General features: G+C 39.5%; 2 protein-coding genes across 5 annotated transcripts; both read right to left on the bottom strand.

The window, feature by feature from the left end:
• Positions 1 to 9,439: 9,439 nt before the first annotated feature.
• On the bottom strand, positions 9,440 to 72,719 carry PTPRB (protein tyrosine phosphatase receptor type B). Of its 4 annotated transcripts, none has more exons than XM_059846921.1 (34): positions 72,612 to 72,719; positions 70,947 to 71,336; positions 62,499 to 62,737; positions 57,028 to 57,304; positions 49,803 to 50,081; positions 49,199 to 49,456; positions 48,131 to 48,394; positions 45,384 to 45,653; positions 43,325 to 43,585; positions 41,303 to 41,569; positions 39,726 to 39,989; positions 38,489 to 38,752; positions 37,292 to 37,555; positions 36,396 to 36,659; positions 35,249 to 35,518; positions 34,373 to 34,636; positions 33,278 to 33,541; positions 32,630 to 32,911; positions 31,192 to 31,470; positions 29,142 to 29,291; positions 27,678 to 27,921; positions 26,421 to 26,527; positions 25,822 to 25,921; positions 24,315 to 24,398; positions 24,194 to 24,211; positions 24,009 to 24,090; positions 23,458 to 23,548; positions 22,239 to 22,315; positions 21,293 to 21,427; positions 20,117 to 20,239; positions 19,750 to 19,913; positions 18,514 to 18,649; positions 16,017 to 16,137; positions 9,440 to 15,096 (listed from the first exon to the last, which is right to left on the bottom strand). In XM_059846921.1, the coding sequence occupies exons 1-34, from the start codon at positions 72,664 to 72,666 to the stop codon at positions 15,074 to 15,076; spliced, it is 6,630 nt and encodes a 2,209-aa protein (XP_059702904.1). In that variant the 5' UTR covers positions 72,667 to 72,719; the 3' UTR covers positions 9,440 to 15,073. The 4 variants fall into 4 exon arrangements, with proteins under 4 accessions (XP_059702904.1, XP_059702905.1, XP_059702906.1 ...); XM_059846922.1 differs by having other exon boundaries at positions 9,440 to 13,197; XM_059846923.1 differs by lacking the exon at positions 36,396 to 36,659.
• A 682-nt stretch (positions 72,720 to 73,401) lies between these two features.
• On the bottom strand, positions 73,402 to 212,400 carry PTPRR (protein tyrosine phosphatase receptor type R). Its single transcript, XM_059846920.1, has 14 exons — positions 212,251 to 212,400; positions 198,024 to 198,328; positions 142,076 to 142,189; positions 138,438 to 138,593; positions 130,781 to 130,891; positions 126,462 to 126,724; positions 104,153 to 104,339; positions 98,623 to 98,707; positions 92,817 to 92,896; positions 90,666 to 90,803; positions 84,391 to 84,501; positions 83,062 to 83,219; positions 80,937 to 81,050; positions 73,402 to 74,623 (listed from the first exon to the last, which is right to left on the bottom strand). The coding sequence occupies exons 1-14, from the start codon at positions 212,312 to 212,314 to the stop codon at positions 74,530 to 74,532; spliced, it is 1,980 nt and encodes a 659-aa protein (XP_059702903.1). The 5' UTR covers positions 212,315 to 212,400; the 3' UTR covers positions 73,402 to 74,529.
• Positions 212,401 to 236,060: the final 23,660 nt, after the last annotated feature.

Raw genomic sequence — 236,060 nt, 5'->3', positions numbered from 1 at the left:
ATGCCATGGCTTCTATTTCAATAACCAGATGAGAGAAAGCACAGCTGAATTTCTAATTATGATGCCTATTATATCATGCAAATATGGTCTTTCAGTCCCTGACAGAAATCCCATAGCCAGAGTTATCGAAAAATCAGCTTATTCCCATGTGTGGTTTTCTCTGAGAATCAAAGCCTGTTTGGTTTGGGGTTTTTTTTTTCCCCTCAGAGTGGAACAGCTGCTGTTCCTCCATTAACTTTCAATCAGAAACCAACCACTTCCCTTTCTGGCATCTTGAGAGGCTGCTATGCTGATCTGTCAGGCTAACAATCTTTGCTGCAGAAAGCATGAGCAGGAAAACCTCCGAGGGAATATGTGAGCAATTAATCATGCTGCCCTGTCAGGTCACAGACCCACTGAATGGATCAGCCCCAAAGTTTGGTGTTTGAGAGGCTGTGCATTTCCCCTTCTGGACTGATAGTGAACCCAAATGCTGCCATGGCCTGCACTGAGCTCCATTCACAGCTCCTTGGTGGCCTGATGGTTTGAAGTCTGGTGAGCCAAAAAAATCACTCTGTGTGCATTGGGTGCATGGCTGGAGATGCTAAAGAAAAGGCAAAAAGAAAAAAGAATGGCTTATTACACTACATAGCTGTAATTTGCATGTAAAATTATATTATAAAATGTGTTGGTGTGCCTGTAAAATTGCATACACACCTAGAGTACACAGTCTCCACACAGCACATGCAGCAATCAATGGAAAATAACTCTTCCAGAAATTCAGTACTACTTCTGACACTGCATTAAAGAAAAGCAAACACTGTAATTTGATTTAATGAGCTAATGGAGCTCAAGCTTTACTTTTAATAATATTACTTGCTCATAATGTTTCAGCTAGCATAAGTTCTCTCCTTGTTTTTATTTGCATGCCAATTGCCATTCACTAAAAGCAGTTGGAAAAAAAATCAACCCGTATGCTCTTTACATAATTGCTTGCTCAGCACCTGAGGGTTTCTGGACAAAATACTTCAACTATTTGGACCCCACGCAGCAGAATCAATTCCTTTCCCCTCCTGCAGTGGGCTGGTTTGTCTCGTGGTACCCACAGGAGAGGGAGCAGGGCAGCCACCCTCTCTGCCCTGCTGATTCCATCCAGGATGCAATACCTGACATTTGCCAGGGCTGGGATGTCAGGAGCACTGCCAGGGTGTGGGGCTGTGGGGAGGGAGCATCACCCAGGGGCACCAGAGAGAGAGCTCCCACCTAAGGCAAATGGGAAACACCAGAAGGGGCATGGGTTTGGCAAAGAATGAAATCTTCCGTGGAATCCAAAGTGCTGAACTGTATTTCACTGCACTATTCCTCTGAAGAATAATGTTTGAGACAAGTAAAAAATTACCGTGATCATTTCAGGAAATCTGTTTTTAGGCAGGGGGAGGGTAGTTTGGAAGGACCAAATATATAACAGCACACTTAAACAGCAGATTACCTAAATCCTTACTATTTTTTTCTGAAAAATGGGTCTGATACAAAAGGAAAAAATTTATGGAAATTATGGAGTTGGCTAGGGTTCCTTGCTTTTGATGTAATAATTTAAAAAATATTATTACATTTAAAATAATGTAATAATAAAAATATTTAAAATTTTAATATAAAAATACAGAGCATATGTTATGAATCTGCAAGTATCTGGATAAGCGAATCACAGGCAGTAAATGATTCTGCTGTATTAAACATAAATAATGTCCTGTGAACTTCCCTGCTTTTTTGCTCATGGAAACATGTACCAGAAGCAATACATCATGAGGAGCATTTAAAATATTATCTCAAGATCTTATTGATAAAGTTAATTTAGTTTAGGCTGGCAACAACAGAGAGTACACTGAAAATGGGCTGCAGAATTGTCAGCACGAAGCAATAATGAGGAGTGATCTTCCAAGCACAGGTGTGGGGTGAGATGTCTCAGTAACTTTTTTTTCATGATATTAAATGGCAAGATAAAGGGCAAATTAATTGCATTTTTAAAAACATGCCAGATCAGGAGATTTATGAGCTTCAGTTTGATGGGCAGGTGATACATTAACAAATATTAGGAACTAAGAATACTAGCAGAATAATAAAATGTCTTGTCTATTCTTGGAAAATATAAGGCAATAAATGAAGATAAAAGGTACAGACCGAATGTTTTGGAGGGAGGAAACATCTCAGCAAGCAAAACTGTGACTGTAAAGCCTTCAGACAGGCTGCTAAAAAACACCCTGGTGTTCGCTAACCCTGGGTTTTGATGGCATGTAGCTGATGTTTTGGGGCTGAAGCTGTAGCCTGTTCTCCAGTGGCTGTCACTAGGTGACATTTTGGGGACATGTGGTGGTACCATGTTTTTTTAACCTGTTTCAACCTATTTTCTTTTCTCCTGTTGTGCTGAGAGAAAAGTATTTCCCATCCTTTTTTGTGTTGAAATTTCTGGGAAGTTGAGAGCAGTGTTGCATGGGATTGTTTACAGCAATTTGGATGGGTTTTGGTGCCTGAGGATGGATGTGAAGCAGGCAGAACCCAATGGAAATAGTCCCATCCTGTCCGGGTCTAGGCAAAGCAGAGTAGCAACTTCTACTGCCAGCTTCAAGCTCTGCCAATGCAGCATCAGAACCATCGTGCTGATCTTTGCTTCCAAAAAGCAGCACAGCTCTGCTGCAGGCACATGCATGACCAGAGAAGCCCTGCCTAAACCCTTGGCAAAGGAAGGGAGCTTGCCCAGCTGGATGCAGCAAGCAGGACCTTGCTGGGGGTGAACATCTCAGTGTTCCCTGGTGTCAATGTCAGCAGGTTTGGGGCTAGGTGGGGTTTTCCTCCAGACTTATTCTGGGCATAAGCCATATATTAATGCACACAATCTACTGGACAGTGACCTGTCTTCCTCACTGACAGGACATGCATGTGGGCCCATAGAATTCTTGCTATGCCAAGCAAATGAAAATTGAAAATTCTTTAGGCAGTACTCCATGTTTCAAGCCAGTTTTTAAGTTATGCCTTGACTTATATTGAAACCTCGTGGGAATTACTTGTTTTGTTTATAGCACCTATAAAGATTTACAGCCCGTTTTGTAGGAATAGAACTACTACTGCATAGTGGAAGCTCATTGCAGAGCTAGCTGTGCCTCAAAGTAAGATGGATTGGAAGTTCTTCCTTCCCTGCATCCTGCTATTGGAGTGATGCACACAGGCTTTGATTTCCCTCTGTTGCTTCCTTGTTAAGCAGCCTCTCTCCAGGCACACAAATACATATGTATTGTGCAGTAAGTGTTTACCCAACTCATCATTATTCTGCATTCATGCACACTGAGCTGTCTTTCTCAATAATTAGCTTTGTAATGATCAAAGACATTCTGTACCGACTAGCATTCCTCCTTGTTTTATTGTTCCTCCATCACTCCTCTCTTACTCTTCTTCTGTTACATTTTCAAGGTTGTTTTTATTGATAGCCAAAACAAAAAGACAAAATGAAAAATGAAAAGCCAAATTGATTACTTTTAAATTTATTTTGCAAAGACATATTAAAATGAACTTTTTTTTTGCTTGATGTACATTCTGTGCTTTGCTAAATAACCTTGAAGACTGTGCTGCCAAGTCAAGAATGGCTATTAGCAATACTCATTATGTAGTTCAAAAGTGTTCTGATAATTTGTCCCTCTACTTTTAAACACTATCTTTTGAGAAAAAAAACCAAAACACATAAGACCTACAGTCTTGTTGACAGTGAGGCATCTGCTTCCTCTTTCACAAGAGTAAATTTCTGGCAAATGTATCATATTAAAATGTACTCTGTCCTTGGATGAGGAAGAGGGCTGGCAGTAGAGTTATTAATTAGAGCTAGGTCTCCTCACAACCCCAGGAAACTAGAATTTTTTACAGGAAGCGGAACTGCTACATCCAGAAGTTAGATTTATGTGCAAGCCTGGACAGAGAAACAGAGACAGATATGAACTGTAGGGACCCTGTGTCCTCAACCCCTGCCTCAGAGACTAGCCCAGTTCCCATCCCTTGCTGGAAACCTCTGTGGGAGATGCAGGTTTTGTGGAGCAGTTCAGTGTTTCTGCACATCAGCAGCCCAGTAAAGCGCCGAGAGTGCTCTGGGGAAACCGGGGTGGGAGGCTGCAAGTGCCAGCGCCTGCTGCTGCTTCCACTGGATGATAGCTTGGCAATGAAGATGTGGTTATCCATGTTGGCAGGGGTTGGTACTCACACGTCTGAGGGAAGGGAGACAGTTTTTCCTCCCTTTTCCTCCCTTTTCCTCCCTTCCCCCATTGCTTAATCCCTTACTGTTCCTCTGAACAATGCTCTCGCAGTATGAACTCATTTTCTTTGAACTGCAGGCACTGCATAACTCATACTTCTGCCTGTTATTCCATCCCTAAACATCTGCCATTATTTATCTGGATGGTTTAAACTCTTTATGTTCGATTTATTAATCTCTCTGAGAATTACCTCCAGCTTTGTGTGGAAACATGTTCAGCAGTGGAAACAGCTGCAGGGCTCCCCAGCTCCTCCTGTGACGGATTCTATTACAAGGCGACCTCCACCATTCAGAGGGTGGGATCTGATGACTGTGCCATTTTCCTGGACAGGGGCCATAGCCCCATCCAACACAAGCTGGAGCAATCTCTTTTGCCCCCTACGTGTTAAGTGAAGATGCTTTTAATGCAGACCCAGAGGCAAATGTCATTGGTGAGCACCTTTCCTCTGTTATGGTGGCAGAAGAGTTCCTGTTCTGTCCTGCTGGACCTGCTGCAGTGGGCTCCCACCACAGTGCTCCTCCAGCATGTCTGGGGACATCCAGCATGTCTGGGGACATGGCATTTGTGCTGCCAGCAGCTGTGGCAGCTGGTCCTCACCCAGCCTTTCTTGCCTTGGTCTTAGATGTAAGAAAGACAGTGGGAGAAGGAGAGCTTAGAGCCTCACACAGATTAATGATCTCTTCTTTTTGGTGTCTTTTCCCCTTACATTTCAGACTTGTGCCCGGCTGAAATGCTGGCTTCAGGGCTCCATCTTGTCCAGATCCCATGTTTCCTACCATTGTCACTTACCAAAGACCTGCTTGGGTCACACCATTCTCTGTGGCAGATTAGACCAGCCACAATGGTCGTGGAAAAGCTTGATTTGGATACTTCATTGTGAGTATCAAGTTGAAGGCTGGAGGGCCATTCATTCCTTCTGCTTAAAGGTCATTGCACAAGCAGCCTTTGAAGTTCAATTACTTCAAGGCCCCTATACCATCTAAATCTGTCTGTGTCTCTGCTGTAAGGTTTAAAATGCACCACTGCTCTCTCTAGCATCTTGCATGCCATCTGTTTTCCAAATCACTTTCCTCAGCTGCATAATTTAATTACTGAAGATAAGAACAACAGGGGGGAGGATATGGAGAAAAATGGGAAATTTGTTTGTGAAGCCTCTGCATTCAATTCTCCCTTTCAGTGTGTGGGTACTAGAAGATGCAAAGTGGCACTTCAGGAGCAAAGGGGACGTGGTCACACTAACAAGGCTGTCAGCTTCCCCATCTCCCTGGAGAAGGTTGAGGCAGGGAACAAAGTCTCACCATGCTGGGCTTTTGTGTGCTTGGCATAACACAGGGCATGAACCAGTATCCATCCTCCTCCTGCTGTCCAGAGCTTTTCTTTCACTTTCTCGTGTCCCTTCCTCTTTGAGGCTGGTACACAGTAGGCAGCCATTGGTCACTTGCACTTATGGGAAAGTCAGTGTTAGACCAGCCTTTTTTCAAACCCATCATTCCCGTTCCTCATGGGGATAGGTGGTGGTCTGGGGGCTGAGGTGGGTTGGAGTCCCATTTTCTGGGGACAGCTGGGAGGGACTTGTGAGTGGCAGATTTTTTTGGCCAGAGCAGCTGGACCAAGGGAGTGGGAAAAGTCTGAGAAACGAAGAGAGTGATGTCTGACAACTCATGTCCTGTGAGCCCATGGCTGCACAAAAACCTCTGACTCTCTCCCCTGGAACAAACGGGGTAGATTAGAAACAGCTATTTGGTTTTGTTGATAACAAGGTAATTTTAACACAGGTCACTTCCCCAGTCTGCTGCACTGAGTGGCAACACACAGAGAGATGTGGGAACAAGTGGGCAGCACAGGGGGTGGAAAGGAGGAGGTGGCAGAGAGCCATTTCCTTGGGGACAGCAGCATCCCACACAGAGAATTCCAGTGTGGCTTTCCCTGGCAAAGCTGAGTGAGGAAGGAGAGGTAGGCCTCCCCTTGGTGCAAGGACCTCACGGGAGAGGTGAGAGTGCTCCTGCACTGCGTGAGCTCAGCAGCTCAGCCCCCTGCTCAGAGCACAGCAGAGGCTGTCCCCTGTGATCACACCATATGGTCCTTCACAGGCTTTTTTTCAGAGAAGGGGAAATAAATAAAAGATGTCACCACAATACTGTTGGAGGTCTTTGGTGGATTTATCCTTCTTCTTAGCTGCCTTCCTATCCCTGCATGGATATATGTGTGTTTTTCTCCAAGAAGTTTATATCTAATCCCAGCAAAGCAAACACAAAACCATGGTGAAGAATATTACCAGGGCAAGTTTATGAAATACATACTTGACACTAACACTTCACTTTTGTTTTTCCCTTCTCCACTTTTGTAATTGAATGCTCTGGCATTTTAGAGGCAAGATTTCACCCTGGGAACTGCTGGAGGATGCTGGGGGGGTTTCTTGTTCACCAGAATGTTTACAGAAAATTTGTCACAGCCTGACCAGATCTAATTGGCTTGATGTGTAAAGAAACAGGCTCCTTGGGTATTTTTAGTACTCTCCAACCTTTCTAGCACAGAACAGTTGGGTGTTAATTAATTCCAGTTGTCTGACAGTTCATTCTTTCGAAGTTGGATTCTCACAAATAATTTGGCTCCAGGTGTCTTTTGGATCCAATGATAAGACAACAGGATGCTGGCATTTATCATGTCTGGTGTCTTGAGCATATACTTTCTGATGTTTGATACTTTGGACATTATATATCTCTTTATTGCCTTTGCAACTATCCATCTTTTTCTCCTAGTGGTTTTATTACTGCAACTTTAGTCATTGACAGGCAGGAGAAATGCCCCCAATTAACACATGGACCTTTCTGTAGCTGTCTATTATTTGTACAACATTTTTTCCCTAGCTAAGATGCATGGAGCATTCTGAGCATCTTCACTTTGCTTTCTGCATCCAATTATTTTTACTCTGTGTTTTTACAGTGTAGCTCCATTCATACCAAACCTATTTGGGTTGTTTACTACAGGCCATATGGTCTCTATTTGATTTTCCAGGACGTTTGGGTGTTCTTATCCGGAATGCCCCTAGTCCCTTCTTTAATTTCAAGATCCTTTACTCTCTGTGGTATGGAAAACAGAATTGGAGGGCTTTCTTTCTGTGCTGGCCAACTACAGCCTCAAGCTCGATCTGGGCAAAACCTAGACACATTTATCCTATGTATCCAACAGGACTGGGAGAGATTTTGTGATTATAGCGGAAAGAGTTAATTTTTAAAAATATTACTAAGTTTCCAAAGTAGCTAGAATTGGAGACAAGGATTTAGAAGAAAGAAAGAAGTACTAGATCAAAGCCAAATTTATGCTACTGATAACCCACCAAAGGGTTTTTATGATGGTGTTATAGTAGCCTCATATTCAGCTTTCTTCTGCCCAAGTTTTGGACCTATGAATGAGGATGTACTTGGGCATTGCTCAGTAAAACGTGGATAGTTTTAATGCTTTGTGCAAACCAGCCCAGCCTAGACAGATACATAGAAAACATCCATGAGATCCAACTTTTGAAAAAGGTCTGCTGGAAGACATGGATCCCCAGGAGGGGTTCACTCAGCTCACCCCTTTATACCTGCCCTATCCCTTGGAAAGAGCAGTTCCTCTTATTGAAAAATGGGTTAAGATCTGCAGGGGCAGAAATACCCAGGTTTGGGCCCCTTCTTGTCCTGAGAGGACTAAAATTGGCGGTCCCAGGTGAGCTCTGCGAACAATGTTGTGTGGCCTCATGGATGTCGGGAGGACGGGAAATCTCTGCCTTTATCCTTGGTAAGAAGTAGCTGCTCCACCTGCTACTGGTTTTGTTTGGCACATCAGCAAGCAACCTCCAAAGGCAAGCAAGGACACTGTGTGATTTGGCAGGGATTTTGGCAAGAGCGTGCAAAAAGCTGTGCACAGCGATGTCTGGCCAAGCAGCCGCAGGACTTGCCAGCGGTGCTTGGAGCCTGGCATTCAGCTGCTGCACAAGGCCGTGGGCTGTTGCCCTCTTGGCCTGGCTGTCTCTGATCTTGGCTCATGCCCTGGGTCTCTGGAACGTACAGATGCCTGTGAGCCATGGGATGGGGGCACTGGTAGAGCTGGTGTGACCCCATCACGCGCCTCTGCAGCCCCCACCACGTGCTGCAGCCCCACAGCTCAGTGACTGAAGGCCTCAGCACAGCGGGAGGATGACACCGGTGCTGAATCCCAGCTGGGCAACCTCACAGTTTCCTCTCTCCTCGAAGCTGTGTGCACCCACCTGGAGCACTGTTGGCTAGAACATGCTTCTGTCACCCTTTCTGACTGGGAATTTGAGTCAGGAGGGGTGGGGAAGGCAGTCTGCAATTGAGCTTGGAGCATACCCTCCCTGTGCTGACAGTGGGGACCCTGCCTGGTCAGCAAGAGCCCTCAGGGGAATTTTAGCCTCTTTTAGGGGCTCCAGGACCTCCCAACAGCAAAGCTGTGGGTGCTGAGGTGGTGTTTTCCCTGGAGACTTAAAGGCTTTGAGGTCCACAAAATGCTTTGCCCTCTTGGACCAAGGTGCCTTGGAGTGCTGCTGACTACTACTCCAGATCTCTGGGAGCTGGGACCATCTCTCATTCCAAGGAAAGCCGCTCATTGTAGCAAGGTCCTGCACGATGCAGTAAGCACCCAGTTGGGGTATAAAGAGGATGCCAGACACCTGGAGGAGCCAGACCAAAAGGAGGTGCAGCTTTGGCCTGAGGAGAACCAACAGCAGGTCAGCTCCAGGGGCAGGCCACCGGTGGCTCAGTGACCAATCCAGCCCAGCCACATCACGGCTGCCTCCCAACCTGGCCATGGTCTGTGAGCCACCACAGAGCATCCCCCAGCCCCACAGAGCAATGATCCTGGGAACAGGAGAAGGGCTTCTTGCTTTTGGAACATCTCCACAAGTTAACTGAAATGCTTTTTCCCCTTCTTTTTCTCCTGTGGTGTTTCTGTTGTTGTTGTTGTTGTTTGTTTTTTTCGCAGGTTGGGATTGGTATTGTACCAAAGTGATGTGCAAAGCCTTGGCTAGTAACATCTGGAATTTTCACTTGTGATATTTGCTGACATATCAGCATTGCTACATCCTGCCTGTCACAAGATGTCTAAGCAGCTACTTCTAGGGCATAATAAAGCAACTGATAGTGAAGACAGGCACAGACAAAAAACTGAGATTAGGGTACAGGAGATGACTTTATTAGACAAAACCACCAGCTCATAGGTATGAAGCCCAGGTACAAATCAAGTGCATGAAAATATCAAAAAACTAGATTCTGGGGATATTTTAACAGGAATCAACCACTGTGTTCTTGTTGAACTAGGAGAGACTCTTCAGTTTCCTTGCTGTACCTCGTCAAAACATTCTTATCTATCCTTGTCTGCAATGTTGGCCTTGTTTTTCTTGTATGAAGATATTAACTGTACATTATTTAATCACATCTCTTTTGTGTCTACATTGGTTTCAGAACAGAGCAGAACTCAGAGATAAACTTTTATATCACAAAGAAAAAATCTCACAATCCCTCCACCTTCGCTACACATCCCCTCAGCAAATAGCTCCCAGTACAAGTGAATAAATCATCCTTTCTTTAAAGTAAACTTGTCTTAAACACTTCTGATGACCAATAAGGAGTAACTGAGACAGAGCACTAGCAGTAAACCCGCTACTGCCAAGCACCCTGACCCCACAAGGATGGTTATGCTATTGGTTTTTAAGACCTGTGAAGAGCAGGAGGAGAAGAAATACATTTGTTAAAAAGCATGGCTCAGATCCTCGAGGGGCAGGCAGCAATGCAGCTGCAGTGCGGTGCTAATTGGTGCAACTGCCTGGCAAAAGTCTCTAAAATAACAGGCACCCAACTTCAAGACCCACTGTGGTTTCAAATATCCACTGCATAACCCAGACAGTGTGTGGCTTATTAAAGGAGGGCACAAAACCAGGGAGGAGAAGAGAACAACGGTATCTTTCCACATGGGCACTAATCTGGCCAGCGGGCAACAGCAGAGCCTCTTTTCCCCCAACAGGCTGAGGCTTCTGATGAATTTAATGTTCTCTGCAGACTGTCTCAATTGAAATCACTCACTTATGACCTTTTCTCTGAGCAGCAGGACAATAAAATCCATAATGAAAAGGCAGTCAAACAGAAGACAAGAATGTGATTTTTTTAAATGAATGTTTTATTCATGAAGTATTTATAAAAATGTGTAAAATACACTCAAATATATTTGATTTGTTGACTGTAGCTAAAAATATAAAAATATACTTAAATGCATAAATTAAACTGACAATAGTAGCACAGTTCTGTGTTCACTCAGGGTTTGTTAGGAACACAATTATAAGTAATTATATTGCATATGAGCATGGAATAAGTACTGAAGATGTTTTTCAGACACTTTACTCCAGGCACTGGCAAAGAATTTATGGTTGGCCAAATTTCAAAACTGCGGGGTTTTCACTATAGTGTACTGCCCTGCTCTAGAGCAATATATATTTAGCTTCCTAATGTTACTTACAGTATTTCTCTAGCTTTCAAATAAACCAAGAAACAACTAAACTGTCATGGATATTAGACTACCAGCACTGCTGACACTGTATGTGTCCCAATTCCACAGTTTTTTCTCAATTAGCTAGTCCCTAGTCTCCAGTATTTCCTGCCAGCCTTAAAAAAAAAGTCCCGGTTTGAACCAGCTGTTGATCTGTGAGGTCACTGATAACAAACCAGTTTGCTTTGGCCATAGAGGTGCTCCCAACAGGTCAGGAGTTAGATTTTGTCAGCATGAGGGAGACAGTTGAGGGCATGGGGTCTACAGCAAGTTGCCCAAATACTAGGATGAGCACTCATTTCAATTCAAAGTTACAGCATCCTGGGATTACAGGTCCCAGAGCTCACAGCTCCAGAGCCCAGACATTTGTGACAGGGCCATGAGGGAGTGGTGGTCATTCTATATTGCATTTTATTTACACAAACTGCACATCTGAAGTATTGAAAGAAATCTGAATAAATTTTAAGCACCTGCTAAGGCACTCCTTGGACATGAAGCTGTGGCTGTGGTAGGCTGTATCTCTGAGTGTCAGATGCATTTCTCTGTTCTGTGGCCTTGGAGAGAGATGCTGATAGAGTGATTTGATGGCTATTGTTCTCCTCCCTCCAGTCCACACATTAAATCCCAGGCTGAGGAGCATGGCTAAGTGCTCAGGTACTCCTATCTGTCTAGTGTTTAACTTTGTGCTTTCAAAGTCAAAGTGTAAATAACCATATACATTACATAATATAAACTTAAGCTCACACATTTTCTTTTCTCTGTTCTACAACTGGAAGGAAATTCATAGCATATTATGGCACAAAATAATATTTCTGGCATTTTAGGCATTATTTATTGCTAAATAACTATAGCAGCAGAGAAAAATGTATAAAGTTGCACTTTTTGACATCTTCACAGTATGCCTATTTCTCTCACTCACTTTTGTGTTCCATTAGTAACAAAAAATATCATTTATCAACTCCAGCTATGTAAAATCTATTTTTTCCCCTACAATCGCTAGTGGATCTTGTAATTTTATTGCACAGATTAAAAAAAATATTTATTACAATTTTTTCATTATTAAATAACTTTCAATACAAAAATTTGAATTAACCTAAAAGCCCAACCCTGCAAGTGCTTCAGAAGTGGAACGGTATTTTCTTCAGGCAAGCATTCCAGTTGACTTTCATGAAAGTACTCAGGTAGCTTTGTGGAGCATGCAGAAATTCAAAGGATGGGCTCCAAATGTGCAAATCTTAGCTTATGGATCAGCAACAACACTAGCCTTGCTTTCTAACATTATTATTGGGAAACATCAAGAAGGGAATTCTGAACATCATCAAGGACATTTAAAAGATGTCTTTTTCCTTAAGAGCTGTCTTTGTTCAGCACACAAGCTCCCTCAAATCTATTTTTGTTACAATAACAATTTCCCATCAGTCCTGTTATTCAGCTTAGAGGCACAATAAATATAACTACTTATATTGATAAGTAGGTGTTGTATATGAACAAAATGCTACATAGATACTTCTTTACTTTTTCTCAGTGGATTTACACTGGTTTCATATGAATAGAATTGGCTAGAGAGCAGAACCAGAGCAATAATGTGTGTATACAGTCTCGTGTGACCTACTTGGGCAGAAATGTAAAGCTGCTCAAGAGCATTGTGCCAGAGTGTTTAAGGTCATCTGTCATGTTATGAAGTGATGAGGGGGAAGAGGCTTATGAACAGTGTCCATTATTAGCTGAGAGAAAAGATGAAACTAGCTGTCTGCCATGACATAATTTTGGGTACACATGTACAAACTCTGTAGCTGCAGACAAGGGAGCTGAGAATGATAAACTGCAGAATGATGTGTGTCTTTCTGACAATGATGAACAACACACATACAATCAGACTTTTGCCCTCAGACCATATAGTATTGAGTGAGCTCCATTTCCCTCAGCATTAAAAAATGACAAGATGATATAGAGTGTGAGGTAATTTACAGGGTACACTTGGTGTGTGTTAACAGTGTAATTGCACTGCTGATAACTAACATGGTGATCTTCGCTCCTCGGCTACCCCTGCAAAACAGAAAGGACCAAATGCAGCGCATGTAACACAACAGCAGTTTTCATGCTTTAAATGCAGAAGGTATTAGCCAGATCAACAATCGATCTAAAGCTGCCATGCTTGTTTGTCCTTGCTTGCTCACCTAGCCATCTAGCAAAGGAAATGGAGAAAAGAAGGCATCTGCAGAAACGTGCTCATTTTTTTGTGGTTTTGCTTAGACTTTCCTCTGTGAAAATGTCTTCCACTCTAGTTCCCTTCTTCTTTGGTTATCATTAAGGGTGGCAAATTTTGAGGTTTGTGTGGTACCAAAGAGGACATGCAGGAGGGATGAGTAGTATTTTCATTCAGAAACACCTAAAAAGAATAACCAAGTTTACATATTCTGAGCGGCTGTGACAGCTGATTTGAAGGGTGGCTTCTGAGGCATATGAGGGTATTTGGTCAAGAAAGGATAACATTCCAGATGGAGTAGGAAGAGTGACTATCAGGCTGTTACCTTCTCTAGGAAAACTACAGTAAGGTGGATATGCACAGTCCTGCTGTGGCACAGCAGTTCCTCAGTTAGGCACTCAGCTACATATTGATTCTCAGAAGGCCTTCAGAAATATTTATTTTTCTCCAAAACAGAAGTGGAATTTAGACACTTGTCTTCAGCAACAAGCCAAATTTTCTCTATGAAAAGTATGGGTAGATATATGAAAGAAGAACTATGAAGCCCTTCCTTCTTTTCATGGTGATGATAAACTGTGTACTGTCTCTTCACTATTTATTTGAGGAGCGTTTTATAAAGACAGGTAATAGCTGAACAGTGTGTTCAGACCGTTGAATGAGATGCCTCTTTGCAGAGGAGAGGGAGGCTGTGCATAATCCACTCAGCTGGGCAGGATACCTGGTAAATGCTCTTTGACTGTACTTCTTGCTATCATCCAGTTCTTTAATGGATGCAAAATTAAGTTGATATGTTTTGAATTTTAAACATGTTTTCAGTAATGAGCCCCTGCCTGGGGGCATGGGGTTGGAACTAGATGATCTTTAATGTCTCTTCCAACCCAAAACATAAGATGATCCTATGATCAGGACAGCCCCTGATGAGCCTTTTTCCACTCCAACTGCCCCTGTGGTGGTGACACCACGTAACATTCCAGTGGAGAATTCTTTCTCTGTAGACATGCTGAGGCCAAACCGTCCCACTGTGAAAGCAAGCGGCATTTGAAAGATACCAACACTTGGGGCAAAGTGCAGCTTTACTCCAGTTGAGTAAACTGTGGGATATATACCATTATATGTCTTTGTTTCAGTATGTTTGCCATCTCTCTACTTTTTCGGCTGTCACGGTACAGCATTGTTTCTGATGAGCTATGGAAGTTGCCAGACTTCACATCCTCACAGGTTTGTTAACGCAAATGTCTGAGGAGTATCTTTGAACACCTTTTTAATAAAAATTTTACACAAGTGAAAGTGCACAGACACAAGTTGTGGTCTGATTCTGCTCTCTTAAACCAGTGTAAAGAAACCAGTATGTGACCTGTCTCCCCCCAAAGTATGTGGTCAGAGAAAGGTCTGCTAGACTTCACTGCAGTGTATGTTGTTTGATATTTTTCTACTATGTCACACTAGACTGAAACAGTTACTTCTAGTGAGGTGAACCCTGTTCTGCTCGGTGGTTAATGAGTTCTGTAAAAGGTATGCCACTGTGATATGGGTTACTCCCATTTTTGTCAGATGAAAAGCAGTAAGTTTAAAGTGTAGAGTAGCATTGTAATTTCTATACAGGACTACTGTTCCCTTGCTTAATAGTAGCTTATTGCATCTCACAAACACTGAAATATTTTTTAAAAATGAGGTTCTCTGTATAGGACTTTTTCCATGTCATGCCAATAGCGCCCCAAACTCAGCAGTCCTGTTAGCCATACAATTTAAAATAGTTTGGGTAGAACAGTTTATAAAAACTGTGATAAGAAAAAATAGTATTATCTGAAGCATAATATTAATATAAACAATATAGAAAAAATACATATTTACATAATGCCAAAATACAATTATATACATTAATATCTATTACATTTAAATTATATATCTTTAAAAAAAAAATCACCAGACCAATAAATTATACACAGTCTCATCCAAAAGGTCTGGTACCTTTCTGGTGCATGAAATACATACATAAAAAAACCAAAACAAAACCCCTAGTTAACAAATGTGTTCACAAAAGCAGATATCTCTAATATTCTTAGTGCCTCGAATAAACAGCATCTGAAAGCAAGGAAAAAAGAGATTAGAAAAAGTAAACCAACACAGAATCAGCAGTGCTCTGAGAGGTGGCTGTGTGGCAGCAGCACTGGCTGGTGATGGATGTTACAGCTAAAATTCAGATCCCACCTCTGCTTGGTCTCTCAAAGTGTGAAACCTGGATGTTTCAGTTCTTGGTCTCCTCCAAGCCTGTTCTACCAGTCTATGACAAGTCTGATTTCTACAGGCTAGATCAAGAAAATTATCTGGATTTCTTATGATATAATCCTAATTCCTAATGTCAAAATTTGTGGAAATACTGAGATCCTTCTCTCTTGACCCTAAAAACTTCTACATCCTTTAGGAATCAGCCCTACCAAGGCATAAGGTCACCAATGCTTACAGCTTCTCCACACTGGTCCTCTGGCCATGGGCCCAGGAGGTGAAGGGCAGTGCTTGCACCAGGTTTGCTACTCCTGCCACTCTTATCAGCAAGGGACTGGATACAAGCTAGGAGAAGGAGCCTACAAGGATGGGGAGTCTGGGGAGAAAGAAAGAGTGCAGCCTTAGGGCACCTATATTTTCCAGTCGAAGCAGATGGGAAGTCTCCCAGGGCTGCCTATATTGCCAACAGCAGATGAGGGTGATGCAGACAGAACTGAACTCCATGAATGGCAGAAGAGCCCAGTGAGTGCTCTCAGTGTTCTCAGTTGCTTATGGATAGTGAGAGCATAAAGGTAAGGTGGGAGCAGGAAGTGATGTTATGACTACTAATGGAGAAAGTAAAGACACAACTGCAAGGATGAAAAAAGCAGAGGGAACAAATGAAGGTCCAGGAAGCAAAGAAATATCAACGGTTAAGGATAGCACAATTCCCCCTCAATTACACTGTCAGTGAGCTACTACATTTGAAACATTTTACAATTGGATAAACTTGCACTTACCTCTGTGATACTCTGGATTCACATTTTCATATATTGGAAATAAGGGATTTTCTTGTTCACTTCGAAGTTTTCTGGCTCTTAACACATCTCTCACACATTGATGTAGATACACATATTGACACTGCAAAAGATTTGTTTTTAAGACACTGAGGAATTTTGTAATTTAATTTTCTGTACTGTGAAAAATCATTACAAGCCAACTCCCTCAAAAAGTCAAGGGTGGTGTTAAAAGTTAAAATATATCTCCTTTTCACACTACTAATATAGTAAACTTTTGTGATCACCTCTCTTTAGAAATAATACCAGTAAAATATATATGAACACAGTATGTTTTGACAGATAATGCCATTAATGAAAGCTTTAGCAACTGTAAAGTGCAATTTCACATGGTGCTGTGTTGGATAACTACTACTTCTCAATACTTTGGTATAAAGTATATGTAGAAGAATTAATATGCACAGGGAAGCATGCAGGAAAGAAAAACAATTTCCTGAATTTCTTTTTGCTCTGAAAAGAAACATTTTCCACAGAATTTTACAATATTGCATAAATATTTCAGACAACCATAAGAAACCTAAATCTCTAAAAAACCATTTTTTTTCAGATCCAGCGTAAGTTCTAAGATTATTTCTTAGAATTTATAAGAATGACAGTCTTTTCTAAAGAGTGCCTTTCATAGAATGAAGCTGACATTCACAACCAAAGTAAGGAGGGTCAGCATGTTATTGACTGTTGATTACTCATGAAACTATCTTGACAGAATAGATTAATAAACTTTCATGCTTTGTCTTAAACTCTTTGTTTTAAGACATAGGTCACAATAGTATTTTGATTACTGTAATCTGGTACCCAAAAGTCAGGCCGAGCATGCTTATATATCCAGGTGTACCTTTTTAACATTATCTCAGAAACATAATTTCTCCAATATATATATGTATTTTCTCCATTCACATCTTCGGCCATTGTCCTGAGTCTTTCTCTCAGCGCTCTGGCTCTGGGAAAGTGAGGATATCTACCTTTATGCACATGCAGGTGTGCTCTCTGTGGAGCAGAACCCTGCACCCCACCCACCAACACGATGGAAAGTTGGCCAAGCATGGAGACTTTCCTTGGCAAAGACCGTTTTTCAACTGGAATGGTTATAGCTGTTGTAGCATGATGCCTTTTGAGCTGATGCACAGAGTTTTCCCTCGCCTGCCTCCACCTTCAGTCCCTTGTCTTAAACAATGTTGAGCCAAGTCTCAAGCAGAGGCATTGCTTTGTTGGTGCTGTTTTTCTGTGACTGAATATTGCCAAGTATGATGGTACTGTGGCCTTTGACTTTTGTGCGGATCTGGCTGCCTTTTGACTTAGACATCATGTCAAGCTCATGCCAAAGGCAGGTTTTGCATCACAAAACTTTAGTGGTTTATAAGTCAAATTTAGGTTCTTGAGATAGTTGCCTCTTTTTTCCAGCTAGGGAAAAAGAGCCATCCTCCTGAGATGTCTGTCTGCCTTTGCAGATTACAGATGATGGGAATGTAGGAGGATCTGTCCCTGAAGATGCAGAGACTAGCTGGGAATCTGTCTCTCCACCAAAAGAAGGTCTTCTATGATTAAGACATTTCCAGGAGCCCCTTTGTTTTGTGCTCCCAGCTGGGCCTCTCTTTATACCCATATGAGACTTTTACATCAGAAAATGCTGTCACTGACATGTTGGTTTCCAAATTGCAGCAAAGAGCTCCATTAGTATCAAGCAACAGGCAGACACATCAAACTTGTTCTCATTCTTCTATTAATGGCTCACAAGGAAAATGTACAGAGTAACTCCACAAAACATCTTTATTAAATCAGCTCCTAAATGTTCAGCTCCTATCAGTATCACATGATTTTCTCGCCATTTTAAAAGCACAGAAAGAAATATTTACTTTTTCTGAACTTTGAGAACAAATGTACTTGTTTTTCCACAGCATGCTAGGAGAATGCCAATCAACTTCCCAAAATCATTGTAATGAAAATGACAGAGCAGCTCAATAAAACATAAACTGCAAAGGCACAAGGTCACAGTGGCCAGAGTTTTAAAACTGCATACATCTAATTTTCTCTGTCCTGCATTCCTCTTTCCCATTATGTCAACCTATCTGTCTGGTTTAGGCTTGTCTTCCAAACCCATCCCAGAAGGACCTATCTCCACTTAAAGCTCATTTACTGGACTCCGCATTGAAGCAACTGTGAGCTGTTAAGTGCCTGATGCAGAATGCTGCTGGGGTGATTATGGGCCTGGGCAAAAAAAGGGAGAAATCTACAGGAAGCATAACTGCAACTTGTTATGGTTTGCACCCTCTCTAAGAGAGCCAATGGAAAAAAACCTGAACTGGAAATTCTCACAGAGCTAAAATACATCTAGCTCGTATTTCACAGTGGAGTAAGTGCAAAGTGCTTTGAGAGCCTTTAAGATGAGACTAATTATTACATACTGTAGCTGTTGCTGCTGCATAGCAGGCTATCCAAACCTTACCTCTGTCTGAACCATGTGAACACGGTGAAGCCTTAGGTCATGGACTGCTGCATAAATGTCAACAGTGTCCTTCGAATCCAGCTGCTGCAGAATTCGGTCCAGTGCAATGAATGTGCCAGTTCTGCCAACACCAGCACTGGAAAAGAAAACAACCCAAGAGATTAAAATGCAGATGGATCAAAGCATTCACGATCTTCATGTGATACTTTTGTAAAGTTCAGATCTCCAGGGTGAGAAGCAAATGGCTGAAATGGCACCTTTGGGCCTTTAAACCACCTTATAATGGAATTTATTTAGGAAGAAGGAAAGGATAGTAATGGTAGAGGTATCTCTGCTACTGCCTGCACTGCTTCCTGCTTTGGATTAACCCAGTCACTGAGATACAGTGAAAGACTGCACCTGACCTCTAACTTTGAAACCTCTTGTCTCCAGAGATGCAGCTGTGGGACACAGCAGACATCTGACATGCTGCAGTACATGCTCTCCAGGCAGACACAGGCAGGGTCATGTAAGACACAGGCCTCAGCCCATATAATGGTGGAGGGGTCAGATACTACAATCAGGTACCACCAGTGAACATATGGCTTTATCAGAAGATAGAGTGCGGTTGGTGCTGTTTCTCCCTCTGTAGCCCTATACTCTGCTGCAACTGGCCAGTGGATAACAGATCAGGCAGTTCAATTTTGCAATTTTTTATGCAAGTGTAGTGGTGGACCACAGACCTGAGGGAAAACTGCACCCCTGTGACTGCCAGGGATGGAAAAAGCAGAAGAGCATGAAAAGGCAGTAAGAAAAGGGAGTCTCAGTCAGAATGGGGGAAGGACAGATCCTCAGCTAGTCTCAACATCCACACATAGTCAGATTCACTCCGGGTATACCTTACCTTTTAAAGACCCCTTTGTCATTCAAACATTGAGCCACAACAGCAGCACGGGGGCAATTTAAGAATGCAAAAGCTGATGAGCAGTGGCAGCTGCTCACACTTTCATGCTCTGCAGTGGTACCACAGAGACACAGTGGTTCCCTAAGAATAATTTTTGAGCCATCTCCAGGGTGAGGTTGTGGGTGAATGCATGTGCTTTGGGAATACTGCTCTAATGTATCTGGAAACTTTAGACCATCAGCTATCTCTCAGATTCTGCAGCTGCCCATAGTCTAACAGGGATGAAGATTTGGGATCTTCCCAAAGGTAGGCACAAGGGCTCTGTGCCACTAACGTTTTGCTGCTGCACATACCTGCAGTGTACAATACTTGGTCCTGTGTCTGGGGTCCTGTTGATATAATCTCTTACAGTTCTGACAAACTGAATCAGGGACTGGGTGGTCTCTGGCACACCATGATCTGGCCATACAGTGTAGTGGAAGTGACGAATGAGCCTCGTTGAGTCAAGCTGCTCTTCCTGTTGGGATTCAAAAGTGTGGGTCATAAGGACAAGAGAGGAAGGGACACATAGAACAGGTACCCTCAGAGAAAATGCTATAGCTTCCACCAGAGGGGAGTCAGGCATGTTGCAACTGTGGTACAGCAGAATAAACCTTCCTAATTTAGCCTTGCAAGTGTTTAAAGCCAATTAATCAGGAAAGAAAAAAAATGCAAACATACACTGCAGATTTTAAACTCTCGTATTGTCCACTCTGGGAGCACTGATTCAGACAGCATCTCAACAATCAGGTCTCCATAGTACAAGGAATCCTGGTCATGGGGCCAGTATTGATCACACTTTACCTGCAGGGACACAAGGAAAGACAGATTTAGTGGTCAAAATAGCGACAAACAATGCCACCATCCTGCACTGGCAGAAGAGGACTTCAGACCTCTTGTTTGTGCCTGAGGCTGAAGGAAAAAAGGCAGCAGCTGAATTCAGAGAGAGATGCCACTCTCTGCCATGTCAATGAACAGGGTCTGGCATGGGAATGGGTTAGCATGGGGGTGGGAAATGGAAGTTCTCATAATTCATTTGTGATGGGGGTAATGGGAAGCACTTCACTGATACCTTCCTATAGGGCATATTTTCTGGGCCAACTCTTCTCAAATCTCTGCTTGGATGAGAGCTATGCCTCCAGTGCCCCTTGCTCACCTCTTGCTCAGACATGGCAATAGGGTCCCACTAGGAACCAGCGAGATGCAGAAGGATACAGATCCTATTCTGTGTTGGCTTTTCCCTTCTAAAAATGGCAAGCTGAGAGGAACTGACCCTATATGTGCTACTAGAGGATCACTACATCAAGTTTGTTTAATCTTCTTACAGATCTAGTCGCTGTCTTACAAAGGGACAGGACGTGGTCATACCTGGGGAGGTATGCTACACCTGCACTCAGGAAGAGTGTTAAATACCTGAGTGGTCTCTTTGCTAACTACATCAGGGCTTATACAGCAGAGATAATTTGATGTATTTACTGATCAACATTTGCTCTCCAGAGCTTATTTTAAAGTAGAAGTTGATCAGAGTTGATGTGTTAAACAGGCACTTTTTGTTGGTGGTTGTCCTTCTGCATGCTGAAGAGAATTGTCTAGTGAACAAAGTCCTGCATTAGAGACCAGAAGCATTGAGCTCTGTTCCTAATTCTAGCCTTGACATGCTGCATGATCTTGAGACTGTCTGTGTATCCTCACTTCACAGCCTTAATCTGTCTCCAGTCTTTATACAATACCTTTTCTTTCATGCTGTTTATCTCCTTGACTGGGGTCTTTTAGGTTTTATTGTGATGAAAATAAGAAGCAAAAACTTTTAATAGATATTAAAACAGACATTATTAACAAAGAAGAGTCACTGCTTACCCGGCCCTTCTCAACACACTGGGTTACCATGACAATATTGTGAACATTTTGCTCCCATGCCATCTTCCAGAACTCGTCTTTGGTTCCAGGCAAAGGGCCCTGAGTTGCTATGTATTCCCTGCGGAAATTATTGCCCTGCAAATAAAGAGAACTCCATTAGTTTCTAAAAAGGCAGGAAAAAAAAAATCTTTTAACAACTGAACAAGCCTTGGGATTGCAGAAAGGGCTCTGCAGCAATCCTTCCTGGGACAATAGTTTTGAAAGCTAAATTGTTGCCTTGGACCTGAAAGCAAATGACTGATTGGAACAGAGAGAAGGAAGAGATGGTGGCAGTTTATCTAAATACTGTTCCTTTTGTGACAGTCAAAGCTTTCCATTGTTCTTTTGTGTTCGGCACACTCTCAAGCAATTTTAAAACTGCTAGGGGTTTTTGTTTTATTTATCATTTTTAATAAACTGGCTGAGTTCTGTCGTGAAATCTGGATTGCTAAAGCCACCTCTATTATCAATCATAACTCTTTGGCAAAGGGCATTATTTTAATTTCAGGCAGTTTTGTCACCCTGCAAGGTGCCAATGCTGTCAGGATGAGCTACAGCTCTACAGTGAGGATGCCACCTGCAGTGATAGCTGCAGTTGTTGTGGACACTGTATAAAATCAGCGACCTTTTAAAATATGTCCTTGGCCAATTAGACTTGCTATCTTACATAACTAGAGCAATGCAAGAAAGTGTCCTTAAGTGCTGGGTAAATCACCCACAGTTAACCTAATGGTAGTCAGACACAGTCTTTCAGCACACCCACAAAATGACTTCTTAGTTTTTTAGCTCAAGTGAATCAAGGAAGGGGGAGGGGAGCCTTAACCATCCAGCTTTATATTCAGTTTTAGATGATGGAAAAATTACCACTAGAAGGAGGACTGTAAAACACCACCCTTGAGTCACTTACTGGTATGTAGCTTGCATTAATGTAGTCTGAGCAAGGGTCATCATCCACATTGGAAAGCTTCACTCTTGATGTATCATCTAGCAAGAAATTGATTACAAGAGGCTTAGGGCTAAGTCTTGATTTTCAGTCCCTCTCAGCACTTACAGAAATGCGTTTGTGAAAGGACTGCCAGCACTATTACAAGATTTTATATGAAGAGCTAATTTATAAGGAATAACTGCTGGTTTTACTGCCTCTTTAATCTGTGAGTGCTGTGGAGTGTTCCAGAGACTAGGAGATAGATGGGTAAGAAAGATGCAGTAAATATACTGAATTTCCTCTGCTGAGCTGCATAGGATTTGTTATGACAACAAAAGGGCGAAAATAGCATCCTCCTTTGATCCTAACAGCAGTATGCTGTACTGGAAAGTAGTGCCCAGCTCTGCCCTTGAAAGAACAGCTGCACCTCAGTGATATTCTGAGCTAATGCTGAGCAGGCCAAACATCTTTTAGGCGAAGGGCCCTCTGTACAGAAACATATAGTGCCCGAGCTGCCAAGACACTGATTCCTGAGATAATGCCATGCTGGATCTCAGTCAGGTGTCATTGCTGGCATGAGCAGACAGGACACAGGAGAGGCTGTGCAGCCAGCACATGCCACAGCCATTAGTGGGGATCTGGAGCAGTGAGTTATGCGGTGTTCCTCCTCAATGTTCTACCTCCAAAATGACAGGCAGGAGATTAAAGGGGGAAACTCTCAACAACAGACAGGTCTTGCCTGAGAAGAATAGGGTTAACTTGACACGTCTTACCATGCAGAATCACACTAGCTCTATACTGTATAGTAGGTTTGCTGTGTACACTGAAGAACAAAGATTTGGCAAGGCTGTCAAAGAGCACTGAATGGACGATACCCTATATGTAAAAAGACCTACTGTTATCTCTACTATCCTTGTTATCACCAGTGACTGAATGCCCCTAATAACTGGAGCTTTTTCTCCTTGGACTGAATGCTAGTCATTACACCTCTAGTGTGAAATTAAATTACTGGTCTGTGTGAAGCCATTCAGGGCCATGCATCATCTCCCTCCTAGCACAAGAACCTGAGCTGGCACAGATATTTCATCTTGGACAGAAAGGAGGGAAGGGATTGGCTGCACTCTTTTCCACTAGGCTTGCTGAAAAAAAGTGAAAAATAGCTGGTGTGATGCAATATTACACAGCCAAAGCTAAAACTCACAGGGCAATATATTATTGTATCGATTTTTCCCTCTGTTCTCTGGCAGAAGTGCTATGTCACATGTCTGGTTTCGACCCACATCTTTCAAGTCCTGCAAAAAAGGAATAGGAATAAAATGTGAGGAGAAAACAATTAAAGGACAAGTCAACACAAAGGCAAATAGTGCTCATCAGCTCTCAAACGCCATGGACAGAAAACAGGTGCTTTTTTATAAAAAAACAAACTGAAAATACATAGGTAATCATAACTGTTTTAAAGCAAGTGCATGGCTGGCAGGTACCTTCCACACTTTTATCACACAGATGTGCCATACAAACAAATGCTCCTAATCTTAGCCAGACAAGTATCAGGCAGAGGCTGCCAATCAGAATATGCCAAATGAAGAGTTGGTTTCTGCACATAGACAAGTGGAGTTCAGATGAAATGCTCCACCTTTTTTGGATTTGTGTGAATAAGACAAACAAAGGCAGGCCTTTCTAACACATTAACCAGTTGATTCAATCAGCCCTCCCCTTCACAAAGCAAGTCCTTTGCCTAGGTTAGGATCCCACCTCATACTCCTTGGACAGAAGGTAGTTGGAGTCTGCTTGAAGTTTGGTGAAGTGTGCTTCAAAGTGACTGACTTTGATCGGACTGAAATATTCAACAGGAGGAAGAAAATCACAGGATGAATCACAGTCATAATTTATCCAGTTGGTTACCAAGAAGTTTTTAGGTATTAATTTTTTCTTTTTACCTGGAAGTTTTCCGGTACCTGGAAATTATTTCAAAAGAAAAAGAAACACTTCATCAGTAAGTGATCAAATGGCTCTGTTCAACCAAAATGCTATGTTAATAAACCAAACTTTTTACATTACCCTTTTTGCCCCAAGTTCAAATGGACTGACAGGGGCCTGTCTCTGCGGATGTTCAGCCTCGCTGTAGGTCTCTCATGGCCATTGCTGGAACAAAAAGGAAAGTATTCTGTTATACCACTAAGTTTCAAAACTGGTAAGAGTTGGCACTGACATAAGTTATACTTTCTTAAATTTCTTATTTTCCAGTGTGTTTTGATTTTTGATTCTGATCCCGTGACATTGCTCTTAGCTCAGGCTCAGAGTTTTCTTGTATTTTAGCCTGGCAATTGTGATGTGGAATGTATGCATGGCACAGGTATTAAGACATCTTTCTTGTTCTGAAACACTCACAGCCCAGTCCATAATTAAGGAGGGTGCCTTATGCTAAGACAGATCCTAAATCAGTTGATTTAGTTGACATGTAGAGAAACATGGAGGTAGATTTTCAGAGCTGTAAAAGGTCTACAGCTTCCAGCACATCCACTCTGCAGACCAGGCCTCTAGCAGATGCCCACATTCATGGCAGGAGTAAGTGGCATAACCACAGCAGGCTCTGGGAAAGCCACAGAAGCAGTACTTATTCCACACAGCTAGTGCTGCCTTTCATCTTTTTGCTGCCATCTCCTCCTTCAAGACATCTCCCTTAGAGAACACTTTCTCTTTATGTCTGATGTGGGAAAACCATACCAATATTATACCATGCCATCCTGCTGGGTATATAACTTAAAGCAAGAAACCACATTCTATAATGAAGTTTATCCATTTTGGCCAAAAGCTATGACTAGTCAGAAAATAGTTTTTTTTCAATCTGAAATTCTGGCATATGAAAAGCAAATTCAAAAACATATCAACTTAATTTTGTATCAGCAAAAGAACTGAATTTCAGACTTGCTGTGTTTCCCACACACTGGAAATACTGAGGTTTTTTCCTAATTTCAGAAACTACAAAGAATTTCACATCTCAATCATGCAAAATAGTTTAAATGGATTTCACTATTTAAGATTCATCTGTAATATGAAATATACAACTATAACCAACAAAAAATGAGAAGCAAAGTTTGAGCTAATCTTTTGGACACTGAAGTAATGCTACATCTCAGTATTTTTAAATTGAAATTATAAAGTCTAAATTAACAATTTCAAAAGCTTCCCATCTACAATGCATATGCAAATAATCTGAAACACTATTTTTTGACAAAAGACATTTTTTCCCAGAAGATAAAAGTTTGAATGATAAACCATTTTTTATTCAGAACTATTCAGACTCCTACTGCAAACTAAAAGTTGCAAGGATCCTCTTTGACATAATTCTGACACCATTTGAATTAAGTGTATATAGATTTCTTAATATGTAAGTCATTAGTTGTATACGTAGTGTGTACAGAATTTGGGGGGACATAGATTTTATCTGTTGAACAGTTCAATGCATCCATCCAACTTTTAGCTATGCCTAATAAATTGTATTACTTAAATTAATATAATTTGACATGATTTCAATAACAGAGACTAACAAGGGGAGTCAGCTTACCCAACTTTTTGTCTGCAGACAAATAAAGCAGTAACAGCCACCAACATCACAATCAGAAACAAGCCAGCACTCACACCTTCAATAACTCCAAAGAGAGGCTCTAGAAACAACACAGTGTATTTATATATCTTGAGGAAACGATCAAAAGATTCAGAGAATCAATAACTTTCAGGGGATCTGTTATTATCAGCTGAAGAAAATGGCTAAATAACAGGAAATGTATGGCATTACAACACTTAGCTAAAACCTGGCCTTGATTTTCTGTCCTCATTTTTTCAAAACATTAAACAAAATTTTTCACTCCCAACCACAGTAAAAGAAAGCAAAAACTCTATTATATAGGAGTGGTGCTCTTGCAGTTAGAAGATTTCTTGGTGATAGCCTCACTGAGCATTTTTCATTTTCTCTACTTTCAGCAGCTCTGTCAAGCAGTCCTCTGAATTTTCCAGTAAGCGTAGATAAGCCAAGTCAGCTTCCTCTCAGAGGACATGCACAACAAGCTTTGTTCCACTCCTTACAAATAGCTCTAGATGCCAGAGTATTCTTAGGCACAATATATAATCACATGGCACAGTCACTGACAACTGCCTGAAACTAACCTGCCTCTGTAGTGATCGGTAAAGAGAAGAAGGTGTCTGCAAAGAGCGGTTTAGGAAGTTCCTTTGGGTCTTCACTGAAAAGCTGAGTAAAAGCTCGTATGCTGATTCTAAAAAATACAGTGAAAAAACGGCTCATCACATGTTCAGAACCAACAGCAGAAAAGCAAAAACTCATTTGCCCCTTTGAGACAACAAAAACCTTTCCACTGACCAAGATAATTCTTAATATAGACACTTGAGTTAAACATTCTTCCACTTAATTAATAATACTGATCCCTGAGTTAAACATGGGGGAGCCGAGCCAGTACAGGTGGAAGGCCCTGAAGTACCCTGGCAAGGGTAGCAGATGGGGCTCTGGCTGCAGGCACACACAGCCTGACCATGTCTAAAGGCAGGACTAGCAGAAGCTGCAGAGGAGAGAGGACTCAGAAATGCTTCTCAGGGGGGACACACTCTCCCTTCACTGTGCTAATGGATAAATGTTATAGTCCTCTTTGTTCTCCTGGTAACATGGGTATTTCCCAGACTGAAATTTTGGGAAATGTGCCCTAATGAGAGCAGCCTATAGTAGGCTAGCACTGTTTTAATGATGATGAAGAAGCTGAGAGGCACAACAGCACTCCTTGGCATGTGCCTTCTGTCCATGTGGCATTTCAGTGAGCAGCTTGCAGATCTCTTGGGACAGTATTTGCCTGTGGGAGGGATGTCACTGAGCCACACTGGAGCTCATGTTTGGTCTCACAGCCAGTGTAACTGCTGAGGCTGGTCTTGGCAGTCATCCTCTTCTACACCTTACAGCTAACCTGGACCTAGCTCTGGAACCTGAGAATGGTGACACAGCATAGAATGGCTTCCAGGTTTTTCTAGCTTGTTCCAAAAGAACAAGTGGGGTAGTTTGCCAGACTGAGTGAAGCATGCTTGCCTCTTCTTGCCTTAACTTAGCCAATTGTCTTCAGTCTTTCCAAAGAAATGTTGAGCAGCAATAAGAGAGCTTCCCATCAAGTTGATGTAAATAAATAAACCTATTAACTGCACAGAGTTTTGTGAATAATTAATCATATCATTCCCATGCTAGTGAATGACTGGTTCTTACCTATGGAACAGGGCCAAGTTCATAAGCTTTCATAAATTTGCAGTGAAACACAAAGAACATTGTACAATGCAGTTACTAACCTACTGAAGCTCAAGTGGACCAGGCACCCAGATGACAACAAGACTAATAACGTGACAGATCACAACTACCAATACAAGTCTAACCTGTACGCAGTTCGAGGCTTTAGAGGTCCATCACAGAATTTCTGGTGATCTGGATCACACTTTCCTCCCAGATTTTCCATTTCTCCTCCAAGCTTAATGTCAAAGCTTTTATAGTCACTGTCAGGGTTTTCAGCACAGCTACTGGCAAAATAATTTGTCTGGTAGATGCGTATAGAATCATTGTGTTTGTACTCCAGGTAGGAAGGTAATGGGTGCTGCTCATCGGGCTTTGGTCCTTCACTGCCTACGTCATGTGCAGAGAAAGACAGAAGGTTTAGATGCCACAGCCATTAATGTGATGAGGTTTAAAGGCTCAAGCTCTTGATAGACGTGTTCTTATCCAATTTTCTGTTTCTTGGAGGCTACCTCATGAATACAATGCTACAATGGTTAGGGTATCTTGTTTCTAGTACCAACCTTTCTATTATTTTTTTAGGCAGATTTCCTCACAAGTCCTCAGTGCAACTTTTGCTGCAATAGGCATGCACAGGTCAAATGCTATGACTTTTTTTCCTGTGCTGTTGTTGGGAGTTTTTGTGATCCAGATTCCTGGATCCTACTCCTAGCTATTTCAAAAAGAAGTAAAAACCCCATAAACTGACAACTCTACTGTATACAGAGAAAAACTACAGCAGGAAATTACAGGGGCTCCCTGAATGTAAATTCACAATACTGGAAGAGACTCAGATAGGCAAAGCTATGACAATGAGTAGTCCTTCTCAAAGAGCTTTTTAGTTTGCCCAAACATGACAAAGCAGACAGTGGAAATATCATCTGGTTTTGTTTTTTTTTTTTTCCTAAGGGCTGATGGACAGAGAGATTAAGAAACTTTCATAAAGGTCACAAGATATGTCCTGGTATGCCAGTAAATGAAGCCCCTTCTAAAAACAAGGTATAAATTGCTGAGACATGTATCTGATTTGCCAGACACACATCTCAATAATAGGTCAGCTGTGGAAAAGGAGGTTTACATGCATGTCACAAGGACCATTTCTGTTCTATTTTATAGTGCTGCATGCAAAGTCATGTTCTCCAGTTAGCAAACATCACCTGGCAGACCTGTGGCTTCTCAGCATGGCTTACTGAGAGTTTCCAAAGGGGCTGCCTTTTAGTGTTCGCACCTCACATTTAAACTACCTTTCAAAATCTGTGCACAGCAAGGCACAGATCTGTGTTCACTGGCAATGGCAACCAACATAAGCCTTCGACTAAAAAAAATGTCTGAACATACACGACACGGTAATCTAGAGTACTGCTTCTATTTGAGCTCTGTAGTTGCCACAGACTCTCTGAGAATAGAACTCTCTACATCCTCAGGCTAGGAAGGAAGTATAGATCCAAAACCTGTATGACACTCAGCCATTAGATGAGGAGAAAACCTGTTGCTGTGCAGTGATAGGGATGCATTTCCCCATGTAAATTTTATTGGCTATGGAGAGAATAGCATTAAATCACGACACTTACCATCAGCCTCCCTCACAACCACAGTAAAGTACTTCACAGCTCCATTAGTATCACTAAACCAGCTGCAGTTAAAAGTAAAGTTGATGGAGGATTTGGTAATCAGCACTTCTTTTTTGTTCACTCGTACATCTGGAGGTGGCTGAGGAGGACCTGAATAATTAAATAAATGGAAAATAAATACAAAATAGAGAAAAAGCATTACCTATGTACTTGTTGTGAGCTAGACCTAATAAGGAAAATGCAATTTGTAATAAATCTCGGTTGCCTGGACCCAAGTCTCTGATTCTACTCTCTGCAATAAAGAAAGCGTCTTCACCTCTCACAGTGAAACTGACAGAAGATGGAACAAGCCAGCAGTGTGTTCACCATAATAAGAGTGACACCTCCTCAGTATGAATTCCTGCAGAAGCCCACATGGAAATGCATTAAAGTCATGTCAGGCCTATGAAAACAGAAATTGTAGCTGCTGAAAACAACACAGGTTAAGTCAAGTATTTGGAGGCCACTTAACACACTCGCTACAGAAGTTACCTATTTTAAGCCTCTATATTTCTGCTTTCTTTTCCAGAGGAACAGCCAGGGCTAGCCAGACAGAGCACTCAAATACAGAGTACCATTTACTAGACTGGCTGCAGAATCTGCATAGGAAATGTTCTTTGTATGATACAAAACTATACCTTCAACAGTGACACAGTAGAAGGAAACTGGAAAGTGAAGCACACAGGGAAGAAAGTGCAGCAAAAGTGGGAATTTTAAGGATCTACCTTGCTGATTCTTTCAAAAATCTATAGTACTGAAACTATATTGCACATATGGGAAACATATAAAAACTGTAAGCAGAAGGCTAAATTTCAAAAGCTTTTAGAATGCCAAAAGAACCAAAAATGCGTACATTTATATGCTTTTTAGCTAGACTTCTTACATCTATAAAGTCTAGCTGCAATTTTTTGTGTTCCCTTGAGGTAGGGCCTCCAGTGTTAACCAGGGCCTGGGAGAGCAGCAGTGTTTAAAACAGGTAAGTGACAATAAACAAACATGAACATAAACCAAATAAGAATAAACATGATCAGCAAATCTTCAAACAGGACTCAGTCTCACCTCTTGTGACATGAATAACTAGGTCTTACATCTGGATTTGTAGTATCCTTTGTGATAGAGGAAGGAGATTTAAAAGGCAACTTTTAAAGGGGCAAAGGAGAAGGTAGTTTGGTGACTGAACTCTAGCTTAGCTCAATAGCTCCCAAAGTAAACATAATTTTTATGATCTAGCATTTCAGACAAATGTGGCTTTTAAAAAGCAGCTATAGAGGTGTCCCCGAATACAGACCTCCTGGCCATCCTCTCATTTTTGAGTTTAGCCCTGAACCAGTGCAGGCCTCTGCACTGTGCTGTGCCACTGAATCCAGATGTGCAAAATCTGGGGCAGCTCTAGGGTCAGCAATGGCAGGCTGTTGACTGCAGTGATGCCTGGCAGTGCAGAGGTACCAGCAGATGCTACTGATACTCCACTCAGCAGCCTATGGGTAGAAAAACTGAAGAAACTGTTTCAAAGCACATGCTATAGATACCTGGATCTTCCCTCAGGTAAAAGTCCTACAGGTGATTTGGTCAGGTAGCACCTCAGAACAGTCTATAGACGCCAAAAGAGAATATAGCACTACAATCCAGTGTCCTTATTGATGGATATTTGTGCTGAGAATAGCTACCATCAATGAGGGGAAACAGCCAGATACAGAAAGCCAAGTAGTGAGCATGAAGACAACTGAAGAAGACAAGGCATGTGATGAGGACAAAGTATTTATGTTTCTCAGGCTAAATTTCATGAATGAGCCAAATAATTTGGTCTGGAAATGTAATGAGAGGCAATATAGTCAAAATCCTGCATTGTCTATCACAACAGAGACAAAAGAATGGGTTCAGTCTACTTTGGCCACCACTCCACACATTGGCAATTGTGGAGTTCAGAACTCCTTTTACTGTCTAAGTAACACGAGCAATTGCTTATTGCTGCTCAATGCCTGCCTTCAGGGCAACTCTGAATTGCACTTACGATCAATCATTGTGATGGTGCTGTCTTCAACCACTTCACTCGTCATGTCTGCAGAATGCACCTTGATGGACACCAGGTATCGCTTGTGGGGAACAAGGGTCATAATATTAAGTAGAGATTTGTCTTTTTCTATCCTTTTAGAAAATTCCACTTCACGGGTGTCCATCTTCTTGCACTCAACGCTATACCCATCAAAGTCAGAATCAGGAGGAGTCCAGGAACACGCGATGGCAGTAGAGGTTTGGGGCCGACAGTGAAGGCTTTGTATCTTGTCTGGCTCTAGAGAAATGTTGAGAAGTTGAAACTCAGTGGGAAAAGGGACAGGTGTCATACTCTCTCTGCTCACACTACAGCTCCTAGATTGTGTCAACCATCAGATCAGAACAGGACGCTGGGAGTCAGAAGTCCCAGTTATCCTGCAAATGTGTGCTGCATGATTATTATGTAAGGCTGTCTAACTCATTTTAGCCATCTGAAATCAGATCTAGTGACATCTGCCCCATTAGCATTGTGAAGCTCCAGTAATTAATTGTGAAAACAAGGAAAAGACTTCAATCCTACTTGATGAAGTCTTAACATGAACAGCAACACCACAAAGAAATGGATTTCTAGAAAGTTGTTACAACTTATTTGGAGGCTTCATGTGGTCACTTATATCAGTCAATATTGATACTGTCATCTCATGACTGATCAGGTTTCCTGGGTAGCATGTGATGTGTCCATATTACTAAACCATAACTGCTTCATCCATGTAATATGGGAGCACCATTTATATCATGTAACATGTAAAAAAGACAGGATTTCAGTCTCAAATGGCAGGCATCTACATTTAAGTGATTAAGTACAGGTGAAATTTAAATTATCTTGCTGTATTAAAGAGTATATAGCTTACTAAACATAGATGTCAATTTAGAGCTGAATCCCACCCCAAACAACATGAGGATTTGCCATTACTCAGTTATTTTTACAATTTCAAATCAGCCTTTTACTGAAGTAGCTAGAGACAGCTAGAGATGAAACAGATTCACAGACATTGGCAGAAATGCAGAGCAGTGAAACACTGATTGTACTTTCAAATCTAGTACAGCACAGTTTCTTTCATCCTTCTTTTCTTATCATTCAGAAACATGATTATTTCAATATACTACCATCAGAGAAGTTTAAATATTCAGCCTTATTTTACTCCTGTAACTGATTGATTCAGGCTCTGGAACCAAACAGCTTGACTCTGGATATGAAGATTATAAATGTATGTCCATTATCATTCTTTAAACAGCTGACCTTGCACACAGCAAGAGCTTAGAATCTAGCTGAATTCATCACTGTCATTCATGAGTTTATTAATGGAAATTACTGATTGCATAAGGAATTGGTAATAATTTACAGTTTTGCATCTTCTTCAGCTGAGTGTTAGGGTGCAAGGGAAATTTTTACTTACTTGTTCTCACACTTGCAGACTGTGACTGACTGTATGTCTTCCAGCTGTCACCACTGACAGTTCTGACTCTGAACTCATAGAGTCTCCCTGGTCGCAGGCCATAGATGATGCGCACTTTAGATTTGCTGCTGCTGTAGGGATTGAATACTGTGAGGGGATCCTTTGGAAGCCACTGCACCTCAAAATCATCATAGTCTGTCCAGTCTGGAGGACCCAGCCAAGTGATTGATAAAGAAGTGTTTGCAACATCAGTAAATGACACAGTGTTAGGAGGGCTGGGTGCTACACAGAAAGGGGGGAAAAAAGGAGAGAAGAAAAAGAGATTCTTAACAAATTTTTACACAAGACAAATAAAATGAAACATGGATTATTTTCTTCATGCATCACAAAGTAGTTTTTATTATCTTGTACACACAGCCAGTTACTGCACCTGTGCTGATGATGGTGACTTTCACAGTCATAACATATTCCTGAGCCTTTGAAAGAAAAACAGTGCTGACTTCTTTCACATGCCATTGTTTTAATGCTCTTAAGGTTATCCTTCATCTTTATACCTTCAATGAATCTTATAACAAGTCTCACAAGTCTGTTGCATAGTTATGAACTAATGAATCCAAACAGATGGGACTAAAAAAAAAAATCCCATACCTGTTCTTCCTTCAGCATTTGCTGTGTTGGTCAGCTCACCACTGTGAGTCACCACAACCAAAGTATACTTTCTGCCAGGAATGAGCCCCTGGAAATGCCACTCTTCCAGGTCTTTCCTTTGCTCAGTTTCTTTCTGTGTCCCATTTGGGTTGTAAAGATTCAGCTCATAGAAGTCAACATCTCCTGCTGCTGGACCCCAAGTGAACCACAGACTGTCCGTCATGTTTCTGTTGGACGCCTTGAGACCAACAACTGGGGCTGGTACTGAAAAAAAGGAGGAATGAATATTACTTTTTGTAGAACATCCGTTGGGTGAGAAGAAGCAAAAAGGTCAAGCAGACCTTATATTTGTCCTGTAATGACAGTCATTTTATAAACTAGACAGCCACCACAGCCAGTTGAAAAGCATAACGCATATCTCAGTAGCTTCCTTTATTATTTTGAACTGCCACTGTTACCAAAAGAGGTTGCAATGTTTATAATGGATAGTTTTGCAAATGTTTAGCAGCTTTTTCCTACCCAGTGTTTGGAAACACCCATTTCTGAGGTAGCTGAAAAATTGCACCACTGTGCAGACGTAGTCCCACAGATGGGTTCCTATATGGTGCCGCAGGGGAATAAAGAAAGGTTTCACAGAATGCTACAGCTGCTAGAGCTGCTTAGAAAACTCTGCTTCCCACATATGGCTGAACAAACACAGAGCTGTGGCCAGAGCTTCCCATGGGAAACAAGTTTTATTTCACTGGTAGACTGGCTATCCCATTAACCCTACTTGCTTTGCCTTTTTGCTTTTTCCACTCAGGCCAATATTGCTTTTTTGCCATTTTCCTGCTTAGGGAGCGTATACTGGGATGTCTTTCCTCTGACATGAGCTCCTGGGAACTGTTGTAGGGTTCTTCACTTCATTTTTCCTGCTGTAACTACATCATTCAGAATTTATATTTTTATATATCGAATGCTTTTTACATATTAGAGCCGATTTTGATACTTCTAAGAGTTGCTCTAATCTAGTATGAGCATCAGACTCAGACCAGCTCACTGGCGTCCCCCATGAGCCCCACACTGGAGACAGATAGTTTTCTTAGATGTTCTTGCCTGTTCTTCCATAGACAGATGACTCGTTAGTGAGGTCTCCACTGTGTGTAACAATCACCATTCGATACATCCTGCCTTGACGCAGGTTCTGGAACGAACACTGCTGGAGATGCTGCTCTCCTGAAATCCTGTCATGAAGGGACTTGTCTGGATTGTATAGGAAGATGTCGTACGAATCAAGCTCCCCTTGAGGGGTGGTCCAGCTGAAGGACAGTTGGTCAGTGGTGTTCTCTGTGACTTTCAAATTTGTAACAGCTGCTGGAACTGAAAAGAAGGTAAGAGTAAATATCAGAGCCTAGCCACTAAGCTGAACCTTTAATAAACTCATGGCTGTAACACATTTCAATTAAGCCACAAGTAGTTAAGTAAAATCAACAGCAACTGTCAGAAACAAGAGGAAAGCATTTATGAAATGCCATTGAGTCTCTCCAATACAGTATTTTTATTTCCCTGAAGGCCTGATTCTCTAGCCTGTGCTCACAGAGAACAGTCCATTAGCTTCTACAAGAAGCTATAAATCAGTAAAGACTGCAAGCAAGACTTGGCCTTGAGTTTAGAAGTGTGTATTCCCATCAAATCCTGCACTAAGAACCTTGAGACTGTGAATTAAAAACTTGATGACCATAAAGCATTCAGGTATTTCCACAAAAGACAGAGGGAAGCATTCAGCTTTTTGGTTTAATATCCTTATCATGAACCATGGTCACATCATTACGACAATAAAGTTCAGATTCACATACAAAGGAAAAATGATGCATAAACATCCAGAGTCTGTACCTTACTAGAATCTTTGTAGAATCAAAATATACAGATGGTTCATGTATTTAATGATATCTAACTGAGGGAAACATAAGTAAACCAAGACGTTCCAATTACCTGTTCGGCCAACAGTTTCTGCACGCTTACTGAAGAGTCCACCACTGACTGTCAAAACTTGTATTTTATACTTCTTGCCAGCTAGTAAATCTTCAAATTTGTGTTGTTTGGCAGTAGCTGGCTCTGATTTGTTACTCAGGAGGATTCCTTGCTCGTTCAAGAGCAGAATGTCGTATCTTTCGGCTACACCAGGAGCTTTCTGCCAGGTGACTAACAAGGAATGACTGCTGTAAGCATGATGGGCTAATAATTCCTGGACGGAGGCTGGAACTGGAAGCAACAATTAAAGGCAGAACATTACAAGGTGAAATACAGACCATTCAATACATAACTCTGAATAAAGTAATTAACAGAACATAACTCTATATGAGGGAAATGTCTGCGCATATGTTTATGCAAACAACTAATTCCTAGACATAAATACAAACAGATGAAGTTACAGAGCATCGTGAATATCTGAACTGGGCATGGAGAAGCAACAGATATATACAGATTATCAAGAAGAGATGAGAGTGAAATGAACTGAATGAAATAGTTAAGAAAGGAAAATGAAAAATAAAGGAGTGGTAAATTGGTGCAAAATAGTAGCCTAGAATACAAAATGTTAGCCAGCAGCTGCTGCACAAAAGTCAAGGCCATAGATAATAAATGCAGGTGCTAAAGAGTGAAGATACATTAAAAACAAGGTATTGCATTGTTTTGTATGTTCTGACACCCTGGACACGGGGGCAATATGTTGTCTAACAAGCCTTGACCATGCAATAGGCTATGCTATTGCATAGCCTATTGCATGGTCAAGGCTTGTTACACAATACTTGCCTACATGGAGTGGATGTATGTGTCAGATGGGTACAGGCATAGGAAATGAGAGGGATGGAACTGCATTCATCCTATGAAGGAAGACACTGGGCTGGACTAGAATTCCATGCACATTCACCCAGGTAAAGCTACTGAAATGACACATCTCACTGGTATTAACAGACCCATGCCAACACCATGACTCATGCTTTGAGATAAAAAGTTCCCATGAGTGTGAAAGTTCCCATGCCCTGTGGTACATTCATAAGCATTATTGAACATTATCAAACAAGGGTCAGTCTCTGGGAAGATATAATGCAACTTTCTCATTGTCTCAAGAAAAACATACTTGTTCTCCCAAAAGCTGCTAAGCTGTTGTGCAAAGTGCCACTGTTAGATTGCACCACCACCCGGTACTGCTCCCCAGCTTCCAACTTGTGAAACATGTGCTCAGAGATGTGTTTGGAGACACTCTGAGAATCAAGCTGATGGTTTTGTTGAAATATAGTCACTGTGTAGGAATCAACATCTCCACCTCCAGGGGTCCAGCTCACTTTCAGACTGTTTGTCATGCCATTAGGTGACACATGAATGTTTCGGACCTTGCTTGGAACTGGAAAAAAAACAGGGAACAAAAAGGCACCTGCTCACAAATTTCCTGTTTGACTCAGGCTTCCTAATTTCTACCTATTTTATGGCCACAAAAAAATGATTCAAAACAGAAAGATCATTTACAAGTACAAGTAATGCCATTCATGGGTAAACACAAGTAAAGTTGTAAACATTTGTGTGGGATTACACAATTCTATGTGTAATCTCCCTCTTGTCCATATGATGCCTTAAAAACACCTCAAAAAATGAAATCTCTTTAGGTACCCTCAGTTAGTTAGCCATTTTTCCATCATTATCTCAGTCATTCACTTCAGGTAGGTAAACAGAGGTGTAAAATAAGCAAGTGATTTAACTAGAGACACTAAGCAAACAACTGGCATGCATGGGAATAACAGAAACCTGAATGCTGACATCTCAATACAAATCTGATTGTTTGCCAACAATCAAGTATTAGTAAATGTGAGATTTTATTAAGCACGGGTGATGGCTAAGTACTAGCGTGATTTTCAACGAGATCTGCTGTCTCTGAGCCAGTGTTACATAAGCTTGAATATAATTATGGCTCACCCTTGATTTTGAGCAGCTCATTCTAGAAAAGCCTAAACACATTTTAAATACCACATTATTTCTTACTTGTCAGGCCTTCTATGAAAGTAGCCCGCTGTGCATCTCCACTGATGGTCAAAACAAGAATTTTGTATAGACGTCCTGGAGTCAGAGCTGTGAACCAATACTCCTCAATGGTGTTCCCAAGGAAAATGGGTGGAAAGATCTTCATATCATTGAAGAGGAGCTGAATCTCATACTTATCAACATCCCCCTCAGCCTTTGACCAAGTTACCTGCAGATCTTCTGTGCTTCTGTTACTAAGGGTCAGTTCCTTCACTGACTCTGGCACTGAAGAAGTGAGAAGAAAGACGGGAAACTTCTCAGTACTTACTAACAGATCACAGCAAAAAGCTAGCCGCTCTGAAGTCATGCTTCTGAGCTACAGTTCCTCATGCAGTTCCCTTGAGAAAGCAGTAGATTGCACTTATTTGGGTAGTTTACACCTCATCCAACACTTGGAAGTCCCATTTCAGAACAGATGTCCACAATTTATCAGCATAAAAATAATAAATAATAATGGACCCTGCAGGAGTTCATCTAGCCAACAAAAACTGAGTGAGATCTGCATGTACAACAAAGACAGAGAAAAGAGGGCTGAGCTAGTGCCAAGGCAAGGCAATTCATCAGTGTGATGCAGCACGACAATGCAGTTTCCAACTTGTGCCAGACACAGGTGAGTTATTTTTGCCCCTTGCTACATCTTTGTTAATAAACTGAGTTTCTCAGCATGGCTCCTTAACTCACATCCGGTGCCAGGTGAAAACTGCACCCAGATCCCTCCTGGCTCCCAACTAGCCATCTTATAACTCTTGCCCCATGCTCTCCAATTCCAGTGCTTGGGGTAGTTCGAATAGACTGAGGTCTAGTCTATTTTCTGTCCTATATATTTCCATGACCAGAAAAAACTGTTTAGTACATTCTAGCACAATTTAATGATAAATACTAAACTCATGTGGAAAACAGTACAACTGCTTTTTGGCTTTCAATATTTCAAGATTTGCTTTCCAATTCAGCTGCACAGGTCTCTCACTTTTTGCTTGTTTGTAACTTAAACATTGGTAATAAACTAAATACTGCTTTCTACATTTGAAATAATACACATTCAAACAGTCAGAGTCAACAATCTATGTTAAAAATCATATGAGATTTTTGTTTCTGAGCATGGTAAATAAAAAATAATACCCTGGGTTGTCTCAGAATGTTTCCAGGGTGCTTACTTACTTGTTCTGCCATAGACTCTTTCACTAGTTTCATATTTCCCACTCCTTGTGCTGACTGTGACACTGTACTGCCTCCCTGGGACCAGACTGGTGAACACACATTCATTTTCATCCTTTGGAACACTTTTTGTTTGGATGAAATCATTGTTGTTCCTGATGATCACTTCATAATTATCAAAATATCCAGATGCATGTAACCAGGACACCTTCAAGTAGTCACTTCTGGCTGAATTGCTGACAGTAAGTCCCTGGACACTTGAAGGGACTGAAATAAAAAAAAAAAAGCAGAAACTTCATGAAGTAACCAGAGTCGTGGCAGAGAGTTATAGTTGTGGTAGTTACCAGAGTTTTGTGAAGAAGTTGCAAAAAGACAACAATGTGGATTTAAGCAATAAAGTAGCATCTGCACTTTACAGGCTGCTTTACATCTTATGACAATACAATGGCTTGCCTTTCTAATTTTTGGTCTAATGGAACTTGCTCTGTTTTTGTAAGAGTAGCGAGTTCCGCAGACAAACACTGATCCAAAATTTGGTTCTCGTCCTTTTGTAGCTGTTTCTTGGATTTTCACTTTGATAATGAGTAGCCTAAAATTACACTAACTTGATACTCTTTGTTATTTTAACACCCCTTACAATCTTTCTTTTGTTCTACTGGTCTACCAAATGTAAAGTCTCTGTTTTTTCCATTTTTGAGAAAGTTTTAAAAGGTTCTCCATCATTACTGCCATCATTTTCGGAGATTTCTCTATTCCTGTTATAATATCCTTGAAAATTGCATTACCAAAACCACAGACATATGTTACATTACCAAAATCAATTGACATGGGTTTTCTCATTATTGTGATACTTCACTAATATTTTACTACTTAGCCTATCTTTTTCTATTCTTTCAGTGCCTGAGTAACTTTCTGAGGAGATGCTCTGCAGGATATACTTGAAGGGCCATGTAGAGGCATTAAGGGCAGGACAACACATTAGAGCCAAAACTGACACATATTTCTGTTGACTCCTAAGGACTGACATTACTTTCATTCATGCTAAAGTATTTTTGCATGAAATAAAGGAGCAACAGGGGCAAAAGAATAAAACTAAGTCTATAAAGCTGTAATTTTATGGCTTGACCTTCCAACCCCAAGTCATCCATCCCAGTTTGTTCAGATATTGAAAAATCATTGCCATTAGCCATTACCAACATACAGTGGTTACAGTGACTGTACTTGCCCAGAGCCTCTTTACCTGTTCGTTCCTGGCTGAGGGAATAGTTTTCATACTTTCCACTCTTTGTGGTTATCATCACATCGTAAAGTGTCCCAGGAGTAAGGCTGCTGAAGGAGCATTCACTGAATGATTTGGAAATTGTGAGAGTCTGAACAACCTTTTCATCATGAGAGAGTGTTACCAAATAACTGTCTACATCTCCAGAAGCTGGCAGCCAAGAAACACTGAGGTAGTCACTCCGACCTGAGTTATTTACTGTTACTCCAGTCACACTGGAAGGAACTGCGCAATAAAGAGCAAAAATTAAAAAAAAAGCATTTACTAGCCAATTCTTATTGTTGTGAGTACCCCTGTAATGCCATCCTCTGCAAAATAAGCAGTCTGGGACTCCTGAGAAATTCTGCACTGACTGTCTCTCAGCAACATTCATCTCCTTTTTTAAATACAGTGAAGGAAATTGTTCTTGGTGGCCTGATCGCAGCAGGATTCTAAAATCCCAGAAGCTGAGTTATCCTCTCAAATCGCCATTCATCAGTAACGACAATAACTGGCGAGGCTGGTAAGGGGCTGAGGCTCACAGCTGTTTCATTTCCAGGGGGCTTTCTGCCGCCTAGTGGACAAAACATGAATGCCACTTGTTTTTCAAGCCAGCAAGGTGAGCTCAAATTTGGGCTCTGCATTGCCAGAACTATCATCTCTCAGGTACAAAACTCAATTTTCACAGGGGCAGAACCTACACATAACAAACTTCCAAATTTTTACTGGACTCTGCTGCACTGAACTTACTTATCTCAGCAGAGGGGCTGGCCAATAGCTGTTAGAGTCAACCCCCTCCCCCCCCCCCCCCCCCGGACGATTTTACAACATACACTACTCTAAGCCTTTTAGTATTATTCTTCTCCTTTTTTTTTTTTCAGGCTTGTTTTGCTTTTTCACCTGAAAATAGTGGTTTTCAAGGAGAACATTGGAGAAAACTGCAGAATGCCTGGCCTTTGCCAAATTCACATAACAGGTAAAATTGCATCATGTCACCAAATTTTTCCTATAAACATCCACAGAACTAGTATTACATTTCATGACTCTTTAAACCTAAAAATTCTGATGCAACAGTAAAACTTGTTCTATGAAGTACAGAAGAAACTCATAATAACTAATTAGCCCTGGTGGACATCCTTTGATGCTGGATTAAAGAAAAAGAACGGGTTGTGAGAAACAGACACAAATTCACCCTACCACCTTCAGGCAGGTTCTTGGCACGCATAAGTAGGGAGCAATCATACTACACCGCCACATAGCCAATGGAACAAGAAAGTCCCTTCCAAGGAGTGATTTGCCAAGATAGTTGTTCATTACTCTCAGGGCATATTTTTATCTTCATTACAGAGTGATCCTGCTGTAGAGTTCCCACTGTAGTTAGAGCAGTTAGCTCTCTAAAGCTATATTTACACAAATTTGGACAGACAGTGTGCACATATGGAGCTACACAGATGAAACTCCCATTTTTCTGAATTCTCAGTGCAGTGGCTTAAACACAAGACCATTCTCTTAGATAAATTCAACTATCAAAAAGCATGCTGGAGTGTTTTCCTTTTCACCTGTTCTTTCCTCTGCAATTGTTTGCCTTGAAGATATCCCTCCACTGACAGTGGTGACAACAACTGAATAGAGTCCTCCAGGTTTCAGGGGATAGAAGTGATATCTGTTAGTTTCACTGGGAACAGTTTCATTTTTAATGACAACATTTTCATGAATCAGTAGCACTTGATATGAGTCTACATCTCCCAGTGCTCTTGTCCAGTTGGTGAACAAGCTATTGGTCGATCCTTGACTTGACACAGTCAGACCTGTCACTTGGGCTGGCACTGAAAAGGAAATTGTCATACTGTTACTGAAGAGAAACAAAATAAAACAAAACAGAATCCCCCAAAGAACACAAGTTTAGTCACACTGAGGAAGTGCATCAAAAGAACATTCCAATTTGCTGCCAGACTCAACAGGACTAAAAATACTTTAACTGGGGACTGCTTCCTGTCTGGGATGTGGTCTATGGGAAATTAACTAAGGCACAGAAAAGTCTTTCAGCCTTTAGCACAACTTTTCTCAGTCAGATGAAAATGATTCAAGATCAGGGAACTGAAAGAGATGACATTTTATAAATACCATTAAATAAAAGCCATCAATTTAGGAAATCATTCAGGGTTTTTGATGACTACTTCAAATATAGTCTGTGCCTTTAATTTTCCTTTTCCTCTCCCATTCCCAATCGTTCATTTCTAATAAATGGCAAACTCGTTTGAAGAATACCTCAGGCACAGTCATCTATGCTGTGTCAGACCCTTTAATTTTGGGGATAACTAAAATTCATGGCTATGGTTTAACTTTTTATGTAAGAAGATCTACAGGATACCAACTTTTATAACATCAAAAGATGAATTGCTAAACAAACATAACATTTATCTAAGCACAAGCTCATGAACTTAGCAAGACCCAAAAGGACAAAGAAATAACAAAGGAATGTAATATGTAGCTCAAATTTTATCCCAAGTCCTCTTTTTTTAATGTGGTTTGACAATATTTGGTCAAAGCAAAGAAATACAATTACTTCTAAAGATTTCTTTCTACATGATCAAGCACAACTGAAATAAAGAAGACTCTACAAAATTTGAATGCACTCTTCTACTCTTGTTTTTCATCAACCTTTTTGCACACATAGTACTGGTTTAGAAATCATTAGCAAAAGCTAGAAAGTTAGGTACAAAGCTGAAGGGGTATAAGTCAGATGGAAGTGAAATTCCAGCTATCTAATATCATAACAGGGAAATCAAAGTATAAGCTAAACTTCTCAGGCCTCGGAAGGAGTTAAAAAAATTTAAGTAAGGACCACCATCAACTCTAGGCATGTTTCAGTTCAAACACAAGCAGCTTGTTTTAACCTGTGCTGTGCAAGCCAGAGCTACATTTTAAAACTTTGCTTGCACTGGAGAATGTTTAAGTCAGTGCTAAAGCAGAGTAAAGCAACCTGTATGGTTTAAAACTTGCACATGTGCACAAAATCAGCACACTGCAGGGGGTGAGAACGGGACCTTCCCGGTGACACAGTCATCATCCTCAGTAACAAACACATATTCTGGAATCAGAAGAGCAAAAAGATTCAAAACACATCTTCAAGGTCGCATATGTGACCTTGTGTCTGTCAATCTTGGAATGTTCCCCCTAAAGTAACATTTTCCTGTGTGGTGATGTTTCTCTTTTTCCCAGATGACGAATGTTTTGCATCAAGGAAGTGACCTTCCTGAAAATACACAATGAAAATGGTTCTTCTTATATGGAATCTTGTGCTAATGCAGATTGATTAGATATGACATAATATGTCAGAAAACTGTTTTGCCAGGAATTACACATCTATTTCCCAACAATCTTAAATAAATACAGCAAGATAACCTGACAGTCAGAAATGAGAGACTCAGACATGTAACATTTGTACTGAGGAAACAAACATAAGATCAAGACTTTTGAGATTTAGACACCGAGTTAATTAAGTTCACTACAAAGCAAAAAAAAAAAAATTGTTAATGGTTGACAGAAGTAAAGATTAAAACAGTTTGACAAGATGATACCTGTTCTTCCTTCTACTGAAGTCCAGTTGCTTAAAGTCCCACTAATAGTAGTGATGGTTGCTGTATATTTCCTTCCAGGTATCAAGTCAGTGAAAGTGAATTCCTTAGCTTCTTTTGCAAGTCCTTTTTTTACAATAGGGAGCTCGCTGACTTCCAGGGAAACCACATAGCTGTCCCATTCTGCAGCAGGAGTCATCCACATGACACTAAGGGAAGATTCATTGGCATGCTTCACACGGAGCTGGAGAACAGGCTCTGGAGCTGGAAAAGCACACAGATGTCACAACAAGAACAGAACTATGTAGTAAGCACACATGCCCTATCTCAAGCTGTTGTGAGAAATGTGTTAAGACAGAAATGTGACAGCAAAAGAGTATCTGCAATCAAGAGGAGATTCTTTACCTTTTTCTAGGAAGCCATTCTTACAAATCTAGTATTTGTGCCTCTCCTCCAGTAAAGGACTATTAGCAACAGACTTCAGCAACACACTATGGCTGTAATGCTTAGGTTTAAACTTACACCAGGATATATATTTTAGTACAAATGGAAATGCAGGGAAGTCAGCAAACTTCCTCTCAAACTCTGGGTGCTGAACGGGGATATAAGACATTTGAACCATAAATCAGATCTACAACAATGTACTTCTAACAAACAAGGATGCAAATTATAGGGTCAGAGTGACATTGATTTTGCATTGATTTATATCTAATTCAAGCTGAGAGACACTTCAGACTTATTGGGGCATAAAAGAAAGAATCCAATCAGTGAATTTCTCTGTGTGTTCATGTGTGTGTGTGCCTGCATACCCAGCAAGCGTGTCTTGCCTAATATAGTCCCTGATCTGATTTTGTCCCTGTCACATTGAAATACAACTCACTTTCCAAGTCTGTGGGTTAATGTAAGAGAAAACTGAGTCACAACAAGGCCTAGTATCTACACTTCATAACAGACACATTATGCACCTCACTGTGGGTCAAACACAATCATGATACACCCACTGCTGGATATTATTAAATGGATCTTGTTCTAATCACACAATCATAGAATCACTTAGGTTGGAAAAGACCTCTAAAATCATTGGGTCCAACTATTCATCATTTAGCTGAGTCAAATAAAAGTAACACCATAAAGTTAAATTGCTTGCAACATATGTCAAAGTAAGGAAGATGAGAATATATCTTGCTCATCAAGTTTGCTAAAAGTCAGAGAAAGCTTCAGTTCTGTAGCTTCTAGTGGTCTTGCTATTGTGCAAATTAACAAAATTAAGTCCTCAGGGAATGACAGGTGAGAGTATGGTAGAAAAGGCAGGCCCCAGGAGGGGTGAGGATAAAGTAGACTGGCACTGTCCTATCTCACATTTTTCAGTCAAGTAAGCCTTGAGCCTTGCCTTTTTTTCCTACTCCAAGTCTTCCTTTTTCTTTCCTCTGAATTGCACTTATTCTGCATTCACTGAGCAGAAATTCTAACAATTATACAAAAATTATTTTTTAAGTTTGAAGCAAATCAGATGTGGCTCTGACTAACACACTGCAAAAGAATTCCACTCATGTCCCTGCAGTGTATATGGATTTCCTTTGGAAACAAAGACTTGAACAGACTAACCCATTTTCTTTATGAAGCACCAAACTAAGAACTGGGATGTTAAAGGACAGCCATACTAAGATACACCTTTGCCATATGGTTAATATTCTTTACACAGACTGGCAAGGAAACATACTGATGGACAATACAGGAAGGCCTATAGTGCTTTCTTTAAGACCTTTATAGGGTGCCCTACAATCAGCTACAAAATATAGCAGTGAAATGAACATGTAATGTAACACCTGAGTCATGACAGAACTGTGATATAGTTCCCACAGCTTTCACTAACAAAACACTTACTACAAAAGTAATCCCAAAAATTTTCACAGAACTGCTAAAATTATCTCTGTAGCTTACAAAGGAAGCTCCTTTTTACTGTATTAATTGTGAAATTAACTTGTGGATTCCCAAGTACTCTTCCATTGCTCACAGAGCTGAACGCTTTGCACTTTCACAGTCCCTGGACAAGCATGCTGACCTGTTCTTCCCGTGCAACTCGTCTTGCTCTGCAAATCGCCACTCTCCACAATGACTTCCACGCCGTACTCCCTCCCTGGGATGAGGCCCGCATCGCGGATGAGGTACTCGGTGCTGTCCTGCTCGAGGGTGGTGTTGAGCACCAGGGCTGAGCGGTTCCACAGGAGCAGGTGGTACCTCTCCCAGTCTCCCGCAGGGGGCACCCAGGTCACTCGCAGAGACCGCGGCCAGCCGCCAGCTCCCACCTGCAGCTCCGAAACTTTCTGGGGAACTGGAGACAGAGAAAAAGCAATTCTGAAGTGGGGTATTTCTGGTGAGATGTAAATGTACTGGCAAAACCTGTCTTGCAGCACAGCTATTGTATCAGTGCTTGGACTAGCTAGAACAATGTGAGTTATCTTGCTGCAAAGGTTGGCTTTCATTTTAAAGACAATTTTTACTCTTCCCCACAAAAACCACTCACTTATTTTCCTGCTGGTTTCTGACATCAGAAATGGGCAACCCATCTTAGGGCACCCCTGTACACTTCTTGGACGCCCCTTGCAGTTTTCAGTCAGGTTCCCTGTTGTTTCCTGCACTTAAGCTCACTTAGAAACTGTCTTATCTATTTTTCACCGCTAAGGTTTAAACTTCAATCTCTATCAGCCCAATTCTGGTACCAGCAGCAGAAATGCAAAGCCTAATGGCTTCTTTCACAGAAACAGCTTCTTCCACCTTGTATGCCCTAATTCCTCCCAGCTGTAAAAGGCACTGAGATCAAGACAGTGGTCTATTAAAGCATCCACTCTATCCTGTCCTGTACTTCAAGGATCCTGAATTTACAAGCCTAACCTTCTCCTGCCTAACTGTGTACTCCTGCAGGTCACACTGGACCACTGAAGCTTTTCTGATTTTCAAGGAATAATTAAATATTAGCCAGACCAAGCAGAGACTAGAGGACAGATGCAAACCCTTAGGACAGGATACCTGTAAGCTTCATATTAAGATACTCAGAGATCAGTATTGGAGCCCTGAGACCATCCACGAGTATTAGCTGATAACTACAAGGCTAGCATCATGTTCTTATGCTTCATCTAGCTTAGTTAATATTTAATTGATCAGTAGGATCAATTCATAGCAGAGGACTGAAACCTCTTTAGCAGCATCACAAAATACTCACCGGTTTCACTTCCCATGGGCATAGCTGACTATCAGCCCTAGAACTCCCACATGCCAGTGAATATGGGAAAAGTGTTTCAATTTCTGAGTGAGTGGATAAAAGCACACAGTGTATTGTTAGGAAGCACAGATGAACTTACATCACAACAGATAAAGTTCAGCCTTGTCAGGCTGACTGGACATCATTATACCCTAACGGCACAAAGTTTCAGTCCCTGAGATGTCCGTATTTCTTACTACAACATTTCTTGGCTGGTTCTGCTGCACCCTCTCAATACACAGGAATGTGTATTATGTTCTTGGGCACCTGGCTCTCTCTGTGAATTACAGAGGGACCCTAAGAGTCCAATCCCTTCAGCATCTGTAGACCTGACAGTCTGGATTTATGAACTTATCTTTACTCCTTCAGCTTCTTTACTACTTCAGCTTCTGCTTCTGCTGAAGTGACTGTTTTCAAACCTCTTGATGTCTGTGGTAAAGGAAGGAATTGCTTATGATGAGCATCCTTGGAAATAGGACTTGTAATCCCCAACTTTGAAAGCACTGGGTCGAGATCACAAAGCTGGAGATCAGTGCTGTTGAGTGAGGGCCTGAAGTTCTCCCTTTAGATTGAAATGGTAATCTTAAAGGACTTTAATGGTATGCTAAACAAACAAAACAGACATGCATATAAGCCAGTCCAGCTTTGTACTTTCTGGACATGAAAGACTTCTCTTCCAGCCTGCACTGAGAATGGGGTATCAGCCAGGTATGTCAAGGATGTGAATTTCACATGAGATGTTTAATTGTAGACAATAGATATTTACTAAAACAAATAGTCTGCTCTCATACACACACATTTTCTCCCTTTTGGCTCTGAGTCTACTAGAAATTTATGTATGCATTCTTTACTGAGTTCGACTTTTTTTTTTTACCATCTAACTTTTGCTCAGGCTAGGCTGGTGTGGAAGAGATGACACACCTCTACAGCCAGTAATGCTGTGGGAGAATGATGAAGGATTTTTCAGGTTCAGAACTCATACAAAAGATACCTGAAAGAAAATTATTACTTCTGAAAGAAGATAAAAAACTCATAACTCAGCTCTATCTCAGCTGCCACATGCCTTTGTTAATCCATGCTGTTTATAGTAGAGAAATCTGAGACGTAATCTCTTCCGGTTTGTAGATTTGTGTCTGGAAGAAGGAATAAGACTAGACCTCGCAAAATTACTGTAAAGACTGTTAATAATTTGACTACATGCACACTTCCCCATAACGTAACTCAGTTTATGTAGTATGCTGAGCTGAATTCAAGACAACAAAGTTGGTCAGAAGTGCAGTAGTATGCAAGAGTTTTGTAACAGACTCATTCAACTATAAGGTCCAACAAAAATTCACGACTGTTGCCTGCTCCCAAGATATGCTGGAGCTACTTTTGGCCGTCAGATTAACTGTTGCCACAAAGTCAGTAGGGGGTATTCCTGAAACAGTATTGTGCTCTAAATCTCATTTTGCCTGGAATCCAAATAATTTTGTCTCTTACAATGATTTGCTACAAGGCCAGTGTGGCAAAAATTAGTTACAATGTTCTTCCTGAAGCAGAAGACTTACATGTCCTGCCAGTTGCCATCCGATCGGTGAACAGTTCGCCACTGATTGTGCGGGCAGTAACCTGATAAAGACGTCCCGGAATTAGCTTGTCAAACTGTGTCTCTGTGACTGGTGGCTGCACAGTTTTGACTTCTTTAACTGATCCAAGATGAGACAGAGTGATATTATAGAAATTGAGGTTTCCTGAAGGTCTTCTCCACTTAACTTTTAAAGCATCTAAGCTGCCATCGTTAGTCACCATCAAATCTAAGACTTCAGCTGGGGCTAAAAAAAGAAAATAAGAATAAAATACATCCACCACGAAACAAATAAGACCTGCTGCCTCCCAAGCTCCCATAGTTAAGTTTTGATTTTGAATAGTTTTATGAGCCAGAGTGTGAATGATTTTGCCTGAACGGTGAAGTCTGGTCACAGTGCACATCACTTTCCAAAATCACTTCCCTAAATCACTTCCCTTCCCTAAATCATTTCCCTAAATGCCTCCCATGCAAAACCACCACATTTGATAAGATTTCTGTAGAAGAAATTGCTTCTTATTCTTCCCAGAGATTAAGGAGAGTGAAGGCATGACACTTTTTTTCCCTACATAAGTGTTTTAACCATTGGACTCTAGTAGAATGTCATCTTATCATTATCTCTATGAGCACAGAACTCCAGCCTGAAAAATGTTTCTGAAAAAAAAATATTTCTATAACTCTAGTTCTTTGAATCAGTATTTCTTTGTGAAAAGAAAAAAATCCCGACAATCCTGAAAAACCCATATGAAACCAACCAACTAGGCAAACAAAAACCCCAACCAACTAGGCAAACAAAAACCCCAAACAACTCAAACCATTTAATTTTACAATTCTTAACCTACTTTACATTTTTTTCCACTTCCCTTTCACACTTTTTCTACTTTCATTTTAGCCTCTAAGTTTGTTGCAGTGGTAACTTAGGGAATTAAATAATCTTATGGTGTCTCTATCTTGGAACATGAATCACATATTATTCTGAAATATGTCCTATAATGCTATTAGGTTATGGCCTTAGCTTCTTGTTTTGTTGTGATGAATTCTGAAATCATACCTGTCCTGATTGTTTGAAAACTGCTGCTCTCCAATCCTGCAGCCTGGGTTATGATAGAGAGGTTATACAGGTGGCCTGCTGTAAGTCCTAAAAAGGTGTAGGAGGTCAGGGAACCTTCCTGGCGAATCTCATGAACTGGTGCATGATTATCCAGCAACAGCAGCCTGTAATGATCCACATGTCCAGAGCCAGAAGACCATGAAACGTGGATAGTGTCTGTCTTGACACTGACCTGAATATTTTTCACAGGAGATGGAACTGTTGGTATAAAAAGGACACATGCTTAAGGCCTAATGGTTATTTCCATAATTTCAGCAATTTTGAATAGATTTACTGTTGGAATATGTTGGGTTTCTTTAGGGTTACTGAAAACCCAACCCCAAATACACAACAAAAATGAGACTCTATTCTTAGCAAACAATTCTTTATGTCAGTCAGAGATTCATATCTTATTTCTACTTACAATAAATAGATACTTCATAAATAAATACATATGTATATAGCCATGCAGAAAAATTATACCAACTTGTTAATTTCAAAATGCAGAAGTACAGAATTCTGTAAGTGGTTTTGCTTAGATGAATTACAGGAAAAGAAGTCCTACCAGTGGATCCACTAATGTGAAGTTCTGGAGTAGTCTTATTTCCAGCAACTGCACTGAGGATTATGTTGTATTTATTCCCAGGAATGAGACTGGAAAATGTATTTTCTGTTTTTGAAATTCTTCCTGGTATGGAGACTTCTTGTATCTTTTTATTATCATGATCAAGTAATACTAGGTTATACATGTCAACCTTTCCCAAGGAAGGATTCCATTGAACCTGCAAGCTTGTGAGCGTAGTTTTTTCCTTATTAATTTCCAAATGAGATGGTGGCAATGGATCTGCAGTTAGGAAAAAAAACCCAGAAAACATAAACCATTTCTTGCTTTGGGATTGTCTGAAATTTTACATAGCAGCACAAGATATCTTCCAAAACTATCTATCATCATCGTGCTGCCAATACTTTTCAAAAAGTTTTTTCCTTCTATTTATAAACACTGTACATTGAAGCCAGTCTACAAGAGAGTCTTGAAGAATTCAGAAATATTACTTTTATGTATTTGTACACACTCACACAGACATACACATAGCAAAACACTTCCACTGGGGATGTATATTGCAAGCTTGGAAAACTGCTGATAGTAAAACTGGAAAAACTTTTGTAAGAAACAGCAAACATGTAAACCCAGCAAATTATACTCAGTGCCTCAGTGTAATGTAGCTTTATAGATGGCAGCAACAGCTTTCATTTCCCAGCACTCACCTGAAACACTTTATCAGTCAAGGACATGAGCATTTGCACAATTTTAAGGGCAATGATCTTTTGTTTTTAGTATTAGCTTCAATAACTTCAAACAGATTCTGATAGAACATGCTTCTGCTCTGTTGTAGTTCTGTTCATAACAATTTAAAAAAACCCAAACAGTACATTGGATATACCTTAAGGAACTAATATTGGGATTACTTCTCTGAAACGCTCAACATTTATTATGTTGTTTATTAAGAAGCTCTGAAGTAAAATCACCTGTGAAATAAGATACACTCTAAAGGAAAGATAAACTGACTGAACCTGAAGAATCTGGTTATTTTATTCAGGTGCATTTCATCACTCACAAGACTTCATGCAAACCACACAAAATCTATTACATGTTGATTTCCTAAGATATTGACGTTTATGTCCCCCAATAAGGTTATTAAGATGCTTATTAAGAAGATATCATGAAACAACCCAAAGCAGTGAAATCAAGCCTTCATAAGTTGGGACGTTAAAGTTTCCCAACAACTTAGGAATAAATTTGTCTACCACAAGAGTACACTCTGTGCTACTCTTTCCTAGCATCAGACCAGGAGTGTAAGGTGCATCCAGGCTGAGAACTGTGGTCTTTGTATGAACAGCACCTCAAACACAGAAGAATAAGACTGTTTTTCCAATACAGTCATTGCTGCTTGGTTCTCTGAACAAAGAAGACAAAAAATGTCAATCACATAATTTAAAAATGCAATGTAAAGCCTGCAAGCATGAAGCTGAACCTACCTCCCACCTACAAATATATAAACAGGAGGGCCTTAGCAGCCTTTAAGCTGCTTTTTCTTCAAATTCTGGATGATGTGGTAGGTTTAATCACTTCCTACAAAGCTCTGCTGAGAACAGAGTAGTGCCAAGTTTTGGTGGTACACTTTGTCAATCAAATACATTAGGAATGTCAAGGAAGTATCTCCTTCCTCAGAAACATCCAAAGACTGAGTGGATATGGTCCTGGGCAACCAGATCCAGGTGGCCCTGCTTGAGCCGGGTGCTTGGACCAGATGACCTCCAGAGGTCCCCTCCAAACTCAATCTTTCTGTGGCTCTGAAAGCACTGTGTCCCTTTGAACCTATGTCTCTGCTTAACTTCAAATTCTCCCTTTGGACCACAGAGATGTTAGTGCTCTTCAGAAAAACAGACGAAAATTAAACAAATTGATTTACAAAATCAATCAATAAAGTTAACTATCTTTTCTTGACTGTTTTCTTAAAGGCCAAACTAAGTCTGCTTAAATCTGAAAAAGAAGAAAGTAATATTGCAAATCAATTCAAAGACCAAGCACATCAAACTTCAGGCCAAATAGTTAAAACTTCCCCCAGTCACAGCAACTGAAACATGAGGTTTTAATGAAAAGTGTCAGGAAATCTTAACAATAGGCTTGACTACCAGCTCCACCTATAATATATACTAAGCCACTAAAGACTATTATGTTGGCAAAAGTGAATAGTGGGGGTATAATCTTGTTCCTTGAAGGCAATTGTTCTAATCCAAAAGGTCAGACTTTGGAAGTCAGAAATAAATTCCAGCACTATATATGGTCAGATGCACGGCCAGCTGAAAAAGTTTTAATTTGACTGACATTGAGAGAACAGTCATGATAACTATCAAGAAGTTTAACCCTCTTTCCGACTAACTTAGGACAAGGTCGACTGTTTTTTAGTCCTGCAAAAGTAACACCATTGTCACCTGTATTATTTGCCAAATTTGACAAAACAAGATATCTGAATTTTCAGAAGCACTTTTACTGTCCTGGGTAATCTGTCTTCCAAGGTGCATGAGCAAAGAAGAAAGTTGCGTGCCTAGAAGGTGAAGTTCAGAAATTCAGACTTTATCTAATCTATCTGGTCCAGAAAACAAAACACTCAGTGCTTTGTACATCCGCTAGAACAAAGGAACAATGAGACTGGGAAGTGCCTGGGCTGAAAGAGCCCTGGATGGAAACAAACACTTAAAAAACCATTTACATTGTTATACAAGTCTCTGTTGGCAACGATACAACACCGATATATCACAGAAATAAAATATTTTCATCAAGATATTTTTATACCATTTGACACCATACAAATTAATGTCCCCTGGTCTACAAAGGCATATTCCAGAGACTTAATGGTCTTTGAATTATATTGCAACTCCATTTTCACTTTTGGGGAAGAGGATATGCTTTCTCTGCACAACTGCTGCAAATCCAATTCATAGATATGGCTATGTCAAACTCCAGTGACACGACTCCCAGATACAGCCTGTAAGCACAGAAACACACCTGCCTTATGAGGAGAAAACAAACACAGCTGGGAGTATGAGCCCAGGACTTAGTAACGGGGAATTCCTGCCAGTCTCACTTATCTTCCTATCATATTTTTTCCTAGCTTTCCCTCTTCACTAAACAGTAACCTACTTCATAAGGACTCTTCTGAAGATTAAGTAAAGAGGGTTGATTTCACTGTCTTTACTAAGCACAAATATCAATTTCTTTGGGATGACACGCAACTTAGAGAATCTTTAAAATACGGCTATTTATTTTCTTCTTGTACTCTGTCTTTGAACCACTACATGATTACAGTTGATAGGATTATACAGCCTATAGTTAGAACCATGTCATGCATTATTCCTACAGATGGCAAATAAATCAAATTTGTCCCGAATAACTTGAAATTTACAGGAGTGAACACACAGCCTGGGTATGCTTCTGGCATTTAGAGAGTTAAATATTACAATGAAAAACCACTCTAACAGTCTGTGTCTTGGAAGATAAAATTCTATCTTCTTTTCATTCAAATATTTAATGGATTTTCTAACAAAAAATTATTTACCTATAGTTCTCTCAGTACAGAAGGCTTGGATTGGATAGTAACATAATATAGCACTGCAATATTTTTGTAGACAAAGGTTCTGAAAATGGAATTTATAAGTCTATTTTAGAAGACATAGTTGAAAGAGAGGTAATTGCAAAATTGTTTTCCATGGCTCTCTAGACCATTATCTCAAATCTGTATTTCAATTCTGAACTGAAATTTATAAATTTAACTGTAATTTGGGATCTATTAATATACTACTGTTTTTAACTAGACCTAGTCATTCACTGAAATATAGTTATACTGGTGCACAGACATTTGGAGATTTGAGATCTTAAAATGCATCTTACTTGTAATTTGGAAAGACAAAATCCTACCACCTTTTGCCATATCAATTCTTAATCAAAGAAATAGTTTTATTGAGAAAACAAAGAATATAACATGAAAGGACTGACAGGTGCATATCCCAGCTTTACAATGTCAGCAGCATGCTGACTAGTTGTATGGTTTTATGTGCTGTGGAATGTGTATATATATCTATATCTATATATATATATCTTAGAAAAACCCCAACAAATTGTAAATAATAATATGAAGCAAATATGCATACTTGTGCCTACTAACATCTGTAATCTCAGTTTTGCACTGGAAAATTTATCTGTAGTTCAGAGCTGATAATTGTGTTATCAGCTTTTTCTTTCTTTCCTATTCTACCAAAATAGCACAAATGTCCCCACTGTGTGTGTTTCCATGCTTGTGTATACATGGCTTATGAAGTGCATATGTGACTGTATTTTCCATCATCTTGGATGACCTATTTTAGTTCTGCTCTACAGGATTAAATACTTGCTGTTTTAAATTTACAATCCACAGACCAAAATTTCTTGAGTAAAGAGAGTCACTTTAGAGGATTAGTGTGGATTCTTGTACCACTATTTCACACATCATTAGGCTTTAGATCTATGTATCCACATGTGAAATAGAAACTGCTTCTCCATGAAAAGATTCACAAGGGCGAATCTGGTGTTACTTGAGAGTTTATGGAATCTTCTCGAGCTGCACAATTATTCTATCAGAATATCAAACTTGCAAACAACATGACCGTGATTTTAATGTGACATTATATACTCAAAAGGCCAATATGGTCCTCTCCAACCTTTTATATTACCACTGCAACTGTGGCGTGCATTATTCATTGCTTTCACCATGAGTTCCCAGTCAGAAAAGATCACACTCACAATTTAACCAAATGTTTTGGATTTTATGTACTTAGCTACTCAAGTACTTTATATGAGAAACTTGATGAAAACTAAACTCAGAACTGGCACACAAAGATGTTTACAGGATTGAATATGAGCAAAAAGGTAGTTTCTGAACTAGGTATACAAACAAACCTGTAACTTTCTCACATTTTTGCATGTGTATTTATTGTATCAAGATGATACAGATGTTTAAACATAATTTTGCAAAATTAAAACACATGAGATGGGATTCCTTTCATTTCAACCAATTACACTTCAGCTTTCTGGTTTAAACTAGCCTCCTTTGATAGCCAGTGGAGAAAGCACTTTCAATGGACAGCTTAGCCCATCTTCCTTAGAAAAAGAGCTCAGGAAGGGAACCTCACTGACCAAGGTCAGACTTTGTGGTTTTAGATGGCCCATGATAACTCAGTTCCACTGCCACTGAAACTGGTGGAAATTTTGTTTACAATATGGCAGGAAAGACTGTTTATACTTCCATATCACAGGACAATTTCCAGGAACGCATGCCTATGGACATTCAGGCTCAGTAGATAGTAAACTAAAACTACTGCCATCAAGTTACAAAGAACAGGTGAAAAAGAGCTTCCATGAAATTGGTTTAAAATGCTACCCCTAGTGGAAACATAAGAGGAATAATCCTCCCTCATTTTGCATTGAAAAGCTTAGTATGGACAACACAACATGAGTTGTTCACCCATGTTGAACATATTTTATGTTCATAAATAATTTAGAAAAGTTTTTTAGGAAAAAAAAGCATTTTGGGGCTAATTGTGTATTTTGAACACCATCAAGCAATTCAACTCAAGGAAAGCAAGGAACCACAGAGCAATCTCTGCGGCTCTCTGCAGGAAACATTCATGGCTCCTTGATTCTTATTTAGTGCTTTTGACTGATCTCTGCTATCCAAAATCCAAATGTAAACCTCACTTCAACTATGGTATACCAATTATCAGTATTTCAACTTAAACTTTAATCAGACTTTTCACTTTGATGCCAGCCACATAATATGACTCTAAGGATCAGCTGTTTCCAATCACTTTCATCGTACAGCCTTGAAAAATCTATTTAGTGATAAAAAAGTCATAAATGGCATGTACAAGCTTCTGTGTTAATGGTTATGCATTAATCAAAATGTGCTCTAAAGTGCTATCTTCTCATCTTCTATGCAAATGTTCAATAATAGAACTTTACTATAAAGAAGTGATGGTGATTTATACCTGACTCTCTGATAACGGTTGATCTATTATTTCAATTTTCACATTACGAGTCATCAATATAAATATTAAAAACAAGCAGCATGATGCACAACAAATTTAGATCACTGTCTGCTTAGAAACTATTACTCATTTTTACCAACTGACATGACTTGTGCTTAGTGTACACAGTGTCATGTGCTTAGCCATGACACCAGGAGACTTGTCAATGGATTTTTTAAAACTTGAGTTACCACAGCAAATTAATAGAGAATATTTAGTGCATTTGTATGGTTAATGCAGGAAAAAGGTTCTGGCAGAAAGCAACACCTCTGAACAGGTAACTGTGAAGTACTTGGCTGCTGTAATCTTCAATACTAAGTACCTCTCTAAAACTAACCTTAGGAGCAAATCAGAGAGGCATTTAATGATGGACTTTATTTAAGACATCTTTGTTTTGGGTCTTGAACTACTACGTTTAAGAGGTCAAACAGTATTATATTTTGTCATCTTCACAAAAGCACAAATACAGGTAGAAAGAGGCCAGTTATGCCACTGCAGCTGTTGTTGTTCAATGTTGTCCACTGCTTCACAGCTGAATTGTTCACGTGCCCACACAAACACAAATGCAGAAAGGGAGCTTTCCTTGGCAGCCCTCTGTCAGGCTGCTGGACCATTTTTAGAGCCAGTCATGGATGTGTCACTGGAAGTGCTCTGTACACAACTGTTTATCATAACACCTCACTGGTGATATCCAAGGAAAACATATAAGAAGGAAGTTTCAGCCTTACTTTCTGACTTTCAGACTCTGGTTAGACAGAAGTACGGAAATGGGCTGAAACAGTAAGTTGTTCTTAAAGAACATTTACCTGCCATGAAATAGATTGTATTTTAAACACAGTAAATAAACTGTCAGCTGAGGAACTATGACAACAATATATTCGCATGAACACAAAGGATGTTATGGGCTAGTACTACAAAAACCATTTTTTTTACTTTATATTCTCACAGTACCTTTCAAGTCTGCTGGGTTAACTGTCAGCAGGAGTTACTTCTCGCAGTGGGCTAGAGAGAACTCATGCACAGGGCTGCTATCTTCAGCAAACACTGTCCACTTTCAGTAGTTGTAAATGCATGGCTCTCCTCCCCCTCTTGGAGCCGGCCGAAGCAAGGGGAGGAAAAGGAAAAGCCCGGCGTCCCTCCCCGCGCACCTGCCGTGCCCGCGCCCGTACCTGTCTGCAAGGAGATGTTGAGAGCCTCGCCGCCGGCGAGCGGCTCGATGCGCAGGTGGTACCAAGTCCCGGCCTCCAGGCTCCGCAGCGTGCAGCCGTAGGTGCCGTTGCCCGCGGGGGCGGGCTGGCAGCCGGCCACCTCCCCGTCCTCGGAGCGCCCGCTCAAGCTGAAGTTGCAGGCGCGGCCCGCGGCGCTCCAGCGCAGCCGAACGCTCTGCCCGGTGACGCTCCGCTCCGTCAGGTTGGCGCTGCATCCCGCCGCCTGCTCCGGTGCGGCCTGCGGAGAGCGGGGAGAGCTCTGAGAGACCCGCCAGTACCGCCGGGCTCAGCCCCCAGCCCCGTCCCCGCGCTGTGCCGGTGCGGGACGAACCTGCCCGTGTCCCCCAGGCTCGCCTGCGACCTGCGAGGGACGACCCTACACCGCCCCCCTCCTCCCGGCCGCTCACCTTGGTCAGGGCCAGCGCCGTCCACAGGGCGAATCCTGCTCCATAGCTCAGCATCGCCAACAGTTTTTAACGCCAAAAACCCTCGCGGGGAGGGGAAAAGGGGAAGGGACGGCTGGGTTGGGGTGGGGGTATCCGAAGAAGCGAAGTGGCGGCGGCGGGCCCCGGGGGCCCCCGCTCCCCGCCGGGCTCCGAGCCCTGTGCCGGGCCGCCCGCCTGCTGCATGCGCTCGGGGCTGCCCCGGCCGCCGAGCCACCTCCCTGACACCGGCCTGGGGTGGGGGGGCTGCCCGCCCGCGGCTGAGGAGGAGCGGAGGAGGCGGGGGAGGCGGCCGCCGCTTCCCACGCTGCCATTCTGACCCGGGCTGACTCTCCCGGAGCCCTTCCCGCCGACTTCCGCAATCAAGAGGCGATTTCCTCACGTCTCGCTGCGGGGGGCGAAGCTCGGCGACTCGGGACCTGCCGCCCACCGGGCAGGCGACCGGCCCCGGGGTGCCGCCCCTCTCTCCTTAAGGATCCCACCTTCCTCTCGGCTCCTCTCCCACCCCACCTCTCTTCCTTCCTCGCGGCTTCCTCCTCATGTCGGTTTTCCCCTGTGTCTTGTCTTCCCAAGCGTTTCCCCCGGCGCACGGGGCCCTTCAGCGGTGCCGCTGTTGGGGGGCGGCACTCTTGTTGCACGCTGGCTGCACCTCACCCGGCGCTGCCTTGCCTTGTCTCATGGCTGCATCGCCTCACAATGCCTTCTTGCCTCTGCCCCACCTCGCTGCTGCCTTGTCTCATTCCCACCTTGCCTCTTGCCTGCCTTACCTCACCGCTGCCTTGCCTCCTGTGGCTCCTTCTCCTCCTGCCTGCCACTCCTCTTGGCCACCTCGCCTCACATTTGCTTCATTCCATGGCCACCTCGAATGCCTGCTCACCTCACACCTGCCACCCCGTCACAGCCGTCCCTCCTCCTGGCCCACCCTCCTCTTGGCCTCAGCTGAGAGTAACCCACCAGTCCAGCTCCCATGCCCCAAACTCTGATGTTTTTAAGGGTTAACCATAGACCAAGGCCTCCATTCTCTCGCTGGCCATGTGGCACTGCAACCAGAGGCCTTGCATCCAGGAGAGTCCAGCAGAGCCCAGCTGAGCTCCTGCCTGCAGCAGCAGAGTCTGTGGGAGCGGCCAAGTCATCTCCGTTTTCTGTTTCAACTTGTGTCCTCGAAACAATTCCTTCCCACATCCCCCGAATAACTCCCAAGCTAAAATTACACACGCCATGGAAAGCAAAAAAGTCTCCCTGTTTTCAGACTGCACCAATAAAGCTGTGTGCAACTCTGAGTTGGCTACTGCCAAAATGAAAACTTTCCATTTCTGTCATGCATGCCCGTTTCCTTCTTGCTTACATTTCAGCCTCTGAGAACTCGCATGTCAGTGTGTACATGAGCAGACAGAGAAGAAATGTAGACAGAAGCATTTTTGCACCTTCAGATATTCAAATACACAGTAGCAGCCATAGAGTGAATTTGCGGGTGCACAAAAGAGAAGGAAATGGACATTTACTTTCTTCAATGGGGATAGTATTTTTATGCATCTTTCTGTACTGCATAATGTGTGAAGGATTTTAACTTTTAAAAGCAGTAACTCAAGCAAATTCAACACCATCTCTGCATCACTTTTGCCCTCTTTGAGGGAGAAAAAGGTTCTAGGTTCTACAAACATTAGTCTGCCTTTTAGGCGAGCTGCTGCTCTAGGATTTTTATGGGCACTAGCCTGTCAAACAAGATACAGATATCTGAAAAACTGTCCCTCTTTTCTGAAATCAAAAGTCTGAGCACTCAAGGGTGTTACCTGCACCTACAGAAAACTTTGTCTGTCCCAGTGGAGCTCTGTGCCTGTTCCTAGGGACATGGTACCTTAAAGTGTTGGTACTTTGCAAAGCTGAGGGTAGTTAATAACTTTATGGTCATTGCCTTAAGTGACAACTCAAATCTGTGTTGGTTGTCATGCCACAGAAGAAGATCGCCTTTGGAAGAGATGTTTTACATACTTCAGACAGAAGGAGGAACCAAACCCCAAAAAGAGCTAGCACAGGGATAATTGTACCATTGATAGGAAACACAAGGTGTGCTTCTTAGACTTAAACTAGGACTAAAATGACATAGATGTCTTGTAATCATTTAAGGTGAGAGTTTTACAGTGTGATTTCTTCTTTAGGTGCTTGTGATTTTTGGGCTTAACAGCATAAACCCCACAAATACTTTTCCAGCACTGGAGAAGTGCAAATCTGAAGGCTTATTGGGATGTTTGTTTTACTTCAAAACTCTCTGTGAAAATTAAGACATTCAGGGTAACTTGCCTTTTCTTGAAAAGGAGCTCACATTATTCTAGGGATTTTCGAAAACATCTATGACCTGAACTTCAGGGAAGATATAATTTGGATATTTAGATGTAAGTTGTTTAAGTAGATGTAATAAGTAAAAGGAAAAAGGAGCATAATCAACACTGCAAACATAAAATTCAGGAAAAAAAAGTGGAACTTGCTGCAAGTAAAACTTAAAGACTTTTGGAAATAAATACCTGTTTGTCTCTTCTAGCTAGCATAAGATAAATTGTGGAGGAAAATTATATTACTGCTTCTCAGAAGTGCTCATAATTCATAAGTTCCTACTTTATTACTCTTATTCTTTCTATGATAAAATATTTACTTTTCTGTATTAGTAGGAAAGTACTGGTTAATTACAGGTTTTTATTCCTTCTGTATGTTATCCAGCAAAAGTTGCTACGGGTTAACGTCTGACACAGATATCTATGCCAGCACTGGAATAAAACATGAGGGGTCCATCATTCACTGATGGCAATATATATACAATAGCCAACATAATGCAAGTAATTATTTCCAGACTAGTATTGAATAAATGGGCTTTTAGTAAATCAGCAGTCACACAGCCTTAACACTTGCTGACCTGTGTGGCAAGCCAAGAAACTAATTAAACTGAAAAAAGAACTGGAAGTGAGTTTTGGGAGTTGCCGGACGTGTCTCTAATAGCAGGCTCCAAAGTCCCTTTCAGACACTTTCCCAAGGTTTCCTGACTCTTTTTTTTTTTTAACACCAACCTCTCTGTCTCTCTAATCAAGAGGAAATGGGCTTTGCATAGCTTTTGTCATGGATTCAAAGTGCAAGCTGCAGTTTTACTTGAAATCCAAGGCAGCTCTAAACCAAACATTTTGTTCAATTGAAATGTCACTATTGTCCCCCCCAAAATGGAATGTGCACAGCCAAATAACAACATGGCTTTATTTCTGCAAACAAGAGGCCCCAGCCTGGGCAAATGCATTTCATAGAAGGTATTGTCTTCCTCACAACAATACTCAGCACTTCGTCTATGTGTTTTCAAATATTGTGTTAAATCCAGTTAATCCTTTAAACATCCTTGAATTTTGACAAAAAAATGTTTTTAACTCTACTCTAAAGACAGGGAAACAGAGAGAGAGGCCAAAGATTTTAATATTGTGTGTCTAAATTGGTATATCTAGATTCAAATGTCCAGAGCCAGTTGGAGGCTGCAAGAGAAAGCTACTACTGATTTATTTATTTATTTTTTCATAGATATGCTTAGACTTAGATATGCTTAGACTTATCATCAGAATTCAGGTATGAAAGTTTTGACCTAAGCAGCTTGTTCAGTGCTAATGATGTGATTCTGGAGGTGAAGTGGAGTAGAAACACAAGAGGCAGTAGTTTCTGTTGAAATGGTGCCATTTCTATTGCTTTGGCAGGATTATGTAGTAGTAGTGATGGAGGCAGTTTGGGTAATACCTGTTTTTATAGGACAATTCCATTTGGAAAGAACAAGTATTCTATGCAGGAGGTATGCAAATGAACAGAGAGCGTGAGGAAACAAGCTCAGCCTGCATGCACTGAGCCAGAAAGATGATATTTAGAAAGAACTGCATCAGCTGTGGAATGGGGTGCAGTGCGCCCATCCTTGGCTCAGTCCCTTCCCCTCATCAGCATCAGAACAGCAGTGTTGGGGTCCATGAATCATCAAGTTTGCTGACCCTGACACTCTGTCCACGGCCTTCCCAAACATAAAACACATTTCTTAGTCTTATCCGCTTCAACACACAGTAGTAACTGAAGCATGTTTGCCTGCCCCAATACATTGAGTGTAGTGTGGTGCCCTGGAAGATAAGCCACAGGGAATTTAGGGATTTTCAGTTCTAAACCACTATGTTATAATAGTGATACAGGGACCAATAATGTCCTGCATTTAGTTCTAACTGCCTGTACACATTTTGCCAGTGGTAATTCCAGATTTGTTCTCACATTACTGAACTGAGTCTTGCAGAAAAGGAAGACTGCAAATTGATTTGGAGGAAATGGCCTGCCATGTGCTCCTTCTATAGCTGGGCTGGCAGCCCCATTCACCTTCTCTGCCAAGGTGGTTTGTGGCTGGACAGAGCAGAGACCAAAAGGTGCCTGTGTGTTTCCACTCTGCCTATCAGCCAGTAGGTAAGCTGACCATGGCCAAGGCCAGGGTTCCTTTCAAGGCCAGTTAAAGCATTTGGATTTCTCTTGCTTTGATCTGTAAACAATGTATGTAATTATCTGTAAATAAGGGTATTGCATACTGTAATTCTTAGCATGTAATTAGAGCTAGACACTCACATCATGCCACAAACAATACCAGGGCCTGAGTCACTGAGAGCAGATACCAGGGCTCCTGTGGGTCCTGCCACATCCAGGAGCTTTCCATTACTTCTCAAATATCCTGATAATTTCCCTTGTACTTTTCCCAGTGCAACGTGCACCAGGATTGGGCTGTACAGAAGAGGCAGGAATTTTCTGCAGCTATGTTCCTAGCAAAGGACATTGTCAGCATAAACATCAAAACAAAACATCCCACCAAAAAAAGAACAAAGCTTAGTCCTTAAACTACTTTTTTTCAGGTTTTGGTTTGTTGTTTTTTTAAGCCCACTTGTAATAGCTACCAGGCTCCACAGAGTGGAGCAGGCTTTATAAAAATCAGTAATTCTTCTGTCTTACCTCTTCTGTAGTGCTAGAGTATTGAAGAGTGGTTGTTGGAATCCAGGCTTTCTCTGTTACTGCAGATTTCAAGTCAAAGTAGAGGTTTTCAATGGGATTTTTACTGAAGTGTTCTGTCACATTTCTGATGAACATCTCTGTGCTGCTCTTCAACACATTTTCAGGCCTAGAAGTAACAGCATTTGAAGAGGAGGATGTAGTTCTAGTACTCCACACAGAAGTGTCTGCATCTTGGAGATCTAAAACAAACAAAAGAAAATTATTAAAATCACCTCACCATTTTTATAAACAATTGATTAGATTCAATAAATGTGGCTGATACGACTTCCAAGGAGTTTAAGTACACCTGTCAGTTCTATAGGTTTTTTGTTTTCAGTGCAAATGTGTTTTTGCATCAATACCAAAGCCTGCAAAACACAACCAGAAAAGAATAATGTCCCTGAACACTCATACCATTCATTTTAAATATAGTCTGTCAGTGATTCTGAAGGGAAGAGAAAGGTTGTACTTTGTCATTAATGGCACAATCTTTTTCATTTGCAACTTTTCCAATTGCTTGTATCAATCAAATGGCACACAGTACCAGCTTTACATTGTTAACCCTCTCCCCTCCTTTCTAAGTGCATGGGCCAGATTAACATGTGCCTTTTGTTGGTGTAAGTTTAAAACATGGCTTTGTTCAGTATAATTTTTCAAGATGATTTTTTCAAGATAATTTTTTTCCTCAACATATGTGTTCAAGTTCCATGTGCCCGCACGAACATTTCTCTTACTTTCTAAAATCAGTCCTGTGCTGACCCCATGCTCATCCCTGACTGCTGCCTTCCCAAGGCTCAGCTAATGATCTATCACTTAACTGAAGTATCTGTAAATATGGCAGTGGGTTCGCTTTTTTAGTCACGTATCCTTCAGAGAAAGCCAAAGTTGCAATTAGAGCTCAGGAAAGATTTTACTACACATTTTTCCTCCACATTTTCATGGCTCTTCCTCCCCATTGGTATGTATTTAATATCCTTTCTTTGTGGCAGTGAGGGCAGGGTTCAAGCTGTGGTGGCCTCTACATCTGGTAGCATCACATTTCAGCTAAACTATTGGAATTACTCACTGGCCCCTTCTCACAAAAAGCTGCCCGGCCATTGCTGTAACACAGCTAGTGTGTATTGGCTCGATGCCCAAGACACTTTGTCTGTCCTTGAACTGGGGTCTCCAGCATGACAGAACCTTGTTTTGCTGCTGAGCCACTGGGCTGGTTGCCATTTATAACAATTTTAGCTCACAAATCCTTTAAAAACAAAAGTAGTGACTGGGTTAAATTGAAGCAGAAGCTTTCAAATGCAATTACTTGGTGTGCAATTATGATGTCTTAGCTGGGCAATGTGTGATTACCTCTTACCCAAAGAAGCAGTGGGTAAGCTTCCACAAAATCGACATTATCAAATTTTTTTGTATATGTGTAAATATATATGTTAATATGTTTATGTAAAGAAATTTTCAGCACTCTGCTTTGCACAGAAAAGTGAGATTGTAAACCCCAGTAGAAGACATTTCCATGCAAGTGTTTGCTGTGCTTGACAGCACAATGTGTTCATCTGGTACATGGTTCTGGAACTTTTTGAAAAGTAGAGGTTTACTGAAATGACTTCATATCCAGAGTCGATATTTCCTTTCCTTTTATCTAATCATACTTCTCTGGAAATAAATCCAAGTCTCCATTAAATTACAAAAAATGTTGATTAAATATTTTTCCAAATCAAGGCAGTGAAAACAATACAGATCTAATTCTTCTCTCACACTTGTGCAAAGGGTTTCATCGAAACCTCAGGTCTCGTCCAACTCTGCATGATCATCTTCATGCTGCTGCCTTTGCATAACCCCCTGTAGAGAGCCTGAGGTGCAGAGTCTGCTGTGGTCTCATGTCACATACCTATACAGTTCCCACCAGAAGGACAGGAACCTTGTGCTCAAGCTGTCATCAGGTGCTGCAACAAACCCATTAGCTGACAAAAGTCCAGACTTAGTGTAGATTCCATGACAGTCATTGTTCCTGGAGATATCCTATTTGTTGTGGGTCTCTGAAAGTCTGCAGTAGGCAACTAGAAATCCTAGCCCCAAGGACTTGGAAAGAGCTCTCTGCCTTTCAGATGTCTCTGAGATATCTCTCTCCTACTTCAGCAGGAAGTAGAACTTACTGATAGAAAGACAGCAAAAAAAGAGTGTATCTGCAGTCAGCAAGCTCTTAGGAAAAAAGGCCACACAGTTGGGTTTCTAAGTATATATTTACATACCCAATGTGAAAACACACTAAAAAAAGGAAAAAAAATCTTAGCTTAATTTACAGAAAAATAGCAGTGATTCCAGCAGGAAGGCATTTGCATTCCATTGCAATTGTGCTTTAGGAAAGCTGCTCCTCCATAAAAAGGAAGCTGGTGCTGCCAGTGACATTTACGGGACTAAGCAGCCAGGGAATAACTGGCATTCTTGGTGCAGGAGCTGAGGGTAGAGCTCAACAGTCCTGGAAGCAAAACATTTGGTCCTCAGAAAAGTTCCACCATCCCACAGAGATCCCATGAACAAGCATTTGGTCACTGATTGACCCAGCCTTTCATGTTAATAAGCTTCAGGCTATTCTGGGTTTGCAGCTAAAGGATCTTTCCCAGAAAATAGTGGTTACAGTCTGATACCTGTAACCTGTGGATAAAAAGGACTTGTGTACAGAACTGTGCCATACTGGAACTTCAGATATATGCACCAGTGTTTTCCATATATCCTATAGTGGACTGACTAATGGGGTTCATGTCTGTTACTCACTTTAAGAAAGTCAGAATCCACGTTTATATTCTAAGTAAAGCCTCTATTGTGATCCTGCATAAGGACCCTCATAGCCCTTCTTCAGCAGCAGGCACTTAAAAAAGAAAACTGCATATTATAAGGCCCATGTAGCAGATTTCTACACGACTTGAGTTCCAAATTTTTTAACCAGAAAAAACTCCCTTTCTCTCTGGACATTTGTGAAGTACACAGAAATCTCAACAGTGGTATTTTTCAGAGGTGTTTAGCATTGTTCCAGCAGCCTCTTTGAAAATCGGTCATAAAACTGTTCTTGGGAAGAGGACAGCAGCACGAACACTGATGTTGATCACTAGTGGCTGCATGATATACAGTGTGTGAACATAATATTGTAATAATCAGTAGCACACCCAGGAGAAATGATGATGTTCTAAGTGCATATTTCATCCACAGAGTCTACTGCACACCACATCCATCCACACAGCAGCAGGCGGCTGACAAGGAAGGGACTTTCATACATTTGCATGTATGAACAGCAAAAGTGCTGGTTAGTTGTCAAGAGCTGAGAACCCTACAGTGGTGCTCTCAGCCTTAGCTGAGCTGGCTCAGTGCAGCTTTCTGAAATAGCACACATTTAAGAAAGTGTACTGATCTGCCTACTCTATTAGAGCACAATTTCAGAAAACTAAGGCTGAACTGCTAGTGAAACATAATTGAATCAGATATTTAGTATATAAGATACAAAATACTCCATAAAACTGCACCTATCTTTCTGCAAGACTTGAAACAAGAAGGAGCTGCTTTAAGATCTCTTTATGTGCAGGACAAAATGAATTATCTTTTTACCTGTCAAACTACTTGTAAATAAAAGAAGCATAATTAAGATTTCTGTTGTATGTCAGAGTATGAAAGAAAAATAAAATCCTCTGAATGTCCTTTCTTTCCCATTCAATCTGATTTTTAAAACCTGCAAAATCTGTGCTGCTTGAAAATTTTTTCTTCCTTTATTTGAATGTTGTAGAAGTTAGTATTGTTTGTATCTTATGTCAGAGAGGTTGAATGTCTCCAAACTCCATCCTAATCCTGAGCTGCTCTTTTACTTGCTTCTTTTTGAAATGCTGAAGTAGCCACTGAAAGGTTCTTTTAGCATCAGTGGTAGCAGAACATCCACATAACTATGATGATAACACCACTGCTGTACCAGCCCTATTTCTGACACTGTGGGTAGTTCCAGCTCACCCTGAAGTGGATTTTTGGTCACTGGAAGGGGCATCTAGATTCCACTAACTCCATGTATTACACCTCTACTGAAGAGAGCTCAGATACTCAGGAATTACAGAAAGACCTAGATTTGGTTCAGTTGCCTAAACCTAGTGGAATCTGAACTGCTCTAGGGCATCTGAGACATCTAGCCAGGCTCCATAACACTTATGGGAGACCTGTGTCTTTCTGGGCTGGCAGCCAGAGATTAGGTGGAATATTGTGGAGCATCTCAAATGACAAAAAACACCTTGTTGAGGTAAGTGAAATAGTCCCTTCCTTCAGACACCTACATTTAGACACCTGGAAGTTCAAATCTACTCCAGCTTCTAGATGAAGGTCCACACAAAATAAAGGAAGAGAATGTAATAATGAAAAATACCAGTAAAGTTGTTAGCACTAGCAGAAGATGAAATCATAAAGCAGGACATGCCTGATTGCTCTGGGAAGCTGTGCCTATTGTTCCATTTTTTTTTCCTCTATAAAAGTAGCTGAGCTGGTTTTGTTCTATATTCTCTGTGCTGTGGCTCATTGAGGCTTTGAAAATTTACAAAACCCAAGGACCTAGGCTACACTGCAGATTTTTCCCTTTCTTTTTAGAAAATCTAACCCCACATTTATCTCTGAGCTTCTATCAATATGCTGTTGGATTTTGTACAAAGTCTTGTAATTATGTCCAAGGATCTGATATTGATGCCTCTCCTTATCCAGGTGAAGCTCAGCACAAGTGGTCAGCCATGTATTTCTTTGACCCAAGAGAGAAGATTCAAGTAATTTTTGATATTTTGCATAGATGTTAGCAAAGTCTTATATTTACAACACCCTATAAAATAACTTGGAGAAATTAAAATTAATTTCAGTGAATGTATTTTAGGAAAAATGTTTTGGGTCAGCTTAAAGGTGGAAAGAAAATATTGTTTATCACTATTCTAATTTATCCTGAAGTAATTAGTAAAAGTTACACACACAAAAAGTTACTACTGGTAATGAACTTAAATATGGATTATTGCAGTATCTACAAACACTAGGTGTGGAAAGCTTAAAGCCTAAAGATATTTAATTTACATTATTTCAAAAATAGGCAAGAGTTTCTGCCTTTTCTGTGCTTCTGACGCCTTCCTTTGGTGCTTTTCCACCTTCCCAAGGGTCCCAAGAAGATGCATGTGCCTTCCTTTCGCATGTTCTGCAGTTGCTACTGCTTCTCCAGTGGTTCAGAGCACACTTGGAGTGTGCACTGCTCTGGCCTCTTCTGCACTCCATCTCAGCCACTGAGGCATCAGCAGTGGGATATGAACTTAATTAGCTGAAGTTCTGATTATGAAGCAGCTAAACTGAAAGGGGGATTAGGGGAAGAGAGAAGCTTATGTGAAAGAAATGACCCCAGACAAGAACAAAGGCTGGAAAAGGAGGAAGAAACAGCATGAACGTCAGATGGCACATCAGACTTCATCTCATACCTGGTATCTGGTATTTTGTCTATTTCAGGCTGGAAACAAACAAGAGATAGAAAGATGCTCTAGTTGTTATTTGAATTCCTTGTCCAACATGTTTTATGTCTTTGTAGATCCCACTGTGGCTCTTCAGAGCTTGGCACACAACTGTAAGTAAACCCTCCACAAAATCAGCTACTCTTTTTGAATGTCTTGATATCCACAGCTCTAGGGTTGTCCCTACCTGATATGATATGATATGATATGATATGATATGATATAAAAGAAATGCAATGAAGAGCATCATATTACAAAACATTTCATGTCACCTTCTGTATCCAGACTGCTCTACAGCCCGTGTGACAATCTCTAGAGCTCAGTGCATAACTGCAGCACACAGTTTGGCCTTGTGTCTACTCATTTGAAGTAATTCCCTACTTAGTGAATAATCTTTGGTTAGCAGTGGTTTTGAGGTTTGCTGGTAATATTCAAGGTGCCACATAGCATTGCATCTGTTCTTAACTGGATTTCTTATTGAAATTAACCTACCCAGAACAAAAGAAGCTTGGAAGAATTGCTTATGCAGCTCAGGAGTGACATCAGTGTTTGTCTGTCAGAATTAATTTGCTTAGCATTACAGAATTATGGTTTTTTCTCTCTGCTCAAAATGTCCTCATGAATTTGGTGGGAAATGAAGTCTTCCTTTCTCAAGGGATACTGATACCTTATGACCATTCTTCATGTTAGCTGTTTCAGTTGGAGGCTAGATTCAAACATGAGTGTTTGTGAGAAGGACTGTTTGCTGCTGGATGTGGAATTACCTCTGAGTGAGCAGAGCTGGGTTACATTCCCAAATTGATCCTGTTTTCCACAAACAGTAATTTCAGTCAGGACTGTTACAAAACATGTAAATCCAAACACATTTCAGATGGCTGATTTAAAATCCAAATCCAAGCTTAGACTTTCCCCAGGCTCAGAAAAATAATGTTTGATATTTGAATAAGGTCCAGAATAAAAGGTAGTTGTAGTTATTGGGTTTGGAGCTTGTACTCTCTCTGGGGTGATGTTTGGGAAACAATTCAGTGAGCTAGTCCTATGCCAAAATATAACTCTTTTTATGAGTACTGTGAAAATAGAGGGCAAATTATAGCAAAATGTGGTCTTAGTCAGGAGTAAAAAAACTTACAGCCATTTCAGCTCCAAAGATTTTGCTCAGTTTTTACTATCTTAGCTAAATATAAACCAAATATGTTATTTTAGGCTGACCACTTCTGCTTGTACTGAAAGCAGATAGATGTTCTTGGAAGACTAATTTTACACATTTAGCATTGAAGATTTTGACATGCATATGGATGCCATGACCAAATTGGGGGCATTGTTCTCATAGCATTTACTACTATTTGAAAAATTCCATTCCACTTCCACCTTGTGAGCTTCTTACATTCCTAAAATTCTGAAATAGGTATTGAGGATTACAGTGTTTTGTTGGTTTTTCAGCAGAGCTTCCCAGAGCTGTCAAAAATAAGGTGAATAACAATCTTAGAAAGGATTTACAGGCCTGTCTATGGAGAGAATGTCAGCAAAATAAATTCATTTAAGAACTGTGCACAGTAAAGAGATGAGAAGGTGCTTTAATATCCCAATACAATTGTCTTAGTGCTTATTGGTCTTAAATTGTTTCTCCTCTGAGGATGATTAAGAAAAGTGTGTAAGGTTACTTCAACTTTGTTAGGCCACACTTCATCCAGCTATTGAAAGGAAATAACACTACCTGTGCACCTCATCTGAACTGTTCATAGTGTCTTTGAATATGCAAGCCATATGCACCCCACAGGACTTCAAATGATTTTGCCTTTTTAATCTCTAACATATATGGGAGGGCTGGAATGGCATCATGGCCACTTTTCCATTCCCTGATTCTGCAAGCTGTCCTTTCATGCCTCCACTCAGGGGAGTAGTCCTGGTCCTGTGAGCAGTGTTCTGCAAGTGCAAATTTGCTGAAAAATATGGTACCCTGCCTTACAATAACTAGGAATTTAGAAAGAATGAGGATTTGGTTTAAACATTCTGAAAACTTGGACATAGGCAACAGTTTTGAGTCATAAAACTTTTTTTTTAACCCTGTAAAGACAAGAATGAACAGTAAAAAGATGTCTGTAGGTTGTTCTTAATTACTGTGAAGAATTTCTTAATACTGCACAAGAACAATATCAACCTATTTGCCAGGAAGGATTGACAATGGGACATTGAAGAAAGCATTACCAAGCAGTATTCCAACCACTGTACCTTCCATTTTGTCATGGATTTGGAAACTCACAACTACACAGATATACTGCTACTTGTCTGTAGGTATGTGCACAGACCTTTGCATTTCAAGGTACTATTCCAAGAATTTCTGAGACTTTTGATTCAGTTCATTATTCTCAGGATTTTGAGTGCTGTCACGCATCTAAGAGCAAAATTACACTGAGTAAACACACAAATATGTAAGCCATACCTGTTCTAATCATGCATTTAGGTTAATCAGAGAAAAAATTGTGCATGTGTTTGATTTTCAGATGTTTTCTTGCTCTTGACAGATTGAATCTGTATTTGTATGCTAAAAGGAATGGGGAGGAGAACTTTGCATCCACATTTTTGAAAAGTACTAGGAATCAGTACCCATAGTTTAGAAATGGAAAAAGGAAATCACACAGTAATAGTGAGCTGAGGTTACATATAAGCATATTGATCCAAAGATTGGGAGTAGACAAAAGGAGAGACGTCCTGAAATATAAAGTGGATTAAAAACTCCACCAGTTGTGAGAAAGAGAGCATTCATGTCAGCTGTTCTTTAATAGTTCTCAAAATGCTTTTCAACTGTGAAAAACATTCTTCTGTATGAATAAAATATCATAATTTTTCACATTTGAGTTAGCATAAGAGAGACATTTTTGTTACCAAAACTCCCAGGATATTTTCTTGAACTCACCTTGCTTTGAGCACAGATTTACATAAACAGGTTTTCCTGTCTCGCTGGCTTTTAGCTGCATCCATGTGTGAAGGTATTTTTTACTCCGCTTGGCCATTACCTTCTGACCTTGTTTTGTGAGGAAAAGGGAGCTGTTGGCCACCTTCAGGAGCCCATCCTCGTGGCAATTCCACCTGACTGCCTGGGGACAATCTACAGTGATGCTGCGAGATGACAGAGCAGAGTGTGTAGAGATGCTCAGGCACTGGGCAGACTTCACATGGAGGAGCCTGTCATCTGCCATCCACTGCCACTTCTGGTTCAGGTTGGTCATATTGCACTTTTCCATAATGACTCCTCCCTTCTCTGAAAGACACTGCTGTTTCTGGACATGGATAATCAGAAACCCTTCTGGAAAAGGAAAATTCCAGAAAAATACGATTGATTATACATTTTCTTGACAAAAAGCAAATTCTCAATGATTTAAAATACATTAGCAAATAAATCTCTCTTCCCACTTTCTGTGTGTGGAACTTTTCATGAAACTTCCCATAAGTTGAACATATTTTAAAAAAAACCCTCCAAACACAACACTCACGTGATGCATGTGCTGGTAACGTAAATAATGAAAATGCAAAACCCCAAGCTATTGTGGCAAGGTTATCTTGACCTTCATTATGTATGAAAATAAGAAAAAATTAAACTGGGTATAAAAGAAATCCAAGAACTAATAAATTCAAACACTAGTCCCTCATTTCCCCTGCTAGAAAACAAACAGATCTACATGAGTTCTCAGTCTCTGTTTCAGTTTTACAACACAGACTTTTAAAAATATAATTTACAGCCTAAAAGTTGTTTTAGTAAAATTCATAATGTTTCTGAGGGAAACATGTAGGAGGATATTCACAAATCGATGTGTCTCTCAATTCCTGTGTTACAGGAATGGAGGTTCTTTACTGATAGGAAGCACATCTGTTTTACTGGATTTATTCCAAAGTCTCTAGCTGTTAGCTTTGTGACCATTCCAATTCACATAAGATTAGCTCTCTGTGTCACCATACTTAAAGATCAACACCAGCTACTCAAATGAAGAAAATTACATTGCATTAATCAAAACCCAACAAAGCTCCCAATGCAAAACGCATACTTGTTACAGAACACAGAACTGGTTATTTCAAATGCAGCCACCCTGCCATATCATGTTTAGGTTGTTCTTTGTTTTTAATCTCAGTTACTCAAACATTTCCAGCCCCATTAGTTACAAAGTGCTAAACCAAATATGTATTTATTTCCCTCAATTGATGTTGTCATTCCCCTGTTTTTACAGACCTGGGAATTTTCTAACTAAGCATTATAGAAAGTTCTTGTCTCTGAAGTTTCATAAAGTATGAATATAAGACAGGAATCTCCTGTCTGAAGCATTTGTCCCAAAAACTCAGCTCCTGGATTGTCTATCAGGAGATCTTCTTAAAAAAAGATGTATCTCCAGCATAGAAGAAGGCAGTTTATTTTCCTTTGGAAAGGAATCTAAACAGAATGGGCTGTGTTGGCCCTGCCCTCATTCCTCTGGTATGAAGCCCAGAGAAGAGGTGACTTGGTCTTTGTAAGTCACCGGCTGTGCCGGAGGGCTCTGCTCAGTGGCAGAAAGAGCAGTTCAGCAGAGGGGAAGTGGGGAGAGACACTTACCTGAGAATGTCAAGGCAAGACAGGTAGAAACCAGGACGTGAAATAAGGAATCCATTTTCCCTCTAGCAACTCCCCATGCTTCTCTTAAAAAAACCCACCTCAGATAAGTGAAGCGAAGGCTAGGAAGGAAATGTGCCTTCACGGGGGAAAAAGTCAGTGACGAGCACTTCCTTCTATTCAATTGTTTTGGGGGGTTTTACAGTACTTTTTCCTTTTAATATGATTCTTCAGTTTACTAGTTGGTTTATTTTGGAAAAATACAAGCAAAAGAGAAGTTTTCAAGCACCTGGGAAATTAAAAGAGATTTTATTGAATCTCTTTAGACTAAAAGAAAGGGGATCATACTTTTGTCTAATTTGTTGCATGTGAACTATTACAAATCTACAGGTCATCTGGATGGTGCTGACTAAGTATGTTCTATACTATCCAGGGAAAAACATGTATTTTTTGTAACTATACACAATCAAGCAAGATCTCAATATATTTCTAACTCCACAAGTTCTAAAAGCCAAGTGGAGGGTGGGGAGGAAGGGGAAGAGGAGGAGGCAAAGCTCTGGCATCTGTGCCAGGTCTTACAGAAACTCCCCCTGAGGAATCAAGTGATCCTGGATTTGCCTTCCCATCAGGTGGTGCACCTTGCTCCATGTCAGCTGGGGATTGCTGTGCCCTCTGGATTGGTTCCCAAGTGGTCTGAAGCCATGCTGGAGGCTGACCAAATTGTGCTGGACCGAGCCTGTTTATAGGGGCACAAGAGTGTGTGTGCATAAACAAGCAAGAACAGAGACATCAGTTAATATTTTATATTAAGGGTAATTTATTAGCAGTATGAAGCAAAGTCAACATCACTGCATTAAAAAGTCATTACACCCTGTAAACAGACCTCCCAGTGCTGTAAGCCATAATGCCAACTTCACATATCTCTTAAAAACAAACTTTTACTGAGCAATAAAGGAAACAGTCATAGCAGCATTTTCTTTCTTGTATAACCTGTCATGGAAGAGTCTGTATCACTAAAGGCATCTATCTCTTACTGAAAGAAATAGAGCAGATAAACAACATATGCAAAAATTTCTGTGTTAATAAAAGACAGACAAATATTTAAAATCCTTACCATTTAATATATGCTACAAAGTTTCTTTTAAAAGTAGAATGACTTACACAATTTACAAATACACTGGATTCAGGTCTGTAGCAGAAGCATGTTCTAAGACAATCAACAGTTTAGGGTAAATACATACACACTGAACAACAGACATTGTGCTCTGCAACTGCTCTGTAAGACCTACAGTAAGTACACATTTAATAGTTAATAGGATGAAGAACATATATTTCCATATAAAATATTAACTGCTTTTGAATATTTTCAAAAACAAGATTTTAAAATTTTTTTATTATCTCCTTTTTTTAATCCATAGTTGAACACTTGCAATTTTAGCAGCAAGAATATTATGTGGCCAAGAAACAAGCTCACCACATAATCAGTAATAGCACTTTACAGTACAGTTGACAGTCCATTCACAAGACAGTTTGCAAACGTCAAAGCTTTTATACACTTGTTAAACATTTCTTCTGTAGAAGTCCCAATGTCCATCTGACTGCAGCAGTAGCACATACATACATTCCATATGGCAGAGATCAGCATTACAGAATTAAACCCACCTTTAGATACATACACAAAATCCATGTGTAGTTTCAGTACAGTACCTTCTTCATAAATCATTTTTGGGAAGCTCGCAATACATTCATACATAGTGAGGGTCCAGCAATCTCTGTGCTTTTGCCAAACCGTCCATAATCCTTTCAGAAGTTGGCCTCAAAGCCGCCTTTCCCACTGCAGTAAACTCCTTGAAGAAGCTGCTGGTAGGTAATGAAACGAATTACCTCAAGAGACTGACATTTGGTTTTACCCTCCTCGGCTTCACTGGACAGCTTCTGCAGAAAGTCTGCTTTCATACAGACTCAGTGCATGGTGCACAAATTCATACTGCTCGCTGGTCTGAACCATTCCACCCCTGAAAAGGAAACAAACTGCACTGAAAACTTATTTCTTAAGACTGCAACACCTTCCAGCTCCTGCCAGCCCCATGACCACCAGATGACACAAGATCTTTTCTCAGTTTTTGACTTACAGTTTCCTTGAGTAAGTGGGATATATTTGTCAGAGCAGAATTACTTTCTTCACAGCTTATGCCATCCAGCACATGCCCATGAAGAATTTACGGTTCCATCAGAGTAAGAATCAGAGAAGAAAACATCTGGCATCTACAGTGTTAAAACCTACATTTCAAATTCAGTATATTCAAAGAGAATTTTGCTCAATCACTTGGGCAAGGAAGGCCAGATACATGGATGCAGCATTACCACTGATGAAGCAAGGAAGTATACAGAATCTGGCCTTTCATTTTTCTCCTTTACTAAAAATGTAACCTTCTGTGACCTGCAGATGGCCTGTGCAGAGAACAGCTCTTCCTGTCCTCTTTCAAACGCCTACAATGCATCCTGTCCGAACAGCCACCACCTACAAAATTTTACAGCGGTGAATCATTTCACCACCGACAATGCAAGAGAGTTTAACCTAACCATAAAAAGAACTAGCTGCAGACAGCTTAGATTAAACACCTACTTTTTATACATTCACCTGCTAACAATCAGTTTTTCGGGTCTGAGGATCAAGTCCCACATCTCCAGTACTTGTTACAGTGTGATAGGAAGGGGATGTCCTACAGGAGGTAGGTGTGATAGGAGTGTTACCATTTAGCTCTGAAATTAAACTGAGCCTCTTTCTGTCAATACTGAGGTACTCAAGGTCTCCCTTCTCATGGAGCAAGGCCTCAAGTTACTTTATACCACTTCTATTATCTCATCTGCCAGGGTATTCAAAGCTATCTACTCTGCTTCTAACCAAGAAACAAGCCCTTGGTTCATCCTCAGTGTATCCTGGAGCAGCTAGTTACCTTTGGGATGATGAAAGACCAAATGGCCTTAGTGAGAATGAAGACATTAAGATATGTGTCACATCTGGCTTCAGTTAGATCTTCATTGAAACATTCAAATTTGTGAGGTATTTGGATCCAAAGCACTGTTGGAACCAGATATCTTGCAGAAGCAGGTCTGAAAATCTCATGAGATCTCTAACAACAAATATAGTACTGATATACCAATCTATTTGAAAAATGGTAAAACCTCCTCAACAAGTATTGTCCTTCAGTAGAGAAGGTTATCTACAACCACAAGGTCCTTTTATTTTCTTCAGTGCTTCTGGATGGCTAAATGGCTATGGCAGGAAAATCATAATTAAAATAGTATGTACTTCTGAAAGCAAGTGACCAGCGGTCCGTGTTCCTCCAATGAGCTCAGGCAAATATAGAACACCTTTTAGTGAGCCACATGGCTAATATGATATGCTATTCCTAGGAAGAAAATCACAGGCCCTTAAATGGTCCCGTCCAGCCCAAAATGAAGCACTCATAGTTTTGCCAAAAAAGACATCCACAAATTCATAACTCTTGGCTGCCTTTTGCCTTCAGCTGCTTTCCTCTGTGCTTGTCCCCTGCCTGGAGATGCAGCGAGGTACTAAAGGTGATGGGAGGGCTTTGCTCTGGTCCTCTGTGCTGCCTAGTCTCCTTCCTTCCTCCTTGCTGCTGCATCCTGCTCTGCCCACGCAACCCCTTCCCAAACAGCTTCCCTCCCTGCCTTCCTCATCAATGTTCCCCCAAGATGTTCTCTAAGGGAGTGCACTTCCCAGGTTAGATCTGCTGTGTAGAAGGGGTGGGGGAAGTCAACATATCCAGGGAGAAGGATTTAGCAGAAAGGGCAAGTTAAACCAATTTTGGCTGCACTAGGCTGTTTGTGGTAGTGATCCTCGCTCCTTCCTCTTCAGTGTGGAAAAAACCCCCAGGAAAGTGTGTGTTAGACTGTGGGGGCTGAGCCCAGCACCATGGTGTCTGCCCTGTGTTAGCAAGCACAATTCAGAGGTTATGATGCTTCTGAACCTTGTATGGGCAAACAGTCCATATCTCTGTCAGCTTAAGGGCATATGAGTCTTACTCAGAGGTTTAGTCAACTTAGCCTCGTCAGTACCATTATACATGGGATTTTTTGAGCCGTAGTACCACAAAATGGTTTGGATTGGTAAGGACCTTAAACCCCCTGCCATGGGCAGGGCTACCATCCCCTAAGATGAGGTTGCTCAGAGTCCCATCCAACTGGTCTTTAAACACTTCTAGAGATGGGAAGGTAAAGAATTTCTTCCTAATATCTAATCTGAATTTACTCACTCTAAGTTTAAAGTCATTATCTCTTGTCCTGTCATTACAAACCCTGGTAGAAAGGCTTTCTCTGTCTTTCTTATAAGCCCCCTTTCATATTGAAATACAGTAAAAACATGTCCACAGATCCTTCTCCAGGATGAACAGCCCCAACTCCCTCAGATTTTCTTCAAAGGAGAGGTGTTCTGTCGCTCTGACCACTTTCATGTCCCTTCTCTGGATCCACTGTAGTAGGCCCATGCCTTTTTTGCCCTGGGGAGCCCAGAGCTGGATGCAGCACTCCAGGTGGGGTCTCACCAGAGCAGAGCAGAGGAGCAGAATCCCCTCCCTGGACCTACTGGCCACACTGCTTTAGATGCAGCCCAAGATACACTTGCCTTTCTGGGCTGTAAGTGCACACCGCCAGCTCGTGTCCAATTTTTCACCTTCCTTCTTACCTTCGTTCTTATGCAAGGCTCACATTTAATAGCAGGGAATTATCTGTGATCCCAAGACACTGGTTTGTGGAAATGTCTGTGTGGAAGAGCGTTTCAGGAGGAAATTTGCTCCAGGAGGGAGGTTTCCTCTCCTGTGTCCCTAGTGCCCAGGAGGGATGTAGCCACAGCTACAGCACCTCTGGGTGTGCAGCCTTTGTCTATTTGCTAGCCTGCACTGCCAGCTATTCTGTGAGCTTCTGGGCTCTCTGCTTCTTTGAGACTCTTTGGGCTGTTGCTTGGAAGAAACAGACCCTGGTATCCTAAGGGTTCTGGGGCTGTGACCATCTTTGCTCGGGCAGCAATGAGTGCATAAAAGGTCCTTTACCCTGCCCTCTGGATTGCTGCTAGTGCAGCTGCATTCAGTCTGCTCCAGAATTAATGTGATGCCGGGTTTGGGATTATTTTTTTTTAACCTGAGGCCATTAGTCAAAACACTTAAACAATGAATTGACGCACACTGGAAACTCTTTTCATCCTGTCTGAGGAGCCAAGAGCAAAGTTATCGGATGTCATTCCAAGAATGTGCCTTTAAGGTTAAGAATGTGCAAAGTTTCTCGATGTCACAGTAAGTCTTGAAGATGCCTCACATCAAACATTTCCTGTTTCTGTTGCAAAATATAAAAAATGAACTGGGAAAAAAAGCAAGCTGAGCAGACCTGTGGGTCTGTCTTTTCACAAATTCACAAAGACCACGGCTGTATTTACATCCTGGGCCAATATTTTGAGTGGATTGTCTATTTTCTCATATCAGCTCAGCACTGATGATTACTGTCAGATCCATTCACCCCTCAACTTACACTAAACAGCTAAGAAGGAAGTGGTACCTGGACATACCCTACCTAGGAACAGCTCTGTCCTGTCTCAATCCCTGTTGGAATGCTTATTTAAAACTCTGTTTCCAGGGAGAGTTACATGGGCCATTAATTAAACTATTTTCCAGCATAACTTTTTGCCATCATATGCAATTTGTCTGGATGCTTGTTTGGTTTTCATTGAACATGCTGGGCAATAGGAATGCTTTGGTAAGTCACTAAAGCACTACTTGTGAGTTCCTCAAGTCAGCTCTTTTCTTTTTTCCTATTGCTCGATTCACTTCGGTAGAAATGTGGTCATGGACCCGTGTGATAAAAACTCCACATTAGAGTGGACATCCCTGAGTGTGTTCATTCCAGAAGTAACTTGTGTTTGGAAGATGCAGCTCTGAGTGGCCAGGAGCCTAGTGGAGACAGGAAATCAGGGATAAAATACTCAGTGTACCTCCTAGCCAGGTTCCTGGATCCCAGGTGGTCAGATAAAACCATCCTACTCTCCTTTTGTTTTGTTGAGGTTTTTTTTTGAGTGCAATGTGATGCATGAAGAAAAAACTGCTGGCCAGCATAAATGAGGAAGACAGCCTCAGCACTGATCCTACTCTGCTTATGACTGTACCCCACTGCTAACGTTGGCCTGGCTGGTAACTGCAGTGCAATAACACGACGGCCACAGCCAGCTCTTGCAGCCAGGTCTAGTGGGCTTTAAGTTCATTTTGCCAGCTTCATGGCATGTGTAATGACCCTATCTCACACACCACCTGCCACAGACCACCACGTCAGGACTGTGACAGCAGGGGAGGCCAGTCTCATTGAGCTTTGTCCATGTAAGAGTGACTCCTGGCCACTTTATGGACCCATGATCTGATAGGGCTGGCAGAGGCTACTGTAGTCTTAGGGGCTGCTAAGCTTTGCCTTAATAATCATGACTATAAACTGACTGCCTGGTCAGTGAGGTTCATTCTGCAATATGGCCAATTGGGGAAAAAAAAAAATCCAAACCAGAAAAGAAAAGACAGGTTTTGGTTATTGTGTTTTATCCAGAAAAATGTCTTTAAAAATTAAAACAGAGACATACTCTTTGTCTCAGGCAATGCCTGTGAATATGAAACAAGATCTCTATAGTCTATACAACCTGAAACTTGAAAAAATACAGAAATGTACAAATCACAATATTTAACAGTTCTTATAACAAGTTCTGTGTCATGGAAATTGCTGTTATGAATGTTATATTTGGGTAAGATTTCCATTCTCTTTTGAAGTTTATCTAGGATACTAATATGTAAAAGAAAGTTCATTAGGTAAATCTACCCAATAAAATTGTTTTGTCAGTTAATAATGCTGAAAATCTGGGGTTTTTTTTTTATGTCTGAAATAGGGATATTAAAAGAGGCAGCTGAGACCAGAGTTTGCTTTCACTTCTCTATAATGGATTGTAAAAGCAAGGAGAAAAAGATTTTTTCATAATAGAAATACTAAAACGGGAAAGAACTCTTCATACCTTTCTCAATAAGACATACAGATATTCAGAAAAGAGGTTTGGAAATTTGCAGTTGGTAATTTAAAACAGAGTAAGCATTTTTCTCTCAGCTATTCCTTCTTATTTTGTTGCTGAGATTTTTAGGTCAATAACTCCCTTTGGAGAATTTTACACTCCAAGTGGCTCATGTTGCCTTGTAAAGATCATATTACAATGTCTAGTATGATGAAGCCATATGGGAGGGGAAGGCAGGGGAGATAATCCATAAATACAGTCAACTATATGGATTCTGGTCCTTCTGCACTTCATGGTTCCAGTACCTTTCAGAGCTCTTCACAACATGAAAAATTCTGTATTAACCCTTTGACCTAAGCTCCTTTTCAGCATTTGCACCCTATGTTTTTTCATTTAAAGAAGGCATGCATATCAGAAGCAGTTAAGATACTTGCAAGGACATTATAGGACCTGTACCTACAGCAGAAGAGGAGACTCCTCTATTCTTGGTGCAATCCTGTTTATTTACTTTATACAAAATCCTGTTTCTCCAAGCAAAATAATGAAGAAAAGTATAACCCAACAAACAGTTTCCATTGTGCACAATACCCACATCCTCCTTTAAAACACAAATCCCTCTTCAGCCATGGTTTCATAAAACAAAGCACTCTGCAACAATGCTGGCTTACACTGTTCCTGCTCCCAAGCTGTGAATTCAGTCAGGGAATCGATCTGACTTCAGAAAAGTCTGGAACAAATGCTTTGTTATTTTCTTACACTGGGTAAATTTGCCAACTCCATTCAAAAGGACCCCCAGCACAGCTGAGGAAATAGCAACAGCACTAGATTTGTCTTTCTCCAGTGCTCAAAGAAGCTACACACTCAGTGAGCTGGATTTCTTCGTCAACCCAAGCTCAAAGAAAATCCCTTGTCTCCAGATTGCCTCACCTCTCTTGTGTCCCAATGGGATGATGCAGACAGCAAGCAGAAAATTTTAGTGAGGGAAAAGAGAAGTAGCAAATGCCCAGCAACTACAAGGTTGTAATTTCAGGGGAACTTCATTCAATGGAAGTTTCACTCAAAAAACAGTATGATTCCTTATTCAGGACCTAAATACATATGTTACCTTGATTATTCAGTTAATGTGGTCATAAAAGTCAGCAAAAGCAATGGCAGCCATTTCATTAAAGAAACAGCCAACTGTGAAAATATTTTCAGAATCATTACTGATCATTACCAAATCACTTGGGTAATTTTTTCAGAATCATTGACTAATTTGTGGTTCTTCTGGAACTCACCGGTCCACTCGTAGCTGGCAGACAATGCTCAATGCATCTACAACTCCCTCTTCCTTTAACTGCTGACAACCAATGGCTGTGGCAATAAAACATCCAGTTCTTCCTATACCAGCACTGAAAGAAAAGGCAAAATTTAATAGGGGAATGAAGTTCACAGATCCAGGAATTACATCGAAAACACTAAATAGCTATGAAAATAGAAAAACAAAAGAAACTTGGAATTGCTAGAACCCACACTTCCTGGGTGCACGTCCAGCAAGGCTGACTTCTCAGCTCACTTTCATAGAGAGAAATGAAAGTGTGCACTGTTCCAGCAGTCCAGCTGTGGGTAATTGGGAGGCTTACATTTTTTCACATTGCACACAAGTGTATGGGAAGAAAACCAAGTTTCATTAGCACTACAAAATCTGAGTATTCTCTGGCCCAGTCCAAGCAAACGATGGAGATATGTACTGAAAATGAGAAGAAACCAACCTAAAACCAAAATTCAGTAGGGCTTTATATCTAAAAGTCCTCAAAGTATACAGTGGTTCTGCTAACCATACCTCTAACCACAAAGGCAAAAAGGACCTAGACCCATGCTGAGGAAGTTAATTTTCTCTCCTGTGATTCTGCAGGATGGTGAAGGACTTAGTGCCACAGCTCCCCAGGTTTTCTTGATGCCTGCTGGGAAACAGCCATTTTGGCTTTTTTTTTATCCCTGAGGCCTCAACCATTTTGAGAATCTCTGCCCCACTCTGTTTCTTGCTTAAGTAATGTAGAATGCAGTGCACCTCATGGCTTTCATGCTGAATGGCAGGAAAATTGGCAAAAAATGTTAAAAAATTAATTTGGGGTGGAAGTCTTCCCAGTCCTCTCACTCAGACAAAAAGGAAGAAACTGTCTGACTGGAAAATGGAGTGTGAGATTTGTAGACCAGAATGTACTGAACGTATAGATAGCTAAGTTGTAACTGAAGAACTATGAATTTTAATCACAACTGGGATGATATCTTAATCACAATTGAGATGATATCTCTCTTTAATCATTAATAAATTCCCGCTCATGCTTACAGACCTTACTGTATCACTCATCTCAAAAAGATATCCCATTCTTCTGAAGACCTCCATTACTGAAGATCTGTACTAAAAAAAGGGCAATCTCAATAGCTATCCACAGATTGCTGCATTGTTAGGGAAACTACAATTCCTGATAAATACAGCTGCATAAAATTTGGGGAAGTTGCTTATTCATCACATTCCAGTTTTCAAAAATTATGGGTGGTTTAAATTTGTCTTCCATTTCTCTAAATCTCCTAAATATGGAACTGGAAAGAAGTTGTTCAAGATGAAAAGTTCTGATTTAATGTACTTCTAGGAAAAAAAAAAAAGAAGAAGTATTATCCCAACTGTAAGAGATGTATCATCACTGTTATGAGACAAACCAAGGAAGAAAACACTGATTTTATTTTTACTTTCTGTTTTGCTTCATCTACTTCCTTCCACCAAAAATAAATCCAGTGCTACTTCCTGTTATGTAAATTGCAACATGGGGTAATGAATCAATATAAAGCAATAAAATAGAATTAAACTAGAATTATTAGAAGGTCATCCTCTGGTGCACTATAATCTGTGTGAGTAAAGCTCTATTCTTGAGTACTGAGTAACACTTTGCTCTTGAATATCCAACCAACTGCTTTTGTGAAAATGTTCACAAATTGCAATTGATGTGTTTTGGTCTCCAAATTTGTACGTGATTCTTGCTCCTCAAAACTGACTTGCTTTGAAATATGCTTTGCCTACTGGTCACCAGGCACTGCACCTGAATTAGGTATGTAATCATGCAGCAAGACAAAAAAGTAAGAAAATCATAAATAAGAAACAGAAGTAAAATCATTTTTCCAGCTTGTCTTTCAAAAGCAGAATTCATTAGCAGAAATAGAGAACAGTTCAGAAGCAATCTGCTAACAACAAGGGAGTTCTCTCCAAAACTCATATCCTCAACTATGAAGTAAAAAAGTCCATTAACATGAAGAGGAACTGGGGAATTTTGCTTTTCCCCAAACAGATTCTTTAGGAGGGCTATTGATGCAATTTGCTGTAGCCTTGCTTTAGGCAGTCACTTAAGAGGTGGCCTGGCTAATTACCTGCAGTGCACAACGACAGGCCCCCTGCCCAGTGATTCCAGCCTGTCCTCTTCCACGTCCAGCATGAGCTGCAGCAGAGGCTGGGCGCTGTCGGGGGTTTTGTGGTCCGGCCAGGACGTGTACCAGTAGTGCTTCACACTGCGGGACTGACTCCCTTGCTGGAAAGAACACCCAGATTTCACATGAACAACTGTATTCCTTTTATTTCTTACACTCTTATGGTAAATAGACAGCAAAATGTTAAGAGAGATTAAACAATTTTTTGTATTAGACTTGGAGGATATAACTGTGGATGGAACTGATGTGCTGCCAGACACGCAATTATAAGAAGGGTTTGTGCACCTGAAAACTTGGCTGTTTTTCCAGCTGTGTAAGTTCTGTTTTCTGACCACTGACTTTTCCAGCTGTGTAAGTTCTGTTCCTCTGACTACTGACTTAATGACTGTATTGCCAGTTGGGAATTGTCAGACGTCTGTGTTATATCAGCAACAACATCCAGAGAGAATAGCTTGATGTGGGCTTCTGAATTTCTAAATAGTCATGTATTTCTCCCTTTTAAGGTCATTATAAGGTTCTGATACTAAAATTACAAGGGTATTGAAGTTAAAGATGCAGAAGAACTGCCCTTCTAGATTAACAAGATATACCAGTTTGTTCAGTTGTTCTCTCCAAAAGAGTCTGCTACCACTTACTTCAATAAGGGGCTGAATATGGGCTAGGGTAATTTGTACTGGATGATATAATTTCTGCTCACTTCTCAATGCTGGAGCTGAAACACTACACAAGTTTTCCCAATACATTATTTATTGTAATGCCCTGTCAGGAGTAGCAGGTCAATCTGATAGCATGAGAGTGTAACAGGGGAGTTAACTCAGAAGAGGGGCATCTGTCTTATTTGGCACAATTAATGTTTAGTGAGAACCAGGAAAGCATGAAGATTTCTTTATATACTTCTTTTTAGCCCCTCAGATAGGTTGTAGTTGCACTCAGCACACAACATGAGCAGCATATCTTTTTTTAGAACGATGCTATGCTAGTTCTGTCATTAACTAAAATCCCTTTGCCTTGGCAATGCTAAAAGGGCCTCAAAACAAATACAATTCAAGAGAAGGAAACTTACACTCTTTTTTGAAGCCTTTTCTACCGCCAGAGTCATACAAAGTGGCAATACAATATGTATTCCAGTACTTTGGTCTCAACCCTACCTTGCAGCCTCATAGCTCTTCCTGCAAAAATTTATACCCTTTAAAAAAGCAAACACTTTAACTTCATTTAACAATAAAGAAAAGAGAGCATTGTGAATGATGCTTCTCAGATGCAGATTGTTACCTTTATTGTAAGCTGACGGACAGTGTAGTTTTTGCATTCTTGCACACTGTTAACAAGGACTTCAACCTTCCCATAGATTCCTCTTTTCTCTGGCCAATAAAGCACACATTTCTGGAAAGCAAGCATCAGTGTCATCAACAAATCCCAGAGCCATATTCATATCTAACTTTTACACAGAATGTGTTTTTCTGCAAAATTCAGATGAATTCAACTGAAGTGCTATTCATGTCAGAAGTATTCCTAGATAAGATTTTGCAGTTTTTACTGAATGACTTAGCCTTGTTTTCAGGATCTGAGTTTTATAGTATAGATCTCTTCCACAGAATAATTTGCACAGCTGTTTTTATTCTTAAAAGCTCAGAAGTTCAGTTATAGGAATTATTTTCCACATTCAAAATTAAAGCATTTTTTTTCCCTAGAAAACTCTAAAAAGCAACTTTTGAAGTTTCGTATTTCCAATGGGGACTTCCTTCTGAGCAAGAGATTCAGAATTTGTCCTCTGCTCACAAGACTTTTTATCCTGTTTACTCTCCTGGGCCCTGATACAACAAAGCATGTAAATGTGTCTTTAGAGCTTACTAAACTCAATTTGCCATAATATGCATGTTAAAGTATTTTGAAGAGCCTGAGTTGTTTTTCTATATAACTTTCTGGAAATTAGTGTTAAAAAAATTCTTCAGTCTTGCTAGAGCTACACAAAATTTTATGCAGAATTCTCAATGAATCAATAGTTTCACACTATTTCAGCAACTTATCTGACAAACTTCTACTAAAAAGGAGATGAAGTATTTACAAGGCAAATAATTTTATTTTCTCCTTGCAATAGTTTGCTTATATTCTTCAGCATTCATTTCAATTAGAGTATCACTACAGGCTCTATGAAAACAAATATCTCTGTTGTATAAATGCTTCTCTAGAAATGGATGCTTATTCCCTTAAGAATGTAAGGTGTTTGATAGCCACATTTTCTGAAATAATCCTGCCCAGTCCAACTCATTCATTAAATAAAAAGACTTCCCAACATTTAAAGGAAACCTTCTATTTTAATATCCAATAGACAGGTATAAAAACCCAACCAAACAAACAAATAAACAAACAAAAAACCCCCAAACCCCAAGAGAACAATTTTACAATAATAGGAATCCCAGAAAGACCTTGTTTGTATTTCCTCATAAACTCTTGCTGAAGCAACTGGTATACCTGTAGATAGTAGCCTACATTATTCAGCAAAATGAAACAATGCCTTTAATGTAATTAATTACCATAAAGCATAACTTCCAGTAAGTATTGCTAAAAATTATCCAGAAAAACAATCAGTGGAATGCAAGGCTTTACCACCAGGTGTGATATTTAAGTTGCTACTTGATAACCCAATAGTGGATTGAACTTAATCACTTCAGTTGTATAAATGCTCTTCTAAAAATAGATGCTCATTACCTTAATAGTGTAAGGTGTGTGAAAGCCACATTTCCTGAGATAATGATGGCCATTCTGACTGGTTTCGTTCAAATCCTGTCTTTTGCAGAACTACTCGAACATCCTAAATTTGCTGTCTCCCCGAAGAGATCGAGAATGGCAATAAAATACTCAGAAATTTGTATGAAAAAGAGTGTTCACAAGTTCCACAGTCTACCCATGTGACACATATAGTAACTATCATCTGCCAGATCTGCAGTTCATGCCCCTCCCTGGGAGTGTAGTTTTCAGTGCTAATATGGGAAAAAGAAAAGTCTAAATGCACAATTGTGCCCTGACAATCAACAATAGTTGAGTAAACTCCTGAGACTTCTTGATAAATGTGAGCATGCAATGCTCACTACAAAACCTTCAGGCACTCCAGAGGAGTGTTTTTCTTGACTCTTTCCCAGAACTGGAATTGGCAACTTGTGCTGGGTGGACAATGAAATGTGGCTGTTCATTAAATAACTTTCATTTAACAGTCTGTCCACATTTAGTGAGATACAATGGATTATTTTTAACACTGTTGCTGTGCATCCTTTAAAAATACTGTGTGTTGCTGCTTTAAAAATAGCCTTGAAAATACAGGTGGGATAAGCTGATGCAAGCATTTCTAAGGAGTGTGGAATTAACATGTTTTTGAAAGTTAACTGAAAAAAGGGAAAAAAGATGGTGGTAGGAGTGATAAATTATCAGATATACAGAAAAGAATATACAAAATCTCGGGACCATAATAAAAATAAGCAAACTGCCTCAAGCTGTTACTTGTACATAAAAGAAAATTCTTCTCTGGTAGGTACATTTTAAACCCTTTCAAACATCAGATGTAGTGGATGAAGAGTTTGGTGTCCAGCCTCATGTGAGCAAGCAGTAAAACCCACTGCAAACACTATTTATCACAAACAACCAAACACGGCCACTCCCCACCCCTAGCTAAACATTCCCTGACAAACAGGAAGTTTTTACAAGAAACACTCTCTCACATGACTTTTAATTGGTTTTAGCCTTTGTCCTTCCCCCTGCACCAGGCCTGCGGGCTTGGGCTTCCTTCCATTCCCTCTCCTGTCTCCTGGCATGCCCTATCCCATGCCCACTGGGTGCCAAGCTTCCTGGGACTGCTCCTGAGGTGGATCTCCATAACTGAGTGGGATCTGGCCCTGCCATGGTCTGGGGCTGGTGCCTGTGATTTATCACAGTCAATGTTTTCAGCTTGCCAGAACTGTGCCTACTGCAGCCGGGTCCCCAGCTCTGCTGAATGGAGGAAGGCTCTCCCAGGTGACATGTTATGTTGTTTACTGCCTTTACATTCTCTGAATTGGGACCCTGAACAAAATTACTTAAAAAATTCTCAAATATTTGTGCAGTTGCTTAACTTCAACTCTGCTTCTGGGCTATTTCTCCATATAGCTATGCCTATAAATTTATACATTAAAGGTACCGATAACACAACAGTAAAGAATAATAACAGCAAAGCTTCAATTCCAGAATCCCTTTTTACTCCTGCCCTCTATTTACTTGTCACTACTAACTCAAACATGAGAGGTATACTTTAAGAGGGCTTGCAGGATTTGCCTTCATATACTGAAATCCTCACAGTTAGCACCAAATCTTCCTAAATTCTTCCAAAACCTATATATGGTACCAATACTCAACTAATAAGTAATCTTCAATGAGGTTTATATGAAGTCTGTAAAAGGTAGGATTTCTGAATTCCAAAATCTACTTGGCTGTACATATATAAGGGTGGACCATATATAGACCAACCGGGAAAAAATGTTGCATGAAATATGGCATGAGCTTTAAACAGTGACTTAAAAAGATTGTCCTAGATCATTACTGACAACAAGATTTGCATTAGCTGAGTAATCTGATGCACCAGGCAGTATTAGTTCTCTCTTCTTGCAGAATGCTGTATAAGATTCTTATGCTTCCCAAAACATGTTTCCTGTTTAACAGGTAATGTTGCTGTTAAGTTTTGAAGGTAGAATAAATGCTTATTATTAATGTAGTACATAGCTCAATGACAAAAATCAGTTGATAAATAGAAGTCTATAAATTTCTCTATGAAATAAGATATAGATATATGTCTGTGACATTCTTACACCCCACGTATTTATCTAAATTCCACTGATTAACTGTTCTGACTAAACTCGGTAATACATGAAAATTGTATGTGCCTTGTGTGTAAAGGTTTGGAGGATTGCATCCTGGAGTATTAGTACAGAATTAGAGATGGTCACCTTCAGTTAGTGATTTATCTCACTCTCTCAAAGTGGGATGGACCATCCTCTGGAGGTGACTACTGCTCTTCAGTGACCACAAAGGGTACCTCAATCACTAGAGGAGATGTGGTTTTCCTTATACTAAGCCCAAAACCATGGCCTAGTTTCCAAGTTTCTCACCAGTTATTCAGGCAGAAGCTCCTTTGCTGTGGACTCTCCTTGCACAGGTCGATTTTCAATTTGTTCAAACATTCTGCAGTTTTGAGGACAGGTTTTACAAATTCTACATATTTCCTTCATACAGCTGAAATAAATATTTTTCTCAGCACTCTACACTCCTATCTTCATCCATCTTGGAAAAACACATACTTACCACAGCAAGTCTAAACCATTTTTTCATCTGATACATGGAAGTAACCCTATAATAACCTTTATATATCATAATTTCACACAATTCCCATCTCTAATGCAAATTTGTTACGTCAATATTTTGAACTAGAACACCAATGTCCTAAATATTTTTTAATGCAAAATAAATTAATTTATTGCTGAGATTAAGGTTTTTCATGTGTCTCTCATTTGAAAGCTCCTTCATTATACGTTATTTCATACATTACAGTACATCACAGCTCAAGTGAAGGCTGACTGGTGTTACACCAGCTGAGGAATACAGCCTATACACAAGAGTCAGGTGTGGAAGTTTATTTCTTCAGCGGTGAATGTGGATGAGTGGATAAATATGCTTGCAGATATGAAGGTACTTGTATGTCTGTATACTGCCGATGTACCTCCCAAATGATGGAAATAAATCAGACCCCAGAAAGGAAAAAATACCAAGTGCTACTATGTTAAATAAGATGTGCTTTTGCCTTCTCTATAGAGAGCAAATATTTTAGCAGTGAAGAAAATATGCTGAGCATTGCCAATAAGAGTTTGCTTTCTTTTCAATGTCAAGCAAGGTATCAGGAGGAACCTGCTGACAGTGGGAGAGCTCCTAAGGTTTCTAGACAGGACAGCTTGCACAAACACAGCCTCTCTATATAGCCTGGGAACGACTTGAGATTCCTCACCCTTTCTATGTGGAGGAAATTACCATTGCCAGGCACAACAATGCCTATAAACACCAGTGCCTAGAGCCTGCGTAACTCAGGTAAACACAGAGCTTCCTGACATGATGAAAACCACTGGGCACTTCTTTCAAGTCATTCTTCTTACACTGTGTCAGATGTGAGTGTTTAAACAGTCAGCATTTCCTCAGTGAAATACTTACTCTTTTGGTCTATTAGCTTGGTCGATTGCTATGCTTTCATGATTAATCCTAAATGTGGGATTCTGAACACCTCTTTGAACAGTCTGGTGCAAAATGGCACCTGGCTTGGGAATAGGTCTTGGGACATTTTACAGGACCAACGTACTTTTCCTATACAGTTTCTTAAAATCCCCTGGATTTTAAGTTCATGTTAGAAGTCCAAACTCATGCTGAGAAAGAGAGAAGCAACAATCAAGGGCAGGAAAAAGAAGACTATGTCTACTGAGTGCATATTTAAATGGAGCAGTGAGTTTGAGCCCTGAGAATGCACTCAGACTCTTGGTCCTTGATCACTCAGACTAGAAACTTTGCCTGAATAAACTCTGTTTCTCTACCATCATGCATCTGAGTTTGAATAGCAGGGGTGTGAGTGTAACAGGGGAAAACAGCCCTGGTGCTTACACGGCTGTGTGCTGAGACGTGACTGAGGCACCTACCTGGAGCTGGGAATCATTACTTAGTCTGGACTCAGGAAAAAAGTCTATCTCCTTTATTTCTGACTCTCTCTTGTCCACAAGCCCTGTAAACCACTTCTTTAGCATTCAGTCTTCCAGAACAGGTTTTTTATTGGCCTTCTGCATGGGAGAGTGATTTTTGTTCTTAATTTTTGGTAGTCAGAAATATGGGCACTGGCACTATCAAAGAAAGCCTGACAAAAATTTACATGATTACTAAATAAGGATATTGAAGACATGGTTTGGAATTGATGCAAAAGTCATGGAATGCATAACAGGCAGTTAGTTGGCCATTAGCCACTAAAATACAATTGTCAAGTCTAACTGATACCAAGGTAAAGAGTATTATTTCCATTCTGTCTAAGTTCCTCTGTGGTGTTGGCATCTGGGAGCCCAAAATGTATTTCTAGGATGGTCCAGAAGATTTGTAACATTGGGAATGGATTAAATCCCTGACATTATAGCAAAGTGCAAACTTCAGCCATGTAAAAAAAAAACCAGCTAATCATAACACTAACCATCTAATCTTTAAATACCAGAAAGTAAAAACAAAGTACAGAGGTGAACAACAGATAAATGAGGTTTCTTAAAAAGTTAGGAACCCAACAGCATAGATCTAGAAAATTGATTCTTTTTTGTAATACATGATGTCTTACAATGGCTATGCTATTACACTTGATGTATTTGGTTACCCTCTCATTATTTTTCACATGCCTTATTAACAGATTAGTTAAGAACCAGTTAACTGCTAGCTTCCTTCCATATTGTCTAAAGTTCCTTCTACAGTATGCAGCCATAGGAATAATTTCTCAGTTTTGCCAGTTGTCATACCTCATTTTTTTCTTTCAGCTTTGTGATCATAACAATGACAGGGCTATCTTCTTGCCAAACCATCTGCCAGAAATCATTCACGGTATTAATCATGGGTCCCTGAGTTGCAATGAAAGCCTTCTCTTTACCTCCATATCCCTAGTTTAGAAACAGACACAAAAGCATTTACTTTAAATTCATGTGATAATCAATACTGCAGGTGAATAAAAGAGCAGAAGGGGAAGAAAAATTAATCTGAAAAAAAAAAATTTGAACTGAAAGAAGTTACAACTAAAAGTAGAGCAGATCAGAAATTTTTCAGTAGAACAGGTTTTTTCCTGGAAACCAATTTTATGAACTTACATGGTCCTGAAAATACAACAATTCCTCACAAATTTCCCTGCTTACTTGGCTTCTTTTAGCTAACTCCATTCTTCAAGTTATTGGGACTTTCCTCATCCAGTGGTACTTTAATCTATAATTTAAATTGCAGCAGTGTTTTCAAGCTAGTTTATAGTCAGTAAGCCACAGGAGAGAAAAGAAGAACTATAAAACTTATACCTACAAAAACTCTGCCATACATGTTTTTTAAGGAAGAAGTGCCTTTTTGAGACTTTATAGGAAGGACAACATATATAGGGAGTATAGGAAGTTCCAAGACACACATGAATGTTCAGAAAGTCAAAGAAAGGTCAGGCAAACAGTGAGGAAGCAGAAGAGAGGGAAAGACAAGAAGAAATGGGAAAAACAAGACATATCTTCTTATTTTTTGTGGGAAAAGGAGAAGTTATGATTTTGTGCAGTGAGAGGGTGCCCAGCTAATGTAGGAGAGAGCCTGGCAATGTCTGAAGGGAATGAGTGAATGGAAAACAGCATGAGGTGGTGTGGGAGCCTCTAGCCTTGGGTCTTCCTTTTGGGAGCCTTTCTTCATGACAGCTGCTACTCATTGCACAAACCAGTGGGATAATCCTGAGCTGGCACACACTGTCCTCCAGCCATTCACCAACCTGCCTGAATATACTTTGTGCAAGCCAGGTCTGTCAGGATCCCAGCAAGCCCAATGATTTTGTATGCATGGATGTGAAATTTCATTTCATTGCTGGGTTGCATTTTTTTCCACAGTTGCTGACAGTTCAACTAGTGTTAGTAGCAAGAGGAATCACCATATGTGAGAGTGAAGGGTGCTGGCACAGGGAAAAGGGAGAGCTCAGAGGACTCAACATATGGCCTGGCTCTTGGACATGATGCCACTGCTGTCCAAATAGAACCACTCTGCTTACTTACATGATGATGTCTTCATAAGAAATGCTGAAATGAAATGCTGAGGCAGGGTAAGGGGCATGGTGCTGTGTACCTACTGTTAATTAAGGAAGCAACATCACTGTAGAGCTCTGTGGCCAAATTTTCATTGCCCTATTACCTTTATTCCAGCTGAGGGTCTGGATAATAACTCTACAGAAAACATTTAATTTTGTAGCTAGAGGACTACACTCCTAAAATATGATTGAATTAGTTTCTTTGTAGTCTATGTAGCATATATTCTGTTATGAGTTCAAGAAAGCTCTGTGTGCAGGTGTGTGTGTCTGTGTGTGTGATCAAGGACTATAGCTGACACTTAGAAATACTGCTTTCCATCAGGGTTCATGCTTGGTTATGTCATTGTGTCATGGGACCAGTACAGGGAGTAAAAGGTGAATGGCTGTGTTGTGGCACATGGGAATATTTACCATGTCTGTTTATGTTCCTTTTCACAAACTTGTTATAGTATTTATTTAATTACTTAACTGTTAATTTCAGGACTATCAACTGGTACCTTGAAAGAACTGGTATCTGTCACTGTTAAAAGGTAGCCCTCTTTACTATAAGGCAGTAGGTCAATATGAAACAGTGAATACCAAAGTAAACAGATAGTAATGCATGTGTTTCTTAATGTTTTTCATAAACTATTTGATAGTTTTTTTTATTACAACCATTTCTGTACCTTCATGACTATGTGGTCTTTGTTAGAAATGGCTCATGAAACTATTTCCATCACATATGTAGACAAAAAGATTTGAAATTATCAATGAGGATGGGTAACAATAAAATAAGTGGCACCTTGGCAAAGCCAGCTATTCACACGGCAAAGAAAATATTTTCTCAAAAGTACATGAAGAGTGTACATTTACTTACCCTAATGTAGTTAGCATTTATGTAGGTACTCAAGGAGTCAGATGGATTTTTTGGTTTCAAATACACTCTGCTTAGAGGATCTAAGAGCACAAGGAAGATGGAAATTAATAAGAAAACCCATAGTTAGAAGATTTCTAAAGAGAATCAAAGACTTTCTGAAGGAAAAAACCTACTGTTATTTGGGGATGTCAAGCAGTAAAGAGTTATGCACCAAATACTTCCCTCTGCAAAGGATCACCACATGGAACTAAGGCACCCCTGCAGTGCACAGTGCTGGCTGGTGCAGAACCATCTCAGCGAGCTGTGGGCACTGAAGCAACACCGTCAGGCCCAGGCAGTGCTCAGTGGGGTCAGGTCAGCCCGTGCTGCCTTTGAGCTGACCTGCCTAGACTGTCTCTGAAGCCTGTGTACTACCTTTGGACAGTGGCTCCTAATTACACCAAGCCCTTTGAACTTGACTTTGGTACTTTGGTCAGAAGCTGCAGTGTTCAGTGACTACACTGGACAGTTGGATTTATATTAAGAAAAGACTCCTCTGCCTTGGATAAAATAAAATACATGTCTTTTATACCACTTTAAGTTGACTGTAAGGGGCTAGACTAGGTAATCCATATTCTTCCCTTCAGTCCTGTGTCCACATCTGACACAATCTGTGACCATTCATGTGTACTGGCCTAGAGACACAATGCCAAAATACAGGAACATTTTCCATCACACTCTTGTTTCCTTCAGTCTTGGATGCTCTAGAATGGAGTGGGGGGGGTCAGTTCTATTGAGTAAAGAGCTGGGGGTTATTAAATTCCTCCTGGAAACAAAGGTTTTGTGTCTTCATTTGTAATGATGTGATTCCCCACCCCCACACCCCCTCCATGCAATACCATTTTGGAATTAAACAATGTAACAGGCAGGGAACAAGATGCCAATGTTGTGGCTTTCTAGGGACACACATGACTTTCTTCACACCTTTTCTGAAAAAAATATTCTATCACTAATAAAAATGATATAGAAATATTTCTATGCTGAAAAAAATCTTTTCTTCTGGCATTTTGCTTAAATAGTTAAAATCAGCAGGGGTTTTTGACAGTATACAGACACATTAGTTTGGAAATAGTCTCTGGATAGCTCCTTTGCTGAGTGCAATCTAGGCAATGCATTTAAAGATACATACGTGGGTACTGAGCTGGAAAGAGATTATAAAACACTGTTTAGTGTGTGGCCCTGCTGTTTACACAAAAAATATAGAACTGATATATATATACATATGCTGCAGCAAAACCTAGTATTTTCAGAGTTGCTTCTGGATTTCTTTTGTGACTTTTCATCTTCTTCCTAAGAACAAGATAAAACCTTTGCAAATCAAAGGAAGAGGAGGGATGATCCCACACATACTTTATGTTCTTTTCCCACTGGAGGTCACAGGAGCACTTTGGACAGGAGGGGAGCCTTTGCAGAACCCAGGATGATGTTTTGAAAGTATGTTTCTTAAAATATGCAAATGACTGCATGACTTCAAAGTCTGCACATGAAAGTCTTATTTTCTGTGGTTAATAGCACTACGTGAACCCTAATTAACTTGTGTTAAAATATCTTTGTACTAATTTTCCTAACTTTTTTCACTTAGAGCTTTTTTTTTCCTTTAACAATATGAGGACAGGAAACCTCTCATTTCTTTTCATCACAGAGTGGTTATTAGCCATTTCCACAAATGCCTCAGGCTACGTGGCCTTGAAAAAACACCCGCTTCCTCTAGCTCACACAATGCCTCTGATTCTGGTGTTGCTTGACCCCTACCTTAAAAAACCTCTTCCAAGCAGACCCAACATCCAGTTTAATTACCATGTCTTGAGATAAATCCCTCTGTTACTAGGGAGCAGCTAAATCAGCTTCACAATTTCTGAGACCTCCTTCCAACTCCAATCAATGAAACAAGCACTGCTTCCGAACAGGAATCTTTTATAAATTAACAGTCATGATCAGTTATGAAATAGGCAAGTGCTGTAAATTGAGCTCTGAGAAGAGGAAAGCCTGAGCAATGCTAAAGATCCAGACCACTAGGCAATCATCAGACACAAATGGAAGTCATTAGCTTCCTCCTGAATGACAAATACCTTGGACATAATAATCTTATCCTTAAGGATGGCAAAGTCTTGGAGTCTGAAGCTACAGCAGAAAGACAGGTGTTGACTGCAAGGTTGAATTCATCAATGTCTATAAAGTACCTGAAAATGCACTGGTGCTGTTAAACACTTATAATTATTAATAAAATATGTCTTCTATAGTTTTAACTGAGGCAAAATTACTGCTGTTTTTTCCCATGTATCTAGGAAGTCTGGAATAGTTCACTCAGTAGACTAGAAGGTGCTTCTTCTAACTCCACCTTTAACAAATTAATGTTGTCCTGAATTTATAATGTTGGAGGAATAGGAGGGTGTTAAAGGGAACGTAACTTGCCTCCATGAGAGTGCCTGGTGCAGGGAACAAGCAGGGTTATATGGTAGCAGTGCTGGACAACCTCTTGCCATGCCATGGATACTGGAGGATCATTCACTCCGTGCACTCCATTGGTGCTTTCATTAGGGAGCAGAACTGGAGCAAATATGACTGTTTGTAGTCAGCACTGGGGAGTGAAAGGGAGCTCAAAAATTTCCGTATCAAGAGAACAGTTTTCCAGCATCTGTTTATATGCTTTCATAATAAAGTGCTTTGATCATATGATTTAACCTTCTCCTTGTCTTTAGTGGAATGTCAGAGTGAGTGTTAGCACAAGTCACAGACTGTGGACTTCTGGGGCTGACCGCCTAAGTGGTTTCTATCTTCATGTTAGTGTGAATCTGCTCTTCGGCCCAGGGTATTTTCATACAGACTTTTGACTTAAGGTTAATCTTCAGAGAGGGATAGGGTATGGTAAACTAATGGATGTGTTGCACATACAAAGATACCCACAGAATAGTGTTAAACTACTTGATCCTTTGTAAGCAAAAGTCCATGCATACTCTGAAATACCACAGGAATTCTGCTTCTGGTTTGAGATGGACAAGTGAGACAGGAAGATATAGGGCTGAAGAAGTAGCAGGAGATACAGGAGAAGATAGTAGGAAGCTGAGGTCCTGCTGCAGGGACATGTAGTGGGGGCTGCAGGAGACAAGCAGGCAAAAGTGAAGATGTGGAGTAAGAGGATGAGGATTGAGCAACAGGGCTGCTATTCTGCCACAGGAATGTGGCTGTGGTGAGAGATTGGGCTGTGTGCAGGACTGGAAACCTGCTCAGAGGGCATGAGAAATACTGTAGACTGGTGGCAGAGGAGATGCAGCTAAAGATACAGAGCAGGGTTTACAGGAGCTATGGGTTGGGTCACAGTCAGGAGGAAGGATGGAGAAACACTGACCTTAGGGAACTGCTTAGCCTCTTGACTCTGATCCCACATTGGCCCCTCAGTAGTTGAATTAAACATTATTGTAATGCAATTAACATTAGAGAACTTAAAGTGGCAGCCTGGTGCTTGCATAAGAGTCTTGGCTATGTTATACTACAACTGAAACATCTGTCATAGAATGCAACATCTCCTGTACTTTGTAGTTTTCCATATAGAATAATTTTCAACAGGCATTAGTTGTATTTCACATGAGTGTGTCTGGCTGGATGGTATCTGCTAACATAAACCTGCCCTCATGCACCCTGTCACGGAATTATCTCTTAGAAAATGAGAATATCCATGACAGCACAGAGGGTGGAGCTGGCAGGACTGGGCATTTTTAGGATGTCAGTTGTCATCACAGGTGCCTCGATTCAGGAGACGCACCCAGTGCTGGGAATGGAAAAGCTGATGCGGGTGTACAAAGCAGTGGGTTGATATCATCTGAGCAGGAAACCAGGAAAGCTGTTCTATTTAATCTCTCAAATCATTTCCAAACCCTCTCAGACTGGGTGTGGGGTGCAAGAATATTTATTATGAGCATGTGCCTCAATCCTCAAAATATCTTCTTTGAAAAAAACTGGTGCTAACACACACCAAACCTTCTGATTTCTGTCAAAGAGGGCTACAAAGTGCCTGCCAGTGGGCAGCTGTGGTGCACACCAGCAGTGTGCTTGGATTGAAAATGTGCCATGGAGCTAGCGGCAATCCTGGCTAACTGGAGGTGAGGACACAGAGGCATGCTGGTTCTCAAAGCTCATCAGCATGCAGCACGGCCCAGCCATTGTGTCCCAATTCAGAACACAAGCTGCAGTGAAACTGGACTCATTGCACTTGCAAGGCGTTGCTGGAGGGGAACCTGATGGGGCAGCCTGGACATGAGATGCTATGGGAAGGGAGAACTCCTTCCAAAAATCTGCCAGTCAGGCAGAGGGGGGCTGGTGATATCTTGTCTCCTCTGCAGCTGATGGCAAAAGTCCTGCTGTCATCAAAGGGGTCAGGATGTCACCGTCTGCCTACGTCCTGTTGACACTGGGCCAGACTCTTAAGGGATGCTGAATTATCTGATTGTTGGTATCTAACCTGCATTGGGTTACCTTCTGTCTTTAATTGCCTTCAGTATTTCTTGACTGAACTCAGATGCACACAGCTATTGGTTGCAATAGATAAACTAACCTTGAACACAGTGAAAACTATTGCAGACTGAAGAGAAGCAAGGACTCCACACAAGCTTCTTTCCCAGCTACATATCCCATTTCTGAGATTAATCTAGAGGGTGAAAGCCTTGACTGTAAGGTCTTGGTGTGATATGAACAAATTATAATGTTTTCAGGTTTGGTGAGAGAAACCTCATAATTGAAGATGTGTGAATTTGAATGACTAACATATAACACAGGGCTGCAAGGATATTCTAGAGAGGTTTAGAAAGCAAATTTCTAGTTGATAGGATATGCTGTCATTTTAAAAGTATTCATTCCAAACCTAAGCAAGGGATTTACATTTTTCTGTGGGAATGTTCTATAATATTTTGAATCACTGAACTTTTTCACTTTGATGATGCCAAAAATTATAAAACTCAACTATTCATGTCTATATTTAATGTAATGTTAAAATTTCTGCCACCTATTCTGAAACAGAGCACAAAACAAAATGTTTAATAAAAGTGAAAGAGTATCTTATTATCCACCAACAAATGTTATGAAAATAGCTGCATTTCAGAGAAACATGTATTTTGAAGGAAAACTATTCCACTGATAAGTTTTCAATCACCTCCAATTATAACAAAGCAATTGTATATGAAAATTTATACAATGAAAATACAGAACCAGTATAGCAAGGCAGTAACAAGTTAAGAGCAATGAAGAGGCAGCACTGTGTCAGGAATGTAAACAGATTTCCACAAAGACAGTTTAGTGCATGGAGAAGAAAAAAGCAATCACCAGAGAACCTTTAAAGATGGAAGCCCACTAAAAGACAAGATAGGTTGCACTTGCTTTTTGTAGTCTGGGTTTTTTCAGTCCCAGGCTTCTTGATCCAGCCAGAGGGAATTCAGTGACTGCAAGATGGTTTGGGCTATGATGAGGAGCTACTGCAAAGCATGGCAGACCTCACTGTCCCATCTGCCTTTCAGAGAAAATCAGCATAAGGCAGGCTTGCCCTTCAGCACGTGGCTGGGATGCTGCTGACCTGTGCATCTACTAAGGCATCCAGTGAGAGTTCTGCATTTGCCAGTCCTACAGCACTGGGCTTCTGTTATCTTTCTACATGGATTATAAATACAAGTGTGAATGGGTACACATCAAGCAAATACAAACACAGTTAGATTTTCACAGCAGTATGTTCTCTAAGCAGGACTAAGTGTCATAGTAGGAAACCATGGGCTAGCTCACTTACTTGGCAAAATTGTTTTATAGCGGTTTTTGGTTCCATGACTCGGGATGTCAATTTCTTTGGGATCCACAAAATTCATTGGTATTTCCTATAAAAAATAAATTAAATCAGACTGATGTTTCCAAAGGAGCCATGCAGGAAATTATCACCAGAAGGCCATCTGCTGTTATACAACTGTCTCTTAACATCAAAGTTATTAAGAAAAAAAGTGGTTCCCACCTCAAGCCTGTCAACACCCTTCCTTTAATAAACACAGGGAGTTGCATATTGAAGGGGTGACTTCCAAGGAACACTACTGATGAATTATTTTTTAAAAAAAGTTTTTATGGGATTAAGACCAAGGTTAAAATGCACTATAGTTCCAGAAAATTGGAGTTCAAAAGTATAGTACTGTAGCAATAAAAAGCAATACTTTACATAATTGGGGCAGGAACTTCATAAATAAATAAATATTAACATATGGCAAACTTTTAAAAACATTTGTGCTAAGCCCTTATCAATGAAATTCAAAGACCTCACGTGCCTTTTATTTAAACTACTAGAATGAGGTGCCTTAGTCTTTTGCATTCAGACTCAAAAGTAATAAAAATCTGAAGCTATTTCTTTTCCTTCTCATTTTCATCATTTAGTGACTGATTTACATTGCAGCTGTGTAGGTAACTAATGTGACAGTTTCCTTTAAGTTTCAAAAATACACAAATTATAAACTCCTCATAAACTTAAAATCCCTGTTTTTCAAACTGTTTGTCAGCATGAAAAGTAAAAATCCACAAAATTTGCATTGAACAAAATGCTTAACTTGGTTTAACGGAGAGTAAGAACAATTTAGATTTTGAGGTCCTGAAACGATGTTTTTACAGTTGAATAAAACTAACCCTTTTAAAATGGCAGGACAAAACATGCAGGGGTTGTTTTTTTATTTCATGATTGGGGGGGATGTTTTACCAACAAAAATAATCTGGCAAAATCACATTAAAAATGCTTCGGTTTACTAAAATCTTCATTTTTATACTGATTTGTTTTGGACCACCATTATTTAAATTGTCTTAGAGAAAGCTGGAATTCTATCTTCAGTAAATTAATACTTCTACTTAAAAGAACAGTCATAACTAGAGACCTGGAAACATCATGGTAGCCTGGGACATTTAGCCTAAGAGACAGTGGCATATTATGTAATTGCCTCTTAGAGACACATTGGAACATGAGGAGGATCTGTTGGCTTGCATCACTGGAAAATTTACTTAAGGATTTTCTCCAAAATGAGTTGGTTTCTACTCTAGAGGTGCAGGCCTACCCAGTACTTTGGTACAGCAGAGATTCCAGGTCCCTGTCCTTCAACACAAGCTCTAGTCCTCACCAGCATGACCAGCCTCTGCAGGGATTTTTTTTAAAGGAACAGGGATGAGGTTTCTAACAGCTTGTCAAGCAGGCACCCAACAGCAGACTTTTACATGGGTTCACCAAGCAGGGGAAGCTACACTCACTTTACTGTTTGAAGAGATGGCAAAGCTGAGTAAAATTAAGATGGTTCATATTGAAATGCTGTGATTTGTCTCCACTTCCCAATCTGGCTTCCGAACATCTTACTATGTGAGGTTGCACCTGTTTCGATATTTATTCTTCTACCTTCTCTGCCTTATGCCTATGCATTTCATGGACTTTCTTTACTCTTCCCTTCTCCCTCACTCAGTTTCTTCCCTTGATCTCTTCTTGGTCTTCAGCTGGCTCCTCAAAAGAATGACTTGCTGAGTCAGGCCAGCCAAAGTGTTACTGCTAAGACACACCTTCCTTTCAGGTACTTCACCCAATCCTTTTTCAGATTGCTGTACTGCCATCCATACGATGACTATCCTAAGTTCAGGATCTTCTCGCTTTTAAGACTTCATTCTTGCATAAAACTCATCCCCACTGCCTCAGGTCAAACCATCTCACCTCTGTCCTGCATCTAATACTGCTTCTTCATCTACAAAACTACAAAATGAGCTCCCATACCCTCCTCATATTCACCTCTGACTTCTACTGCTTCCCAATGGTGACCTCTGTCTGAGATGTACCCTTGGCCCTTGGGCTCTGAATTGTTCCAACTGGCTGACCTAGAGCTTCCCTAGCTCAGTTCTGGCAGTACTGAGCTCGGGAAGTTACACCGCCAGTACACGGCCTCTGAGAGGTTTCCGTGCTAAACTATGCGCCAAGTGAGAGAGAGCAAGACACTGAGCTGTGCTTAATGGGATCTCTGGGATGTCTGTCATCGACAGAGACTGGAAAAAATGCGTTAGGAAGAGTCCTCTGCCTGCACAAGTGATGGTGGTTGGTGAGGGTCTTCCAGATGTGTGGCTGTCTGCCTTACTATGCCTGCTGAAACTTTTTAATAGCTCATCATTTGGCGAGTTACTGACAGATGCAAAAATGCCACCAAGTTGAAAACAGAAACACATTTCTTTGGCCCAACCTGGACCATTAATAACATTAATCACTTACATCCTGTAAACACTTTCTAATCAGTGGTCTCCTCCCAGTAGTAAGTACTTGTGAGTCCAAGGGCACAGACAGAAATCTGACAATACACCATGGATCACAGCCACAGACAAGTCACTTATTCTGAAACTGGCTGTGAGAAAAAAGAGATTATTCCAGAAAAAAAAAAGATCAGGATAATATGGTGATAACATTCCTGCTAACAGGGGAGCAAATAAGCCCAGCAGACTGCAAATAGCAGGAACATGTGAAAACTAGAATACAAACTCTGTAGCTGTAGAGGCTATATATATATATATATATATATATATATATATATTTATATTTATATTTATATTTATATTAAAAACTATTTTTTAAAACATATATATTTAATTTAAAAATTGCAAATAATGCATAAACTGCAGACATTCCCATGCTCAGTCACTTGCATGCAATTATAGATGCATATGCATATTCTTTCCCTCTCTGAGTGAAACCTTCTAATAGCAGCTATTCTGGCTCACATTAAGTTTTAAATGCTATTCATACACTTGAAGATGTATGATTAGGATCTCTGAAAGCATTCAAGAAAATATGGCAAAATTTAGGAAAATTCAGGCAGGTAGTCATTATACTCATCCCTCCTCTTTTTGAGGATGTAATTTTTTAGATTTAATGATCAGGCACTTTCCCATGCAGGACTGCATTTTTTGACATTTGGGTGTTTTGGAAATAAATTTTATCTTCTGTTACCAACTTCAGATATTCTATCCTTTGAAGAGTAGCAATTCAGGCTACTAAAGAAAACATATATGTTGGGCAAATTATGTTTCTTCCTCCTTGCAAAACAGGCATATTCTCCCAACCAAATATACCCTTTAATTAAGTAATGCCCTTTTAATTGTTAATGAAAAAATAATTGAAGAACTAAAAATAATCTGACACTGCTCATGTTTTAATTTTCCACTGAAAACTTCAAACATTTCTTCACTTCCTTCACATTTGGAAGTTCTTAATGAGAGCCAATAATTCTAGTCTCCAGAAGAGTGCCTTACTGTATTTCTTTAGCTAGTTAGAATGAGCTGTGTGAGCAGAATGGCTGAGGGTCATATACTGCGTTCTTTGCATGCCTCAAGTTCCTACTTGAGCTATTATCTGTAGCAAGGAACATAGTAAACAGATACTGTTCAACAGCTTCATCTTAAAACACATTTTAAAAAAAGGTTTAAAACCAGAATGGAGGAGTCATGACCTCTTCAATAAAATTCTCTGGAAACACTGAATGGTCAAAGCTATGTTGTGCCCCACTGAGGGACAAATAAAATGTGACTCTGTCTCCCCAAAGCTGTGCACAACTGCTGTGTGGGACAATTTGAGTAAACAGGATTCTATGAGGTGCCAGTTTGTCCATACAAACTGTCTCCTAACATGGGGGCTTAGGCATGATGAAGTTATTTCTTCTGTCTTTCCTGCCTAAGCAGCAGAATGGCAGAGAATCTATGGCATACTTGGTGATAAAAGTATCTTGGATGATTGTAATTTTATTGTGTAGACTGTCTGTCCATATTTTGGTAGAAGAACTGAGGGATTTACTTTTCTTAAGCAAAAGACTTTTAATAAAAACCTTGGATTTTAAAGGCAGTTGAAAGAGCTGCTGCATAGGAGGCAATTATTCATAATGAAAAGCTATTTTTAGAGTAAGATGGCACTCATCATCTATTGATTCACATGCACAAATTGGAAATAAAGTGAAACCTAAGGGATCACATGCTCTGGCATGTTTAATTTTAATTCCTTCCAGTTTCTCTGATTTAGACATCAGATTTCTAGACATACAGTTCTCTGGATCAATTCTGGAACCCTTCTGAAAAACTGCTACTTTTGATTCCTCAGCTGCTGAAGCACAACTGCTACATAGCACGTCTCCAGTTAATATGTCAATACGTTAATACGGACTCCTTTAGGATTCCTGGGTGGCTATTAGCTTACTTTTATTAATTTCATTGACTTGTTATAGAATCCCTTCCACTAATGCTTCAATATCAAACAGAACTTCTAGTGATCTGATTGAACCTATCCCTGCCACAGATGTAGGAAATTTCCTAAGTTGTTCTCGGGTCAATGCAGATGCAAATAATGGAGTCACTCCTCACTTACTGGTTCAACTTTCCCAAATCGCTTTTGTACCATTTTGATCATCAATTATCTTTGTATTCTTTAGTAAGCTTCTTGCTTTTGATTTGTTTAAACATGAAGTTATGATTTTTTTTAAATTCAAAACCTTTTTTGCCCTGCCTTACTCAGCTTTCACATTCAAGTGGCTTCAGTTAAAGCTCTTTTCTATTTCCCTTGTAAAAAGTGTCTCCTTTTTTTCTGACAGCTTATTTCATCTGAATGTTTGGCAATACCAGACTTTTTCAAGTCTTCTTAAAGTAATGTGTTTTCTCTGACTGAGTTTTTATGCTCTGACTTTTTTCCACCTGGCCACTTTCTTCATTTTAGATTCTTACCCTTTTCACTAATAAATACACTTGTGAAACACTTCAGGGTTTTTTCTCTTGAGTATATTAGGCTGCTGTATGGCATGCTTGTTAAAGGTATTTTGGACCTTGGGAAGAAAGTCCCTTTTGGATGGGGACTGTGGGTGTGTCTATCTGCTCCAAAAAATAATTTACGGTGACTAAAAATTTAGTGCTCAAATCGCAAATGTACATGGGAATAAACATGGGAATAAACAAAATCTCCAGCTATGACTGTGTTTTCATCATAGTCTTTATGATCTCTTTGAAACTGTCACAGTGTTACAGTTCTGACTGTTTGCACTGTAGTTCTATTATAATAAATAGCCCATCTATGATGGGACTTCAGCCCAAGAGGAATCTGTATTATCCATGGATATAACTGACTGACTTCTGTCTTTAGTGTGCAAACATAAAACCCCACCCTGAAACTAATCTGCCTTTTAGAAATGATTTGTACCTTGGCATTAAAGTGTTGCCCGATTATTTTTTCCTCACAGTTCCTGTTGTGCCACTTATGTCAGAAATCCTCATTTCAAGCGTGCTGTCAAACTCACCATGAATTCTGTCTGAAGTAAATGAGAACATGCCACCGCGTCTCGAAGCTGCTGCCGTGTCAGGACTCGGCCAGCTGACTGCAGGTATTCCATCGCCACTTTTTCTCGTGGGGTTGGCACAGTGACAAAAGGTTCAACACTTCCCAAGCTGCTCATATCCAAAGTCAGTGAGACGTTGGATCCTCGTCTGCATTAGAAAATAATTCAAATGGTTATACCAGATCTGTGTTACTGTAAATCCCATACTCATGTAGCTGATCCTGAGTTATTTTTGCACCCTGACTTTCTCTATAGTCACTGATGGATTTGGGCATGCAAAGACTGCAAAACTAGTTTCACTGGTACCACTGAGCAGACAGAAAACCAAGGACATCCTACTTCTTCAATCCAACAACCAATGCTGCAAAAATGTGTGCTGGGGGCAACTATTTGAATTATTCTTAGAAGCAGAAACAGCTCCCTATATGCTACTTTATTGTTACAAATGTCAAATGTGAAAGTAGTATCTTGGTAAGGAAGAAATATTTCACAGAAAAAAGTACAGGGGATATATTTCTAACTGATACACATAACAGCGTGAAATTAATTCAGAGTAATGCCAGGTTCATGTTTAAGAATTTACTGAAATTAAATATGCATAATGGAGCAGGAAAATTTTATAAAACCAGCAGAAAAAAGTGAAAGGCAGTATAAACATTGGTACTACCAAGACAGTAGACAATGTCTCATGCTAGGTAGAAGGGAAGGGAAGGGAAGGGAGAGGCAATAAACCACAATAAATTATCTGAGGAGAAGGAATGGTCATAGACTTAAAAGGGACTATTTGGAAATGCCAAACATCTCTTGCAGGACTATAAAATTCATAACATTTCCATTTCTACAGGAAAATAAAGTTGGATTCAATAACAAGTTTGAGCCATGAAAATACAAATAGACCACACTTGTATGGGGCTTGGTATGAGCCCTATTCTTTTTGGGGCTTTCTTAAAACAATACTTAAGACAACTGGCTTTTTGTTGTATTTTTAACCCATCAATCAAATTTTATCTAGTCGACCCTTTAGGCATATTGATTGCAAAAAATCCATGGTCTGCAAACAGTGATGACTAAACACAAATTTAAAGGCATTTGTCAAAGCTTTTGTGTTTACTAAGCAGCAATCAGTCCTATAAGACTGACAGATTCAGCTGGCTGAGCTGGACTACAAATGCCCAGCTCAGTTAGCCTTTACCAAGCCGCTATGCACAGACAGAGATGTGAGAACACCAGTTTGATTCCTACCTCTGCACATTACTGGCTCTCCATTAAGGTGTGCTCACAAGGAAGTTCTTTGAACTCTTAGTTACTTTATCATGCTTGGATATACACAAACATAACATAAGATTGTCTCGAGTCTCTCCTAATAGCCATCCTGCCAGATCAGTAGACAACTCTACACCCTGCCCATTCGTAAAATCCCATACGCTAATTACTCCAGCCACTTAGCAAATTACCCCTGTCACTTAGCAAAGCATAAAGCAGTAATGTCCAAGAGACAAGACCACCAGGTGGAATAGGTGAATCTCACATTGTGTCATTTTGTTCTCAAGCCTATTTCAGCTTAGGTGATGGGTGGGTGGCAGCAAGAGCTTTGCTGCCCAGGCCTGCAGATGGTAACAGTGAGTCAGCAGTGGGTATCTGGCTGCCTCCAGGGGTAGATGGGGACAATTTCTGTTGGCACAGGGAAGTGCGTGGGGTATGATTCTGCTAGTTGTGCTAGAAGGTAGGCAGAAGTGAAGTAGCATCCTGAGCAAAAAATGATGTGTAAGTGGTACATGCACAGACTACTAGTAGTGCTCTGTGCCTCGTGGCACAGCCTGCATGGTACTGGGGTCCCAGCCAGCAGTACCAGCCCTCACACCCAAATCCAGAGCTGTGATAGTCTGGGAAGCGGGCACACCATGGTGGCTGCTCTCAGCTGGACCCGGCAGGAGGGTTCTGGCTCACCTGCCCATCCCATTTCCCTGGGGCCTGTGCCAGACTGTGGGAGAAAATCGGTTCCCAGCTCCACATCACTTCTCAAGGAAAACATCCTGTTAGACCTCTCTGCCACAAAACCCCTCCACACAAGCACCTCTTCTGACCACGACTAGCAATTTATTCCACGGAAAAAGGCAGTCCCTAAAACAGGTGTCTCTGAGTCCACATGTTGCAAATCCAATCTTTTGAAAACCATCCAGAAATTCACAGAAGAGCTGTGCAATGAATCCCTCCAAATCTGTTTAGGCTACCTTTGCTTGAGAAATGGGTAGCAATTTAGATTTAGACATACTTCTGGGAGAGCCTACTGGGATTTCCTAATATAGAGGAAAAGTATTCCTATTGTCCAGTAACAAAGTACAGTGAAAATGTTAATATTTTCTTTGGCTTTTACATTGTTATAACTGACAGTCTTGGCAACAGGGCAATTTCCTTTTTAACAACAACAAAAAATATACCTGATCTAATTATAACTGTGAGTTTACAGCTTTTACCATTTATGGGGATTAGTGATGAACGCTGGATCTTGAGGATCTTACTCTGGAAAGAAGAACCAGTTCTTAGGTGCATATTTAATGAATTAAAAGGTACACATTGACTAAAAACTGAATATAAAGCAATCTTCTTAGAAGTTCATAAGAGGACAAACAATAGATCACAATTCTAGAGGTAATGCTTCCATAAATATGGATATCTCAAAGAACCTTTCTGAAGAATTATTTTTCAATAATACAATTCTTCAAATAATGTTTACATATATTAGAAATGCGATAACAAATATTAGACTGATCACACAGACTTCTTTATTGCATCCTTTATGCTGAGGAACAGGGCTGAAAACAGAACATTTTGCATTGTCTTGAAAGATGAGGGAGGGCCTGAACCACCATGTGTTTGTACGTTTTAACAGAAGATGCTTATAGTCTCAGGTCCTCCTCTAGACTCTTTGGATTCTCAATGTTCCTCTAATAGTTAAATTCCTCACTCCTTGTCAAAGAATAGAAAGCAAGAATTCTCTTCTCTTTTACTACCTGGATGGAAAGAGGTTACAAATTGAGCTCACCTTTTTCCACCTTACTAGGAGGGACTGCACAAGGCTGGCAACAAGGAGGTACCACCTAAAACAAAGCCCATTTTTGGTAATTAGCGCTTGCCTACATTAAGTTTTGAATAAGGAAATCACAATCAGACCAGCAACTTCAAGTCAGACAGCTCATTTTATCTGGAGATACACAAATACATACATTTTATATATGTGTGTGTGCGTGTGCGTGTGTGTGTGTGTGTGTGTGTGTGTGTCTCCTGACTGGTATTTTCCACTTCAAATTAGAGTAAGGGACCCATACATGTGGGTTTTCCCTTATTTCTCTGAGCCAAGCTTTTTTTCCCTTTTAAATAACTTTATATTCCTTATGTTCCCCATGTGAATAGTCTGGGCCAAATAAGAGATTTTGTTATGATACACCTACCCCAGCATCCTCTCGAGGTTGTGCCTTAATGGGGAAGAGTACCATGTGAGGAATCTGAGGAATTGTAAACATTTGTGACAACATTATATTAAAATTGTCAGGAGGCTAATTCTTCTGAAGTTCCACCAGCTGGGACAGCCACCTCATCACTGGGTACGTGAATAAGTGCAATCAGGAAACCACTTGTGTCTGTGTATTGTCTGGAATCCCAGAGGGGAGTCTTACTACATACCCACAGATCTCTTTTCAGTTGGATAATAGGAACAAGTTCACTGATGAGAATTCACCAGAGTATTTTAAATAATACATTTATAGAAGTAGATTTTATTACAAGGCATGATAAAATAAAAATTTTAAAAAGCAATGTTTGTTTGAAAATTCTTGAAAGGAAGCTCCACCTGTCCACTTTGGAGGGCCACCAGGTTACTAAAGCCCTATTAAACATTAGTGAGGTCATTTCCAGGTCTTCCCTGACCCTAAAATTAAGCCATAGATTTGATTACAGAAATCCAATTGCCCCACATGTTTTCTCAGTTGTTTATTTGAGCTGAATAATTTCTTTACATACAGATGTCTATCCAGCACACGTGAGAAATGCAACACCCAGATTCCTGAGCCTCTCATTGTGTCTCTAGCGGTTTTGGAAGCAGCGGCGATGGCTGCTGCCCTCTAGGAGTGCTTGCCCTCTGACCCAGCCCTAGGGACACGGCAGCTGCTGCCTCCTGTGCCACCCCCTGGCTGTGCAGCCCAGGAGGAGCTGGGTCAGCCGGGTGGGTGAAGAAAGCCATCACTTAGTGCGAGTTCATCAGCACAGCTGGATGCAGCTGCTGGGGAGAGAGTCTGCATGGGGTCCTCGGATCCCGCCGTACCAGGGAAGGTTCCACAGGGCCACTCTCCCCGGGTTTTACCGAAGGGAAAACCACCAGAATTCCCCCGTGCCTTCTGGTGCTCCCGGATTAGGCCTAGACATGGATCCTGAGTCTGCCACCTTGTGGGTCCATCTCACCCGCAAATGCACTGCCTGCAGGTGGGGTTTGCTCTGCTGGAATTGCTGGGAGGGCTCAACCAGGTACAGCCTTCCCAGCACTTACTGCTGCCAGACTCCACCTGCACACCTAGTTTTATGTTTCAATAGAGCAATTCAAAGGGAAGAAAAAAAAAGTATATTTGGAAAAAAGAACAGCGGAAAAAATACAGTTCTTGGCTTTCTTTCTGTTTTTAGCAAAGTAGCTAAGAGAAAACATGGTCATGTAGATGAACTAGTGTGATATGTAAAATGCCAGTGAAGTGTGAAAAGTACAGTAAATTAGAAAAGGATTGTTATTAATCCTCTATACCAATAGAAAATAAATAAAAATAGGAAACTGACTTCATAAAAAAAATCAGAGTTGAAAAAAAGAAAAGTAGAAGAAGCAGAAGAAGCAGAAGTACAAAGAGGTTACAATATTTTTTTCAAATGACTGAAGATATTGCTGTTTTCTTCCTGCCTTGGGCAAATGGTAATATGGATCATCTAATAAACAACTGAGACATTTCTTCACAAATGAAGATTTATAATATCCATTATAGACAGTCCTGAGAAGGTTAAGAGATGACTCTCATTTGAAGCAATAATTTGATAAGTTTTAAAGTAATATTCACAGTACTGTTACATAGTTGCTTCTAACCCATAAGGACAATTCCTATATTTTTCCAAAATCCATATATATGATTCTTGCTCTGTACTTGCTAGCCTGAAATATATATCCACCATGCGCTGCTGATATTACTGGATATCTTAGGAAAGTAGGGTGAATGAGAGTATGGTTACATTAATGGGTGTGATAATCTCTTGATTTTCTTCTGAGCATCAGCATACTGCCTCAAACAAGTCTGCTAAGAATACAATAAAATTCCATTATTGACCATCTCAATTTGAAATACGAAGATTCATTTTTTTTATATCTACATTCTTTCCTTGAAATGTAGAGTTCATTAGTTTCAATTTTCTGTTGTGCTGCAGCACATATTAAAGAATATTCTAATACAAAACCCCATGAGTTCTGATAATATACAATACCCATTAATGTAATTATCCTCCTATTTACTCTTCCTTTCCACAAAGATTAATGAATATCACCAGTATTAGTCTGAGAAAATAATGAATTAAAAATATTTAGGTAAGTATGTGAATGTCATCCTAACACGTGAATATCTGCACACAGTATTTATTGGCCATACTGTACTTTTAATTTTTACACTCCCAGGTGCCCTGTGAAGCACTGATAGACAGATGCTTGGCAGACCCACGATGAAAACTCAGCTTCCCAAATGCTCTCTGCTTTACCTGCTAACAGTTCTGGGTTTTACTTAAACAAGAGCTGTGGCTTTTAGGAACCACTCTGACCTGAGGTTATCGACATTTTCAACAAACCAAACCTGTATCACACCCCAGACTGAAGTACTCAAAAATCAGAAGTTGAGATCAATCAACTAACGAGGCCAAATGAGAATTTACTTTGCATTATGACCAATTAGTCTAAATTGATAGAATCTGATACCTTGAAGGACCTATTCTGCTCAGCTCATGTCTGGTTATTTTACAGCTACTTTATTATGCATAAAAATAAAAAAGTTCAGGACCTTAGTTCCACCTTCAGCACTTGAGTGTTCAGTAGGTCAAAACTTGACCTTCCTCACTCTCCTGCTATGCCCTGACATACCAGTGCTACTTAGACCACCAGAAATTACCTATTGACTTCTTACCATGTCTGGGAATAGTAAACCTCTCTTTTTCTATGGGTTCCTGGCCTCTTTTCTAAAACCTTATTCCTCTCACAGATAAACATTCCTCTGGCTCTGATTTTTCCTCTCCAGAGAGGAGATCCTGGACAGATAGGTATTAGCCCAATTTTCCACAAACATGCTTAACAATTAAATGGTTAATATCACTGATATTTACATTATTTCTACTCTGCCTTGCAGATATCTGTACCTGAGACAAATCCTGTAGCCATTGGTGTAGCAGCCCCATCTCACCAAACCAAGGACCTAATTTACAGAGGCTAATTGGATATAACACTGAAGTTAATACCTCTCACCTGAAAGCCAGAGATAGAATATGTTTTAGCTCAGGACTCTATGAAAGACAATAATATGAAGTATGCATCTTCTTGAGAAGAATGTCTGGTATTTCTGTTCGTGTTTGCTCTGTCACACAGCTCTCCTCACAGTATTTCAGTGTTGTATTTTTATTTTTCTCTATTTGTCACTCTTAACCCTGATGTTTTCTGATTCTGAGGAAGGGGTCTGGAAATGATGGCAGTAAGCTGTGTACCTACTGGAAGAAGAAGAGGGATATATGGCTGCTGTGAGGCAAGACTTCCAATCCTCTGTGGCCTCCCAGCTGTAAGAAATCTCCTGGCAGCATATTCCATCTCTCTCTGAGTCCACAGAAACAGATCTGGAGCCTCAGCTATGAAGTTTAAATAGTTTTTTTGAGACCTGGAGGCAGTTCATGTTCTCTCCAGAGGGTCTGATCTCATTCCCACAGCCATGAGTGAGAGGAGACCAATACATCTAGCACTAAACTGCAAACAATTCTCAGGATCTACTCACAGCTCAGCAGGTCAAAATGAGCTGAGGAAACGGTTTTGACAAGTACTTCTGGATTAAGTTTTAAGCAATCAGTATCTGTTTAGGACAGGAATGGCTCAATATCCTGTAGAGGAAAACAGCTGACATGAGTGTAGTTTCAACTTTCCCTCTTTTAATCAGGCTTTCTAATGTTCTGCCAATTCACTCCTGTTCTGCCCTCGATAAGGCAATGCTGCTCAGCCACGGGAACTGACTGTTCAAAAGTGCAAAACTTAAACAGCCTCCCATCTTTTCCTGTAGATTATTTCTACAGTCAAATTGCATTTTGTCACGCAAACTTACATCTTCAATAAAATTTGTATAGCAACATAAAGCTCTGCTTCTGCTTCATAGTCACATATATGTGTCTGCAGCATGAGTGAAAATTGAGTTAAATGTTCAGAAGCAAAAATAAATGAAGATGCTAATTTGTTGTGCTTATTTGAGCTATTTATTCCAAGAGCTGAACAAATGTTTACCAATTAGTGGGTAATTGTCTTTACATGGCAGAGCTTTAATTGAATACAGTCTTATTTCTTACTATTCTTATCTGCTTGCATTGCAGTATTGCTCTCAGTACTGCTCTATTCATGCAGGAGGCCTCACTGCACAAACCTACTGGATGACCTGTTCCCTCTCTGATTAATGCACATGCTAATTTAAACCAAGCTACAATGAATATAAGCAAAAGGAGTTAAAAGAATAAGAAAAAGGAAAAGAGAATGGGGAGTAATAATAATTGACTGCTGGGGCTGCAGATATCAAATAAATGCACTACTTAAGGAGCTCAGATAATGTGTTTATTTAGGGCAAGCCAGCAAGGACTGTTTAAAAAAACCCCACATATTTTGTCTGCTGTATATTTTGCTTAGAAATGAAGAAAAAAAGCAATTTGCAAAATATTTTTGTCATACTTGTCTAAGTTTCCCCTCTATGCTTCCAGTTCATATGTACCTCTCTGAGACATTGGAGAAGCTGTAGCTGCGCTCCACCATTGCCAATTTAGATCTCTTATCCAGGTGCAAAGCCAGATTACTTTTCCCAGAACATGCAAGGCTCACTTCTTCCTGAGCACTACATCATGCCCAGAGGGTGCTTGTCTTCATTATACAGAGAACAGCCTATCTAGGAAAACTGATCTAATCAGTGAGGATGGAGAGGTGCAACACTACAGCAATAGCTTCAAGGGAGTGTTTTTTTAAGACTACTTAACTGACATTTTCTGCTATTCAGTTGGTCTATAATTAAATAAATGAAAAATGGATCTTAGGCTATTCATATTTTAGATTTAAAAAAAAGTTGTGTTTTTTTTTTTTTTGCTTTCATAGGAGAAGCCTTAGGTAAATCAATTTAGCTTCATTCCATAATAATTAATCTCTTAATCACAAATTCTACTTCCATCCTGCAACTGCTGCTCATTTAAGGAATATAATCTACAGCCCTTACATACAAATAAGCAAATATATAATCTTATTTGCACACTGATGTCCTTCAATACTCTTTTGAGTTTTTAACCAAAACCAGCTGACCTGGAAAAAGGGGCGGGAATATTCTCAATGTAAAAGGGCAGTATCTTCAGACAGTATCAGTAGGAGAAAATTATTTTTTATTGTGACATGAAGGCTAATCAGTACAATGAGTTCTTTCCTGGTGAGTTCGCCATTTGGGAAAGACAGGAAGGAACATCTGAGAAAAGAGGCGTTTACTACACCCTGTCAACCTTAAGATAATAAAAAAGCACATTCCTTGTTTATTTGACTTGGTCCTCATTATCTTTAAACTACTACAAGTGTCACATGGAAGATTTCTGAGCAGACAAATGAATTGTTAGTGCACTTTGAAGAAATTACTGCACAGCAGCAGTTTCTGAGGAATGCAAAACCTCCCGACCCACAACGTGGCTCAACAGAGCTGTGCCACCTCCGGAGGTTGGCAAAGGGAGCCGGCAGAACACTCCGCCCGGTCACACAGCGGGCACAGCGCCCGAGGCTGCCTGCACAGAGCCCAAAGCCTTGGGGCACACTCGCTGTGCAACACAGCTCCATTTCCAGGGTCACCAATGAGCCCAAGCTGCACAATGAACTGATGGGATTTAAGCTCTTAGGGACAGGACCCATATATGTGCTCTTTGATCTGCCCTTTCTTTAGCTGCTTCTAAAGTCTACAGACCTGATACCTAAGCTTTATGTATAAACCTTTCTCTTTCCAGCTTTTTTTCTCTTGATCCGCTGTCATAGTCTGGCTTTCCAACCTTGCTTTCTATGGGAAGGTTTGCTCAAACAAGCATATTAATGTGAAAAGTGCCTGCATTCCCTTTGAAAATAAAGTTTAGGAAATCCACTTACACTTGCAATTTGAAACAGAGCAACGTTTAAATGCTTTTAAAAGAGCTGCAAATGTCTGCATGCCAAGGTGTACTTTATCTGGCACTTCAGAGGCTAGGTAGACTTTTAAAAGAGATATTGGCCAAGCTGTGCAGTCCCATTTAGGGCTGAAAAGCTGATGAGGAGCTGACAGGTAAGTGATCTGGATCTCTTTTCTACAGAGCTCAGCAGATCCCTTGAAGTCCATGGCCATGGACAGCCTGCCTTCATCAGAGACATTCCTATAGGGAGCTGCACAGGCACGGCTCTAGAAAAGGGAAAAGCATCTGTACCTGTGCCCAGAGATGAAGGCCAGAGCAAAGGCTTTCTGATCTACTCTTTCTCATATGCGCCTTCAATGAGTCCGAGCAGACTAAAAATTTTGGAGTGACATAATAACAATTGCTTCAGATTCACAGTCCTCTATTAGCAAAGGATTCATGGCATTTGGAAACTTAAACAGCTTGATTTAAATTTACTTCTATGAATTTGAATAAAGGAGGGAAAAGTGAGGATCCTGACAAAAGTAGTGTTCTTCTAAATGCACATTGCACTATGAAATAAAGAGAAAGGAGAGAAGTCATATCTGAAAGACAAACCAAAGTCACTCCCAACCTGACCTCCACTCCATCTCTCTCAGCACAAACAGCTTCCAACACACAGAGCTTCATATGGCTAATGATGTAATACAGGTCAGGCTAACATACATTGAAGTAATGTAGAAATATGAACATAAATTTGGTGTACTCTGGAAGGCCAAAGGTTGACCAGTATCCTGTTTTCAACAGAAAGAGGAGGTTTAGGGAAAGAATGCAAGAACAAAGCAAGCAGGAATTATTGATTACTTCATTAATACTGTTACTTATTTTCAGTATGTTCTCCATCTTCTGCCAATCTGTACTTCAGAATGTTCTGAACCAAAGGGTCCTTTCCTATCTTTGTGCCTGGGGTTTCCCTTCTGTAGCTTTTCCTTCAGACAGTATTCTTAGCCCACCTTATGACCTCTGCACTGACCCTGCATGATGAGCTTTTAGCTGGGAGCCAGGCAATAGTGAGCACTATACATAGGGACTAGAGGTTTATTTAAACTATCTATCTTTGTGAATATCCTTGTGATGAAGAAGAAAATAAATATTTCATTATAATCTTATCAGTAAATTGCAAATGCACTCTCTGTAGCTACAGGATTAACTTGAGGATTAATTACAATACCAGCTTTCTGCTTTTCACAATGCTGCCTTCTTTTGCAAACCCATTCAGTATTGTGTTCTGTGGGCCAAACTCTCTTCCCAGATACGTCTATAAATCCACTGAGACCAAACAAGCTAAACAGAGTCTGGAGTGAAAGAAGACCATGCAAATTGCATTTTTTAACTGTTGTGTACTTTTCTGCCATTCTGATAGTTTTCCTTCTCCTAAGACTGTGCTTTTAGATCCACTATCAAATCCAGTGAAAGGAACTCAAAGCCTCTGGACTATGCAGCAGTCTCCCAGGGGAACTTTTTATGACTCAGGAAGGATTTGAGACATCTCAAAAACAGGAGATGCCGCTGTCAGGGGATGGTGGGAAGCAGAAGAGTCAGCCCCAGCAGAGGGAAAAACTCAGCTGCCTCCTGCCCAGCACCAGCCCCATCTCTTGCTGGCAGCAGTTTTCCAGGGAGCTGCCATTGGTCATCCTGAAGCACTGGGACTGAATTCTCTAGAGAAACATTGTACTTAACGACATTTTTCTGTGTGGGAATTATATACACTACTTCCCCTTCTGATGCCTATCGCATATTTGAGCGGTCATTTGAAGTTGCTGTGTTCTGTTTTGCTCCTGTTATCAAATCACAATATTACCATAACAAGGATAATTATAGATACCATAAATTAATAACAATACTCTCTGTTTGTTAAGCATCAAAGTATATTCTTTGACAGAGAACATAAGGAAAAGTCCCTGTCCCAGAAAGAAATATCACTTTTGTAGCTTCTTATAGATTCCCCCGGTTAGAGAAATGAATGGAGAGTTCAAAGGTAAGGTATTTCATGAAGATAGGCACTGATTTGCAATACCATATTGCATCACTTAACCAATTAATGTCCCACTTGCCTTAGTAGGAAAATCACAAAAAGAGTTCCTGAAATGTCTTGGAAACTCAGCTAAGGTTCAAAGCCTAACCAAATGGGTGCATCAGCTTGGATGTGATGGTATCAAAGCAGACAACTGTAGCAAGACCTGGCTGAAATGCCAGTGTTGCATGGAATCAGCTCTGCCTCTGGGCAGTCTTTCTTTGGCTGAGCCATTCTCATGTTATACTTTGGGCATCCTCATCTCTGCCATGATGCTATTGCTTCTCTGTGTGCTGAGGCCTGTCTGATTGCCTGTATGCATTTACTACTTTGTCTGATGTCTAGAATGTAATGGAACATTGCAATTTTGTGTACATATGGAGTCTTGCACAGAGGGATCCTGATCTGTGACCAAGGCTCTCAGGTACTGAGAGAATGCTAAAGAGAATTTCCAGCACGAGCTGAGAAATACCCCAGCCCAGAGATTTACATGCAGTATTCCTTGAGCAAAGGTGTACGTGCACACAGGAGACATTTCTGCTAGTTAACAATGTTAAGCTTTCTGTACATACTAGCTCTGACTATGCAAGATATCTCTGCTGAATATCCAGAACTGGATTTTTCAAAAAAGAAGTAGTAGAATTAGCCAACTCTCATAATTATGAAGAGTTCTCCTAGCACAGCAGAGAAGTAAAATTAATTATGATTGTACTCAAAGAAGAGATTCGTGGCCTGGACTGTTCACTGATGGCTACAAGATAAGCTGGATGTAAGCACTGCCCAGCACATGGATTCTTGCAATTCAAATAAATACTTGGATATCTTACACTGCAGTTTTAGAGGCACTTTGATTTTTTCTTTTCTTTCTTTAACTGTTTTCTCTGTCTGTTCCTAACATTTTAAATTAAGGGGAATTGAACTTTGTTCAGCTTTAGGCTGCCCTGTAAAAGAAATACCATGAACAGAGATAAAGGCATTCCAAAACAAGAGGAAAGAGGAATATTTTTGTTTTAATTTAAAACATTAGTCTTTTTCAGACATTAATGGGGACACTCAAGGAAACTTTTCTATACAAACCCCAAATGTGAAAAATCAACCTTCCTTCTAAATATCAGAACTCTGTACATCTGATATGGATGCTTCCTTCTATGTTGTCTGGCTGAAACCAGTACTTGTGGATTCTAGTCAAGGGCTCAGGAGATACTTCCTGCTTACAAACCAATCTCATAAAGAAGCTGGTGCCTTTGTCCCTTAGCACAGCACTTCCAAGCTACCATTGTGAGAAGGTGATCTATCAGGTTGCAAATGTCACAGATGGACACATCCTGCTAAGGGCTGAGAGGAGGTGCTCAGAGCATTCAAGTCCAGCTAATGTGCATCTCCTCACTTTCCCAGATGTCCCACTCTGCTTGCACATTAGGACAGCTGGTGAAGCTGTCACAGAAACCATGCATAGTCAAGCACACAAACAAATTAGAGGCAGAGAGGAGCTGAGGAAATCAGCCACTGGAAAGCTGCATCAGAGTTTAACCCTCTGATTTCCAAACAGCACTTAAAGACCCAAAACTGCTGCTGAAAGAGACAAGGGGATCACTCACACAACTCAAATTACTCATGTGCTCAGGGCAACAGCAGTCCCTGTAAACTCCAAGCTCAAGAAGCACTTAAATATTAACATGGGTATTTTCCCTTGTGTGACTTTTCAAAAGATCAGCTGGACAAATCCCTGCAAACCCACCAAAACTGTCTACCAGATGGCAGCCACTGATTAATTTGTCTTAACTTGAGCCAAAAAGGAAGAAAATGTGATGGGTGGAGCCGTAAAGACAAGCACAATCAACATCCGACCAAGTAGGGTTTCCTGTCACCTTGGGAACGACACTGATTGGCACTGTGGTTTCCTGTGTACAAGCTAAAACCAGTAGCAACTGGAGTAACAAGAATAAATGCCAGATGAGAGACCTGGGAATACAATAAAATTATTATAAAATTCCTGACTAAACCCCAGAGGACAGAAAAGGCAAAACCAAGGATAAGCATAGACTGCATATGCTAAATGGAGCATTCCCCTGTACATGAGAGCAGAGGGCCATGAAGCTGCCTCAGAAGAATTTCTCTAAACAAGGGTCAGCTAATTTGCCTAAATTAAGCACTCTCAAAAGTGAGAGTCATGTGCTTTGGAAAGCTTATTTCTTCACAAGGGAAGAAAAAAGGGATGCGGGACAGCTGAAAACAGAGATGGAAATAGGAGTGGAAACCTACCATCCACCCACACTAATCTGAAGTAATTTTAAGACGTGCCACAGACACAGGGAAATGGACTGTGGGTTTAAATTTGGAAAACAGTACAGAGTTATTTGCATTTATTTATTTAGATTACTACTCCCACAGAGTTTTGCTTCAAAGAGCTCTGAAAACAACCAAAACAGCTTCTCAAGCAGCCAGGAGTCAAATAGTTAAAATTCGGGTTTAGAGGGTCTTTGTTAGGCTGGTGACTGAGTTCACTTCCTCTCCAGAGAAAGGGGACAATTCACATTCCTGCCCTCTTCCTACACTGCAGATAAGCAAAGATGTCTGTAATGGGTTGGACAGAACAGACGTTCATGCAGCTCAAAGATCTGGCACTTGCAGAAGTTTTTAGAGTTACTGTGCACTCACAGAAATGTTCCACAAATGCAGGCTGGAGGCACAGCATTATTCTCTCCCTAGTGATGAATCCACATGCCAACACAGAACTCTTGGGCATTGAGCAGGAGATCCTGGAAGCTGGATCCCATCTCATGCTCCCCATTACTTAGAGTAGTGCCTCCCACCTCAGTAGCCCAGGTAGCCCAAGGTCCTTGCCTTAACTCTTCACCCAGACTGCAGGTGCCAGAAATCAGTGTGGCTTTCAGCTAGTTGAGATGGCCTGAGAAGGAGGGAAGCCACAATGCAGGGCTTCAGGGAGACCCTGCACTGAAAAGACAATTACCTAAAAGACAATAAGCAATTCTTTATAATAATTTATAATTCTTTATAATAAACAATCAGGATTGGCCCCCTTGCACACCCACTGCACACTACATGTGCAAGCTACATCTTGGGAAAAAAAAAATCACAGTACCAGGAAAACAATCCTGGGCACTGAATGACAGGGCTACATATCAATCATTGCAGCCCTGGTTTGTTTTTAGCCTTTAACAACAAGAGCACTCCAAAGCAATTTATGGTTTGGGAATGAGCACATGCACAAACCATTCCCAGGAGGAAGTTGCATCCAGGCCCTGCTTCTCTGGAGGCAAAGAGAGCTTAGCACTATGGACACAAACCAATCTCTTCTACACAGCCTTAGTGCTGAAAGTGTATCCGGGTATATCAAATTTTTAAGTGGATGCCCCACCCCTGGAGGTGTTCATGGTCAGGTTGGATGGGGTTTTGAGCAACCTGACCAAGTGGAATGTGACCCTGCTCTTGGCAGTGGGGCTGGAACTAGATCTCTTTCAAAGTCCCTTCCAACCCAAGCCATTTTATGATTCTATGATCTTTCAGACCAGAATGGAATATAGATGCCAAATGAGAGAAGTGTATTTTTAGGTCTTTCAGAAAGTGTGTGTGTGAGGGGGTTGTAATTGTATTCTCTCACTCTTCTTAAATGATGCGAACAAATAGTAGCAAGTACGACTTTTACTGCACCTCAGGTTAAGCTTCTTGTCTTTGCTACATCTCTTCAGATGGACACAACATCCAGCCATCCTCAATCCAGTAGTTAGGAATATGTCTGGAGATTTATGTGCCATGCCCAAAGTGCTCTAAGGAGTTGATAGAAGAGACAGATCAGAGCACAGAAATTCTTGCCTCCCACCTCAAACTCAGTTTACTGGTGCCCGGTGCTTTGCAAATTCCTTCTGATAGGATATCACCACAAAACTATTCCACAGCTTGTACTTTTGTGTTGGGACATAGCTTTGCTTCAAACAATTACACTGACATTTTCCTAAAACAATCCCTATGGTTCAAATTAAGAATGCAGAAAGCATATTCAGTGCCAAACAATAGGGAAAATTTATCCTCCAAATCTATGCAAAGCTGCTTTATTTTAGCCAGGAAATCCAAGGCCCCTTCCTGTAAATATAATAAGTTCCCATGTTTGTGCAATAAACTACAAAATCTGGCATGTTTACAGTAGCCCAAGTGCAAGGTGCTACCCTCTGAGCATTACTTGAAATTATTACTCACAATGGATGGTTTTGTAAAATCATAATGGATCAGCAACACCATAATTGTATTTGCAGCAACTGCACTCTGTGATCTAAAAATCAGAACAGAGACAGAGAGAACTGTTGGAAATTTTTCTCATCTATTATATGTGGTTGAACAGTGATATCCTGAGGTGCAGCTGAGGTTATATTAATGAAGAAAAGAGCACATCAGGTTCTTTACCCTGGCTCCAGCGTTTCTTACGAGGTTTTATTCAGTGTACTGTATTGTTAAGATAATGATTCATTTTAAGGAATGCTGCTTTTCTAAAATAATGAAAACAGGTGTTAAGAGTTAGTTTTTGTGGTATTTTTCATCCGTGGTATTTGTCATCCAGATGGCAATTTACAGTGTACAGAAATTGCCTAAGAGGCTGAAGCTATAGTTCAATAATTTGTGTGTCTATGCAGAATGACTAATAAAAGAGAATACTTTTCAATATTAAGATCAATTTTTTCCACCTCCAAACCTGAAGCCTAAATGATACATAATTTTCTTTGCAAAGGTGTAAAATACAAGATGTTTCTGAGGAAGGATGTTGAAGACAGAAAGAGAATAATAATTGCCCTCATTATTTGTGTATGCACCTTTTGCTAATACATTCCTGTTTAAAAATTTACCTTTTGGCTCTGAGTTCCACAGATTCCTACAGGTTATCTGAATCTTTTTTTTTCATATTATAAAGAAATATATTGCCTTTCTTTCCCACTAGAATATCTCTTTCTCATGTTACAAGGAAGTGGACAGAGATGAGCACTTAGCATTATAATGCACATTATATTAACTTTTGTTTCATTATACTTACAGGGAGCTGTACTCACTGCATGTCTACTGAACAATTCTTAGAACTGGTGAAAGAATTCAGTTTACAGGGATCTTCAGGATGGTAAGAGAAATCTCACTGGGGAGAGTCTATCAACCGTGGCATAAGATTTTTATAGTATTGCTCTGCTTTGTGGGGAAAAGTAACATCACACGGGGTTCTCACAGTCAGAGTTCAAGCCAAATTTCACTCATCTGTTATTTTTGTAGAGAGCAATAATTGATTGATTCAGGTGATTGTCTCTGTACTGTTCTCTATGCTGATGCCTAATGATTTTCTGTAGAGGTTGCAGAATCGGTGGCACATTCTTCTGCTGAATAATGCCTGTGAGCAGCCCTCTCCCCTCCAAGTTTTGCACTTGCTGGCTCTTCCCTTTCCCAGAGTATCTTCTATTTTCTTGTGTCACAGCTGTTCCTCCATACCACTGCATAATTATTTTATTTCACATTTAAAAATTGTTTATTATTTCACCTATCTGCTGGCTTTTTGCTTTATTTGCTGAACTGTTTTCTACCATCATCTTCACTCCCTTGTGTATATTTGCAGAGAAAAAAAAAATTAGCACAAGGCACTTGTAAAATACTATCTGTTCTGTATAAGAGTCCTGCAAACCCCTGGCATCCTGATAGTGATCATGAGGAGCTCTTCCTTTTAGACAGAATAAGTTTCTGATGAATATGTAAAAGACTAAGAAAACACAGAGCTGTGATTTTTTCCCTCTGATTACTAAAATATAATAGCCAGTTTTAGGATTTTGGGGCTAGAATGGAATACAAATGCTTGAGAAATTTTTCCAAAGCACTGTTTGTTTTCAACACACAGTAGATGAGACATTTTCCGCATTTTCTTTTCTTCCCTGTATCTTTGCACAGTAACTAAATTGAACAAAACATCATACTGTCCACTAGTTAGTTGAAATGCAGTTGTCTTAGTCAAAAATAACACTGGAACTAACACTCACAGCTGCAGTGGCCACAGAAAATGTAAACCCTGTTGTAACACTGTGCTGGTGTGGTAACATTTATATTAATATTTACCATGATTGTGATTTAACAACTCACTGCTTGTACTAAGAATTTTCAATGCTTGATATGTCAGAATGAAATCTAAAATACCACATTCCACTTCACCAGATTCTGCTTTTGGCTGGGACCATGCATATCAACATGAATTTTGGACCAAGAAACATAATAAAGGGAAACATTTGGGAAAAGGGAAAATATATACTTTTCTGCTCAAGGAAGAGTATATATTATTCATATAAACTTATAAAAGCCTAAGTAGAAAAGTAAACACTGATGCAGTATTCATAGGTGTGCTCATGGAAGAGAAAACAATTATTTGCATCCGAAAGTCAGATGTTGGCACTGTGATATTGTGACAGCTCATCACCAAAGCCACCCACAGAGCAGCAGCTCTCCTGCTCCTTTGGTCACCAACAGAACAATGTGGGCTGCCAGGGGAGAAGGTCTTTGCTGCAAAGGAGCAGCAGTTTTGAGCACACGAAAAGAGAACAACTTCAAAGCATTCTGCACTGAATGATCCAGAGGATGCACAGAGGCTGTGAAGAAATAGTTCTTCACTGGCCTGCCTCAGTAACTGTAATAGAAAGGGGTCAGTGCCTCTGTTCTGACAGCCCTATCACCTCCACACCTTGAGTCCACCCTCTACTCCACTGTTCCACCCCTTTCCAAACTACATGCTGCATGTGAGCACAAATCCATGAGCAGCATCTAGGAAAATCATAGAATCAGAACAGGTTGATTTGGTAAAGACCCTTCGAAGTCATCTAGTCCCACTCACTTTCCATGGATAAGGAAAGCTTCAATTAGAATAGGTTGTTCAGAGCCCTGTTCAACCTGACCTCAAATGTTCAAAAACTACTTCCTTGTATCTAATCTAAACCTAGCCTCCCTCAGTTTGAAGCCATTACCCGTTACCCTATTGCAACACTCCCCAACAGAAAGTTTGCCCCCATCTCTTTTTTAGCCCCTCTTCAAGTATCAAGAGGCTGCAATAAGGTCTCCCCAGAGCCTTCTCTTCTCCAGCCTGAACAACCCCAACTCCCTCAGCCTGTCCTCACAGGAGAGGTGCTGCAGCCATCTGATCATTTCATGGCCTTCCATGCTCCAACAGGTCAACATCCTTCTCATGTTGGGGGCACTGGGGCTGGATGCGGTGTCCCAGGTGGAGTCTCATGAGAGCGGAGCACGGGAGCAGAATCGCCTCCTGCGGCCCCTGGGCCAGTTAATCCCGGCTGTGCGAGCCCTCCCCGGCAGCAGGAGCCAGAGCTGCGGGATAACCGTGCTGCCGGCCGGCTCTAGGTGTCACTGTCCCCGCGCTCTCGCACAGCCGCATCCCCCAAGGCGCCGGGCACCGCCGCGTGCGCCTAGGTGGCATAAAAACTGCGGCATCCCACACATTTGATAGTGCAAATAAGCTGCAGGGGAGCCGTGTCTTATAGAAATTGCTGAGTAAGAGCATTTCCAGATACACAGAAAAATATGTTCATGGACTTAGCTCTAGTATTCAGAAGCACAACATGTTTTAAGATGCTGGACAAACTCCCAGAAATATTTTTATCCGTGCACAGTAGTCCATTAACAATTTTCTTGCCTCTGTACTGGCCAATGCTATTCCAAATAAAAATGGAAAAGTTCAGAGAGCCAGAGGCTGATGTGGTTCTTTGTGAAAAATCAGTTCCGCTACATTTTTGCATTTAGATCATAGGATCATAGAATAGTTTGGGACGGAAGGGACCTTTAAAGGTCACATAGTCTCATTCCCCTGCCATGGGCAGAGACAGCTTCAATTAGATCACGTTGCTCAGAGCCCTGTCCAATCTGACCATGAATGTTTCCAGGGATGGGGCATCAGCTACCTCCCTGTGCCCACTGTGCCAGTGTTTCATTCTCATTGCAAAAAAAAAAAAAAAAAAAAAAAAAAAAAAAAAAAAAAAAAAAAAAAAAAAATCTTCCTTATATCTAATATAAATCTACCCTCCTTTAGTTTAAAATCATCACCCCTTGTCCTGTCAAGAGTATGTTCCCCAAAGCATTACCTGGTGTACAAAGCAAAGAGAACTTGAGAGGCAGGCACAGAATCATGGAATAGCTTGGTCTAGAAGGGATCTTTTAAGGTCATCTAATCAAATCGCCCTGCAATGAGTAGAGACATCTTCAACTAGATCAGGTTGCATTATCCGCCTTTTCTGTCCCATCCTTCAGAGAGATTGTCACAAACTTCCCACCTAGATGGCTATGCACAGCTCACTAGCTGCTCAAAGAGAAATCAATGAACCATGGCTCAAACCAGGGACAGTTTGGTCTGGATCACATGAGACATGACTACGGATCACCCTTAAGGAATCAAACTAGGGAGTAGTCTGGATGGTTAGAAAATACTGCTCAGGAACCACTGTCAAACCATGTCACCAAAGGAATCTCCACACTAAGTTTGTCAAGGAGCCTCCATATCCACTCTAGCCTGCCAAGAGCTTTCTTCCCCTGGCAGAAACCAAAATCAGCATAGCAAAAATTAAAGGGTTCACTAAAGCTGTGCCATGAGCAGGACAGGACCACCAGGCTTGCTTCACTCCATACTAACAGAAGAAGGGCTGCCAGTAGATTGTTTTGAGCATGGTTTGCTGCTCCAAGCAGTGGGCAGATCCATGCTGCAAGGTCCACTCCTCCCACAGGTAATGAGGATGGCCCAAGGCTGCCTAGTGCAAGGGTTTTTCGGGGCAGAAAGGTGGAGAGGAATTTTCAACTGATTACTTACCTAGTCACTAGATAAAATCTGAGGCAGAATGTGTCAGTGCATTATTACTTTTTGCTTCCAACACTGCTGAGTGTTAGAACGAATAGAAATTTGTTCATAGTAAAGGTTATAGTAAATAACCTTTTAGTAAATAAATAGTAAATAAACCTTTATAGTAAATAAATAAGAAATAGACATAACAATAGCTGCTTATGTCAGAGGGACAGAAGATAAACTATTCCCTAAAGTTCTCTCCCTCATATCCCCAGACCTTTGTACACTGAGCTTGAAATAAACCACCATTTCTTAGGAGTGGACTTGGGCTGATAGAGTCTGTGTTAAACATGGCAAAAAAGAGCTGCACAATGGGATGTTATCACAATTTTTTTCACAACAGTCTGTTAGTGTTCTTTTAGAGTAGAAACTGAAGTGCTCAATTCCTTCAACTTCTTTTTCCTTAGTAATAAACTAAATGTCTGGTTTATTTGGTCAAACGTCAGGTTTAGTTTTCTCTTTGTATCTCAGCTGTCCATTTTGTCTCATCTGACTCAGAACTTTGTCCTTCCAAAGGATGCAATTAGGTTTAGGAGAATTAAATGCAAAGTTCCTATCTATAGTAGAAATTAATATCATAAATAAATTGGTTTTACTTTCTTTGTTTGAGAAATGGAAAAGTTTCTTCTCCTTATGTACAAAAAGTTTCTTGTCCTTAGGTACAAAATCCCTCTACAAATTCCTTTCTCTCAATCCCTCTCAACTATTGCATATGCTCTGTTAGATACTAAGTATTATAAATTAGCTATGTGATTCTCATGCTTGTGGGTTTATTTTTAGGGCCTTGTGGAATGAAAGAAACTCTCAAAATGTATTTACTTGCTTCCTCCATTCCTTTTTTTTTTCTGCAGTGATATCACTACATATTTTATAACAGCTCTGCCTTTAAGCCTCTTTTACTCACAGAAGAATCAATCCCTCTCCCTGAGCTCTGTCTGTCATAAATCCATTGATAAAATCTCTGCCATTGAAATCCCCATGGCTGAAGCTGAATCAGGGTTACAGCAGAGCTGAGAGCCCTCACAGATGAGGCTCTGCTTGGTCTCTGCACGGCGTCTGCTCTTTCATTTATCGTCTGTGCCGGGGCAGGAGAGTTCAGCTGCACAGCTGCATGCTATGTGAGCTATTCAGAGCACTGATGCTTTATGAAAGCAGCCTGCAGCCATCAGACAAGAAATTATACAGGTTTCTAACAGAGGAGAGACAGATGTCAGTGTGCATTCTCCTGTGGGAAGAATAACTAGTTTTATAAAAGGAACACTGGCCCAGTTTTTGAAAGGCTCAATGAGTGGCAGGGTTTGGTGCCCAAGTATTTCTGAGGAACTGCACACAAGAGTTGGTTTCATTACTCATCACTTCTTCCTTTTTGCAAAGCCTGTAGACTTTGCACTGTATCCTGGCCATCATGGAAAGCTGCATTGAAGAAAAAAATGTATCTAAAGGTGATAATGGAAACACTGTATGAGATTGCTAAATGCACTCAGTTGGTGTAAGTATTTCTTCTAAGTTTTCCAGGTGCTAGGGACTCCCTGAGAATGAGAATGTCCTTTGCTGACAATACATAACGAGCCCTTGAACTCTCTTCCACGATCTCCAGGATCAAAACAGGCAAAAATCAATGTAAAATGAAAAAATTATTTCTTTGGAGTATGGGAAAAGTATAATCAGCAAAAAGAATGCCACTGACGCAGTTAATCTCAGCCTAAACTTGACCATTTTCATATGACCTGAATCTTTGGTCATATGTAAAGAAAAGGAAAGGAGAGAATACCTGTGAGATAGATGTTAACACACCAAAATCCCACTTCTCAGATGTCCATATGGCAAAGTCTCCCATTCATTGACAGAAGAGAAACATATGTAGCATAAGTATTAAAAAGCAGAATAAATCCTGAGCACACCAGGCACCATCCTACCTTTCCTGGAGTCCCACAGGTTTCATTCTGAAAGGAGATGGGCTGGCACAGACGGGAGGTTTGAGCTCAGGAATACACTGGCCTTGAGGGTCCACTACAACATTGATAACCTTTGGAGCCTGTTGAGGCTGGACCATGCTGTTGGTGGTCTTATACTCAGTCTGAGATGTCTGCAGGGGAAGGGGTGAGAGATGGATCTCCTGCTTCTTTTCCTTCTCCTGCCTTAGTGACAACTGGATCTTCTCCTTTAATCTGTACAGAACCTACAGAAATAAAGAGAGCAGCTCAATCTCAATTGCCTGGTAAAGAAGGCCAGGAAGGTATCACAAATGCTGGAGAAGATTGCCATACGTGGCTTCCATTCCTAGAGGGTAAGTTGTGTTACACAGCATTTCCCACAAGAAGATAAATATTTCCATTACATAAACTGCAGAGTGTACATGTGGGCAGTAGGGATTTTAACAGTTCTCACTGTGAGTTAGTACTTGTTTGTAATACCTGCAGTAGTATTATTAAAAGAGCAAATAACACAGAATGGAAATTAGTTACAGAAGACATTGTGAAGAAGGAAATACTGATAAACAGAGTAACTGTAGAAGACATTTTAAGCATTTTAACACAAGAGAGACAATGACACAAAATAAAATAGATGTTTATGACTTAGCCAGGTACAAGTCTCTAATTACAGCAGCCTCAATTTGTTTTAGAGCAGATGTTCTTAAAAGTTCTTATTCATCTGGCATGGAGCTGATGGTTGAACAGAGTAACTTTACTAGGTCACTCTGGTAACAGCAGGCTGCTATTACACTGAAATACTCCTCCAGGTAGGGACAGACTCCAATATCCTGAGAGAAACATTAACTATTCTGAAACAAAGCTGAAGAGATGAGTGGCCTATGAAGTTATTTAACCATCTGTTCAGAAAAGTGTGCTTTACAATCACCAAAAAATTGATTTCTGAACACACTGTAATAGCAGGATTATCTGTTCACATATTGCTTATGAATGTGAACATCTGGTATATGCAAAAAAAGCAGAAGTTGTACTGATTTTCTTCCATTAAACTCTACACTGATGTTGCTGAACCCTGGCTTGGTGAGGGCAGGCAGGTAGCTTGTGCTCAGTAATGTCACTCCAGAGGTACCCATGTTACACCTGTTTAACACATCTTATTTCTTTGGAGGGCAATGCAAAAAACTATTTCTGAGGCACAGCTGTTCCATTTTCAAAGCATGCCTTACCTGCTATGAAATTTATGAGAATTGTAAATATTGTGTGTGGAGGTGGAAGGCACAGTTTTTTGAAGGTGTCTGCAGATACCCTTGTACTCTCCACTTTGCTTTATCTGTTCCTGTAAAGCATTTGATTTGGATCCTTGAGTAAGAGAAAACCTAGACCAGAACACTTTTTTCTATCCAAGTCAGTTCTTTGACAGCTGTTGCCCCTGCTAGCACCACATAAAGATCTATCACTCCCTAGCTTTCCAGTGATGACTAGGCATATCTGATGGGTTTGTTTGATCAAGGATTAGCATTAAAGGTTTAGCTGGGAACTGACCTAACGTCATTAGCAATACACATGTTAAACAAGACTTAGCTAGGTAAAACATCTGTTCTTTCTGAAGGGTTTAGAATTACTAGGATAAGATCTCTTTCCCATAATTTTGCAGAAAAAGAACTCCTCTTAGGGGGAATCTGTGAAGCAAGGGCACTGGTACCAGTAAAGATAAAAGAGGGACTTGAAATATTTTTAGTCTTTTTCTCCAATGAGTGCTTTCAGCTAATTTGTTTCTGATAACCAGCAGACAAACAGCTCAGAGACTCATGGCCATGACAATGCTCACCATACCTTCTTGTCACTAATATGTTTTGACATAGTTTCACTCCTTGGGGTCCCAAGGAATTATGGTTTTGACTTCTAAAATGTGGACAAGTATTATTTAATATACTATTTAATAATCTATTATTAAGACCCTAGGAAAAAATATAGTTTGACCCTAGCAGAAACTGAAAAAAAATCTAACCAACAACTTTTGATCTAAACACTAAAGCTTTTCCTCAAAAAGTGTTACAGGCCTGTAACAGTTTCAATGGAGGTAAAGTTAAAAAAACCAGAAATGGCCAAAAATATAATGACCAACCCAATCTGCCCCTCTGACACATTAAATGGGATAAAAAAACAACATGAGCTGTTTGTTGGCTTTACAGATTGCACATACCCATTTATTATCAGATCCTGGCAAAATCTGAGACAGTGTCAATTTGAACAGTCTAAACAGTAGCACATGTAAAGATACAGGTTGGACCTGGGAGGAACAGAAAGGGGAATGCTTGCAGAAAAGACCACAGCATAACAGCAACTCCACCTGGAAGGAATTCAAGGAGTCTGCTAGTATTGACCTCTGCCCTAACTTCAGATCAGCTACACCCAAACTATCTCTGACAGATGTTTGCCTAAAATCTTAATGGGTGAAAACTCCCAAGCTTCCCCAAGCAATGCAATCCAGGGTCTAGTGACACATGTGACAGCAAAGGTCTTTCTAATGAGTCAGCCAAATCACCCTGTGAAAATTTTTCTTCTTTTCCAGTCCCCAATGGAGAAAGCATTATCTTCTTCCTTACAACAGCCTTTGAAATCTTTCCATGTTCAAGAACTATCATGTTTTTGCTTGCTCCTTTTCCCTGTCATAAATAAACCAAATTATTTCATGTCCTCTGTGTCTCTGATCACTCTTGCATCTCCTTCCTCCTATAATTGCCTGAAATTTTTCACAAATGTGGTGGAGAGAGACAATAGAAAATAAGTAAGACATGACAACCAAATTACCATAGCAGAGCTGAATTCAGATCTTAGAGATCATACCCTCATTTATATATCCCAGGGTAAGAAGTGTATTTTTGCAACATTGATGTTGCTTATCTCCTTATCTACTTCTGTAATTCTGTTCTGTGATACTGCTGGAACCTTTCCTACAGAACTGTTGTTTTGCCACATATTTCCTACATTGTAGTGATGCACAGGATTAGAGCTCTCATCCCTGCCAAGCAGCCATCTTTTCTCTGGCACCCTAAAAATATTTGAAGCTCTGATACTGTCATACAGAATGGTTATAATTTCCAATATTGTCAATGCATTCCAGATTATTAATGAAAATATTGGGCAGGACCAGGACAAGGACAGCCAGCATTTTCCAAACTCTTCCAGTTAAATAGCCAGTAATGACCAAAATATCTCTTCTCCAAAACAGAGAGTAGAGAAGAAGAGATTTCTAGAGTTAGCCTCCTCTTTTTGAGTGAAATGGCATGGAGAGATGAAGTCAACAAGAAAGTAGAAATTAAATAAAGCAACAATTTCCTGTAATAAAACAAGTGCTTTTCAAATCTTAGGGAGACCTTAAAAGATTAAATAACATTTTGTTATAAATTTTTGTGAACATCTGTATAACTGTGAACATTTTTTAATAACTTCAGATTAAACATGCTTTCCATCTTAAGGCTGTAAGTAGTTAAAGAAAGAAAATTAAATATGTTTGAGAGCAAAATATCTCAAAAAGACCTCAAGATACTGTGTGTTCACAAATGCTGTCCATTTTCAGAGAATTCAGTTAACACTTGTATGTGTGCACTGCAGAAGTATCACACAATTTAAAGAAGGAAAATGTATAACATTGGACAAAAATGCAAAAATTACCCTCCAAAAGTCAGTAGTGGTAGTGTTCTTCATCTTCTGTGTGACCATTGCACTTCTCATATTCAATATATTAGAATTGTGCCTAATGCTCAGAAACCTGGCCACTGAGCTCAGACAATGAGAATGGCAAAGTTGCTCAAAAATATAATTATTCCTTCATGTTCTTACTAGTTATTTCAGTTTAATATTTGTGTATTTGATACACAAATACCAACACACACTTTAAAAACTGTGCACTGACAACATTCTATCAATGTGGTGTTGCTTTTACTATTGAATAAAACTGAAATAAAGGCAGGTAAGAGGACTTCAGGGATCCTGGGACCTAAGAAGGTTGAGAAGTCATCACTCATGTCCCTACACAGTTACCCTGTAGATTTAAGAACCTGTTATTTATTTCTTCAGCTTCCTTCTAGTTACATTCTTCATTCAACTCGAAATACATCAAGAAATGTGATTCTTCAAACTTTGGTTTCCCAGCATTATGAGAGTGACCAATTCTTACCTTGGAATTGAGTTTCTATTAGCCTTGAGAAAACACCCATCATGTAAAGAATGTGCGACCCAATCTTTCAGACAAAGAAAAGCATTATATAAAAAAACAGCAAAAAGGTAAAATGGAAACTTACCATTAAACAAGTCACTAGAATGACAAAGATGCTGAGAAATATGACAACTGCATAAAATCCTTCTTTGCTCCAGATTTTGTCTGCTTCGTGCTGGCCTTGCAAAACATTTTTCTTTTTTAAGCAATGAAACAGAAAGAGAAAAAAAGTTATAGGGTGGCATGTGCAGATTAAATAGCTCTCATTGGGCATTAATCACTCTCCTCAGCTTTGTCAGTGCTGAAATTCCACAGCACACGGCATGACTCTGAGTGCTGCTATTGGCACCCCTGCCCACGCCCGGTCCATGGAGCAGGGCCACCCCGCGCTCCCGGCGCTGTGCTGGGATCTACGGCCCTGCCTGCCTGCCCAGAGAATTCTCACCAGCTGGCACAGCCTGCCTGAAGGTAAAGCAAACAAGACCCAGAGCTGTTCTTGGAAGCCACCTGGCTGGTCAGGTCGAAGGGCTGTGCTCCCACACAGCCTTTGGGAAGTGCTCGCCCTGTCTCTTTCTTCCCAGGGCTTATCTCCAGCCCCAGCCCGCACACGCCAGCCTTCCCAGTGTTTACACCTGACATGGAGCAAAGAGCAGGTGCCTTGCCTGACTGCCTTCACGAGCCAGGAAGACCTCACAGTGTCACCTCTAGATTACACCCACAAATACGTAAAACATATTGATTTTGCTGAAAATAATCTCATTATCTGTTTATCTATAATTCTGATTATGCCTAATCTCATTATCATTGGCTTCCTGCTGATAGAACATTTCTGTTACAGCTGTGCACACTAAAATTTCCAGAACTCCTAGGGAACTCCTGGAGATTATGAAAGAATAATGATTGTAAAAGCATTTATTTTTGTCTTTATTGCAGCAGTGGGACTTGGTCGGACTATTAAATTACCAGAATTTCACTATGTTTTCAAATATAGATTTTGTATAAGAAACAAAGTACATGTACCCTTGGTCTAACTGCAATATATTATTTAGAATAAAGTATGTTGTCTGATGTTTCTGGGACCACAGTTCAGTAGACATTGCCCTTCCAATTTTCAGCTACTTGCTTTTATTTTCTTAATTGTGTCTTTTCAGTAGAGTTCTCAGACTGAGTACAACCAACTTTCTAAAATTCTGGTTTCCATTGTCAATGGTCAAGGTCTTTGTGTTTCCCTCTCACTGAAATTCTCTAATGGCTTTAAATAAACCTCTAGTTTAAATACTGAGCTGTCTTCCCATCCCAATGGGGCCTTTTTTCCTCTCTGGGGATGTTGTGTTTATCACAGAGGTTAACACAGAGGAAAGAGTTCCTCCATACAAAGATGAGTGGCTGCTCAATGGGCCTGTAAAGCTGCAGGGACGCTCTAACACTTGCTTAGCCACCTATTAGCCTGCTCTTTTGCACAGTTAATGTATCAAGTCAACTTTGACTTCCAAAAAGGCAAAGCCTCCCAAAACCAAGCCTCTTCAGCCTCCCAAACACAGGAAGTCTGGATGATGATGAGTTCATGTGGGAAATCTTCCTGAGGAGTGGGAGATCCCGGCCTGAGGAAGAGGACAAGCTGACAAAAAATGCTGGGTGCTGGATCCCAATATAGTTTTCATGGTCCTCCTTTCAGCACAGGATAAGGCACTGCTTGTTTTGAAAAGAAGACAAGGCAAGACAATTCACAGATATAATTGCCACAAAATGCAAATATTTTGAGAGGAATCTGGTAGCATGGCTAATTTACAGAGACTTGCTTTCTTGAAGAAATGCTTGTCTTGAACTGGGAGTTGACAGCTTTAGAACTGAAAGCATAATAAAGAGGGTTTTTTGGAACTAATAGTCCTGGGAACCAGAATGGAAATCCTTCAGCACAACTACAGAAACCAATCTTGTAAAATTAGTCTATTTGTGTGTGTGTGTGAAATCATGCATCATGATCTCAGTTTTAAAATGTTGCAGGTATTGACAGTTTAAAAAGGCTTATCAAGTGTAAGTTTGATGTTTAATGAGCAACTTAAAACCCAGGGCTTCCAAAGAGAAGCTGGAAATCTTACCAAATGTTTCTGCAAAAATTGTTCCTAGACATAAACACTGCTGCTGCTGTAGTGGGGTACAGCTCTCTGTCCAATCTGCTACCTCAGCACAGCAAGGTCATTCTGCTGTGCTCATGGCACAGGACTTGGGTCCCAATACTGGCTCAGAGCCCAAACCTGCAGCTGCTCCACATCCAAGACTGCTCCTGTTGAGCTCCATGGGAATCCCATGGTGACAGCAGCAGCTGCAGCTGTGGCCTATTAGCTATGAACTCAATGTCTGACTCTGGGTGGGTTACCTGATGGCTTTCCGGTGTTTCATTTCTCTCAGGGGGAAATTTAGATAAAAAGCAGGAGCTAAAGGAGAATTGGCCATGCTGATGGTTTAATGCCTCTGTACTGAAAGGACAAATACACTAAAAAGTAAATGAAAAGCGAATAGGATTTTTAGTCACAGTGGATGAGAGACTTATGTAAACTTTAATTCAATGATGTTACAAAACTTTTAAAATATTTTATAATAGACTTCATACATATAACAGACTGAAGAGAACAAAAGAAGAGAAGGCTTTAAGAGAATTAATCTCTATGATGTCTGTCTAGTACTATGTGTGTTCAGGACATGTCTTTGCCTGACTTGTCTTTCTAACAATAATGTTCAAAGAATATTAACAAATGCTGTAGAAAGGGTAAAAAAGTATTCCACAACTTGAACTTACTTGACACACCATTTTGAAAGTAGTACCTTCACCTACTCAAGGAAATCTCTCTCCCAGATCTAACTGGTGGAGAGCAAAATCATTGCTGAAGCTGCTTCCTAATGACAGAAGAAGCTGTGACCTCCAGTAACTGAGCCATCTCACACCCATGATAAGGAATTGCTTTTTGAAACGTCAATGCAGATCATTCAGAACTTTGTTCCTTTGTCTGGGAAAACTGATAAGAGGGATAGCAACTGCCATGCTCACAGCAAATTGCTGACGCCCAGGAAAAAAGCTAATAGCATGGCCAAATGCAAGGCAGAAATGAGAATATTCTTGTCCTTCAGACAGTTTTTGAGGAGTAGGCTTAAGGATATACTCAGACTAATTTGCAAAGACCCGCAGCTAATAAAAGTGGGGGAATATCAGAGCAGATGGAGTGGCAAGGGAATTTCAGTAGCTCAGGGAGTACCAGATCCTGGAGCAAACAGGGAGGAAGGCATAATTTCCTACTTTTTCCATTCCCTAATGAGTCTCCAATAAGGTGAGTTTTTCAGGCAGGATGAGCCAGGTTAATTTAAACTGTTTGAATTCAGCATAATTCTATGTGTGGAAGAATCACATGTATTCTTACACTGCCATTCAATTACTAACCTTACTGAAGAGTGCCTGCACATAAGGGTATCTGCTGAACTGGAACAAATGTGTTTTTTCTAAACAATTTTTCTAAACTTTTTTTTTTTTAAAGACACTAAAAACCCACTCTGGCTTTTGTGGTCTTATTATTGGAAAAATAGTGGAGTATTTCTACAAGCAAGTAAAATGAGCAGACAGCTTTTGATAATAACAAGAAAGACATTGACCTGAAGTAGTCACTGTAAAATCTGTGACTGAAAGATTCTGCTGCAGTATCAGGACCTGCCAAAAAAGGTAAATTTCCAGTGGAAAACAGGTGAATTTACAAATTGGGTCAATTAACCCCAATTAGTCCCTTGGGCTGGAACACTAATGAGAGCATAGCAGGCTGTAGTTCTGAGCTCAGAGGAAAGCTTACAGGGAGCTGGGGGTAGAACTCAAGATCAAAAAGGGTTCATGGAAGTTCACACTGAATAGCTTTGTTTTTTCTGCTATTTTAACAATGTTAGCTAAGGGACAGTAGGAAAGGCTGCCAAGAAACCACTTCCACCCCCAGTGATAACATGTAGGAAATGTGTGTGACCTCTCAGGCTCACAGGACACTGAATAGTAGTCACTTAATCATGTCTCCCATGACAAAGTCACCTCAAAAGCTCTACCTTAGGTACATGGGTGATGAAGTGCTGTGAGTCCACATCCACACTGGCAGCCTGCAGGACTCCTGTTTCTCTTGGGTGCTCTGGGTGCACCATGCAGGTTTTATACTACAGCTGCATTGCCTGATCACAGGAGCATGTCCTTGTGCTCTGCTTTGTTCCCAGGTGCCTCTATCAGTCCAGGCTGTTTAATTTCCATACTGGAAATTTGATACTGGTTTTGATCACTTGTCCTTACAGCGACTTACAGTTTCTGTATACTTTAATTGCATGATTGCTTCCTTTGATTTCTTCTCTAATATGTTAATATCACATACTTCAAAGGCAACCTCTTTGTGCAAGGAGGCTGTAATGCTTCATTTTGGGATTGCACAATATTGGTATGAACTCTGGAAATTTCTCCTTCAGTGACACATTTCCAGCTGGCATTAGCTTAGCTCTCAAAATGTAGTAACCCTTATCTTATGTACTGTAACTTCAGTTATTTTTGTCATTCAAAACCACTTCAAGTTCTCTTCTAGCAAATTCTGAAACCTAGTAAATTCTGAAATCCAAGCAATTTAAAGACTTTAGGAAGCCAGGATTCCCACACCATAATAACATAGACTGCCTAAGTCAATGAATATAGTCCTACCATCAAGCACAATTTGGTACTTTATTCTGGAGAAGTCTGCTCATGACTGTGGTACATCCCATGGAGCAGAACTCAGTCTGAAATCCCACTTTAGATCACAATAAAAGAAAAAATGCTACAGCTATGATAAGCCATTGGAAAATCAGGGAGATATGAAAGGTATAGACATTGTCCTGGACCCCTGAAATGGCAAGGACACTTTTAAATTTACACATTTCCACAGGCAGACATCTCATTTTACACCAGACAGTAAAGTACTCCCGTGGTTCCTACAGCAAAGACATATAGGGAAACTGCTCTTTCAGCAACTGCAGAATAAGAAACTGGGACATAATTTTGAGACAGGCAATTTACTTGAAAATAGATCAAGCAGTGATCCATGCATCAGGAGATGTGAACAAGTAAATTATTTGTGTAATGAATGGAAATGTAGTTCCAGGTACTGACATCCAATGGGATTTTTGCTGTTTACGGTATAGTATGGGCTGAAACCGAGCAGAGCAGTTTTCCATGTGGGTTTTCCTACAAAATCTTGGTAAAATCTCTTTGGACAGGCTAATCTCCCGCAGCATTACCCCTCTGGGAGTCTAGTTTACACTAAACCTTGTTAAAAAGGGTCAACCAAGCCATCTCAAGAGAGGTTTCTCACAGATGGGATGAACTGCCTGTCAAACATATCTCTTTTTGTTTGCCATAGAGAGAGAGCCAGAAGACTTTCAAGCCTTAGGCAGCTCTTACTGAAATACAGCTGAAAAAGGAGACAAATTCCAGCCCTAACACCTCTGTGTCGCCACCCACCTAGAAAGATGAGAGCAATGCTTCCTTTGTGTCACACTTTGTGACACAGACACACTGATAATGCACATACAATACTGCTTGTGAAGCATTCATACTTTTGGTAGAAGAGTGTACAATTTTAGCTCATGATTTAATCAGGATTGATCACTCAGCAGCACACACACACAGCATTTTACAATGGGTAAAAGCATGAATCACATTTATGTAAGGCTTTTTATTACTATACTTTCCTTCAAAGGTTTGCCTGTTTTCTTTCAGTTCACTGTTACTTTGTTTGGAGCAATTTGTTCTTAGAGCAAGTTGAGGGAACATAAGTGGTTGGCAGCTGACCAAGTAAAGATTGTATGTTGCTGTTTTTTAGATGTTCTTTTCTGTGTAGTCTTACACATGTAAACTATTTATTGAGGTCCATAGGGACAATATAATTAGTGTATTACATATTAGTGTAAAGCTGCATTATTTTTCAGGATCAATGCCTTAGCTGTATAATCTGCTAACAATTGAAATATTAAAATAATCTCTTGTGTCTCCAACAGTATTAGGAGTTAGAGACTGCACAGCTTTCATTCTAATAATCCTGTTCTAAATTATTACCTACATTTTTTTCCAGAAAGAAAATACAAATAACTGAACACTCCAGATTATTGAAATGTATCTACCTCAAGATGAGCTCTTGAGTTCAAGGCTTGTTTTTTTTCCAGCATCTCTTCACAGCTTGATGACATTTCTCCGTTCATATATTATTCATATAAGTTCTTGCCCCATGTCTACCTGAAGTGTTATTTGTAGTCTAGGAACAGATAATTGCCTCTATCCCAACTGTCAGACTCATGAGCTTCAGATACAAAGGAAATTCTGACCTAAAGGAAGCTTCACTCAGTTTGCTGATGGGTGATATGAAGACTTGATTTATTTGGAAACCACTGCTTTGCTATGTTTATTATTAGAACAGCTAAAACTTGGGAGTCTGAATTTTGATAGTGTCAGGTTGCTGTAGAACATGAACTGGCCTTGTTTCATATTTCTTTTCTTTTTTTTTTTTTTTTTTGTAACAAAGACATCTAGATTCTTAGAAAACTTATAAGTGAGAAAAACAATTTCCAATCGGTAGAAATACAGGTAGGCATAACAGTCCAATGGCTCAAACAGCAGTGTCTCAAACACAGCTTTGGATATAAAAAAACCCCAGGACCTTTTTACCCATAGAGGAAAACATAGCTCATCAGAGTATTTAAATTTTTTTCCCATTTTTTTGGACACAGACACTTCCTCTGCCAAACTGGGAGTTTCCACTGTAAATCTTGATTCTTGACAACATGATTGAAGGGGTTTGGCCCCAAACTGTATTATGAGGGTTTTTATATGTATGTAAGGGCTTCAGGTAAGACAGTAAATAAAATGCAGTGTGATACGGCCATGCCGATGAGCTCACTGGCTTTTCACCCTTAAGGCTTTTACTTTATTTCATTTTCTGGGCACAGTTTAAATATTTGACCCAGAATCTCACTGATAATGTCTCAGACAAGCTGTGGAGATTACAATATTATCTCTGCTTTGAAATAGATATTTTTCTTCCAAAAAATGGATTAAGTCATACAAATAATAGCTACAATCTTTATTTTTACACTCTTTTTGGAGCACATAAAGAAAATAAATCTCTTGCCAATGCTAAAAATAGAAAGAAGCATAGGTGTAATGTACAGATTCAGTTCTTCAAAATCAAGACAGACAAAAGTCATATGGGTAGTAACGGTGACAACACCCAGTTTCTGCATTCCATTTATCTCTCTATTGAAATTGTTATATCTTCCTACCCCCATTAATGGACTGCAACTCCTTATGTCCAGTTCCTTTAAGGCAATTAGTGCATGCTTAGGATCTAGACTCTGATTTCAATGGTAGCTCATCTGTGTGAGGAGGACACGGATGTTAAAGAGTAAATAGCCTAATAAAGCACTACTAAAGTCATTTAACAGAGCTAGGTGAATGAGGCTCTGAGCAACCTGGTCTAGTGAAAGGTGCAACAGTCCATGGCAGAGGGGTTGGAACTAGGTAATCTTTAAAATCCTTTCCAAGACAGGCTGTTTGAGGATTCTATGATAATTGCCTTGCACTAGTGATGCTGTCGAAGCCCATACACATTCTGCCTCATGCTTGAGAACCTCAGCCAGAATAGTACCAAGGATGTAAGTGCCTAATTTGTATCAAAACAATACAGCTAAGAAGATTGATAACCAACCTCAGGGGAGACTTCTGTTATTCCGAACTGGGATAAACTCTGATGCAAAATGTTGATATTAAGGGAACGCAGCACTTCTTCAGATGGGAGGGCCTCAGAAATTCCTGGCTTTGTGTTCAGTGGGGACACAAACAGTTCCACACAGTTCTTCTTCCCCTAAGGAAAAAAGAAAAAAAAAAAAAGAAACAAAATCATAGGAGGGGTCTGGCATTAATCTCTGCTTTCTGTAGATTGCAACTATAATTCCAAAGGCAAAAGCATGGAGTATAAAGATTGCAACCTGCTCTGTGAGCACAGCATACCTTTTGCCTGTCTCTGTAAATCCCAGCAGACTGGAAGAAAATGCAAATTCTGTATGCGGGCATGTGTGCTTTGTCTCAATCAATATTGACAAGGCAGACTTTTCCTGAGTCTAGTATCATTTAACAATCAATGTAACATAGTGATAGGAGGAGCCATGGGATGGGGTCAATGGCAATGTGCCAGCAGGGATTTTAGCAGATAGTTCGTCTGAGCTGAGCTGAAATAGGAATGCTTAGCATAATGCTGTGATGTTTGGACATTACTTTCTAGTCCCTTCTCAACATATGGCAGACACCTACCACAATAAAGTCCTCTTAGCTGACTGCAGTGCAACTTAATATGGTCCAACAAAATTAAAGGACCGGGGAAGTTTTGTGAGCACTTAATGGGTGACCTGAGAATGTCGACTCCCTTATCTATTAATTCTTGCCCAGGTGTCTTTGATGCAGTCCTGGCAGCCTAAGAGGTTCTGTATTAGAAATGTCAGTGATGCCTACTCTGTTTCAAGGTAGCAAAAGGAAAGAGAGTCTCTCTGTTGTGATAGACTTGAACAGCATGTGAGACAATTCTGATGTCCAAACAGGATGTGGGAACCCTGTCTCCCCATGGCTATGGCCAGTGTAGCTGACACTGTGGAACAGATTCCAGATCTGGGGAATTCCACACACATGAGCTAGGTATGAAGCTGCTCCCTGCATTGCTGCCTGGCAAGAACCTCACCAATCTGGTTATTTGCTATTCATCATTATGGGATGGGAGAGATCAGTTCAAATGGGGATAATCCTGATTTCCCCTGCCTCCCTCCCATCACCTTGAATGTGCATCATTATCTCTACTGAAGTGAAGAAAAAGACATCTTTTGCTATTCTTAAAATACCTTTGCATGAAATACTCTTTGCATAAAATACTCCTTGCATTCAAAATAGAACTGCACAGAAAGAGACTCTTTCAAATGTGTTTGCCCTAAATCTGTCCTCTGTGCTCTCACATGTGCTGCTGGTCCATTTGCTCAATAAGAATGGTAAGGACACTGGCTACCGATGGGAGCTGAAGAAACTGATTTGAGGCTTGTCACCCTGTTCTTCTAAGTTCTTTTAAGCCTTCTGATGTTTACATTTTTGTAATGGAGTTTCTCACGCGCTTTTATGTGAAAAACAATTGGTTTTGCATTCTTTCCTGGAGGAGGAGAAAATTGATGGACTGTTAGTTTGACCAGTGTCACTAGAAAAGTAGCAATTTCATCCTCCAATCCAGGGTCACTTTTTGAATTCTATATATATCAAAGTTGAGAATAAACTGCCCTTCTTTTTTACCTCAGAAGTTCCAGCATGCGTGTTGTTTTATTTTGTGTCCTATTACGACAGAGGCTGGGGTTGTACTCAGTCTCTGACATGGGAAGGGGACTGCTGCTGCGTGCAGGTCACAGGCACCAGGCAAGGCTTGGCAGGTATGCAGCATTCCCAGTGTTTTGTGCCTCCTCTGTTCATGAGTTTCTCTATGCCATTAAAGGACCTTTATGGGAGGAGGATGTACTGGAAAGGTTAAGGAGACACTGGAGATAGCCAGTTAATATTTCCTGGCATCTGTGTAACATGTAAGAGGTTAGCAGGCTGTCTGCTCCCTCTATGCCCATCCACATCCTGGCTTCCAGACTCCTGACCACTTCTGAGAGCTGCTCACTTGGGACTGAGTCACCTCACCTCACTTCAGTTGCCAACCTCCAAAAGTCAGCAGAGAGGGACTGGCATCTCTTATTCCATCCTAATATAATCAGGATGGATCTCAATGCCTCTTCTCCTGCAGTTACCATCCTCTCTACTGCTTTTACAGGGAGCCTAGATGAGTAGTTTAGAAACAACACACTGAAACAAGGCAAGATGAATTTTGATGTGCTCTGCTTGCTTGCCACCACATTGTGCGAGAGGAACTGCTTCATGTTAGAAGAATGAAAAGAGGGAAAAATGTCTCCTAAGATGTTTTAGTCTTCCTTGTGAATTTTGACTGTGTGTGATTTTTAGAGCAAATAGAGGAAAAGTTTGCTTGCTTTCTTATATAGCTGAAATATTGATTCATAAAAGAACTTTTACAGGTGTTGAAGAGACTAATTAAATAGTAGTGCTTACTGTTTTCTGGGCTACATGCAGGTGCAAAATGACACTACCTCTTCCCTTAAATCATAAATGAGAGGAGAAAGCACAAAGCAGTGGAGCCAGTAGGAAAATAAACAGCATATTTCTTCTCTTTATTTACATAATTTCTAAGGAGCATAGTAAGAAAGCTACTAAGTGATTCAGTATGTTGAAATACACATCTCAGACTCCAAAACATTTTTCATTTAATTGTGCTTTTCTCTGAATATGTCTTTAAACCTTTCAATCTGGTCAATGCAGGGGACAAATAAAATTTAGCATCACTTTTCACGAATGAGTGAGATTCCTGAAGAACATGGAAAGGGCTCCAGTGCATTCCTATTGATCTTTCTCGCTGTACTTCTTGTGAGATCTTTCTCACAGAGACATTTCTTGAAGGAGTTTTATAATCCTGTTTGATGTATACAATCCTATCAAGCTTTCAAGGCAGAAAATACTTTTATGCTGAACCTGACAGTTTTCTTACCTAATATTCAAACTGCACATAGAATAAAAAAGCTCTTCTTCCCTCTGCAAAGTGAACTGAAGGCTAGCAAAACACACATGATGTTGGGTTTTCTTGCTTCATCGTAAAATTGTCATAAAAAGACCACAGTGTTAATAAGTATGCATACACAAAAAACCATAGAATGACAATTGAATAAAAAAAATCTTTTTTGCTGGAAGCAAACTTATCACCATCTTTTGCCAGCAGGATACCGTAGTCTACAAGATCATTTCTGAGGACAGATTATTATAGCAGAATAACAAACCATGAATATTAATATTGTAGATGACATTTAATTTACTAATGGAAAGTCTGAGGATAAATTGTGAAGATGCCTTTGAAAGGATGAATCACGTGTATTTTTTGAGCAATGTTCAACCTTTGAGAAACAAAACATGGATAAGGTGTGAACAAGAAAAAGAGCTGCATTGGAATGAAAACTAAGGGATAAGCAATCTGCTTATGAATAGGACAAAAACTAGATTTATCTGGCTTAGCTGAGAATGGTGTATTTTCAAAGGAAAATTTAAATAATTTTGTAATGGGGACCTATTTTTCTGTAGTGTAGTTGAAGAAATGGAATAATAAGTATTTTTCTGTCCCATTTAATTGCACTCCTCCATAGTGACAGGAAAATTAATATGAGAGAATTTAAATAAACAGGTACACTTTAATACACACAGTCTTTTGGAACTTACAATGAGTCTGTTGATATGAACTTGCTGAGGTAACAGTCCCAGTGCTGCTGCCACTCCTTGGCGAAATATCCGAAGCAATGTGATATTCAGCTTGTTTACATCCATTTGCAGTGTCTGAAAAACAAAATCAGTTCAAATGAACTCCTTGTACAAGACATTTAATTCTCAAGATGACTGATCTCTGGGGCTTTTCACTAATTGTTGTTGAGTTTTTTCCCTGTAACAATAATCTGTGTAATCTATGTGCATCACAATACGTAATGGATCCAATGGTACATTTCAGTGCCTTAAATGCTATTCATTAGCATAGTACCACCTTTGCCCAGGTACAATCAGAATGGGTTCCAGATAGTTTTGACTTAATTCCTTGGACAAGTCAGTGTTAAAGATAACATAATTACTACCTTAGAAATGAAAGTTAAGCATTAAACATCAATGCATCCTTAAAGAAAGAGATGTTGAGCTTGCACAATGAAGATTCCTTTGGAATATTGTCTTAGCATATCTCCCTGAAGGTGAAGAATGAGTCACACATAGTGAAATCATACAATTTTAATTTTGATTAGCAGTTTCTGAGATCAGAAATGAAACATTCTGGATACATTCCCCATGTTTGAATTTCCTAAACCTTCCTCATCCATGTCACAGGATGAGACAAACTATAGCACTGAAGCATTTTCTTTCCCTGTGTTAGAATTACAGTGAAATTTAGAAGTTTCCTCAAGTTCAGATCCTTTTTGTGAAGTCAGTGGAATTTTACCCAAGAAATAATTTAGGCTGAAATCTTCTGTGTCCAAGAAGACCCTGATATTGGGTCTTCACAAGATGCCTGATAAACAGAACTTCCCTGTGGTACTTTAGAATCTGCTTCTTTGTTTCCTATCCCTTTTGCAGACAATAGGGAGTGGAGAAGGGAGAAAGGATGACTATGTCAGATGGCCACCGGATTCCAATGCTTCTGGCAGCTTCTGACTTAGGAAGTCACTAAGTTCTGCCTGAGCCAGTTGACCCAAGATAAAAAAGATTTTTATTTTAAATTTCCTATTTAGAGCCATGGGCCAGCTTCCTGCTCTGAGGAACAAAGCAGGTATTCTTCCTTCCTAACCAGAGCTGCATAAAGAGAATTAAATATCCGTGGGTGAGACATCACACTGGGAATATGGTTATGGTTCAGAAAGAAAGGAAACATTTATCTTCAAGAAAAGCAACATCACACATTAGGACTGTTTTTCTTTATCAGTATTTCGAAACTGCAACATAAAACCATAAAATATTTGCTTTTCTTTTCCACCATTGATTTCATTTTTCTGTCAGTACTGAGCAGTTTTCTTTTTTTTCCTCCCTTTTTCTCATTTTTTTTACACTACTGGGATTGTCAGGTCTTGATGCATGAGATCTGCTCTTACCACACAACTGAGCTTTAATTCCGTTGGAAGTATTACAAGATTCTTCCACTTCAAATACCCTTTCCACCCTGGCATTTTTAAAATACAAAATCTTCTTCTCTTTGCTTCTCAAATTGGACAGACATCCTCAATGGTTACAAAACTGCTCCAACTTTATCAATGAAATAGAGAGATGTCTTGAGAGGGGACATGTGGAGGTGTAACAGATGTGAGCACTTTTTCTTCTGCACCTCACACTGACTCATGGAACACCTGAAAAGAATTGGTTTGGAGCTTTGAAGCTGTGACTACACTAAGACAGCCTGGTCTGAATGTCTTGAGTAGATGAGGAAGGGAGTTGCTCCTGAAATAGAAAGACTGTCATGAGGGTCCCTGGAGACACATTAGGATGGCATAAAGAGTGTTCAAGCTGGTGACCCTGAGTTATGGGGTTAATAATAACTGTTGTTACTGAGCAAAATTAGCAGGCATAAAATCAAAATACATTCATTTAAACATACTTGATCCACGTATCATAACACATTATAGAGATATTATTAAACAGTGTGTTAAAATCTCACTGATAAAGACATAGAAATGAAACAGAGAGAAAAATATCTAGTTTCAGAAGAAATAGAAGATCTTAAAGAGCCTATAAAAAGGTAATAGATTCTCATAGATTTAGTATTCTGGGATTGTAGTTCATCATATCCAGGCACAGTAAAATGTGGAGAAAGTCCATTATCTTCAGGAGAGCCACATTTCTGCCTACCAGGTCTGAATTCAGTCCACTGTGTCTTTTAACAAATATTCATCCATGGCTGCAGTGTGTATGTGTCTGTAAGAGCTACATTGTCCTTTGTGGTCCTGGGGGAAGCCTGAAGACCCCAGCTCTCTGTCAGTCTGGCATCAGCCTGCTTAAAAATCTCACCTGGCCTTGCACACAGAGATTACAGCACCCTTTTAGAAAACTTCCTTAGAAATTTGCCCTTATAGCTTATCTCAGGATGCATCTTCTACAGCTATAAAGATTTGCTATAAAAATTTTCTTCTTTTCTTTTTTTTTTTTTTTTTTTTTGACTTTTCATCCCCAAAAAAGCCCAAAAATATCTAAGGAAGAAGCATCTACCATTGATTATAAGAACCTTGCTTTGCTGTTCACTGAAAGGATCTGCTTCTCCTTTTCTGCTGTCAGTGTGAATCTTAGTTCCCCAGCAATTATAGCAAAAAATTAAGTAAGAGAATTACATGTCGGCTTTTTCTAATTCAGACAGCACAAGAGAGTGCATTTGACTCTTCCTGTCGAAAGGCAAGTAAGCAATCCAGAATCTGTCACTTTAGGAATGGAATTTCTAACTCAATCAGTGAAAGGTAATTTACATAAATACTTGATGGAATCCCAAGAGCACTTCAGAGTGAGAAGAACATCACAGATGTGTTCTGTGCTCTCTATTACCCCTTTTTTGGTATTGTATTCATAAAAGCATAAAGCAGCAGTGGACTAGATTGGAGATGTATCAATTCATTACACTGTGGCAAACTCTGGGTGCTTACAGTAAATGACAGGAACAGGGCAAGATTAAAGTCTTTTCCCAAGTTCCTTCTGACAGGATCACAGCTAATTTATGTCTATTCAGCATAGGCATCAGCTCTCCTCAATAACAACAACGTTATCAGACTGGTCTGGGATGAAGGCAACACTCGGGGGCATTATATTCTTGGCTCTAGTATGTGTCTCCTGAAGGTGACTGAAATTGAAGTCTGACCTGAGGGTCTGGTGTAAAATTGCATTTCTGAAAATTCTTAAGTATAAAAATTTTTTGTTGAGAAAAGTTAATAAGAGGAAAAAAAAAAGAAAAAGAAAAGAAAGAATATAGAAAAGAGAAAGGAAAAAAAATCTTAAATGCTACTATCAGAAAATTTTCAAAAAGTCATTAATATTTAAATATTTTAATATTATTCTGACGCCATCCTGATGGCATGCCTAGATATCGTTTTGACTATAGTCCACAAAGGTAAGAGATTAGGAGAGGAAACTGCTAATGGATGAAGTACAAAAGCAATAATACCTGTACTTAGACAAACAATGTGACGTGTCATCATTAAGAGAATCACTCATACAATGGAAACCTGACAAGCCATTTACAGGTTATAATTACAAAAATTAAATCCACATACCACCTGCAAAAAAAAGTGAAATTAACCTCTGTAAAGTAATCCATCTAAATAAATAAAACAAAGCGTTAACATAGATACACAAGTCATGTCTTACTGTGTTCCTCTAGCTGGTCCTTTTGCTTTGGAAAAGAAAGGGCTGAAACATCCTAGTAAGACAGCACTAATCCTTTACCTTTGCTCATCTGCAGTGTTTATCATGGATTGCAACCACCTCCCCAAGGAGGTTATGATTTTGAATCAGCTGCCTCTGTTGGCAATAGCGACTTGTTGAGCCCAGAGGCAAAGCCCCTGGATGGCTCATTTTCCTGAGCAATTACCCACCTGGATATTGCAACTGTGGCGACGGTTTCTAGGTTCCTCTGATCCAAGTAAAAAAGGTAGTTTGAACTGAAGGAGTTTTCTGCTTGTAGTGGAAAACTTGGAAGACAAATTTCCAGAAAGGGAAACACAGCACACAAGTCCACCAAAGATCATTCACAACTGACATCCTACAGGGGCTTTTTAATAAAGATCTTCATGTTAAAGGGACAAAAAAATCTCTAACGTGAAAGGGAATATGCGACACAGAGTCTGAAATAATATTTTCAGGATATTACAGCAAACCTGAATTTGCCCGGTCATGTTCTGCTTCTTAAGAAAAATTCAGAGAAGCACCACCTTCTTACATTTCCCTTATCATCAATAATATCCTTTCTGCAATGAGCTTCAAATATACGATTCCATTTCTCTGCATGTTGCTCCCCACAAAACTCCTTCTGATCCGACCACCTCAGACGTTTTCCCAAACCTCCAGCTAAACTGATTATACAGAACAAAAATAATCAAAGACAAAGAAGATTAAAGGTGAAAGTATACATCTTAACCATTCATGAAAAAATATGAAAACTAAATCAACAAATTATACATGCTAGGAATTTTACATATTTAAGGGCCACTGGGAGGTGAGTTCTATTTTGTGCTAAAACAAAAATAAAAATGAACACTTATTTGGTTAAGCCAAACAAGTGAGAGAGCTCAGAAAAGGCTTTTCTTACCTGCCTGTGCTTCAGTTATTTATATATGGTTTTAAAAATTCAACAAAAATGCTATGAAATGGGAGGGTTTTTCTGCACTAAAGCAAATATTGCACTATGGCCAAGCTGTGGGTCCCTCTATCTGAGCACCCTACTCTGCTGCCTGCACAGTTCATCAGTGCCACAGTGTTTCATCCTGTCACCCTCCCCAGACAGCCTCAGCTGTACAACCAAAATAAGGATGTATTTATCAGGAGGGAAGCTGAAAGTGTTGCAGATTTATTTGTACAGCTTTGGCGCAGGAATACAACAAATACATCAAAAAAAAGTGAAAATACCTGAATTTCTTTCTTTTTCTCCCCCTTAACATACTAGATTTTCCTTCCTGTCACTGTTCAGTATTTGAGATTGCAGCTGCACTGGGCATCAGGTGAGCCCCTTTGGCTGGCTCAGGTGCCTGATACGCACCCACAGAAGATTTTGGCTTTCTAAAATTATGTGAGTCATGTGTCACAGCAACTTTAGAGTCTCAGGTAGTCCATGAATCACACGGGAGGCAGTATATCCCTAGCCAGAATTACACACCTGCAACAATGCATTTTGCCAAGTCCCACTCCAAAGGAACTTTGCCCTAAGCCGAACCGGTATCTGAGGTGCATTCACTCCTCTCCCATTTACCTCTCCCACTACCATATGATCTTCTCCAAGAGGAAAGACCTGCCCTTTTTTGAGGTCTACATTAAACTTTGAATTATGTCTGTAAACCAAGACAAAATTCTCATGAGTATAAAATCAATTATTCTTAGTGATTAATTAAAGTAGCTTCATATTTCTGTGTATCAGCAGCTGTCTGCAGTGACCTACTCAAACTTTCACACATAATATATTTGTGCTAAAACACAATATGACTAGAAATATCAATCTTGGGACATTTAAATACTTCCAATGCCAGGGAGCAATTATTGAATAAAGCATAGTGAAAATCACCAGAAATAGTAGAAAAATTACAGGCATACACTTGAGTTTATAAGAAACAGCGAAAAGCAACGAGAAACACTCTTGACCTGGAAGATGCTTCTGTTTAAGTCATCCATGTTCTATTGAGGAGACACTGAGGCTACAGAATATGCAAATCTGCCAAACAATCCCAAATATCATATGTAGACTGCAAAAATATAAGTGCTTGTCCAAATAGTATTTGGGTGATAAGAAAATAGAGCTCTAATTTGGTTCTGTATAAGTATTAGGAAAAACATGATAGGAATAGGTTACTTTGATTGCTTCAAGTCCTGATTAGTTCAGGGAAGTTTAGTATATTTGTATGTTGCTTTTCAGGATGTGGCAATGTAAAATCTCACTCATATTTTTGCTAGGAAAAAAACCCAACCCACATCTATTATGAAAAATCTTTGTTTAAAGTAAGCATACTATTTCCTGAAATTAGGCATTTCTCATATAGTATTAAATAGCAATTTTGGCTCTTGATCAATTTTTCATGAAAGCATATACATTTAAATCTTTATGCATGTTATGAGCTCTATGGATTAAATCAAAGACAGAAGTAACACTGATGAGAAACAGAGGGTTAATCCAGTTCAGATAGCTGTATGGTCTCCCCTCAAAGTGATTTTCAAGTGAATGTTAATTAAAATATGAGAAAGTGAAAATGTATGGATCAAAGCAGTCTTTTCCACACTGCAATTAATCCACAGACTCCACCACAGGAAGTTGAAGAGGCCAAAGACTGACTATGAGGTTGGAATTGGGCTGAATGCTTATATGGACATTGAAGGTCACATATGTCCCTGGAAACTGTACAGAAGACATACTACAAGCCTTGTCAGGCAGTTGGCTATCATCCTCTGTCAGAAACTAAGATGAACCCTAGTGCTACAACAGAGGAAGTTCTCAGTCTGCTGCTGCGAGGTTTGAGTGCTGCCCATCATCCTGGGCTAGAAACTGGGTTTCATTCTAGTCCTGTTTGCACGGGTGGGTACCAGCTGAAGACGATCCTAGAGACTGCTGCATCACAGAGGCTGAAGACACCATACCAGCTGTTGAGGTGATGCCAGGGCACTCCACTGGCATCCACTCCTCAGACTGGCAAAACTTTCCTGGAGGTGGGCGCATGATATGACTAAACTGGTTTGCCTCAGCTGTGTGACAGATTTACATTTCTTTTTACAGAGAGAAGAACTAATTTCTCAAATGAAATCAGCTGATTTGGGGCTGATTTGATCAGTTCTGTAGGAAGCATCAACATAAGAGTGAGAAATGTTGCATCTGTGAGCTCTGGCTCTTGGCCACAATTCTCTCAATTCCCTCACTGAGCTCGCACTTGGGCAGTGAGTCAGTCAACTATAGGAAGACTTTATGACCTTCGTTGATGATGAGGTGTTCAAGAATGAAATTCAGCCCAGTAAGGATAAGGTTTGTTAATACCTGTCTTCAAGAGGTGCACTTTGATTTCTATCAGTCCTAGGTTTTGCATTAACCTCTGGGCTTGCAGTCTTTAAGAAAAGATAAGAGCCAGCTCTTCCAGCATGGTGCCACAAGGCAATGTGGATTGACTGATCACATCTAATGAGAAGACACAGAATAGTTTTCTTTATTCCAAAGGAAATCTCAAAAGGCATATTATTTCATTCTCCTGGCTTCTGAGTGTGGGTCATTCCTGTACCACAATGTGAGGTAGTTAGGGGGGCGAGTCTGAAACCTTGAGTTACACTGTCCTCACAATGCTCATTGCACTCAGTTCCCTTTACCTCTTTCCTGTGGTGTCATTAATGCATCAATCATTAACCACATATTTGGAAGTCAGAATATGTCAGAATATACAGTATGTACAAGTTCCAAAAACTGAATGCACTGCACAATTTGAGAAACTACCTTTCCATAGCCCCTACAGCTCAGTAGGGGAGTAACCTTATTCAAAGCCCAGTAAAGTTAATAGGACCTGTTCTGAGTAAAAATGTTGCAGAATCCCATGTCCTAAATGCCCATGGGATGCATGGTTGTCATTGTTGAGGGGCTGTAGGAGAGGAGAAGGAAAAGTTATCTACTGTCCACGGGACACCAGTTTGATGCAGCCTCACCATTAAATAATACCAATACCAGCAGGTCTCTGTACTGTGGGAGCCCTTTAGAAGGGGAAGGGAGAGGAGCAGGAGGCTGCAGTAGTTCTCCTGTTCCTCACGTCTATTTCAAAAAACAACCAATTAAACTGGAAATGCTTGCAATTACTTCCAACAGATTACTAGTATGGATGAGAGGCTGAAATGCTGCTATGCCTCTGGCCTTAGCAAGTCGGCCTCAGTTGTACTGCTTCAGTTCTGTGCCTTTATATGGGAATAAGAGAATTTGATGCTTCTCAGGATTATTTATATTTTAGTAAGATAGAGGTCAGATATGTAGAATAAAACTTTTCAGCTTCTTTCACAGACAATTTTATTGTTGCCCCCAAAACTTACTTCCTCTCTTTTTTTAATTAGGATCTGTGTGCCTTCAAGGACTGGGATTTTCTTTGGCACAAAGTATTTTAGTTTTCTTAAAATAACAGTTGAAGTTCATGTCAAAGCTCTGATAGTTTTCTAGGCTTTTTCCTGCATCCATCCATCTCTCCCTGCCCTCCTCCCTTATGGCAGACAGTTTCAAAGGACAAGATGATGGAAAAGCACAAGACAATGCAGAGATTTGAAAACACAAAAAGAGCGAGGAGAGCTCAGCTGAACACTATTTTAACCTTTTTGTTCTTTGAGAGGCATGCATAATGAGCTCCATAAAATTGTCCTATCTGTCCTTATTCAATATTGGCAAAAAATTTATTCCCTGCATTGCAAAAGAAATTCATGGTGCTATTATGTCCAGTACAACTTTTATGCACAGCATGATTGTACCAGTCACATCCTATTTCATCATCCCAAAGCCAGCTGTAATCCTCAGAGCAAACAGATCCTTTTGAGCCTGTTCAGCACAGCACTTTAGAATACGTTTGGTTTTTTCTGCCAATTATTAAACTTCTAGATAAAGCCAGTGTAAAGTTCTAAATGCCAAAAACTCACTATTGTTTCTACTTGCCCTTTTTGTAAAACCTCAGTTCAGCTATTAATTCTGTCCAATTATTAAATCTCTAGGTAGAGCCAGTGTAAAGTTCTAAATGCCAGAAACCCAGTATTGCTTCTTCTTGCTCTTTTTATAAAACGATCATTTCAGCTATTTTCTTTCTTCTGAATGATTTTAGTTACTTTAGTTTGAATTCCCATTACAACTTTGTATAATGGCCCTTAACACAAAAGACAATTAAAATGCCTTCTAAAAAAAAAAAAAGGCAGATATAAAACTCCACCCCAAAACCATCCTTTTCTTTTTTGTCTTCAGGTTTTAAATTTCGTTTGTAGCAGACATGGATATAAACAAATATATAAACTTACAAACTGATGAAGAACAAAAGTAGATACATAAACAGCAACTTTCACATCTTTCAGGAACTGAGGTGGCCAAAAGACTCCCACGGACTTACTCATGTTCATAATCTTTCTCTCTGCTTCAAAAATCAAAGTAAGATTTCAGTACTGCTGACATCCTTGCTTTCTCATGCATTTATTTTCAGAGACAATTTTTATTGCTAGTTTCAGATGAATAAAATCTACCTGAACTCAGACACAATGGGAATATTATAAAAAGAGGCAAATGCTTTCCCTTTTTTCTCATAATCATAGCTCTCTGCAGCTCCTGGGCACAGGAAGAGGAAAATTTGAAATACATTTGGAAGAAAAAACCCAAAAGTCTCAAAATTCATTTGACTCAAGTGGAATTGAGGTATTTACATAATGGCTGTTCTTGTGAGATTCCTGAATAATGCTCATGTCCCAGGGCAGTCTGGATTAATGGTCCTGCACAGCCAAGACTTTGAAAGTAAGAAGTGATTCCTTAGCCTTCAACTCTTGAGAGATCAGAATCCCATTTTCAGGAAACAAATATCCAATAACAAGGGCTGTTTAGTGTGATGAAATTCATCCGTACGTTTTGGATCTTTATCAGCTTTCAGCCTTTTAGCCCAAAGAAGTCTGTTTTTAGACATTATCTTCACCATAATCATAAATTATTGAAATAAAGCTTGTATTACTGATTTTACCCTTCCTACTTGAGCACTCCAAACAAACATGAACCAAGGACAGACAATACAAGACAACCCTGTAATTCTGGATTTATGTTCCTTTTACCATTTTGCACTTTAAAGAAAATTAAGCAAAATGAACCAAAACCCTTGGGGGCCTGCTGTTTTTTCTTAGATAATACCTGAATTACTTTGGGTTTTATTCTGTCTTGGAATCATATGACTGATGGAATCAGAGGACTGAACACATGACTTTGTCACAAGTTTCAGCAAAACTAACACTGGAAGTTCAGAAACAAGAAAGCAGATGAAAAGACAGTCTCATGATTTTGGCAACTATCTCAGGAACTTTGACCTTCTGAAGATGCTAATACTGAACATATTTCAGAAGCTTTTAGGCAAAAATTCGCTTTCCCATGATCAACTGAGCAGATGGGATTTTCTTGTTCTGTCTAGTACTAAAGAGAAGAGGCACAGGTGAAGTGAAAACATTAACACCAAATTTTCAAAGATTTAAGGAGAGTTTTACCTCAACAAGGCCTACTGATGTTAATAACAATATTGTATTTTTGGCTAGTAGGTTTCTGGCTTTGATAATACTATGCATACACTGAGACCCAAATGTCCTAATACAGGACAAGATTTCTGACTTAACTATTACAGAAAAAGTTTTCTAAAATGCCTTTCAGGCTAATTTGGGGGACTTTTCTTAGAGGGAACTCCACTTGTGAGGTCAAAATGAAGAAATGAGGTGCAATATGAAGAAGCTGAGCTGCCCTGTACTGTTGGATGTTACGTCTCTAAAATGACAGGGAGACAGGGCCTAATTCATGGATCTTTAATCTCTCTCCTTTATATTCAGATCAGAAGACCATTCTGTGCTTAGTTTCTTTAAATAGGCAACACATCTGTCAAAGCCAAGCTCAGATGTTTAGAATGAGAAAAATGCATTTTTCTTCTTTTTATTCCTAGAATTGATCACCCTTAAAAGAGAAAATTGAAAAGAATTTGCATATAGTCCTCTCATTCTCACACATACACAAAAGCAAAACAATCCATAATTCTTTCAGAGAGAAAAAGCAGTAAAAGATGTGGAGGTCTTTTCTTTTCTATATTCTTTCTTTCTAATATTCTTTAAACATACTAGAAGTAATCTCCCAGATTCCCCCAAGTGACCACAGCCAATGCCATTTGTGTTTGAGAGGCTCTGCTCCCTGCATGAATGTCACAAGTGTACCTTTATGTACACTTCTGCCTCTTTCCTGCACTCTGGAAGCCCAGGAGAGTCCCAGTGGTTCTGTGGCTGCTGTTCCATGTGGGCAGGAGGAGATGCCTGTGAAGAAACACTCAACCTCTCAGATACTGAGCGTATGACTCTGATCCAGAGCAATATCTGTTTTCTTCCTGTCATCTGCAAATGATGGCAAGAGGACTTCCACACTTCATTTAAAAACCCAACAAACAGGACATCTACCTTATATCCAAGGAAAGAGACAACAATAGTATCTATGCTTGCTAATAAAAGGCTGTATGGCTTCTATCTCAGCTGGTATACAGATAAATTTAAGGCCTAACCTACCAGTGGAGATATGTTACTTCAACAAGTGCAGAAGTTACCTGGAAAAATAAGATGAAACAAAAAGCTACAAAGCTTCAGGAAAAGTGGAAGAGCATTACTTAAATTTGTATATTCATGTTACCTTTTTTTTTCACAGTATCATGCAGACAAAGACAGGAATTTCATTGGAGACTATGGTTATTGTTGACTATGTTTTATACATAACATCTAACTGATCTTTAGCTTGTTTTGAAAAAATATCTCAATTATTTATTCTTTAAAGATCTTGTTCCGAATTGCTACAATAAGACAGAAATCTATTTTGCAAATGGTCCTAATCAGCAAAGGTTTCTGGGAAGAAAATCCACTGACATTATCCCACTGAAACTCATGACTTCCATAGAGAGACTGGCTGCACACAGCAGAAGACAGACGTGCCAGGTCTGCACAGCCTCTGGTCAGTGCACAGGAGCAAACTCAATGGATCCAATCCATGTTGGATTAAACATGCACTGTATTTTCAAAGATGTGAATTTACTGGAGAGCTTTATAGAGCTTTATTTCCTGCACTATCTTCACTTCCCACTTCCCTGCTGTGTTTTATCTTCTCTTCACACCATGCTGGCAAATCATGTATTTTGGACAGTTAACGTGTCCCATCTTTTACTCCTCCAAAAGACAGAGACATCACAGTGTTGTGCAGCAGTCTAAATGTATATATTAAATCCATTCATCCCCTCTCTTGTCAGCCCTGCACAGCAGAGCCCTTATCATACAGCTCAATATGAGGGTGCAGTCCCACTTCACCACCCAACAGGATGGCAAGACAGAGTGCCAGAGGTACAGCAAAGGGCTCAGCCCCATCTCTACCATAATTTTACTATCATGGCTTTGCATACAGCAAATTGCCCTATATCCAGAAACCATTGTTACACTACAAAGCAGAAGGGTATCATGTTACCTCAATGAAAAATAGGGTAGGTTACTGCAAATGATTGCCAACATCATAAAGGCTGGCAGGGCTCATCCTCAGCCTGCCAGCTAATCCCTCTTTTGCCTTTTCTGTGAGTTAGAACTAAAACCAACAAACCTGCCTTACCAGCCTCATCATTATATTGTGTCTGAAGTAGTGGAGGAATGTTCATTTCACTACTCAAAACAATGTTGAACAAAAATAAAGGACCATCAAAAGAATAAACTCCATAACTCCACTTTGTTCATTCATTGGGATGAGCAAAGAAACAAAAGATTAACTAAATGGCTATTCAGCTTCTCATTTCTACAGTGCCCCATTAAATATAAAATTCCCAGAAAAACTTCCAGAAATTGCCTGACTAAATGTGTGAAGGGGAAAGATTCTGTGTTCAGCAAGAGCTCACTTAGCCCCACGAGGACTGATGAAACTCTTGCTGAATTCCTTGGAAGGTATTTCTTCAGAGGCATTTTGGACAGCTGCTACACTGACATAACCAGAAACATGGATTTCTAAAAGACAGAATTGTTATTATTTGTAGAATCATCTCTTGGTCATCCATATGGTGATCTTATTTCTTGGGTTGGGTCTTTTATGTCAGGCAGGTACAACATGGTTCAGGATGGTGCTGTCTGATCTGTTAAAGGCAGAGCTGCTTCTATTTTTCCTAAACAATTTCAACAACACCGTGAAGGTTTATGTTATTCTGGGTGAGAGAGAGAGAGCAAGAATGCATGAACAAAGAAAACTTCAGCAAAAACCAATAATTCTCAGTTTACATTTGTAGTCCTTTTCACGGGGACATGTTGTTATTTTCATGGTTCTACTAACAGGGGACTAAAAGTACACCAAGGCCAAGTGCTGCTTATCTTAGAAACATGAAAAAGTACGTAATGTCAATGCTGTAAGTAAAAAGATTTGGACACCCAACACAGAATTGTGGCAAACATGCCTCACTATCTCTTTTTCTGGGTTTTTGGAGATATTCTTTATATTTTATATAAAATCTTAGTGTCAGAAAATCTTAGTGCTCTAACTTTAACAAAGTTTGGGTTATCTAAGTTCTTTTTATGTAATACCTCCTGAGTTCACAGAATAGCTTGAGTTGGAAGGGATCACAGAATCAATTAATAGAGAATCAACCCCCTGCCAGTGCAGGGACACTTCCCCCTAGGTTGCTCAGAGTCTCATCCAACCTCTCCTTGAACATTTCCAAAGAGTGGGTATCCTCAATTTCTCCAGGCAACCTGTTCCTCTGCCACACAGAAAAGAGTTTTTATTTTGATATCTAATTTAAAGCTCCTCTATTTCAGCTTGAAGCCATTCCCCCTATCCTTTCACTACATGGCCTTGTAAAAAAAGTTTCTCTCCATCCTTTTTGTGGCCTCCCTTCAGGTACTGGAAGGTCACCCCAAAACCGTCTCTTTTTCAGGCTGAACAATCCCAATTCTCCCAGCCTTCCCTCATAGGAGAGGTGCTCCAGCCCTCTGATCAATTTGGTGGCTCTCTATGCTAGACTCACTCCAACAGGTTGGTGTCCTTCCTGTGTTGGGCACTCCAAAGCTGTTATTTTGTACTTAGCCATGTATGTTATTTTCTGTCTGCAGCATGTATTGTATAAAGAGTCTTCTGTTTTATTAAGAACTACTCTTACAGTTAATTGACATAATATATAGCTAATATACAAAACACAAGACAAGCATTTAAATTATGTGCATAACCTGAATGAGATGGGAACTTCATCATGTCAGTTGAATGGTGTCTTTTTTTACCAACTATAATATGAAAATATACTTATGATTCATGAGTCTTAAAATTAGACTGCAATTAGAGATTCTAAGCTCTAACTTTGCATCTACCTGTGAAGTTTTTAAATTTAATTTAAATTCTGTATTCTGTTTTTCTGTCTTCTGCACTAGCAATTCATATAGACATTATATAGATCATAGAGCAGCTCACAAATGAGAAAAAATACATTTTCAAAAATATTTTTCAAAACTCAATGAATAAATAATATCTTCCCATTTTGTAAGAGTCCAAACACATTTAACCTTTAATTTGAACTGCCATTCTGCCATTTATGTAGGTAAAAATTCCAAATCTTCATTCAGTGACTCAAACCTTTTAATATTAATATTTTTAAGATGGTTTAGTAAAAGAAAGTAGAATTGACAGCTACATGGAAAAACAGACAATTTTTGTTATTTAAAGACGTTTTTCACAAATCTTTCATGCAAGAAAGAAGCTGCTAGTTGACAGTTTATGTCCTTAAGGAAGATGAATCTTTGTATATATGAGACTTTAAGGTCATATCCTTAAGACATTTATGCACACCTGTGTATTCAAACTTCAAGTACAATTGAACACATGTAGAGCTTTAATTGTTAGTAGGGGATGTAGTTGTTTACTTTAGACTGAAGAAGTATTACATCTGGTAGTAAAGAGAAGCTGCAGTGCCATTCTTGGTCCAAAGATGAAATAAAGATATGTGATGAGAGCTGTTACTAACAGGCAATAACAGACTGCCTTAGAAACTTGGAAAAGCAGAAAGAGAATTGGGAATACAGACTTAATCTGATCAATTTGCATCCCCCATGGGAAATTTTCATTCAAACATTGAAATTCCATTAGGTAAACTTGATGAAAGGCATAATTTCACAGTGATATTGTACTTCTGTAGCACCTTTAATTTGGGGTTTTTTGGACATGAGTTTGCTTGCATAAAAAGGTTGTAAACCAGTGTTTCCTAAAGAGCCTTATGATGAATATGACTTTAAGCTGGGGCTGCACATCTATCTGCACTGGAAACCCATTTCCAGGCTGCTTGGAATTCTGACAACAGTGACCATGGAAGTGGCAGTGCTACCCCAGCCTAAGGCTCTTGTCTTACATATTCTGCAGATCTGGAAAAGTCAGTATGCCCATGACAATTCCACCTTCTAAGAGGTTCTGCTGAGTATAGCCACAAATGAAAGAAATAGAAACCTTTCTGAGAAACAGAGAAATACTTTGTGAGCTACAAATACAGTCAGGCCCTCCAGGAAGCCAGTTGCCCTCCTTTCAAATCCAGAGAGTGCTGACATCTGGACATTGCCCATTCATGAAAACCCAAAGTGCTTTCTCGTGCAGAAAACTGTGAAGTTTGTGGAAAGACTAGAAAACAGAATAAAAGAAATTATGCTGCTGCTGCGAAGGATAATTCTTATTGCTTTAGATAACTGTATAAATAACTGCAAAGTCTACATGATGTCCTGTAACGTCTACATAAAAAAAGAAGGCTACATGAATGGTTGGCAATGCCTAAAGGAAGAAAAACTATCAATGAGTGTCTAGGGGCAGCAGACTTAAGTATATGTAAGATATTTTTGTATAAATATAAAACAGGGATACACATTGAGATGGCAAAATTTTCATACTTATAGAGAAAAGAAAGAAGGAGATTCTAGGTACCATTTGAGGGATAAGAAATTATGAGTGATAGTAATTTGATATATGTATTCTATTCCAGAAGTAATCATACTGGATGTGGGAAGACCAAATAGAAGGGTAAAACTGCAAATATGCTGGAACAGATGATCTCTTTCAGAAAATTGTTTGTAGCAATTTTGTGCCAGTCAACATGCTTATTAGAGGTCTAATGAGTCACACAAAGTCATAGAGAAATGTGATGATAATGCAGAAGCTTGGAAACAACTCAGAATCAGGGATCAGGGGGTAATTAGGTGGGTCAGACACATGGGGTAATTCAGGCGAAGTTCATCTGAACATCATGTCCTTAATATGACTAAACTCATAATAAAAATTTTAGGACAACATATGTAGTTAACCTTCAAAGAAATGTATTTTTAAAAGGAGTGATTCATAAAGTGAGTCAGGGTTCATATCCATAAACCAACGAACAGATACTTACAGGAAAACATGGAGGGGTTATGTGAATACAATCCCCATTTAACCTCTGAACTGACTGAATGATGTACAGCCACATCAGGGAGGTGGCAAAATTCAGTTATTGTATCTTTTATCTTGGTAATCAACAGAAAGAATTACATGCATGCTGTAATTTTCTACCACTTTTCAATTCATTAATGTCTTGCTTTTGCTGGTGGTCAGGAGGAGGACCATGACCATGGCTGCAGCCATTCACAGCACACAGCTTCTATGAGATGTAATGATTTTGTAATTCTCCAGCTGCTTCCAGGGCTGTAAACACTTATTGACTTTGTTTCTACTAATGAGCTGAGACTTACCCAGTGACACAAAACACCTGAGGGGCAACCTGCACAGACAGCAATTAACTCCTGGTTCCTGTTTCTGTTATTTAATTAGTAACATCAATTTTGAACACTACACATACTGATCTCAGAACATACAGGCAATTACCAACAGCCATTAAACCCTATTTTCTAAATTACATGCCAAGAATAAATTATTTCAAAATTTAAAAATAATGTAACCAAAACATGTTTTGCCATGTCTCTGCTAGATAAGCTTAATAGTTCCTCACATTACATGATTATTCCTACTTCTGTCTAGTATCAGTTGACCCAGGATACAATGATATAATAAAAATTGTTCTGCTCTGTCTCAGAACGTCTTTTCCTAGAGAACAATGTAAAGATGCAGAGTGTACTCAGAAGTGAGTTCAGCCCTGGGAGTACCATGTATCTGTTGCTCCTCTACATAGATGTACACTGAAGAGGGTGAAATATTCAGTGGCTACGCAGAGTTTCAATGTCTCTGTTTTACTTTGGATCCTGTTTCACCCACCTGCAGCTAACGTGCATAACCCTGGATACTGAAGTATCTATGCCAGGAAAAGCTCTACTTTCAATCCTATGGTTATATAACATGGGAAGCCTGGGAACCAGGTCTATGCCTACAGGACTATACTGCCTTCTATGTCATCAAGATGAAGAAAACTAGGTTTCTCAGGCTAGCTCTTGCCCTTACACCCTACAGAGCCTAGACACTGTAAATCAGCAATTGCTCCAGGTTTCTGTTGAGCCTGAAATAAGTCAGACCGGGGGGAAGAAGTGCAGATGCCTTTGGCAGTGGCAGAGGTTTGATTTGGGTAAAAGCTTGAGGCTTCTGCTGAACTGAGCAGACTATGATGGTGAGTGAAAGGGATTGGCATTCCCAATGAACTTCAAACAGATGGAGACCTGTGATCGGGGAACCACTGCTGCTCACACAAGCACCAAAACATCACCACCGTGAACACAATGGCTCCAAAGCAGTTGCTGGAACTTGATGTGGGATTGCTTAGACTGGAGAAGAGAAGGTAGAGGTGCATAAATATCTGATGGGAGGGACCAGAGAAGAAAGACAGCTCCAGGCTCCTCTCAGCGCTGCCCATTGACAGGACAAGGAGGCAATATGCAAATTATTTTGAGTGAGTGAGTTTGCAGATGCTGACCTCAGTAGCAGTGCCCCCAGCAGCTTCTGTGGTACAGGCTTCAACCCTAAACCTTGCTTCATTCATTAGGATTAATAGGAGACCATATGGAAGATGCAGGAAAGCTACCTCCCTAGGTATAGTTATTAAAAAAAAACCCCTCTTTTCACCCCACAGAACTTCCTAGAGATCAAAGTACTCTGGCAGAAGTTATCCAGTCTGTCAGATCTGGATAAGTTTCTGAGTTTAAATATGATTTAAACTTTACCCAGTGTTTCTGGGTGCCTTCTCACCTGCCCAGTGTTTCTTTATGGCAGGGCCATAAAGATGCCATGCAAGCACATGGTTTCAGAGTTTTCCTGCTTGATTCCTTCTGACCAAGTCCTTTCCCTTTATAGTTCATGAAATATGAAATTGAGCCTAGACCCAGGATGCTAAAGACAATTGCCTATGCTGTTGCTTGTTCTAATTCAATCATTTCACCAAGTCTGCTTTGTTGCAGCAGAGTTACTATCATTGCAAGGCAGAACACAAATGTATTTTTTCCTTCTGGAAAGGACACATTTAGGCATAGAGAACTTTTAGACAAAGGATGAAGACTCAAAAAGGATGTGGTTTGAAGATAAGAATTCTCCACATATGATACAAGCTATCCCTTTATTTTGGTAGCTTCATCTTACTCTTCCTTGCCCCCTCACCAGCTGTTATTTTTCTGTACGTGAAATGCATCGAAACCATTTCACACATAGAAAACCAAAAATACCTCCAACCCCAAATCATGTTAAGAATAGAGTAATTCAAACATATGACAACACGATATCCAAAAAACCAGTCACTTTAGTCATTCAACTGATAAGTCAAATACCACATTGTTAGAATTTAATTAGCAGCCATTGCAGAGATTGACAAATGGCACAATGGAGTGGAAAATCTTGGCTGGGAGATGATAACAGAGCTGTAGGGTCTGATGTTGTCTATCGTCGCCCTCCACATCCTTCACAGCCACTAATGACATAAGAGGCATCTTTGAAAATAACATTTCTGTATCTTTAGAATACTTTAAAACTTACCCATGCACTAACTTTGCATGTTCAAAGTCCTTAGAAAAGGATACAATAATCTTATGTACAATTTAGTCATCCATATTTTCACACAACTGCAACCTATTTCAGAGAGATAAAAGTAACAACTACATTATGTCCACTACACCACAGTGTCTTTGCAGCATCAGGGCCTGATAAAAATTTTGTCAGCCATTCAGTACTGAATAAATAAACTTTAAATGGCATAAAATAAAATATAACACCATTAAATGACTTCGTTCACTCAGGCTGAGGGCTGCAGAGTACTTTGCTTGGCATGGTACATAGAAACTTTGCAACAGGAATTTATTAGGGTAATGCTGATTACTGTGGGAAATCACTTGTGCTTTAAATACATAGAAAATTGTTCACAACTATAGCAACATCTCTGCAATAATCATAACATGGACTGGATAAGATGTGTATTATATTACTCTATATGTAAAGCTGAAGTAATGACAAAAATTTTTTTGGTTTGATGGTGTTTGATAACAGCACTCCATCATTAGCATGTATCTTTGTTATGGACTTATTATCACTTAACTCCTACTGCTCAGCTGTCCCTCTGTATGAGGTACATGGAACATATACTAACAAATTAATCTCCATGACAAATGGGTTTTTTTTTTTCCTTCTGTCAGTATCTTGGTGGGAAAAACACAAGGTTTGAGAGAGACAATCTTCAGAAATTAGTTGATCGAATCATAAAATATGAACAGGGAGAAAGCTGAGACATTCTTTTTTTAGCAGTGGTACAGAACTTCCACCATTTAAATTAACATGACAGATGCAGGGTGAGGAAAAGAAAGACAAGGAAAATTATTAAAATAGTGAGAGGTTTAATGATCTAAAGTTTTGATTTAATGATATAAAAATTAAATAGAACTCCTGAGATGCCTTGTTTTTCTAAAACTGCAAGGCGTGGGATGAAAGTGTTTTATGGCAAAAAGTTTTTGCCTCACAGTGACAGAAGCCTGTGATTCACAGAGATAATGGTGAGTACCTTTCATCTAAAAGGATGTTTAAGAACATTACAAACTGATTCACAAACTATACACAGAATTAATTATAAAAAATTCTGCCATTTTACACAGAGATTCAGTTATCAGGGGGAGAAACAGAACAAGTAACGAAGGCAGGGAATTCAAAGCACATGTTCTCTAACCTCCGTTGTCACAAACCCACCCTCTAGATTTTCCAGTGAATCTTTCTCTTTTTCTGATGGTCATGGTGAATAATGACCAGCAATAAAGGCAGGATGTTTAAGTTCTGCAAAACAGAGCTCAGCAGGAGTACCAGCTGCTGTCTTTTCTGATACATTACAAGTAACAAATGACAAACTGTTTGCCACATCCCCCTAGTTTGCTTTCTGCCACCAAATAATGGATGCCTGCTGTTATTGATACCATGACAGCAGTTATCCTTCCTGCTCAGGTGGAAGAGATGTACATTTTGGAGGTCAGTATTTCTTTTCCAGCCCTTACTGACTGTAGGGCTGCAGAAATACTCAGTGCTTTCATCTCTCTGACAAACTGCATCAATGAAGCAAAGCTAGAAGTGAAGATCCAAAAAAAAAAAAAAATATTGCTACTAACCGACATTTTCCACTTGGCATTTCACATTTGGGCACATACAGAAAAAAAATAAAGACAATGAAAAAGTAGATTTGGTCAATGTTTCCTCCTCTGCAGAAAGAGTGTGGCAGTCAGAAGTCTCCTTGGGAATTACAGGATGTAAGGTCTGCCACTCTGCCACCCTTCTGCCTGGGGGAACTAATTGCCATCTCCAGGCCTGCAGGAGGAAGGGACCCCCACAGGGTCAATTGGCACCCTTAGCAAAGGAAATCCTGATTTCTCTTTCAGAAACACTTCCATTTTACATAAATCACATTCAGGCAGTAAATGGTAGAGAAACACAGTCTAGCCAAGTGGTTAGGACACTACCCATGCTTGAATGCTACAGATGCTATCCTAGCAAACTGCCAATTAGCTCAGATTGGGTAAAAAATTGTCAAGGTAAGGCAATGAAAACATCCAATGCAGAAACCCAGAAAAACAGGCACTAACTTCCATATTCAATTCTAGAACACAAATCAGTTTCATATTAGAAAGATTGAACTTGCACGAAAGAAAAAAAAAAAAAAAAAATCTGCATTAAAAAAAATTAGCTTTTGCTACAAAATTTTTACTTCATTTCAAGATAGTGCTGCTAACTTGAATACTTCCTTCAGGTGAATTATAAAAGGTCTCTGAATAAAACCTGAATCTAGAATATATTGACTTCCCTGTTGTTACTTTGCTCCTACATTATTGTCTCAGCAAGAAATGTCCCTTTACATTTGCATGCTTCTTTTATCTATTATCTTTAATTGCCTGGCTCATTTAAATTATTAGCCTGGGAAATTCTGGTGATATTGAAGAAGAGTCTCTTAAAACAGTACCTGGGCTAAAAAACCCAAGGTTTCCTCAGCTGTCAGTTCATTAAAACCACTTCCAGCAATTATTTCATCCCTTTTGACTTTGTTTTTAAAAATATATTTTTTGGATTTCCAAGGTTAAAAACGATCCCCCTCAAACATGAATGAACTTCAGGTCTTTTAGAGTTGTCTTCCTGAGTCTTGCAAACACTATTTCTTTGGAAAACATTAACTGCTACATTTATCTTTTCTAGAACTGAATGGTCATTATCAATATCATTAGTACTGCTAAAATTTTACTTTCTTGCTAATGCATTGAAATCAATATGCCCATGTTCCTGCATGTATTTTAGATGCTAAAACCCATTCTTCTCTCTAGCTGTTCCATAAACTCTGAGACAAGTCTACACAACATTCTTAAATTTCTCCATATAAAAAATGAGAATGACTGAAACAGAAATGTCAAATGAAAACAACAGAGGTGATGTTGTGATGATCATTTTACCCTTACTGAAGAAAAATGAATCCTAAAAAATCTGAGGGTACAGTTCCAGAGTTGTCTGCTTGCTTTCATAATGTGATGCAGAATCTGGCCTTGCCACTGGCTTTCCACACATTATCTGCCACTTTGGCTACACGGAGCTTGAATGATGAGATTGAAAAAAAAACCAAACCATCCTTTCCTCCATGACTTATTAAATCTGCTCAGATCATTTGGCTGATCTTTGGGTAATGAAAATGGACATGGAACCACTGATCAGAGCTTGCTGATTTATGCTGGGAAATTCTTTTTCTTCAGTAGTGCTAAAGCACAGACCATCTCAGTGCCCCACATGGCTTCTCTGCCTCATCCTGACTCCAAAGCTCTAGGTCAGTGTGCAAAGCACTTTCTTCCTTCATTCTAGACATCTTTGTAATTAAATCTATCAGTGTTGATTTAATAAAAGGCAATAAAATGAAGATCAGAGAGTGTTCTAAAGGAAAATGGGAAAGATTTGTCAAGTATGGTAAGCTCAAACATGGGTCCCTGAGTAACTGGTTTATTGACTTCAATCAAAGTTCTTCACTGTGCATTTCCTCTCTGGTCTTACCCCATAACTTTAGATATTCCTTTTTTTTTCAGCTGGAAATGCCTGTCTCAAGCTGCCACTTCTGTGGGCTACTTCGTGGGCAATGTGTGGGGTTGTTTAGTGACAGCTCTAATTTAGAATTTAAATCACTTTTGCGTAGGCCTCCTGAAGTCTATTGGTTCATGAGCCTAGGAATAAGTTGGAATAAGGCTGTTGGTGAATGATGTTATGCTCCATGTCCTCATGTAGCCTAATGGGGCAGAATCTGTGCAAGGGTGACACATATAATGTAAAATAGTATCTAAAGATAGATTTTAGAGGAATGGGGAAAGGCTTTTCTCCAATGCCCTTAACAGCGACTTAATAAAAGCAGTGTCCCTGAGAATAAAAGACAGTTTTACTTATAAGACAGCAAGCAGAAACTCAGAACATCTTGCTAGATTCAATTAAAACCCCACAGAGGATGCTATTATGAAAGAGTTATATACCAGACGAGCTCAATTTCTTCATAAACTGAGAGGAAAAAACAGAGGAATGATTTTTCAATTAGTTTCAGAATCAGTTTGGATTCTGAAACTAATTGAAAAATCTTTAGGAGCAGAAAAGAGCCCCTGAACTGCACTGATATAACAGTGGACCATACTGAAATGATAAACAAGTACAAATAGGTGTCTGAAAATAGATGTACCTGTTAGACCACTGGGCTTGTTTTGTTGCCAGTGCAATTTCTCTGCAGTCAATGGTGCTATACAGACACGTAATTCATTCATCACATTTCACCATCTACACTTCATTTTTTGGAATGTTCAGACATATTGTGCGTGGTGGGCATATGGTGTAGTTGCAAACCAGAAGATCTGCCCTGAAACTATTTTTGGTTATTTCCGTATTTCCTGTCACAAAATCAGAAATATGTAACAACAAATACTTCACTGAAAGGCTATGTCTACTGCTGTAGCAATTATGTTGAAGTAGCCAGGAATATTAATTCAGTACACACACTAAAAATCCTGTTTAGCATTTGTAATGACACTAGATGGTAGTGGCAGTTCATAAAAAATGGTTCTATCTATTGTCCTCAATGGGAAAACACAAGACCGGCAAACGAGCAGGGACAGTCATCTAGCTCTTACTTACCACTAGCAAATAACAGAACAGTAGATTTTTTAAGCCCTTTCTAGTATAAAGCAGAAAACTATCCCAACTAATTAACTACTGAAATGTGTCAGAAAAAAAAGCTTTCCATGAATCCTTCACGTATCTTTTAATATTTTTGTATTTAAGAAGTATAATATAAAAATTCTTTTAACAGGACAATTAAATAAGCATACTATCGCCAGCTACTCACTGGCAAGAAAAGTTCTCAATAAACCAGAGGGTATCATAGCACTGATTTTCTGCCTAAGTCAGGGTGTTTTAAATTTTTGAGGTTGTTTTATGAACCATAAAACCCCACTCCTGTCAAAGAGAAATTTAACTATTTCCCCTCCTTAACTCCAGCTATGATGATCTCTACTCTTCCAGATTTATCTAATATTGTAATGACATCTTTGCTCTGTGCATTCCCTCTCCCATCTGCTGCTTAATTGTATTTTTTCCTTGAAACAGGGAGACGAAAGCACCTCTGTGCCAATTAGTTTTGCAGGCCTTTTTTGGTAAGGGAATCAAGGCTAATTGAAATACACTCTGACAGTTGGGTTGCAGCCAGTAATGTCAACACTAAGAAGGGTATGAGGTAACAGATCAGTCCTTACTGAATAGGCAGAGAGGCACTCTAATAATCTAATAGTATCCCTATGCATCATCTCATCTCAGATCTTCATAGCTTGGTGAAGTAACTATTCTTTGCTAGAAATGGAAATGTGTGTTAGAATGTTTGTCCATATTATTTATTTTAATAAAGAACCCTAGAAAATAAAGTATTTGCATAGAAATAATCTTTCCACTGCTAGGAAAGGATCACAGATAAAAGTTCCTTGTCTTAAAAATGTTTCCTTACAACTCTTGACTTCTGCAAATTTGAAAAGTTTTTGGAAAGGCTTAAATCCTTTATAATCTCAGGAGAAACCAGGCTTAGAAACAGTTATAAACCAAATAAGCTGTTGAAGGAGAGGCAGTTCAATGCTACTGCCTCAGAGCTGGAAGATGTTGTGAAGGGTAATCAGAATCTCTGTTTCTCATCAACATGTCTTTCTTTGCTCATCATCATCATCTCAAACATGATATAATTACAGCTGAGTGCCTGATGTTTTCTTCTGCATGGGATCACCTTTCCCACTACTGACAGCAGCCTAACCAGCAACTTCCAGACAAGTTCAGACTAGTTCATTTGTATAATCCTCTGATTTTTGAAGCTGTCAGCTCTGGAAGAGCCAGAAGGCCACAAGCAAGTCAGGAAATGGGCATCTGCCCTTAAAGGATTTTTTCTTTCTTTCTGTCGAACAACACTCTCGGGCACAGCATGAACTATGAGCCAAAGCAGAAAAGCTGATGACTTCTTCACTTTCCATTTTATACAGTATCATCAAAGATGTTCCCATTATTTATTGAAGTATCAGGTCTGCAAGACTGAATAACTGATAATTTCCTAACAAGTAGAGGTCATTTCATTTACTTTATTCTCTCATAATACCTGTGCCCTTATTACCACCCACATTGTCTGAAGGCTGGTGGGAGGATTGCACCAGTCAGATGGGAGATACTGACCTACATCTCATAGTGAATTTGGCTTCTCACCAGAGACTTGCTCTGCCACAAGAGAAAAGAGAATTCATTCACTAATGCAGGAAGCATTTGCATCTGGCATTATATGATCTATAGAGAATGAACTTCATTAACACAACCAAAAACTCTTTAAAAGCATCTGAGCCCCTATTTTCTTTTAATGAAACATTATAATTTATTTAATTTCCTAGATGTACCCTTTGTCAGTGTCTTATGGCCATCTTTAGTGTTTTACAGTAAGAAGAAAAAATTCAGAAGGTTTTATTTCACAGAGGACCACATTCATTGGCACATTTTTTCCCAGGATTTTTTCCTTTTTCTCCAATAATATCCAGCATATGCAATAAAGAATATCTGTCCTCTATATGTAATGTCTTCTAAGTAAGACATTATTCAGTTAACAATTACCTATCAATGGAAGTGAAGATTCAATGTTTATTTACTCTTTTCATTTCCACTTCTGTGCAGTCATGCTAAATTCAGTAGCAAGTGACAATATCTCAGCTTGTGCTGGGAGGCTAAGACAACTTTTAAAGACAATTTTTAAGACAAATTTTAAAGGCAATTTTTTCCTGTTAAAATACAAAATAGTGTTACATGCCCAGTTGGGCTTTCTTCTCCTAGCAGTTAATGTAACTATTGCACCTTTCTAAAACTTCATAAAAAATTAAAACATTTTGGAGAAATATTTTCCCCAGCTCACTGGAGATGTGAGTGGGAAGAAGAGTAGAGAAAAACCCTATTTGAAGATGATCCTTCATGTGATCTCCTTAACTGTGTGCCTTCACAGAGCTTTAGGATATATACACACATGGAAGCACCGAAGTAATTAATCTGACAGGTTCTTACGAAATTTTTATGAAAAAAAGTATTATGAGAACACAGTGGTGAGTGCAGGACTACACTTTTCAATAGCATGACACACAATATTGTATGGAAACAACAGACAGTCCAATCATGACACAATTTGGAATGATAATGGAAGCTTTTTTCACAGGGGTAAATGGGAAAGACTGAAGACTGGATTTCCCAAATATGCGCTCCTGTGATGTCAGCAAAGAAAGAAGTAAGCTTCCTCAGAAAAGGTCTTCTGGAGAGAAGTAAGAAGGGACACAATTAATGACTTTTGGAAAAGGAGGATTACTGACTACCTCCACTCACTCTCAGCTGGTAATCTCTGTGGTAAAGTAGAAGATCTAGAAATTTAGTATTAATCATTAGGGAAGCAGAATAAATGAGTCACATGAATAAATCTGAAGTCAAGGAGAAATACTACTAGAAATAGCCACTATTCCCTTTCCCCTCCCCCATGCCCTATGAAATGAGTAGAAAAGAGGAATGAAATGAGGTAGCAAAAACCCCATAAGATGAACTGTAACATGGGAGGGAGATGAGAGAGAAGGACTAGAAAGAAGTGATCTTTAATCAACAATGAGTAACACAAAACCAACTAAACTCCTACCACCTGATCTTCAGTGAAGCAGCCAAACAAGAAATCTCACATTCCTGAAGTGACAGTTTTTGGATGCTGTTTGTTGCTGTTTTTTCCTTCTGTTACTTCCTACCCAGCACTGCCACACAGCTTCTTTCCTGCAATACCTGCCACAACACCAGTTCACACTTACATGTAACTTCTCCTGCCAGCCTTGGAACCCAGCTCTGAGACAGCCCAATGAGGGTATGACCTCCTCAAACACCAGTGGAGTGATGAATTGCTAAATAATATCCCAAAGGTGCAAGAGATCAGCACACCTTGCAGGACAGTAACTGTATGCCACTAATGCCATCAGGACATTTCCCACTGAATTCAGAGAGTAATGAAACAAATCCTATAAAAATGAGATTTGTAAATGCACTTTTTACAGAACAGTTTGTCCCATATCAGGGAGAAGCTAAATCTTTGGCAGACTTACAGTAATGAAATTTTTCCATGACCTTTTACTATGTCTCTTTACATTACAAATAAATGTTAACATCCTACTAATTTGGATCAGTTTGGCCTTCCTAGCCAATATTTTTGTAATATATTTAAAGTTTCTATGATGACACAACCTGGGTGGTTTTCTTTGTTCTGAAGCAGTCTGTTTTCCAAATAATTATTCACTCTGATTCATCAGCCTACCAAAGAGATAAGCCTATACTGCCTGCAGCTGTTTATTTAGCTTTATTACAGGTGAAAAAGGACAACAACCAGCAATAAGTAAATAAATATTTGCTGAGACTTTTATGGTTACTGGATAAGAGTTCAGGATCACAACCATGAAGACACATGAACTTTAAACACATAAAGGCACAGCAATGGAGATTATATATTAATAGAACTAAATTACCCATGAGGCTGTTAAATTCATTCAGAATATGCTAAATAAGTTCTAAGCATGTCTTCCATAAAGGTATTTGCAAATACATATAAAAATGGGGTTTTTTTAAATTCAAAGAAATTATTTGTCTCCTAATAAAGATTTTCACTGGAATTTTTACTTTTCTTTACATTTTCTGTAAAGAACTTGTGGAAGAGTAGTTTGACTCATCTTGGAGGATAGAAACTGCATGCCAACAGTAGAAGATTTAGAGCTAGTTTAGCTACTGGCCAAAAGATTTTGCTACATTTTTGTCCTCGTTTTGGTCAAAAAGCAACCTAAAATTTATGTCAAAACTCTAACATAAGTCACTATTATAAAAGGCTGTAAAATACATTGCTTTAGTAGATTCCCCCCTTTTTCCCCACCACAATCACTTAAAACTCTTACTATTATAGAGATATAATTCTTTATTCAGTGACAATTTCATGCTTCCACCAGCTTTAAGGTTGAAGAAGACTCATAATTTTGTTTTTAATGACCTATTTGGAGACCTCAGTCATCAATACCTTTTATCTATGCATAGATAAAATGCCTTGTTTCCAGTTTTTCTGCAACTTACCAATTAGATCTACAAGAGCAGAGCATTCTATTGTCCCTCACTGCCCTCAAGAAGGCTAGAAAAATATCTGCATGCTTTTGAGAGGGGGGCTTTGTCTAAATGAGCTCTGCTGCTGCTGCCGCCATCCTCTGAAATTACTGCAGCATGGATAACACAATTCAATAGCCCTAGATCAAAAGCATTCATATTTTCAGATTATTCTGTTTTGCTCCACATGATTTAATGCATGAAGGATAACATAAAGGCCTTGGGGAACTCTCCTATCTCTTTGGTGCTTGTGTGATACTTGCTGTAATGGTAATGGGAGCTACATGTGTGCACCCAGGGAAGAATACACCATGGCTTTTAATATGGTAAACAAGGAGTAACCTAGAAATAACTGGTTTTACTTCAGTGCAATTCTGCAGTGTATATTTGAAGCACATACATAGCAATAGGTTTTAAAATGATCACTACTCATTAAGAATTGTGGCTGCAAAATTCTCTACCTCTAAATAATTAGGTAGTGTGAAATCTGATTTGACAGACTTGTTTAATAACTTAATAAATTAAGTTTATTAATCATTTATTATTTATTATTTTAGAGATTTGTACCATACCTAGCTATGATATGTATTATTGACTGTATAAAAACATATACACGAGATAGATTTGACACACACACGCATATAGACATATACATATATATATATATATATATATATATATATATATATATATATATAATGTCCATAGCTATATGTACATACATGTGTATCTGGGGAGCTACATGGGGCAGGACAATTAAGTGCTATTTTCTGCATGGAAACTGTGCTACTTTGAAGAAAACAAGTTGTCAAACCATACATATGGGAAAATTCTTTGGAGAATGGTTTCAAAATGGGTGATTCCACTGAATGATACCATGTGCATGTATGTATGCATACTAGAGACAGAACATCTTAAATATTGTCTGAATTGCTTTGAATGATGAACTCTTTCCTCTAGAACACTGGAAACTGTACTTTTATTATTGCAGCATGCCTATTTTTCAGGCATACTGACCTTTTCTAATTATGCTCTTCCAGCTTGAAGTGACTAGGCTGTAAATCAGAAACACACACATGCACAGGTAAAACTAGAAAGCAACTGCATGCTTTGAAAATATTAAATTCATTTGGTATAATTTATAAGACAGAGAAACTCTAAAGTAGAGAATGCACTGTGGGGAGACTAGCTTTGATTCAAATTCTTTCATCCAGTTACCAAGGCAAGGTCAGGGGTTAAACAAGATAATGTGACTTTCTCTGTTTCTGAGAGAATTCTATTCTCTGAAAGACGTACTTTTAATTTAATCCACTTTTAATTTCTTACCATTATGTTAGAGAATTAGAAAGAGGATAACAAGGCTATTAACAGCAGCAATAAAATCAAAAATATTAATGAGAACATCTTCTACTCTAAAATATAAATATGTGCATTTTTTAAAAAAAAATCAAAACTGCCTTTTCACTACAAACTTTTTGCTCAAGGATATTGACCTGAATCATTCATGTGAAGACAACCTGCAGAGCATCACCCTAAGTACACAATCTGACAGTGCACATTCCTCAGCGGCCACACGCCAGTCTGTAACTTCACAGTGCTGCCTTTTCACTTGTAAAACCTCATCCTTGCACTGCCCTTCTTCACCATCATATTGTTACTGCAAGGATGTAGAGTTGACATTGGTAAATACAATTAATAGTTCTTGGGAAAAGTAGAAACCTCCAGAGCTGCTGGGAGACTTAAAGCTTCACTGGTTTCTCCACAACAGACTCAGTAAGATAAGCTACATTTTAAAGTGTGTTTTCTTGTAGGATGCTTCTTTCATATAAGAAAGAATACAAAGTCTAATATTTTAAAGTTTGATAGAGATAAGAGTATTTTCTAACTAACAGAGATTTAATTTTTAGTCCTGAACAATCCATCTACATACAATATCATTATGTCAAATAGGGGGCAATGCACAACAATGTACATCACACACAGAATTCACAGAATGGCTAAGTTGGAAGAGACCTTCAAGATCATCAAGTCTAACCCATGCCCTAACACCTTAAATAAACCATGGCACTGAGTGCCACATCCAGTCTTTTTTTAAACACATCCAGGGATGGTGACTCCACCACCTCCCTGGGCAGACCCTTCCAGTACTTTATCACTCTCTCCATAAAAGAACTTTTTCCTAATATCCAGCCTACATTTCCCTTGGCACAGCTTAAGAGTGTGTCCTCTCGTGAAATGAAACCTGGAAATTCCTTTTGCCCAGCTGATTCAGCTGATGATTAACAGACTGTTGGCACTGGTGTTTGTAACCACTCAGAACTGCAACTTGATCCTTGGCAGTTTGGGGATGCTTCAGAGAGCACTGCAAAGAGAACAGCTCCTAAACTTTTCCAAATCATGATTGTAATCCACAGGAGCAAAAGGGCTATCAGCCCCAGAAGGACTGAATGACATATTCTGTCTGAAAGTTTGCCCACTGGAAAATAACATTGTCTTATGTTTTATCAAAGAAAGCAACATTTGAATGTTCTTAAATTTATAAGTAACACCCACCCAACAAACATATTGGCAAATTTGACATTATTCCCGTTGGAATTCCTACACCAATTCCATTTTGGAAAACAAAAAGTATGATACACCTTTTTCCCCTCTAAGTCTTCATCCCTGATCCAAGTGTTTTGCCATCTACTGGAATTGAATAAATTATTTCCAGCTTTGCTATTTATTTTCATTTCCTTTCCAGTTTTCCTATTTTTTGCGTGTGTGCTATTTTTTTGTCACTGCTTATTTAACTTATCCAAATCACATCAAGTTTTTAAGAATTATAGAATGCAAAATGAAAAAAAGATGAATAAAGAACAACCATGAAAAAAAGCAAAGGTACAACTAACTTAATGAAAAACAAAACAGCAAAAGAGAAAAATAGGAAGATATGTAAAACTGGAAGGGGTGTTGTAAACTAAGAAAAATGAATTTTGATCTAATGAATTTATATAAGTTTCTATAGAATATGCAGTGTTGGAGAATACTACAGGGAAGAAATTTCCATTATATTTTCTTTAAATAGGAAAAAATTGAAAAAGAAAAGTGGAAATATGTACAGGAGTTTAAAAGCATGCCCCATTACCTTTAGAACTAATATCCTTTGCAAGAGAATTGTCACAATTTACTACCACTATGGCTTACAGAGTTTCTACAGTTTAGGATGATTACCTGCAGTGTTAACCACCAACCTATGCAAAATAATGAAAGACATGTAATAACTCAAATAGAGCCTTACCAATCATCCCTTTCTCAGAGCCTTCTCTTTCCAAAGAAAACATATTGGAGATGACGCAAGCTTTCTGAAATCAAGGTACTAAGAATGAGGAGAAGGATTTCTCTGCCTGTGTAGGGCTACAAAAAATCAACCTTGACCTACCTGATCTGCCTTGTTTGCTGAAGTAGAATTCAGTGCTGAACAGTTTGTCCTTCAACAGTTCACACTTAGCACCACACATTAATCCTGACTTTTAAGTTTTGATTTTCAGAACTAAAAAAATTTGTTAAAATAGATAGAAACCTGTAATTTCTTGCACTGCTTTTGCCTTACCTGCCAGATCTGCATGCAGCACCTCATCTGCAAATTAAGCCTTTCACTCAAAAAAACCCTAAACATATTTATAGACTGATTCACAGTTTTACTGATAGTTTCACTAAAACTATTTATTTGCATTGTCATAGAAGTAAATGTAGATTTGTTTCTACTAGATACATATCCCCCTATCACATTGTGTCAGATTCTTTATGATTATATAAATGCCATGGGAGTTTTTGTAAGAGATGGATTAGTAAGAAATTAGTAAGAAATGATCCATGTTTAGTAGATAAAGCCAGAACAAAACTAGTGAATGTGTTACCTATGACATAATACCAACAAGCCTGTATTTTGATTTTTTGTGTTTTCAGTGTTACAGCTTTAAGGAGATATCCTGTGTATAACGAATGTATATTTGCAGCTATCTCGGTATGTGTCACAATCAAATAACACCCTACCTAAAAGGAGGGGAAACCAAGGCATAGACATGCACAAAACCTGTATTGGAGCTGATGACTAAACCAACATCACTGTGGGCAGTGACTGGTCTAACTCCTAGTCCAGAGGTCTGGGGCAGAACTCTGTTTACTTACACTTAGCCCACTTTCATACCCAAGACAATACAAGACTTATCATACCCTTACTCCCCCCCTTCTAGTAATTTGGAGATTATGGAGGTAATTCAAAGTAAAAAAGATGTGGGTAAAGTATTCTCCATTTTAAAAGGAGATTCAAACCAGATTTCCCAGGAATGAGTGTTGTCTAACAAGCCTGAGGTTATTCTAGGACTGCCAACCTATTGAAGCCAGTAAAGTGTAGAGAAGCTCAGACTTTTGAGGCAAGAGATAAAGAACAAAAGTGACTGTGACTATGCAATTTAGTGACTGCTTTAGGCACAGGAGGAGTCAAGTCCTGTCTTCTGTTCCCTGATTTTAATCTATCACATCATACCAGTATTTGGTATTTTTTACTTAGCTACCAACAATTAGTAATTCTTTTAGAAAATTATAACCAAACACATTAAAAAACTACTCATTTTCATTAAAAGCAAAAAAAAAAAAAAAGAAATCTCCCACTGAGTACCTAATTTCATTTTATGCTGAAGTTCCTAAAAAAATTTCATTCCATCTTTTAATTTCAGAGAATTAAGAATTGATTTTACTCTTCTTCATGATTATTAATAAACATGCATCACTTAGCATATATATAATGCACCAAATATGACATACTGTTTATGACAGAGGCCTTATTTTGTCAACTATTTAATGATCTTGCATTTCAGAGGTCATTTGGTGGGCACCATTCACACTCAGGCTATGGAACCAGAAGAAAAGAGTTTTATGGCCACATGGTCCCTTCCTGTTCATCAAATGTCTACACATGCCACCTCCTAAGTCATGGCATTTTGAGGTGCAGTGTAGAGAAAACTAAATAGCTTCCTGAAGCTTACAAGTTGACCATGGTTATTGCTACTATGTGATGATGGCACACTGTTTCCAATACCTGATCTGGCTCATTTTACAGCCAGTTCTTCATGATATGTACCAGAGATATGTCCTTATTTGCATCTCTGGTTTCCAAGAGGGCTATGTGATCAAGACAGAAATCAGATGCTCATGAGAATGCTCTTTATAGAAGCTGAAAATATGGAAATGTCTAAGACTGTGGTAGTTTTTTAAAGATGAGTGCACCTTGGCATATTTGTGGTTGTGGTCAGAAAAAAAATGTGTGTTGGGAAGCTGCCTTGCTCCAAAGGCAGAAGATTCCAGCACAGAGTTTCGACCCTCTCCAAAGATCATTCTTCTCCCAGCCTACGCCCCAGGCTGTATCAGACAAGCAGTTTGACATGGGCATGTTTATCCAGGTAAACTACTGTTCTTCCTCTCTGACATGCCACCCTTTCTGGTACTACCCCTGTCACAGGTATTCCACCTCTACTATTCTAGCAAGAGAAGACAATCAAAAAGAAAAGGTTAAAATTGAAGTATGTGGGAGTTAAGATTGAATGAGTGTTACAAGATCAGACAGATGCACTTTTGTTGTATTTAACACTATTATGTGATATGGAACGTCACAGAAAGAAAAGCAATTAAAGAATCAGGAACATTTTGTTCATTTATGCTACTCTGCTGAAGGAAAGTTTTTTCCTGGGTCTTTGCCTTTTTGAATATATTACATCTATCCTGGACTGCAATCCAAATGCTTAGAGAAAAAACTAATATGCTAAGTTAGGAGAATTGCCTTTTTCATTATGTAAACAACCTTAAAGCACTGCTTTGTAGAACTTATGCACAAATGCTCTAAAATACCAGAGTACAATTTAATGAACTTAATATTGTTTGCCATTGATGGAGCCAAGCCAAACGTAAACAGACTAGTTCTCTGAAAATCTCTCAGGAGTTAGGTTTGTCCTCAAAAAAAAAAAAAAAAAAAAAAAAAGGATGTCATGAGTGCTATAAGCCCTCATGGGAAGAAACAAAGGACAAGATGTGAAACAAAGTATAGCTGCATTCTGAGCAGCTCTGGTGGTCTGAAATCTCAGTCAGGGAGGTCTCAGGCATGGCTCAGTGTCACACTGACTAACAGCAAGTACTGTAACTATCAGAAAAGTATTCTGGAACCACAGATGTAAACCTGACAGCTATTCAAAACAAAAATGTAGCTGTCCATGCTCACTGAAATCTGACAGCTTCAAGATGACATACTCATGGTCATGTTAATAAGACTCAAGATGACAAGGTATAAGCAGACAGGACTCATTCAGTCCCTTCTACATTCTCATGCATTTGCTGTGCTTCAATAGTACACTTCTGGATGGGAGCTGCCATTTTCCTACATCCTGAGATCTCAGTCCTTTCCAGGCAGAAATTTACACTGAACTTGACCATCAAAGTAGAAATGAACACAGTGCCATATCCTATGAAGCAATTTATCTAAGGCATGTTCAGTTTGAGCAAGTGACCATAGGTTCCTTTGCCCATAGGGACCTTTGGCTCCCCTCTGTCAGTGAGACAGGCAAACAGATGCCAAACATTTCAAAAGATCCCCACAGACACAGAGCAGGTCTGGGTGCAACCTAGAACAGAAACACCACAAGCCCAGGGAACACACAGGTATTTTTCACACACCTACCAAGGAAACATCACCCCACACCAAGGAAACAGAAAAACATACATGGAATTACAGTCATGGAAATACACTAAGCATGAAAAAAAAAAAAAAGAATAGTATAAATACTGTCTAAGAATTTTTTCCATTTTTCAAGTCTCTTACAGATAATACTTCAGAGCTGCTGAATTGTTTCACATTTCTTCTAGCCATGTTTTGACTTTAAAATAGTACATAAAATACTGTTGAGCAAGTGCATATATATGTGCATACATACACACACACACACAGAGACATATATATATATATATATATATATACACATACATATATATAGACAGGTGTTACTGTCAGTAAACACAATTCATAGATGTCACAGTAGGAGGTTTTTGACTTCACTAAAAAGAGTGTTAAGGAAGAAATTTTATTTAAAAAGGCCATTGCTGAACAAAACCTATCCATTTTTGTATGAAATATACTTTATAAAAGTTCAGCACAAGTATTGTAATATTTTTTAACTATCAATGTAGAAATAATCAGCACTACATTGTCTGTAAACTGCAATTTAGGTCATTAAAAGAACAAGATGCAATGAGCAGTCAAGAGTCATTCTAATGCAGCATTAATAACATATTTCTAAAATTTAGCTAAGTCACAACTTGGTTATTATACCTTTGCCTATTTTATACAATTCATTCTGGTTTTGAGCACAAAATCTATTTAACAATTGCAAGTACTTACATAATCAGACTTCATTACTGCCTTTACAGTAGGGGGTATACATTCCTACATTCAAATTAATAAAGCTGTGCAAGAAATCATCTCTATTTCTTTTTCAGGCAATGCTTTCCTGAACACATGCAAGCAGTTTAGTAAGTACAATATTTCTTGAGATTAAAGAGCTAGAGATAATCCAGAAAACTGCAAAAAAAAAAAAAAAAAAAACAACAAAAAAAAAAACAAACCAAGATTAAGTTATAGTTAGTGCAGTTAAAGAGAATTTAGCTCACTCTGTTGGGCTGAAATGCATGTAAAAGCTTTTACTTTCACTAAACCTTATTCCTGAAAGCTTCTTTACATTAATATCATAGTATATCACAAACCTAAACTACGTTAATAAAAATAAATATATCTAGGAAGGAAAATATGGATTTTAAAAATAAATGACATTTCAACTGGTCTATGGATTTGGGAATCAGAGTAGCATTTCTAATACTCAGACTTGGAATAATCTTTCATGCCTTGTTTACTGGGCTATTGCAGTAAAAACTTGCAGTAAACACTTTTTATTGTTCTTTTTTTGATAGCAGTTCATCAGAGACAATAATGCCTCAGAGAAACAGAAAACTTTGCAACCAGGAAGTCAAAAGAAAATACTTTAATTTCCATGCAATACACCATCTTGACATACATATAGACAAATATACATAGATATAAGATATATTTTCAAGTAATAAATATGAAGTTGATGTCTTAACATAGGAAAGGCAAAGTCTTGGCACATCCAGCAAGGATGCATGCTTCTTTCAGAACTGCCTTGTTTTCTCCAGATTAGTTAGAATTTTGTTCTGTGCCACTCCCTTCCTGTCTCGTTGGCTCTACTGATTTTGCTTTACTTCATAAAGCTTACAGTGCTTAGGCACCAGACAGCAGACCTCTTCTTAAGACAGGATTCCAACTGATTAATCAATTGTGAGAGACTGACACAGTTGATGCTTTAAAGATTGTTAAGAAGGAGTTTTGCTCATTATAGCAAAAACTGTGTAAAGAGTCTGTGACTACCAAAGCCCACCCCTCCCTGAAGTTGCCTCTGGACTGAGTTAAGCTGCCTGGAGAAGATAAAGGAGACATTATCATTCAATCATCTCAGGTCTAGAAAGAACTAAACAAGGCTGAGGGAGAAGAATGCATCCACAAGAAAGCCAAATCCAGGAGAAAATCATCCCTGGCTGGGTTTGGGGTGGGGAAGCCATAGCCCACAGAGGCCAGGTTTGCACAGACTTCCTCCCAAGCCCCAGCAAAGCAGGGAGGAGGAGAGTTTTGGGTGTGTGGCGTAACCTCTGGTCAGAGGCAGTGAACACCAGTCCTCCCTTACACAAACCCACCCAGCTGTGAAACCCCCAACCCTGGGAAGGCCATATTGATGGGACATTCATGTGAGAGGCCGCTGAGGGGGGTCAGAATCCATCAAAGATCCACCTGAGGGAGGTACCTGGGCATTCCCACCTGGCCTGGACACGCATTAATCCATTGGATTCTATGCTTTTCAAGGGGACCCTCACCACTAAGAAGAGCAGATGGAGAGGATCATCAGGATGCTGGTGGGATCCACAGAGTGGTGATATTTTCTTTTATCTTTGTCACTCTCTTTCTGTACCTCCCTACCTCTTTTCTCTTTCATTCTCTCTCTCTCTGTCTCTCTTACATTTACTGTTAAATAAAACCCTTATTTGACATATGGTCTATATACACCTTAATTTGAGCAGAGCCACCTCTCATAATTTTAAGAACTGGACCATAACATCAAGCTATGTATCTTGAATGACAATTCACACAACTGCTCACTGATCAGGAAAGTCACATGCATAGAATCAAAGAAGGAATCACAAACACATTGAAAAACAAAGAAACTATATCATTTGCTCTATAATCAATATCATAAGGCATTAATTAGAGGCAATAAAAATTTACCAGGTTTTGATAAGGAATTTTTAGGTATCTTTTTTTTTTTTTAAGGTGCAAAAGATAACAACAGAAATACCCATAAAAACATTTATGCACATTCAACAGAAATCTTCAAGGCTCTGCCTCTTGCAAAACTTTCTAACTACAACTGAAAAGTAGAAGATTGGTTATAGGACCATCATTATAATTCAACATTCTAATCAAGTAATACGTTGCCAAACACAGAAACATCTGGCGGATCACAATTACAACTATAAAATAACAATTTTGTAAAATTTAATCTCTATAATTTGAGTTAACTTAGAGAAAAAAGAAGGAAGACTTGGACATAGGTTCTGCCACCAGTGTTTGATGCCTCTCTGTCCAAGGATTTCTCCCCATGTAGACCTGACAGAGTGAATGTCTGGGGTGGGATCTCTCAGTCATGCCAAGTACCTGCTCCCAGCATGGATTCAGATGCCCTTCTGGCAGCTTAGTTATGCCAGGGAAAAAAAGGACAAGGTGTCCTTTCTGTGCTGTGGCTTCACTAAAAATTCAAGTTGTGTCTTCAAAAAGGCCATGTTGTTTAAAGTGCACAGGCAGTGGCAGACTGCCCAGGTCCCCACCGTGGGTATGGTCAGGTATATGGTTATTTACAAATTTGGGGGCAGCAGCCTAATTCCCCACTAGTGAAGGGATACCTTACAGTCCTGCTGTAGCCACTAAACATGCATGGACAGCTGGTAGCAAAGCATTTGGCTGGAACATGCTGCACAGCAAGCCAAGGGAGCAGCTGACACAAATGAAACACACTGCATGCATACAGGCACCACGACCAAAGTCTCCAATAGCTACCAAAGTTAAAAGAAATCTCCACAAAAGCCACAACCCTTCAACTCACTAATTCTTCAGTTCTAGTTACTTAAACTCTTTTATTGATAGGCAGATAGATGAAAACATATTGCTTGGTAATATTTATATGACAAATGTATTTAAATGTATAAATGTATATAAATTACAAATTTAAGAGTTGAATAGTTATTATTTTTACCATGCAATGCATGATAAAGGCAGACTGTTTTCCAAGAGAAGAGAAAGCACACAAAACTGAGTGGCAAGTAGAAACTTCACAGTGAATTCCTGTAATTTATTTTCATACCTACAGTTCTCAATTACTGCTAATAAAATTGCCAGTTATCCATGATCTTATTACAAAAGGTTAACAGAGACTTGGGAAATGCATACACTATGTGGAACTTGCCTTTAATAAAAGCAATTAGACAGTTGAATGAATATTGTCCATTACCACCTATGAGTACAGAGACATCTGGTGGACAATATTGTTACTTATTTTCACTAGACATTTTTCCTCCAAAACTCTACAGAGTACATATTCAACCTATTCAATGCCTACACTTAGGAAATACTGCATACTTTTATGTTGCTAGTGACCTTTGACATGTACACCTTACAAAAAATTAATCTTAAACTAATATTTAGTCTAGCTGAGATAACTTTTTTATTGTCTTTGAGTAAACATCAAGTTCACGTTGGATAGTCACAATTCATGTAGTAAACATTACCCTTTTCAAAATGAAAATATATTTTTTCTGTAACATTTTGTCAAGAACAGAAAAATTTTATCTTGGACTTCAAAGTATATCTTGGTCATGAGTTTAGATAGGCTTTTTCAGAAATCAGTTATACCATAATTTAATTCCAGCTCTGTAAGTACTTGGGTGTAAGTGCTTTGCAACAATCCCTACAGCTACTGGAATCCAGAAGTCCATGCAACACTGCAAAAGCAAAGCAACCCTATACTAAAAACAGGAATACTCTATAGTTGTTTTATTCCAGCTTAACACAAGCAAATAAGAAAATAGGAGCACTCACAGTGAACCAAAGCAGTTATTTGCCATAAAAAAGATAAATAAAAAACCCTCAAAAAACTCAACTACAAAACCACAAACAAACCAACAAGAAAACCAAAACACCACCATACCAAAAAAAAAAACCTAATTAAAATCAGAGTTGAGGACACCTGCCATATTGTCTTAGTATATGGTGAGAAAATGGACATTACAGTTCAAGCAAATTTCCAATATCCACAGCATTGTCAGAGATCCAGTAACAGAACAGCCCTGGGCAAAAAGGACCATTCATGGTAAAGGGGAAGACTACCAAGGGAACTGTATTGGTTTAGGATAAATTTAGGACGAAATGTGTTGAAAGAGTGTTTTTTTAAACAAAGAGTAGGTCTCAATATAATTAATTTAAATAGGTTATTTTATATAGTTTTTTTACATATATTATTGGGAGAAGAGAGTGAAGTGTGGGCTACAAAATATGTGAAAATGGACAGGAAAACAGTAAAGTGACTTGAGACCACAAGACTAAGGGAAGGACCAAAAGACAAAGGTGAAAAGAAAGACAGAAGTAGAGGGTGATTATAAAGCAAAGGCAAGCCAAGACCCTGGTAATAGCCTGAGGAAAGAGGCCACACTTACGGCAGGTAAAAGAACAGAGCATGAGGAGAATGAGAAGTATGAGAAAAAGGGATGAATTCACAGGCAGAAGTGTGCAGAAGACCAATAAGGCATTCCAAGAAGGAAAGAAGAGCTAAACTTCCAATGGCTTTCCTTGCATGAACAAGGAAATTTGCTATTTAAAGCATTTTTCCAAGTTTAAATCTGTTATGAAAGATTTCAGATAAGATTAGATATTTGCCCTATCATGGCCTGAAACCCAAACACATGTATAAAAAAAACCCAAAAATACAATAAGACAATAGCAGCGTTGGCTGAGGAAATGGTATGACTTGCACACAGCAGTGAGAGAGAGCAGATGAAGGAACAGAATCATTGGCGAATAGTTGAATGGCTGGTGAGACAAATGTTTTAAGTAGGCACTACAGACTAGATAGTCTGGGGACAAGAACTCCAGCAAACTTATTACAGGAATGAAAGAGAAGGGTAAAAAGGGGGGGAGAATACTGTGTGGGAAGCACCAAATAGCTGGCTAAAACAGAAAAGAATGAAATAAAAAAGGATGTATGAAAAATGCAGCAATGTTCTGAAGCATTGCTTTTGAATATATTACATGCTTGATTAACTGGAGAAAAATACAAGTGTTATGCTGGGCAACACAAAGCAGTTTCAAGCAGTTAGGACTCTTATTCTCATAAGCTTCACATCAATTCACATCAGCAGTATTAAGCTGTAAATCCCAGTAGAAAATATCATTCAGGAAAGAATGAACAATGCAGAAGTAATGTAATGCAAGTTTGGCTGAAATGATTGTCCAGTTGACAATGATTTTAACTAAATTACTCCTGAATATACATGCAATTTTTAAAAGACGGAGAATAACAGAGTGTACAAAATTCAAAACAGTAAAGTTTTATTCATTCCTTTCTTTTTATGTAATTTGTCTGGTATTGCCTCTGAAAAATAACTTCTGCCTTTCCACTTCACCAGAGAAAGCACATGGACTGCATGTGGTCTTGCCTCCCTGTACAAAAACGTATCTGAATTTTTACTTTATAGTGTTTCCTTAATTTTATTTTTTCTCTAGCAAGAGTGCAGAAACCCCTTACTATTGATATCTTGCATGAGCAACTCAGGATAAACTTATCAGGATAATCTGTGTTGAGACTTGTGCTAATACACTGCCTCCTGATATTGTGCAGACTGTAGCAAAAGAATAGCTAATAATTGAAAAAAAAAGAACAGCTTCTTTCTCCTGTTCCTGTCCCTAGAATTTCTTGTCAGGTTTTAAGTTTTATACTGCTGAGAAATAACATATTGCTGATAATCTCACTAAGGGACAACATACTGAAGGCCTTAAGAAGATTTACTTATTTCAGAATAAGCAACAGATATGTGGTAGAGCTTTATATTGTATGTGGGAGACCCCAGCTCAGGTCCCTGATCTGTATATGCTTCAGGATGAAGAGTTATTGCTTTGTCCTCATGTGCCACATGATAAATTGAATGACTAGACTTCCAGACAAACCTTTTTCCAGCAACACTACAGATTCCACTCAGCTGAACTAATTAAATAAAATCCAATCTGGAAAGCAAAGCAAAACATTTCAGTGTCTAAAAGAGACATGGCCTTGCAACTCCCATATATTAGGGCAAGACCAATCTCAAATGCACTGAAAATACCCCCTCCATCAGCCTATCTCACCTCCATCCTACAATGTAAATAAAAGACACCAAATAACATGACTTGGATGATTTAACCAATTTTCCCTGCGACTCTCAGCTCCTACCAGGATGTGACAAAAGAGGAGCTGGAACCTGAGCACCCATTGCAGCCTTGAGCTTTGGGACTTTTGAGATACATGACTTTCATTTCCTCCTTACCTCCCAGTTAAAGGGTTTAAATAGTTTCATTTCTTCCCCACTGAGGTTTTTTTTACTTCAAAATTCTCTAAAAAGGGAATAAATTTTCAACCTCTGCCTTGAGTTTTTTGACTCAGAAGACTTCATTCATTTCAGTGGTTCTTGATCAGCAGCTCATACAGTTCAATTCCTACAAGAAATGTGTGACCCTCTCTATTACTAATAAGCTGTTAGAGAGCTGTTTCACAGTTGATGTGATATGAAAGTGAACCTATTTTTGCATTGCATCACCATCAAAGTAATTTCGAAAGAAATCCACAATTAAAGAAAAGAACAAGAAAAAGAGCCAGCCAGCCTCCAGGCAGAATAAGATTTAGGAAAGCAAAGATGCAGTATCAATGTTAAAGGAGACAAGCCAAGAAAATAAATTGTTACGTATTGGAGCCAAAGATTTTAGCAAACTCCTTTCTATTACAATTGAAGAAACTACAATTGTAGTAACATGGCCAAAAGAGCAAAGATCAATAGCAGAAGACCATTGGATGGTGAGGGTTATAACAATGTTATGACAAAGAAAAGCTAGCAGCATCTGCCAAACTTTGCTTGACAAGGGCTAGGATCACTGGGACTGGCAACACATGAGACATTAATGAGGCCACATTGATTGTACCATCCTTTTAACCATCAGATGTCTTTCTGAAGCATTTAATTTCTTCAGCAACTGATCAGAAAATATGAATATGCAGCATATCAAAAGCACTGGATTTTTTTTTAAAGTCTCTTACATTTAAAGAATTGAATTTATAGGACTGTGCTCATAACAGAGGACTGGACAAGTGGCAGCCCATGAGTCAAACAGGGCATGCAAGGAAATTCTGACTAGCCCCTAGAACATCCTGCAGCTTTATGCTAAGCCTGTTTCACAACCCACTAAAAGATAATGGCAGAAAGCAAAAGTGAATTTTATGTGGGCCAAGAGAAAGCCTTGAAAAACGAACAAACTTGGCCGGTCAGCCAAAAAAACTGGTGGCACTGCAGAAGAAGAAAGATCAACTACATGAGAAAAGAGAAAGGGCTTGACTGTGGCATTGACTGTTGGGAACATTCAAGACTGGTTTGGAAATACAGTCAGTGTTCAAGCTGTCCTTGGTCATCAGTTTAAAGGTACATGAATATGGAGACACCAAAGTTGCCCTTAGGCATTAGTAGCTCAGAGTGAGAGAGATACCATGACTCAGAATTGATACTGATGCTCCTCACACTCTGCAATACATTCCCCAGCACTGGAAATCTATGGGATTTTTTTGTTAGAGGTGGCCAGCTCTGTGCATTTGTGCTATACCTTAGATAGCAAGCTCTGAAAGATGTGAGCTAACTCTGTGCCCAGGACATCTACTTCATGTGCCTCACTCTCTACACCCACCTGAAAGGAGGGTGTAGCCAGGTGGGGGTTGGTCTCCTCTCCCAGGCAACCAGCAACAGGACAAGAGAACACAGTCTTAAGCTGCACCAGGGCAAGGTTAGGCTGGGCATTAGGAAAAAGTTCTTCACAGGAAGAGTGACCGGGCACTGGAATGTGCTGTCCAGGGAGGTGGTGGACTCGCTGTCCCTAGAAGTATTTAAGAAAAGACTGGATGTGGCACTCAGTGCCATGGTCTGGTTGACAAGGTCGTGCGATGTCATAGGTTGGACTCGATGATCTCAGCTCTTTTCCAACCTAGTTAATTCTGTGATTCTGTAATAATCTTAATATCATAGTTCTATCATAGTTTTACATTACATTATAAGAGTTTTTCCATTCTCTAAAACATTCTTTAGTCCCTTACTCTGAATAACAAAAAACTGAATACAAAAACATCCTACTCATAACACGTGAACAGAAATAAATCTGGCACTTGAAAATAAACTGCCTATCTCTACTTTTTCTTAGCATATTTATCACCACAACAAAGATGTATTATTCTAACTATATAATATTATTATCAGACTGAATCTTGTATATTTTTAACCAATAGTGTAAATCCATTTCCTGGTTAAAATTTTTAAACATTTTATTAAAACAACCCTGATCATTTTGCCATAGGCATACCTCTTTGGCAGAATAAGCTTATAGCTCAAGTCTCACATTAATTTCAGCATTTAGAAAAAGCTCTCCTTTTGTAATACGAAACATTTATTTTGGCCATTTTAGTAATGAAATTAGATCACTATTAAAGATTATAAAATGGGAGTTTAAATTATTGTGTTTAAATTTAGGACAAGTGAAAAAAAACCCCACATAGAGGTATTTTCTTCAGTGTTCCCTTGTTCTTACTGACATGAAGGACTGAGCATAGAATGAACTGCCTAAAAAAGGTCCTCAGAATCTCTGCCTTTGAAAGAGGAAACAGGCTCTCTGACAGTCACTGTAAATAACAGACTACCTTACTTTTGTACCTGTACCACAGAGTCAGTAGAAACATTTGGAATTGTCTGGGGAATTTAATAGTTAATTCTACAAACACAGTAGTATTCCATCATGCTTGCTGAGCAAGTTAAAGTAGAACACAACTTGAATTGACCAGAGGAAGAGAGTAATTAAAATAGAAAAAAAAAAAACAAAACCCAAACATTACTAAAGTAGCACTGTTCTGCAAGTATTTTTAATGGATCAGGCCCTCAGCCTTCCAAAATTAATTAATGCTTTAATGAAAATTGTCTGTTATCTGAGTAGCAAATCTAGTTTTTCTAATATCCAGCTACTCTGGATTTCAATTAAGACTCAAAGAGCCAAGAACTGATGAAGAGGACATCATAAATGATTTATGGATGTCCTACTTTTGGGTATGGTACATTAATTATTCTACTTAATGCATCCATATGGTTTTCTAATTCATTCATTACCAAAAGCCTCACATTACAGTTATTTCATTAAAGTTTATATCCATTTTCAGGCAGATTCTTACAAAATATATTTAAAAATTAAAGCCACAATCAGATTTTTTATTTAGTTTATGGATTTCAAATCATATATCTATCTATTCAATTATTGCCCTATTACCTGTTTCTAGAGGAGTCAGTTGCTGTTGGTTTGGGGGTTTTTTTTGGTTTTTTTTCTAAAAAAATATATTGATCAGCATTCTAGAGATTTCTTGCTATTTCATTATTTGTGTGGTCTTTTACAGATGTAGTTTATCTTTCCCTCTTTGCCCAACTCCAGTCATTTGTGCTCAACCACAAATGTATACAGCGTGCCAGAGGGGTGTTCCTACAGCTATTAGCCACCATCCCTTCTCCCACCACAGCCCTCCTTTAACAGGGATTCTACCAGGGTCAGTCTAGACACCCTTAAAATTAAGCTTATGTCAGAGTAGCCAAGGGAGAAAGGGGAGAGGTCTTTAATTAATGTAGCTACAGTTTAAACCTAAAGGAGTGGGGGGAAAAGAGAGTATTTTTAATTTTCAAGTTAATTTCTATTGCTTGTACACTCTTTTATTGTAGCTAATTAGGTGGAGCAGAGCCACAGCATCCTGTAACCCCATTTCAGAGAAAGTCTGTGAGAAAGGTTTTGGGGACAATGTCTGCTTATTTTTCATCCTCAGCCTAAAACAAGGAATATAATTTCTACACTGTTGCAGCTTTACTTTGCCTAGAGAATAGAAAGGCTCTAAGAGCGCAGTTTTTAAGGTCATTCTTCCACTCACCCAAAACATTTATGTTTTAAAGGACTGACAGCTCAGAAAACTGCACCACTATAAGACTATGTGTTACAGTACCTGAAAATAAACTGTTAAAACATGAAATTGAAATACCACATACATTTGTAAAGAGTAGCCTCCAGAGCTGTGTTCTTAATTAGACAACATGCCATGTGTTGCATGAAGAAAATATATCAGCAACAATTTGGCTAAACAAAGCAGAAAGCTGTAATCATTGCCAGAACACCACAGGACCATACAAGAAGTGATCCTTACTTCCCTGAGTGTGTTTTCGAAAAGAAAACAAGATTACTGGTACAGTTAGTACCAGCAAAAAGATAACCTTTATTCACACACAGAATCACACACAGAATGACTAGGCTAGAAGAGAATTTCAAGATCATTGAGTCCAAGCCAGCCCTAACACCTCAACTAGATCATGGGTGTCACATCCAGTCTTTTTTTAAACACACCCAGGGACGGTGACTCCACCACCTCCCTGAGCAGACAGTTCCAGTACTTTATCACCCTTTCTGTAAAAAACTTTTTCCTAATACCCAACCTATATTTTCCCTGGTGCAGTTTAAGAGTGTGTCCTCTGGTTCTGTCAGTTGATGCCTGGAGAAAGAGACCGACCTCCCTGACTACAGCCTCCTTTCAGGGAGTTGGAGAGAGTGATAAGGTCACCTTTGAGTCTCCTTTTCTCCAGCTACCTCAGTTGTTCCTCACAGGGCTTGCATTCCAAGCCCCTCACCAGCCTTGCTGCCCTCCTCTGGATACACTCAAGGTACTTTTGAAAGCACCAGGCAAAAAAATTAAATTCAATTCCACCAGTGACTTTAAGTAAATTTAGTTTAGCATATTTTAAATGAAAAAATTTCATTGACATTGATTTCTATGTTACAGTTTATTAACAATGACTATTCCCAAGGAGAACATGTGATCTCAGCCAAATTTGTACAAAGCAGACGTTCCACTATTATTCTCCAACAGCTAAAAAAGGTTCAAATGTAAATCTGTTACAGTTCCTGTTTAAATAAACATTGACATAACATATGCAGTCAACCACCTTTCCACACTACAAAACACTACTATTTTAGCAGTCTTGATATATAGCAGTCTTGATATATACCCCCGACACTCTTCATGATGCATCTATCCTATTCTCAATTTAAAGCACTGTAACCACTAAAAGTATTTTCCACCAGTTTATTGTAGTGCAGAGACATGAAAGAATTAGCTCCATTACAAATCCTCAGTCATGGCTGACCTTCACAGGAAGGACGGTGAACACCACTTTAATGCTTTCAGCAACAAGACAAAAGACAGAAGAATTTGTACCTCTCTGCTTAATTCCCTGGACTATTCCCCTTTCCATGAACCAGTCTGATATTGAGGCGACTGAAAAAACCTCATTCATCAGAGGGCTATGCTATCACATTTAAACCCCAGTATCATCTGAGCCAGTGCATTTAATTTCAGAATCCAATATTTCTTCTTTACAAAAAAGATGCCAAAGTGCAGAAATGCTAGACCTAGGAAGCATTTTAAAAAGTAAATTCAGATGATCATCTTCTGCTCCAAAATATTGTTTGGCTGACTCAAATATTGTTTGGCTTATTCAAAAATTTAAAACTGTTTTAAAGTATCACATATTAATGTCATGATGATAGAAAAAGAATGTGGTTTTTTAATTATTTTTCAAAAGCAGTTTTTAGAAGGCTTAATATTTAATGGGTTACACATAGGAACACATTATGAACCATCTATTAAAGAACTTTATAGAAGCTGTCACTTTTCCTAACAACAAAGTCAGAAGGATTATTCCAGAGGCTGAACTGCCAGATCCAACCAAACATTGACTGATAAGGAAACACATGCTGTCTTGCTGTCTTTTATCTGAGCGCCCTTTATCTGCCTTTTAAATGTTTCTCTAGGGGACTTGGGCTTTCACAAAAATAGTTCTCTGAGGGTGCTAAAAGAATTTTTAAGTGCTTCTGGATTCTTTATTCCTGAACATTATCAACACAATGCATACATTTATTGTGGGTAGTAGTCACCAATTTTCTGTTGGTGGGTCTCATGATCCCAATAGTGCCATCTAGCTTATTTATGATTTTGAACATAAAGCATGTGTGATTCTAGAGATGGCACCTGTGACTCTGCATGCCAGGAAACTTTCCCTTTCCTTAGTCTAATTTAGACAGTAATAGGTTTCCACTCACTTGTAGGAGGAAAAGAGGACATTGATAGAGGTAGAGCAACCTCCTGAACTTCTGAAGTACAAGCCTGTCTGTACTGTTCTAGGTAATGAAGTCAGTGCAATTTCAACCACTGAGGAGTCCTCTGAACTCAAATGCCAAAACAACAAAAGTGCAGTTTGGACACTGTCATAAAAAAGCCAAAGACTTTCCACTATTGTCTAAATCTCTGTGTCTTCTGGAAGCCAGTACAGCATAGCACAGAAACAGTATAGAAGCCTTTTTCACTCAGAGGAATAAATGGGGCCATGTAAGAAACAAGGTTGGGGGGTGGGAAATCTTGGGGGGCTTTGTTGTGTGTTTGGGGGAGAAGGGGTTGCCTCTCTTGGAGACCAAATCAAAACACATACAAGACACTTGTACTGGATCAGCCCAAGAACAACACTGATCTGAATTTTCAGTTACTTAAACAAGGTGATTTGGGTCAAACAAATAATTTTATCTGAGAGTATGAGAAAAGTGGTGCTCTCTATCCCTTAGCTCAGCTCATGTGAAATGAGAAAACACTCAAATTCAGTTTTCTCCCCCCACCTCCTTTAGAACAAGGCTTTGAGCCAGGTCTCCTACACTTGGGTATACAGCTTAAGTAACACTGAATATCTTTGCTTTCGCTGCAATTGTATCTGAATTTAATTTTATAGAAATGCTTAAAAATTTTTAAATTATCAATTAATAAGGATTTTTCCTAGAAAAATTCAAAATTCACATATTTGAAGCATGGGGTAACATAAGCAGATTCTGTTCTGCTACACACAGGTACTTAATTTATAGCTGGGATTGGCCAGTAACATGAATATACAGTTGAAAGAAATATGGAACAGCTGATACTTCCTTCAGAGAAACTGCCCAAGGCTAACTGTCAATGAAACTTTAGGCTTTAGCTTAAAAATATATAACATGCCTGCTCCTGAAATCCTGTTTTCATTTAAACAGTTCAGCTTATGAAAAAAAAAATTAAATGACTTCAAGAAACATCTTCTCTTCACTAAAAATGCAGGAAGAGGAATGCTGTGACTGAAGAGGATATGGGCAATTTGTGAAAGATATGACCAGCTTTTCTGCAAGTGTAACATCCCACTGAATGTTACAAAAGCACCTCCAAAGTTGTCATCAGTAAGTTAATCAATCAAAGCACTAGGTTGCTGAATATCCTATGAACATTCTTTTAACATTTTGCAAATCAGATGAAAAAAGTGCCTTAAGGAGGTTTTAGTGCATGTTACAACCAACCTAATGCAATCATTCCTGTTTTCCAAAAAGACTGACAGCAAACACAATACCATGCTAATGGTTCAGTATGCAATTATCCCTGCTGAAGTGCACAGAGGGAAGCAGAAAGCAAATGAGGCCAACTAATGCAGACTCTCTAGATTTCTTTGTGCAAACAAAATCCAGAATGACAGAGCTGCAGGCCATTAGGTCTGTTTGCAGGGCTTGGTGCAGATATGTTAAGTCAAGTATAATAACTTAAGGAGTAATGGCAAGCATCAATCTCTTACTAGAAGGTGGATTTGAGTCTAGAAGCCAAATACTGTGAAGACCTGGTATTTGGGGTCACAGTGTAAAATGTAAAAAGACACAACAGTGATTAGAACAATCACACTAAGTGTATTGACTGATACTGCCCACTCTTGAAATGTGTGACTAACATTTAGAGCTTGTTAACAATTCAGCACTGTAATTATAATATCTTAAAATTTCACTAACAGCATGGCACTTGGGCACTTGTCCTCTGCTATTCCAAGCATTGCACAAATACATGACCTGGAAATGGAGATGGATACAGTTGATACTTCACTACGTTCTAAGATCTTACACCTCAGAAAGCTCCTTTGAGAAGCCACTGCAGAGACATGATTTTCTATTTATGCCTCCTTGGCCTGGGCTAGTGCCAACCCCTTTCTTAGGCCGGCAATAACAGATGTTCAGTGACAAAACATGACATATGACTTTTCGTTACATTTCATAGATAGTTAGCTTGGCTGTTTGCCCCAGCACTGTTTGATTGACCTGTCATTTATGGACTACTTGTTCTCCTCACTCATATTTTTTGCCTTATTTTTAATCCATTGTTTTAGCTTAATATACTTTCTAAAGTATTTTGACCATCTTTTCACAAGGTCTACAGAGGGAGTGAGCTTAGGGTACTCTTACCAGCCAGGAGGAGTAGGATGCAGAGAGCCCTCAGAGTCACAGCACCAGTGTCTATGATCTTCTCACACACACAGGTAAATGTGGGGGGGTTTTGAGTCAGAATTCGACAGACTTGAGGCTGAGAATACTGCCCAGGGTCAGGCACAGTATTCAAAAAAGCAGCTCCTTAGTCACTTTTATTATGGCAATATAGCGCAATTACATCTAGAAATACATAGAACTACATACACATATGTTTACATCTATCCCAGAGAAAATCAGGGCATTACTGTCATGGGTGTGAAGGGATGATAAACCTACCATTTTGAATAACTTTCAAGTTGACCATGGTATAACACATGATGCAAAGCATCAAATCACTTGCCTCAGAAAGTGTACCTCTTCTTTTGTAAGAACAACTACAATACTCTCTCCTTCTCTAGGTCCGAAAGAAAATTACTTTTATTCTGTGGTCTCCTAAAAGTAATCTTAAATTTCTGCCTAATGGATCATGCTTAGCTATCGACACTTTTCACAGACTTCTATGCATATTTATCAGACTGCGACTGTAACATTTCAAGATACCTTTACTGATTGTTCAGCATGGCCTTACTGGGCCACTTAACTGGGTGGATGCTGAGCCAGCAGAGGCTGACATAAGGATTTGAGAGATGGAAGAGGTCCTAACAAAGAGAACTGAAGAAAGGAAGAGACTTCATCTTATGTCAAGACATGGAATTCAGCATCAGGAAAAAGAATAACAAGAGATTCTGGAAAAACAGTCAGTAAAGTGGACAGCTGGGGAAAAAGTGAAAAAACATTATCAGAGCATCTTCTTGTCTTGCAAGGGATTCTCAGTAGGTCATTTACCTTCTGGCATGCAGAAAGATTACACACAACTTAGAGCTGTGACTCAGAAGGCTCTCTCTATCCTACTCCTCTCATTCAGTAAGACTCAGTGACTTAGCCTTGAAAAAGAAGGCATCTTATATTACCAAATTGCCAGTGAGAAAAAGCATCTATTTTTAATTTAAAGTAAAAAATCAATTCCACAAAATTGTGGAAATTCCATAGTGCTCGTTGTTCATGAAAGGAAATCTACATTAAATGTCTTCACAAAAGAGGCAGCCATAGGAAAAACATTTTTTGGACAGAAAACAATTGTAAGCATTTGATGCCTCCACCTTTTTATCAGAATCTTTTCATAGAGTTCTTCTTAAACCAGTCAGCGTAGAGAATTGCAATGCTCGGCAGAAAGGGTATATGGTAGTGTGGCTCCCATTGTTTCACTGGTCTTTTCAAGGAAGAAGCAAGTGGATGTCTTGTGTGCTCCTAGACGACATTTCACATGGAAGCCATGACTTCACAAAGAGTACAAAGAATTAGAAAAATAGACAAAGAATTAGAAAAATAGACAAAGAATTAGAAAAATAGAAAAATAGAAAAGAGGTGTGGGAAGATGAAATAAAATTTAGTAACAAATAATATAGACAAATTCTGGGCTTTGACACTAGAAATTTAACCTGACACATAAGGTTATGGGGAATTAAAGGAGAAATAAACTTATACATCTAAGGCCATGTCATCAAGTGAGGAAAAGATGCATCTTTTCTGAGTATGTAGTATAAAAAAATTAAATAAGAGAATACAGCAGTACTCGTGGGATGAATCTGACATAAGTGTAAAAGCAGTTCTGCTGTGGTTTCACAGCCACATGGCTTTCAGCTACCCAAACCGACCCAGAACAAGCCCACCTACTTGAACTGTGCCCAGATTTGGAAAGGATTTCCACATTATTTCAACATAAAATGTGTTGTTTAAGCTGGGATCAACTCCAGATTAAGATGTCACTAAATGTACATAGCTGCGTGTGTGTATGAGTATATATAAATAGAGAGTCAGTGTGCAGTTGGTGCCTAAGCACCCATTATCATCAATATGAATCTTGGCACTACAGCTATTTGGAATTAGGAAACTCATCCTGAAGCAGATATCAAGGCTGTATTATACTAGGAGATTAAATGCATCTGGTACTGTTCTCAGGCTGTGAGAAAACTGATGTGGAAATGGTCCATGATAATCTCCAGATCAGGACGATCACATCTAGTCTGCATTTTGGATATGGTCTCTAACCTATATTAAGTGCCTAGTAATTCAGAAAGTGTTTAGAAACATGCTAGATATCTTAATAGATACCAGCCCAAATACCTGGTTTCCACATGAATATCTATTACAGGTACATATGTTGTTGTGCTTTATTCTTCCACTGAATCCTCTCTCAAAGTAGTAGCACCTGAAGTTCTCACCTATGCTCTTCAGCATTCTTGAAAGTAAATAGTTCAAATATTGGAGACAAAATAAATGTGATGATATGGGAAAGCTATAGCTTTGAGGTATACAGTCCTACACAAAATGCCATGGAAAAGGCAAAGAAAAGCTATGTGAATCATATGTCCCATTGACATTAACTGAAAGAAACTAATTAAATCAATTCAGTTCAGTAACACTCATGTAAATCAAACAAAAATTAAGAGATGAGCTGAATTTTAGCTACAGTACAGTGCTGTGGAATTTCTAAGCAACAGAAAAAGAAACAGATTTCATGTTTATATAAGAAGGTGTATAGTAAGAGTGAGGTGTGAAAGGGAAAATTTTGCTATATTGAGCAAGTGAATTACCTTTACATTTCTGAAACACTTCACAGTATGCAAGTGAAAAAAGCATCTGATAGCTTGGTCCAATCTTGGTACAATACACTTGTGTGCCTGAGAAAGGCTTTGGACAGACCAAACTACATCAGGTTACAAAGGATGATGCTTTAGCATATCCATGAGGTGATAACTTAGACCTAGTCTGAGCTGTAAGGACTTTACTACAAGTCCTTCTGCTTTTCTCTCAATTTCAGCCCTAATTCTATATATGTTTGTATGTGTTTTGGGGTTTTTTTAATAACTATGTTAGACAATATTTTCTATCATAATTGATTATTCACATTCTGTTCCCACTTTCCATGTACCGTCTGACCTTCGTGGTTCTCATATTCAGAATTGGAAAGACTCGGAATAAACACAAATAAACATTATGAGATCTTGTTCACTGCAGTACTAATACCTTCAATGAGTACATGGTTTCTGAAATGCAAAATAAAAGCTTACAAATAGAAAACTCAAGTATTACAAAAAATTATGTAACTCTGTATGTTACCCAAGCAATTTTCAGATGACTTAGCCTCACATCATCTAGAGAGACAGCTAAACAGAACATATGGGTAAGCACTAAGGCATTTATAGAACAGTCAAAATGCCTCTAAGAGCTCTGAATTGTCCTCACTTCCTTCAATAAACAAGGTGAACTGAACACCAACACACACACACACAAACTAAGGAATTTAATATCAGGTAATGTGATTGCCTTTAATTATATAAAACTCCCTCTCAGAAAATAAACACCTCCTCTTTCTCACTTATGCAAACAAGCACTATACTATCCCCAGTTTCAGTAAAATTACTTCTTAACGTGTTCTTTACTGTTAGAGTCACAAAACATCCCTTTTTGACAAAATACCTGCAGAATTCTTGGCTTCATAGCACTCAGCTGTGCATTGGCAACATTTTCCTTGTCAGATGGAAAATGCAACTTTGTAATAGTTCTGCATCAGGCATCCATTCACCCTACCTTCCCACCTTAATCATTAAGAAAATAGACCTTAAGTCACTGAAATGAGCTTGAATTCAGTTTGCTCTTCTCTGCAAAGCCAACAGAGCATAGATTTATTAAAAAAAAAGTTGCTGGCTTTCACAGTAAATCACAATGTGCCCCAGTGATGTAACTGGATTACAGGAAGCACTAACAGTAGCAACTGCCCTTTCAAGTTGAGCAACCAGCAACATTGCTAAAGGCTGGAATAAAAAGGGTCAGCCAGGGCAAAACAAAAAACACTGACACTTGCCCTATATATTAAAAACCAGAAAGCAGCAACAGGCAGTAAGTGCTATTCTAAACAAAGGGGGAGCAATACATATGCAACTCAAAACAAACCAGCTTCCTTTGGTAATTACATTAACACTGCAATCTACTTCAGGTGACATTCAAGAGAGAGAAACAGAATGTTGAAATACAGAAACCTGGAAAGAGCAGGGCTGTGCTTGGATGATGGCAACCACCCCATTGTGGGACAGCTGCCCTTTTAAAGAAGGCATGTTCAAAATTCTGATGGTGGGATTAGTCCAATGCACTCTCTGACTCACAGCACTTCGGCTTCAAACATACACTTCCCCAAAGGCTTTTTCTGAAAGGATGACATTAGAAACAAACCAAAACCACTGTCCTTCAGCACATCCAGAGACAGCTGAAGATGTTAAGCAATAAACAGCTTTCATGTAATGATTAGCTCATGCTGTTATACTCCCCTTAAAGCACATATGGTTCTCAGCCAGAACAGAAGGCTTCAGAGCAGCAGTTCCATCCTAGAAATGCAGTAGCAAAGCCTCAGACCAAAGTCACTTAATGAGAACTTAATACAGATTTAATGGACCTTTTTTTAATGTGAATTTATCTGCCAATTGAAAATCTGCCTCATTTAGCTTTTAATGCAGGCACAGAGCCAGTCAGCTAAAATCAGGGTAGCCCTAGAATATTTTACAGGATTCTTCCATTGCTAGTTGAGGACCATGGGTCTCCAAAACTGTGCAAAACCCTACTAAAATAACAATTCATAGGTAACAGTGACACCACACCGCAAGAGTCATCTAATGAAAAAAAAAGCAGGGCCATGCCTATTCTGAGTTCCTTGTACTAATAGAAAGGTTTCACCTTGAGCAGAAGTGAAATAATGCTTGCACTGGAGAGAAGGGAGGAGGTACCTTCACTGCAGAGTTGGCCCTGCTGGCTTAGGCTAGATTTGAGGATAGATATATTCAGTTGCTGGGCATCTCCTTCCCTTGATCAATACCATTCAGTATTGGGACTCTGTTTGCAGCTTTCCTGTCCCCAGTAAAGCAAGACTGCCAGTCCCTTATTTTGCTGTGATATGGACACTTCCACATAGCTAGTCCACTAACAATGCTAGCCATCTAAACTCAGATGAGGAAGCCCATGTTCATATGGGATGCAACAAGTCCAGAGCACAGCTTTTTGAGCCTAGTTCCCTGACAGTTCTTTTTATCTGCTAAAACTAATAATGGGCAAATAAAACTACTACACCCCTTTTTTTAACCTTGATTATTCTTTTCATTGTCACTACTCTATTGCATTTGGTGCATTCATGAGGGCAGATCTCTGTAGTACCATACATGGAACTCATATGGGATTCTGAAACACTTGCTGTGCTAACATGCTCTTGTGTTCTGTGCTCTTTTTTCCTTGTTTGTAAAGTCCATTCTCTTTTAATCCCTCATCTTCCTCTGAAACAAGCAATTTACAGATTTCACTTTAATCTTTTTTAGTTCACTCTAATGAGTGCACCAGCCATTATAAGTGGCTCTTCTTCCCTCCAGGAATCAAGGAGAGCTGCCCACACACGGGGGTGAGGAAAGCAGTGTCTGTGCAGAACACATACAGACTGTACTATGCACCCCACCAAGGACAGCTCTCCTGCCAGCAGCCTGCTCCACTGGCACAAAGGGTGAGGATGCAGCAGAGCAGAACCAGTGTATGGTTAAACTGACATGTCCTTCACTGCAGGAGGAAGCACTGCCATCACCCTCTTCAGAATGGGAAAGGTCACACACAGAGTTAACTGACAGTGGAGGGTCCCCAGTCCATATGTCCCAGAAGACGTGCATACACCAACAAAAACAAAGTTCTTACCCTTTGCCAGAAACAGGATTTTTTTTTCCAAACAGCTAAGTAAGCATAATGGTAGATTTACCAGAGGAACAGAAGTGAATGAAACCTTTATATCACCCTTTATATCACAAAATCTCACTGCCTCTGTAGAATAGCTCCCTGAAGTACATTTTCTTGTGACCTATGCAGAATAATTTTAAAGCCTATCCAGTAAAAACTGTGCAAACATCAGTCAATACAAGAGGATCAACAGCATTTGAGGCAAAGGTAAGGTCTTTACCTACAGAGAGGTTATATTCTGCACTGGTTCACCAGATTGTTTGTTAATCAGTGTGATTATATGAATGCAAATTCCAGCAAAGTGAAGAAATTCAAGACAAGTAGTCATTATTTAGATTTAAATGATCAGTCAGGCTATCCAAGTTGCAATCCATCTTTATTCCAATATAGGCATATTTATTCTAAAAAAGAAAAATTTATTCTAAAAAATTTATTCTAAAAAAACCCTCCAAAACCCAGAAAAAGTCACTTACCACAATAATCACATTCGTTGTAGGAATGGGAAGATTCTCCACTTCCAAATCTTGACCAGTCATTGCTAAGAGGTTGAGGGATGGGTCATAAACAGACCTTGGGAAGGCTGATTTAACAATTATTGCAGGGTGCAACTTGCTTATTTTGGTGTGGGAAGAAGAACGGAAATTTTGTTTGGAATCCTTATAGCTGTCTGTATCCAAACTTTTCTCCACACTCTCCACATGGTGATAAATAAACACAGGTTTTCCACTCTTTCGCTGATGAATTGCCAAAAAGTGATCACTGTCTCTGGAAAAGCAGCCTGTAGAAAGAGAAGAGTAAGTTTAGAATGTCTCTTGGCTGTTCTGTAGATGGCACTGGAAATTCAAAGAGATCTTTGTGTTCTGAGAAATTTGGAAAAGTATTTTTGGAATACAAGAATTCACTTAAAATCTTCATTTTCTACAGCAATAGATTAACAAGACTACAGAGTCTATGAAGTATACCACATTCCTAAGCTCATTTTCACAGGGCTTTAAAAATGTTATTTATATTCTCAGCCATGGCTAGATTAAAAAAAATATATACAAATGCAGAACACATGCTGAGCCAAGCATCAGCTTCTGTATTGATACCAACTTCAATCGGAAAACTTATGTAGTCAACTTAGTGACACATTTTATCACCCAGTAATATCAAAGATGAGAATAGCAGTGATCATCTCTTACAAATGGGCACTTGAGGAGAAAAGGTAAAGAACCTGATCAGAGAACCTGATTTAAACACGTGAGAAAATTTGGATGAGTCCATAATCCCAATTCTGCATTCCTTGTTCAGCTGCTTATTAGTCGGAGACCTTTTAGCCCCCTATGCCAACTCTTGTTATGACACAAACTTCACGCAAGGATTGCCTGGCCATCCAACAGAGCATCTGGCTCTCTGCAGAGGAGATACTGGTGTGTGGCCGTACCTTACATACCTTGGTGCTGGGCACAAAGAACTCTCTTAGATTAGGGAACTGGAGACAGGGGACTAAAGCATTGCTAACGAGGAGTTAGAGAGAGTTGGGCCTGTTCAGCCTCAAAAGGAGATGGCTGAGAGGGGACCTCATCAGTGTCCATCAGTATCTGAAGGCAGGGTGTCAAGAGGAGGTTTCCAGGCTCTTGTCAGTGGTGCCCAGCAACAGGACAAGAGGCAATGGGCAGAAACTGAAGCACAGGAAGTTCCACCTGAATATGAGAAAGAACATTTTTACTGTGTGAGTGGCTGAGCCTCGGAAGAGATTGTCCAGAGAGGTTGTGGAGTGTCCCTCACTGGAGATACTCAAGAACAGTATGGATGAAATACGGTGCAAAGTGCTCTCAGATGACCCTGCTTGAGCAGGGAGGTTGGACCATATGATCCTACTGGTCCCTTCCACCCATACCCATTCTGTGATTCTGTAACTATATGGGTTTAACTAATTATGTGTTAGTAAAAAAAAAAGCTATCTTTTGAAAGACAAAATACTTCCTGATGATGCCTTTATAAGAGGAACTAAGACTAAATTTTAATTGGCTTTCTATTTTGTTTTCCTTTTTTTTTTTTCATGAAAAATACTGAATCTTCAGTGCCTTTATACTGAACAGAATATCTACAGTTCAGCTCCCAGTCTGGAAGGCAGTCTATTTGACCAGAAAAATAGGCAAGGATCAGCATCCTCACAGATAAAAAGTAACTGAAGCTGCATTAGTCACCTCCAGAAAAAAACTCTAAGAAACCCAGTGTGGTAGAAAAGAGACTTTATGTTCTGAGAGAAGTGAACCCAGAGAGCTCACTCTGATCAGCCTGGAATTTCCTCTTCAGATGCTGCTGGAGTTAACGGCAATGTTAAATTTGAGAGCTAATTTTAGTTAAAAAAATATTAAATCAATCTTATTTTAATTCTCATAATGAACTATGAAGACCAGCTTAGCATCAACAATATTTCAATTCAGGGTGAACAAGAAATCAATTTGTTCTATTCAAACCGAATTTTTCCTCTGATTTTTTTGCTCCTGTAAGCAAATCAAAATAATCAGTCATTTGCACAGCTCTACCCAGTGCCCTTAGGAGGTTTCAGTGCAGGTAATTACATTCTGTTGACCTAATTTCCTCATGAAATTTCAGTCAGGGAAAACAAGGACAATACCTTATCTGTGCTATAGTATTGCTTTGCATCATTGAGAAATGCATTCTCTGGAATAAGTGGGTCCCTGTCAGTAGGCAGTGAAGCAATTTATAGCATACATGAACAGAAAATCAATAGTAAAAAGACAGAACACAGATCCTCTATTATAAAGTAAAATGCTAAATCTAAGACTACTCTTTCAAATGGCTGAAACAAACACAATCTCCCAGATAACCACTGAGGTCACATGTTTTCAGCTCTTGTCAGGTTTTGATTGGGAAGACATCTGAAAGCAGGAGGAAATAAAAGAGAAACTACAGACTATAGTCTTAAAGACAGCTGAACTTCAAAACTTGTTAAACTTGCTGGGTTCTCATTAAACTTTGTGGGTGTTGGCTTCATTGATAAAATCCTGAGAACCAGTCTTAACTAGCAATTTAGAGAGTTGTGTCAGTGACAAAATAAAAAAAAGGAAGCATCAGCACTTCTCAACATCACCTACTTCTCACAGGCATCTCTTTGTGGTATTTATTTTCATGTCTCCTTCACAGAAAACCAGTATTTCAAAACTGATCACAGATAAGACAAAGGAATGTAACCACCAACACATTTTGTGAGTCTTCTTTGCTTCCTTCATTCCTGCTCCTTTGTTTCTGAGGGTATCAAACCAACTGTGATTCTCCTTGAATTCTTTGCATCGCATTTTCTACCCACTTCAGTATTCCAACTTTCCCTCTTATTTCATTATTTTCACTGAATGAAGCAGGAAAAAATACAATTAACTAGCAGCTTAAATTCTCCCCTGAATATTTTTGATTTAAAAATAGTTAAAGGAACTGCTGAAAAAGCTCATTTGTCCTTGAATCTCAACTTTTTAACAGCAGCATCACCGTTTGCTTCTAAATCCCAGACTTGCTTCCACTAGAATGCTAAATATCACATTAGTAGCACCAGTCCCTGCAGCCAAACAAGGTCCATTGCAGTAGATTTTCAAGATGGACAACAAAATATATCATTTAACCTGTAGTAATAAGAAATTAAAAGTCTAATTACACATTACACTTAATAATCGCACAATTTTTTTTCATCAGCTAAGCACTCAGATGTTCAAATATGTTCCAAGAAAATTACTACACTCAATTTATCTGAGAAGTCCACACAGCCCCCAGTATCTTAAGTAGGTTACAAGCACCCACAGTGTCCCATGTGAGAAACTTCACTAAACTTAGATGACTGTGTATAAGGCCCTAACTGCTACCAGACTTTGGCTCCCAGACTGCCATGGATGCCTCAGCTGACCCTCAGAAATGGCCACCTTTGATACTACAGGGGAACCTAAACACCTAAACTTCCTCTCAATTTGATGAAGTGGAAATATATTCCTTCTCAACCCTCCAGACTTCAGCTCCAAACACAAACAATTGGGCACCAAACAGTCACTTGGAGAATTAAGCAGTTAGAAATACCAGTACTTCTGCTACATAACCCCATCAAATAATTCCACTCTCCAACCCTCAAGGGACAGAAGACTGGGATCCCTATATCAAACTCTATACTTCTACAAAAAAAGAAAATGCTTCTCTGCAGCCACCAGGGAAACTGTCAGAAGCTATGAAGAACTGATTTTGGTGCCTTTTAAGCTTCAGATATTCCAACATACACAAAAATTCAGTAAATACTGAAAAAGGTTTCGAAAAAGGCTCAAAAATGTAATTCCTAGAGGTTTCTCTTCAATAAGCTTAGCAAACTTCATTCAAAATTATGTTCTGATCTTCTCTTCACACTACCCTGTTTGAACTCTACTTCAGAATGTAGAGTTATTTATGACTCACTTGAAATATTCAGTCACTTGAAATATAGTGCTGCTATTATCCATTAACTATAATAATTTTATTCCTTCTCCTAAAATTGTCTCCCCTCAAGTGCATTTACAAAGAATTATAGTTTATTCTGCCTCAGCACTGAGAACAGACTAGATGCTAAATTGTGATTTCATGCTACTTCTTCTATCCAAAAAAATGCTGAGTCTTCACCTATCTCAGAGATAAATGTAGCTATCTTCATGTCAAGGGAAATTTTAATTGTTACGAAGTGAACAATAATTAATGGTTAATTTCAAACCCACTTCAGAACTTCTATGAGCAGCAGGGCTGTTTTGCTCCTAGAAAACAACCAGTCCTTTCTTCATGCAGATCACCTCATGTAATAACCATTCCAGCTTCCTTTAGTAGCAGAAGCGGCACTGTGATTCTCTAGTGATCTGACCTGTTCATTCCACCCTCTGTCCACCCTCTGTCTGCACAATGGAGTGACTAGTCACCACTCTTTACTAGATTTCAGCTCCTGATGAATATTGCTGTTTCTTCCTCTGCTCTTTATATATAGGTTAACTTTTCTTTCCTTGCAGCTCCTCAATGCCATTGCTTATCCCTAGATCTTTTTTAACAAGAAAGCCTGTCTTGATCTTGCTTCCATGTTTATTCTCTGTAAGCCCCTTCTTTAATTTAGCTGCTCCTGTACAACAGTATTCTCTTCCCAGATATTCTCAGATTTAGTTGCATTTCCAATCCCTGGAGCTGTGCTTCTAGAACCTCTACCAAGTATAACACTTCATCTATTAAAGTGCAACAAGAAGCTCCAGGGTGATGTAGAACGCATACCTTATAAATGTGAACATCTTCACTACTTGTACTAGTTCCAGTATTTCTATCATTGCCACCATTTGTCATCCTCCTGAAAGGAAAATTGAACTGATCCCTAGGAAATTCCCTGTTCTGCAGAATACAGCTGTTCTGCTTAATAGTTCAAAATATGTGTTCACTTGATCTTCTTAGTTGTCTGCATAAACATACAAGATAAAACTCTTTCTGTCATAACCTAAAAAGGGAGAAAAAAAAATTCTAATCTACAGAAGACTGATGGAGAATGGGACAGTAGAATTTCGTATCAAATATACACATTGTTCCAGTATATGGGAAGCACAAAATTTCCTCATAAAAACAGATGGGTAAATCACAAGAATGCAAGATAGCACATGCTTCTGAGCCTTTCTCACACTACAAAGTTGCATTATACATGCAGAAAGGAAAGCCTATAATAAATAGTAAATCTGATGTGCTGGATGTTGTAGGCGCTTTTGACTGTTCCAGTTGGCCTCTGCTTGATAGAGGAAAACCTAAGATTTCTTTAGACTGTCTTGACTCTCTAAATGGTTTCAGACAATTGACATTTTATCTCAAAGCAACCTGTCAGAAAATTATTAGGCTCCTAATTCCCAAATAGCTTCAGTTTTGCTAGAACAGACAGATTAATCAGCCAGTAACACAGCAGCATGGTTTTTATCTTCTTAAAAAATAAAAATATCAGAGCTTTACAGATATTTTATCCTGCATCCTGTTTAAGGAAATGATGACTTGACTCCCTACTCCCCTTACTCCCAGTCAGACAAATTTTCCTTGCCAGCTCAGCCCTAGGTTTCCCATAGCAGAGTCTCAGACCTCTGGTTCCTTTAAATAATTTTACCATGATACAACAACACAAAAGCCACTCAAGCTGGGTGCCTCCCCCTTAATATCCTCTACAGCTAGAAACTAGAAATTTATTTGCCTGGAAAAGGAAAACTCCCAGTGGGACATAACATAAACCTGATAGGCCACGATAATGGTGAATAAAGTAATGATTTGTGTCTGGAAAAACAACTTGAGGTAATTTTTAAAATCTTGTTATTTATCTTAATCTGAACTAATTCGGTTAAATTATGCTCCTGAACAGTCACATTTTTCTATAATGAGATACATTCTGTATATTTGCTACTTGTAAGCAGTGCAAGCTACCCCAAACCCACTGACAAAAGTGCTGTGCTGTATCTGACTAGTAAATACAACACACAAATTAATATAGATACCTTGTGCATATATTTTAAACACACAATAGTACTTAATACTCACAGCTAATACACTAGCACTATAATAACACTGAAGTCTTTTTGTAATTTAAAAAAAAACGTATATTACACAGTTTGAGGTTTTTATGCTAAAAGCTGGAAATTGAAGGGGGAAAAAGCATAAAATGCAGACTCATTTCATAAGGGAACAACACGCTGAAACTTGACGGATTGCTTTCAAAGATAAATTTAATTTAAATGCAATTTGAGTTACAGTACTTAATGCTGTTGCCAAGTAATTTCTCATTTTCAGTAACAAAAATACTTACCAAATTTTGGTAATTAAATTTTGTACCCTGAGCTCCCCATGCTTTTTTCCTTTCTGTTTGGCTCACCACTCTGGAAGAAGCTCTTTGTCCCATACAAACTTCCCTCAAACCCATAAATCAGCCCCAGATTGGACAGGCTTGGCTTTATCATCTCTTGCACCATGGTTTATTACCTCTTGAGCAGCTATCCTAGCCACTGTGAGATGCAGGTCAATGTACTTATGCAGACCAGCGATCAGTCCTCTCCAATAACACCAAAGTTCTCACAGCTGGGAGATTCATTCCCTGCCTCTTTTTAGAACATCGAGATAGAAATGGACTTCCATTCAGAGGAGAGTTTGCAGCTCTCTCTTGTCTATACAAGGGCCAAGGAGGTGCTGGCCCACAGAAAGGAGAAAAAAAAATGCTTAAATGCCAAAATGCTTATTATCATGCTGGCTATTTATGAGCATGGCTCTAACTCTCAGGAGTTACAACAGGAATGATATCAAGGGAAATGCTAACTGTTGGTAATTCTAGACGTGGCACAAACACTGCTGCACGTTTATAAGACTTCTGTCTGTTCTGGACTGTGAAAGTTGTCTCTTCTGGTGCATGTAACAGGACCTTCCTTTGGCTTTGCCTTCAAAAGACACAAAATCTATTGCTTTACCCCGATTTCATCTACATCACCAAGGGAAAAGGAAAAAAAGCTAAGAAAAAAAATCAAACAAACCAACAAACATATTAAAAGGATTCAACATATCTGGTGGAAAATATAAAGGTTTTAAATTATGTTGAAAGCAAAAATGAAAACAAAAGCTGTCTGGAGGCAATATGCTTTGCATCTGTACTGTCTAGCTAACGATACTACTGTCAGTAAAATAGTACATTAATTTAATCTAAATCTCATCTGGATAAAGTTATGAACTTTCAGCCAAACATAAACTGCTGTTGAGCTTTATCATGGTGCACCAAAAATTATTGCCAATAAAATCCAGTTAAAACAGTGGCTAAAATACTACTTGAACATTAGCTGGGCAACAGAACATACTTTCATAAATGCTTTTGAGAGTTACACCAGGGAAACCTGAAAAGGAAAAAATACAAATCCACTTGCTGCTTTGGTAATACATGAAGTTTTGCATTGACAAAAGAATTCACTTAGGAAACTACTTTGCATAAATTATAGAGGGACTTGCAGGCTGTGACTGTTCCCATCATTCAGAGACTTATGCCAAAACACAAACCTTCACACCATTGCTTTGTCTTTAACCAAAACCTGTTAGTGCAATACAAATGAAGCTATTCTTTAGTTAAAGTAGGCTGCTAGACCTAATGATGAGGCATGCTGCTGTATAGCTTCTCACAGCCTCCTTCAGGAAGATTAATTCCTAAGTTATTTTCAAAATCTTGTTTATAAACAAAGATGAAGCACACCTTATACATGTAAGTGAAGCCAAGAGTTTATTGTTAGCATAGTGAAAATCTTAAACTAATTCAAGCGTTATTAGTCTAGATTTGACTTTTATTGAAAAACAAGGAATAGAGGAAAAAGTCACAATTACAGGAATAGTACAATTAAATTGTCCATCCTTTCCCTGGTATTACTCTAACTCCATGCTTCTCTGGGTCCTCAGGTCAATTGTTTCCCACTGGTGTTAGTGATGGGCTTTGTTATAAGGAGTTGTCAGCACCTGGAGTCCTTCACCAGGAGTGATATGATGTTAATGCTGATGGGTTTTTCTTCCTTCTCTCTTCTTCCTTCCTCTTAGGAAGCTACATATACCTGTGTTCTCTAATATGCATTTATACTTCCTCTTTCTTCAGTTGGTCTGCAGCTCCAGGTTATGTTTACTTACTGTAAGTGGTGCCACATATGTATGTTAGATACAACCTCTTTGTTCTCTTCATTAATGCCTAAAACCAGTTTCTCAAGCTCCAGGTCTGCATTTTTACCTTTTACTGAGCTTTTTCCAGCATGGAGTCTTCAGTGCAAGATTGTGCCCCATCTCTTATCATCCAATACCCACCCCCCTAATGAAACATCCTGTGCCTCCACTCTTCAAGTCTCTGCTGTTCTACCAAGCCTTTGTTACTCCTCCTGTGCATACTATAGTTATACCACACACACACAAAAAAAAAAAATTAAAATAGATATAAAGCCTTGCTTAAGTAGAAAACCTGCTGTCAGAGCTAACCCAAGCAAAACAGGCAGGTCAAAGGATAGTTTGGACAGAGCAGGCATCCCAAACGAGCATGCCTGAGATTGATCAAAAATCACCAGCAAAGGTATGAGCAAAAGTCAGATTTAATATTAAATATGTCAAATCCTAATCATGAGGCCTTGAAAAATCAGGACAAAACTTACAGCTTGCTACTAGCAATAGCTATATCCCATTACAGAACTACCAGGTCACATTCTTGCATAGGAAGGGTTCTGTGCTTTTCTAGCTAGGTCCAGTAACCAAAGGCCAGGCCTTTTCCAGCAGAGGAACAGTACCCATGATAAGTCAAAAATCAGAGCAAATAAAGTACACCAGAGCTAAGCAAGAACAGGATAGGACAATCGTAAACATTCAGAAAAATATTTTAGTTTGCCCCTTAAAAACTATGTTCAGAACTTTTGACAAAAATTTCAGACAAAATCAAGTAGTACAAAATGTATGTATATATGTGAGCAGGTATATAAATGATTCTTTATGCGTGTGTTTGTATCTGTGAAAGCAAGGAAGGGCACACACACATGCATGCGTGGTGAGGGTGCAGCAGCACCACCGAGGGAGGGTGGGAATACACACAAGAGAGGGAGGGAGGGAGGAAGGGAGATGATTGCAAGGATTTTTTTCCCTTTCTAATAAGCAATCTGCTGAAAATAGAAACAACTGGAAATTTATTTTTGCTAAATTTGTTCTTTTCTGTAGGAAAAAAAAATGTCCTGGCCAAAAATATCCACAGCTACAGTGAATTAGGATTAAGCATATGAGTGGTATCTTTTTCAGAAAGACACTTTGCATCTCATTTCATGGGCCTGTTGCCTGATACATCAATACTGAAACTAGATACCATAGACCATTGATTTCACTAGGTCTACTCATGTGAATTAAGAGATGAGCTAGTGGTCCCAAAGGCACTTAAGTATTCTGCCATACTTATGCCTTGGCACTAATGTAGCACATAGACTCCTGTCAGATTTTTTTTCAAGAAGGTCCAAGAAACTGATGCAATAATTTTCTAATTTTGTGATTACTGTCATTTTTCCAATGAAGGTTGCAGATAAATTCTGCTCTGCATAAGATGGATGTAAATATATAGTATTTCAAGGAAATAAATTATATTTCCATGGAAATCTATAGCTGTTGTGAAGAAAAGTCAACTCCAGTCCTAAATTTTTTGCTTTCTTTTATAGCAGTATTGTTCTAAAAAATCCCACTAAAGATTTCTGAGCTGATCTTATTAACTTCTCCAAGTATTTATTCTGAAGCCATGCTGAAAATCCTACAGCACAATGACTGTCCTTTATGGAGTAAGAGACCTACACTTACATATAATTCCCCACTGTAATAATTGTAAAACCCCTGTGGAGGGGGGGCCACCACCAAATAGAGGCGCAAAGTTACATCACTGGCCTCCTTCTAGAGAGACATAGTCCCCCAAGAGCCCAATTCATGGACTTTCAGCACCTCTCCTACTTTGCTCTCCAGAGAAGCTGAAACAGGCCTTCACTGTCTAAGATGTTTTAGTCTTCTTTATAATACAACAAATGGAATTAGTGATTCCAAGACCACAAACCTCGATAATTTCCTAATGGATGTACTGCACATAAATCTCTCATGGAAGACGATGTCTTTTAAAATTATGAATAGCAAGAATTTCCACATGTAAAAATATGATTAGCCTCTTTTCCAACTAAATACTTCCTCAAAAATATGAAGTCAGATACTGAATTATAAAACTGTTTTTCCCAAAACAGAGTATTTGAAGAGACAGATGACTACCCTCTGATTATCCATGAGTCCTACTAATAAAAGACAGAAAAGACTCTTCTAGTAAAAACACCCACTCATGGCCAGCAATGTGTTTTTAAAGAAGGCAATTATAAGAACCAGCTTCATTTAGATTATGTTAGTGTAATGAAGCAGCACCCTTATTCATTTTTTAAATCAATAGCTCCTTCACTTTCACTCTAAATGTATTTGGAACCTAGAATTATTCATTCATTAATATGAGATTACTGAAATGGATCTGATGGCAAATGCGTTTTGTGCAGATCTCACCTCGACCCTAAAATCCAGATTCTTTTACTTTTGTGACAGAGCTTGTGCATTTTATAGAAAATAGGCCTGCCCAACATCTAAGTAGAAACTGCAGTGCACTCGATCAATTTCCAACCATGACAATATCACACAGTGCATGTTTGACCAGGAAAGCTGAACTCAGCAGAACTTAGTAAGGACACCCTGTGAGCTGTGTGAAAACCAGTCTAGCATATTTATAACATGCATTTCTACCTAGCAAATTCTACCCAAAGGAGTGTTACTTTGTGGTCAAAGAAAAGTTTTGATATAAGCAATCCTCCTGTTACTACAGCATTGCCCAAAAAAGATAAAATGTGATTCCTCTGAGGGGCTGGAAGAATGGATCCATCAAGAGATCGAGACAAGGATCTACACACTTCCTCTCTGACAAGGCCAGCAGGAAAATATTGGTTCATATTGATTAAAGGCTGGCAATGAACATCTTCACTGATGGAGACAACAATAAAATAGAAGCTCTCAGCAAGATAGCGTAAGGCCTTTCTCAAGAAATCATGATGTAGATGACCTGATCAAATAATCAGTTGTTAATTTTTTGCTTTTGCAGGACCAGGATTTGTTTATCCTAAAAGAAAATTCTGCAAAAATGCTTCCTTCAAGAGAAGTTTTTAATGCAAGGCAGGTGATGCATTGAGACCATGATTGTTAACTGTGTAAGTTTTGGAGTATCAAACAGTCAGGTTGGTTTTCATACTCTATTTCACAGGATCACAAATCTCCAGTAACTGGATACATATATTTTAATGTTATTTTTAAAATTTGCTAAAAAAGAAAAATTAGGTGTAAGAGGTAATTAATTGAGCAATGCGCATGACTCAAATGGCTCTCTAATTACAAGTTAGTCTAATGCATCACTTTATGTTATTCCTACTGTCTGCCATTCTTTTACAAGGAGACAGTGCCTCTTAGTCACCTTGGGATACACTAGGTTTTTATTGCAAGAACATGTGTATTAGATCATACATACTAAAAGAGAGAATAACCTAAACTGTCACGCACTCTCTCATGCAATGCATAATATAAGTGGAAGGCTCACGCTGACCTGTAATCACTCGCTACAAATTTAGGTCTTCCTGCAACAGTAAGCTCTATATAGGTTGATTACTTCACCTGCTGCACTCAGCAGAAGGGCCTAATTCTGTTTTCAGAGATGCACACACAAGTGTCTTATTTTAGTAGCAATGTATGCATATACCAACAGCACAATCATATTTCATTTGCTGATAACATGACTGTCATGCTATATTGGAATTGCTACTTAAGTCAACTCAGTAAAATGGTACCTTACTGAGCACATGAAAATCTCTGATCACATTTTTGACAAGAACATTTCCTTTCTATTGTAGAAAATTTTACTACAACGGTAGTAGAATTGTAGTTCCAAAGGAAACTGGATTTGCTATATGAGCACTACTTAAACACATTAATTCTTTTTTGTTGTAGCATTAGCTGAAGTAAATGTAGACTTATGTTTTCTAGAAAATCTATTACCACGAACTGATATCAAGAGAGATTTTCCTAATACCTACTGATGGTGTCTACAGCATTCTCTAGAAACATGTCTCAGAGAAATTCAGAACAAAAAGCCAAGCAGTTTCCAACACATTACACAAAAAAATGACACGTGGAATATAATTTGTGACATAGCAAGCAGAATGCATCTTGTGATTTCACATGAACCAAAGCTTCAAAATCACCGTTAATAATTCAAAAGTCTAGGCTATACATAAAATATCCATAGTGGTAGCCTGTGTAAGACCAAATTTTCTACTTGTATCAGATGAAACAGAGATATCTTAGGATGTTAAGCTTCCTTTGTGATTTCCCTGTTGTGACATCTTCATTGACTTCCAACAAGAGCAAGTTGTATGCAGCCCTGCCTCAGAGGAAGTACAGCTTTTGTGCTCAGTGCAAACCATGCCCAACCGTGCAAAGGTTGAATTCAGCTCCCGTACATCCTTCTCCTTGTCTTCTCTGAAATAATTATTTTCCATGATTACTCAGGCAAAACAGTAGCACCATATAAACATCTATTTTCCTCTCTTTTTCTTATGATTAGAGACATTTGCATAATGAAGACAAGATCTCCTTGCAAGAATTCCCAGTAACTTAATGGAACAAGCAGAACTTAGTAAGGAAAGTGAACAGCTTACTGGCAGAATATATACCCAGTTTCTATTAGCAGGATAGAAAAATGAAGAACAACAAAACTAATGTAAATTCCACTGTTAATAGAGGATATACTGAGATTAGATGGCATGTTATGTCAAATAGAGGCTGTACTCAAATTTTGTACAGATGGTAAATTTAATACATGTTGTAAAAGAATAATTTAAAAGCAGCTTAAGGCTTTTTTTAAAACAGATCATGAAATGCTCCCATCTTTCAGTCAATAATCTCTTGCACATATGAATATAAGGCAAAACAGCATGAGCATCCTAACTATAGATTTACAGGAAAGAGGCTCCATAAATTTTATGAAGTGTAGCCTAATATTATCGGGTAATAAAATACCAATAACTGAGACAAAGTTATTTCTCCTGACAACTGTAAAAAAAAAAAAAAAAAGCACAGTTATTTTCATAATAGATCTTATTTGGGATGTTCATACAGTTCTTCTATATTAAGAGACATGAAGTTCAATTGTTACTTTTAATGATTCTGCAGTAAGGCAACGCAAATTTGTTGCATCTTAAAAATCTCTCCTAAAAACAACATTGCCAGGACCAAAAGAATCAGTACCTGTGCATTTAATTGTAGTTCCTAATTAAACTTAATGGATCTTGCACGCGTTTACTACTTCAGAAGTGGCTAAGCTTGTCATAAATGACAAAACAAAGAAACTCTTCAACTTTACTAATTGAGAACTTAATTCAATTATACAGTTACCCCAGATTTTATTTCCTTCCTTAGATAATATATGCTGAAGTCTGCATAGGATAAACGGAGGCTCTGAACGATGAGCAGTTTTTCACAGCTTAAAGGAAGCCTGAGATTCATGCCAGAAATATAAGCTCTGACTACTGGAACGAAACTGGCAGTGGAACTTCACGTACATACTAGGGCGCTCATCGCTCACTGCATTTCTGAATGAGGCACACGTTTTGCCAGCAAAGCAGAGAGAGGATTTATTAGCACCGCTAACAGCCGAAATGCCTGCTGCTGTCGCAGCTGAAATTTCCCTTTCTAAAACCACTGCTGCCACGAGCACATACAAGTAGCGACGCCTCCTCACCAGTATCTAAAAATAAATAAATAAATAAAATAAGAAGAAGGAATACAGGGAGTCCCGATTTTCCCTCGCTGCCGTAGCCCCCGGCCAGGTCCTCGCGATCCGGGGCCGACGCGCGGCCGCTCCGCGGGGTGCGCAGCGCGGAGCTCGCCCGCCCGGGGCTACCGCTGTCCGCGGTGCTGACGGGCGCTCCCGCCGCCTCCGGTGCTGGCGGGCTCCGGACCGGGCGCCCGCCGCCGGACCCGGGCAGCCGCCGCCTCCCGCCTCCCGCCACAACAGGTGCGCCGCCGGGCGCAAGCGGGTCCCTACCGCCGTCCCGCCCGCCCCGCCGTCCGGCCGCGGCCGCCCCCGCTCACCTGCGGCGCGGAGGTGGAGCAGGAGGCAGAGCGCCCGGAGGCAGGCGGCCGCCCGCCGCCGCATGTTGCGAGCCGAGAGCAGCCGAGCGCGGGGAGGCGCGGGGAGCCGAGGGGAGCCGAGGGCAGCCGGGCAGCGCCGCCACACCGCGTCCCGCTCCCCCCGCCCCCGGCAGTGAGCATGCCTGGGAGCGCGCTGCGCATGCGCAACGCCGTGCGGGCGCGCGGGCGGGCGGCCGCCCTCACCTGCCTCCTCTCCTGGCGCGGGGTGAGGCGAGGGGCCAGCACGGGCGGCGGCACGGGTGGGAGGTGGCGGCGTCTCACAGCGGGAGATCGGGGCGCGCAATAGCCGCGGGGGGCCGCTAGGTCCAATAGAAGAGGCAAAAAGAGAGATCTCGGTTCCAGTGACACGTTCGGGGAGGAGGCGAGAATGGGTGGCGGGGGGTGATTTCCTCCTCGGTTTTCAGCTGGAGCAGCATTCGGGGCTCCTGCTGCAGCGGAACGGTGGAGATCGCATCTCCCCAATCTTGCAGCGCCGAGGAGGCGATCTCAGGAGTTTGGGCATGTCTGGCAGGACTTGGACGATGTGTGGGTTTATGCTTGAGGTACAGGTAATCCTCCTCTTCAGCGTGTTGTGAAACACACTGAAGTTCGTTGTAAAATAAACATTCTGCAAAAACTGCATTGTGAAAAAATCACGGCTGATACATAAATAAAATAAAGAACCAGCGAACTCCAGGCAGTGGTTTCAGACCAGGCTGATGCAACACCTCCTCAAGAGACACTTAGGGAGTTTGATTACACGGGTATCGGAGAGCAATGCAAAGAGGCCAAACATGAAGCAGTCCTGTAACAAGGTAATTTTCTAAAGCTGAGTTTAATTGATCAAAAGGTTTTCTGGAGAGCAACCATGAGAGCTAGTGGCAGATGTGTCACCCAGCAAGTTATCCATCTACAGGAGTCTGTTACTGAGTATGGCAAGCAATGCACATGCATGGTCAGGTCTGCAACTGATGTGCCCAAAATGAAAAATAGCAAAGGAAATCGACAGAGCTTGCTTGGCTCTAACTGGCTTTGAATGAGCCTTTATGCAGAAATTTTCTTCATACAGAGAAGGGAAGGACTGCGCAGGCCCTGATATCTAGATGCAGTTGCAAGTGTGACTGTACATATGCAAACGAGCTTCCTTTGCCAGCCCCCACACGGCTGTTCACGCTCGTATAGGCAGTCAGGTCGTTGGCTTGACAGCAATGTAAGTGAGAAAAGCCTTGGGTTGGAAGACAGCACTCAGTCATGAGCTCTGCCGGAAACGGGGAATTAATATGATCAAGGGGATTTTTGAACAAGGAGTGGTCTTTTAGCCCTGTCGTTTCAGTCATATCTTTTGTAAGTATTGGGCCTCAGATGTCCTGCTAAGCCATGAGATTTCTGCTGCTTCCTCTGCTGTGATGATAATTTGCTGCGGGTATATACAAATTACAGCACATCCTGTTCCACTTTAATCCTTTTAGTCTTGACTAGTTGAAGTGAAAGCTAAAAGAAGTGAAAGAAAAGTCTTGTCTGTATGGTGCACTACACTTGTGCCCCTACAGCTTCAGTTCCTACATGTCCCAGCCTCAGAGGTACACTTTGAACAATACCAATTATAATTTAGCCAACTCCCAGGAAGAGATTAAAGAAAAATTTACTTTCAGTCCTCTGATGTTTTGTAATTTTTTGTCCACAAGTCCTCACCCTTGTGTGTTCTAGGTAAGGATTTAGGGTCAAAATATGTCAAGAGAATAACATCACCAAAGCTAATGGTATTGATTTGTCCCCGTGTGGTTACAGATGAGGCAGCTGTGGTTTCATGTGATTGAGTGCTGTAGCAATATCTATGCACCTCACTTGCAGAGCCCTAAGGCACAAAGACCAGATGATTCATCACTACCCTGTTAAGGAAATTATTTTCCACTGGGGAAATGTCTTAAGATACTGTTTTGAGCCCACATCCAAGAAAACATTTAAACTCCATAAACATAAAACATCCACCTCATGCATAAACTGAATTCAATGAGAAGCTAAGATTAGGCTAAATAATTTGCTGAATTTTGTATCAATGCATCCTTTTAAAAAGACAGTCTTGTCAATGCAAAATGGAAGCATTACTATGGAGTGGGAAGTTGTTACACAGAAAGTAAGCTAAAACATGTTGCATCAGTTTGAATTCACTAGCTTCACTGATTGTTAAATTAATTTCCACATGTAGAACACTATATTAACAGAGTGGAGATCATTAGTGAATGACTTTGTTAAAGTGTATTAAGTGTAGAGCTGAATTAAATGTTCAGCTGAATATTACCAATAATTCTAAATGAGGTAAATGGTGTGGGATATGGCCAATTCTTTCCAATATTTTTTCCATAGTACCAACTCTGATATGACCTGTTGAATGTACTGCTGAGAAGTCACACTTGGTGTTGGTCACAATTAAAAAAGACTGGTCTAAGTGTTAAGAGTTCTTGCTGTTTTCCTCCTGTCACATTGACTAGACCATCTTCCTTGTCTGGGAGTCATTTTGCACTAGGCTTTCATTGACAAATTGTTCTAAGAGGAAGCTAAAAGGAAAGCCAAATTCAAAACTGATCTTTAGTTTGAGAAGCAGCAATATGCAGATTATCAAGCAGGGAATATATCTGAAGAAGAGAGGATAATTTGTCTGATGTGAATAATAAGGATCCTTGTATCTCTTGTCCCTTGACAAGCTCCAGCAAAAACACAGAAGTATTTTTTAATAAATGAAAACAGGTTGTAGAAGGAGGAGGAGGGGTGAAGAGGAGGTTATATGTGTAGATCAAAGGATTCTTTTGAGATATTAATGCAAATCAGAAAAATAACTACTTTTTGGTGAGTGCAAGTATGAATATACAGCAATCTCGGCAGAGGAAAGCTCATGGCATGTATAATTAGGTCTCACATTAAATGATGTTGCCAGGATGGAAGAGGACTTCTTTTTACACAGTGCAGAAAGGTAACTGCTACAGGAAATGTGTCAGGGAATAGCATGTGTCCTGGGAGATTGCCAGTGGGCAAAGTCATAATTGCACCAATGCAAATGTATCATATTCCCTAATGAGTACTGTCAATATAGGATTACAGCCTTCTAAAGTGGTCTGAGACCCTCCAGTGTATTTTTAGCATAATCTCTAATATAGACATGCAAAACTGACACTGACTCAGCTGTGAGTACAAAAGCTTGGATTGCAAGGAGAAGGGGGAAGAGAGGATGCAAGGATATTTTAGTCCCTGAGCTACTAATTTGTGACTATGTGTGTAGAACTGAAACTTCAAGACCATTATTCAGAATTTTGCAAGACCCTATTACTTCTTAAAAATTTTTACTTAAGATATTGACTATAGCTCAGATGGAAACAAGTCAGTCCTGTTTGATGGGGCTGTTGGGAAAGAATCAAGTGGATTCAGGCATACCTGACTAAAATCTGACACAAGGCAGACAACTCTTAATCTGCAACATGAGCAGCTAAGTACTAAATGAGACCATTAGGGGCTGGTATAGTCCTAACCAGTACTGAGTATCTAACAAATACATGAGTACTTGCAAATGGATTTAGCCATGGCTCTCTGTTGAGGTCCATTCAAAGCAAGTATGTGGAACAGGCCAGGTACCATGTCATCATTTTCTCAGATTTCAAGTTTTTGTCCATTTTATGCTTTTTCTACCATAGGATAGTAAAGTTATCATCCTCCCATATTCTACAAGGGGCATCTGGATTTATAAAATCAGGTGCTTTTAATTACAACACAGCCATAAAAAGATAAAAAGAAGTTTCAGATTATCCTTAAAATTCCTTTAGTCAAGGCTAGGAATATATCTCTTGAAATATGCTTATTTGTATAGTCAGTTATTTAATGTCAAAGTAATTTGATATTATATGGGTTTCTCATGAAATACTGGCAAAATACCCAACTTTGTGCCTGTGTGTGCACTAATACACATTTAAATATGGAAGGCAAGTTACCCTTGGTTACTAATAACTATGCAGTACGTCTCTAAAGGATGCAGTAACTAAAGTAAATTGAACCATACTATTTATATGCTAAATGTAGACTTCTCAACACAGAAGTAACTAAATTTGTGTAAAGATAAATTAATCAAAACTTGGGCAACTCTGATCAAACCCATGGATGTCAGCTTTAGGTTAAAGTCAAGTTCAAATAAGATGAGGGAATCTGGGCATTTGACTGCTTTCAATATTATTCTCAGATGGTTTACTTTGATGTTCTATTTCAAGAAGAGTAGCTTTCCTTGAAATAGGAAATAAAAGAAATCAGTCAAAATCCTATTAATTGAATATGCAATTTTGCGCAAAGTTGTCTTTCTCATCCTAGCTTAAGACCAAACTGCTAGTCATCTCTTTCGGACTGATTTAACATTCAGTTAAATCAAAAAATTTTTACTGTTTTTTTCTTTGCCTGACTTGGTTGTCCATTGGCTTTTCACACAAATGTTTATAGGATATATTTGCAACAGGAGAAGAGGTTTCAGTGCATCAGAAACTGCAGCACCTTCAACTGGAAGACAAAAGCATGAACAGGAGACTGTCATCTGTCAGTATCTAATTGACATTCATGTAACATTAAGGGACAGGAGTCATAGCAGCAATGTCCTCAGCAAATAACAAGTAAACATCTTGTATAATTAATCTTCAGCCTAACACTGTTCAGAGATTCAGTGGGTAGAAGAATTTTTTCATTAATTATTTTTCTTTAGGGTATCATTTTATTAATTTTTATTAGGCACATGACATACCATAATTGTAAGATCAAAGTAATTGCTCCAGCTGGAAAGTTTAGATAGTTGGTAGGACTCTGTTATCTGTTCATGTCCAGTGAAGTTATACATGCCTTTGCTAAGGGAGAAGGTACACCATAACCCCAAGACATCTCAGGTTGGGCCTGATTAAATCTCTGGATAAATTCTATCCATCGCTGGATTTTTTTTTTTAAAGGTTCATAGTTGTTTTGAAGTATCAGATCTTCACCTTTCTACTCACACAGTTCCTTGTACACAGACAACCCCCTGAAGTTCATGGGTGCCCTAAAAACAGTCTTTTTCGGTGGCCAGTCAAAATCGTGGAACGAAATTCCACAGGGATTAAGAGCCATTTTAGAGCAAAAGCTAATTTACTTTCATTCCAAGTCTAAGGCATATTTTTTCAACCTTCCTTTATCCAGGATGAGTCCACAGAATAATGCACATAATATTTGTTCTGAAATCTCTTTCAAACAATTTCCCTCTGGGACAGAAGATGGGTAAATGAAAAATGTCAGGAAGATGCTAGCTAGGTTGCTTAATATGATTCTGGAAGAAAGACCAGTCTCACATCAGTGAATTGGTATAAGCTGAACAGTATGGGTTTAAGAACCTGCGGCATACTCCTTAATCTTTAATGAAGTCACATATTTTCTTATTAAAAATACTTTTTCTTGGGTAGTGGCTTGTTGGTTTGGGGTTTTGGGGTATTTGGGTGGATGGGGGAGGGGTTTGCCTGCTTTTTTTAGAAGTATAAACTGGAAAGCAGCAGGCTGTTATAAATTAATATCTCACTTCAATAATACATATAAAATATGTATAATATAATATTTAATGTTTACAGTTAAATGTGCTTTTAAAGAGAGCAATAAAGGAATCATCAAAGAGATAAAAACCTACTGTGCACATTTTAAAAAATTAATTATTTATAGCAAAACATTATTCAAAAACATGATTTCAATCTACAGTTTTGGAAGTATTTTTACGAATTATGAGGACTGTATGACAATTTCGTAGCAAGCCTAGATACCCAAGTGCCATAGTTTTGTTGGGAGTTGGAAGTGTTATGATTCAGAAATAAAACACAATTTCTTTTTTAAGTAAGAGACCACAAATAAAAATTTCAGAACATCTACAATTTCTAAGTGTCTCAGATTTCCTGGCATCCTGCTCTAGAGAGTGCTTTTCTTTTCTTCTCCAGCTTCTCCTAAGGCTTTTTTTTTTTTTTTTAATTTTATATTAAATTTTCCATGTTTCTTTTAAAGAGTTTGTCTATTTTTATTGTGACAAACTTGACTCTACCTAGTATTGCCAAGAAGTACCCATTGAAATTACACTGTCTCTAATATATTCAAGTTTTCAATGGAATGTAAGAACCATTCTGATGTCACCATGTATCTATTGTTGTTACTGTAAAATGTTGATCCAAATTTGATGAAGTTGTAAGAACTAAAATTTTGGCTGTGTCTTCTTGAGAGTTTCTGGAGGCAGTGACTGCTGTTTGTTTTGAGTTGGGAGCAAAATTCTCTCAAAATTTAATCTGCCCTGAATACTATTCCATTCTGGTTGCTGGCTGGAATGCTCATGGGCCATTCCATCAGATCAAAAGTGTATGATTTATTGCAAAAGTAGGAGGGCTTCCTTGGAACTTCTATTCTTAGCAGGAGGGAGTCATTATGTGTCAGGATGGAATACAGGGAACTTCCTCTTCTACCTATTCCTGTTTAAAAGGGGAGCTCAAAAGGAAATATTGAAACAGGTAGGAGTGAAAAGGAAAACACTAGTAACATGAGACAGAACAGGCATTAATACCCTGATTCAGTCTGACTGCAAAAGGAAAAACTGAATACAGCAGTCAAAGGGGGAAAACATGAGACTAGACAAAAAGTGGTAAGGGAAACAGGAGGAGATGGCAATAGAAGAATGAGGGTCTGTGGACAGTAAAGTAAACATTCTCATTTGGAAAAGAATGCCAAATACTTTGTGGGTTGAAAAAACCATGTTCCAATTTGCTGAGCAGCAAATAATTTAATTCAAACCAAGAAGTAAATGAAACTCCCCTTTGCAATTTATAATCTGAAGAAATAAAAATGAGAGGCCAACATTTAGTAATTGTTTCTCTTAATGCTACTTCAGGGACGCCAGTCCTACTCCCCCTCACCAGCACCTAGGGGACACAATGATTAAAGGCAAGGAAAATAATTGTGCTTATTAACCATGATTTTTTAATCAATAAAAAGAGGAAAAGACAAATTAAAAACAGAGCACAGACAAAATGAATGGCTATTTCATTTTAATTGTTTTTATTTATTATTTTTTGGAAAGGATTTAGTGAAGACAACATCACTGTGTGTGGTCTAACCATATGGAGAATATCTACTTCTTCTGAGTCTTTTCTTAACATAAGTAACAAAGATAGTTTATAGCTTCTGGATCAGCAATTCCAGCTAAGGATTCATCAGATCTGTCTAATGTATCACAGACAACCTAACCTGCAGGGTTATAGATGATCAATGGATAGAAACTTTGAGTTTTACAAAATCTGAAAAGTGGTTTTATAAAAACAAGTTATTTGGGTAGTTGTCTGTCTTGGTTTCAGCCAGAGTTAATTTGTCTGCAGTTGCTCTGAAGAAGCAAACCTGAGCTGTGTGGGCATGTCTAGGTAGTTATTGTATACCACCTCATGTCATTGCTGGGGAGCAGAAATTAGGGACTCTAGCTTCTGAGAAGTGAGTGTGGCTTGCAATCAGGGAAAAATGTGGTGTATGGAGGCTCTGTCTGCCATTGTGTTTCATTGTTCTGGGCCTGGTGAGAATTTGTGCATGGAAATCACCATTTCCTTGTACACTTTTGTTATTACTATTGTTGCTGTTACTGTTTGTTTTCCTATCTCATGGCTGTTTCCATTAAATTGTTCTTATCTCAACACATAATCTCTGCCTTTTGTCTCCCACTGGAGGGAGGGGAGGGGAGCAGCTTGTGGTTTTCTTTTTAGTGGAAGTATGAAATTGGAGAGTGCCATTCCTAAAACATGGCCTTGTAAAAAATAACAATCACACAGATATATCTCAGTAGTCCTATGAATATAAAAAAATGAGTCTAATGTTCTCAGTTCCCCTTAATATTGAAATTTAAATAGTAAATCAATATCCTGGTAGGTAATTTAAAATAGCTATATCAGTGGATAGGAAATTGTCTGGATTGTCAACTCGAGGAGCTGTGTCAATGGTTCAATGTCCAAATGGACATCAGTGACAAGTGGTATTCCTGGTGATTTGGTATCAGAATTAGTGCTGTTTAACATCATCAGTGGTGAAATGGACAGTGGGATCGAGTGCACCTTCAGCAAGGTTGCAGGCAACCCTGAGCTGCAGGGTGAGGTCACCATGCTGGAGGGATGGGATGCCATCCAGAGGGACTTTGACAGGCTTGAGAGCCTGTGGGACTGTGCAAACCTTGTGAAGTTTAACAAGGCCAAGTGCAAAGCACTGCACCTGGGTCAGGGCAATTCCAAGCATAAATACAGGGTGGGTAGAAAATGGATTGGCAGTGACCCTGAGGTGAATGACTTGAAGGTGCTTTGACAAGAAGCCCAGTGCAGCCCAGGAAGCCAGGGCTGGAAGCCAGCCCGTATCCTGGGCTGCATCAAAAGAAGTGTGGTCATCAGGTCAGGGGAGGTGGTTCTTCCCCTCTACTCAGCTCTGGTGAGATTCCACATTGTGAGACCCCCAGCTGGAGTACTGTAGCCTGCTCAGGAGAATATGGATCAGTAGGAGCAAGTCCAGAGGAAGGCTACAAATATGATCACGGCACTGGGGCACCTCTTCTATGAGCATATGTTGAGAGACCTGAGGTTGTTCAGCCTTAAGAACAGAAGGGTCCAGGGAAACTCTAGAGTAGACTTTAAGTACCTAACAGGGGCTACAAGAGAGCCAAAGAGGGACTTTTTACTAGGACAAGCGGTGATAGAGCAAGGGGGAATGGCTTCAGGCTGAAGAAAAAAAAGATAGGTTTAGGTTAGATATGAAGAAATTGTTCCCTGTCTAAATAGTGAGGCACTGGAAAAGTTTGCCTATAGAAGTAGTGATGGCTCCATCCCTGGAGATGTTGCAGGCCAGTTTGGATGAGGCTCTGAATAACCTGGTCTAGTCAAAGGCGTTCCTGCCCATGGCAGCAGGGTTGTAGCAAATGGATCTTTTGTTAAAAAATCAATTTTGCTCACTTTGTCCTCCAAACACTGACTATGGTTGGCCCCCATATCCTGGCTGCCCCACAGTCTGACTCCTGTGTCATGTTTCCAATGATGTGTAACAGTTCATTCCCTCCTTATAGCAAACTCCTCATCAGATCTCTGCAGAAAACCCTTGTTCCAAGAGGAGGCAAGCAAGACTTGAGAGCCAGTGTCTGTGTTGGGGACAGTGTGGTTATGACAATTGTCAGTCCTCTTCTAAGTCCAGTTGTGCCTATCCAATAAGATGCAGATTCCTTGAGATGTCCACATACTGCGCTTTTCCTTGAGATAAAACAAGAGCTGTAACACAATGGGGTAGTGTTCAGATTCTATTCTTGACATTTGAGATATTTGCACAAGTTTTCCTCAAAAGTGTGTACGCTTCCAGCATTTGTAGTGTGGGGAAAAAAAAAAAAAAACAAAAAAAAAACCAGCGCTGTAAATGCCATGACACAGAAAATGGTTCAAAAATCACATTGCAGTGGTAAGTTAATCTTTTCAAGTAGAACATAATAAGACATTTATGTAAAATAAACTTCTCATCCTCCAGCTTTAGAAACTACATAGCACATAAGGTAAAGATTTAATTACCTTTAGTTTTCCACCAGTCTAGGCCTTACCATTTCTGAATTTCTTCAAATGTTGGCAGGTGAATATATGGGATATAATAATCTAGGTGTAAAAGAATTGTGCCTTTTCAAAGAAGCATAATTACAGAAAACCAGTTTCTCAGATTGCTTTAAGAAAAACTGATGAATCCGACTCAGTATCCTTCATAATACTAATAAAATATATGTAGTTTATGTAATAAAATGGATATTTACAGACTGGACAGGTAGGATTTGGTATAATGGTTATTTATCACACAGGTGAAAGATCACCTGTCTTGATGCTGCTGAAGTACTGAAAACTTCCAGTTTGGTGGATGCATACCTCAAAACGACTTGTAAACACCAAGATCATAGTGTGATTTACTGCAATCTTTGAGATTTTTTTTCCTTCGTAGTGACATTTCCAGTTCCTTTTGACTCCCCTTCCTCTGTCCACAAGTCCTTGGAGTATCATTTCTCTCATCACTTATTCACAGTGCTACATTGTAAAATGAATGGAACTTTAAGTTCCAAAAGCATTTTATTTCAAAGCTCTAACATCTTTGGTCCTTGTTGGATGTGTCCATACACTATCAGAATCCTGGGCTGAACCCCAGGATAGGAGTGCAGGCTTTACCTCATGGATGAATTCAGACTAGTGTCTGGGGAAGTCCGTCTGGCTACAAGTGGAAGCGAGTATGGCTACTTGCCCTGGGATCTCCAGGATGAGAAGGCACCTATGAACTCTGCTGGGAGCTTCCCAGGAGTGCAGAAACAGAAAATCTACCAGGAAAGTGCTGAACTAATGAACCACTCACACTTTGTGGTTTCTGGCTGATACAACTCCTGACCATTGACTGACAGCTTGATGCTTGTTGCCTAGGCAACTCTGCTACCACCATAATTCCTCTGCTGCAACAAATCTGTCCCAGGCCTCATACCTACACGTTCCTTACCATGCTTAAGTCCCCTCTTCAAAGTCACCCCACTCCCTCACCATACTTTGTCACAGCTACTTTGCTGTTCATGTTCATTAGACCTTGCCAGAGATGAGCAGTGCATGCAGTTCTGATTCCAGGAACTGTGAAGTTCAAATAGTGGAAAAAGAAGACAAATTCAAGTAGAAGGCTCAGTCTTAAAGACTCCAGGGAATGCTCAGTTTTGGTCAGGATGCTCACTAGATGTCACTGTTCTCCAGAAATAAATGTGTGAGCACTTTTGTCTGCCTGCTAATATGCTGGGTCTTTAGCCATGTGCTCATATTTTCAGAAACTGAGCTCATCTAAAAAACTTCCATAGTTCAGCAAAAGGTTCTCCAAACTCCTTACTTCACTTGCATTATCTGATTTTCCACTAACTAATCTCAGAGTAGACAAAGAACAACTTCTCTTAAATTTGTATAGAGGGATCCTGACATTTCTCAGTTTTTAAAATACCTTACCATACTTTGTGACTTTAGAAATGGAGTGATGTCAAAATGAACATTGCAACCTTTTACACTGCATGGCTGCTTGTGATCTTAACATTTTTTTCACTCTGAAGATAAGGAAAATATTTTTGATGACACTTTTCTCTAAGTACTTACTTCCGGGCACTCAAATTTCCTGTGTCTAAATTATAAGTTAGTTTTCTTAGGCTTCTTATATGATGATTAGAGACTAGGTGTGTCACCTGCTGTGGTTCAGAAAGGAAGCACATTTCACATGCTTCTGAAAGGACCTCTTCTTTTTCCTGTGAGTACATTTGCAGCTCAGAGGAAGCTGGTTTTCTTTACCTGAGGACATAAGTTACATGAATAAAATTTCCCAGTGTGAGTGCCCCCAGGCATACTGGAATGTGTTGTATCCATGTATTTTAAATTAAAAATTTAATTTTCTTGCTATGAGCAAGAAAACAGGTAGGAAGAAGAGACAGAGGAGTTACTAGAGAGGTAATCATCTGTGAAGAGGATAATGTGGTGAATCACTCTGTGTTAAGCTAGGCTCTTTGGAAAATATTTCAGAACACTGTATGTTTGCGAGCAGGCTACAGCATGGAGTCACTAATAATTGCCAGATTTGGCACTCCTTTCTTCACATTTGCTAAATCAATAAACATTTCAAAAAAAAGCCCAACCCACCAGTCACCCAAGCGTGTCCAGAAGATCATTACTGCATAACAGCGTGTTTCAACGTGGGGGGTCAGGCTGCTGACTTGAAGCACTTAGCTTAGGTGCTCCAACTCGCCTTATGCAGAGCCTACTGCTCTCTTGTGACTCCTTTATTTTTTATATAGAGAAACTAGGCTGTGAAACGTCCTCAAGAGTGCAGTTCAGCAGCATTTTAAGCTGATCTAAATCAGTGGTGTGGCAAATCCCACCTCCACCTCCAGCTGTACATTCCTGCTCTTTCTCCCTCGTGTCTGATAGGTGGTGAATTGGCTCTCTAAAAAATCAATCCATAACAAAAAATCAGAGTAGATTTCTACCTTGAATAAGCTCCCCGAAGAGATGTAGTGTTTGACCACATTGTTAGTGAAGGGGTAACCTGATGGTGTGCCACCAGGATGACAGAAGAAAACCCAAGTCATTGTGGCTTGGGTTTGTTTACACTGCTGGGGTCCCTCCCCCTTAAGGAGATGCCTGAATCAGTCTGTGACAAGCAATGAGAGCTCCACCCTCACTCACAGAATCATGGAATGGTTCACATTGACAGGGACCTTAAAAGATCATCTAGTTCCAGCCCCCCTGCCGTGGTCAGGGACATTTGACCAGGTTGCTTAAAGCCCCATCCAACCTGGCCTTGAAGACTCCTCTCCTTGCAGTCCTCGTCCCAAATACACCTCCTGAAAAGTAAAGCTTCTGGGGCAGATTCTGGCTTCTGGCTCTAATGGGGTAATGAGTCTTTCTTCAGCACATGTGGAAAGGGTTTCTGTCAATGGAGAGAGGGTGAGAGGGTGGGGGGGGGGAGGCAAGTGTGGAGGGGACCATCATGTTCCCTTGTGAGCAAAACATTAAAGCACAGCTAAGCTGTATGGCAGGGAAGACTAAAAGAGCAGTGATGCATTTTTCTGAGTCGCTACAGCTTTCTCAGGGGCATCTTGGCTTCCACTTTGGTTAGAAGCTGGGGAGATTGCAAATGGCTTGGAGTTATCTTCTTTTTTTAAGTCCCAGTTCTAACCAAGTACAGCTTGCACAGATCAAGGGAAAGCAATTAATCTTCATTAACTTGTCTAATTTAATTTGAAAAGATCAAACTGTTTCCTTGTTAGATGACCAAAGTGAAAACAGAAACCCAAACAAAAAACCAAACAATCAAAAAAACCTCTTCAAATTAGTATGTGACTGTGAAGTGTATATATCAACTAAACTCTGGAGTCATTACTGCTTACCTCAGCTTGTCATCTGCTTTCATTTTATCCACAAAATTCGTGTCACTCTTGATACCATATCAGAACATTTCATGGATGGTTTTTTGCATTACAAAGTTCTAAGTACTATGGGAGATTGATTATTTCCCTAGAAGCAACTCGGAAAAGGACAGAAATCAAAGCCTTTCAACTAGCCCATAGCATCAAGAATCTTACATGAATTGAAATTCCTGTCATGTGGAATTTCTCAAAGAAATTCAGATATTTCAATAAAATTCCTTAGGATGAAGCTAATACAGCCATCCTTATATAAACTGGTAGTTGCCAGATTTGGATTGTTGGGTGCCTTCACCAATCACCTCTAGGTTTTGTCTGCAGGATGCTTGTTTGTTTCTAAGATCACATATTCACGGTAGCATTAATTGATACGCTACAAACAAACAATTCTCTACTCTTCTTATCCATGTCTGGGAGCGTATGCTACTTAAAGATATTCCATCTAGGACTGTATGTCTCCTTGGTTACCCTTCATTGCTGAGAAATAAATGCTAAATTCAGAGGTTTTGAAGGTCTACAAGCATTTGCCAGAGACTTATAAAACTCTGTGGTTTGTGATGGAGGTATTTATCCTTGCCTGCATTTAAGAAGGCTAAAAATCAAATAAATGCTGGGGATTTTTTTCCAAGGAAGCCATTTCTGGTTTCCCTGCTCTGATATCATTGTATTCATTTAAAACTGTATCTAATGAAATGGAAGACACTCAACAAATAGGCATAAGGAGGGGTGGAAGACAATGTAGTTTCTGACTGTGGTTCACATTCAAAGGAAATGGATGGTCTTTCTTTATTATCCTACTCTTACTTATTCTTAGAGTGCTGGAAACTTTCTCATATTCAGGGGGCTGGAGACTGCAGGAAATTGATAGAAATGTAAATTTGGGTGAAGGTTTGCCAGAGTTCATAAGACTGGAGCAGAGAATCTGGAGAAAAGGAGGTAAGACAGAAAGCAGGGTGGTCTTGAAATGCCAGTTGGGATGTGAAGGTCCTGTTCTAAATCCCTTTGGTTGTCATTCCCATCGGGGATTTGATCCAAATTCTTCCATTTCTCCAGACAGTGCCCTGACCAAGGATATCTTTCCTCTCTTTTGCTGAAATAGGTTTTTTCTGTAAAAATACCGCACTTTTCATGAGTGCATCTCTCCAGGCCCTCATTTACAAACAGGATATTTGATGGGTTTTTTTTAAATTCTTTTCAGTTCAACAAATTAAAATATATAAATGGTGTAAATATTGCAATTATGTTCCTTACCAGAGTTTCCTATCTGTTCTTAGACTGCCTTTAGTCAGACCTTTGTACACCTTGCTTTTTTTTTTAAGAAAAGCTGAGGACTGAGTTGCTGTGTGAATAAGTAGCTGTTTAGCATCCAAAGAGTTCCTGCTTGTTTTCAACTTGTCGTCTAAGGTGCGGTTCAGAAAGTTGAGAGGTTGTTACTGGCAGAACCTTGACAAAAATATTGCTTCAGACATCTCATAAAAAACATTTTAGAAAAAATACGGAGAGCACTGAATTTGTGAGAACTGTAGATACAGGGCTTTAAAGGCTATGTGGTCTTCTTGTACTCAGATGATGTCATGCAGAAGAGGTGGTTTTTCCTACACTAGTTCTTGGGAAACAGTCCAAGCTATGGAGCTTGACACATGAAATACAAAGAAAGAAGTTACTAGTTCTTCTGGAGGAGGTCATATCAACATGGGGGGCGAGAGGGAAGAGAGATAATATTTGGCCAACCAGGCAAGTCAAACAGCATATACGGAGTTTGGTCACCCTAAGTTTCCTCTGCTCTGAATGCATGAAAACAAGTACTGATAAACAACCCTTCTGGCCCTAGCTGGACTACATTAAATGTCAAAGGAGCCACTTATGCTCCTGCACTGACTATAGAGAGAGCTTCAAACAACCCTTTTTCTCACTTGGATTCTCTGTCAGATGAGAATCTACATCACATTAGCTGCCCCTCAATACTTGTAAGACAACCAGTTCAGTTCTTCTCTGTAAGTATTGAAGTAAAGTAAGATTTAAAAACTCATCTAGGGTCACCCAAGGAGTCTGTGACTGAGACAGATATTTAGGCAATGCAAAGCCTATTTCAGCACTTTTAATATAAAGCAATCTTACCTTTCCCTGTAAAGCTTTCTTGGTCTGTTCTATTTTTATATCACTTGAATGGAAGATTTTGAGAGTAGACTCATTTATTAGAACTCATCTGAAAAGAGTAAGTTTGACAGACTAAATTAGTTTCTGAATATCAGTTTTGGTGTTTCTTATGCATTTACCATCTTAAAATTGTGGTACTACTTCACAATAGAACAAAGATTTCCTTTCTTCCTAGTAAATCAATGCAGATGATTGCTGAATATGTTCCGTTGGCATTTCCATTTTATTATAAAAGTATTCATACTTTGGTCTTTTGGGAGAAGAAGGTTGTGACTGAAAGATGATTTGCTTGGCAAATGAGCAGACTCTCCATACTGCAAATTTTCCTTCTTCAAGCCCAGATGCTTTTAAGACTTTACAGTGCTGTCTCACAAATATGAAAAGGCATTTTCTCTCTACAGGCTCCTTGTGCTCCTCATCCATTGATCTAAGTAGCCCTGCTCTTGACTCCAGACTGAAGGCTTCCTTTGACAGTGATTGATGGCCACCCTCTCACAGGAAGAATGACTAACTCCGACCTGTGAGTATTGGAGGCGCTATGGAATATATCTGCTGTGCTATTTATTTTGGGAGGCGGATGTGTGCCCACATTTTTATTCTTGGAATAAACATTCTGACATTTTCTGGCAGGTGTGAATGCTGTAACATACCAGCAGACAGAAAAAAACCTAAAATGACAGTTTCTAACCTCTCTGATAGAAACAAACTGACTGTTACTAATGTGAAAATTGTACACCCTCACCAGATTTCATATGAATCGTATCACTTGGAAAGCCAAATTTTGATCATAAGGGTCCCCTGGCAGCCCAAAAGATATGAATATTTTTTTAAATGGTGCCTACTTGCTCTTCAAAACCAAATCCAAACCAGAAGACAACTGCATAATGAATTATGTAAATTTCAAACCTCAACCTGATTGTGGCCAAATCATTTTGCCAATAGTCTGAAAAGATTATCCCTAATGTGTGACAGCATGCGGAACCCTTCTGAAACCTCTTTCAGCTGTTGTCTCATCAAAAGTGCATTGGTGTAGCCAGCCTGATGCGAAGAGACAAATTCACTTTCTATTTAGTTAAAGATCAGCAAAAATTAGTCTTAATTTTACATTGCTTTATTCCAGCTCTTGCCAAGAAATTTACATAAGAACTTTTGAAATAAATATGTAAGAAAACCTGTTACAATAATAGTGCCTTCCACATTATTTAATAAAAGATGTCTTGACTGTGCTGTCTTAGAAACTGACAGTGTGTATATATATATATATGTATATATATATATATAAAACATTCAAAATCAGTGATGGGACATATCCTTTTTACCCTGAATCCCACATATGCATAGTTCTAGATTATAAATAGTAGCTGTTTTGATTGTCATTGGTCCATTGAGAGATAATCTCAAATTTTGAATTAAATGAAATCTTGGTATAGCACAAATCTTCTGGTGTCAACCAGGACAACATAAAAGAAATAGAAAAATATAGAAATCAAAATGGGAAAATTATAATAAATTGCAGTATATAGGGCAGAATAAAAAGAGTTCTGGATGTATTGCAAGAAAGTCTTAGATAAATTAAAATATTCCCCTAATGATACGCACTGTATTAACAGTTATATCTACTTTTCTACTACTCAAAGAACATTTTGGTTGTGAAAAATTGCAGCTTAAAATTTAATCTATCCCATATGAGTCCAGCAGTATAAATCAATAGTTACCCACTTTGGACAAGTACACACAGAACAATTTGTCCAAGAAAATGTCCATTCAATCATTTCAGTGCTTTAACACTACCACACGAACAGAGTATTGTGAGAAGCCAAGGTTGAGGTGTCTGCATGCATAAAGGACTCTGTCACTGACCTATTTCAGTGCTTCAGAAGTCACTTCACTGCTCTGTGGCTCAGTTCCCCATTACTGTAGCTATCATGCCTTTCCACTGTGATAGTCTTCAAGACCTGAGTTATGGTTTTTATCACAACAAAAATCTGAGGTTTAGTTTGGGGACTGGTGAAGTCCTGTTTATATAGCATTTCTAAACCAATACCATTTGCAGAATGTGTTGCTATTCATATGTGACTGAATAATAAATAATCAAATATGAATAACTATGGCTAAGAACAAATGGGCTCATCTCTGCACAGATGCCTTGTTCGTAAGCAAATTGTTCATTTGCACAAATGTCTGAGAGCACAACTGAGCTGAAAAATATTTAGCATTTGAATGAATGTAAGACTGCCAAACCACAGTGTCAGACCACCAACATTCATGGCATTGGTATAAAATCCAAATATTAAGAAATACTACATTTTTTGTTTCTTTTTATTGGTCTTCTGGTTTTTGAGCCTGACATGATCTTTTTTTTCCATCTTTCCTCAACAACTAGAGCTATTCATAAATGGAATTTCTATCCTCAACACACAAAAAAAACCCATTAAACACAAAACCATTAAATTATTAAAAAGTGTTTTGGAATATAATATCTAAAGAAAAATAAAAGTAGGTATTAAAACACAGGCATATTTCATTCTGATTACATTGAAATACTTAAATAATTTGAAGTCCAGATGAACTTTTCAACTTTATTAAAATAGGATAGTGGAAATCATTTTCTCTAAGCAATAATCATTAATCCATGAGAATAATGATGATGACGACGATGATGATGATGATGATGGTGATGATGATGATGATGTATTTTCCAGGAGCAAGCCATGTGGGTAAATATTTTCCCATCTATGTGCATGAGATTTGAGGTTGATTTTTAAAAGTAAAACTAACATTTTCACTTTCATGATAACAGTCTGTGTAAATCAGAATTTTCCATATCAGTGAGATCCATAGCATATCTGAACCTTCATATAACCCTCCATTACTGCACTTCAATATTGCTCTGAGAGAATAATTGCCATGGGGTCAGGTGTAGATATGCAATGGAGAAGAGCAATACATTGTCCACTTTCCTTTCCCATTGCCCTCATTTACACTAGTGATAGGCACTGACTACCACATCATAGGATATGTCCACAGGCTGTGCAGCACCTGTCATTCGGGTCCGTGCTGGTTCTTGTTGGGACAACTGTGCAGCCAGATGTAGGAGATCACAGCACAGTTTTCTGTCAGGTCACTGGCTCAACTACATGATACTGGGCAATTTTCTGCACTGCCTCTGCAGCAGTCAGCCACCTTAATGAGTCATCCTTTAGTTTTCAAAGCTCCTGGGATGACTTCTTTCAGAACAGCAGCAAGTGTGTGAAACTGTCTTCTCATCAACACTGTGAGTCAGTTCTTGCCTATGGAACCAATGGAGAGAAACATCTACATCTAATTAGAAGGATTGAACTGCAGGAGTTATAAGGGCCTAGATTGTCTTGCCTTGCTGTGTTACCTCTCATCTCCCACTCCCCACTTGCATAGGGATCCATATGTGATGCCCTGAAGAATGGAAAGTTTGAGTTACTCTTTGTTCTCTTTAATGCAAAATCCATGTTACTGTAAGGTAAGGTTTGTGGTAAGTCAGGCCTGGGGGCCATCTGCATACATCCTGCTAAACCGTCATTCTCTCAAAAAAAAGTGAAAATAATACTCCTCTCCTTTCTTAAGAGTGAACACGCTTGAGTACATTTGCTCTGTCTATATTCTTCATGTGCTGGAGTGGTACCCTGTTCTTAGAGATTATTGTCAAAGGAAGACACCCAGCCTGAAACACAGAAAGATGTCTGGCTAACACTGAAGACAGAGCTCAAGCAGTTTTCCCCAGGAACAAGTTATGCCTCTAGCAGTTCTTATTGAATACTGTAAAGCAAACATTTATACTGGCTTTTATTTTTCATCTACATGGGCTGTGTATTCTCCATGTGCACTACAGCCAGCTAATCTGAATGGAACAAAAACATTTGTTTTTCCTCACATTTCTCTATGTACCAAGTCCTTCCAAATAAATATTCAGCTGAAACCTCTTGTGCTATTAGGGAAAACAAATAAATCAAATTAATGAATGGATTTGAATGCCAGAAAGATCTACCATTTCTGTGTTCTAAGAATATCCCACTAACAATTAAATGTTCGTGAAACAGAGGCAAGACTGATAAAATGATGAGTCTCTCTGGCGCCAGCAAAGGGCCTGGCTGACAGCCAGCAACAGACTTAGTATTTAAAGCCCTACAGAAAGCATTAGTGACCCCAGAATGGATAAACTGAGGAAGAGCTTTCCTTAGCAGTTCACCATACTTAATATTCCTTTAGTCTTTGGCTCCGTTGCCTGGCTCAAACTTGCAGATGAATAACCAGACGTATTTTGTGGGTCTTTATAACCCAGCAAAAATTAACCAGACATTTCAATTTTGATTGAATGATTTTTGGCTTTTGAGTCAGTGTTCCTTGAACTGATAAAAAGTGATAAGGTGATGGAGAGCTGAAAATTTGCCAGCATATCAGTGGAAATGATACTGGGCACCGTAAAATTTATTTGTTATGCCATCAGTGCCATTAGCTCCTGTGGGTCCCAAAAATGGGTCATTCCACAATGAAGCAGGAGGCGGTGAATGCTTCTGCCTTTACTGCCTGCTCCAAGTTGTGCTGTGATTTGGCCTGTGGTCAAGGGATCAAGAAACCCAGGAGATTTTCAGGGCAGAATGGATAAAAAAATGATCTAGCTTTTGGGATGTACAACCCCCGCTAAACCAATTTGGTATATTTTAAACTAGATTTACAGGCTTAAACTTTCTGGTAATGTTAATTATAGTAAGCAATAGGATTGAAGAAGTTGTTTTTTTCCTTTAAGGAATTTTTAATTGCCCTCTGCTAGCAATGGTACTATCATTAATGATAGCTGAAGTAAGCCGAGATTATTATACTGCTGTAAAAAGGAAAAAAAAAATTACCCAAAGAGGCTGAGAAAATTGCTTTACAGACATTGATGGTTGCTTTGCATCCATTGAAAATCACCCCTAGTAAACAGGCATCACTTGTAAATATCCACAGACTGGGATCAAAAAAGTCTTGAATGTAAGATGTAAGCAAAACTTAATATTTTTAATATTTACAATGCATTAATTACACACTTGTCAATTTTAATTTAAAAAGAAAAATCTGTGCTCCAGTTACTCAACTGGAACTTAAATCTCATTTGAAATGCTCTAGCCCTAGAGACTAAACTCTTTCTTCTACCTCTTGACTTCCTTCCTAATTTCTTTATTTAAATTGAGCCATGTCCTGTTTCTCTGCCTTTTGCCCAGGAGGGATGCCCTCTGAGTAATGGGCAGGGCAGGGCTTCTGCTGAAGCACCCATGGGAGTTGGAAATAGAGATGAAACCCTAGCACAGGATGCCACTGCAGTTTCCTTCTGTAATTCCATGGGAAAGTAGAATAGTAAAATATCTAGATTTGCTAAAAGGATTGCACGACTACTGTAGTAGAAAATTGCTGAATGATGTCACCTTTTAATTGCACCTTTAAATTCTGTGACCAAGGCAGCCATCACAAAAGGCGTTAGAGTTATGGACTGTTCAGTTCAAGCAGAGGGAGGTGCAAGCAACCTCTGACATACCCGCTCTCCCTGTAAGTACAGCTGGTCCTGCAGATCACAACTGAGTGACTAACACTTCTATGGAGCCCTGTTCTTGCAATTAAATTCTCTTATCTTGAGAATCCTGCTCCTTCTCCTTTCAAATATAGTGCAAAGTCAGGGATAACTCTGCTGCTTCACTCACTGATAACCTGCCCATAAGAACAAGCACACAAGTGCATAGGAGTTCTGCCATGCTGCAGAAGGTTGCTGTGTGTGATGGGACTACTTCATAATAAAATGCCTTGAAAGTGTCTGGCAAAGAGGAATTATATTTTTTAATGTTCAAGTTTCTTATAAATCACATCAAATGTGTTTCAGGCACTTCACCTTTAGTTTACCATGAACCCTAATGTTCAGACACAAATCAGGATTCTTGTGAGGATCCTACAGAAGACATCATGTGCCCTTTCCCTGAGGGACATACCTCTTCAATGTGAATGAGGAAATCCATGTATTCTGGCCATTCCAAGTAAAATAATTCCTAATTGTGTTTGTGTATATTCTATCTGAAAACAATGGCTGGATCACAATCAGCACTTTCTTGTTTGGTACACCCTGTTGTCTGACAAGGTAGAACAGAGGTATTTTGGATCTTTGGAGTTAAGACCCAGTGGTTTTTTCTATGTAAAAGTGGACGAAATCTTACAGTCCCATCAACATTTCCTTTTTTTTTTTTTTCAGACTATCACTGTAGTTTTCTTGGAATGATTACTGAAAACCTGGTTTTGGACATTTTGTGTTTACATGTGCGTAACTGATTTGTGCGATTTTTTATTTTAGCACATAGAAAGGTAGCTGAAACAAACATATAATTCAGCAAACATAAATTGCTGTAAACCTGAGCATTAGACTCCTCAAAAGGAAAAAAGAAATATTCTTAATAAGTTGTTAACTTAAGAGATGAAAGATACATCCTGTATGCTGCAACTTGCAGGACTACCATCCTATGGCTCAGGTAGTACCTGATTGTAAGTACTAGTAGTAATTCTTAGAGTCATATGCAGTTAGTGTAAAGGATCACAAATTGCAGAGACTTTTAAAGTAAGCTCTATTGTTTTGTAACATCTGCTGAAATCTATGAACTATGTTAACTTTAGTTTACAATACAGCAAAAAGAAGAGGATCAATTTCAACGGCTCACTGCAGGTAGCATCTTGGTTAGTGTGACATACTGTAATAGCTGAAAGAAAACAGAGTTTTGGAGATGATGTGGTGTCCTCAGGAGTTCTAAAAGAATGGATAAAGCTTCCAGTGTTGTACTGAGTGAGGCAAATCCATAAATAACGTGTGAGATTTTTCATGAAATAATACTGTAAGGTAGAACCTGTGATCCTTCCAGTCACCTGCAGTTTGCTGCTGCATATACTGTACTTGTTTCTCCTTACTGCCCACGAAGGTGTAGATATTTTTCATGCAATATTTAACAAGTGGTAGTGTTTTCACAAGAGAGTTGCACTTACTATAAAAACAAAATGTAGTAATGCTGCATACCCTCACATTTTGAAAAACCTAAAACATAATACTGCCTAACAGAATTGGTGCTGCTTTTTTTTTTTTTTAATCAAGAGGGAAATATTGTTTGCAGTTACAACATTTCTTCAAGGTTATTTAAGTATTTGAGTGTTCTGTTTATTGTACTGATTATGACTTGCTTTGCCAAACCCAACAAATTTTAAGTCACTGCTTTGATAGCCTACCATTCCTTCTGTTCGACATGTGGTTTTTCTAGCATATGGTTGTAATATTTCATATTCCACTTCATACTTCTTTTAAAACTCCAGTTCTTCTGCAAATCTTGGTTCTTTCGCCTTCTATCTGTTCTGCTATATCAAGTCTGGCCAATTTATTACATGCCCAAAGCTGTCATAATAGTCTGTTCTAAATCCTCCTGTTAAACCTTTACTCAGATCTGGTGAGATTTTCTACATTTTTAAGAACTTAGCTATGTGTGTATCAACTTCTTTCAAAAAGGACTAGCATTAAAAAAAAAAAAAGTTATGCTGGGTCTTCTCAGCCTAAATCTAGTAGGTACCATCAGTATGAAATGTGATGTCTTCCAGATGTTCTGAATGTTTTTGTGATTGTTGAGCCAATTCTATGACATCCCAAATGACAAAATCCAGAAATTCATATTCTGAATACTTCCTTGTGGCATTACTTAAGGGCCTGATCCTGCAACATATTGAGCATGTCATGAAAGGTCATAAATGCCCTGAAATCCCACTGAACTCAGAACTTTAGAATTAAATTTTGAAACTATATAAGATCTTTGAGCTTTCACGAGTTAAACTCTGGAGCACTGGTAATTGAGGATACTATGTTTTGGAGACATATGTTACACATAGTCACAACAGTTGAGGAAATCAGTATATTTAGAACAGGAAATCCCTTTATTACACATGCCAATTAGATCAAAATTCTCTGAAAGAACTGAGAAAAAACATAGCTAGTTTAAGAAACATATTGGTTTCCAATGGTCTTGATTCTTCAGTAGAAGCATCTGCTAAGAATACTAATCATAGTAGAAAGAACATCCTAATTAAAAATGCATTTGACACCCAAAAGCTAAAACAGAAATTCAGATTCTGAGGGTTTTTTTAATCACTTGGAAGAAAAAAGCATTTTAGCCTTTACATGATGTCCTGATTTAAAACCAAAAGCCCTTATAATTCTTTACCTTGACATGGACACGCACTTTTTTTTCCCCAATAAAAGCAGAAATTAGTGTGTATTAACCTAATAAATTAAATGAAACTCATTGTGCAGTGGTAGTCGCTCCCACTTTCTTTTTTGCCTGTGTAGCTTTCACATACAAGGTGTAATCTTCTTACCAACTGTCCATTGCTGTCTCTATGTGTATCATTTAATGACATGCATTTTTGTGACACATATTTGAGAAGGAATAGATGCTTCTGCCATTCTCAGAGATTGATTTTTTTCAAGTGATCCACCAGAAACATGCTTTCCAATCCTTGGTCCCTGAGATACTCCATGGCAAATTTAACCACTTTCTGACAGTTCACCCTGAAATATTTAGCAAGATTTTCTACA

Source organism: Haemorhous mexicanus, chromosome 5, assembly GCF_027477595.1.
Source record: "Haemorhous mexicanus isolate bHaeMex1 chromosome 5, bHaeMex1.pri, whole genome shotgun sequence".
NCBI classification, from domain to species: Eukaryota; Metazoa; Chordata; class Aves; order Passeriformes; family Fringillidae; genus Haemorhous; species Haemorhous mexicanus.
This window is presented reverse-complemented; position numbering and strand designations above follow the sequence as displayed.

What these genes read in the sequence shown, in the direction of transcription:
- PTPRB (XM_059846921.1), bottom strand. Translation starts at nt 72,666, where the DNA reads ATGGATTCCTTATTTCACGTCCTGGTTTCTACCTGTCTTGCCTTGACA. An exon ending in GATGGCAACTGGCAGGACAT is followed by an intron (nt 45,654 to 48,130) that starts GTAAGTCTTCTG and finishes CTCTGTCTCCAG; the next exon opens with TTCCCCAGAAAGTTTCGGAG. An exon ending in AAGAGTCTATGGCAGAACAA is followed by an intron (nt 37,556 to 38,488) that starts GTAAGTAAGCAC and finishes TCACTTCTTCAG; the next exon opens with TGCCAGAGTCAGTGAAGGAA.
- PTPRR (XM_059846920.1), bottom strand. Translation starts at nt 212,314, where the DNA reads ATGCGGCGGCGGGCGGCCGCCTGCCTCCGGGCGCTCTGCCTCCTGCTC. An exon ending in GCTCCACCTCCGCGCCGCAG is followed by an intron (nt 198,329 to 212,250) that starts GTGAGCGGGGGC and finishes CTCTTTCTACAG; the next exon opens with GCTGCTTTTCCAGAGACAGT. An exon ending in CCTGTCGTTGTGCACTGCAG is followed by an intron (nt 81,051 to 83,061) that starts GTAATTAGCCAG and finishes CTTTTCTTTCAG; the next exon opens with TGCTGGTATAGGAAGAACTG.